The sequence below is a fragment of the Anastrepha obliqua genome, chromosome 5, assembly GCF_027943255.1.
Source record: "Anastrepha obliqua isolate idAnaObli1 chromosome 5, idAnaObli1_1.0, whole genome shotgun sequence".
NCBI classification, from domain to species: Eukaryota; Metazoa; Arthropoda; class Insecta; order Diptera; family Tephritidae; genus Anastrepha; species Anastrepha obliqua.
The window spans coordinates 41,400,383-41,688,740 of NC_072896.1; the positions used below are offsets into that span (position 1 = coordinate 41,400,383).

At 37.0% G+C, this 288,358-nt stretch overlaps 7 protein-coding genes across 20 annotated transcripts; 6 read left to right on the forward strand and 1 right to left on the reverse strand.

Moving 5' to 3' along the window:
- Positions 1 to 211: 211 nt before the first annotated feature.
- LOC129248398 (CD63 antigen) lies at positions 212 to 23,943 on the forward strand. Of its 4 annotated transcripts, none has more exons than XM_054887934.1 (5): positions 212 to 379; positions 16,623 to 16,727; positions 16,816 to 17,175; positions 21,197 to 21,415; positions 21,476 to 23,943. In XM_054887934.1, the coding sequence occupies exons 2-5, from the start codon at positions 16,665 to 16,667 to the stop codon at positions 21,539 to 21,541; spliced, it is 708 nt and encodes a 235-aa protein (XP_054743909.1). In that variant the 5' UTR covers positions 212 to 379; positions 16,623 to 16,664; the 3' UTR covers positions 21,542 to 23,943. The 4 variants fall into 4 exon arrangements, with proteins under 4 accessions (XP_054743909.1, XP_054743906.1, XP_054743910.1 ...); XM_054887931.1 differs by lacking the exon at positions 212 to 379 and adding an exon at positions 424 to 1,028; XM_054887935.1 differs by lacking the exon at positions 212 to 379 and adding an exon at positions 1,210 to 1,229.
- A 5,755-nt stretch (positions 23,944 to 29,698) lies between these two features.
- On the forward strand, positions 29,699 to 144,349 carry LOC129246876 (leupaxin). Of its 5 annotated transcripts, none has more exons than XM_054885581.1 (10): positions 39,980 to 40,029; positions 60,771 to 60,995; positions 93,671 to 93,798; positions 93,884 to 94,151; positions 97,512 to 97,641; positions 97,707 to 97,795; positions 97,870 to 98,000; positions 123,594 to 124,007; positions 124,087 to 124,317; positions 144,037 to 144,349. In XM_054885581.1, exons 2-10 carry the CDS (start codon positions 60,911 to 60,913, stop codon positions 144,301 to 144,303), a joined length of 1,743 nt encoding a protein of 580 aa, XP_054741556.1. In that variant the 5' UTR covers positions 39,980 to 40,029; positions 60,771 to 60,910; the 3' UTR covers positions 144,304 to 144,349. The 5 variants fall into 5 exon arrangements, with proteins under 5 accessions (XP_054741559.1, XP_054741556.1, XP_054741558.1 ...); XM_054885582.1 differs by lacking the exons at positions 39,980 to 40,029; positions 60,771 to 60,995 and adding exons at positions 75,666 to 75,764; positions 84,942 to 85,041; XM_054885584.1 differs by lacking the exons at positions 39,980 to 40,029; positions 60,771 to 60,995 and adding an exon at positions 29,699 to 30,065.
- Positions 144,350 to 159,418: 15,069 nt separating this feature from the next.
- On the forward strand, positions 159,419 to 198,230 carry LOC129248025 (peroxisomal acyl-coenzyme A oxidase 3). Of its 2 annotated transcripts, none has more exons than XM_054887432.1 (6): positions 159,419 to 160,022; positions 192,089 to 192,240; positions 192,308 to 193,231; positions 195,425 to 195,550; positions 196,782 to 197,124; positions 197,193 to 198,230. In XM_054887432.1, exons 2-6 carry the CDS (start codon positions 192,106 to 192,108, stop codon positions 197,741 to 197,743), a joined length of 2,079 nt encoding a protein of 692 aa, XP_054743407.1. In that variant the 5' UTR covers positions 159,419 to 160,022; positions 192,089 to 192,105; the 3' UTR covers positions 197,744 to 198,230. The 2 variants fall into 2 exon arrangements, with proteins under 2 accessions (XP_054743407.1, XP_054743406.1); XM_054887431.1 differs by having other exon boundaries at positions 159,419 to 159,996.
- Positions 198,231 to 202,703: 4,473 nt separating this feature from the next.
- On the forward strand, positions 202,704 to 204,147 carry LOC129247590 (peroxisomal acyl-coenzyme A oxidase 3-like). The gene is made up of 2 exons (XM_054886769.1): positions 202,704 to 203,041; positions 203,110 to 204,147. The coding sequence occupies exons 1-2, from the start codon at positions 202,750 to 202,752 to the stop codon at positions 203,658 to 203,660; spliced, it is 843 nt and encodes a 280-aa protein (XP_054742744.1). The 5' UTR covers positions 202,704 to 202,749; the 3' UTR covers positions 203,661 to 204,147.
- A 15,975-nt stretch (positions 204,148 to 220,122) lies between these two features.
- On the forward strand, positions 220,123 to 243,331 carry LOC129248049 (uncharacterized). 5 transcript variants are annotated; one of them, XM_054887469.1, is made up of 7 exons: positions 227,817 to 228,059; positions 229,027 to 229,076; positions 241,948 to 242,018; positions 242,082 to 242,307; positions 242,449 to 242,520; positions 242,689 to 242,872; positions 242,943 to 243,331. In XM_054887469.1, the coding sequence occupies exons 3-7, from the start codon at positions 241,964 to 241,966 to the stop codon at positions 243,120 to 243,122; spliced, it is 717 nt and encodes a 238-aa protein (XP_054743444.1). In that variant the 5' UTR covers positions 227,817 to 228,059; positions 229,027 to 229,076; positions 241,948 to 241,963; the 3' UTR covers positions 243,123 to 243,331. The 5 variants fall into 5 exon arrangements, with proteins under 5 accessions (XP_054743443.1, XP_054743444.1, XP_054743442.1 ...); XM_054887465.1 differs by lacking the exon at positions 227,817 to 228,059 and adding an exon at positions 228,161 to 228,215; XM_054887468.1 differs by lacking the exons at positions 227,817 to 228,059; positions 229,027 to 229,076 and adding an exon at positions 220,123 to 220,283.
- A 9,682-nt stretch (positions 243,332 to 253,013) lies between these two features.
- LOC129247200 (hornerin) lies at positions 253,014 to 262,990 on the forward strand. 2 transcript variants are annotated; one of them, XM_054886211.1, is made up of 7 exons: positions 253,015 to 253,184; positions 256,529 to 256,544; positions 256,646 to 256,663; positions 256,852 to 256,926; positions 260,909 to 262,041; positions 262,103 to 262,641; positions 262,700 to 262,990. In XM_054886211.1, the coding sequence occupies exons 1-7, from the start codon at positions 253,130 to 253,132 to the stop codon at positions 262,850 to 262,852; spliced, it is 1,989 nt and encodes a 662-aa protein (XP_054742186.1). In that variant the 5' UTR covers positions 253,015 to 253,129; the 3' UTR covers positions 262,853 to 262,990. The 2 variants fall into 2 exon arrangements, with proteins under 2 accessions (XP_054742187.1, XP_054742186.1); XM_054886212.1 differs by lacking the exon at positions 256,646 to 256,663 and having other exon boundaries at positions 253,014 to 253,184.
- Positions 262,987 to 270,940, reverse strand: LOC129247201 (uncharacterized). The gene is made up of 4 exons (XM_054886213.1): positions 270,734 to 270,940; positions 263,795 to 264,058; positions 263,600 to 263,740; positions 262,987 to 263,523 (listed from the first exon to the last, which is right to left on the reverse strand). Exons 1-4 carry the CDS (start codon positions 270,819 to 270,821, stop codon positions 263,015 to 263,017), a joined length of 1,002 nt encoding a protein of 333 aa, XP_054742188.1. The 5' UTR covers positions 270,822 to 270,940; the 3' UTR covers positions 262,987 to 263,014.
- Positions 270,941 to 288,358: the final 17,418 nt, after the last annotated feature.

Genomic DNA, 288,358 nt, shown 5'->3' on the forward strand with positions numbered 1-288,358 from the left:
GTGTTCGCATTTCTTTGTGTTTCGGCATTTCTCACTTTATGTTATGTTCATTCTCAACAACGAAAGCTTTATTTTGTTGTGCAGCAATTTTATTGTTATTATCAGTGCACTGTTGATTGGTTGATAAGTGAGTACATATTACATACATATACATACATACATACTTGTGTTGGAAGAAATTTAAAAAATAGGGGATTGTCCCTTTAATCAAGTTTATATTTTTCACGTTGTGTTAAATCGAAGTGTAGTTAGATGTTCACTGCTTAAGTTGTTAAGGGATGTCACGCACCGGTAATCGGTTTATAATCGCTAACCTGAAGAATACTGGGCTGTTTATTTTTATAAGGCCCGTCTACATAAAAATTTGCCGAATTCAGCGGTAAAGTCCAAGGATGATAAGCTTGTATTTGATTTCTAGGGATGCAACATTGCTCATAAAACATCGATGTTTTAGTCTTGCAAAATATCGATATAGAAAGCATCGTCATTGTCCTAACACGTTTCAGCTTTTAAAAGCTAGTTTTTCGTATTCCAGCAGTACTGCTATCCCTTAACGCATTGGTATTTTTTGTATTGCATTGAAGACGCAAATGGCTTGCAGATGGCGCTTTTATAATCTGACTATGGCCACCCACTCATGATTTGGTGAAATGTAAAGGCTGATGGAACCATACAAGCTTCATTAACATACATATGTGTGTTTCAATTTACCAAAAACATCGGTACAAAACATCGTTCATTCATCGAGTCTCAACATCGATTTTTATGAGCGACACATTGATGTTTGTAAACATTGAATTTGTATCCCTTTTTCTGCTCCTTCAGTCGCTTGAGAAAAGGCAAAAGTGGTGGAGGTTTTTTTTACTTTCGGAATTTATCAGCGGAAAGTGTTGGAATTGTATAGTGATTTTTTAAGGCGTTGAAAAGTGAAATAAACATATACTTATTTCTTTATTCCTATAATTCATTGAACTTAAAGGTAGTAAAACAGCAGTCCTTGCTATTTAAAGTGACAAAAGGAACAATATGTAAGTGTTTGGAAGATTTATTTTGCTGTGCACACACATATCCATACGATTGTACATATGTATGTGCATACATACCAAGGTGTAGAGAACACATCCTATCATTGTTGGTGTTGTTGTTGTAATAGCATAAACATTCCCATAAATGTTTGGGGAATACTGGTGAAGTGACAGTCGTTGGCCGTACAAATCCAGGTGGTTCTGGTAAGGTGAAATCGCCAAATAACACGAAATCAGGTATGAACGAGCAAATGAAAATAGTTGATTTTTTGAGCGGCTTCTACGCCATCTTGTTTTGCCTGACGAACGAGCGGAAAGTAAACAAAACAAAGTAAACAGCGAACCAATTTGATTTTAAGACGCCTGATTTTCAAAATTTCTATAAGAGGCTTGCATTCTAAGAAATATTGGAAAATTTATTGAGTTAGATTAAGTCTTCTTGCGATAATTGAAAGTGAAAAATAATCGTAAAATTATCTTAATTTGGTGTAGGTGAAACTCCAGCGAGTACTTCCGCTTGCATACTATTCTGTAGCATAAAAGGGAAAACTCAGTTTCACAAAACACATTTCCGCATCCTGGCTTATTTTAATTAAGTACATATATTTTTGTGCTGTCTTATTCATGCGTGATCTTGTATTATTGGTTCATAGTTTACTTGGGTACTTTTGTGATGAAGTGTTTAGAAATAGAAGAAACAAAAACAGAGGTGATAAGCACGAACCAAGGCGAATTCATACAAGGTGACATCGGTATGGCAAAGTTGGCATGCAAGAATGATAGAGAAGAAGATTATGCCTTCCGAATTCGCCGTGTCGTAAGACTCCATCAATAAATAAACAAAAGGAAGAGGAATTACTTGTTTGTGAAGAAGAAGAGTAGGCGAAAGTAATAGAAACAACCAAACTCAAGGAATTATACGCACACACACATACTTTCTTTCCACGGTGTCTTCCGCATAAAAACGCAAAAAACTGCATTCGGAGATTTTATATTAATTGGTGCTTTCACAATTAAACACACGGCACTTCGTTTGTATTAGTTTGTTTAGTTTTGATCTCACAAATCATTGTTTGTTTTGTATTGTGAAAGGAGGACTTGTCAAAATCGCGAAAAATAAAGTAACTATTTTTTAATGGCACCACCTTAGGTACTCCATTTGCCTTGGTTGACTTGGGTACATCAACAACAACATTTACAAGTATTTTTTTTGCAATTTGGTGGTGTGAATAGAAAAATGTCAAAGAGAATATAAAACAAACAAACAAGGCAATAATAAAGAAGAAAGGTACTGTGGCATTCAAACCACCAACTCCCAAGAAACAAAATCAGCTGAAGTATTGAAGTCACCTTGTATAGATTCGCATTGTTTTTTGCTATTTGCATATGGACCAAGAATGAAAATACAAGCTATTCACTGAATATTAACAAATAAGTAAATGTTTTCTTTTGTATTATTATGGTGCATGACGTCAGTCGTTGTAAAAAGCGAGAAAAATAAAGTAGCGCTTTTCAGAAGGCGACCCCTTCTGTATTCTACTCGTCTTGCGTATAGACTGTCAAAGCCAGCTGTTGCCATGCAAAAAGTGGAAGAAGACTTCGAATAATAGCAATGTTTGACAGTCGGCTGGGAACTTGATGAAACCAAGTTTTTCTGGAAGTTGTATATGGAAAGTTTTCTTAGGCTGGCTATTTTAATAACTTTTTTTTAACTTAAAGTTGCTGGTCCCCAATGAATATTTTGGAATATTTTTACCATCAAAAATCCTGCTGGAGTTTTCCAATACAGAGAAATCGTATCTGCAATTTATATATACCAAAAGCGGTTGCTAGAGTGCGCTTTGTTGCAAAAACATGACAATTTTACATTTTAAGGGGTTTTTCATCTAAGAAGTTCATAAAATCAGATGTAATAAGCGCAATGATTACTTTTTCTAATTTCTTTCATTAAGCTAAAATCACTAGCCACTTTGCAGCATGCCACCATGATCAAAAAGTGTCCTGATTATAGTACCTATAGGGTTTTACAAACAGACGTGATATTTAAAGAAAAATCCTATTTTTTTTTAAATATAAATGATGACATGTTTATCTTATTATAAAGAGGAAGGTATGCCATTAATAGTGGACATCAGGCAAATGGCCACCACGACCACGCCTACAGGGCAATATCCTTTTCATGAAATTTTCCATAGCTGAACTACAAAGTGGTTGCCCCATGTACTTGATAGCCTCACGAATTCCATCTTTGAGGTCCTGAATCGCCCCTGGGCTGTTGGCGTATGCCTTCTCTTTCACGTGGCCCCATAGAAAAAAGTCACAAGGTGTTAAATCTCAAGATCTCGGTGGCCAATTGTGATCACCTCTTCGAGAGAAAACAAGGTCCAGAAACTTTTCCCGTAAAATATCAATGGTTTCGTTGCTTGTGTGGCACGTAGCGCCGTCTTGGTGAAAATAAACGCTGTCCAATACCATCCAATTCCGGCTATAAAAAATCGTTAATTATCTCTCGACAGCGCAATCCATTCACCAATAACTGCCCCTATTGGGAAAACCCTTTATATTCAGAAAATTCAAAGTACAAATTTATTCCGTAAAGGTGATATTATTGCTTTCAAAGTACTCCCTATTAACTCCAGCGTGCGATCCAGCTCTCCAAACATGTCTGGAACTCGGTATAGCTATCAGAGCCGTCTTCGACTTTTCCATTGCTTCCTTTCGGCTGTTAAAACGCGTTCCCCGTAGTGGTTTTTTACTGGATCAAACAGAAAAAATTCACGGATATGGATGACACTTGGTGACGGTGTGTTATCATGCTGCAAAAATCACGGGTTGTTTTCCCACAAATCCTTTCTTTTTTGGCGAATTAATTCACGTAAACGTCTCATACGCCCAAAAATTCGTGGTGCACAATACCGTTGGAATTCATAACAACCGTGTGCATCCCTTTCTTTTTTTACTGAAAACTACGTGGTTTTTTTGGTCTTGGCTCATTCGGAGCTCTCCACTCAGTCGCCTGATGTCTGGATTGCGTGTCGTACTCATAAACCTACATCTCGTCTCCAGTAATGATGCATCTGATGAATGTTAGGTCAGCTTTGGAAATCATGTCTTTGGCGATATCAACCGGATCCCTATTTTCATGGAATTCAGGTCCTTTGGGACGCACTTTGCAGCGATTCGGCGCAAACCCAAATCATTACCTACAATATCCTGAATGGATCCATAAGCAATGTTCAAGTCCTCTGCCAGCTCTCTGGTGGATAATTTGCGGTTATTAATATAAGTTTTCTTTCACTTTATTGATGTGTTCATCAGTTTTCGATGTTGACGGCCAGCCACTATGTTCTTCATCCTCTATGAACTGACGATCTCTTTTGAAGCGTCCATGCCACTCGTAAAAGACTGTTTTCTTTAGAGTATCATTACCGAAACATTTTCCCAGCATTTCTTAGGTTTTCGCACCATTAAATCTCATTTTAACGCAAAATTTAACTCAGACTAGTTGCAAATTAAAATCCATTTTTAAAACTAAAAAATCGAAAAGACGTGCAACGGTAGATTTACTCAAGACGGCGTAACTTTTATGTCAAGCAAATGTGGTAGTTTCTTACAGGAATCGGCATAGGGCGATTCTTTGCCCACCCATTGAATAATCGGCATCGGCCAAAAATTTAGAATCGGTCGGACTCCAATCGGTAATTTAGCAACTTTTTTTTGCATAAATATGTGGATATACAAATACATATGTAAGTACAACACATCTACATATGTCCATTGTACTATGTATAACATTGGAATTAACTCAGTTGACCTATCATAATTCCGTTCAATTGGAATCTCTTATGCCTGTCCCAATGTGCTGTCCAAATTCGATACAACTCGTTAATTAAGAAAGGTCAGTGTACAGAATGGCCTACGAATGGCGTGCTTCATATAATTGGCACTAAACCACAAATAGCCAAAAGCATGTATGTATGTATATGTACATATGTGTGAACATTTCTATACATAAATATACAAAAAATACCTGTCGCTTAGGAAAGGCAGCTCACCTAAAGCTTTTAACTGATTGTTTGGACTTAGGAAAGGTCTGTGCACGTTTCATGCCGCACAAGTTAACTGAGGACCAAAAATTGCTTACCATTCGAAACACCTAATTAAAGAGGCGAGAAAAGACGAGAACTTCCTTTAGAACATTGTAACTGGTGAAGTCAAAGTGTCGAATGGAAGCCCCCAGATGAGCCATCACCCAAAAAATCGCGTTTTGAGAAGTCAAAAATCAAGACGATGCTCATTTGTTTTTACGATTCCAAGGGAATTGTCCACAAGGAGCTCGTACCAACGGGTCAAACCGTAAATGCAATTTTCTATCTTGGCGTTTCGAAGCGATTGTTGCATCGCAATCGTCGAATTCGCCCTTATTGCATGATAATGCATCATCTCATCGATCCACTCCTGTAACTGATTTTTTTACTACAAATCGCATTTTAACCATTAATCACTCACCGCATTCGCCCGATATGGCTCGCTTTGACTTCTACCTATTCCGAAAATTGCATTTGGTCATGAAAGGAAAAAGTTTTGCGCCCGTGGGGGCCATCTAAAAGGCTTGTACCGACATCCGGAAAGACATTCCGGTCAATGGCCTGAAACACTCTATCGAAAACTTGTAGATCACGCAAAACAGTGTATCGAGACTAGAGGGGACTATTTTGAATAAATAAACTAGAAGTTATCAGAACAAAGCCCCTGTCGTTTCTATATTACTTTAGCTCAGTCTTGTTTATTTTGGACTCCACCTTGTATGTTGACTTGACTTTGAAGTGGACATTTATTACGACCGAAAATTTGAACAATATGAAGTACAGGCGTCCCTCGTATAACACGGTACTTGTAAAACACGGTTTCGATATTACACGGTACAAGAATTAATATTAATATAACACGATTTTGAAAAATATGCATTTTAAGTTCGAACTTTTTTCCCGTTCAATAAGGGGAATTTGCCCTATGTAATTATTATTATTAGTAAAGGGTGTTTTTTTTAGAGGTTAGGTTTTCAAGATGAAATAAAACGTATATAATTTAATGTTATGGCCAAGAATTTAGCTTTATTATAAAGATAAGGGTTTGGCATTATGTTTTAAAAATGGTTTCGGGCAAGTGGCCGCCGCGGCTGGCTCGAATAAATTCCAGCCGAGAGGCCAAATTTTCGACCACTTTTTGCAGCAATTGAATATTCTCTTCCAAGACGTCAATCGTCTCGGGCTTATCTGCGTAGACAAGCGACTTCACATAGCCCCACAAGAAATAGTCAAGCGGTGTTATATCGTACGATCTTGGAGGCCACGCCACAGGTCCACGGCGCGAGATAATGCGCTCACCAAAAGTTTCCTTCAATAAATCGATTGTTGCGTTGGCTGTATGGCATGTAGCGCCGTCTTGTTGGAACCAAAGGTCGTCCACATCAACATCGTCCAATTCAGGCAACGAAAAGTCATTAATCATGGCTCTATAGCGCTCTCCATTGACTGTAAGATTATGGCCGGCTTCATTTTTAAAGAAATATGGACCAATGATTCCCTCTGCCCATAGAGCACACCAAACAGTGACTTTTTGAGGATGTAACGGCGTTTCAGCAATGGCTTGTGGATTATGTTCACTCCAAATGCGACAATCGTGCTTATTGACATACCCATTCAACCAAACGTGAGCTTTATCGCTGAACAAAATTTTCTTGTGAAAATCGGGATCGGTGGCCATCTCGTTTTGGGCCCATTCACCGAACGTGCGACGCGCTTGATGGTCGTTCGGCTTCAATTCTTGCACGAGTTGGATTTTGTAAGCCCGCAAACCAAGATCCTTCCGCAAAATCTTCCATAAAGTGGATGGGCACATCTCCAATTGCTGCGCGCGATGGCGGATGGACTCATTCGGGTCTTCTTCGATACTCTGCTCCACAGCAGCAATAGCGTCTTCGGTGCGCACTGTACGACGTGTCTGAGGATGCGTATTATCCACTAGAACAAACGTGGTGCGAAACCGATCCATGGTTAATCGAATTAGTGACTCTGATGGACGATTATGTCGACCGAATATTGGACGCAGCGCGCGATGCGTCGCGCGAACCGAACCATTATTTTCGTAATAAATTTGCACGATTTGCAAACGTTGTTCAGGTGTAAGTCTATTCATTATGAAGTGGCAAACCAAACTGAGCATAAATCAAGTGACAGCTGTCAAAAAGACCATCTACGAAAAAAGTAGTGCCAACTTGAAAACCTAACCTCTAAAAAAAACACGCTGTATTTGAATATATTTTTTGTTGTATTTTTTAATTTTTGTATTGCGTCATAAAAATGAATTTAATTTATTTTTCTTAATAAAAACTTGAAGGTAACTGCCTTTTTCATTTATGTATAATAGTATTTGGAACGAAATTTCAGCTATCATAAAATTTTACACCTTAAGATTTGGTTTCGATATAACACGGTACACATTGCCTTTATTTATATTATTTCAAGGTTTCGTATAACACGGTACGAATTAACCGTGTTATACGAGGTACGCCTGTAATAAAATTAGCTGGTAATATGTATGAAGATTATATGTAGCCTTTAGTGATGCAGAGAGGTAGTTTGGACTTCGAGAAGTTAATCTCTTTGTAGTCACTAGTATAACCATTAACTGTTAAATGAATGCAGTAAAAGACTTGTGTTGTACTATTTTTTTATTTTAATTTAAATTTTAAAATAAAGTAGGTTTAAAACCTTTAAATTAGATCGATAAAATTTGGTTTTTCGCCATTGATACATTTTTCCTGCGGGGTATCTATTCTCTAATTCAACCGACTATTTAGTAGGTCAAGAAACAACTTGTGAACTGCTAACCTGCTAAGTTTCTAGAATTATTCGATAATCTTTCGGTTTACTTCATTTTTTTGGTAATCTATTGCACTTTAGTTTGTAGTAGTAGACAGATGGTTATTTATACAGCAAAAGTATCATATGAAATTTATTAAACTCTGTCATACAAACATACACGCATACATACATCCATACATCCATACATCCATACATGTACACATAGATTTTAAAAGCTTATTCACACACACATGTACGATTATATAAGACAATTTTGGTGTCTATTTCTTCAAGCGGTTATTTATTGTATTATACTAGAATTGGGTCAAGCAATTTGCCAATAATTGCCTGCAATAAGTAATAAGTGAAATCCAAAAGTGCCTGCTCGGCTAACACATTTCTCGTTTCTAGAAATCTAAAATAGCTGTAAAATTGAATAATTAAACTCACGGAGCGAAAAGCAACAAAAACTAGAGCAGGGCAGTTTGAATAGAAAAACGATTCACCTGCTAATTCTCAGCTAGAAACCAGATTTACTTGAAACCACAGTTTATCATCCCCTATTTGTCCTTCAACAACGCAGCCGTAAATTGAAGGAAAATGTGGAAAGTATGAATTGCAATAATAGTAGTTATTATGCTTCGAATACTTTGATTTTCCCACCAATCGATAATCAAATTTTAATTTAGAAATATTTCAAATCACTAATGTTTTCAAAATCAAAGCTTTATTTATCGTTTTATTAAATTTTGGAAGAGTAGTTCGTGTGTTGTATTACGGGCGATGTTGTAGGTATCTTTTCACAATCTGGTCATTCTTAACCTTTTACTGCATGAATTAAAAAAAAATGGAATATAGCTTTATTTAATTATCGAAAAGACATATTAAATAAAATATAATGAACAAGTTTTATATTTTAGGTTTTTTTACGTAACCAAATAAAGGGTGGTTAAATTTCAAGGGCCGATGTTGAATGTGAACCACACCTAAACGTCAAGTTTTTTTCTGCATTTCATTTAACATTTTTCAATTTCAGCCTAATTCAATTTGAACCATGGAAAGATACACAATCGAGCAACGCGTTAAAGTTATTCCGGCTTATTATGATAACGGGCGTTCAAATCAAAATGCAAATCGCGCACTTCATCTTCAGTGATGAGGCACATTTTCACCTCAGCGGATTCGTCAATAAGCAGAATTGCCGCATTTGGGCGAATGATAATCCAAGAGTGATTGCCGGAAAACCAATGCACCCACAAAGAGTGCCGAAACAATGGCTCTTTTGCGCGAAAATGTTGATGGCCGAATAATCTCACGTCGCGGCGATGTCAATTGGCCACCAAGATCATGTGATTTGACACCGTTGGACTTCTTTCTTTGGGGTTATGTGAAAGAAAAGGTGTACGTCGATAAGCCAGCAACAATTCGAGAGCTAAACGATGAGATAATTCGGCACATTAACGGCATAGAACCTCAATTATGCCTCAGCGTCATCGAAAATTTGGACCATCGGATGAAGGTGTGCTGCCGAGGCCGCGGCGGCCATTTGGCCGATATTTTGTTCCATACGTAATTGAGCCATACCAATATTATAATAAAGAGAAATGACAATAATTTCCTAAAAAAATTGTATTTTATTCAAAATCAACACCGGTCCTTGAAATTTAACCACCCTCTATAAAAAGTAGATGTAAAGTATAGAAAACCGTTTAAAAGCGGAAAAATTATTATCCGTCGAGAAAGATGAGTATATTGACTCCATGAAAATATTTTAGTTTTTGTCAAAAAGTACGTACATTTTACTCTGTTATCGTTTTTTGAAAATGAATATCTCGCACTTCAATTCTGCTTTTTCACCCACTTGCACAGAAGTGAGGTTATTTCGAAATACCATAGAATCATAGAAATTTTTTTTAGATTTATTATTGCTAAATATAACAAATATTTGATGGATTAAAAATAAAATTGAATCAAACTGCAATACCGGGTTCATATGCAGTAAAGGGTGAGGGTATGCGATGGTTCCCGATATATCCTCTGAACATAGGTAGGTAGGTAGGTAGGGTGGTTGTCGCAAGACACACTTAGACCTTCGGCAGGTCCATTGTGATACCACTGGAGCTTATCCTTACTCTACGTGTTCCTTTTCAAACCATCCGGTTGCTTTAATAAACGAGCAGAGCTTCGTTAGTTTTAGATGGGCTATGTCCGCTACATCGGTTAGAAATGCTGTATCGAGAGTGCGCAGCCTTCTCATAGCTAGGCTTTCACACTCACATAAAAGGTGTCTGACTGTTTCCTCTTCTTCTGTATTAAGACAGCTTCTACAGAAATCGAAGTAAGGGAGTCCTAACCTTCTAGCGTGGCTGCCTATTAAGCAATGACCAGTTAAAACACCTATCATTTTTCTTATAGATTCTCTGTTGAATCGTAGCAATATCTTCGATCGACCGCTGTTCCAGTTTAGCCATGTCTGTCTGCTTAGTTCGCATGTTGTGAGGTTTTGCCAGATTGTATTTACCTTTTTGATGGTTTCCCTGTCTATAAGTAATTTACAAGTAGCTATGGGCATGGGTATCAGCGCCTTATCCGGTTCGAGACCGAGCGTTGTACCGGTTCTTGCAAGTTCATCCGCCTTACAATTTCCTGCAATGTTTCTGTGGCCTGGCACCCAGATAAGGTGCACCTTGTAGCACTTAGATACGTCATCTAGTAGTTTAAAACATTCTAGAACTGTTTTTGACGAGTGTGTTTTTGATTCCAGCGCTTTTATTGCTGCTTGACTGTCCGAGTAAGTGAAGACTTCATTTGCGGATAATACTCTCGTTTTTATCTCTTTCAGTCCCTCTTTTATGGCAGTGACTTCCGCCTGAAATACACTGCAATGATCAGGCAAGCGAAATGATTGGCATACTCCGAGTTTGTCGGAGTAGACCCCTCCGCCTACTTGGTTGTCTAGTTTTGAGCCATCTGTGTAGATGTTTAAGTCATTTATCTTGACAATGAGCCCGTTATCCCATTCCTCTTTGGAAGGAAATACTGTGACAAAGGATTTATCGAAATTGATGTCCTTGGTCCTACAGAAATCCGTTGTGCTGGGAATGCAGGGGAATTGTTCTAAAATTGAGGAGTGCCCTCTTTGGTACGTTCTGAGTAGGCCGATTTCTCTTAGTCTGAGAGTTGCTTTGGCAGCTGTTTGCTTACCGTACTGCTCTATTGGTAGAATGTTAAGAATAATATTTAGTGCATCTGTGGGTGTAGTTCTGAGGGCCCCGCAGATGCAAAGACTGGCCATTCTTTGTACGTGTGCCATGGTTCTTTTGACGTACAATTTATCTAAAGCTGGCCACCATACTAATATGCCGTATGTTAGGATTGGTCTGACAATTGCCGTGTAAAGCCAGTATACAATAGATGGGGAGAGACCTCAACTTAGTCCTATTAGCTGTTTACAAGAGTATAGTGCTATTGTCGCCCTTTTTACTCTATCTTCGACATTTGCCTTCCATGTTAGCTTTCGGTCTAGTATTAGACCTAGGTAGCGGGCCTCATCACTGAATGACAGTGCCGTTCCACCTAGAGTCGGAGGAGTTATATTTGGAATTTTGTGTTTCCTGGTAAATAGGATGAGTTCAGTTTTATTGGGGTTGACGCTTAGCCCATTTGCTTTTGACCAGTTTTCAACCATGTTTAGTAAATCCTGCATGACTTCTATGAGTGTATTGGGGAATTTCCCCCTTACTACCAATGCAACATCGTCCTCTGAACATAAAATAAAGGATATTTTTCTTGACAAGGAGCATGCACCAGTGATGCCTTATAGAGATGGTTTCTCGCTGGCTCAGACATTTTATTGGTATATGCATTCTGGCATTTTTATTAATAATATCGGGTCAAAATGCCACTAATGTGATCTATTTTTGAGTTTAGATGTTATTATATGAAAGGGCAGTGCAGATAAGACTGCTTTCACGAGTCTTAAGGTTTCAGAAATCTGTGTGCACAATGGGTGTTGTATTCGCTAGCATTGGAACAAAAACATATTCGAATGCGACTTTCTCAGCGACATCTAGAGCGTTTTCGACAGGATAAAGTGGGGTTTTCAACCATTCGAGAGTGCGTAGGTTCGAATCTCCGTGCATGAAACACCAAAAATGATAGAACAAGTTTTTTTTCTAAAAGCGGCTGCTTCTCGGCAGGCAATGGTAAACCACCAGGTGTATTTCTGCCATGAAAAAGCTCCTCATAAAATATATCTGCCGCTCGGAGTCGACGTAAAACTGTAGGTTCCTCCATATGTGGAACAACATCAAGACGCACGCCCCATATTGATACGATTAACTATGTCCGCTTCGTCATAGAGCTCACACAGTTCGCGGTTCAATAGGCGGTAGTAGTTGCCGCCAACACGAAGACGACGGAAGATTTTCAGAAGTGCCTTTGTTTCAACCCATACCTCAGCGCTCAGAGTAGACCACATTTGAGACCATAGTAACAGTATGTATATGCATATGTACTTCGTCTTACCAGACCCACTCTAGCTGACTCTATTTCGATAGCAGAAAATATTGCGGTAACATCTCGCTTGCAGTGCCCTATGATGTCAATGTCATCAGGATATGCAAGGACCTGTACACTTTTGGTGAAAATAATGCCATTTCTATGAGGAAGTTGAAAAGGTCGTAAGGTAGTGGATCGCCTTGTCTGAAACCTTGGTCGGTATTGAAAGGTTCGGAGACGTATTTCCCTACCTTGACGGAGTGGGACGTGTTGCTCAAGGTCATTTTGCACAGCTGAATCAGTTTTCCAGGAATACCGAACTCAGACATTCGGGCGTATAAGCGATTTCTTATCGAGCTATCAAAAGCTGGGATATGTCGTTATCTTTTTTATGGGTTTTTAGTCTATTTCACAAGTGTCAAATATGATTGACGTATGATGTTATATGCAATCTTCCGATGGGGTGATTAGTTTTGGGCCACCTTTTTTAATTTAGGGCCAGTGGCCGAATGAAAATAGTGGGACTAAAATATTTATAATTTAAGTTACATTGATTTTGTAAACATAACATATAAATATCTTTCTGCAAATGATTTAGATCGATTGTTTTCGCGTTTACAGCGATGGTACTCCGCCGATCAAATATGACTTTTTTGAGTTTTATCATACAATTTTAAAAAATTCAATCATATTATATTATATTCCAATTAATAAGAAATTATATGAGTCAAAGAAAAGGCTTTATGAACAAGAATAATTAATGCATTAATAGTAATTTACAATAAATTTAATGCGCTCATATTTATAAAGAATGAGCTCATGCATAAAAAAGGCGACTATAGAAAATTATTATTATATGTCTTCAATATCTTGAGCCGGTTGTTAATTTTTTTATTTCACTTTAATAAAATAAAGTTTGCGCATTGTTGATTTCTCGTTTTGCGAGAATATTTCAACTGCAAGCATAAAATATTTATCAGCTTTCAAACTTCTGCGCTTATGACGGAGGGGAGTCTTGTGGCACTTTCACTTTGCACTCTTTGCGCTGAAGCGTCAGTGAAACCAATTTGTTAAAAGTGTGGGATTCAGGGTAGATAATGTCTACTACCGTCGCCACCGCTGATGCGTGCGTATCCATTATTGGTGTGGTAGTATTGATTTATTATTTGTCTTGGTTCAATGTGTTGCCATTGTATCGGTCGCCGCTACTACCTTTGACCACCATACGTGATATTTTTTGTTGTACTCGTGGTTCTCATATATTATTGCGTGCAAAATATTAGCAGTTCGCTGTAGCGTATTTGATCTATCATTGAAGTTTTATTAGTTTGACGTTTTTTCAATTTTCATTTTGTTATTTGAATTTTTTTTGTTAGCATTTATTAACGCTAGTATTTGTAAGAATGCTCGAATAACGGTAGGTTGAAATTGAAATTCGGAAAAAAGCTCATTGTATTCAAAGCTCTGGAAAGGGAAATGGTGGATGGTCAAGGAGGAGAGAAGTGAAAGAGAGAAAGAAATATGATAGAATAGAGACAGAGTTAGATAGTCCTTTGAGAATTTTCCAGATTCTTTGGCAAATCTGAAAATATCCCTCAGACAGAACGAATATTACTCATTCTTATGACATTGGAATCCAAAATATCTAGCCTTGCTCAAGCAAAGGCAGGACATTCAGAGAGAAAATACCCACTGATATCCACGTCTTCTAAACAAGACAGGCAAATCGGGTAGGTTAGCTACCGTCATTTTGCGACATTTTAATTTTTGTAACGAAAGCAATGTTTTAGTTTTCTTTGACCATCATCGAAAATTTGATACATACGGGTTTTAAAAGTAAGTACTGTAGACGCCTACAACATAAAAAATAATTAAATCGTTATAGTTACTCTCTTTGAAGTGGGTCGAATCATGCCAATTTGGTAAAAAGTCGGATAAGTGAAGCCAAAACTTATAAAGAAGTACGAAAATTACTAAGTGTCTGCAAAAATTATATCTAATGCATTTAACAACAATGCTAAAATAAACTATTAAACAAGGAGTCGAAAAAAATTTGATCGCAGTCTTTTGGAAACGGAGAGCAAAATTATCTGCGGCAGCTGCCCAAAATAATGATGAACTGTACGAGGTCATTTGAAAAGTCCGCGTAAAGTCAAAGAGACGGAACTACTCACGCTTATCGAGGTTATGTTTACTTAGCAGTTCTTCTTTGTGTTTGGCATTCGTTTGAATCAAGGAAGTCGAGTGATTTTCCCAATTCCATCACGACAACGCACCAGCTCACGCCTCAGCAATTGTGTTCGCAAAATTTATGAAATTAGGGTTCCAACTCATTTCATATCCCTCATATTCTCTAGGATTGGCGCCCTCGGATCCCTCGGACTACTACATGTTACCCAATTTGAAGGCAGGAAAAAGGATTTTATTCAAACGAGGAGGTGATTGCAGAAACGACTGGCTATTTTTCAAACTTGAACAAATCCCTGTTATTCGGAATGATCAATAAACTAGAATAGTGTTGAACGAAGTGTATAAGCCTAAAATAAGGCTATGTCGAAAAATAGAAAAGTTCGCCCCAAACAATTAAGTAGTTTTTATTTTTGAATTTTCAGACGATCCTCGTACTGGCTACATGGAGTACGTACGGTCAGAAGATGTTTATTATTTATTTATTTAATAAATAATTTTGTTTAAAATCCAACCTTTGGCTGTATTTCAGAATTGGATATAAGGAGGATAACTAATTATATATTTAAATTTTAAATGTAGAACTTATTTCTGAGACGTGTACATTTAAAATAAGAGGAAAAAAGTTAAATAATAAGGATTAAAAACTTAAGCTAATGGAGTGAAGCTCGAGAGGCAGACAAAATCCACATTGATAAAATAAAGTTTGCAAATGAACACTCGTTGTGACTACTTTAAAGATGGGGAAGGACGATGAGATGCACGGGTGCGAGCAAAATTGTCTCTATGGTGGAAAATATGAGACTTTCAGTTGTTCGACGCCTTCCGAAACCCACTACTTTATTTTCAGCTATTTTGACAATTTTAATGATAGTGCTGCGGATAAACAAACAGAAGAAGAGAAATTACTTGCTTGTGAGTTATTGTGATTTTAGGATTTGCGATTTTTATATTAAAGAAACTAATAAAAATGAAAGATGATGGCACAGTGTCTGATGTGGCAACACGTCCTGCGTTCCATAATTTAAACCACAGTGGCGCTCTCGTATCCTGTCACTAAGAACAAAACTTAGAATTTCTAATACCAACGTAAAACTAGTCCTCTTATATGGATCTGAAACCTGGCTCATCGCTGAGCACATAAGCAGACGCCTTCAAAGGCTTATCAACATATGCCGCATTTTTTGGCCTAAAACAGTCTCTAATGCTGACCTTCTTTTGTTCACGGAAATGACGAAAATGGAACTGGATTAGATATATTCTCCGTAGAGAAGACGACCAGGTTACTAAAATGCCTTTTCAAGGAAACTTACGTAGAAAAACTTCGATGCACACAATCCTAAATGAGAGCTCTTCCACCACCACCTGTAATGAAATTAGACATAAAGCGACTAGGAGCGCTAATATGTGCATAGCGATGTTTTTGTTTGTATGTTAGGTCTTTAGTGTTTTCTTAAAAATGTCATGTAAAAGTATACTCGTATATTTCCAAGAAAAAAATTTGTCTATAAATTGAAATAATAAATACTACTACTTTTTGGCTTCATTTTTTTTTTGCACCTTCTTTGAAAAAATAATTAAAATATTAGTTAAACGAAATTATTTTGCATACGGGAATTATTAATATAAAAATATTGACTTTCCAGAAAAAAAGTGTTTATCAACACTTGAGGAAAAACATTTGAGAAACATTTTCACAGAAAAACATATAAACATTTTTTAACAAAAACACTGCTATTAAAATGCTCGCAACTGTACCTAAGTATGTAGTAGACACTTGTCTCACTAAAGTTGCCACTAACAGACGTGCTATTTGTTGCATGCATGGACAGCCAAAGAGTTAGATGTTCGATCAACTGCTTTAGAGGACAGATGTACAAAAAACATTAGCAGGGGCGGTCATTCGCGGAATATATAGCGGAATTTTTCGGTATTAAATATACATTTACGCGCTTGTTGTGCAAATGGGAATCTAATAACTCATTGAATATACTTATATTCGTATGTATGTATGCATGTAAATATATTTCTTATTTGTTTTCAGTTGAAATCGAAAGCTTGTAAAGGAAGGTAGAAATATAGCAAAATGGCTTCTGGGGGCCTAACGTGTGTGAAGTTTATTACATTTTTTTGTAATTTACTTTTCGCTGTGAGTATCTCTTTCAATTTGTTCTTATGATTGTAATCTAGTTTCGAATAATACTAACTACTCTTTACGCATTCGAACACTTTTTCAGTTGACCGGCCTGCTCATCCTTATTGTGGGTGCTATGGTGCAGTTGAACTATGCGCATTATTCGAATTTCGTCAGCGATCACATCTGGACTGTACCCATAATTTTAATTATTGTGGGCGCTACAATAGCATTCATTTGCTTCCTCGGCTGCTGTGGCGCTTTGAAAGAGAACAGTTGCATGATTTTGTCGTTTGCCATTTTGGCAGTTATTATATTCCTCTTCGAAATCGGATTGGGCATAGCTGGGTATGTTAAACATGCGGCACTGAGCGACATAATGGAGGGACAATTCAATGCAACCATGAAGGAATACAACGAACGCCAAGAAAATCGGGATGCTTGGTCGCTTTTGCAAAGTGAGGTATGTTGTTGATTATTATATAATATATTGTTTTATTATATTATATGCAATACATTCGGCCAACGTAGCCGAATGGGTTAGTGCGTGACTATCATTCGGAATCAAGAGAGAACGTAGGTTCGAATCTCGGTGAATCACCAAAATTAAGAATAGCGGTCGCCCCTCGGCAGGCAATAGCAAACCTCCGAATGTATTTCTGCCATGAAAAAGCTCCTCATAAAAAAATATCTGCCGTTCAGAGTCGGCTTAAAACTTTAGTCCCTCCATTTGCGGAACAATATCAAGACACACACCACCAATAGGAGGAAGAGCTCGGCCAAACACCTAAAAAGGGTGTACGCGCCTACTATATACTACTGTGGGCAAAAAGTAAGGTGAATTTGGTTGTAAAATGAAAAATCTTTATTTATTCTTGTAAATCTATTTCATCCCCTTCAAAATAGTCCCCTCTCTATGAAATACACTTATGACAACGATTTTTCCAATCCCCGAAACATGCCAACTAGTCCATTTCCGGTATAGCCATCAGCACCTTCTTCGATTCAGCTTTTATCTCGTCAATCGACTCGAAACGCGTTCCCCGGAGTGGTCTCTTGAGTTTTGGGAATAGCCAGAAGTCACACGGAGCCAAATCAGGCGAATACGGTGGTTGCGGAACGATATGCGTGGAATTTTTGGCGAAATGGTCACGAAGAACGAGTGCAGTGTGAGACGGTGTATTATCGTGATGCAAAAACCAAGAGTTGTTGGCCCATAATTCTGGTATTTTTAGACGAATTGCTTCACGTAAACGATGCATAACGCTCAAATAATATTCCTTATTAAAAGTTTGGCCAGGTGGAAGGAATTCATAGTGCACCACACCACGAAAATCGAAAAAAACTGTCATCATGACCTTTATTTTTTCACTTTATTGACGTGTTGGTCACCTGTTGACGTTGATGGTCGTCCGGAGCGCTCCAAGTCATCAACACGTTCTCGACCCTCTTTGAAGTCTTATAAACATTTTTCTGCGACATGGTCGAATCACCAAATGCCTTCTGCAACATGCTAAACGTGTCCGCAGCCGAAATTTCATTCCGCAAACAAAATTTGATGGCACTTCTCTGCTCAATCAAATCAGACATTGTAAAAATCGAAAAATGCAGTTGGCCCAGATGTTATTAACAGTGCTACCAACTCAAGAAAAAAATTACTAGAGCGAAATTTTAATCCCCCGAAGTTTGACGAATAAATTCACCTTACTTTTTGCTCACATTAGTATATATATATTAAGTATATATTTACAATATATATGCACTTAATCAAATACACTCTAAAATGTTAACTTTACGTAATAGTTGCCCCAAATAAATATTTTCTGAAATCAGTGTTCGAAATAGACGAAGCTAAAATATTTCAAAAGCGGTTCCGTTTATGGAAATTAGAAATTCTCAATGAAAAAAATATATGGTAAGGCATCCGCTTCATTCCTTGATCAAAAAGTCCCCGGAATATATTCAGAAAATTTAAAATACAAGTTTGTTCCTCAAAAATGATATTATCGCCTTCAAAGTACTCACCATCAACTGCAACGCACTTATGCTAGCGTTTGATCCAGCTCTCGAAACATTTCTGGAACTCTATTTTCGGTATAGTCATCAGAGCCGATTTTTCCATTACTTCCTTTCGAATGTTAAAACGCGTTCTCCGCAGTGGTTTTTGGATTCGATGAAATACAAAAAAATCGCAGGGAGACATATCAGGAGAACTCAATAGTTGTTGGATGGCATTCGTTTCATTCTTGGTTAGAAATTCGTTATCATTGTGCAAAATCCACGAGCAGTTTTCCCACAAATCCTTTCTTTTTGGCGAATTGCTTTATGTGAACGTCGCATATCGCTCAAATAATATTTCTTATTAGTTGTCTGACCTTCTGGCAAAGATTCGTGGTGCACAATACCGTTGTGATTCATAACAACCATGAGGATCGTTTTCCTTTTTTATTGAAAACGAAGTGATTTTTTTGGTCTTGGTTAATTCTGAGCTCTCCACTCAGTCGCCTGTTGTCTGGATTGCTTGTCCTAGTCGTAAACCCACATCTTGTCTCCAGTAATGATGCGTCTGATGAATGTTAGGTCATGTCTTTGGCGATATCAACCGAATCCCTATTTTCATGAAATTCAGGTCCTTTGCAGCGATTCAGCGAAAACCCAAATCATCACCTACAATATCCTGAATGGGACTATAAGCAATGCTCAAGTCCTCTTCCTGCTCTCTAGTAGTTAATTTGCGATTATTATTGATGTGTTCATCAGTTTTCGATGTCGACGGCCAGCCACTACGTTCTTCATCCTCGATGGACTCACGATCTCTTTATCTTCCTTAGAGTATCATTACCGAAACAGTTTCCCAACATTTCTAAGGTTTTCACTCCACTGAACCCATTTTTAAGGCAAAATTTAGTACAAACTCATAGCAAATTCAAACCCATTTTTAAACTGAAAAAAGTTGGAAACACGTGCAGAGGTAGATTTACTCAGGACGGCGTAACTTTTTCAAATGTCAAGCAATGGCGATAAAATTTTGGTAGAAATACTAGTCACAGATGTGGCGACCTAAGAAAAAAGCATAACGGAAATCGGTCGACTTAGAGCGTCATCTGGCGGTTGTTCCGGGAACAAATGGTGGTATGCACTTATTTGTTTTCAAAATCTTGTAGCAATCCATGAAAATTGATTTAAAATTTTGAGATTTCCGTTGATTCCTTTATCTTGTACTCACGATATGAGATTTACCTTCCACTTTTCATCGTAAGGCAGTTATTAGCAATTTGTGTAACGGTTTCAAATTTCACTATCTAAGCTTTTGCGGTTCCGAGAGAAAAGTGATTTGGAAATATCAGTTTGTATGGGAGGTGCCACGCCGGTTTTTCAACACCTACCTCAGGTGACTGGCTTGCCAATCCACAACTTCAACATTATTTTGTAGAAACTATTAACGGGTAATTTTGGGTCATCATCTTGCATTAAAAGCCACCGAAGTAGCATATTCTCATCAGCAAATGGTAGCATCACTTCTTGATGTATGTCCTTATAAATAAATCTCCATTTTATTGGTTATGAGGTGAATAGGTCCTACTCCATACCAAGAGAAACCTCCCCAAATCATTATGTTGCCGCCACCGTGCATCAGGTTAGGTATATGTGACTGATCTGAATAAAATTCACATAGGCCATAAGGGTCGGTAGTGTTTCCAGTGTTGTGGAAGTCGTATTAAATATAGTTCATGATACAGGTCTTGACGCGTTTTAATAAACAGCTTAACCAATCATTTTAGCTGCGTGGTATGGAGTGAGACAGTCAGTACTACAACCAATATTTCACATTCGTTGTTCGTTGTTTTCGTGTTGCAAGACGTCCCATATAGACTGTGATTCCAGAGTTAGTTCCTCACCTAGTTAGGTCTTCATAACTGGGAGTGTGGGATATAAGTATGTTCGACGTTCTCATCCTAGGCAAGCAGGTGCATGCCTCTTTGCCGTGGTACCCAGTAAATTGTGACCTGGCACGCATTCCGAGCTAGTCATTACAACCATTATTGCTTTAATAGCAGCTTGACTATCATTCATATCGCTCAACATTATTTCCAGCTAGGTTTATTTTTGCTTCATCGCTCTAAAGCATTTTAACACCAAGGAACTTTACTACCTATTCTGTCTGGTTTATATTGTACAATCGACCCGTACAGTTCTCGCTGATACTACGATGTTGATTTCAGTTACAATGGCCTTTGATGATGGCCAGTAGTGCAAGTCGTTTTCTCTTTGCCACCACGCCCTTCTGTGGATTTTTTGGGCTTAAGGGAGTTTACAACCAAATTTTGGACCGTCCAAGTGACTCAGCGATAAATTTGTGCGATTTGTGTTTTGTTTTCGAATATTGACCACCGATGGATATAGGCAGCGTACCTATTTTCATGACCATATGTGTATAGCAAGGTATTTATTTATTAATTTTTTGTTTTATTTTACACATTTAGATGGATTGTTGCGGCACTTTTGGGCCAAAGGATTGGGAACAAGTATTTACTAATACCTCCTTACCACCCGCCTGCTGCACTGTTATCAATCTAAATGAAGCCCAGGATTGTACTGTGGTTCACGCCCACTCGGAAGGCTGTTTAAATAAGCTACTTAAACTGCTCGACTCCAAAACGTTGACCTTAGCCGGTGTGGTACTAGGTGTAGCGGGTATTCAGGTAAATCTTCATCAGCTTCATAAATTATTTCCTCTTACTACATTTGTGAAATGCTTGCAGCTGCTGACAATTCTTTTCGCTTGCTGTCTGTTTAGCTCATTCAGACGCAGCTACCAAACGGTTTAAAAACTAAGAAATTACTAGCGACGCGTATAACTACATAACTATTAAATGGAGGCATAAACTCACAATATACATTTTTTGCATTTCCCCATGAGCAGATTAAGGTGTGTGAGCTAAAGGATTAGCTTGGAATTAACTACGAATCGTGAAAATATGGAATATTATTTAAGGCGACTGTACCACATCATACACTTCTTTTATGCCTAAGAAGACAGCACTGCTATGCAGATTTGTCCCAGCCCTTTGTAGCACCCATATCACACCAATGCAGATGAGTTGTTGTGTGAATTTTATGCTCAACTCTGCTGAAGAGCGCAGAGCTAATAAGAATAATATGATATGAATTTACACCAATAAGCACATTTTTATACTAATTGTATATTCAAATACTAGCAATAATCATATAGTGGCATTGATCACCTGGTAGTTTAGCACCAATAAAACCATTTTGTACCGACATTGATACGCATTTTATACGCCATCGGGCATTTATACTGCATATCGCACATTTGCTGCTGCAAGGGTGTCAGAAAAAAAAAGGATGTGGAGAAAAGCGGCTACAAACATTTTAATTTTTATACGATCAGCGTAAAAGAAGGGTTTGTGGTCGTTTTTACATGCTTAGAATTTAACATTTTTAAATTTTTTTTGAATGATTCTTAAAGCAAATGTGCGAAATATACAGAGAGCGTCAAAAGAAATTGCGCGCTACTTATTGACAAGTTTTGACTATTTTTTTATTAATTTTTTAATTTCAATTCTTTTTTTTTTTCTTTATAAAAAATATTGTTCACACTACAACAAAAATCATATGCAAAGTTTTAAATTTTGTACAAAAAAAAAAAAATTTCGAATATTCGTTATATGGAGAAAAACACCCAACACCGTCAGCAAAAAAAATTGTGAAAAATCAATGCGAATTTTAAGCCACTTAAAACTTGCATTTTATTATATCAAAGTTCAATGGAGTACAAAATCGCATACTCAAAATTTTGAAAGAAATTCCGTTTAAAAAGTTTGTAATTTTGATGAAAATTTGTCGAATTTTTATAAATTTTATATAAAGTGTGGAACTTTGCATTATATAGTTTTTGTTGTGGTAAGAACTATATTTTTATAAAAAAATAATTGAAATTAAAAAATAATAAATGAATTTTCAAAACTTCTGAATATGTTGTGCACAGTTTCTTTCGACGCTGACCGCATGTACGAGTATATATACATATATATGTATGTAAATAAATACATTATATACATGCATTAAAGCTTTAATTATAGATTTTCTTTCACATACTTCACGATTTGTGTACTTTTACATATTTTTAAATGTGACTTTTATTATGTGAAGACTTTATATCTACGCTGCTTGCCTAGCCCTTTTTGGAGGCATAAAGTGTAGAGCAGTTGCCAAACTCAATTACATAGATAACCGAGCGGGCAAAAGGTATACAACATTTTTTAAAGTAAAATAAAAAAATAATACTAATAACTAAACGCGAAATTGATATGTCTAAATAAATAAGTTGGCGTAAAGCAATAACAACCAAAGTCGGATAACAACCACAGCAACAGAGGCACTGTCGCCTTTGTCGCCTCAATAATATTGACAAATTTAAGATTGCATGTGAAGTATAGTGCGGATACTTTTGCCGTAACTCAATCTCAACTCTGCTTTGATTGTTATGCTGGGCCACTTTGAAAATAATTTATATACTATATATACATATATGTACGTTTGTATACAAATCACTTTACAACCAACCTTTTTACAATCATTTATATGTATTATATTTTAGCATACATTTATTATATACCACGTTATAAAAGTGTTTTGGAAAATTTACTTACTTACTTAATCATACGAAATACAATACATGAGCACACTTCATTTTCAAAGCTGCCTCTTGCCAATTTTTCTCAAGAAACTCACTTTTATTCTATTGTTGCGCATACAAGGTGACTTAACAAGCCCAGAAACAAAAAAAATGTATTGCTGATGTAAATCTAAAGAATTTTACAATTCTCAAGTATCAATTCAAAATGTGAAATGTTGCATATCTACAACAAAGAATTTAATCGCTATGAGTTAAAGGGTTAGGGGTAGTCAGAGGCCCGAAAATTTATGATTTTCAATAATTTTTTTTTTTTTGCTAGTCAATTGCTTTATTTTACAAAAATCAAAACATAGCATTAATACATCATGTTTCGACTTGACTTTAGCAAAATTTCAAACCGAAATTTTGAAAAAAAATCCTTCGATCAGGCACGAGTTTCAAGCAATATAAATTTTATTGAAATCTTCCAAGCTGTTTTTAAGTTACAGTGATCACCAGTTCAAAAAACATAGTTTTGAGAAAAACGCATTTAAATTTTTGCCACTTGCTCCGGAGCGCCCGAGCGCCCTTTGTTAATTGTCGAATAACTCGACAAGTATTTGTCGGATTCACTTCAAATTTTTACACAATATTTTTAAGATATTATACTTTATGAAAATGCAAAAAAAATCAATTTTTTGAAAATTCTGACTACCCCTAACCTCTTAAACAAAAAAAAAAAAAAAAAACTTACAAGAATAATTATAATTTTTGTTAGCAATTTTATTGATATTTTATTGTTAGCAATTTTATTAATCTGCAACTTTTATTGATTTTTGTTAAAAAACAATTATTATTCACACATTTTTAGCAAGTTTTTCCTCATTCAATCAGATTTTCATTCATTATTTTCCTCATTCATTATTTAGCTTAGACATTTTTTCTCGCTCAATCAGTTTATAATATTATAAATATTTTATTTTTATACTCAAATAATAATAATATTATTATGTTTTTATACTCAAAAAACTACTATAATAATTACCTTTCGACTATTATTTGTTTGCTCAAGAATTATGATATTATTATTTATGTTCTACTCTTTTGCTTTAAAATAATGATTGACTTTCATGATTCTTGGGTGTTTTTGTTACGAATAATGAAATTAATTTAACTTAATTTGTTTCTCACTCAAAATATTGGTAATTTCCAGAGCTTTGCTTTATGTTTCATATCATTGGTTTTACTTCTGTCTCTTTCCGCTCAAAAACCCTTATTGCAAATCCCAACGTAAGTCGTTTGCCAATTAACTTTGACAATTTTCCATCCCTGTTTCTTAGTTATTAGTAAAATTCCTAAGACAAATGTACACATACACGCATTTATTTTTTATTTATTTTTAGATTCATTTGTAGAAGATTATCCTCAACTACTATATACAGGGTGCGCACGGTATTTGAGGACAATTCGAGAGTAATAGAGTAATTAGCTTTCATTTTGAAAAAAATTTAATGAAACTTCACGAATTTTTTAGACAACATTAGCTTACTAGATATCTATAAAATCATTCAATACAATTTCTATTAACTGCGATAACCTCCTCGGGCGCACTTAAGAAAGTTAGAGATATCTAAATTGATGTAATTTGCACATAGAGCGACGCTAGCTGCATGTGTTTTTATTTGTTGAGTTAAGCTGTACTCCCCCATGTCTTATCCGAAAAATAGCAAAAAGAAGAAGAAGAAAAGAATGCTTCGGGAAGTTATAGCCACATATCTGCATATCCTTAACTATCGTATGCACCCTGTATACATGCATACTAGTATGTTATTAATAGTTTTGAAACAAGCTCCTCTAATATGTACACCTGAACGACTAGCCGCTGAAGATTGGTTGCCATGTATTTAGAATTAGAATTTAATTGTTTTATCGATGTCATATGAATTAATCTATAAGTAAAATGTATATGTATTTGTGTAACTGTTTATGTTATAGTTTAGTTTATTTATTTGCAATGATAAAAGTGTTAATAACTGAACAGCACTGAATAAAAATAAAAAATAATAAAGAAAAAAAAATACCGCTGTTTTTGCATTGACGCATGCAATCCGACTTATCAGAAAAAACATTTGGGACAATATTAGTCAGATTTATGTTACAGGAACGATATAGAGTTACATATATCTGGCCTAGATCTCTCCTAAACAGCTTTTCTCAACATTGAATTAACTAAATATAGCGCAACAACACAAATAAAACCTCAGATTTCCTGAGATGGTTAGCATATGCGAATGTCAACTATTTTCCCGATATAGTAAAGTATTAGGTGCGCAACTAAGTTCCCGCTGTTTGTCAATAGATGCCGCCAGCAGTGTGTGTTAGTCGATTTTAACATAACGTAAACGTCATAAACCAAGCTTAGACATATGGTAAACAAACTGCTTCGACACATTAGTGATTTTGTTTTGGTATCATATACTTTTTGTTTTGTGAAAATACCTGATTTTGTGCCGAATAATCGTCATTTGCGGGAAGTGTTGATTTTCCTCTTTCATTCGAAAAAAAACGGCGGCTGAAGCGCATCGAGAGCTACAAGAAGTTTATGGAGGTGCTGCTTTAAGTGAAACAACGTGCCGAGATTGGTTCCGTAGCTTCAAAGACGGTGATTTTAATGTTGACGACCGTCCGCGTGAAGGAAGGCCAAAATCCTTCGAAGACGCTGAATTGGAGGCATTGCTCAATGAGGATCCGCATCAAACGCAAGAAGAGCTTGCTTCAGTATTAGGAGTTACCCGCCAATCCATTTCCAATTGTGAACAACTGCTCCAGCGGTAAAAAAGGAAGGGTTTTCTTCATCGCATTGTGACAGGTGATGAAAAATGGATTCATTACAGCAATCCAAAGAAAAGAAAGTCATGGCGCTCGGCCTCACGTTGCCAAATCCGTTAAAACCTACCTGAAAACACTGAAATGGGAAATCCTACCCCACCCGCCATATTCTCCAGATATTGCGCCGTCCGATTATCACCTGTTCCGATCGATGGCACTGGTCTAGCTGACCAGCAGTTCCATTCATATGAAGACATCAAAAAATGACTTGATACGTGGGTAGCTTCAAAAGATGAACAGTTTTAACGCGACGGTATACGAGATCTACCAGAAAGATAGGAAAAAGTAGTAGCCAGCGATGGGTAATACTTTCAAAGATTCAATTGTAACCATTTTTTCAGAATAAAGTTGTATTTTCATCAAAAAAAAAAAAAAACAGCGAGAACTTAGTTGCGCACCTAATAGATAAACTTTTTGCTTTTACAAATCAATTTATAACTTCTGTGTTTACAAGATTTTTCATTTGTTTGATGTTGGTGACCTAAATGGGAAGCGGTGTTAGATGCAATGATTTAAGATGGTAGGTCTTGCCAACTGCCTGCTTAGATCTATCAGTTATCGTCCTTGATGTCATCTAACAGTAAGCCTATGAAGCATTTGTGGTATGTTACTCGCTGTCTCCTTTAGTCATCGCAGCTGATCTCAAATTCATCGCAAGCGTATTTTTTAGGAGGACTTTTCATCGACTAAAACGCTTCTTTGCTCTCTTCTGTTACAAGTGATATTAAATAAATAATTAAATATGTAAATATTGATTTTGTACTAAGGTAAGTTTTCTTTATCAAAAGAGTAGTATTCATCCAAAGTTTTGGATCCAAAGATCTAAGAGGACTGCACGATTTGGAGGTAAATGTAACGAAGGATAAATAGGGAAAGGGTGAAGACTGCAGAAACTTTGGTAGGCGGTTCATTGACCATTGGAGGTTCAATCACTGTATTTATGTATGTTTAACTATTTTATTACTATTACCTGAACTTGAAACAATTTACGAATATCAATTATGAAGTCGATAAAAAAAGCCATACGGCATAAGAGGTGCTATTTTTTTTTGTTTTTGTAAAGTTCCCATTGCCGTAAGCTGACGTTACTTAGTGACTGGGGACTCGTTTCAATTGTTGGAGCAAAGCTCTGCTACTTCTATCTCAGAATCATTCGATGATCCAACTGTTTCGCCTGCTCAAATTTTCGTTGTTCTGTCACAAAACGTAACAATTTTTTAGTTTTCTTTGAATTCCTTCAGGTCTTTTATGGATCTCACGAGAATTTGAAGCCATATAATTATTTTTAAATCAGTTATTTTGTAGCTTATACTATTACAGTTCCAAAGGCTTTCGAAGTAGGTATGTATGTACAAGGTGGCGCAAAATTAATCACTCTTTTGGAAGATTTATAATTTGTGAACTAGACAGCTGCAGTATACTTATACGAACAGACAAATGGAGTGCGTGTTGATGTTGTTCCACAAATGGAGGGAATGTAAAATATTCGAAAGAAGGTTCGAATCTCCTTGCATGAAACACCAAAATGATAGAAAGTTTTTTTTAATAACCCCCGAGTGTATTTCTGCCATGAAAAAGCTCCTCATAAAAACACAACAACAACAACAATTAATATATTAATTTTATTTTTTTGAAATTTTGCTAAAGTGAAGTCGAAACATGATACTAATGCTATGTTTTTATTTTTGTAAAATAAAGCAATTGACTGGCAAAAAAAAATTTTGAACATAATCATTTTTTCGGGCCTCTGACTACCCCGAACCCCTTAAAAAGTCAACAAGCAAAAATACAATTCAAGACTCCAGTTTTTTTAAAGTAATTAATTAATAAAAATAAAATAAAATGTATACTATTTTTCATGTATTTTAATTAATATTTTTTCAGTCAGCAACAGCTTAAAATTATATTTTGGTATTTTAATAGTTTTTACATTCTTAGCCCAGTATTTACTTCATTTTTTGTTCTAAAAATTACTGGATTTTATTTGCGGATATTTTCCGATTATTGCGACGGTCTTTTTAGTGTTTTTCAAGCTTTGACTGTAAAACAATTAATATTAATAAAATTAATATTTCTAGCTTAGTAATATTTTCGTTTAAAATTCATTTTTTAAATAAACAAAAATATGCTCTCTGCTTTTTTATAATGAAATTTCTAACATCTTAAGTTGTCTTTTATTATTATTTATATTGATTCTTGACCTGCACAATTTCTGTTTTAAAAAAGGTTTTGATATCCCTAAAACACTTTGGCCTCAGTACGATAGAAGCTGGTAGTGTAATCATGGTACTCTTGCCATCTGACCTATCTACCTGCCAAAGTTGTTATTTATTAGTGAAAAATATCTTTTATCATTATGTCTATTTTGAATGGGAAATATTGTACTTTAGGGGTTATATACAGTTAGAAGGTCGAAAAAAGCGAATTTTCCACAATTTTTTCTGAGAAAACTTTTAACATTCATTGATCTAAAAATGTGTACACATATTATTTTATTTTTTAACTGTATTTGAAGACTTAGTATCAATAAAAATACTTATTTGGAAAGGAGCTACTAAAGGAGCTCTTCTCAAAAAAAATGTTTTGCGGTGACCACTATATCTCTGAACTGGATCCTCTGAAATCAAAAAACGAAAGAGATTTCATTCAAGTAACGTTAAATCTAGTAATTACTCGAAGAAATAAGCAAAATGGCGGTTTCTTAAAAAAAATCGATTTTTGATCAAAATTTCGGCCAATTATTAAAAAAAAAAATATAGTTATCGGTGAGAAAAAATCTCGTTTTAAAAATCGGTTTAGCCGTTCTTGAGTAATGTTGGTCACCGACTTTGGAAACATCATTTTGAGAAAAACGCGTTTAAAGTACTTTCTTGTACTTTCAAGCATTCTGAAACGACTTTTCAAATTTGCGTGTAACTTCGAAAATATTCACCGGAACGATATTAATTTTTCTGTGTGTAGTTCTAACTCTATATAACCCCTTAATGCAGAAAGAAAAAGTATACTAGCGAAGTGTGTTACGTCTGACCGCACTCTAAGTGTTTATAAATAATTTTTTTCTCTGCTATGGTCAGTCAGCTGTTTCAATTGAACGGAATAAACCGCTCCGTGAGTAACTAATGCATTTGCTAACAACCCATAGATGGCGCATCGCCATTCCCAATTTGGTTTGTTTACATTGCGCTTTGTGCAATCGAAACACATGACTAAAAATAGCAACATTTTTTTATCTTCTAACTTTGTGTACATCAAACAGTATTTACAGCAAAATTTCTTTAGAATCAGCAGAGGCACGAAAAATTGTTAGAGATATAACTAAAGCTTTCTAATTATATATTACAGTTAAGAAATTAGTTTTTACTACAATGTTAACATATCGAAAAAATGAAAATCTATCGCTACAAGTTATCGATTGAGTAGTCCATCGCTTTGCGCAAAACTCGTCTCATTCCGTTGCAAATCCATTTGGCCATCAATTGAGGGCAATTGGAGTTTACAGAGTCTTGTTTCAAAGTTAGTAAACTTGGTTTTCTATGCGGCTGCTGCCTTGTCGTCGTGAAGTTGCGAATTATCGTAAAAGTTATAAGCTGTGATTAAAAATAAATATTTTAAAAAGCAAATTATACTACCAATTAGTGTTGTGCTGCGAATCTTTCGAATAAATTCGCGATTTTGTGAATGTAAAGTAGTGAAATTCCTTAAAGTGGAAGTGAAACGAGCACGCAATTATTTAAGCCTTGCCAATTGATATCGTGTCACGAACCTTTTGCATTCCTATAGGAGCAAATTAATAGCAAATTAAGCAGACACAATGGAGGATTTGGGTAAGTCAGAATTCTATAAAATCTTATGTGGGTGGGGTGGGGCCTTCTTTCATAGATGCCGGTGTAGATATAGTGGACTCTTCACTTGGTTTGCATGTTTCAGATGGCATGCAGATTCGATCATCTTTCTTAGTGCTCCCACTTTGCTTTTTAGTAAGAGAAGTTGGACTCAATGAAAGCTATAAACACACACGCACACACATATTTGTATGTGTGTGTGCGTACCTGTGCTGTTTATTTTGTTGTATTGTGTATGAGTGTGGACACGTAAACATCGACATCCGCTACTTTGCATCATCAGCGAAAACGAAATAAGAACTCCCAACAAATTTTAGAGAATGTGTCATTAACAGTACAGGGGCCGCTGCGTAGGCCTCTCAAACGTGCTGATGTTAGGCTAGCACTTTTCTCTGTGGGAAACAAAGCATAATATTATATTTCCGTTTATACCGTAAATGAAGGGATAAGTTGAAAGTATATTTGTGTATGCGTGTGGAGCGTTTGAGTTGCTTTTGAAAATTAATTAATATGAAAATATATTTTCACCGAGTTCGGTAAGATGCCATTTAATAGGCTTTAGCTCGGTTAAAGTCTGAACGCATTTGTTTTTATCCTTTTTCCGGAAACTTGACAAACGAGCTGATTAAATTTCTTCAGAACAAAAAAGCAAATAGGAGTACCAAAATTCAAAGGTTTTAGAAAACAAATAACTAGACATTTTAGAAAAATTAAATGCATACCGAGCTTAGTTTGAATAGCCCTATTATTGTTGTGCATCGAATAATGCTGCAGCCAACAACAGAAATAGATTATTCATCGTGAAATATTCATCATTATGTAAGAAAAAATTCAAAAAAAATTAATTACTAATTATATAACAAAATGTAATTTTTCCCAAGATGTAAAGTATGAATTTATAAAATAGAAACGAATAAATTTAGATTTTTACCCTCCTTGAGTGAAAAATGCTTAAAATTATATAATGGGACCACCCTAATATGCATGCTTAATCTGCAATCACACTGTTCAGTTTTTATTAGCGATTTTTCGTTCATCAATGTCCACAAAAGTGAATTTGGCCATCTTTACGGCTTTTTATTATTATATGTATATTTTTTTTTTGTATTAAAGCACGCAACTCATTTCGCATTCCAGGAGTCAACATTTGCAGTCATCGTCGGTGTAGGTTTGCTCCTAAAATTCCATTGAAGTGACTAATAAGAGTCTTATCACAATGAAACTGAAAAATAATTTGTAACGTGTTTAAAGATACACAGCCACATATGCACATACAAACAAACTGTGCATACAGTATTGGCCAAAAATAAAACACCCAATTTATAGAATTTCAAACACTGCTAATTTATTCAATAAAACAACGTAAAATATTGCATATCTTTACGTCTTCTGTTTTCTTATTTATTCTTATAAATTAATAAAATATAAGAAAAATTATACAGTATTTTTAATATAAAAAAATAAAATTAGAAATATTCATAATAAAAAAATAAAATAAAATTATTAATAAAAGTTATTAATAACTCCCGACAATATGTTGTACCAGGCTGCTTTAATAGCTGCCTTCTTTGTTGTGCAATTTTCGCAAGTAATTCTCAAATTCATAATCTTCTAAATATTTTTGAATATTTTTAATGAAAGTAATAAATTTTTTCAAAGGAAAACTGGTAGAAACCCATCATTTACGTCATATCCAATGATTTAAAGTAAAAGTTTTGCGTTTTTACTAAGAGATTTTTCCGAATATATCCAAGATAAAATATTGATAGGCATTGATTTGATAATTACAAATTATTTTACGTGATTTAGCACCAAAGTAGTGCTTAATGGCATTTCTTTCTCAGCATACAGCAACATTACATCTTTAGACTGTCCATATACATAAATCACAGCTGTACTCTCTTTGTTTGGTATCGATTCCTTGGCTATTTCTTCTCATAGTTGGTAGTTGCGTGAGGATATCGAGCAATTAATCGTTGTCTGAATCTCTTAATTTTTATTTGGATCCATCTAGGAAAACAATTTTTCATCTCTGAAGCATCCCGTTAAGTGAGGATTTGGCAAATCCAAGCTTTTTTTCTTTTTTTTTGGGCGAAATAATTGGCTATTGCGCGAGATGTCGACTGAACACTCCGGCCGAAACTGTTCATGCCTAATCAACTTAGCTTTAATTGGCAAATTTAATTCACTTTCCATTTGATTAAAAGAATCTAAAGGATCGAAATTTTTCTTTTTATTAGTGAGTCGTCTTGCTTGAAGTTTTTAGTAGCTTTTATCCAATGCACTGGAAAAGCAATCTGTTAGTTGCAATTTATACTTACAATTATATTTTTAAATTTAAGCAAAAATGTATTTATTTCTCGCCGTATACCATACAAGGTGGTGTCGTACGTCAATCATAATTGACATTTGGGAACAAAACAGCTGCAGTATACAAACTGACAAGCAATAGCGGGCGTAAAGGTCAATGTAAGAAGTTTCTTAATCAAAAATAATTATTTTTAGTTAATAAAAAAATTTTATTTTAATTTAAATTTTTTGTTTTTTTGAATTTTTTGTATTTTTTGAATTTTTTTTTATATATTTTTTTATAATATATATTTTACGAAACAAAATTGGATGTTTAATTTGTATAATAAGTTGCCTGTATGCACAATTCTACAGTAAAAACTATTTAAATTCTTGCGAAACTTATTTACAGTTACTCACAGACAGTTTTAAGTACCGTTAGTAATAGAAGTTTGTAACAAGCCACAAACCAGAGCTATCGTTTCAAACAAAATTTAATTTAGTTTTTACCATTAATTTTTGAATACTATATTTATACCCACGCATATAACGGTTGTATGGCACACCATATACACATATGTATACTCCGCTTGGAGTCGATTTCACCATGTCTGTCCATCCGTGTACGTAATACATAATATTTTACTTAGTTGTATTGAATTATTCGGCGTATTTGAAATCCTATAAGGGGGGTGCTTTACTTTTGGCGAATACTGTATGCACTCCGCTCAATTATATGTTCGTACATGTGAATAAGTTTTGCATAAGTACGCATAGCAATGTTTAAGAGAAAGACATCGAAACTGCTGATCGGTATTATAGTTCATAGAAGCATGTAGCCACATGTGTATATGTATGTATGCATATATAAGTAAATGTCTTAAACATGGAATCTCTTAGGTTTCAGTATAAAAGTAAAAATGAGATAATAAACATAAGATAATATGTAATACGACAGATAATGCACAGTGACTCACAAAAATGACGAAATTATGTTTCGTTACGTTTATTCTGAATTTTCTGTTCCGAATAGGCCAAGAGCAAGCTTGATTATGCCATATGTTGGCATTTATGACAGTAAGCACTGTTCGGTTTCACAAGAGTTGGCGGAACATTGAATTTTGTTCAACCTATCAGAATGGTGTAGGACGCACCTCTTTTCGTTTCTTGTTTTACTTTCGAAACGTGGGCAAAACTATAAGCACGTCGGTTAAGCAACAACTAAAGAAGTTACTTCATTGCAGTAAAACCCATCGTGAGATATCAACAAAGCTTGGAATTCTGCCAGAGTCCATCAAAAAAATTCAGACTTAGAAATAATAAATAAGGTAAAATATCCTTATTCTATAAAAGGGAAGTCGTCACGTTCATAGGAGGGCGTAAATATCAAATTTCCGCCCAAATATCCTATAATCTGGCAGTAAACAATATCGGCGAAGCTTCTGCAGAGACAATACGGTGACCGCTGAGAGACAATAACCGCAAAAAGAGGCTCGAAAGGCGAGAAGTCCTTATTCACTGATAAACGGACAAAGAGAAAAGACCGTAGCTTAAGAGATTGAGGAAAAATGTTACAGAAAGATGATACCGAAATAAATTGCCGGGAGTTTGATAATCGCGAACGAGCTTGGAGAGGCACAGATGTGAAGCTGCAGGCGCATCATGCTATGCCTGCTCTCAAGTTTCCAGGAGGTACTATTATGTTCTCTATGACTACTAAAAGTGATGGAAGATTGGAAGCAATTGAAGGGGGAGTAATATCAGTGACACCACGAGACAACGAAAACGTCAAACACCAAGTTCGTAAGCATTATACAAAAACCGTAAACCAAGTGTGCCCAAATAAATTAATACTTGTCGATTCAAAAAAATCAGGCATGATCAATTTTGCGCGCCCCTTTGAATATTTGGTAACATGCCTGCAGTAGATCGGACAGTCTGAAAACGAGTGAGACAGCTTTTGACAGAATGCAGAGATGTGGCCAACATCTGACCATTAATTGGATTTCATGGAATTTGAAGGAATCAGCTGGAATCAGCTGGACGTAACTGAGGCTATGACAGCGGTTTGTTTACGAAAAAATGTGAGATATAAGAAAAAATTCGTTTCTGTCTGAACAATGCCTGGTTGGACGAGTGTGTGAATACGTGTGACGATTCGTGCCGAGTCCTCGATGACGTGGCAGCCGAAGTTCCTCTCATAGTTTCGATTAGGATGGCCAAATCTTGTAATCCAGCATCCATGTATTGATGAAATCACCAATGAAATTATTGATGATTGTCTTAGCGAAGCCGTTTGGTTTCTGGTTCAATGCCCACTGTGGGCATGAAACAGAAATATCGTTCTTGGCAGGCAATGGCGAACCTCAGAAAGTATTTCTGTCATCCAAAAATTTCTTGTACTCTTAAACTAACCATTGTTTGGAGGCGGCATAAAACTATAAAGTCCTCCATTAGGATATCGAGCCACATATCACAAATTGGATGAAAATTAAAAAAAAAAAACACTCAACAATCTAACGGGGAATCTTTCTTGTCAGCAAGTATTACTTTGGACTAAGTAGATAGTTGATTAGTAAAGTCCTCTCTCGATGCACAAAAACCCCATTTTATAAATCTCTTTACCTTTCCTATTGTATGGTGCAATACAACATTCGCTATGGCGGCCTATGGAATGCTAGAGATTAAGATTGTACAGATATTTCAATAAAGTCTTTAACAGTCCTGTCAATAACAACTTGGAGGCTCTTTGGAACCAACTCTATCAACAACCAGAAGAAATTTTTTGCCATTCTTTTGACTTCTTTGTGGGCTCAGATTAGCTTCGAATTTCATGTTTTCGAATTTTTTCTTCTGGAACCGGCCACAGGTTCTCAGTAACTTTCAAATCTGGCGATTGCGGTGGTGAGCAAATGAGCAAATTCTGTACAATCGCCTTTTTATGCTTCGGCTTGTTACCTGATACAAGCGAAATTGTCCCGAATGTTTAATTTTTAGTCACTTTTTAGGAAATTTTCTTTTAAGATATTCAAATACTTAAGCCTGCCTAATTGGTTGCTTGGTTAAGATTAAGGGTGATTCACCAGGAATCCAATTAGCGCTTCCGCACCATTTTGTTGTCACATCTTCGCTATTAACAAGTTATACGGTTATTCCTTCATGACTATACGACTTTGCAGGTTATCAGATCCTTCCACCTATAATCCGCGATTCATAGATATTTTGATGAGATTGCATTCTTGATTGTACCCAGTAGTGTGAATACCGATTCTGCAAAAATGTGGCAGAATACCCCTCTTGCCAGTTCGTCCGATTTTTCGTCTCCTTCAATCTTCCGATGTGCCGGGAGCCAGATTAAGGTAACGTTATGGTTTACGCTTAGGCTATTTCTGCTTTGTTCCACCAGCCTGGATTGGTTATCTGAAAGAATAGCGATGTTGCCCTTAAAAGAGAAGTCTGCTATTAGTGACCTGCCCAATGCGCCCAACCAATGCGTCGTTTCCACGACAGGCGGTTCTAACTTACCGAAACGACCCGGATTTATATCCGGCCAAGGATTGTCACTCCAGCAGCATTCCCCGTATTTAAATATGGGTAATGTTTATGCTGCTACAACAACAACAATCACATGCGCCCAACCAACCATGCAATGCCTGCCCAATACTTTTAATAAAAAATAAATTTCCGGTTGCTTCAAATTACATGCGTTTCCATACCATAACGTGTCCCCCACCGCTTTTGACTATGCATTTGCTTTTCTCCGAACAAAACGTTTGTCTTTTGATCTGAAAAGGTTTAACTTGCTTTCGTCAGCAAAAATTATGTCGTTTCAGATGTTCTTATCTTCGGTTATATGGCCAGCCCATCTAGAATCATTGTCACTGAAAATCTTTTTATGTGTAGTTTTTGCCTTATTTCGCACACGTAACGCTCAATAAGCGTCTTAGAAGTGCTAGGGCTTAATTTAACCATTATAGCGATTTTTCGTTGGTTTTTGCCATCTTTTCTATTTCACGCACTTCAACAGATGCTCGACGATCGATTTTAATTTCCCACACGCGACCACAATCTGTTAGCGTCAGATTTGATTGCTCTATTCCCAGGCTCTAATATCACTACTTCGCATTTAAAATTTGGCACTTTTTTGTCACAACCAACACTAAATGCGTGTGCATCATTTTGGCTGTGACTTCATATTTGCGTATAGGTAAATAAATATTTTACGTGCTTGCTTTTGTCACGTATGGACAATACAATTTTTTTTCTCTCAAAAACTCACAAATATATGAGATGAAATAATGATAACAACAAAAAATGGTTGGGGTAATACATTTGCAAGATTTTAGCGTGGTATTGCTAGGAGTGATTGCTGCATCATTTTGACTGTGAGCCACTACATATCAGAGACAACTACAGTTTGCCTAATAAAATGGTTTTTTTTCTCCTAGTTCACTCCGCTCGGGAACATAGGGCCTCCATCGAACGGGGTTCTGGACTGTTGTTTTTGCGCCGTCAGCATCTGCTGGGAATATCGACCTTCTCCAAGTATTTTTTGTCCCACCGCGACCTCTGCTCCCTTGCGGGTTCCAGTCCAGTGCCATTATCGTGATGGGCTTAGAAGGCTAAAAGTTGTACTTGGGGATACGGTTCGACATTAAACAACAATATCTCATAGTGTTGCACATTTAAGTCGAAATATTTCGAAAACGTACTTAGAAAAAGTGTTGTCGGATTATTAGTTCAACATTTGTAGTAGCTTTTGTTGTTTATGCATTTTCTTTTCATTTCTTCTCCAAACAGTTCATCCGATTAGCAAAATTTTATATATTTCGTCATTAACGCAAATAAAAACAGGAACGGCATCTTTGGTCGTTATGTAAACATTGAATAACTTCATTTATCAATCGATTGATTAGAGTGGACATGGCTTTGAAATTCAGTAAAATTTTAACCATGAATCGCTTCATACCGAATCAGCGCACCGAAATAGTGATGGAGTACATTGAAAATAGTCGTTTGTTAACTCGACGTGCAAATCGCCCAAAATATCCCGGCCAACAAGAACCGACTGGCAACACGTCGTTTGTTCTTGAATTTCGTTGAATACGGGGCAGTGGGAGACCATCCACATGACGTCCATCGACGGCCAAGACATTACAATGACCATCATTTCCATCTTCATTCTTCTGCAGAGAAGGGAAAACGGTCGATGGGAATCGATATCGGTGGATGTTGGCTTGTTATGTATGTCTTCCCACAAATGTCTGAAATAGGTCAGTGCGCTATGTTATACCGTAAATCATGCAAGGCAGTTTCTGCCACGAAAATTCCCTGGACACGCGATGCCAAAAAACACCGACATTTTCTGGACCTCCAGACCTCTGCCTCCTCCGGAGTTCTTTTTGTGGAGTTATTTGAAAAGCCAGTACGCCTCAGGTTTTTTCAGTCTTCACAGTTTTTATTCAAAATACGACTCTCAACAATTATATGTGAAAAATTACACCATTTAGATAAAATCAATCGATTCATGAATGCCGAATCGTTGAGAACGTCGAGATATCGATGTTTAAAATCGCTCAGCACCAGTTTGCGCTACAGCAGCAATATTCTCAACAGAAAACCAAAATTTTAGATCTGTCTACTTGTCAAATGTCAAGGATGACATACCTAAGAAAAGGTATATATTTATATACATATATAATTGGCGCGTACACCCATTTTGGGAGCTTGGCCGAGCTCCTCCTCATATTTGTGGCGTGCGTATTGATGTTGTTGCACAAATGGAGGGACCTACAGTTTCAAGCCGACTTCGAACGGCAGATATTTTTATGAGGATCTTTCATGGCAGAAATACATTCGGATGCTTGCTATTGCCTGCCGAGGGGCGACCGCTATTAGAAAAATGTTTTCTTAATTTTGGTGTTTCACCGAGATTCGAACCTACGTTCTCTCTGTGAATTCCGAATGGTAGTCACGCACCAACACATTCGGCTACGGCGGCACCTAAGAAAACGTACCGTCTGGCAATTATTCACTACTGACATTTGGGCGTCACTTTTTAAAGACCTTTTATTTATCCTTGAAATGGTACTGTTTTGGAGAAACGTAAAGGGTTTTCCAATAAGAGGTGTTATTTTGATATTCAAAGAAAAATGCTATTTTTAATATAAATGATCGGATGTTTATTTCATTATAAAAAAGAAGGTATGCCGTTAATAGTGGAAAATAACATCAGGCAAATGATCACCACGACCACGCTTACAGGACAATATCCTTTTCGTGAAATTTTCCATAAGCGAATTGCAAAGTGGCTGCCCTATGTCCTCGATAGCCTCACGAATTCCATCTTTGAGGTCTTGAATCGAGCATAGGTTGTTGGCATAGACCTTCTCTTTAACATGACACCAAAGAAAAAAGTCACAAGGTGTTAATTCACAAGATCTCGGTGGCCAGTTGTGACCTCTTCGAGAGATAACACGGTCCGGAAACTTTTCCCGTAAAAGATCAATGGTTTCGTTGCTTGTGTGGGACGTAGCGCCGTCTTGTTGAAAATAAACGTTGCCCAGATCAATACCATCCAATTCCGCCTATAAAAAATCGTTTATCATCTCTCCATAGCGCAATATATTCATTCATAACACCTGTTATTGGAAAACCCTTTATAAAAGTTGTGATTTAACACCAGAAAGCTAGGGTTCTTTGATCTTAGCTACTAGAAACAGGCACTGAAAAATACGATTACAATAGGTTTATCAAAATATTTCATTAACAAAAAATAGATCATTGATGTAAAAAAATAATTAATTTGTGAAGCAGAATTTTCCTGCTGGCTCTTGTATGATCCATGATTGTTAGTGTCAAACGAAGAAAGGGACTTGAACTGTTGAAGTGCGTGGTCGTGGTCGCAGCTGCATTGAATTGCTTTGCAAAGCCACATTTAATGATGGGGTTATTGCCGTTTAATGTTCCTGCTGTTGTTGCATTCTCATTTTGATATTTTGGTCGTAGGCAAAATTGTTTGTTCATATTATTGCCGGCCGTCTAGTTTTTGTTGTTGTTGTTGAAGAAAGTCTGTGGGTTGATTCAATTGATAGCAGGAAAGTGTTTCGGTTTTGGTTTTGTTTGTGGTTTTTGAGCACACAATGACTGCCACTGTATGCTCTCTGTGTGCGACGTTTGAGTCTTACGGCCTCCACTTACCAATGCTCTTGACGCGCGCATTTACCTACTCATTTACTCGCAGAAAGTGTTATAACACATACATATGCACTTTTCTATGTAAATACCAGAAAGCGTTGATGACGCCGCGAAAGTCGTAAATGCAAAAGCGAACGCGGTCGCAAACGCCTTCCGCTGAACCCAACTAACCCTTCTCCCCAACGCAGCGAACACAAAAACAACGCGCTATCTATCCATACAGAGCACGCGGGCGTGGGGGTTATCAGTTCTGTCGACGATCTATTGTTGGTACGCATATTAGCTGGTTGTGCACTGCTGGCGCTTCTGCCTATGATCAGCGACTGGTGGTTTGGGTAGCAGCCGTCGACCGACGGCTGACAGTTGCTGGCAGTATTGGCGTTCCTAGATAAGCGCGCACATCGCATCTAGCGCGTACTCGTATCGCGCATCGCCTATTTCACACAATTCAGTGCTTTCTGTTAGTAAATATTTAAAATGCAATTTTTAATAACTCAATGAAATATACGGAAATGTTGTTAAGTCGAGCAAAAAATAAACAATAAGAATCGGCTTAAAAAGCCGTCGCTGTAAGAGCCTAAAATACAGTGATTACCCTTTGATGTTCGATTAAAACAAAACAAAAACAAAAAAAAAACCTTTTGCTCTTTTATGAATAGCTTGAAGCTGATATTTTTCTTTACAAGCGGGATGCTCACAACAATTCTTAACGCTAATCTACAGATGCTAATTCAAATATTTAATTACGTAATGTACCTGGAAATGAAATCATTTCAGAAATTTACTAACGTATAAAGATTACGAATATACTGCGATTATAATAAACAGCCACAGATGAACCAGTAGCGACAGTGGATACCAAAATATGCACATACATACACACATAAATGCTGGATTGTTAAATGGCCAAGTGTTTGAGCGCAAAAATGAACCTTCTTTTTAATTAAATTAATAAATCAAAATAAAATTTAACTACGATATGCTTGGCGAATGTTCTGTTTATGACAATTAAAAAAGTAATCCCAATACGTGCGTGGACGTTTATATTCTTTACCACTTTGTCGCTGAATTTTTTTTTATTTTTCTCCGATAAGACAAATAATATTGTAATAAAGTGCGATGAAATAGGTGGAGTTACTATGGCGTATGATATAAGCAACTTTTCGCCTACAGTTAAATATTAGAATCTAATAGCCTAGATAGACGACGGCGTTAATCGGGATTACCGGTGGAGTTATTTCTGATTGAAATTGTAGTGTTCCAGACGATTGTTACGTAGATTTGTGAAGCGCTGATTTATTTATTGGAGAGTTTTGTCAGTAAAAGATGGATCGCAGGGGACAAATACTGGTATTAGCTGCGCTGATTCATTATTATTTATTAAAAAAAATCTTAAATTACAATTTCTCAAACTGCTCTGAAATATCAAAACAAGTATTGTAATTTCGAACGTGTTAGCGTAAACTAGTATTGCATCCAGTCTTTCTTGTTCTTCTCTGTAAAAGTTTCATTCTTTTTCATTCACAAGAGATTATTAACTGCCTTTTTTTTGGAAATGCTTCTATTGAAAATTTCTCTAATCCGCTTAAATTATCAGAATTAAGTCTAGTTGTCAATCCGCATTAGTTGCACTTAATTCCTGAGATAATTTCGAAGTAAGTCGTTAATCCCGGTTAACGCCACCGTTTGTCTAGGCTATAACTTTGCTTCATTCAAAGTACACACTGCAAAAAATATATGAGACCTCAACATTTTGACCAGTTTTGACTTGTTTCATTTTTTAATGCTCATATTTTTATTTTATTATAAAAGTATAGCTCATTGTCTAACAAAAAACCATATAAATCCAAATCTCAAACTTTATACAAAAATTAGAAAAAATTGTGCAAATTTCTATCAAAATTTAAAACTTTTTTATCAGCACAAAGGGGAAAAATTGGTATGCAATTTTATAGCCCATTGAATTTTAGTACAATAAAGTGCAAAATTGAAGTTGATAGATAATACCGTTAATTTTTTATAATTTTATTCATTGATGGCGCAACAAAGTCCATATAATAAATCCACTACTTCTTTTTATGTATATATTTTTTATATTAAAAAAAATTGTTTCCCTAAAAAAAAAATGTTTCGTCACTCACTTCAAAAAAATTGTTCCTTAAAAAAAACAATAATTCGGAAATTTACTTCACTTCAAAACATTTTTTCCCTAAAAACAAAATTATCCAAAATTTACATCACTTCGAATTTGCCTTTCTTATCAGAAAATTTAATGTTTCTTCTAATAAAATTTAAAGAGCTAAATAACTATGTACTCGTTTTTGTTTGCTTATTCTGACTAAAAATTTTGGAATTTTGATGAAAATTTGTCGAATTTTTATAAATCTTGTACAAAATTTGAAGCTTGGATTATTATGGTCTTTATTATACAGTGAGCTATATTTTTATAAAAAATATACATATATATAATATATGTATATGTATATAGAGAAAAAAATATTTTATAGAAAATTTAAACTAAATAAAGAAATAAATGGCTGAAACTTGAAAATGTTGATGTGCTACATTTTTTTGGGAGCTGATTTTCGCGCACAATTTTCAGGTGGTATTGAGAACTTCCTGTTAAGCAAAAATTTAAACAATAAATAAAAGAGTTTAGTAAGTAAATTAAAAACAAATATAATGAAACAAAAAACTATGCAATATGTATAGCAATATATGTACAGGGTGGCGCAAAATTAATCATGCAATCGCGTTTTTGAATAACTTTTTCATTAAATGTATACAAAAATATATTGAATGAGGGAATTCCTTATTTTGACCTTTACGCCCTCCATTGCTTGTCTGTTTGTATATTGCAGCTGCCACGAAATATGACTGATGTACGACATCATTTTCAAAAATTATAAATGTTCCGATAGGATGATTAATTTTACGCCATATTGTCAATACTATTGTGTTCACAAGGCATCGTAAGAGTCGAATTATTTTAGCTCGTAAAGTTTTTAACGGTTAAATAAATTTTTATAAGGCTCAAAACCATAACAAGCTAGTTTTTGACTGTGTGAAAATTCATCATACGACTTGTACGGTGCCTTGCGAGCTCCCTAAATAATATCTTTAGCCGTTTAATTTTATGACTCTTACGATACCTTTGTGAATACCCCAAATATATGTAACTAAAGTTACATGTACTAGAATTGGGTGAGCTTCTCTTAATGCTGTTCCACTAGTGGAAGGGTCTGCATAGCTCCACGCCGCCTTTGAACGACAAATCGTTTTTATGACAAAATTGTTGATGGCAGGAATGTACAAATGGGTTTACCATTATCTACCGAGAGCCAACTACACACTCCCTGAATTTATTATTTATTTGCTGAATTTATTATCTCAGAGAAACACCAAAAAGTACGAGAAGATTTTTCGGGTTAAATCTGGTACTTCTTTCAAATTGAACATAAAGATAAGACTGTTCACTGCCATATGGTTATTTGTAACTTTCAACATTTCTTATTCAATAATGCGAACTTTTGCCTCATTACGAAAAATCGCAATTTACCTGCCATTCATTTAGCAATGGCTGCGGTCCAGTATCCAAGTATGATATATTACTTCTTCAGGACATAATTCTAACATAGGGCCCGTTCAGCTATCGAAAATTGGTACTCTGAAAAGTTTATTACGCTGATATGGGGATTCAGAGAGATGAAAGACGATGACAGAGATATTAGAGGTCAAAGGCCCGATTTCTATTGCCTTTCGTTCCATGTAAATATTTCATACCTCTTGTTTTAATCTGTCCGAACAAAAAGAATTTTTATATGAAAAAAATAAAAAATAGGTTTAATTTTTTTAGAAAAGTAGAAAATTGTTTCTTAGGCAGCACAGAACAACTGGCGGCATGACTCTTTATTAGATTTTGGCAGTGAAAATTCATCGGTAATCTTGACATTTTGACAAAGAGAGAATTTCATTAACACTCAAATTTGTTTGTGATGATAAACTGTTCATTAGATAGGGCTAGTTTACTGGGGCGGCAGCCCTTGGTCGGGAAAAACCCGAGTCATTCCAGTAACGTAGAACCGGCTGCCATAAATAAACAACAAGTGACAGATACCAAATGCCAGTGACAGAATTCCCTTAAAAACTTAACGCAAAATGTGGTGAATAGCAAATCGCTCAACTCTTATACTGTTAGCGTCCAAAGAAAGTGCACGCCACATATTAACAAGTTTTGACTATTTATTTATATTAATTATTTTTTAATTTCAATTATATGTTCACAAATAAATAATTCATACTATAACAAGAAACATATAACAAAAGTTTAAAACTTTGTACGAAATGTATACAAATTCGGCGGATTTTCATCGATAGTTCAAACTTTTTACTCTTTAGATAAAACTCAGGTATACAGTTTTATAACTCATTGAATTTTGGGATAATAAAGTGGAAGTTTGAAGTGGCTCAAAGATCGCATTGATTTTTCACAATTTTTATTTGCTGACGATGTTGGATGTTTTTTTTTTATAAAAAAAAAAATGTCAAGCATGCATTAAATGGTGAAAATATAGAGTGATAAATAAGAAAATATTAGATTTGCAAAAACGACGACACAGTGTGTGAAAATCCACTTGTACTGACCTGCGAGCGTCTAGTGAATTTATCATTTTTACTAGCTTGTATGCCTTTTTCTCGATATAAGCAGCAGACCACTTCTTCGACTATCTCTCGGGAAGTGGTCATTTTCCCCCATTGCATGCCCCCTTTTCGCTGGTTTGACAAATTCTCCGAATTTAACAGGCCTATTTTTCAATACTTTTCAACCAGCTCTCGCTAATGAATTACAGCTGTTCCCATGCCAGTAGGTTCTTCGTAAACGGAACGACCCGGATTAATATCTGGCGAAGGACTGTCACTTCAGCAGCATTCCCCGCACATATGTGGGGAATTTTTATGCTGCTACAACAACAAATGAAGTAGAGCATTGACGTAACATTTAGGAGGTTCGCTTGATTATTCAGAAAGGTAAAATATTTCTGTTTACGAAGTTTGAAAAAAAAAATCTCACCTCTGTCCCATACCGGCTTGTCAACAATTTTTTGCAGCAGATGCCGAAGTCAACTCACAAGGTAAAAACGATTGAGGAGGGCGATTTATTGTCTGTATTTTTCGGATTTCACAATTTCAGACGCTTTTACTCACTGCTGAGCGGTTTGCTTTTGGACTAGTGCAATATGTACTAGTCCCATACTAGTCCTGAAACAGGTGTTTGTTTTACTAGTTTAGGTTTTTTTTCATTGTGGCTGTAAAATAGAAACGCATTTCTCCAAAGTGGGTTTTACAAATAGTATTTATATATGAGTACCTACATATGCACATATATAGGTTTGTATGAGTTTTGTATGGCGTTTGAGATCATACACTTCAACGAGGTTTGGAGGCGTTATGCAATTATTTTTACAGCCGCATCGAGTCTGTTCTCTTTTATTAATTGAAACTGTAATTTATTTCTTTCACGGTCAAACTAATTTACTTGCGTAGATAAACGACTTTCTGTAGGCATTTCACGACTTAAATATTTTATTGAAAACTAAAAATAAAAGCGGATCTAGTAATTTGATATTAGCTCTCCGACGTGCCTTTGCATTGAATGTCAAATGCGCAAAATATTACCCAGATCAGAATAACACTTTAGATTAGTTCCGGTCTATGCTCTTCTTCGGAGATATTTTGTTTAGAGTTTTTAAGAGTTTAAGAGTAATCGTGCAAACATTTTATTTAGAAATTGCTAAAGTGTCACTCTTTCGATGTAAATGCAACGTAAATGACTTATTCGCATTACAAATAGATTTAACGCTATGCTAATATTGGTCGTCAAAAGCATAAGTCAATTCAGGGAAACCAATTTTAGCATGCCCGTTTCCGTTATTACTCATATTACTACGAGGGTTGCCTTTTATATTTCGCACCAAATAATAAAAACACTGTCAAATAATAACGAAAATAGCTTTATTGTTTTTCAAAATATTCTCCTTGAAAGTCAATGCACTTTTGCAAACGCTTGAACCAACTTTCAAAGCACTTTTGCCACTCACAAGTGGATACTTCCAAAAGAAGCTGTTTAAAGGCTTTAACAGCTTCTTCAGGCGTTGAAAAGCAGTAACTTTGCATTTTATTTTTGATATTTGGGACAAAAATAAATCATAAGATGTCAAATTAGAGCTGTAAGGCGTATAACCCATTAATTCGATCTTTTGAGTGTTCAAAAACTCTCTTGTGTGAGCCGATACGTGAGAGCTCGCATTGCCGTGGTGAAGGATGATTCGTCGTCGGCGGTTGGTTTTGCTTAATTCTCCGAAAACTTCTCACAATCAAAATGATTGTGCACCACTTAGAATTGACTGTTTTAAGTATCTCTAGTAGAATAATAGCGATATGGCCAGATTTTCGGAAAAAACAGACGACAGTTTGACCATTCGCTTTGAGGTGTTTCTTCCGCGAACAACTTTTGTTGAATTAAGCTCATCTTGGAACATTCATATTGAAGTTTGCTGATTTGTGACTTCCTTATTTACTTAGATCCAAGATTCCTCACCTGTTACGATGTCATAGAAGTGTTTCGAATCACGTCGACTGAATTTCTTCAACATTTCTTTACACCAATCGACACTAGTCCTCAAATTACGCGGTATCTAACGAGAACCAATCTTCATGCAATATTGAATGTATCCTGGTGCCACTAATGCCCAAGGATGCCTCTATCTTGTAATATGTCACATGACGGTCCTACGTTATGAATTGACGCACAGCATCGATTGCTTCTGGCATAACAATCGTTTTTAGACGGCCCGAACAAAAGCGTTTCACAGTGGCTAAATATGGTGCTTTAGCGTCTGTCGTGTCGAAGTAGGTTGATTAGTGCACTTCTATCTCGATAATCCACCTCGTAAATCGTAGTAAATCATCGCTCGAAAATTTTCACGATTTGGGCGAGATGCACTTTCAACTTACTGAAAAAAGAACAAAAAAGCTCGTAAGTGAAAACGTTATATGAAAGAATTTCGTTAAGAATGTCGAATCACAGCTCATTACACGTAGTAATAGTAGAGAGTAATAGTCTTGCGTATTGTAATGAAACTAAAGGGATCAAACTAAGAGATGTATTTATTTGTATACAAATAATTTGTATTAATTAAATTCAGGGTGTTAAATTTTTTTTTTTTAATATTTAAGGAGGTAAAATAGTTCATACCAAAAGAATAAAAACGTCGTAAAAAACATGGACTCGCAAACTCAGCGTTTTCGAGATGTGGCATGTTATTTTGTTTTGTAGCTCATTTGTCACTTCCATGTTTTTATTACTTCTCCAACTCACCATAATTGGCTGATGCCTAGTGAAATTATTTGTAATGAATTCGAAGAAAATTATCTGTTGTCAACTTTGAACAGAGATATTCTGACGAACTATGGAGATTAATAGACGTACCAACCATGAATATGAGTTTTAAGTTTTCTTAAATATTTTATTCAACATTCGAAGCATAATTCCATATCCAACAAGTTGACGCCATTTCGTTTGCTATGCATGGCTCTTTATTCTAAAGGGTGATACTCGGTTCACAGCCGTGAAATTTTGCTGAAAACATCATTTTATTTAATGTGAACATTTGACAGCAGCTATTGCCAAAAATAAAGCAATAAAAATAATCAAAACAAGAAAATTTAAAATTAAAAAAATGCCGTCATTGGAAGAAGTGGCTTGCGTAGTGGGTGCAGAAATGGTGGCATTTTTGATTGAGGCGATGAAAACCAGCTTCTTACTCTCATTTGAGTTTTGGGTATTGCTATTATTTACGCATCCCTCTATTAACGCAAATAATTATGGTATGAAAAGAAAAAGTCAACCATATTTTAGGCAAACCTATTTTTGATCAACCCTATTTTGATTTTCAATTTCAAACAGTGATGAAAAAATGTTGCTGGCATTATGTTGCGAACTTTTTCACAGCGTAAACAGAGTACAATTATGTCGTGAAATGTCATGCATATTTCACACCCAAGCATTTTATATGGATTTTGATAGCTATTTCACGTGATTTGACAGCAAAATATTACGCCTAATGCAAAATTAATCCACAAGCTATTCGTGTATGATCGTCACATCGTATATTTGGAAGAATTCACGAAAGATATTGCGTGATGAAAAAAGGTCAAGGGCGGTATGCTGAAATTTCAGCACAAATAGAGCATAATCTGGTAATGAATACGCGCGAAATATCACAGTTGTATCCTCGGATATACAACGGGCAGTAAACATAAAAGTGGCAGAAAAAATGTTTTCTTAATTGCAGAGTCGCTGACTATTTTGGCATTTTTTTATTGAAGACAGGCCCTTTGTCTCTGCCTTTTCTTAATTATTGATAAGCGCAAGCCATGCCCATACTCGTATTTCGTAAGTCTGTTGAGAATTATGGACTTTGTGATAGGCGAATGCAATTTCAGTATTGATCATCAGCCCACTTCATTTTTTTTATTGTGGAATATTGGCCCAGTAATCTATTATTTGACTGAAAAGTGCTTATTAATGCTGACGACAAGGCATATGTAGCTTTCTACGGAATTCTATAGCTGACCTTATCTACAATGCCGCATGCCCTCTTTCTTGTGCAGCTATTCGTTTCTTTAAATTCTAAAAATGCAATTCAAAATCGCTATTAAGTTATTCTGATTTATGCTCTCGCAGTGAGTCTATAAGTAATAGCATAAAATAATAAATGTGGAGGCATATACAGGGTGGCGCGAAATTAATCACCCTAACGGAATATTTATAATTTTTTTCAAATGGCGTTGTACGTCAATCATATTTGACACTTGTGAACTATACAGCTGCAGTATACGAATATACAGACAAGCAATGGAGTATGTAAAGGGCTAAATAAAGATTTCACTCAAAATCATTGCTTGCTATTTAGTAAAGAAGATATTAAAAACAAAAATAATTAATTTTGCGCCACCTTGTATACTTTTAGTTTGGAAGTTTAGGATTTAGGAACCCCTCGTGGACGTGCAAAACATAAAGCAAATCGTTCCAAGCAATTTGTTTTTACTTCAGTGAAACATAATCCCCAACAACACTTGACTCAGTGGACCGTTACTCCCCTCTTATGCGAGTTGAACAACTGCGTGCACTTTCCACTTACACTTTCATGCACACACATTATGCACGGCCTGAGAAGTGGCCAATGCCAAGAAACTTAAACAACCATCAGTCACAAGAAGTTTCAAAATTAGAAAAAAATCAGCTCTACCTCCCTCATAAATATGTAAGAAAAGTCTGTCATTCTTAGAAAACTTTGTACTTCATATTCAATTGAGTTAATTTTGTGCGTCTAAATGTGCTTTCATTAATTGTATGTGAATACTGATGTACATATATATGTACAAACAAACGTACATGTATGTATATATGAGTAACTACATCGGGTGTTTTTTTTAGAGTGCCATACATATTTGTTTCGTATCCTCAGACAGTGCACGGCCACCGTATCCAACGGCGCAACCTTTTAGTTGGTCACTACTTCATTGCTCACTGCGGTCATGAAACATCAAGTGAAAGAAACAAGCTTTTTTTATCATAAAACCAATTCCCATTCGAATGCTGCTTCAAATACCTAAAGGGCTTTCAAAAGACGCACCGTTAAAATAAAGCATGTAAAAATTAAGATTCTTTCAGGTTTCACTATTTTCATTCAAAATACGACTCTTAGCAATTATATGTAAAAACTGACATCACTTAAGTGTCCACCATGAACTGCCATACGAGAAGTAAAATTTTCAAGGACTCGCTCACACATTACCTCATTGAGTTCAGCAATCTCTATCCGAATATTTCATTTCAGTTTTGGAATCGTTGTTGGCTTGTTTACAAAGTCTTTACCTTTCAAGAAACGCCAGTTTGGGCGACCAGTCCTTTCTCTATACTCAACAGAACCAGTTTCTTGAAATTTTTACAGTAATCTTTGAATTGTTGAGTTATTCGGACGATTATTTCCACCAAAAAATTCGCAAATTTTGGGATATGTTGATCTTGAAGAACCTATTAATTAACAAGATCTTCGTGGTAAACATTTTATTTTGATTTCATTGATATTTATTTATTATCACCGTCAATATATGTACATTCGGACAACACGACCTAGCCAATGGAGTCACTGGATCTTTATTCGCAGCACATTGTCTATGTCACCGTGAAGTTCATACAGTTAATTATTCCATCGCTTCCGATACTCGCCGTCGCCAACGCGGAAAGCCCCAAAACTTTTGGACGCGTCAATAATATTTGACGATATTTAGTTTCTGTACCATTTTTGGTACCACTTTTTCCAGCATAATCGGTCTTTTATTGACTTAAATTCCTCAATTTCAGCTAGTTTTTTATTATTTACACCTGATTTTACACATCTCCACGAAAATTGTCCATAGATCATCAAATCACAAGATGACCTAGGTTATCTAGGCGATTAAGCTGATGGTTTCACGCTCAGTAAAGTTGCACCATCTTGTTGGATCATGCCCGATTTTGCTGGAACCATTTGCCTTCATCTACGTACAACAATTTATAGGTAATTGATGATTCGTCAGTGGACTACTGTCAGCCCAGACACCCACGCCAGTATGCGCCCACGCCAACAACCACCAACTGCTTAACTTAAAGTCTTCTCTTTCGAATCCATTGTTTCCCTTATGTTAACAAATCATTTAGTATATCCAAAGCTCGCGTTCATATTAGTGGTTTTTTCGCCAGAAAATTTTAACTGTAAAAACGAAACAACGAATTGTCGTAAAATTGCACATGAAACTTAAAAAAAATTCCTACTAAAATTGAGCTTAAAAGCGGTAGAACACGATTTGAGGAAGAACCGAAATAATTCTTCTGCGCTTCATTTCGCATTGCCTGCCAAAAGGTTTACGAGTGTTCGTTGGGTCTAGTGCCGTGCGACTTCTATCTAAGAAACAGGTGCAAGCTGCATTAAAAGGGGCAAGGCTTGTGTCGGTTGAAGCTGTAGGTATGTGCAAGTGTGGAAGTGGGAAAAAGGAAGTTGCACACGCTAAATGGAAGATTCCGAAGGATAGAAGAGAGGTGCACATATATGTATATACGCTCCGGCTCTGAAAGTATTTGATGGGAGGCCAAAAACGCTTAAGCGTCAATTAAGAAGAAGAATTGGCGCGTTTATTCTTTTGTAGCCTAATAGGTTGGTGCGTTACTACCATTATGAAGTGCGAAGTTTCGAAATCCCGGGCACGAAACTCCAATTGATAGAAAACGTTTTTTCTAAAAGCGGTCGCCCCTCGGCAGGCAATGGTAAACCACCGAGTGCATTTCTACCATAAAAAAGCTACTCATAAAAATCATTTGCCTTTCGGAGTATGGTTAAAATTGTAGGCCCCTCCATTTGTAAAACAACATCAAGACGCACACCACAAATACCAACAATTTTACACCGCCTCCAAAAGGCAGCACGGATATTTTTCGTGACAGGAATGTTTTAGCAGGTTTGGTTTTGTCCGTAGAGGGGCGACCGCTATTAGAAAAAACTTTTTCCGAACTCGTTAAAACCTGCCCAGTCTCGCAGGGCGTAATATTAGGTATTTCTTCGATTTCTTTGTGTTTTATTGTATTTAAAATACCATTTTGTCATTTAAAAAAAATCACCCCTTATTCGCGTTGCAACATATCTACGTTTAGCCGCAGAATGCTAAAAATATGCTTTTACATGTAAACGATCCATCGCTTTCGCCGAGCTATCAAACCACTTGCATTTCCGTCTAACATTGCCAGAAAATGCGAAGTCGACGAGAGATTGACGGCTTTCATCGAAAGTGAAAGAGTGAAGGGACAGAAAACTTTTGAATTGCTTTCAAACAATGCAAAGAAGTATAAAAATAGTGAATTAACATTTTATGAGTTCATATACGAGGGCAGTGTGATAAGTACTGTAACCAATACATAGTGGTCGCAGTGGGCAGTGCCCTAATAAGAATGATAACAATAATGCACAGGTAGCAGTGCCAGCTTCTAAGCCTTTCGTTCGAACTGGTTGCATTTAGGGCCACAAGTGATGAAAGCGTCCCAAGTGATGTATGCAGGTACTGTAAAAAATCATTCCAGGAAACTGGAACTAGAACACCTTGTACGAAATCTCGGGTAGAAAAATGCTATATGTAAAACAATTAGCAAACAGGCCACCACACTTTTTATGGGGTTTACAGACATAGAATGGGAAAGTAATTTGGTGAAATTCAAAAATTTCCCATTTCTGCCTATGTCAGTGATTATTTTTTCCACCAGTGTGCGCTTTTTTCACACTTAGTTTATACCAGCAATATATACATACATACACACATTTGTGAACTGATCCACGCAGTTGGCGCTGATGAGGTCAAAAAATATTTTCATTTGCCAATATCGTAAACAAATCGGTGAACATTTAAGAGTAGTCAATTTTCTATAAGCTCCATGTTTACTTTCCAAGTATGAATGACGTCGAGCAATTCATAAAATAAATACGCGCTTTTATAAATAATTATCTATGTATGTGCATATGTTGGCCCTAGGCGTGCTATTCCGCATATTTACGCACAAATGCAAACAACAGAGGAAATTCCTGAACGAAGTTTATAGAGCAGAGTAGGCGGCTGCTATCGGATGTGGTAAATGGCTGAAAGCATATAATTCACTGTTCTTACACATTGTTTAAGTTGATTAGAAAGAAAAATGGCCATGCTTTGGAACGCTTTTTGGCGATAAGTTACAAATTTTACGCGTTTTTTTAGCTGCATGAGAACTATCGATATCGATGACTATGGTTTGACAGCTGAGAATGGCGAACTGTGTTGACATTTCTGTTCAGTGAGGTTTGGCAAGTCATCACAAATCGTTTAGCGTTAGAACAAAGTTTCGAAATTGTGGAAGTTTTCTTTGAAAAAAAGAAGAAATCTGTTCGCGAAGTTCACAGAGCACCGGCGGTATTATCGGCCTCTGTTTCTTTCGAAATGAGCCATGCTGAATGAATGTTTGTTTCCAAAAATGAATTAGCTAAACATCGACAAGACACTTGGCTCCTACAAGACGGCGCAACTTGCCAAAAGTCGCGCTTAATAATCGATTTATTGCAATATTCAAGCCATCATTGACGAGCTCCTCCTTGTATTTCTTTTCTGCGACTTAATGTTGTTCAACAAATGGAGAGGCCTACAATTTTAAGCCGACTCCGAACGACAAATGGTAAGCAATAAGAGCAGCTTTTTCATGGCAGAAATATACTCAGAGGTTTGCCATTGCCTGCGGAAGAACAACCGCAATAAGAAATAACTTTTTCTATCATTGGTTATTCCATGCCCGGAGATTCGAACATGTGTACTTCATATTGGTAGTCATTGCACTGCCTGTGAATGGGAAGCTGTTGGTTATTTCCCATTTACTTGAAATAGAACAATAAAGAGGGCGCAAAAAGTTGTGCAAATACAGAATGTACATTTGAAAGTTTCCCACGACTTTTTGGCATAGTTCGTGCTGTACATCGTTTATAAGGCGCTCTTCAGCTCTTGAATCATCTCGGGCTTATTGGCATATGCCATACTTTTCACGTATTCCTAGAGAATGAAGTTCAATGGTCGAATTGAAAAGTACTTTTGCTAAAAGAGTTAGCAGACAATACTTTTTTTGTTGTCCCACAAAACGGGGGCAAAACAGGGCTTTATAATGCCCTAAAAGACACTTTTCCGCAACGGATTTGGAGATCGGGCCAGATCGAAAGAGAGCGAAGTTGTCTAGTGATGCTCTTTCGATGTCTATCGAAATTTTGTATTGCTGGAATGAATCCGAGACGGCCCATTCTTTGATTGACGCTACTACACAAACCGAACAAATAGTGCAGTTTTATTTAAGCGTTTTGTAATTTAGGTCATATACTGATTGTCGTGTGTTTCACCTGGGAAAAGAAACGAAAGAAACCATCTTAAGAAACGACTTGTAAAACTAGATATGTAAATTGAAACTCCACGTCAATCAAACACTTTCTGAGGATCAGATTAAAAATTTGGAGGACTCAATAAAAACAATTTATTCGACTTGGGGCGATATGGCACAGTTAATACCCAAAAGTCTTCTGAGAATAGGAAAAATATCTTTTTTGTGGGAAACTTATAGTTTTTAAGATATGGGTAGATTGATGGGATTCATGTCTGCGCACTGTGCCAGGCTGTCAAAGAAAGGAGCACCCAAATGACCTTAATCGTCTAGCTGCCACATCCGGACTGAAAGGCACCCACAGCTTCTACAATGGGGATTAAATGGTAAACCTATCTTTTCCGCGTATGTGCCAATCATTCAATGACTAGTAGATACAGCGAAGTGTTTGGTAATTGAATGGCGTGGAGTGCCCAGAACTCTCTGATTCCGGCGTGTATTGTACTGGGGCCAAAAGGTTTTCGAAATAGCACATGAAGAAATGGGTATCCATCTTTTCTGTGCTTTCCTGAGTAGTAAGTTGTGCAATTTCCCTATAACAACAGTCAGTGGAATGCTGATGACCGGGTAGGAGGTCTCTGAGCCCAATTAAGGGAGAACACCACTGTGACCCCCTGTTTTTTATGCCGTTTTTCAAGAATTTTTTTTGTGGGAAAAAAAGAGATATTTCAAATTTTTTTGTTTTGTTTTGTTTGTTGTTTATTAAAGATACATAACAAACTTTTTCAAAATTTTCAACCCCGATGGTGGCGCTGGGGAAGCTCCCGCGTCAGGTGCTGTGGCTTCTGCAGTGATCCGCGGCACGCAGCAGAACTGTCTTCAAAGTCGATCTGAAAAAAAATACCGAGTGTTTTCGTTAATAATATGATATTTTGAAGAGAAGTACATAGGGATTTGAAAAAATATGGATTTTTAAAAAATTGGAACGCTTTTCAAATTTAAGGTCGATTTTCGAGCAAAATTTCTCTTCGAAAAAAGGCTATAATTTTTTTTTTTTTTTAGATATCGAAAAACCCCTATGTACTTCTTTAGATAATCTAGTTTTATCGATGCAGTCCAAATTTGAAGTCGATCGGATAAGAATTGCTCGAGTTCTACTGCGTGCCGCACTCAAAAAAGTGGTTTTGAGAAAAACGTGTTCAAAGTTTGAAGTTATGCGATAAATTGCGCTGCACCGCTCCACAAAATATTTAATATCTCCGAAAATAATTATTTTTTCGACCTGGGACAAACGGCATTCTATTCTTAAATGTATTCTAGATTTTTCTAGATGGTTTTCAAAAAATCGATTTTTTGAAGTTGTCACAGTGGTGTTCTCCCTTAAGTCTCCTTCCTGGCAAGCTCATCAGCATTTCCCTATGCCCTGGAACCCAGATCGGTGAAATGTTACCTACACACCTTGAGATTTAAAGAATATAAATAGTTAAGTACCATTCATAAAAAAAAACATAAAATTATACTAAGGTAAAATGACTTTTTTAAGGGGAGATAGGGGATAAACTTATGCCCGTCTTTCGCTTACTTCCAAACTGCATCAATGGATTCGAAAACAGCTGCCAAACTTGACACAATCTTTTATTATTGAATCGTGGTATATTCAAATAAAATATAAAGTAATAAAATAGCTTATAAATGTTGATTTCTCTACTGTTTAAAATGTGTGCTTTTGAATTTCTTTCTCAATAATTTAATTTTATAGGTTTTTTAAAAATGAGTATATATGTACATATATCTCACTTGTTGATTTTTTTGCTTTGAAGCCGGTTAATTCCTTTTCTGCAGAGCGCGATTGCATCATCATACTTGTTTCCCGAATTCTTAAAGATGCATCCCATTAATCTCATTTCTCTCTCTCTCTCTCTTACGTTCCACACACTGCACCTAATTACACCACTGTTCGGTGCAAATCTCACTTAATGATCGTTTAATCAACAACAAAAAAAATGTTTTTTTGCTTGCTTATCTACAAAGATTTAAATGTACTTACTTAAATATGCTTTTTGTGCAAACCAAAAAAAAAAAAAGCGTTGAGTCACAGAATCATTTACTTGCGCTCGTGAAGTTGCCCAACTACCGTGCGGCTAACACAATTCACCCAAGAGAGTGTCGCAATATGAAATTCACACTGTGCCACTGATGTCGATAAAAACAAAAGACTCCATTTGCGTGGGCCAACAAGTGCCGCGGGGCGAACTAGCGAGACCAGCGTAGTAGTAAATTAGAAATTCAATCACAAAATTTTGTTTTCATTTCGTTCAGAACAAATATGCAATATGTACGAATAAATAATAGAAGAAAAAACGAAAATATATGCTTTAAAAAACACATATCTTTGTATGTATGTATATGCATACCCAATAGACATGACGATTGGATTCAATTGGGGGAAAAATTGGAGAGTAATGTGACGTATTTTTCAAACTACTAACGTTGATTTTCAGCCACCGTAGCCAATGGGTTGGTGCGTGACTACCATTCGGAATTCAGAGAGAACGAAGGTTCGAATCTTGGTGAAAGACCAAAATGAAGAAAAAGTTTTTTCTAATAGCGGCCGTCCCTCGGCAGGCAGAGGCAAACCTCCGAGTGTATTTCTGCCATGAAAAAGCTCCTCATAAAAATATGTGCTGTTTGGAGACGGCTTGAAACTGTAGGTCCCTCCATTTGCGGATCAAAATTAAGACGCACGCCTCAATAAGAGGAGGAGCTCGGTCAAACACCCAAAAAGGGTGTTATATATACATATATATATATATATATATATATATATATGACGTTGATTTTCAACAGTACTTTCGATATAGAATAAAAATTTTCTAATTAAAAAAAAAAATGTTTCGAGAAAAACTTTTTTCCAGTTTGATGTTTTGAAACACAAAGTCTTATGCTAGATATCAAAATCAGTAAATTTTTCCATTCACAGCTTTTAATGTATTTGTTTTCTGTGGTTTAGGTCGATTAAAGACTCATACGAGAACGTCTTTACAAACAGAGAGAATCTTTAAAAACATCCACTTTTGAACTTTATATTTTTTATTTTACATTTTTATGCTATTATTCATTATTATGGAATTGAAAAAACTTCGATGTTCAGCAAATATTTTGTTGATAGTTGGTTGGTTGGTTCAAGTGGTGATTCTTCCAGAATCCAACTAGCGCTCCCGCTCCATTTTGTTGCCACATCTTCGTTACTAACTTGTTTAACGGTTATTTACAGCAAGCCTATATCCAGTCTGTGCGGTTTAGCAACCTTATTAGGTAGTTGATGTCTAAGCCAGACAGTTCGAGATTCTCGAACAGCGGTTGGCCCAGGGTTAACATTCTGTCCTTCCATAGGGCAGGGCATTCACAGAGGAAATGGAAGAATGTTTACTTTTTCTCCGATTGTTTACAACTATGACAGTATGTGTTGTGAGGGATGCCCATTTTGGCGGCTTGTTCTCCGGTATACCAGAAGCCAGTTGTGACTACCGTTAGTCTCCAGGCGTCCCGTCGTTTCATGCTTATTAATGCCGACGATTGCTTGAGGTTGTAGGTGGGCCATAACGTCCTGCTAATTTTGCATTTCCTTTGGTCTTTCCACCTACAATCCGCGATTCGGAGGTATTTTTGGGAAATTGTACTCTTGACTGCACCTAATGGTGTGAATACCGATTCTGCAAGAGCGTTATTCATGGCAGATCCCCTTCCTGCCAGTTCACCTCCTTTTTCGTTACCTTCTATGTCCCGATGTCCCGGGACTCAGATTAAGGTAACTTTATGGTTTTCACTCAAGATGGTGAGGCTATTCCTACTTTGTTCCACCACATTAGAGGTTGTAGTAGCCGAACTCAGTGCCTGGATTGCAGCTTGTCTATCCGAAAGAATAGCGATATCTATTGCCCCTAAAAGAGAAATCTGTGATTAGTAGCCTACAGGCTTCCCTAATTGCTAGTATTTCCGCCTGGAAGACACTGCTGGTATTAGGGAGACGCACACATTTCTCAATTTAAGTCTGTGAGAATATATACTATCTCCAACACCGCAGCCCATTTTACTGCCATCCGTATAGACTGTAGTGTCGAAGTTGTTTAGAGAGAATCCCTTATTCAATTCTTCCTTAGATGGAAAGAGAGTGGCAAAATCCCTATTGAATGTTACCGTCGGGACGATGTAGTCCGTTCTGACCGAGATTAACTAAGTTTGTCGCAATAATAGACTAGCATGACCATACGTTTTTTCTCTAAAGCGACCCGCTTCATTTAACCTAAATGCAGTCATGGTTGCCGCCTTCTTAACATGTAGGTCTATGGGAATAACGTGTGTCATTGCATTGAGAGCCTCTCTAGGACATGATCTGATTGCACCGACCATTATTGCACAGCACAGGCTGATCTTTGCATTCGGCCGAGTAATTTGGTATTGTCCATCTCCCTAGAGCTTTCCATCAAACTACGGAACCATTGTTGATAGTAATTTATTATAAAATTATGAAAAATTTAGTAACTTTAAAAAATTCGAAAAAATGCTCTTAGTTTCTAATATACAAAAACAAGTTTACATCTAACAAATTATTTCTTCCTCCAATAGTAACGTAAAATTAGCCAAATTTTTACATTTATAATCTAGACCGAAAAATTGTGTCGACCGGTGTAGTAATTGTGTTTCTACCATTGAATTGAGAATCCATGCATCGAAACTCAACATAACCTCGATTCCCCACTACACTAATTGCATGGAGGACGATAAGATGGAATTATCTCCTTATCGGTATCTACCAAGAATGATAGATTACCAGGTTTGGCCATCTGAAGCAAAAATTGGGAGAGTAAATTTGCCTCCCACGTCACCGGGGACTTGGCAGCAGAGTTCTGTCCAATCAGTCGTTGTGCAGACGGCAACAAAGTGTTGGGGTTCCTAATTAGCGTTCCCACGACAGTCGGCTCTACGTAACCGGAACGACCCGGATTTATATCCGGCCAAGGACTGTCACTTCAGCAGCATTCCTCGTATATGCACGGGGAATGTTTATGCTGCTACAACAACAACAATAAGTATTGGGGGTGCTGGAAAAGAATGCCGTTTTTTACAGTAAATTCGAGTAAAGAAATTTCTTACAAGTTTTTCTTTTTAAACAATGATGTAATCACCCTCATTGGCCACAACCACTTTTTCAATGCCGGATTGGTAAAAATCAATTGGTTTTTCCGTAAAATATCTGGAGATGGCATTTTTCACTTCAACCAAATTGCGAAATTTCTTATTTGTTAAAAAGTGTTGCAGAGAACGGAATAAATGGAAATCTGCTGGCGTAATATCGAGCGAGTATGGTGGGTGAGGCAGTACCTCCCATGCCAATCCATTAATTTTTTCCCGCATTTTTCTTGCGAAGTGCGGCTTTGCTTTGTTGTGTTGCAAAATAACGCTTTTTCTATAGATAATCGCTGAATACTTTCCAATATATAATTGCATGAGTGATGGCTGAGTTAATTTGTTTCGTATATGACCTACACAAAGTAACAAATCGCTATTACAACCCCTGTTACGTCAGAAAAGCAGCCGATTCCTTCAAAATCGCTGAGAACCGGTTAACGGTATAATGTTGGTCACACCTTTGCATTCTGCAAATCGTGGGTATCTACTCCTCAGGTGGTCTATTTTTTAGCGGCTAAATTCAGATTACAGGTTCATTTTCTACACTTGTCTAATTTTTCTATCAGCCTGCAAGTAAGACCCGATGGAGAAAATAATAAGGTGATGCCGATCGTGGTACCGCTACTTTGCTCTCAGCGGGGTAATTTCTTCTTCTAGCATTCATATTCGCATATTCGTGACAGATTCACATGTAACTGCACCAATGTGACGTCACGCACTCTGATGGGTGCAATTTGGTTTCTATCATTCTTGCAAGTAAGATACCTTATCCATACAGTTTTTGACATGGGATAATGGATCGCAGTTGGTTACAGGGTGACATGATGAGCATGAATGAGAATTAAAAATATAGGAAACATGTCATTTAACGATAATTATTATGCATTTCCATTTCAAAATGGTGAAAATTAGCACTCCAATTTCATATTTCTAGCTTTTAGTACCCCTTTTGATATTTCTGCTTTTCCAAAAGCGACACTTCTTTTTTTACAAGCGGGCACTCTGTGTTCGAAATCAAGTTAGTTGGGCACTTATCTCACTTGTAGCTCTTATAAGTCTAAATATTTGCCGCCTGAGGCGCTATATTATCATGCAGCGGTTTGTCATCCATAATTCTTGGTAGTACCAGACATATCCTTTGTCTCTATCACTTTTTCCTCCCGTATCAATATTTTTAACTCAACTGCCTATGAGCGCTCCTTAGTGGCAAACTGGACCCAAACAGCCAAATATATTTACTTGAGATTATAAATTTATCCAAGGTTACATAAATACATACATACATATTTTTGGTGTTTGTTGGGTATTAATATCTACGTAAATTAATAAACGAAGGCAAGAAGTGTTGTGTGCTGCTGCGTTTTGTTGCTGTGTTGCCCGCTAACACCGTTGGCAGCGACGCTGGCTACTTGGCCAACTGCCCGCTTCCAATGTTGTCGCATCAGATTCATGAGACTGCGATTGCTATTCTAACTGCATATTGTTCCAAGTTGTTTGGCAGCTTGCCTGGCCAACAGTCTGACAGTATACGAACATGCTCACTCTCTAGCGCTCCGCTCCCACTTGTTATACATATGTAAGTATTTATGCAGGTATGTTTGTGCCTATATGTCGCCGACGACTGGTTCGCTTAGTTGATTAAAATGTTTTCATTTATTAACCGAAAATAAAAATTGTATAATTTTCTCAGTTTTTTCTCACTTCAAAAATATATGAGTAGTACATACGTATTTATATATGCCAATAAATATCCAAAATTTCGTGAGATCGCAGTGAAGCGTTGATGGTGTGAACACCGTGAACACCAGATGTCAGAGATCTTTGATCTACCGGCCGCAAACGACTAACGGATAAAACAATCGATCGAGTTCACGCTTTGTCGCCTCATACATACATACGTACATACGTTTATTTATCGCGCCAAGTCGGTGGTTTGTGACCGTGGTTATCAAGTGATTTATCCTTGTCGTGTAGTCATTTGTCATTTACGGAAAATTCGTTCAAATTTCTTATTTTTTAATGAATATCTTTAAAAGTGTATATTGGCTGCTTTAAGTGCTTAGTGGCATAAAAGAGTGATTCGGAAAGGGATTTCGGATAGAATAACGAACGATTTGAAAAATAAGCTCACGAGTAAAATATAACCAAATTTATATGACAACAAGATAAAACCAAAATGGATAGAACAATGTATGGAAAATTTGATCCAGGTGCAAGGCAGCCATATCGCACAATTCGAGCGAAAGGAATACAACCCGGATGTAAGTAGAATGTGCGTGTACTTAACGCCATACTTAAACAAATATTTAATAGTTATTGGGCACAATTTTTGCCTTTAAAAGTTAAAATAATTTGTTAAAATAATTTGCAATTGCAAAAATCGTTCACCTGTATTAAGTGGTGGGTTTCATGATTTCCACCTACAGTGGCTCAATAAAGAACTCGGACATACTTGGCATGCAGTTTCATTTTCAAAATTTTTGTAAGAAATGCAAGTTAAATATTTTTATTTTTATATTTTTCTATTGGGTATTCAAATAGGATTTTAAAAATAGTAATAATAATTTACAAATCCATTACGTCCTTGTTATTAAAAATTTATCATGCAGCATTCACAAAATTAGTGTCAAAAAAGAAGTCGAACATCTGGCATTATTGCGATTGTTTGGCACTTTAAACAAGGGAATCCCACAATTAATTTGCTCTCGGTAGAACAGCGCATAGAAAGAACCAAACGTAATAAAGTAAAAAAAAATTCAGTCGTGTTTTGTTGAATGAAAGCCCAAATTATAAACGCGGGTGTGGGTAGACAGCGTGGAAAAAGCTTATTTGAAGTCAGAAATTTAATTATTAGTCATCAAGAAAAGTGTAAAACCGTTCGGGAAATCGCAGAAATAGTGGATAGACTCCGTTCCACTGTAGACGACGTGCTAAAACGTTTTAAAGAAACAAAATCCGTGGAAAATAAAAAGAAATCGGGACGAGAAAAATTATTTTCGGACCCAGATGAACGGTGGTTAGTGCAACAAATTGAGAAAAATCCAAATGTGAGCGCTTCTAAGCTCGCAACAGAAGTCGTCCAACGCCTTAATATTAACTGAAACTCCGGAAGTATGCTTAAAGTGTTGTGAAAGAATAACTATAATGGAAGAGTTGCACGAAAAAAAACATCCATCAACGAGATTAACCGACGCAAGAGAATAAATTTCGCAAAGCGTCATGGGAATAAGGATTTCGAGTGCCGATGAAATCAAGTTTAATATTTAGGTCAGATGCACAATCATATGTGTGGAGAAGACCTATTGAAGAGTTGCTGAAAAAAACTTACGTCCGACAGTAGTAAACATATGTTTTTTGTAGTTTTGAAAGATACCCTTGAAGAACGAAAATAAATGTAACACATAAACGCATTAGATTTGCATTTCAATATATACTTTTTGATTTAAAATCAAATCACTTGGGTGTCCGAGCTCTTTATTGAGCCACTGTACATAAGGTGGCGCAAAATTGATCATCCTATCGGAAGATGTTCAAATTTTGGCAAATGAGCGCTGGAGCTCTTAGTATTTGCAAAAGAAAGTTCATGGACCGAGTTGATTTAAAATAGCGCACCAAGACGCACACAAAATTGTAGAAGTTTAGCCAAACGCCTAATAAAAGATTTCCGCATGCACAGTATTGTGAAAAATATATGCAACCGCATATAAAAGCGTTGTTGTTGTTGTAGCAGCAATACTAAAAATAAAACCGTTGTTGTTGTTGTTGTAGCAATATAAACATTCCCCATACTTACATGCTGCTGGAGTGAGAGTCCTTGGCCGGATATAAATCCGGGTCGTTTCGGTAACGTAGAACCGACTGTCGTGGAAACAAAACAAAAAAAGGCATTCCATACGCTTTTCCGGTAGCTAACTATCTTTTGTCATTAATTTTGGGTACATGTGAATCTAAAAATAACAAAAAATATGGCTGTTACAATAAGTATTTTTCGAAAGCGTGTTGACTTTAATATTTTGTCCAATAACCATTGCTTTACATTACTTCCTCACGTCTTTTGGCATAGAGCTTGATAGATTTTCAGTTATTGCAAATGAAATGCATCCATATGTAAACTAAAGTAGTAGAAAAAAATATTTTTCTGGGGATTCCTCGCAGTGAAAAAGTGAGAGAGGTTGGCGAGACAAGCATTCACTTTGGAACACAAGTCACATTCTATGTCATCGCTGGACGTCGTTCTCGAGCAATCGTTAGCATAGCGGACCCATGAAACTCTCTCTGGTGGTTAGGGAAGCTTCGAAATATAGAAGTTGAAAAGCAAGCGGGAAAGAACGCCATCCTCCTTGGTTTATCCTTCTGTGTTTTGAGTTCTGGTCTGACAAACTTGTCGACCGCACAAGTAGTTCGCGGACTGCATTCAGTCTCCAAATGATTTTCAACAGCTGTTGAAAATCATCTCGTAGCGTGGAATGGCTGACTGTATCGAAAGGCTTCGTTAGGTCCAACGCTTTTAACACAGTCTTCTCGCAGGCAGTTTTAGTTAGATTCACGATTAACCTGTGTGTTTATGGCGGTGAGTGTATTGGTGGTGCTACCGTGCACTCGATGGAAGCCATGCTGAAATCTTCTTAAATACCTTATTTATTTTCCAGTCAAGTGACTGTTCCTGCCAAGCAAGTACGACCATATTTTTTATCATTCAACCACTTCCTTATAAACTTAAACCTATGACAAAGGTATTTTTCTACAGCATAAGAATTATATACCTTGTGATCCCGAAAAAATGGACAATTGTCATAATTTTTTTTAAATATGTTTTAGAACTTTTATTCAACTCTCGAAGAATACATTTTGGTGTTTTTATTTTAAAAAATGTTATTATTTATTGTTGATATCGCCCTTCCCCGAAACGCCGTTTTTTAGAAGAGGCTTGCGGTGATCACGGTAGTGCATGAGCAGCTCAACTGAAATCAAAAAAATTAAATGATTATTTTAGAAAAATGTTTTAGTGAATCTGAACGGTTAATTTACCCCAAAAAAAATTTTCTCGATATGAAAACCGCGTTGCACCAAAAAAAAAACGATTTTTGAAAAATTAAAAAAAAAGTTAATTCCAGCGAACTATGCAAATATTTATAAAAAGTCATCCGTTCAGAGGTTGTAACTTCGAATAGTTAAAAAAAAAGTTTATGGAAATCGGTCAAATAGTTTTTGATGAATAATGATCACCGCGACGATAATTTTCAAAAACACACGACTTCGAGATAATCGCGTCTAAAGTTTTGCGTGCACTTCATTTATGGCTAATTTGCACGCTTCCACGGTCTGTAACTTTCGTTCCAGTTCTTATAATTTTTTGAATTTATATTTTTAAGATGATGCACTTTTAGAATATGCCATAAAAAAATTTTCGAGTTTTTATCCCAACACAAGGTATATAACCCCTTAAGTTTAAGACTAAGTATTATAGTCTGAAAAATGTTTTTGAATTTGAGTCGGTCCACGGTTCTATTAATTTTGTATAGTGCAACGCAACCTTTTCCAGAAAAACAACCCCAAACTGTATTGGAACACCCTCCATGTATTGTTCTCTATTTTACAACAGACCCTCCATCTCCAGATTTCCAAAGCTCAACCCTAAAATCCGAAAGAGAAAGTTTATAATTTTACAATATCGTTACCAAGACGTGTAATATTATAAAATCGGAGCACAAAAAAATTAAAAAAGGAATAGCGTTCCAATTCTCTGCAACTTAGCCACTCAAAATTGGGCCCCCAATTTTAGTCATACCTCTTCCTATTACAAACAACAAACTCAGCAACGTCATATCATTAAACAAAAAATTGATTTTCTCGCCTACGCAGACGTTCTGTCTCTCATAAAAAAATTAATGAGCAAAAAAGTACAAACATAAATCTCAACGACATTCACAATGATATTTTAAACTGGTGCAATAACTCCGGCACAAGGCTCTGCACAGAAAAATGTAAACACATACGCATATGCAAGAAAAAACACTGCCACTCAAATATTACATGTAATAATTTTAACAATAAACAACACCGAAAACTTAAAAATATTAGGTATCGAATTTAATAATAGATAAGACTGTACAGAAAACAAAAGTAGCGCCCATCTCGTGCCGCTATTCCTCCACTTTAAGGCCGGCGGGCCAATTAGATGTCCTAAATTCAGTAGTTTTCGCGAAGCGTTGTAGGATGAGAAAAAAAAAACAATTAGCCAAATGAAGTTTTGGGGATAGTTTAATATATATTTGAACTAAAACAAAAAATTTGTACAATCTCCAACAATATATTGTAAGCCGAGTTATCAATAGATTCCCAGAGCGCCTTGCCACTGAAGTATCCAACTTGTGTACAAGATACAACTTGCAATTTTCATCTTAAAACAAAAAAAAAAAAGATTATTAATTTTGATGTAATTATCTTCGATGTGAACTAAGAAAATTGGGAGAAACACGTAAAATTCGAATTTTTGGGGAAGGTAGAAAAAATAAAGTGGTTTTTCAAGGAAAAAAAAATTCTTCAACTGGGTAAAAGAGTCGCTTAAAAAAAGTTTTTGGATGTTTTTTTTAGTTCACATAGAAGAGAAAACAATACTGAAGATAACGCATTTTGAATGAAATGGATAGCTCGTTTAGTTTTTTTGCAATCGTGTTAAACAAATGTTTGAACATAATAAAGTGACTTTGAAGCCTTAAATGCTATTTCAGTCATTGCTGCTATAAAATCTTTAATCGAACAAATTTTGAATTTTTGGTTACTCACCTAAATCTGGTACAGTCGACTCTAGACTCTCTCAAACCTGCGATATTTCGAACCTTTCATAAATTCAAAGTAATCACGAGTCCTCTAACAAAATTTGAAAGGTGAATTTCCTTTCTGGAAGAAAGCCTGGTCATTTCGCTTAGACAGTGTAAAGGACAAAAAGTATCTAGGCACATACCAAACTATGCAAAAATCTTATCTTTAATGATCAATCTGCATTTTCGAAACTATAACGAAAAGTGATGGCTTCTAAACGAAAACACAAAACTCAATCCGCACCAGAGAACTGCACCGGCTCAGTGTAAAACATTCATACGCTTCGCTTGAACAAAAAAACAGGCCTTTGCGTTCAAACGATCGAACTTGTTCAAATAAGTTATTGTCATTGTTCATTTCAGCTCAATCAAATCATGTGCTGCGTTTTAGCTCTCCGATGTTATCACCAATCGTCTTCATAGCAGCCGTTTCGGGTATTTGCTCGTTCGGCTGTACATTCATTTTTTTGAGCAAGAATAAAAGGGCTATAGAGCCAAATGAGCCGGTTTGAGCACGTATGATCCCGCATGAGTTTTTGCTTGTAACTAACGATAGCAAAGTAAAAGCAAAATTTTAAAGCAAAAACACTATATTTTCATATTTGTTTTTTTTTTTCTTAAAACTTATAATAAAACACGAAAGAAAAGAATGTAAATAAGGAAACATTGCTGAAACCAACTAATCCCTTTCAAATACGAAACGTAATTTACAACGTACATTGTACGCCAACACTCGTTTGCTCGAACATGTGCTATTTACAATAATGACAATTACTTCTTTGAACAAGTTTGATCGTTTGAACGCAAAGGCCGATGCTAATTTCATTCAATGCTTTTTGTTCAATGATTAGATTTGAGCCGAAGACATTAGATCATACGTGTTGACTGAGCTGAACTACGCGTTCGCCTGCATGAGCTGACTGCACTTGACCAAATATTTTGGTTCAATTGACTGAATGTGAGCAAGAAATTTAGCGTATGAACAACTCAAGAAAACAGTGAGCCATGCAGGTCTCTGATCCGCACCGAATCGGGTAATGAAAGTATACCAATAATTAGATATCCCATCAATAATAAATCCAAGATCATCATCCGATTTTCTGAATGGCCACTACCTCTCAAGTTCATAGATACATCACTCCGCTAATGGCAAAAATACGTTGATACGAAAGCGAAGGTATATCATCAACACAATCTCAATTATTTCGTAAACGAATCGCTTTCATAAGGTAACATCAACAAATCAGCTGATTCCTTCAAAATCACAATTTCTCTTATTTTTGCTTCCATTATTATAATTAAATTCTTTTTGTATGGGTATGTTTATACTGCTAAAATAACAACAACAATCGATTGATAGCGTAAATGATGACAGTTTGATTGTATTTCTTGCTTAAGCTCTCGCCGACGTTCAAAAGGTTGAATAAAATTTTTTCAAAGTTTGAGGTTATTTGGCCCATTTCAGATGCTGCTATATTTTTCATAAATTCTGCTCTAAAAGTTTAGCAGTGTCGAAAGGGTATCACTGTATTCTGCTCCAAATTAACACTAAACCTACCATGGCGGGTCAAATGACCCATTTTAAACTTTTTTTCAGAAGATTTTGGAAATAACATTATAAAATCGCCGTTTTCTTTCACGACTTTTATTAAAAAATACATCGAATGTATTTTTCAAAATTTACACCTCTCTTGCTAATTGTTTTACCGAGAAATATATGTGATCTGCTCTAACTACCGTAACGGGTCATTTGACCCATGCACAGATTGTGTCTCTTGATTGAGCCGTTTTTCCTATTACGTGATATATTTCGCTCCATTGAATTATATTTATGCAGACTGACGGATGAATAGCCAATTTCGTTCTACTACAAGCGAGCATTACAGTAAAAATTTCAAGTTATAGGGCTATTTTGTGAATCAAAAATTCTTATTTGATAATTTTACATATAATTCTTATCCCAAAAATGCCAAAACATTCAAGATATTTGAAATCATTGGAAGTTATAAATAACATAGATGAAGAGTGTTCGGAATTCAGTGAGGAGCAACTGTCTGAAAGTAAAGTAATATAGATAATAATTCATTTGACAGCACAGATGGATGTGAGTCCTCAGGTAAAGAAAGCGAAGGTAAAGAAAGCGAAGACGAGAAAAAGACCGTTATCGAGTTCAGAAAGTGAAAAATATGTGGAAGGTCGATGTACTTAAATTGCGCCTGATGGTACAATTTGGCAAGAAATAGAACAAAGCTCAACACCTGGACGTTCTCCAATTTATAATATTTTTAGGGAGGTTGTAGGCCCGACAGCGTATGCCAAACGAAATATAATGAAGGGCAAAGTAAGAACTGCATTTTCTTTGATTATTGTCAATCGTGTAATGGAGCACATAAGAAAATGCACAGAAGAAGAAGCCTCTCGAGTATTGGGAGCTCAATGGAATTTTACTCCTGCAAAAGTAAATGTATTTATTGGTCTTCTATGTATATGCACGTGGCTTATATCAGGCAAAAAATTTGAACATTTCATATCTATCACTAAATGGGGTCTAGCCAGCAACGAAGCCAGCGTTTACAAAATGATAAATTCGCTCTAATCTCAGAATAGCCAAAATTGTTAGAAGCCTGTGTAACATGTAACTATCGATGAACAGCTCTTCGAAAACAAAGTAGATTTACACAATATATGCCGAACAAACCGAATAAGTTTGGTATCAAATTTGGTATCAATTTTGGCTAGCATCTGATGTCAGCACTAAATACATCATCAATGGATTTTCATATTTGGAAAAGGAAGAAAAAAGAGGTGCTTCAACTCCGCTTGCGAAATTCGTTGTTCTCAAACTAATGGAACCGTTCACAGGATGCGAAAGAAGCCTCACTACAGATAATTTCTTTACAAGCGCTTCACTCGCTACGAAACTATTAGAAAAGAGAACCACTCTTTTGGAAACGATTCGCGGAAGCATAAGAGAACTGCCCAAATTAGCCAAGTAGAAGAAAGATGGTGCGCCACGCTTCTCAACAAAACTATATAAATCGAGTCATTATTCACTTACCATTTATAAAAGTAAGACAAACAAAAAAGTGCTTTTACTAAGCGCAAAACATAAATCTGTAAGCATTGAAACATATGGCAAGCGTATACCAGAAACGATAAGATCTTACAATAATACTAAGTACGGTGTAGAGATGACGAATCAGATGGCCAGAAAATACTCAATGAAATCAAAATCGCAAACATGGCCTGCGCAGATTTTATTCAATATTCTTGATCTGGCTGGAATCAACTCAAGAGTTTTATATAGAGAAACAATCGGCAAAAACACCTCTAGATAACAACTTTTATTTTAATTAGCGGAAGAACTTGCCGAAAGAAGATTTTCAACAGGAGCAAAAACAAAGCAAAGAATAAACTATTTTTATGTTTTTTAAATTTAATATATAAACTATTTCGAATCATTAATTGAAAACAATTGTTTCATTCATGTACTAAATTGGCCTAATTGATATATTTTTCGCTAGACTTAGTAATATATATAACATTTTAAAGGCGGGTCATTTGACCCACTTTGGTAGGAATAGGAATACATAAAGTATCGGTAGGTTTAGTGTTAAACACGCGAAGTGGCTTTTCTAAAGGTTTTTTCAATTGGCGCGGGTCGATTTTGGCGCCCTGTGGTAGCCATTTTGTTTTGGTGACATCTGTCAAATCTTTTGTTTATTATTCAGTTGTTTATGCCAAATCATCATGGCAAGTTACACGATTGAAGAGCACGTTCAAGTGATAAAACTTTATTATCAAAATGAGTGTTCATTAACGCAAACGTTGCGCGCATTCCGCCCATTTTTCGGTAGACGTGGTGGCCCTTCCAATTTCTAATGGCCCATATTGAACCATATGGACCTAGACGACATGTGGTGCCAGCAGGACGGCGCTACGTGCCACACATCAAACGCCATTTTATTCCATTTCAACATCTACCCGCCCTTATTGAAAAACCCTTTACTTGCCTTAAAGCAAATACCTACTTTAAATGGCTAGCGAGCAGTTCATATTCTTTCTAAAAAAGTGTAAAAAAGGTTTTATTAAATCCAAGTTTACCGCTTTCTAAAATACAATCGGCATCTTTCACAAGATCAATATTTTCGTCGTGTTTCGAATTATGTAAAAATAACATGAAATTGCATAAAATTCATGTGCCTATAAAATTGTATTCCTTTTTGTTAATAAATAGCAACAACCTCACCGTTTGTCTGCGGCTGCCACTGTTACCGCTGGCATACAAATTCATAAACGAAGCAAACTTTTAGGCGCGAAGTTGTTTACGCATCTCATTTGTATTTTGAATTGTTTGTTGAGAATTGGCGCGGGCAGCCGTGCAAAGACTAATATTATTCAAATCATTTAGAACAATTTCCTCGCAGCATTCCATTACATAAATTTTACTTAAAGCTCCATAGCAAGCTTAACTAGTCAAACGTGCATACATACATACATACATCTACATATGAGTTGGGTATACTAAAAATTAGTATGTGTTCAAAAAAAGAATTTGCCACATAAAAATGTAGTGTTGAAATGACGCAATTTACTGCCTTAATAGCATCGTAAAATATTTATTCAGCACTAACGGCTTGCTAATTCTCCTAAAATTCGTCTTGTATGGGTTTTAAGGGATATTGACAAAGCTTTGGTTTACGGATCATTTAATAAACTTTAGAGTTTGTAAAATAAAAAGTATTAATATACGATATACAAAATATGTGCTCGTAGATCAGGAAAACGGAAAGCTCTTCCTCTTGTTAGTTTGTTCGCCCACATGATAACTCGCAAAAATCGAAATACCCAGAATATCTTAGCCAAACGTTTTCAACCAAAGGATGTACAAGTCTTAAAAAGTTTAAAAAGAAAAATATTTCAGCGCACAACCTAAACGTAGTTGGGTATTTTTCAGCAGTGTTGCCATACATTTCGTGGTACAAAATTGTTGTACGTGATTTGTGCGTAGCTATCCTTCGATTGGTCCCAGATTTAAAATCCGAAGTGGTTACGATAAGTCAAATAATCTAAAAATGAAATTAGAATTTTGTAATAGAGTCCCCTCCGCGCCAGGCAATCTCGAGGTGCATTTCTGCCGTGTAAAAATCTCATAGAAACCAACTGCTTTTCAGAAGCGGCATAAAAGAGAAGGTTATTCTCAATACTAGAAATAAGCCAATACACTTTCGCATTCGCTTGAACCAATTTTCGAAGCACTTTTGCCAATTAGAACTGTATACCTGTAAAACGAGTAGTTCAACGGCTTCATCAGTTTCTTTAGGTGTTGACTTCGTATATTATTTTTGATGCTCGGAAACAAAAAGAAATCTAAAATCATTAGATGCCAAACAAGGGTTGTAAGGCGGATGACCTATTAATTCGATCTTTTTAGTGCTCAAAAACTCTCTTGTGTGAGCCGATACGTGAGAGCTCGCATTGTCGTGGTGGTGGCATTCTCTGACACTTCTGACAAACAAATGATTGTGTACCACTTAGAATTGACTGTTTTAAATATCTCTAGTGGAATAATAGCGATATGACCAGATTTTCCGAAAAAACAGCCGACTATTTGAGCGTTCGCTTTGAGGTGCTTCTTTTGCGTACAACTTTTGTTGTATTAAACTCGTCTTAGAACACGCATGTTGTCGATTGCTGTTTCGTTTTCGAATCATATGCACAGATCCAAGATTGACGTCATTGACGTGCTTTGAACCATCGCGGCGGAAATTCTACAACAATCTATCGGGAACAAAACTTCTTCACGATCAAATGTTCATACTATATTGGGCCAGACTAATGCCCAAGATTTCGAGATACATATGTCACACGAGGATCTTGCGTTATAAGTTTACGCACAGCCTCGATTGTTTCTGGCATAACAACCGTTTCTGAATGGCCTTCATGAAATTTATCCCGTAAATATTGACAGTCACGTTGGAACTCATTCTACAAGTACTAGTGGCTAAGTGTGGTGCTTTAGAGTCAGACGAGTCGAAGTAAAATTTTCACGAATTAAGAGGGTATTCAAAAAAACGGGGGTGCCCTGGCGTGCATGATTCCAACCCTCCTGCTGAAACCAACCTGCTAAAAACCAAACGGATTTTTAATTACTATAGATGCCGCTATCGAATGAACCTTGAACAAGTTAAACATTTTTCTTTTCACAATATAGCGGCTGTTTGAAAGAAATTTTTTTTTGCAAACTAGTTTTGAGAAAAATGCGTTCCAAGTTTTCAGACAAGACAGATCGGAACCGATGCCATGTAACCAAAAAGGCTATAACTCATGAAATAAAAAGAATTTTAAAAAATCCTCCTAATGACATATTCTTAAATGTCTAAGCTTTGAAAATATACAAAACAAAATCATTTTTTTTTTAATTGCTCTGGAATACCCCCTTAATTCCATAACTTGGGTGAGATGAATTTTTCAACTTACTGAAAAAATAACAAAAAAAGCTCGTATGTGGAAACTTTATAAGAAAGGTTTTCCAAAAAAATACCAAACTTTTCGATAAAAATATTGCAATATCGATAAATGTCAAAAGTAAAGTTGCAGAGGCTCGAAATATAATTGGTGTTAAACCATAACGGCTGTGTTAAAAGGTGCCTTAAAGCTTTGCTTTAGCAACCTTATTAAGATCTTGATAAAATTGCGCTTGTCCTTGACCTTTGGAAAGAAGAAATCTGTATATTTAACTAGAAGTTTTTGTACAAAAATTGTCATTGTGAAACATTTTCAATGAAATATATTTCGTTATTATTTGATATTTAATGTAAAGGGAAATCTGAAAGTGAGGCCGAATTTGTGAATTGGAATGAGTTTAAGAATATACATATCTTTGTTCCTTTGATAAAACAACTTAAGTCGACTTATCACGTTTTTTCTGGCAGACACTAAATTGGTTGCTTTTCTCGAAATATTAAATCAATTTATAAATTATAGCTGCAGGTTAAATGGCCAACTTAATAAAAGTTCATTAAAATATCAAATTTTGCTCTTAAAAATCACAATTTATTGACCCCAAAGCAAAACCTGTGACTCTATATTTTGTTGTTTTGTCAAAAGTCCAGCTACAAGTAACTATAATTCCTTTTACCGTTTTCGTAACTTTGTTCCTAATTTTTAGTAAAGTGTATTTGAAAAAAGATTTCCACTAGCGAGTCGTTGTCATTTGTATGTACATACATTGCGACCGACCCATTTAATTGATTTAATAAAGGTATGTGCCGCACATAAACCTACTCCTATACACGATTTTTATGTTTTTCTTTCATATAATTTGTTGTCATCGTCGTAGATTCGTTTTTCGTTTATTTGATTTTTAATTTTCATTTGCTTTTTTGTTGCTAAATTTAGTCAAAGTCAAATGATTCATCCATGCGCCGAAGCATCGCACAGTTAGATCAAAATCGGATATTTATGTGTGTCGCAAAATCTCTAAGTAGCAGCTTGACAGTGTGTTGATTCCATCAAGTGAGCGCTAAATTACTTTGCAATTCAATACTAAGGTTGCGAGAGCGAGAACTATTCCAGTGAAGAACGAAAGCAATTAGAATTTTGATTGAAATAGTGTTGGATAAAGAATACTATTGTAACATAAATACAAGGTGGCGCAAAATTAATCAGCCTATCAGGAGATTTATGCTCTTTGCAATTGTCGTATGGGAGTGGGGCGCGTAAAGGTCAGAGTAAAGATTTCCATGACTCAAAATAATTTTTTTATTTACAAAAAAAGTTATTTAAATATTAGATGATTTATTTTGCGCCACCTTGTACATTGTGCATCTGTGTAGTCTGTAAGAAAATGTAAGTTTTCTGGATAATTTTTAAGCAAATAATAAATAAAACTGGTGTATTGGAGGGCTGTTTGAAAATTCCGTGCAAAAATAACAACTACTTAATTGTTTGGGGTAAATCTTTTTTATATTTTGACATAGACTCCTTTTAGGCGCATATACTTCGTCCAACACTGTTCTAGTTTGTTGATTCCTTTCGAATAATAGGATTTGCCCAAGTCTCAAAAACAGTCCTCATTCGTGCGATCTCCTCCTCGAGGAATCTGTGGGAACCAAGTCTGGAAATTAGGGGAAATTTGAAACGAATTATTAATTTGTCAACCACAACTGCTGAGGCGTGAACTGCTGTGTTGTCGTGATGGAAAAGGAAAATTTGGCGGAAACTCGGTGTGTGTTCTTCCAAGAGATGTTACTAGCTAAACATAACCTCGACACGCGTCAGTAATACTATCTCCCTGAGTTTGCACGGGCTTTTCAAACGACTCTTTAGGAGGTTCTAAAGGTTCCGTATAAGATTTTCATACAGTTATATTAAAATACAATAGTTGGTTGTGGTTTCAAGTCCGTTAAAAACTTTACAACGTATGAGATATATGACTCCTCGTGAAATATATGAGGCGAATTATGAGGACCTCACTCAAGCAGAAAAATTGGTCAGCAAAATACGGAAAACATAGAAAAATTAGAGTATTCAAACAGCCATAGGAATGAATTTAGCCGCAGTAGTAGTATGAGAATAATTATTACATATTTTTCAAAAAGCCTTAGCTTGGTTGCAGTTTTAAGGTAGCTTATTTTGGCATTGAATTTTAACCAATATCAATGCTACGTTACACTATTTTTCTTTCGTGACCCTATAATCGTCGTTAAGCGTTTGCCGAATACTTTGGAGCGGCATGGGTATTTGAATAACAGCTTGGATGATAATTAACCGGACCCTGAAGCTGTGAGCTACTCGATCATTTGTGTCCACTCCCACGTCAATGAGCGCCCAAGGCGAACATCTGAGATAGAAGACAATACCATAAATGATAATAACAAATTTTCCAATAAAAAGTTAATAAAGGGCTATTTTGAGGAGTTGGACAGATGTTATTATTAACAAAAAAAAATTTTTTTTTAATGATTGAAAAATGAGTCTGTACACAATTTCTGCTTCTCGGTATGCCCAAGTGGCAGATCCAATCAGTTGACAGTTTAATTTGCTTAAAAAATATTATATGGTAATTACATTCCGTCCCATATGACTTTTGAGAAAACAACTTTAGTTTGTTTTACGAAATCGATTTATGTAAGTAAATTTACAAAATTCTGCAGATCTCCACATACATTTTTATAGCACTTTTTTTGATTTTGAAGTATGGAGGCATTGACTTTATACACTTTTTTCGAATTTTAGCAAATTGACGACGCTTTACTCCACTATATCCCTTAAGAAGAGGAATAGTGCAGAATTAAGGTAGTTAAGTCGCGATTTAGATCAAAATAAATGCCTCAGAGTTCCTCTAATATTTTCTTTATTGATTGCTTTGCATTTTTCACTTTGCTTCACTGGTTAGCCGTGGCTTTTACTTGTGAAACATATGTATCTACAAAAGACTATAAACCTGGTAAATATCTTTTTGCCATTCCAATTCTTGAACATTGTAAATCTTGTGTTTTTATATCTCCTCGACCCCACTGTAAGTCACCCCCGAGTTAAGTAGAAAATCTGGTAGACTGATATGTTTTCGTTTTTCTATTTTTTCGTTGAGAATTTATTTTTGTTATTCTCATTTATGCTTCACTCGAAGCGATCAAGGTGAGATCGGCGTCAGCGAGTGCCACATGTGGAAATTTGTGTTGCTCTTTTGACAGTTTTCAGCATCACAAGCAAGGGAAGTCATTTTAGGAAGCTGCACGTAGAGAAAATGTCAATGAGTGGCGTTGTAAATCGTGGAGATGAGTTTCTGCATCTTTTCAAAAGCAAGCAAAATCCAAACAAACAGAATTCAAAAACAAAACATTCAAGTTGCTGGAACATTGCATACAATTTCGCTCAACTTGAATAGAATGCATAAAAAAAAAAACGAATACGAAAATTTCGTAGCTGATACTTAGCTGAGCTCGCATGCCCACAGTGCTAACGCAGTTGAGTGGTGTAGCGTTTCTCGAAACGAGTGAATTATGTATTGAGTGAGTGAATTGGTTTTTCACTATACCAACTGCTTAGCGTGCGTCTGTGGTACTCGTTTAAAAGTAAGCGCGTTTAGTTGTCTTCGAGATTTTGCAAGCGAATTTTGTCAGCGAAAAATATTTGTGAATTTATTAATTCTAACGAATCTTAATAACCAATAACAATTTTGAAAATTAATTTTTGTTGACTGAGGTAACTATTGCGTTACGTGAATTTTCGTTCAAATCGGACGCGTGTGCGAAGAAAAACTAATTTCGGAAAAGCATAATAAACAGAATTTTACAAGAAATTTAGTGAAAATCCAAATGTGGCTACAATCGATTAAAATCAATAAAAATGAGTTTCCTTTGCCGCTGTCGAATTTTTGAGCATACATACATGCATACGTAAAAACATATATACATACATATGTATGTATTATTGCCGTTTTATTAATTTCGCTTTGATGATCTGCGGGAAAAATAATTAGTAGCGAACTGGTTCGCTTTTAGTGAATTTGTAACCATGTCTAATTGGCGTTCCTTCTCTATTCCATATTAGCAAATGGTGCATATCGTACGGTATTATTTTAGGAAGAGTCAATAGTTCATAGTCACATCTCTTTTTCGTTATCTCCGAACCAGTAGCGAATTTCACGTATTTAATATATAAGAAACGGAACCATATTCGAGCTAGCGCTTCTACCGCTGTCGGAACAGTCGATAGGGTAGAACATGTTTCCACGACTGTCGGACTTATATCCGGTCAAGGAGGGCCACTCTAGCAGGGAATCTCCCAAATATGTATTTAAGGGGAATGTTTATGCTGTTACAACAACATAGGCTAGGTAAGGGCATTGGCGTACCATTCAGGAGGTCCTAGGTTAGCAAATTCTGCAAAAGCCGTAAAATGTATTGTTGTTATTGATGTTTTTGTTGTGTTGGCGGTTGTTGTTGTTAGGGTTTGTTGTTGTTGTTAGGGTCTGCTGCTGCTGTTGTGGTTGTTGTTATGAGATGTTGTTGGATTATGCTGTTGTTGTTGTTGTTGGAGTTATGAGATGTTGTTGGAGTATGCTGTTGTTTTTGTCGGAGTATGTTGTTGTTGCTGCGTTGTTGTTGTCTTTTATTGTTGTTATTGTTGTTGTCTTTTGTTGTTGTTGTTGTTGTTGTTATCGGGGGTTGTTTCTTTTAATATTATTAGTATCGTTTTTGTTGTTGTTTTTGATATTGTTGTTGTTGTAGTAGTAGTCAAGCTAGCCCTGCTAGCATGTCACCGATTGCCATCGTGTATCTCATCTAACAGTAGGCTCAGGAAACATGCTGTTTCGTCAGGTTGGGTCCAGGAGGAGAGGGTGTTAGGTTAGTGAGTTTAAGAGGGCATGTAAATAGGTGGTTAGTATCATGCCGGGTACCTTCACATGTCGGATATTTTGAGTATGTACACTAGCCCCATCTAGTGCGCTGAACCGCACTCTTCGCAAAATTAGTAGTTAAAGGTGGCTCGCAATTGTGCCAATAATTCAGGTTTTCCCTGCTGGGCGGCTTAGCTATTGAGTGAAGCATCAGCTGTGCCCAGCACATCTGTTCGTCAAATTGCTAGTGTGTGTGAATGTGTGCATATACGATTATTTAGTGAATGTGGGATTGTGCAATAGCAACAATTAACAATAATAGCAACAACAATTGAGGCAGTGATCAGAGCGAAGCAGTAAAATCTGCTATGCCGCTACATGTCAATAACACTTGAATCGCCTTTATGTTATAAATATAACAATTACTTTAATAAATGCAATAAAGAGTTATCAGAAAAAATAACAATCTTGTGTTGGAGCATGAACAACTGTCTCCGACATAGAATGGGCAGCTTCTTCCTAACATCGTCGTGGGTAACAACAGTGCAGTTTAATTGAGTTGATTGATTAAGGAGCTTTTGTATGTTCTTTTTCATGGCATTTGTTTGTGCATACAGGGTGACTCGCATCGCAAATATTCATGGGGAGTTGTATGTTTGCGAATTTAGTTTTTTTCGCGAAGAAAATCCTTAAATTCTAAACTCTTGCGAAGCAGATTTTCTAGGTACAAAGATGACACATTTTTGTTCGTTTAATCTTTTGATTATCTCTTCCTTGCCGATTTATAAAATTTTATGGCGATTTCAGAAATTCTTGCTTTATGATTGACTCTAGTTGACTCTTGTTGATAGTTTCTGACCCAAAAACTAATTTTTAGGATTATTTTCGATTGAAAAGTTTAAATTCTTACAAGTTTTTGTACTGCTCATTCTTTGTTAAAAGTATGTAAACTTTTTTTCCTAAAACTCAATTTCCCTTTTTCGAAGTTCGTTAGTTATAAGAGAAAAGGAGAGAAGGTAAAAATGTCCTCGGAATTTTTATTTATGATAGGAGAGAAGGGAATGCAGGAAAATCTGCTGTGGTATTTCTACTCAAAATCGGGCCGATTAACTCATTGGAGCTTTGCACGAAATGTTGAATGGCGTTTAGCTCAATTTTAGCAAAGCAACATCAATCTTCTCATACTTCACTTCAATAATTGATATTGGACTATTGACTTACCTTTCCCCCTTCAAAAGCTATTAACAATTCATCCGGGTAACACTCCAAAACTCCGAAACCCTGTAAATAACATAACTTGTACTCCTTTTTGCTTAAAAGTTAAATGGTTTGATGCGAAGATTCGTATACTATAATTAGTTGAAAAAGTACGTTGCTTGTTTATTTTATTAAGATTGTTACCGTTATCAGGACAGCCATGAGATGCGTCGTGATGTCTACCCTGCAGCAGCTTCATAGCGAGGCTACTATGCTTCCGATTAAGGAGCATAGAAAGATACTTCCGTAGGAACCGCCCCTGCAGCCACGTGCCAGAGGCAATACCAAATCTCAGGCGAGTCAGAAGGCATCTCTTTAACTAACACGAGATCCAGGATCGAACACTGAATCAGACAGTTTATAGATATGCATTAAAGGATATTCATCGGGAGTCTCTTATCACCTTCTTAAACTCCCTACCCCCGTTGTCGAAGTCCAACCATCGCCCATCGCAGATGGAGAGCTTAGGCTGCCTTGTGAGACCCTAGTTTCTATGGCACAATTACGTTCATGATATTGCAGCATGTTAAACTCCTACCTACCCAGAATCGCCCCAACATTAGCTTGCCTTGTAATATGGAGTAAATAAAAAAAAAAAACTTGCACTATAGTTTGGTGAGGATGTAATCTCAGCTTCTTTCAACTTTTTAGCTATTACTACAGTGCAAGTTTTGGGGTTCTCCTTAATAAAACCAGCAATTTTTCTCTCTGCTTGGGGTATGAACTTTTTTTTTGGCCTTCCGCTATCAACTGGTCTTCCTATTTTACCATTTTTCTTGTACTTGGAAAGAACTTACTGCACTGTTGTGTGTGTGTTTTTTTTTTATCAATTTTGTTAACTTTGCGAGTGCTCTTGTTTTTGCCAATACTCAATTCTTGCATATCTTTTCAGGTTTGTACACTTCCCATTCAGAGATAATACGTGTCAAGGGCACAACTCTTTGGCCTTTTCACGACAGTCGGTTGTATGTAACCGGCACGACCCGGATTTGTATCCGGCCAAGAACTGTCACTTCCGCATCATTCTCCGTTTATGTACGGGGAATGTTTATGTTGCCAAAAAACAACAACAAAACTCTTTGGTGTACAATTTTCATCCGGCTCATGAAACGAATATTGGACTTGGTCTGTGCTTGCAAGATTGACCCATCGCTCAGTTCTGCCTGGTAATCCACGTGACTTAGATTTAGAGTTATTTCACTTATTTGCACTTCGACCTCATGGTATTTTGTGCCCTCCAGACCCAGTTCCCTTGGTAAACTTAAGATAGAGCTGGGTTGGACTGAGCGTGTGTGCTTTTCTTCTTTCTGCAATTGACCAAGATGTCTCAACCTTCTTCGCGCTATAGCACTGCATTCAAGGTGAAGGTGTGTTGCAGTGTCCTGGGATTGGTCGCAGGAGCGATCACATGACTTACAACCATGCGTAGGCTGTAAACTGACTGATTACCAATTTCTTTAATCAGTTTGATTTGAATTAAAAAATAAAGACGTTTTTAAAAATATTATGAAATCGGAATATTTTAAATAATAACGTTTAGTTCTTACCAGGAAATATTTTCTATGCTCCGGCTATTTTTTTAAGGCTACTTCGAAAGCAATTTTATTGTTCGAGAGTTCAACAGGTGTTACATACCTGCATAAATAGAAATTAACTAGCATGTACATATAGTTCCTTGTACAGGGTGGGCCAAATAAGACCTACTAATGACTAGCAGTAGGCGCAGTTGCTCCATCTTGTTGAAACCACAAATTAGGATACTGCTCCACCATTGGCAGCAAAAAGTTTTCAATCAATGTTCTGTAAGAAGCTCCTGAAAGCGATTCAGGCGTTTCATCCTCATTTTCGAAGAAATATGGAACGATAACTCTAGTGGCCATAACACCGCACCAAAGAGTACATTTAGATGGGTGCAACTGATGTTGGTGTGTTGCCCTTGGATTTTCAGAGCCCCACAATCTACAGTTTTGTTTGTTGACATAATCATTTAAATGGAAATGCGCTTCATCCGACATCAAAACATTATTTAAAAAGTCAATTTGTGTGGCTATAGAAAACTCGATAATTTTAACGCGTTGTGTTGTAATGTAGGGTTCCATAATAAATTTCCAACAATTCAATTATAACTTCCAAAAAGAGAAAAATAAATATGTCAAAAAATAAAAAAGTTATTTGTGCTTAACATTAGTAGGTCTTATTTGGCCCACCCTGTATATATGGCATGAATTGAATTCAAGCTGGCATAACTCGGTTTCATATACGGAAAATTTAATTTATTCACATTTTAGGCAGAGTGTTATATTGGCATCACTCGTAGACGTTTTCAGATTAGTGTTGCTACACTTTTTGTTTTATTTATTTTATTTTATTATTTTTAAATTCACTGATTCCTCGTATAACTTCGAAATATCGACAAGTCTGAAAATCTCTTTGACACTTCAGTGTTTTTTTTTTTCGCCATGTTCGTTTTTATTTTCCAATTGGCGCATTACTTTTAAAAATTCTCAATCGATTTTGAAATCGCTATCCAAAAATAGTCTCATAAGCATACTTGCTATTTATGTATGTATGTGAGTATGTAGTACATATGTACATTCATGAATGTGTCAGTTATTTCTATGTGAATTTTCTTCATGGAAAAAAGCAAGAAACATTAACATTTTCTACTTTTATTAGGTGGGTGTGCTGCCATACATATTCTCGCTTCCGTCTATATTTCCCAATTCTCCCAACTTTTTTCATTTTTCGTATTACAGCATTAGAACTCTGTCTCTAACGTTTTTCGCCAACGCCATGTGGCCGCCCAATGTATTCCGATAACTGAACGCCAATGCGTATACTTCGATTGTAAATCAGCCGGTTAGACGGCCTCTATATTCTAGGCCATTTGATTTTTTTTCGAACTGCCACTCATGCCTAGACAGGTGTTTCGAATTTTGTTTTGTTTTTGCTATGTTTCTATATTTCATATACATAGAAATGTTTTTATTTAGGTTTGCGAATAGGCGAATAGTGCAGCGTATGCCCGTATGTATGCGTGTATGTATGTGGCACCCACTACCTGAAAATACCATCATAGTTTTGTTATTATTTTTATGATATTTGCTTAGTGTGTTGTTGTGGTTGCGGCTAATCTTCCATCTATTGTTTATGTTATTCTAATTGTTGTGATTGGTGTGGTTACAGATTAATGTTTCTATTTTTTGTTGTGATTGCGTGATAATTGATCGTCAATATTTGAAACCTTTTAGCTTAATTGAATAGGTCCTCACTAGAGCGGCATTAAATTGAAAATAGGTAAGGACGTTGCAGTCTTAGGTTATGACGTAAGGTGTTTATATTTGAAATTTATGTCAGATTTCGCAAAATTATTAAACTACAGCGTGAATCAATGGCAACACTTCTATCTATCGGCTTGAGTAGGAAAACATTTTTCTGTGTATTGTGACTTTATTAGAAAGAGAAAATATTCCTATTATTGTGAGAAACAACACAACTATCTCGGCTTCTCAGTAGCGCATCTTGGGAATCCTAGTTTCGAAAATCTTTTCGAGAGTTTCACCTTAAAGAAATGAATTGTTATTCGGTTGTCCGCTTAACGTTCAATTTTTTCAGGTCATCCACGAAGAAAGTCAAACGCACACAAATCATAGCACCAATGCGGTCAATTATTATCGCTAAGGCATACAAAATGATAGATATTGTTGTTGTAATAGCTTAAAAAATCCCTATACATGTTTGGGAATAGAATAGACATGACAGGGACTGGACGTCTTACTGACAGGCAATTAACGACCTTCATCAGAAGTCCCTTGTCACCTTAATGAATTCTTTTAATCCAGAATCGACTCAGACATGCTCAACATATGTCTGACATGTGAAGATCCCCGTATGGAACTAACCTCTTATTCACATGCATCTTTAACAGATATCTCCCACCCTTTGTTGTTGTTGTTGTAACAACCCTGTCAGTAAGGGTTGGGCTCAAAAAGAGAGGAGTGCTAGGTGAGTGAAGCTCTTCGTCTGCGATGGGTTGTGATTGGACTCCTATGACGGCATTCGGGGGTGGGGAGTTTAATAAGTTGGTAAGAGACTCCCAGCCAGAGAGGCGGCCGCCGTAGCTGAATGGGTTGGTGCGTGATTACCATTCGGAATTCACTGAGAGGTCGTTGGTTCGAATCTCGGTGAAAGCAAAATTAATAAAAACATTTTTCTAATAGCGGTCGCCCCTCGGCAGGCAATGGCAAACCTCCGAGTGTATTTCTGCCATGAAAAAGCTCCTCATAAAAATATCTGCCGTTCGGAGTCGGCTTGAAACTGTAGATCCCTCCATTTGTGGAACAACATCAAGACGCACACCACAAATAGGCGGAGGAGCTCGGCCAAACACCTAACAGAAGTGTACGCGCCAATTATTATTATTTTTTTTAAGAGACTCCCGATGAATATCGTTTAATACCTATCTGTAAACTGTCTGATGCAGTAGCTGTTGTTGTGTTCGATCCTTGGTCTCGTCGGTATAGTCGGGGAGATGTTTCCTTACTCACCAGCGTGGTGGATCAGCCTCCAGCAAATGTCTGCAGAGGTGATTCCTGCGGTAGCAATCCAGCTGGAACTGTTTGCTGAGCATTTTACGTTGCCCCTTAACCTGGCCAGATATTCGCTCACTTTAGAAAACAAAGACATAAATGTATGTCACTGCCCGGATCCCATTATCGAGCAATCGGCAGCAAAGGAGACAAATGAAACTCCCTCTCGTCTTTGGGGAAGCTTCGAAATATAGAAGTTGAAAAGCAATGGTGAAAGGACACCACTCTGTGGCACTTCATCATTTATCCTTCTCTGTTTTGAGCATTGGTCTTAAAAAATGAGAGGCGATTGTTGAATAACATCTAGTTGTTGTTGTTTTAACAGTAATAGAAGCCCCGTCAGTGTAGGGTTTATCACCGGCCGTCTTCGTCAGGCTTATCTAAAGGTAGGCTCAGGAAACAACGTGTTAGATGAGTATGTTTTAAAGGGCACGTGAAAAGGTGGTTAGTGTCGTGCGGGGTGCCTTCACATGCCGGACATATGTTTAGTATGTCGGGGTCGATTCTGGATAAGTAGGAGTTTAACCTGCTACAATATCCAGAATGTAGTTGTGCCAGTGTTACGCGTGTCTCACGGGGAAGCTGGAGCTCTTCATCTGCAATAGGTGGTGGTTGGCCTCCGGTTACGGAATTCGTAGGGCGGGAGCTTAAGAAGGTGGTGACGGTCTCCCGGTGAATGTCGTTTATTGACTGTCTAAATACTGTCTGGTCCAGTAGATTTCTGTCAGTTTTGTCCTGGAGAATAGGCTAGTTTACTGGGGCGGCAACTCTTGGTCGGGGAAAACCGGAGTCATTCCGGTAACGTAGAACTGGCTCCTATGGGAATGGAATAGCATCTAGTGGTGTGTTATGGCTGTCTGTATCCAAAGCATTGGGTATGTCCAGCACTACTAGGGCAGTCCTTTTTCTCTCTGAGGCGGTTTTAGTTAATCCCACGATTACCTTGTGTGTTTATGGCGGTGAGTGCTGTGGTAGTATTGTGCACTCTGCGGGAGCCATGCTAATGTGTGGATGGGGTCACATGCTTTCTGAAGAGTGGTAGTAGAATGACCTCAAGTGTCTTCACTATTAGGGAAAGGTGAGTTTCCCAGGTTTCGATAGAGGGACCACTCTCTCTCTTTTCCACTTGTCAGGAATTATAAGAGCGGCCAAGGACTGATTGAAGACCCTTATGAGGTATTCTAATAGCGGCGGCCTCAATTGAGGGAACCCACCTTGTGGAAACACAGTGTTTCCTGGGCCTACCGTTAAATGAGATAGACGACGACGACCGATGACTTCACTGCGCTTGACAGGGCTTTGTGAACTTTTACAATAACAACGGTGACCATGGCTCCGCACACTTGCTGGAGTGAAAATCAGCATTTAAAAAGATGCCTTAAAAATCTTACTAAACGATTGAACGCCTTGTGCATACATTGGCTTCCTTCCTCTTGCGGTATTGTTTCTTAGCATAGTTTCTGAAGTCCAAAAGTGCTCAGTAAATACCAAATTACTACGATTTTCACCACTTGTTTACTTTCAGAAAAGTTAAAATATTAGGCTGGAAAGAACTGGCAGTATTCAAATAACCTATAAACTACGTTTCGGTTATGTTCAAACTTAAATATTTACATTTTTTTAAATATATAATATAAATGTTTTTAGACATTTTTCCTTTGGCAGTTTTTTTATGTGGTAAAAGTAGTTAAACAGCAATACTAAAATTATATTCGCCCGTCATACTCCACTCCACTTTGGCATTCTGACTCTCCATGCACCTGTTTATGTGGGAGTTGTAATATGCAGGGTACGAGCACAAACTAGATTTGCTGAAATCAAACGCAGAATATGTATGTATTTCGCTTTAGTTTCCTTTTGTGCTGATGGTAATAATCGCTTAATTTGGTTGATTTTACGATATTTGTTCTGCGTAATTTGTTGATTTTAAGTTTTTTTTTTTAATCCAGAATTTTTCGTTGCTGGCCATTTGAGGAAATTGTTTCAAGTCAAAAACATTGAGACCTTATTTGGTTCGCGTCGAGACATATTCTGACCAACATTGCTTGCCTTTAAATTCGCATAATTTTCATTTACATTCGTATGTATGTATGCACATACTCGTAGTTTCTGTTTATTATGCTATCGGTTGCTAAATCGACACATAACCGTTAATACGTAGTGATGTTCGCCAACGCGTGAATATTTTTACAGTGGCTTCCTTTTTTAAAAATGTCTTCTAAGCTGTTTTCATCATCAATTCTAAGTCCGCCAAATGATGCTTTTAAAGTAGGCGAATTTGAAAGGCGTCTAGGTAAGTTCGCTTGATTAAGCTAGCAATTTAATAAACAAGTGAGTATTTCAAATATGACGTAATAAATAAATATAACGAATTCCAAAACTATCGTTGAGAATTTAATTCATTTCAGCTGTAAATAAAAGGCGGATTAATACTTTTCAATGATTTTTTATTACTGGAAAGCGTGAAACTTGCCATTCAGCAAGAAATACTATTTCATTCAAATGAGTTCCGTGCCGAATTGGAAGCATTGATTTCATGTAAAATTTGTCTCTAACGGCGGCCAATCGATATCAACGTTTCGTTTGATTACACAGGTTTTTTGTTTATATGAGATTGGATTCCGATGTACGAGGGTCGTTTGAAAAGTCGGTACAAAAAATAAAACCTACTTAATTGTTTGGGGCAAACCTTTGTTATTTTTCGCCATAGTCTCCTTTTAGGCTTATACACTTCGTCCAACGTTGTTCTTGTTTGTTGATCGATTCTGAATAATAGGATTGTCCAAGTCTGAAAAATAGTCATTCGTTTTTGGAATCATCTCCATCATAAAATCTTTTTCCGGCAAAATCTGGAGAATGGGGGGAAATGACTAGACAAGTTGATCCTATTTCTATTAATTTTGTAACCAAATGCTGTGGCGTAAGCTGGTGCGTTGTCGTGATTGAAAAAGAAAATCATTCGACTTCCTCGATTCAAACGAATGCCAAACACAAAGAAATATGCCGATCTGGCTGAAACTTGGTGTGTGTTCTTCCAAGAGATGCTACTAATAAAAAATAACCTCGATACGCGCCAGTAGTGCCATTTACTCAAAATTATTATTATTTTTTTTTTTTTTGGTTCAAGTCATTACAGGTTCAAGTCATTACAGGTTCAAGTCTCCAGTGCATCAGTTTTTTGAGAAAAGTAGGGTTAAAAATGTTACTCCCGGTTTTTTTAAAACCCTGACGTAATAGACACTATTGGCCCCATTGAAACATGTTCAGCGCACAAAAATACAATGGAAATTTCGAAAAAATACAACTTTTATAAAAAACAAAAACGATTTAAATTTTGTTTTTAATATTTCATAATTATGTCCAAGCGACGCTATTTCGGCTGTCGAAAGTCATAAACATCGATACTTTAGACTACGAAAGCTAACAGCTCTTGGGTTCCTTTGCATCCAAACCGTCGAAAAAGCACGTTTCCTGAAGTAATTTGCCGAAGTCAGTACTAGTTTAGACGGGTCGGTTTGTTTTCACGGATTTTTGTTTTTTAATTTTAGCATTCAGGTTGAAAATGCATTTCATTTATCGAAAATATCATGCACAAACCGATTTCAATAAATTTGTGTCTTTAAACTTCTAAAGATACAATCAAATAGGCGTATCCTAAAATTAATACACTCAGCTCATAAACTCGATTTGCCTTAGCAACTGGGTTCCCTGTAATTATTGATCCCACTACTGAATCATCATTCAAAAACTGAGCGAATGGCTTTTTCATATGGATTTTAATGGAAAAATTAACATTCATTCATTCTAAAAATATGCCACAATAAAGATAATTTTGGATGGCAGATCATCTCTCTGAGAAGTGTTTAGCGTAGTAACGTAGCGCATACTTGGAGGGCAATCATTACCTGCTAATGAGCAAATGATATTTAGTTATTTTGCATTATTTAAGTAGCAGTAGCATCTTGCGACCTATTGTCTGTCTGACAAAAGCACAGAAGCTATGGCGTAGACTAAAATTTCTATTTTGAAGGCAAATATTTCAGGTGTTTATTTTTTTAATTTGTTATCTTATCCTATATAAAAATGTGATTTGTTTATGTATTTGTAGCGTATAGGCTTTTACAGCATTCATTGATCGCAAATCAATTTTGGCAAGTTTTTGTGGGCATGACTGGGAGGGCTTATGAGTTTGTTGGTAGTCACGCACCAACCCATTCGGCTACAGCGGCGTTGGAGTTGTATATGTCGAAAATTCATGTTTAGGGTCTTATTTGGTACTACAAAAATTTTGCACAATATAGAATGGCTTTATGGTAGAGATATCAGGAAACAGCTTATTAATGATTGACTTGACTTGGTTCATCCCTCGGATCTTAACCAACTACTTAAAAAGAAATATTTCTGTACCCAATGTACCCTAATGAAATTTGCTCTCTTATTCGTAATTCACTTTCCAATTATAAAGAGTTTTCCAATAACAGGTGTTATTTTGAATAGTCCGCTATTTCGGTAGATGTCACTTTTGAAGCTGTTATTTTTTGATATTTGACAAGTAAGAAGCTACGCCATTAATAATTCACGCTTAACAACGTAAAATTCACTATAAGAATGGTGAAGCTTTGGCGAACGGTTCGTAAAACTCGTACATTTTTGGGTCATCGTGAAGCACCTTGTCGGACCGCAATACAGAAATTGGTGAAAAAATTCAAGCTGTTGGGACAAGTTAGTGATATGAAGAATAAAACCCGTGCAAGTCGCTCAAGAACAGCCGAAAATATTGCTTTTGTAGCCGAAAGTATTGAAGTAAACCCAGGTTTGTCCATTGCTCGTCGTTCTCCCGAATTAGGCATTCCACAAACGTCATTACACCGTAGTTTGCATAAAGATTTGGGACCTAAGGTTTATAAAGTCCAGTTAACATAAGAACTCAAGCTGGCCGATCATCAACAACGTCGTGTCTTTGCTGGTTGGGTCGTTGAAATGCACAAAAATGATCCGGAATTCCATCGAAAAATCACCTTGAGTGAAGCCCATTTCCACCTCGGTGGCCTTCGTCAACAAGCAAAATTGTCGGATCTGGGGCTCAGAAAATCCAAGAGTTATTGTTGAAAAGCTTCTCTATCCTCAACGTGTGACTGTTTGGTGCGGTTTATGATCCGGCGGAGTCATTGGACCTTACTTTCTTGAAAATGAAGCTGGAGCAACAGTTACGGTAAATGGATTGCGCTATCGAGAGATGATTAACAATTTTTTATGGCCGGAATCGGATGGTATTGTTTTGGACAACGTTTATTTTCAACAAGACGGCGCTACGTGCCACACAAGCAACGAAAGCATTGATTTTTTATGGTAATTACACCTCTTATTGGAAAAGCCTTTACTTTGAAATACGCAATTCGACATACAAATTGGCCAAATCCAAACGATATAGTAAACCAAAACAAAGAAAAAAAAAACATTGAATAATATCAAAAAAAAATTTAATTTCAATAATGAAAGCAAAAAAATAAATAATTTAAAAAATTATTATGTCGATGAAGTTGCTGAACACCATTGAGAAGACGGAATTGTCCGTTCTACGTTTTCGGACAGACCCGGATTTACTATATATTCGGCCAAGGACTGTCACTCCAGCAGCACTCCTCGTACATAAATGGGGACTGTTTTTGCTGATACAACAACAACAGCAAATTGCCTTCTGAGGCATCTTCTGCATCATTTCTAATGGTATATAACTATTTGTAGGATTTGTTTTACCTCAACTCATTCTTATTACTAGAAATTGGAAAGAATAAATTAATATTGTACAATATTCGCTATAGAATAAAGTAAAAAAAAGGGATTTTAACTCCCACAGCAAATAATAATACCAATAAGTAAAGAACAAGAACGAGAATTAAGCGGCCTGAAGTTTTTTACGAATGCGCCGAGGAAATAGGGTAATTGGCGAATTGAGTCATATTAGAAATATATACGAGTCCCTAGAAATTAGCTAAATAGAAATGCGTCTGAAAAGAATTTATGCGAGTTTTTTTGGGCCCATTAGATCTCGCTTGAGTGGAGAAATTTATAGAAATTATAATATATTTACAGAGCAGGGTTAGGGATGTATAATAGGTTGGCTGCATTGGAGGCTCTATGCCCTTTATGCTTGTAACGCCCAAAAGTACAAAGTTACGAATACCATTTCGATTTTATTGGAAGTGCCGGGTTGAACTCCAGTGTAAATAATTACAAGGACGTATAAAAAGGAGTGGGGGCTTTGTTATTGTAAATTTGAAAATTTTGGTTCAAAGTAAAGGTACTTCAGTCTAGTAGATACTATATTAAATAGCTTTTATAAGGAAACATTTAGAACTGATTTTTAAATAAATGGGACAAGCGCATAACAGCCCCGCTGTAGTTTCAAAGCTAATAAACCTTGAAGGAATATAATACACAATTTTTCCACAAATATTATTTTCAGAATTGTTGTTGGAAGGGTTAAGTATAATATACCACTTTGGAAACCAGTAAAATTATTAAAATCCAATGCCTACGACTAAAGTTGCTTATTAAAAATAAAAATGTCAATTAAATTAATTGCTAACTATGCAACGGAATTTCAATTTATGTAGGCAGACTACAAAAACTTTAATTAAAATTAAACGAAAAACGGTTACGAGCCCACACTGCACGAACAGGTATCTACTGATAACGCGCTATCGGAAGTGGAATGACATAAACAAAAGCGAATGGTCGGCAATACAGACAGCGCACGCACGCTATGGAAGAAATATTGAAATACAAAATATTTTGAGCAGCTTTTCGATTAATTTATGTAGGCAAGTAAATACTAAATAGCGTGTAAATCATATCGTACGTTTGCTGGAAAGGTGTCATAATTTTTTTTTACTCATAAGAAATTTTTTTTCAGATATACATGTATATGTATATAAAGAAATTACTGTCAGCTCTGCTTTCAACTGTGGAGCCTGTGGAATCTATTATAAACATTAGGCGCCTTCCATTCGCCTAGCGTTAGTGGGTGGTGAATAGATGAAGCAACTGACACAAATTAAAAAATGTTGGCAGCACTGAAAGGGAGCTGCTAAAAATTACATTTGTTTGGAAGCACTTGATGAATATTAGTAAGATCGCGTTCATACAAAGCAAAATTTTTTGTACTTCCCAGAATTCTTATTAATACTCTTCTTAAATCTAAGTTCAATACAAATTATGCTCGTAAAGTTACTATTGAACGTGCTTTTCGTGATTTTTTAAGAGATCTCGAATTCTAATTTTATAGATATCTTAGTTTCAAGGAAAGAATTTTCTGTACTATTTAACTCTGTCTTTTAGTTAGTTAGAGGTAAGTTTGTAATTTTGATTTTAATTAAATTCTTGAAATAAAAAATAAAAAATACAATAAAAATAACACACTCGCTAGCGGCGAATCTTGCTCCATAACTTTGCTGTTATTATAATATCTATTGTTGTTATTAGGCTACTGCGCACTGCGATCAAAAGAGATCTACATATGTATTGCGCAAAGCCTTCTTGAGGTATTCTATATTTTAAGGCATATTCAACAATAAACCCCCTTCCATAATTTTTACTACCAAGGTGGTTTAGCGTTTTTCTGCCTAGTGCAGAACATTCACAAAGAATTTGCTCCGAAATTTCAGTATCCATTTCACAAAATCAATAGATGATGGTCTTAGAGAGACCAATTTGGTTTAAGTGATATCTTCGGCTACAGTGGCTTGTAAAAAGTAAAAAGTAAGCAGTTAAAGGTCTTAAGTCTACTCTATCATAATCTCCTCTGCCCGGCATTAGGAATTGTTTCGCTTGTCTCTGACCTATATAATTTCTTTGTTGTTGTTTTAACATGCAAATTTTTCGTCAAGCAAAAAAACTGCGAGCAGAGAAGTGGCGAATCGAAGGCGCCTATTATCTCATTACAAGAAAGTCATGTACCTAAACCTAAAACTAGATTGGTATTTGCAGAAAAGTACATATTTGGGGAAGACGAAGTAATTTTTCCCGATGAAAAAAAAAAAAATCCATCTGGACGGATCAGATGATTGCCAAATGAATTGGCATGATAAACGGAAGCAAAAGGAGAAGATAATGGCTCGTAATATCGGAGAGGATTCTGTCATGGTTTGGCCAGCCATTAGTGTCAAAAGCAAATATGTTTTAAATCCACAAAAGTGAATAGTGTCAAATATATAGAACTTCTAGGCGAAGAACTTATTACGTTTTTTGATTATGATTTCGATGAGGAGTGCATTTTCTAGCAGTCGTTCATACTTCCTAAGCCACAAAAGAGTTTTTGGCAGTAAAAAAAAATACATTTTTGGAATGGCTCAACTGCAGCCTTGACCTTAAACCCAATCGAAAATGTTTGGGCAATACTTAATCAATCGGTTTTCCAAAATGGAAGACGGTTTAATAGCGTTGAAACTCTCAGAAGTGCGATTATTGTTAGATGGTCAAAAATTGTTCAAAATATAGGGTGTTTTTTTTAGAGGTTAGGTTTTCAAGTTGGCACTACTTTTTTCGTAGATGGTCTTTTTGACAGCTGTCACTTGATTTATGCTCAGTTCGGTTTGCCATTTCATAATGAATAGACTTACACCTGAACAACGTTTGCAAATCGTGCAAATTTATTACGAAAATAATGGTTCGGTTCGCGCGACGCATCGAAGAAAATTTTGTTCAGCGATGAAGCTCACTTTTGGTTGAATGGGTATGTCAATAAGCAAAATTCTCGCATTTGGAGTGAACATAATTCACAAGCCATTGCTGAAACGCCGTTACATCCTCAAAAAGTCACTGTTTGGTGTGCTCTATGGGCAGAGGGAATCATTTGTCCATATTTCTTTAAAAATGAAGCCGGCCATAATGTTACAGTCAATGGAGAGCGCTATAGAGCCATGATTAATGACTTTTTCGTGCCTGAATTGGACGATGTTGATGTGGACGACCTTTGGTTCCAACAAGACGACGCTACATGCCATACAGCCAACGCAAGAATCGATTTATTGAAGGAAACTTTTGGTGAGCGCCTTATCTCGCGCCGTGGACCTATGGCGTGGCCTCCAAGATCGTGCGATATAAAACCGCTGGACTATTTCTTGTGGGGCTATGTGAAGTCGCTTGTCTACGCAGATAAGCCCGAGACGATTGACGTCTTGGAAGAGAATATTCGGCACGTTATTGCTGACATACGGCCCCAATTGCTGCAAAAAGTGGTCGAAAATTGGGCCTCTCGGCTGGAATTTATTCGAGCCAGCCGCGGCGGCCACTTGCCCGAAATCATTTTTAAAACATAATGGCAAACCCTTATCTTTATAATAAAGCTAAATTCTTGGCCATAACATTAAATTATATACGTTTTATTTCATCTTGAAAACCTAACCTCTAAAAAAAACACCCTTTATTATAAAATAATCAAATCGTTGCCTTGACGACTTCAACAAGTTGTAATCAAAGGATCCAACACAAATAGTCTGGGAGCCAGGGGTCGATTTTGGACTGCGTTTTTATACCGTTAAATTCTTGACTATACTTGTGATTTAGCTTTCATGAATAACGAAAGAGAACGTCAGCTGGCGGTCTTTCCACCGCTATAAACGTAGCTGACCATCATTATTATATTTTCATATGTGTCCAAAATTATGTAAAAAAATATCAATCGGCATAAAGTAGTTTCACTTTTTAATTTATTTTACAAGTCACCTGTTCAGCTGACGTGTTTTCCCCCTCTACCGCGCAGCTGACTATTTTTTTTTATTTTACTAAATGTCATCAATACATGAAAAAAATTTCAGCCGGTATTAAATGAGTTGTTAAAAATTTTTTTTCGACACGTTTCGCAGCACGTACCCACCGCTACTGGACCAGCTGACGGTTGGTTTCGTCATCCATTGGATGGCGTCTGCCTTCAGTATTAAAATCAGTCGGCATGAAATAATGAGGTCAAAATGATCCCTGGCTTCCGGACTAAAATTACTAAGCTTCAAATTATAATCCAACTCTAAGAATTATACTTTTTTCGTTTTCTGTAGATCTTACTTTTCTTAATAATTAATTTAAGTTTCGTGAAATGTGCGCTTATTTCGGAATATTTTTAAAAAATGTATGATTAAAAGCTTAATACTAGTTTAATATTAAAAACATAGATTGTTAGCCCCAAACTGATAATAAAAATATAAGAAATTTAGTTGGTCTTACAATCCTTTTCGTGTAGTGTAGTAACACCAAAATTACAAATTCTTCATATTCCAACATGCACCCTAATTGCGTAATTAAGAAATTTATTTTAGTTCAGCTTCAGTGAGACTGTATGCCTAAACATATCATACTATAAGATTGTTGTAAAAATTAAAATGCCTTATTAAAATAATTTTGAAAATGAGTAATACAAAATCGTCCGGTTCTGGAGATTTGCCTTTATATATTTATTTGATAACAAAAAAACAAGTACATGAACCTAAGGAAGTGATCCTTTTAATATGCGCATGAAATTCTATTATATGGTAAACTCAGGTTAGAGCCTCTTTTATTCTTTTCCGCTTTTGTATTGCCAACGCACCATTTGACGGGCTGTAGCGCTTCACCTGAAAGACAAACACATTGCAAAAGTCTTTGTTAGTAAGTGTGCGTTCATATGTTTGTAACTTGAGGTATTTCGTGGCTGCTACCAATATTATCAGTGAATAAGTTGACTTTCTGTCTCAGTATTTTTGTTATTCATGAAGTGTTAGATGCCTTTTTTTCTTGCAAGCTATGAATTACGGCGATTACGACAATTTAAGTGGGAGAATTAATCAATATTTTTAACTAACTCAAGCTAATTTTTAAATCTACTTACTTACATTCATATATATATATAAACATACTCTTAACGTTTTTCCTTAATTATATATTTTTAGATGCACTTCTTGCCGATCTACAAAGCAGCGTGCCAGGCAGCCGCCAGCCACAGTATAATACCTCAAATGCCAGCTATGGCGATAGCTCAGGTTATGGAAGTTTGCGGGGAAAGGCAATGCCACCACCCGTAAGTGTTGCACATATTTTGTCAATTTTATTAACTTACAATACTAAATATAAATCAAATATTTAACATATAATTTACGCCACAGGTAGTACATCAAGAACACTACAGCGTTACGGAGAGAACTGCGGTGTCGCCAACGCGAAATGTTGGTGGTTACAATGGCTTAGTAGCGGGAAGCGGAGCGTCTCCGGTTGGTCAGTCGTACAATTATCAAAATCAGGGTTCCCTTGGACGAACAGGTGGTGCTTACAACGGCACTTCGGCGCAGCAAAATTCTAAAAACCTATCAGAATTAGATTCACTGTTGGAGGACTTGAGTAATGCGAGATACAATAGTAATTATGAGAAAAAAGGTAATAACTTCAACATTTAAGTAATGTAATAATGAGAGTGCTTTCGGGTATAATGCAAAGTCTAGACCGAGTTGTATTTTGCAATAGTGCAGTGAATTTAGATTTTTTCTTTCACATGGAAGCTCCCATAGTTTTAAATATCCGAGCAGTAGATGGTTTTTATGAGAAGATTTTTCGTAGCAAAAATTGCCCTGAGAGGCTTGAACTCTCGAACTTTGAATTAGTTATGGACAGCCATACTCGGTAACAACGTAAATACAATAAAATACATTTTTTTAATTCGACAAACAATAATTTTCTTGACACCGTCTTATAATTATAAGTTTTGAACTTTTAAGTGACCCCTGTATACTTACTTACTGCTGTCCTGATCTCCTCGTGGTGCATAGGCGATGCCTCAAACGCCTAGGGGGCGCGACGCAGTTGGCGGATAGCGCATCCTTCACAGATATGAGTGGTAGGAGAGAAATGAAATATCTCCCGCGGACCAAACAAGCCCGAAGAAGGAAAACTTCATTAAAAAAACATTCTAAACGTCAGCGTCTGTTCACCATATTACATACGGCTGGAGATGATCTTGGCCTTGAATCAAGCGGCTCGCTAAATAAATCAGTTCAACGGTCCTTGAATTCATCAAACATTGACTGTTTGCCCACAAAGAGGTTTAGCCATTGATCCAAATCCTAATGGAAATATGTCTCCATGGGGCAATTGGTTAATTCCCACAAATTCCCTGAACAAAATGCAACCGGCACAACGGATATAGAGGTGCCAAATTCATGCGGCAAAGTCAAAATGATGAACGAAACCAACAGAGATACTAATCTTCAGGCTAATCACACTAGCCACGGCGACGGCAGTATATATCGCATTCAATTGTTTTTTAACCTATTTTAGAATTTACTGTTCTGGAAGAGATAAAGTGTTATATTAGTGCTGCTCAAATATGCATATATTTTTTTGTAGAAGCATTAATTTACCTACTACTCTGTCTTTTTTTTTATTACGACGACATATTTTGGCAAAATTACAAAAAAAAATATTATTTTCAGGGACCTGTCTGATGTACAGGGTGAACGAACACCACAACTTTTTTGTGTGAAATTAGTTTTTATTGATTTCAAAGACAAAATTGTTCAAAAATGATTACAATTTTAATATAAATTCACTTCAGCTCGATATGACCACCTTTTGCCTTGACTATAGCCTTCAAACGGTCAAAAAATGAGTTGCATGCTGTACGAATGTGATCTTGAGGTATTTTGGCCCATTCTCGTATAATCTCTTTTTTCAGCGCATCCATACAGGCATATTTTTTAGTCCTCACCTTGTTCTCCAAAATGAACCAAATGGAATAATCCATCGGACTTGCGTCTGGCGAATTCGAAAGCCATTGTGTGGACGAAGTGAAGTGTGGAACATGATTTTTTAACCATTCTTGGTTCACACGAGCTTTATGAGACGGTGCCGAGTTCTGTTGGAACGTCCATGGTCTACGACCGAAATGTTTGCGGCTCTAAAGCAGCTTCTAAAACATTTTCCCGATAATAAGTCGCATTCACTTTGACACCAGGCTCGTTGAAAACGATTGGAGAGCGTCCATCAGCGGTCACTGCGGCCCAAACCATTACTTGCGCTGGGAAATTGCTTCGAGTGGCCATACGTAGGCTCTAATTCTCGTATGAGCGTTCGTTCAAATAAACACGATCGTTTTGAGTGTATATGAACTGCTCAATCGCGAAATTTTGTTCATCAGAAAACACAATGTTAGGAAATTCGCCACGTTCGTGCAAGCGCAACAACTCCTTTGCTCTTTCGCACCGAACTTTTTTTGCTGGGGGGAAAGATCGTGTGCTTTTTGGAACTTGCAAGCCTTGACCTTGAGCTCATTTTTCAATATGCGTCGAATGCTGTCTTGCGATATTTTCAGTTCTTTGCCCATTTTTCTTCCACTTCGTCGCGGATTTCGTTCAAGTAGAGTCTTCACTTTCCGAACCATTTCTGGAGTTGTTGCGGTTTTTTTTGGTCCATTTCCATAGAGTTTTGCAATACTACCAGTATCATTGTAACGTTTTATAGTGCGATACACAAACATTTTATTCACTTTGAGGTGACTCAGCTCACGAACAATGGCTGGTTGTGATTTTCCATCACAAAAAAAAATTCAACAAAACTGAGACGCAAATGCTTTTGATGGCTTATAAACAATATATTGAACTGTCATTGGAACAATTTTGACGTTGATGTCATGAGTTGTTTAGCAGATACAAGCAGTGTGAAGTTGGTAACTCTTCATATCGTTCACCCTGTATATCAGGCCAAGGACTGTCACTCCAGCAGCATACCCCAAATATGTTTAGGGAATGTTCGTGCTGTTGCATGAACAACAACAAAATTTAGCATGATTTTTCCCAAACCTGTAGAAAAGGCGTAAGAGAAAAATCATAGCATTTAGCCACTAAAACTTGAATGAATTTCGGACTGGGACTTGCTTAACCCAGTTGTCTTTCAACAATTGATGTTATACTCTGGGACATATTCAACTGTTTATATAACTCCAATATGCTCCAAATGTACAGTATAAAAAAGGTCAACGAGGGACTATTTGATTGATTTTGTACATAAATGAAGACTGTTTTAAGAATCACATAATGACAATGCATACCTGTGATGCTTTAGTAGGTGGCCAATAATGGTAATTTTATACTTTCATTTAAATGAAAATACGCTCCAACTTTGCCTCCCAGAAATTTTTGCGTAAATTGTAATCGTTAGGATTAAGCGCTTGCACATAGTTTTTGAAGGACTCTTTCTACTACCGGACGCGGTGGATGCCTCGGCGTACAAACTTGGATTTTTGGGAATGCAAATGAGGATCTCTGGTGGAATTAGTGTGGCTTACTAATCACGACTTTTTATACTTTCTGTATCCGTTGGTGTAGTATTAGATTTTACCACTTTTAAAGCGAGAACTTTTTTAAGAGTGAGAGCATGCGCACTAATTTGTATTTAATGGTGCTGACTACTTCATTTAACCGAGCACGTAATGTAATAGCGGAGTTATATTCCGGTAAATCTTATTACCGAACTCTAACTTAGTGGTAAAATACACCACCTATATTTTTTCCGAGGTTCCTATGTGGATGATGGTGAAATGATCTATGGAGGAAGTGTAGAATTTTATATAATATTAAAAAATTGCTATTGACGTTCGAACCTATTACTTTTGCGTGCAAGGTAAAAACTATTATTTTTTGAAAAGATGTTTTTTGTTCCCAACAAACTTAAGTTACTTGTGCGTTGTACCCTCGTTTTTACAACATATATTCAATATAAATATTTTGAATTTTTTATTTGTAGAAAACATAGTGCCAACGAGTTACAACTCTATCTCCAAATATAATACCTACAATTCCAGCGATGAACGGCCAACAATTGATAGTTTGCTTAGCGAAATGGACAATGCCTCGAATTATGCGGTACCAAATGGGTAAATACTTAAAATCAAATATTTTTATTTTAACTTTAGTATTAATTATTGAATAAACCATTTAGTAGCCTTACCAAGTCACCGACACCTGGGCGCCACGTTAGTATTACCGTGCGTGAGACAAAAACTGAAGCTTTCGCACCGGAAGGACCAGGTAGCCTGAGATGCCTTATTTTAAATATCTGACATCGGTTTTAATAACTCTTTTATTCTATTTTTTTTTTTAAGTTGGTCTTGTTGAGAAGGAAATCGTGCAACATAAGGACATATATTTGGGAAACCAAGCGACACCATCTGGATATGCCTCTTCTGCCACTAAAGAGTTGGATGACTTAATGGCATCTCTATCTGATTTTAAGGTAAGATAAACCACTCTGGTGATTCTACTATTATTTTGCTATTCTCGCCAGGCGAAAATATATTTATGTGCATCTGTAAGCATTTAACCTAAAACCTAAATATTTCTGCCGTTGCATGCAACAGCCTATACGTTCTGTCGTCCGTGCTCATTATACTTTGAACAAAACTTGGCATGGGCAATGGGTCCATTTGTTACCCAAGGCCTAGGAAATGTAGATAGCCGCTGAATAGTAGCAAATGAGAAAAGTAATCACACCATTTTCTACATATCGATAATTTCCAAAAGTATGATATATAAATAATGAAAATGACACATGTCATAATGTCGAAAGAAACAAAAAGATTATTTGAAAAAGGTTTGAAAATAGGCGTGACACAGACCACTCTTACATAAGTGCGTGTGTCTCTAAAACCACTCTCAAACTACCACAATTGGCGCATTTATTGCATTTGATTTTATTCAATTTGAGATCCAATTATTATGTAACAAACATTTTGGCTACCTGTGCAAGGAGTAATAAAAATATAGGTAGCTTAACAAAACATAATGCACATATTACCTTGGCCAAGGATATATTGCTCTTTAACATGGGCGAACTCCTTTTACACAGAATTACATTTTTCTTTAAAAGTTGGTGATATTTGTTCTGAACATTTTCTGTTTTTAATATACAAGTCGATGCACTATCGTACAAAAATACGCAGTCCATTCCACCAAACTTTATAGGGGAGCCAAATACATTCCGACTTAGTTTATTTTGAATACTTATTTGGTTAATGTCCACACTTGAGATCAAACCCAGTACCAATGACCCGAGTGCCATGTGCAAAGACAATAGATCAAACTTCAGAAATACACGGCACACAAGCTCGTTGTTTGATCGGATATTGTTGTTGTCGTTGTTGGCAGTGCGGTGTAGTTATCATCTAACGGGTTGGGCCCAGATGATGAGAGGTATTAGATGATTGAGTTTAAGGCGGCATGTGAATAGGTGGTTAGTATCGTGCGGGGTACCTTCATATGCCGGACATGTATTGAGTATGTCGGGGTCGATTTAATCTACTACAATATCCAGAACTAAATTGAGCCAAAATTACAGTTGACGCTCTTCGTCTGCAATGGATGGTGGTTGGATTCCGGTAACGCCATTCGGGGTTCGAAAGCCTAGGAAGGTGATAAGAGATTCCCAATGAATGTCGTTAAATGTCTATCTATATACTATCCTATCCAGGTCCTAAAACTCGTCGGTGTAGTCGAAGAGATGCCTTTTGACTAGCTTTGGAGCTGGCTCAGGTTCTAGGAAGTGTTGTTGTTGTTGTTGTAGCAGCATAAACATTCCCCATATTTACATACGGGGAATGCTGCTGGAGTGACAGTCCTTGGCCGGATATAAATCCGGGTCGTTTCGGTAACGTAGAACCGACTGTCGTGGAAACGCTTCAAGGAAGTGTCTACAGGGGTGCTTCCAACAGTAACAGCAACCTAGAAGGAATTGCTTGCTGCTCATTTTACTGTGTTCCTTAACCGGGAGCATATACTTATAGAGCCTCGTTGGGAACGTGTAGATATGCAGGCGAGCTATTAGGAGGCATCCTGTGTCTGTCCTGATAGCAGTATTTTGACAGGTGCACTGCGAACATCAGCTGTTGCCATTATCCATGCATCTGCACCATGTGATAGCATCGGTATAATGAGATATTTGCTATATATCTAAAATGTGGATTTTGTTCGTCGATAGAAAATTTTATTGTTCAAATGCGTACAGTGCTATTGCGCTACTTCAGTTACAAGTGAAGTGGTTCTGCCCACTTTTCTTTTTTTACATATGTGCATGTTATATATCCTATTAAATCAGGAATTATCACTGTTAAAAAGAGTTATACGTGATACGTGATATAAAGAAAGCTAATTTTAAAACAGATTGCATGGTCTTCCTCCTTGTGAATCGAGCAGATCATATTTAATTTTTGTTCGGACGGAGTCTTTAATAGCCGGCAATTCAGGATTTTCATATTTTTTATAGATTTCACTCTGGGTAGCATAGAACCGAATGGTGGAATGAAAATTTCCATACTTCAAGAGTCAGGTCAGTTGCCAAGGTACCATTTTTAACGTAGGAGAATGTTTTTTCGGTCGCGAATTCAAGTGTAAACTAGCGAATCGGCGCTTTTCCGCTTTTCTTATAGGACAGCATCGTAAGGTCCTTATGCTTTTGTACTCTGTGTGCAGTTGCATTATTTAATATATATTATTTGCTGTTTCGGTTCACTGAAGAACTCATATTAAAAATTGGCACCACGCTCAGAATGTGATTTGAAGGTATTTCGGCACACTCACGGACAATGGCTTTCTTCAGCGCCTCGAGACTGGTGAATCTTTTAGTTCGGACTTTGCTCACCAAAATGGCTCAAAGAGAATAATCCATCGGATTCGCGTCTGGTTGATTTGAGAGCCGTTATGAAGTTCGGAACGTTGTTTTTTAGCCATTCTTGGTTCACTCGAGCTTTGTGATACGGTGCCGTGTCCTTGTGAAACATCCATGGTCTGCCACCGAAATGTTTGTCTGCCCAAGACTTCAAAGCAACCTCCAGAATACTTTCTCGGTAACATTTCGTACCTTGACGCCAGGCTCGATGAAAACGATTTAGGAGCTCCCATCTGCGGTTAGAGCGGCCCAAACCATTACCTGTGGCGGGTACTGTCTCCTGGTGGCCAATCGAAGACTCAAATTCTCGTATGAACGTTCGGTCAAATAAACCCTATCGTTTTGGGAGTTAACGAATTGCTCAATGCTTGAAAAATTATCCCGTCAGGAAACACAATGTTCGGAAATTGACCGCTTTCGGTCAAGCGAAGCAAGTCCTTTGCTCTCTCAAGTCTGACTTTGGATTTTGTAAGGCTGATGCCCGTGTACCAGCTGCACGAGCGGTCTGAAGTTAGTTACACTTCGAGTGCCGGACCCTGTAAAATAGTATGAAATGTAAAAAACTTATGGTTAGACCGTCAAGTTTCAGTGATTTTGAAGGATCAGCTGATTTGCTGACGTAATCGGAATTAATCCACTTAATCCACGGCGACGCTTTTTACCACCTGGACGAAGGAGGTCAAACTGCATATAAAGGTGAAAGAAGACTGTAAACAACTCCAAAATCCTGGGCTTCGATTGTTTGCTCTCCTTCTTAGTACATACAACCGCAATTGCCACTAAGGCATAAAACCGCAACAAAACGCTAACCCGCTATCGACGCCTTGTACAAGTGATTCAAAGTTTCATAACTGTCTGAATACTGCCATGAGGACAGCCACTTGGTGCCTCCTGATATCTCCCCCGCACCACCTTAACAACTCCTCCATGCTTCCGGTTAAATAGCAAAGTAAGATGGGCAGCAAGCAATTTTTGCTGGGGTGCTACCGCTACCAGCCTGCCTTGGCTCAAGATTAGCGTTGGTACCCAGTCTCGTTAGTACAACTCATGTCACGGATGAATAGAGGAACGGACTGGTATGGCTAAATCGTGTTTTTGTGAATTTTCTTTTGTACTTTTACACAACGTTCCGTAATGTTCTAAAGATGTGAAAAAATTGTGTTTATGTTAATTATTGTATTTCCCCCCTATTGCAACATTTTGAAAATTTGTTTTATTTTTTGTTTACCGATCGCAAAACAAGAATGCTTTGAAAGCGTGAGTCACTATTTATATAGTGACCATTGTCCACCTCCACATTTAAGTGCAATTTATGTATGTTGTTTACAGTTACTAAGAATTGAATTGGCTCGTGACAATTTTCGTGGGATGATTTTTACGATTTTTTAAGTGGATTATTAAGAAAAGGTATGGCGTACCACAAGTACTTCCATTTCTGGGGGTGATGTTCCATTGTTCGCCAGTGTGAAACGCTGATAAAACGAATTTAATTGCGTACGACCTTAGCTCAAGGATGGATTTCAAGGATGTCGCCCGTTTTCTGTTATGCTGTACACCCTTTTTTGGGTGTTTGGCGGAGCTCCTCCTCCTCTTTGTGGCGTGCGTCTTGATGTCGTTCCACAAATGGAGGGACCTACAGTTTCAAGCCAACTCCGAACGGCAGATATTTTTATGAGTAGCTTTTTCATGGCAATACACTCGGAGGTTTACCACTGTCTGCCGAGGGGCAACCGCTATTAAAAAAAATGTTTCTTAATTTTTGGTGTTTCACCGAGATTCGAAACTACGTTCCTCTCTGAATTGCGAATGGTAGTCACGCACCAACTCTTTCGGCTACGGCGGGATCACAATTATATTAGTTTATCAAAATTTTAAAAAGATAGTGTCGAATTGCCAATAAAAGTTTTAAAATATTGCAATTTAGTCAATATTAAATCAAAAGCACTTTATGAGATCGTGTCAAATGAGGACTCAAAGCTCTCTACATATATAAAACATTGGGACAAATTTCAATATGTTTAGCACACAGAATAAAATCGATATGTGTGCGATCAGATTAATGAAAAATGTAAGAAAACAAGGAAAAATGAAAGATTCAAAAATTTTTAAAGCTATTCATAACGTACCAAAAGCTGAAACACCAGGAACTCTTATGGAAAGAGCAATAAAAAAACTCATACGTCTCAGCGAAATTAAGCCTTTCTTCTCATCAAACGAACATAAGACTGAACTAAATTTGCAAGTTATAAGGTGGGCAGTTCGATACTTGCCGTTTAATAGCAATAACAAAGCAAAGAACAGAACAAAACAAAAACGCTGCAATTTGCAAGAAGAAACCTCTTGCGTCGAAACTAAAAAATGTGTTATAGACGGGATGCTCTTCAGAGCGAGGAGTAGGTCTAATATTTTGGACAAAAGATAAAATGTGTACATTAATTGTTTGAACTTGTAAGGCACAAAATAACTGGAGATTTCAAAAAAAAAAAATTATAATAATAATAAAAACATAAAAATATTTGTTCTTATTATATTTTCCAAGAGTGTACTTTTATATATAGACACGTGAATGCCTTATAAGTTTATAGAATAAAGGAAATTCAAAAAGTTATTTATTTTTTAATTATACTCCTTTGAAGACTAGTAAAGTAATTCCAACACAAAAAAAAAAACCAAGGTGAAAAATACCAAAATTGATCATTATTTACTTATAATATGTTTTTATGTTATGTGTTTAAATAACTTTTTTCATAAATACAAAAACATTTTGAGAGATGAAAATCTTTTTTTTTTAACCTTTGTGCGTTCCATTACTTGTCTGTTTGTATACTGCATCTGTCTATTTCACAAGTGTCAAATTTGTTTTGAGGCCATTTGCAAAAATTACAAATCTTCAGATAGGGTGATTAATTTTGCGCCGCTTGGTATATGCTCATGTGTATAGTGCTTTTATATTGACGCGAAATAGGATGCAATTAACCTTTTTTAGAAAGTCTTATAGAATATCAAAGAAGAGAAGCTGACCCGTGCGAATGATTAATGTGGAATACAAGGGGAAGTCCAAAATAAACAGGACAGCTAAAATAGAAACGACAGAAGCTTTGTTCTGATAACCTCGAGTTTATTTATTCAAAACAGTCCCCTCTGTCCTCGATACACTGTTTTGTACGATCTAAAAGCTTTTTGAAAGAGCGTTTCAGGTCATTGACCGGAATGTCCTTCGGTAAAAGCCTTCTGGATGGCCTCTACGGACGCAAAACGTTTTCCTTTCATGGCCAAATGCAATTTTCCAAATAGGTTGAAGTCACAGAGGACCATATCAGGCGAAAACGGTGAGTGATTGACGGTTAAAATGCGATTTCCAGTCAAAAAATCAGTCACAAGAGTGGATCGATGAGATTGTGCATTATCATGCAATAAGCGCCAGCCTTCCTCTTTCGCTGTATTCAGGGCGAATTCGACGAATGCTCGTTGGCAGGAACTGCTAGTGGACAATTCCCTTGGAATCGTAAATGAGCATCGATTTGATTTTTGACTTCTCCAAACGCGATTTTTTGCGTAGTGGCCCGTCTGGGGCCTTCCATTCGGCACTTTGACGCTTAGTTTCAGGTTCATGTTGGAAATACCACGTTTGTTACAATGTTGTAAAATAAGTTCTCGTCTTCTCTCGCCTCTTTAATGAGGTCTTCGAATGTTCAATTCTGAGCAATTTTTGGTCCTCAGTTAACTTGTGCGGAATGAAATGTGCACAGATATTTCGTAAGCCCAAATCATCAGTTAAAATGCGATAAATCGATGTTTCGGATATATTCAACTTCGATTCCATGAATTTCAACCATGATTGCGGTTCGTTTTTGATAAATTTACGAACAATTTCGATGGAGTTTTCGGTGATTAATGATTTTGGGCTTTTAAAACAAAACTTGATTTTAGCTCTTTGTTCGAAACTCATTTTTGTACCGATGACACTTTAGACCCAATAACTTCACTTTCACTGAACCGAATGTTACCAAGCTTTCACTGGAAGTCAGCTAAGGATTTAACTTCCAAAGCACTAACTCATTAAAAAGATGGGGCCTTCAAAAACATTTTTATGTGGTTTTACTTTTCATGTCTCTAGAAAATTTTTTGGAATATTAAAGAAGAGTAGCGGGTCGAGTGATTAATGTTTCAATAAGTAATTGCAGTTATTTATCAATGAAAGTACTTTTTTTAAGAACATCAGAAAAGGCTGCCCTATATATTGTTTTAAATTTTACAAAACTTCTTCAAAAACAATATTTGGTGGAATTAAGTGGTTATAACTGCCTTGAATATGAACATAAATATCGTGGAATCTGCTTAAATTATATACATCTTCTTAAATATGTACTTAAGGCAGTAGTCTGCTTTAGAAGCCGAAAAAAAGCGTTTTTTTAGCAATTTTTTTTGAAAGGGAAGGAAATGATTGCCGTAAACGGAATTTTAAGACGATAGTGTACTATATTTAAGGTTTAAAAAACAATATTTATTTTTAAAAAATATTGAAATTTTTTAAAGTTGTAAGTATTTTTCTGGAGCGCCTGGAGTCTGCACTTGTAAATCGGTGCCGGTGATGGAGGTCGTGCGATGCATCTGAAACAGTCGAACCAAATTTTTTTTTAATTTTTATAAGTTTCTTTTCTTTATGAACTAAAAAAATACCGAAGAAGTTATAAAATTCCAAATTTTTTCGAAGTTTGAAAAAAAATTCACTTTTTTAAGAAAAAAAAATTGACTTTAAGTTGCAAAACAAGTAGTTTAAATAATACTTTTGTCCAACTTTTTTAGTTCAAATAGAAGATAATTTAATACTGAAGCTAGATCACTTTGGTTTTTTTCGATCGGACATATATTCTTTTTGCTATCGCCGGCACCGTTTTCTAACACTTGTGAAAATGAAAACTCGAGAAAACGCGCTTTAAAGTTCTGCCTGAGCATTCGCATCTGCTCGACGCCCGGCCACCAAAACTGCTCTAGCTTCGAAAATATGTCGAATTGGCCTCTGGAATTTTAAAGACATATTCTTGGATAGTTTTGGAAGAGATTTAAAACAAAACAAAAAAATCGATTTTTTGAAGCCTGTAAAGCAGACTACTGCCTTAATTCTGTCATAAGCTCTGTTACAAGTTAAGTTCGTTGTAGATATGAAATTATAATACGTTTTTAATGTAGTTAGTTTTATTTAATCATGTAAATATTAAAAAAAAAAATTTTAAATTTTCATCCGAAATAGTCACCATTTTTTTTTACACAAGCCTATAAACGATTGGAGGCCCTTCGGTTATTTCAGAACGCACACTTTCCATGTATATTGACGTCACTGCTTAAGCCAATGAGTGTTTGAGACTCTTCAAATTTCTGTGAGGTCTTCGGTAGGCCATGTTCTAAAATTCTGACCACAATCTGTAGTCCAATGGATTTATATCTGGACTTCCAGCCGACGAATCTTCTGCGGCTATGAACCCAGGAATATTGTGTTTTAGTCACTGTTCGGTGGTTTTCGCTCTATGGATTGTAGTGGAATCTTCCTGGAGGATCCAACGCTCACCATTGAAGATAGTACTGCTGAACTGCTTCACCACGGCTTCTGAGACATCCTCCTGGTACACTTTTGCCTCGGTCTTAACCCCTTTTGCGTAGAAACGAAGAGATGTGACGTCTTTACAGGACTCTCCCCATCAAACTATTACGGAGGCTGAATGGTGGCCACGTTGAACCCTTGGAACGAAATTTTTTACGTCTTTGAGAGTTTCAGCATAGATTTTGTTGCTTTGATTATTAAAAACTTCATCAACAGTGAAAATTTTCTCATCTGTGAAAATAATATTTATTTTCATGGCCGTTGGCCGCATGCCACCGGAGAAGCTGCTTGCATCTGTCGAGTCTAATTTTCTTCAAGCGCGTTGTGAAAAGATGACCCATTGAGCGACGGAAGGCTGTCATGTAGAGATCATCTCTAATTGGCCTTGACATAGATCTGCTCGATATATTCATTTCCCTGGACATGGTTTTCTGCTTTTTAAGGGGATTACTGCGAATTCTTTCTCCTCGACTTTTAAGGCTGCCACGCAAGGACGACCACTACTTTTTCTGTCTGTCACTACAGACGTTTGGGAAAAATAATTGATCGTGTGGTAAACAAACATTCTCGAATTATTAAGTTTTCTCAGTAAGTCGTAAATCTCATTTGCACTTTTACCGCACTTTTGTAATGCAATCATTGCAATGCGAGTTTCCTTAGCTCCCCATTCCATTGTTAACATGCGAAATTTGCCACGAAATTGAATATAATTTGAACAATGCATACGAACAAAAGCAAAAATAACGGAATTTATGGCAGGACTAAGTACATATATGGTATATTTAATTCAAATTCATTCATTTTTTACGCACGGGGCAACCCTTTTTAAAATTTTGGTTTTGGATCGAACTGCACTAAATGCCTTTCACTCGCTAATATTTCACTTTACTTATAACTTGTATATTTAGCTCACTACATTTTAAACAAGTTTTCCTATTGAAAAAATTAACCTTAACCGGTGACGCTGGCCTTCAAAATGGCATTTCAATTATTGAATTTTTGCTCGTGTCACCACCAACTACCGCAGACAGTCGATTTTACGTTACCGGAAGGATCCGGATTTATATCCGGTAGAGGACTGTCACTCTCGCAGCATTCCTAGTATATGCCTCTACTGTTACAACAATAACAACCATTATCAGTATTTTTATTAGCATATGATCTTTTGTTAAGCAAATAATGTTTTGCCATACAAAAATATGGTTTGTCCTCGCAATCTTTTTTGAGTTCACATAAACAAGGTATCCATATATAAGCATATAAAAATAATATATATTAATATAATATGCAAAATATAAATGATAAATCGCTGTGTTGTCACGCGCACAAGAATATAAAAAAGAATAAAATTGACGAGGTTATTAAGAATCGCTTAAAATGTTCAATGCAATGTATTATATACGTACATATGTATGTATGTATGTATGTATCTATGTATGTATATTAGGGTGGCAGTTATTTTGCAAGATTATTTTTTTATTGGTGCTACCCCCCAGATTGGTTCCTTTATATATAAAAATGGTGGAAAAAAAGTTTGAAGTATATCTGGTAAGTGGAAAGTGTGCCCCCGGGCCTTCAAAGTTTCAAAAAACCCGAAAATTCGTAGTATAAGTACTAGTAGTAAGTAAAGTAGCCGAGCACTTAGTTTATCACATTACAATGATAATTCAAATTATTACGCTTAAAAAAAAATATATTCAATGCAGAATCTACCAAGTCGTTCAACCCTTGCTTTTTGACAACTCTGTCAAAAATTTTCCATTTTTCTTCAATTTCTGAATTACAAAAACAAAACGGAAGTTAAAATATGTGAGATAACTTATCAACTGATCACATTTTGAAATTCGAAATGAAAATAGATTTCTTCAAACAGATTTCCGCGCATAAAAAATTGGGTTCGCGTTTTGACTAACGTACGTAATTCAAATTTTTATGGCTAAAAAAGTTTTGTATTAAAGTTTTTTAAAAAAATCATTAGTTGCGTACAATATTTGAAGTGAAAACATTCGGTAGTACAATGTCGCGACCTCTATTACGAGAAAAAGTTTATCTGCTCGGGTATTATTCAAATGAAATTTTTGGAAACAAACTTCTATCTGTAAAACAAACGTTACAAATTTTTTTTTTTTTCAATTTACGGATGTGTAAGTTAACAATACGAGGCAATGCTTCACTAGCTGTGCGGGAAGTGATGATATATTGGGAGAAAGCCCGAATTCCGACGCAAGAACTAAAGAACTGTATACCAAAGTTAGATGGTCTCTATCAGCAATGGCGGCAACTTCAAAAGCATGCTGCAAGAACGTCGATGGATCATAAGAAAAAAGAAAAAGATTTCGTTGAAAAACTCGAGGATCTCTTCGATATTGCACACGCCAATGCATTGAATATCATATCCATTGAAGAAGATAAGCAGTTCTTAAACAATCAGCGGATGAAAGGACGCCCGGGGTTTATGTATGGAATTGATTACCAGCTAAGTGCGAAAGAGACTCCAGTTTCTGAGCGAAAATTACGAGAGGAGAAGAAAAAAGAACGAAACAATAATGAAGTTCTTCATTTTCTCTAGCTACCTATTTAACATGAATATTTATGTATATCGAAATAAATCGTACTTATATTGTTAATACTATTTCTAGCTCAATCTGATATACTGATGACGTCGAGTTCAAGCAGCGGAGAAAATTTAGAAGCGCGTGCTTCAGAGGAAATTCCGCAACGCTCAAAACATTTGTCTGTACCAGCAAGACAAAAAAGAAGACGACAAATAATAATAACTCCTAAGCTTGCTGCTGCTTTGGATAAGTGCAAGATCAGTGACAGGAATGCAGTTCATATTCTTATAGCTACACTTGAAGCCCTTGGTCAAGATGTGGAGACTTTTGCGATCAACAGGTGGTCTATAAACAATTCTCGTGAGAAACTCCGCAAAAAGAAAGCTACTGAAATCAAAAATATCTTTAAGGATAAGGAATTGCCTGCCGCTACGATACATTGGGATAGTAAATTACTGCCATCACTAACAGGTAAAGAGACAGTAGACCGACTTCCTGTTATTCTTTCAAATTGCGGTGCTGATCAACTTCTTGGAGTACTTGAACTGCAATCAGGGAGCGAAAAAGAACAGGCAACAGCTGTTTGCGAAACCCTTGCGGAATGTTGCCTTCAGGACTACGTAAAAGCATTGGTTTTTGACACTATTGCCTCTAATACGGGCGCTTTTAATGGTGCGTGTGTTTTGATTGAAAGCTTTCTAGAAAAAGATCTCTTATATTTGCCTTGCCGCCATCACATATACGAAATCATTTTAAAAGCCGCTTTCGAGGAGAAGATGGGTAAAACTACCGGCCCAACCGTACCAATCTTAAAAAAGTTCCAAACTGCTTGGCCTAAAATAAATGTAAATAATTTTAAAACCGGAATCGTGAATAAGAAGATCAGAAACCATTTGGATTCGGTCGATGTTTCCCGAGTTCTTGATTTTATACGAAGCACGTTGCAAGAACAAAAACCGAGAGAGGATTATCGAGAATTTTTACAATTGGCTGCTATTTTTCTTGGCGAAATAACATCTCGGGGAGTATCCTTCCGTGCTCCAGGAGCTATCCATCACGCAAGGTGGATGGCTAAGGCTATTTATTGCTTTAAGATATTCATGTTTCGCGATGAATTTAAATTATCACCGCGTGAGAAAAATGCAATTTGTGATATTTGCATTTTCCTTATCAGTATATATATCGGTATGTGGTTTTGTGCACCTTCTGCAGCCAAAGCACCATTTTTGGATTTCAGTGCTCAAAATTTATAAATACCGGACAGTTGACGTGGCTTTACAAAAAATCAAAAATCATTTGTGGTATTTATCACCTGAATCCATCGCCTTGGCCTTCTTTGACCCAAATGTGACGGCAGAATCAAAAATTAAAATGGTAAGGGCGTTGAATTGTGAAACTGATGCTGAATGTGAAAAAAGTATTAAAAGGATAACCGTGGAAACAAGCCAAGTTCCTGAATTATTAAACCAAGGACTTGAACAATTTGTCTCCAACAAAACAAAACGATTCTTTGCAAGATTTAACATAAATGACGAATTCCTATGCACAGATCCTGCCCGGTGGCACAAACATGAAGATTTCGTCCAAGCTTTAAAAGTAGTTAATAAACTTAAAGTAACAAATGATACGGCGGAGAGAGGTGTTAAACTAGTAGAGGATTTTAATAAGTTATATACAAAAAACGAGCGACAAATGCAGTACGTGCTCCAAGTTGTAAGTGACTATCGACAGAAGTTCCCAGACAGCAATAAACAAACTAATATATATCTAAAAATAAAGATTTTTAAATCATTTTTATTTTATTTTCTTCAATGAGTTATTTCTTTTTTTTATTTTTTTTATATGTTGTTATTAAACTAAATTGCAATGAATTAAACGTCATATGGAACTATATATGCTAAATACTGTATGGATAATAATTTCCTTCTTCAATTTATACTGTATAATTTAATATACTTTACCAATTAAATTCTTTTACTACTTATTTACGCTGTATATATACTCATGTAAAATAAAAAACACACTTTTAATGAAATTAAAATTTTTTGTCATTTTGGGGTAAATTTTGCATATTGAAAGGCTCGGGGGCACACCTTTCCCCTATCCGATTGGCACCAAATTTCACAGAGGTCATTTTTATATAGAATGGAACCAAACTGGAGGGTAGCCAGCGAAAAAATATTGTATATAAAAAAACAGGTCAAATATATTAACTGCCACGCTAATGTACATATATAAGCGATATTGTATAGATACCCGTCCATATATATGTATACGCCCAATGTGTTTGTACAAATAAGCGAGATGTTTTCGAAAAGTAAGGCGACTTTTTATTTCTCTCGAAAGATATTTATTTATTCATCAATATCTATTTTATCTCCTTCAATGTAATACCCCTCAGATATATTATGCTTGTGCCCATGCCTTTTCCAATCCTCGAACTACCTCTGACCAAAAGCCCTTTTGGTATAGCCTGAGCTCTTCCAACGATGCGGATTTTATGTCCTTAGTTGAATCAAATCACTGTCTATACTATAGGTATTTTCTGTTTTGGGAATAAGAAAAGTCCGATAAAAATAGGTCTTATTTTGTTACAAAAAATTCAGATATTTTAATCTGTTTATAAAAATATAACAAATACGACATGTATTCCAAGACAACAAAACAAAAAAAAATTAAAAAAAGAAAATCGAATGTGTTATACGTTTCCCGCGAAATTTGAAAAGACACATTACTTATTAAACTCACTTTGTGTACGAGTATGTACATATGTGCTAACAAGCATCACCACTTTGCCGTTGCCGAATGAGTTAATGCGTGACTAACATTCAGAAGTGCACAGGTTCGAATCCCATTGCATGAAATATCAAAATGATAGAAACAGTTGAAAAAGCTTATCATAAAAACCAGCTTTGTGAGCTTAGCGAATGCGGCACCTATTGTGCACACAGCTTTATGAAACCCAATACTTCAGTCAAAAGATTGCTTACACTGCCCAATGAGTTCCCTAGGGTTTCATTCCCATGGCAGCCGGTTCTACGTTATCGGAATAACTTGGGGTTTTCCCGACCAAAGGCTGCCGCCCCAGTAAACTAGCCCTGTCTAGTGAACCGTTTATCATGTTTATCTCTAGGGTTTCTACTAAATCTCTTTCAATCGGATTTGGACGTGGATCGCCTTTAAGGAGCTTGTACGATAACGTTTAAATTCAGTAACCCATCTTTCTATTGTATTAATTGATAACGAAAAGTCCTTCACACTTTCAAGATTCGTTCATAAATTTCCTTTTACTTTTAAAAATAAAATAAATATAATAATAAAAATTCTAATACTCCATTTGATTTTTTCCATTGTAGAAAATACTGTGACACGTCGATACTAAATGGTTTGTAAACCATTGAATGTATTGACAGATTCAAATGAAACTTCACATACGTTCATATGAAGAGTGTACCAACATAACAAAAAAAAAAAAAAAAATTTAGCTAGTACCAACGCCCTCTTTTAGCGAATGAGCACATGACTCTTCATATGCCTTTGATAGAAGTGATAATACATTATTAATGATTATCCCTTCTCGGTCTATTTCCACGGTTTCAAATAGATTTTCTTTGGTTCTGTGCATTTCTCTGTTAATTTTTATATTAGCGATCTGCCAAAATTACTTAATACAGCTGGGATCGTGCGATTGGTTAGGATAAGTAAGAACTTCTATTGTTCTGAAACATACTTCAGAGATATATTTCGGATCATTATCGTGGTAAAAATTTTATTTAAGGGACATGTCTTTGTCGGTATATAATAATATCACATTTCTTGTGCTGAAGTACTAATCCTTACAGTAATTCAGGGCCCATTATATTCGCGCTGCCTTCTACATGCTTTACAGTTGTTCGTAATATTTAGGTTCAATCTTTCCCTTATTAGTCTTATTCAATTCGAATCTTTCAAGTTGTAAAGGTGGCGTAGAATTAATCGTCCTGTCGGAGATTATAATATTTGACACTTGTGACTTGAGACAGCTGCAGTACACAAAAAGACAAGCAATGCAAGGTCAAAATAAGGATTTCCATCACTCAAAATATTTGTTTTTTAGTTAGTAACCAAGTTATTCAAAAACAAAATGATTATTAATGTCGCGTCACAATGTACTTTGATCCGTTAGAGAGCAAGCGTTTGCCATTTTCAGTCTCCAGTTGAGGAGGATTTCGCCGAAGTCACGTCTGGCCTTCCTGTTCATTGACAGGCTTGGCTTTTTTGCTGTTCGTTGAATGACTAATCTGGTTTATACCGTTATTTTTCTGATAGTTCTTTGACTATATTCGAGTTATACTATTGATTTTATTTTTACTAATATATATTAGTAATTTTGATTACTATAATTACCTTTTTTAGTAGCTTGTAGAGGTAGGGTAATTTTGAACTGTCGTGTTCTGAAGGAGTCTTTAAGCCGCGTAATTTTACATCCTTTTTTCAGGATGTACAGAAAATGCAATTTAAAAATCAATCACAAAATATTGATCAGTTCTGTGACGAGCCGTTCAAATTCATTAATAATTTATTTTTTAATTCATTTTGGTTCCAGTTCTATTTACTGGTATCGCAAGGTCTAGTCTATCGAAGCAGTCTAGTCCACTAAAATTTTTAACGGTATTTAAGAGTTTGCTTTATTTTTCAACGTTGCAGTCTTGCGATTTCAAATTGTATTTTTTATTTTATTTTTACATTTTTTGGTTTATCCTAAAACTCTTTGTTTCTGCATTAATTTAACCGTCGATTTCATTAAAAAATTTGCCATATAAGAAAATGTCTAAGATGGTGCTTAAGTTTTGACCAAGAGTGTATATGTATGTATGTCTCTTGTAATACTGACTTTCATTTGTTTAAACTATTATAATATTTTTGAAATATTTTACTTGGTTGTTTTTTGTTGCTTTTGCTGCTTAGTTTTGTTTTTTGTTTTCCAAAAATTTTGCTATTCGTTTGGCCGACGGCGGCCTTGTTGCTGAACCTGATGTTATTGTTGTTGGCACTGCTAACGTTCTGTCTTCGCAATTTTAATCTTTCTCCCTCACATTGTCTCCCTTCCTCCTTCCCTTGTTATTACAATCCCTTTTCTTCCTGTTCGACTGATTTTTGCAGCCGCCACCGTCGCTTATTAGCATTTGATGAAAATTCTGACAATAATAAATAACGCCAAAAATATAAACAATATTGCACACGGCCACTTCAACGACTAGCCAACCAAACAACTGGGCAGTCAAGCGCTTCCAATCCACACAGCCCGCACGCGAATTGCCTCAAACGTTTCTACGACACAGCATTTAAATTTAGTTTCCTTTCGCTACGCTTTCCATTGGTCTATTTTCGTTTTCATGCTCGTTTTATATTATATTAGTATCGTACTTATCTAATTTCAGTTCTCCTTTGAAAACAAAAACAAAAAATAACACGATGCTAGATTTCATTGCCATTGCTTGGAAGCGTGTGGAAGCGTTTGGGCGGACAAAAAGACAGGCAATCATACATACATATACATGCATACATATATATATGTGTGTGTGAGTGGCCGTTCACTGTTTTCCTTGCTAGTTGGCAGGCATTTGATTGCCAAATCCCGCCAACCTTCCAATCCTCAATCTTCAAAAAAAAAAATAAAATCAAATAAAAACCAAATCGCGCGCTTCTCTCCTCCTTCTCCAAAGTGGTCTTTCCTAAAATATACACACACATGTACATCGCATATAATCGCATGATCGTACTTGCAATTTGTTGGACTTCATTTCAATTTACTTTTATATGGCATTGTTTAGAAATCTGATTTTCATTTTATTATGAGTATTTTGGGTTGCGAATCGTACATCTCCGCCCTGTCCTTTGATCGGTGTTGCATCCAATTTACTTATGAATGTATCTGCTTCCGTTCAGCACAACAAAATATCGTTCCAAAAACACAATTCGTTTTACTTTGGCCTTTTATTTACACACGGCCATACATTCATAGGTATACATTCATACATACATACATACACATAAATATATTTTTGGCGTAACGTGTGCCACTCAGCTAAATAATTCTTTTTTTATGTTTTGTAGTCGAAGGAAATAAAACAACAGCACGCAATATTCATACATAAATAATATTTGGGTGTATTTCCGTAGCTGAGTTAATCTCATGATTTGCCTGTGTGCTTTAGGTACACAATATAATGCATAAATATGTATAGATGTATGTTTGCATGAGGATGCGCCTTTCCATTTTTGCTCAGGTGGTTCTTTAATGTTTGCTTAAAACTGCAAAGTCTCGTGATTTCGAATCAAACTCTGAAGCTTTTAAAAAAATATTTATTGAAAATTCAGTAAACTAATTTAAAAAGACCTTTGTTGTCATGCATGCAGCTTAAACTATTTATGAAAAAACACCAGCCAAGAATTTCACTGCATATCTGAAGTCCTATCTGACTGTGTTTCGATATCTCCATGCCATGACTTAGCAAAATATTCACCCCCCTTTCTTCACTCAGGCCTGAGGACCTGAATGAACTTTTGCCATCAGAAATTTCCACCTTATCATACGCTTTTTCAAGACAACAGTCATTTTTTTGTTTATACCAAAATAGAGAAAACCGAGAATATAGACATCATCGGCTTAAAAACCGCGCTGTTAGTTCTGCTTTTTCAAAGCTGGATTAAAAGCAAAGCGAATAGATCTGGCCGTGAACGAGAACAAGACGAAGTGCCTCCTGCCATCAAACAAACCGTCGTCGTCACCCAAGTCACTGTTGACAGTTATGATTTCGAGGTTGTAAGAGATTTCGTTTATCGATGAACCAGCATTAACCCCGATAATAAAAAGCCAGCTTTGAAATCGAACGGATAATCTCTCCTGCCAACAAATTCTACTTTGGACTAAGTAGGCAATTGAGTAGTAAAGTTCTCTCTGAATGAACAAAACTAACACTAAAAGGTTCTCATCATGCCCGTCTTATCGAATGGGGCAGAAGCGTAAACGATGACAATGCCCGATGATGCTTTTCTTGGAGTATTTTAGAGAAAGATTCAGCTGAGAGTTTTGGACTTTTGGACGTTGATGGAGGCAAGTATCGTAGGCGATGGAGCACTGAGCTGTATGAGCTTTACGACGATATAAAGATCTAGTGGCTCCATTGGCTAGGTCATGTCGTCCGAATGGATACAAATGCTCCAGCTTCCAAAGTATTCGATTCAGTACCAGCTGGGGGTAGCAAAGAAAAGATCAGATGCAGAAGAACTTAGCTTCATTTGGTGTGTCTAACTGGCGCCGGTTAGCACGAGAAAGAAACGATTGTTAATCTCGGCCAAAATCGTACGTGCGGTTATTGCGCCAATCAAGAAGAAGAGAAAACCCGGATGACGCAAGATAACCTGCGTGATGGAAAATCCATCACTCGACATGTTGAGTGCCCAATATAGCAATTGCTTGAGCCAATATGCCATTATGTTTGGTCCACCTTGGATGCTTGACATTTCGTTTTCGTCGCAGGACTTTTAAAATAAAATAAATAATTGGCGCGTATACTTTTGTTAGGTGTTTGACCGAGATCCTCTTCCTATTTGTGGCGTGCGTCTTGATGTTGTTTATAAATTGAGAGTTTTAAGCCGACCCCGGACGGCAGATATTTTGTATGAGGAGATATGCCAGAAATACACTTGGAGGTTTGCCATTGCCTTCCGAGTGGCGACCGCTTTTAGAAAAAAAAAATTTTTATTCGTCTTAAATTGTACGAGATTAAAAAGTATATGAACTTTTTTCAACTTTTTACTTTTGAAGTTTTTTGCGCCGAGCTTATGGTACTTTATCAGATATATACACACTAAAGTATTATTAAATTCATATTAATTGAGCCTTAATTGGCTTTTGGCGAATAAACTTGGTAGGCTTTGGTATCAGATTGCGTCTGAATTGGATCGCATCGACAAGAAATTGCCCTCTTGTTTTTACGAAAACTTGCGAGCAACATTAATTCATTAATCAAATGGCACAATAAACGATCCGTAATCAAACTGCTGTGATTATTGAAACTCAAATACTTAAATATATTGTATATTTTATTATATAAATATTTTATTATAATTTATCGAATCGATAAACAACGGACATATATTTTCGTTTTCCCTCGTTTCTGGTATTTCGTTTGAATAAATTAAAATATGTATAATTGAATTAAATTTGTATGCAAAAAATAATAATTAAATTGAATTTTTTCGAAACCTCTCAACTTTGAATGGCCGCTTCCACGTTTGACGTGTCGATAGCCATATTTATTCCACTGCGAAAAAAATAGCTTCTCAGTATTTTTCCATTGAACTTATGATATCGTCCATTCATATGTATACGTTCACATTTTTTCTTTTCCTTCAGATCTCTCTTCCTTTACTATCCCTAAATAGATTTAGTGTTACTTTAGCCTACTTTAACTTTGTTTTCATACCGTCTACTCCAGAGCCATAATTTATAGTTTTCAATTGGGTTTAACAAGAGACAGTTGACAGATTTTTGTAATGACTTTGGTGCCAATGCTGATTTATTAAGAGCATATGTCGCCTACAGATTATTTATCTAAAATTAATTATTCGTGTCGCCAATGATTGCTGCCAATGAAAGATTTATAAATCTATTGCTGCTTCAGAGTTTATTTTTAGTAAAATATAATGCAACTTGTTGCATTTCGTTAATTTGTCTGTTTGAATTCATATCATTACTATGATTCTATGCAGAATTGAGGTCATCAGTGTTCATCACTCTGTGTTGCTCCGTTCCTGAATATAGTGGTCGCTTTCTTAATTTGCTTCTTCTTTATGGTCTAAATTTTTGAAATTTTCTTCGCCCTGCAAAAGTTTTAAAGATTTTGCTGTTTCATTATATTTATTGCTCGCTGGCCATGAGCCAAATCATTTCATTTGAAAAATACAAATCTCGAAAGAACATGTCGATACTTGTAGCAAATTGAGTTAAGGTTGAAAGGACTAATAAATGCCTTCGTACCATATAGAAACCGTCGTTACACGTGAATTCTCTTGAATTTTTCCCTCCACCCCGGGACTTCTTCCGCATTGCTTCGAGGTATAGGGCCAAGACGGCGTCCTAAGAAGGACACTTACTTACTCATCTCGTGTCCAGGGTCGCCTGTTTTGAGAAACCTATGCTCAATGCTCCTCAGCATAACTTTCCATTTCACGCTTCTTTTTTCGGATAATGTCCTCCACGAAATTTGTGACGGCATTCCATTTTTCTTCGACTATCATCATTTTTTCGATAATTTCTTCAGATGTAAATACACCAATAGCTCGTTGCAGACCTGTTCGCTCTATCTTCCACCTCTCGCATTTAAAGAAGGTGTGCTCCGCATCCTCATACTCAGTATCTCCATATATGCAGTTTGGAAAGCTCACTTTTCCCATTCGCCACAAATATGATACCTGCGAAAGGACCAATGTCCTCAGCGTGCTTTTTTTCTACACACTTTTCTCGATCGGGTATTAGTCTCGGTGTCCATCTACCGTACCGTTCAGAGTTCCATCTTGCCTGCCAAAGTGTGAGCGTTTGAATTCTAATATCGGAGAAGCGTGGAACTGGGATTCCTGTGATTTTTGCCTCCCATCTCCGTTTGCGCTCTTGTGCTAGAATATCTATAGGAATGGTTCCGCTGATAACTAAAACCGTTGCTTCAGGTACGAACAGTACCTGTATGACGAAGCCACTCTGAGAGCGCAGGTGCGTTGCACAGATTACAGAGTTTTCCGCCGGCATTTCACCCTTAGCGAATCTGCCCATATTTCGCATTCGTATAAAAGAATCGAGTTCGTTGTGTCCATTAAAAGTTGTCGCTTGTTCTCCGTTGGACCTCCAAGGTTTGCCATGAGCTTACTTAACATGCAGCTTACTTTGGCAGCCAGTAAGTTAGCCTAGTGTCTAATTGCACTCCTAGGTATTTGACCACTCTTTTTGTCGATAAAGTGGCAACGAGAACTTGTATATCTACTTCTAATGGGTTACGTCTGTTCATTAGAAGGATTAGCTCTGTTTTCTCTGTGGCCAGCTTTAATCCATGGTCTTCTAGCCATCTCTGAACTCGGATCATCACCTGATTTAACTTTCTTTTGGCTTCGTCAGTGTTTCGAGCGATTATTAAAGCTGCAATGCCATCTGCGTATCCCACTAAATGCACATCCTCGGGCATCTCTATTCGAAGGATTTCATCGTAGCTCATATTCCAAAATTCAGGTCCGAGTATTGATCCTTGGCCCGCACCTGCTTTTATTTGTTTAGTCTTATATCCTTCTCTTGAATTTTACCTTTAAGGCAGTATCGCAGTATCGATTACCTGCCTGGGCATGTTCTACGCTAGCTATTACATCTTGGATGGCTCCTAAGGTAGATCTGCCACTTCTAAAACCATGCGGACTAACAACTTGTGTCTTCTGCTCCCGTGGTCAAGTTCTCTATTAGAAATTACATTTAAGATGATCGATTTAAAGACCGGTGCTTTGGACTATTCTGTGGAGTGGACCTGTGCATCGAATACTAAAAAATCAATTCTAGCACTAAAAGCATTCTTAAAATCCAAATAAATAATGTAAAATAATTTACTTCCCAACATTTAAAATTTTCACTAATCAGCCCAAGCACTTTTTCCACCTTTAAGGAACGTAAGAAATAGAAATTTGAGGAATAATATTATATATTTTGTAAATTAAATTTTTACATGTTTTATTTTAAAACATATAGGCGCGTCTTTTGAAATACCCTTTAAAATATTATATTCTCACTCATTGAGAAGAAAGCCATAGCCCCTGTGACACTTAGTACACATTAAAAAAAATAAAGCCGTGCCAAAATTTGTTAAACCGAGGTTTAATAAGACTGGAGTTTATTGTAATCGCAGTCGAATTAGCATCTGGTTTTTAGCTCAGATCCGAGTTTAAATTTAAACTCACCACAACCTGGTACTAAAGTTGGTTTTAAGCAAATTAAGATGAGAAGAAATTTACGAATGTCTGTGCACCTAAATTTTGAAAACTAATAAGAATTACTCATTTTCAAGATATTGACAGAGATTTTGATATAATAAACGATGGAAAATTTTTAAGAGCTCCAAATTTTTTCGAGTCAGATGAAAATGAATTGTAAAAATCAACGCTTATTTTGGGCGTCTTTAAACTGCCACTTTATTATACAAAAACTTGATGAGCTATAAAACTGCACAAATAGGAGGAGGAGCTCGGCCAAACACCCAACAGAAGTTTACTTTTACAAAACTGCATACTTGGAGTTTTTCTAAAAATTGTGATTAAAGGATGTGCAAATTGTATGGATTTCTTTTGAGATTTCATACAAAATATGAAACTTTAAGTTACATGGATTTTGTTGTAAGTTAGTATGAACTAGTACGGCGGCCGTCGTACCCGAATGGTTTGACGCTTGATTACCATTCGGAATTCAGAGAGAACGTAGGTTTGAATCTTGGTGAAAGACGAAAATGAAGAAACATTTTTTTTCGGAGTCGGCTTAAAATTGTAGGTCCCTCCATTTGTGGACCCACATCAAGATGCACACCACAAATAAGAGGAGGAGTTCGGCCAAACACCCAGGGTGTATATATAACTATATTTTTTACAAAAAAATTAAATGAAGATTAAATAAGTAGTCAAAAAGTTTGCCATTGTAAACGGGTGTATATCAATACATTCTATTATAAAATATTATATATAAATTTATTTTTCCACTTCTGCCATTTTTATTTTTCAAAGTTAAGTAAATAACAAAAGTATTGGAATGGAATTTCATAAACATAAATTTGTGAAATGAGAATAGAATTTAATAGATTTGTGTCAAAGCGGGTTCTTACTAAATCATAGTACTAAATTTACTATGATTATAAAGCAAATATATCCAGTCTTAAATATTTAGTTCTAGCTTAACAAATAGTGGATTTAACGCGGGACTATGATTATACGCCATTGAATAAATTGCTCAGAAGCCCAGAAAAATTGAAAATGAAGTAAAAACAAATTTGCAAGTGGTCTCCTATTTGGCAGGGAACTCACGAAAATTGTGTGCTAGGTTACATCCGGCTCATAGGCCATTGTGATAACACGTGGGTAACTTTTCGTATATCTCTCCTACAACCAGTGTGAACTTTTCACAAAATCTTAGATTGCTGATTTCCACAGGCTGTCTTCCTTATTAAGACAGCTTCTGCAGAAGTCATGTGAGTTAACTGTGCGTCGTCTTCATATTCAAATATTTCTGCATACTTTAATTAGGTTTCTTTAAATTTTTTTAACATTTCCAATTTCATGTGCAATGACATAAAGTGTACCAGGTAGTAATGACATTCGTTTTCATTACGCAGACTTGGCAGTTGTAGTCGCTTTTTTCATTCTGCCTCATTCTTCGCAAAATATTTCCAAAGATGGAATTAAAGAAGCCTTAAATGTGCATACATCAAACTGTCTGAAACACTTGATGTTATTACACCTTGCATCTAACTTTCTCGAAAAAAATTCTTTTCATTCTATGGCTCTTATTGCTTTGGGACACAAGAAATCGATAAAATGCATCAAATATATTTTTTGAAAAAAAAAAAAACAGCTCGGCAACGCTCTCATTTATGTTTGGCTGAGGGTAAAATTACTACTCTTATCGCGACAGAAGACAACCATTTAATAAAACAAGAAAAAAGCTTAAATTCGGCCCCTACCAAACCTCTCAGTTGGCTCATAGACAAAATACATATAAAAAGTGGGCGGGGTTTTATCTGATCTCAAAAAAATGCATCTCTTCCAGACTATCCATAGTAAACAATAGAGTTCCTCGATTAAAAAATGGTAATTTACTAAATAAAAAAGAAATGATTTTGAGTAATGGGAACCTTTATTTTGACCTTTAGGCGCCCCATTGCTTGTCCGTTTGTATACTGCAGCTGTCGTTAAATATGATTGACGTACACCGCCACTTGCAAAAATTTTAAATATTTCGATAGGGTGATTGTGTACATTATCTACTACATCCATGCATGGCTGAAATTTGTACTCTGTCAGGCAATTACACAGGATTACAAGCATCTGCTTTAATAACCACCTTTCCCAAATGTTATAAAATCCCCTAAGTATAACCTCTTGGTGGTGAGTTCTTAGAAGAGGGTTTTGTTTTATGGAAGAATAGAAATCAATAGAAATGAGTAAAAATAGGACACTTTCATTCCTTCCTCTTCACAAATTGAGCTACAGAGAACGTATGATCAAAAGTATAATATAATACTTTGACCGAATATAAACTAAGATACGTCTAAAGCAGCCAATTGCTGCATGCGAAGGTTGAAAATTTCTTAATGATAATTTCCGAAATTATGCGAAACAGAGATGATACGATTATTATTTTTTATTATTATTACGCTACTGCGTACTGCGACCAAAAAAGATCTATTTTGCAAAGCCTCCTGAGGTATCCTATGTTTTAAGGCTTCTTAAAATTTTTAGCACATTCTGGGGTTTACGAATGCACGACAATACCACCAAGGTGGTGTAGCCTTTTTCTGCCTAGTGCAGGACATTCACAAAGAAAGGGTTCTGAATTTTCAGTGACCATTTCACAGAATCCGCAGATGATGGTCTCAGAGACATAATTTTGTTTAAGTTGTATCTCAGGCTATAGCGGCCTGTGAAAGGTCAAAAGTAAGCAGTTAAAAGCCTTAAGTCTACTCTGCTTAGCGAAAGTAGCTTATCAGAAATTATCTGTGCGGCCTTAAGAATTGTTTCGTTTATCGCTGACAGATAGAATTTCGTCAGTATTCAACAAATTTCAGCTCTTCCCACTTTCTAAGGAATTCGTTAATGTGGCATTGTTAGTTCGTAGGAAAGCTCAGGACCAATTAGAGGCATGTTTGCCCTTTTTTAGCTAGATGATCAGCAATTTCATTAAATTTCATTTTCCAGGAATCGAACCAAATAATACTGTGTTGAAGTTCCTTAACGTGTTAAGAGGATTCAGGTAGTTATTTGCCATTTTTGAGGTGATTACAGTTGAGCTTTCAAAGCCGCCTGACTATCTGAGAAGATATCATAACAATATTCAGTTAAGAATTTAAGTACAAATATAGGAAGTTTAAGAGTTCTGTACTAGGAGAGCGAGATTTAAATTTAATTTATTTCTACAACAGTGACTCAACACATTAGTCTAAGAACCGAAAATACCAAAGCTTCCGTCAATTCCATGCCGCTTATAGTCCCTTTTTTGGCGAATTTTTAAACCAGAAATTAAAAAGTACACAAACACACATTTATTTGTAAACAACACGCAAAACTTGTACGTGCAATTTTGACTTGGCTGTTTACTGCCTAGACTCCACCGTCGGTCCCACCATAGGCTTTTAAGGATTAGTTGCATACAAAAAATGTATTATATCAATGCTGAGTTAAGTCGTGGGGGCGCCGGACGGGTTCGGTGGTATGCTGCAAGTGGGAATACCCTTTATGGATATGTGGGCACGTCAGAAGAAAAGCAAAATTCAAAGTTTTTGAAGGGAAGCACACATACATATATATATATTTGTATATAATTTGCTAAATGGATTGCGCTGCCCGCGTATGACCGGCTTTCTTCATACACACACACACGCACACATATATATTTTTTGGCAATGCCCAGAGGCTGCTGCCTGAGACGACGCAGTAGCCAGTCTGTAACACGTTCAAAATGTGTTTGTTTTTGCTTTTGTTTTTTTTTTATTCGCTGTTTCTTCTATTTTTCAATATTTTCTTAGTTGGTGTTGCTTCGGCAGACGAAGTCTGAGTTTTTGAGATCGTTGCGCATAAAAGTATTTTCAGTTTGAAAATTTTCACCAGACGCTTTAGATCGCACACGAGAACGTAAGGCACGGCGCCAAACTTATTCTTGATTTTATTTATAATTTTTGCAATCCTTCGTGTTGGTCAAGGATTTAATAAAGGATATTCACATTTCTTTTTCAGGTAAACAACGGTTCAAATCACCACCACCAAACAGTTACCGACTACGCTAAACCGAACAAGGGTGTGTCACATTTAACACAAACAATCACCGAGACCACTACTTCTACCGTTGTAGAAGATAACGAACCAGATCAATTGGATTCTATGCTTGGTAGTTTACAAGCCAATATGAGTCGCCAAGGAGTCAATACCGTGCAAAAGGGTTGCTGCAACGCTTGCGAAAAACCAATTGTTGGACAGGTGATCACCGCGCTGGGCAAGACCTGGCATCCGGAGCACTTCACATGCAATCACTGCAACCAGGAATTGGGCACACGCAACTTCTTCGAACGCGATGGCTTTCCCTACTGCGAGCCGGACTACCACAATCTGTTCAGTCCACGTTGTGCATATTGTAACGGTGCTATTTTAGATGTACGGTCAACAGAGAATTCTGTTTATTTTGCAATTTTTATAAAGCAATAACATTTTAAATTATATCCTACCCTTGTAGAAATGCGTGACAGCCTTGGACAAGACATGGCACACAGAGCATTTCTTCTGCGCACAGTGTGGACAACAATTTGGCGAAGACGGCTTCCATGAGCGCGATGGCAAACCCTATTGCCGCAACGATTACTTTGAGATGTTCGCGCCCAAGTGCAATGGCTGCAATCGTGCCATCATGGAGAACTACATCTCGGCACTGAATTCTCAATGGCATCCGGATTGCTTCGTCTGTCGGGTAAGTTGAATAAACAACTTTTTGAATTAGAATTTTGCATCAGCTAAGCTGTCCAACAGCCTGGGGTTAGGCAGGGGAAATCAACTGCTGCACTGGGGATTTGAAATTCTTTCGCTTGCGAACGCGCTTATAGTTTTTTTGAATCATTGTAAACATTGTGCATTTCTTAAATTATTTGTAATTTTCACCTTTTTAGGATTGCAAGAAAGCGGTGAGAGGCAAATCATTCTACGCCATGGAAGGCAAACCTGTCTGCCCAACATGCGTGGGCGTCGATGAGGAAGAATAAACCGAAATACAATTTGCACTGAGTGGAAAACTAAATTTCGAATTATTGCAATACGCGGTTTCTTTTGTCTTTGCTAATTTTTGTTTTCGAAAAGTTCGTTTTTATTAATTTTGAGTTAATTTGATACTTTGCAAAAACCAAATTGAGTCAGCTACATACACATAAAGTGCTTCGGAAAGATATAAACGGAAATGTACGTATGTATATGTACATAGCCATTACATTTAATCAGTGCGTGGCGGGTGCAAAAATTAAAAACAAAAATAAGCGCAGTAGCCAGCGTGCGTTTCGGCCGATCATTTTAAGAAACGCCGGAGCGCAACGTTTCTATTTTTGCCGATATTTCACGCAAGTAACTAGAAAAGCGGATGGACGCGCGTATGCATACACATACACACACAAACACACCACACACATACACAAATACACAAAACCCATATACAAACACCTGCAATTCAAAACAAAAAGATACAAACACCCACTCCAAAATCCACTGTAACCTACACAACAAACACACGCACTCAAACACGAACATCCACAAAGGAAGTCAATTGGATTCTGTTGCCATTAAGCGTTCCATTGAGAAATTGAATTTGATTTCGTTTGATTCTTCCTCATCATCACCAAATGAAAATTATGTGTCGTCGTCGCTGCTGCTGCTGTAATAAGTTTATAAATTTTGTAAATTGCTTGTCAACACCCTCTCAACGTAAGCGTGGCAGTGCGTGCGCATGAACTCATTGACCATTGGTGCTTTCGCCAATGTCACAGTGATTGCGTCCCTGTCCATGCTGCATGGCCTTATGTTGTCCCTGAACTTTGAATTTTTGCATAGAATATCGCTGTGCCACAGTGCCTCAAGAACATGTTTAAGAATAATATATATATCTATGTATATATATATATATACCTTATTTCTAATTGTCACACTAACTAAAATAGTATCGAATGGATGGAATTAGAGGAAGAGGAAAGCAAAAGTGAAAGTATAAACTAACAAGTCGAATCAATTATGAACTAGGCTAAGTTAGTTAAGCTATTTTTAAATACAAGGCAATATTGTAATTTGTTTATTTGTAAATAAAAATAAAATAATAATATAATAAAAAATAAAACAAATTAAAAACACACAAATACACACATTCAACTTGCAAACTCACTTAGCACGTCAGCGTGCACTTGAGGCTGTTGTGCTCGTCCGAGACCTTGCGCACGTAGTGGCCACCTTGAGACCTAAGTTGACGAAGGCAAGGTGGGCCGGTGCTCGTTTTCGGCCCTGTTGAATATTCACTGGGTGTCCTGTGACCTCTGTGTCATTTTCGTAATATTTTTGCGGCTAGATTTTCCAATTTGACCTTCACGGACATGGTCACGCACATATGCATGCATATACAAGTATATATAGAAATGCTTATGTGCATATACATATTATATATACTATATATATATATATTATATATACTATTGTATATCTATATTTATTATACTTTATATATATTAGTATATATAATATATGTATGTATATGCTTCAAAGCATTTGTTTATTTATAATATTTGTTCAATAACACCTACATTAATTTATTTCCATTCGACTGTATTTAAACAAATTACATATATTGCCATGTATTATTGTACTTGTAGGTATACATATTTGCCCCCATAACGATACTATAAGTCGATACATCACAGACGAGAAGTAGGGTGATCCTTTTTTTTTTTTGAAACAGTTTTCATTGGTATTTTAAAAATGAAACGTAAAGTCCGCGCACATTCCTAAAAAGTTTTCCAAAACGCCAATTTCTCCAAATAGTCTGCAAAATTTTCTTTTCTTTTTTTTCACCACATAAAGGCGATCAACAGATTTGCTTTCATTTTTCTGGTAACATTCCTAAAAGGTTTTCCAAAACGTCAAACCCTCCAAATATTCTAAAAAATTTGTTTTCCGGAAACATTCCTAAAAAGTTTTCAAAACACCAAACACTCCAAATAGTCTAGAAACTTTTATTTTCTTTTTTTCTCACCACATAAAGGCTTTTAACAGTTTTGCTTTCGTTTTTCCGGAAACATTCCTAAAAAGTTTTCAAAACACCAAACTCTCCAAATAGTCTAGAAACTTTTATTTTCTTTTTTTCTCACCACATAAAGGCTATCAACAGTTTTGCTTTCATTTTTCCGGTAACATTCCTAAAAAGTTTTCCAAAACACCAAACTCTCCAAATAGTCTAGAAACTTTTATTTTCTTATTTTCTCACTAAATACAGGCTATCAATAGTTTTGCCTTCTGTTTTACTGGAAACATTCCTAAAAGGTTTTCGAAACACCAAACTCTCCAAATAGTCTAGAAACTTTTATTTTCTTTTTTTCTCACCACATAAAGGCTTTTAACAGTTTTGCTTTCATTTTTCCGGTAACTTTCCTAAAAAGTTTTCCAAAACATCAAACTCTCCAAATAGTCTAGAAACTTTTATTTTCTCTCTTTCTCACTAAAAAAAGGCTATCAACAGTTTTGCTTTAATTTTTCCGGGCACATTCTTAAAAAGTTTTCCAAAATTTCCAAATTTCTATCCAAATAGTCTAGAAACTTTTACTTTCTGTTTTTCTCACTAAATAAAGGCTATCAACAGTTTTGCTTTCATTTTTCCGGGCACGTTCTTAAAAATTTGTTCAAAACGTCAAACTCTCCAAATAATCTTAAAAACTTGTATTTCCGTTTTTTCACTAAATAAAAGCAATTAGGTTTGCTCCTCTCTACAGTGGATATGCCATTAGACAAATCTTATAATAATTTGACGGAGACAGTAAAGTCATATTTTACTTTATTTCTTAAGGAACGCAGGTAATGCATATCGTGCTTTCAAAATGAATATTTTTTACTAAATTATCCATTTAAGTAAAAAATTGCTCACCCTACTGTTAATATCATACTTGTGTACATATAAATCATGTTGGTTGTACTTGAGTGTGTTTCTTGTAGACTTTTGCGACTTTACAATTACCGCCAAAGACTGCAGCTGTCCCACGCATTTTTCACTCGATCATTTTTATTTCTTATCGTTTCATGTTTGTCTTTGATCCTAGTCAATTTGATAGGCTGCCAGCACCCACAAATTGAAATTTTGTTCAACAGCTCCAAGTTGAAGCGTAAAATATTTAGCTATTTGCTCTACTTTGCCCCTTTGTGCTCAAAGCAGATTGGAAGAGGATTATGGCACTGGACTATAAAAATATGGCAATAGACTAGAAAATAACATATTTAGCGCTTTCTTACTATAGTTACTTACTAGGTTTTACGTACAATCGATTCCGTTTAATAGTAACTTTAAAGTTGCTAACTGTAATGGTAGCTAAGACCCCTTTCTTTCTAACTTGGTGCCTTTGGATCACCAGAAATTGGTGGGAAAAAATTGCATGTATGTGACTAAAAATTAAATTACACCATTTTAATTGCAAACCTACGTCAAACTATCAAGTATCTTCTGAAACTTTCAAGACTGAAATCCATCTAACGTCAATCGGCTACCCTAGCGGAGTGGGTGGGCTTCTGCTCATCTACAATTCGGTTAGTTCCACGCTCGATGCTCCCTGTGGATATGAATAATCAAATTATATTAAAAAAGGTTTTAGAGCTCTCACTCCTCGGCAGGCAATGAAAACCCTCTGAGTGCATTAGTGTCATGAAATTGTTTTACGTAAGAAATCCTGCACTAAGAACAAAGAAGCTCGGCCGACTAACAATGTCTATACTCGCTAATTATTTTAATATTTATTCGATGTACTATTTATTGCTAGACATTTCAGTTAAGAGCCGTGAATTTGGTGGAAAACTCCCATCAGTGCAACTAAGGGAACCGTACTAGTGCTTCGCATTGGACAAAGCTTCAGAGCTGTTAGAATATTTGCCATCGGGACAGCCAAAGGATGTCTCCTGACATCTTCCATGCAACATCTGTGCAACGAGGTTTTCATATTCCCGCTTAAGAACCATAGCAAGATGCTCGCCATGCATTTTCTGCTGGGTTGCTACCGCAGTAATTACCCCTGCAAATATTTGCTTGAGACTTAGCCACATCTCAGGCGAGTCAGGAGAGATCTCTTGGGCGAGATCCAGGATTAAATACGACTAAAACTACTAAAACGGACAGGCATTAAGCGGCATTCATGAGGAGTCTCTTATCACCATCCGAATGCCGTCATCGGAGCCCAACCGCCATTCATCGCAGTCGAAGGGTTTTAGCTGCCTCGTGAGATCCGCGTAATTTTGGCTCAATTACGTTCTGGATACTGTAGCAGGTTAAACTCCTACTTATGCAGAATCGACCTCGACATACTCAATATATGTCCCCACACGATACTAACCACTTATTTACATGACCACTGAAACCCACTCATCTAACATCCCATTGGACGCAACCCGTGGAAACAGCATATTTCCTGGGCCTACAGTGAGATGAGAGAGACGATGACGATTGGTGGATTACATCTTACTGGCAGGACTTGAAGAACTGCTACAACAACAACAACAGGGAAAGTGACAGTAGTCTTATTAAAAATACGTTCTTCGTGTCGCACAAGCGTGCATGCATACAAATGTTACATACATACATACATACGTGTAGAGTATTGGCAAAACAACATGCGTTTGGAATTTTTTGCAATGGTTTGAAACCTCATATTTACATTTCTGTTCCGAATATTTATTTAAATTTTTTTAATTTTTCCCGTTTTTTTGTCTTTCAATCTTTTGACGTCTTGATGCTAATTCATAATGCCACTTTGCTTGTCGGCGACAAATTGTTGCAGCTCGCAATAGTTGCTTGCTATGTCCGATGGTGACATTGTCAAGATGCCAAAGCGCATAACAGTTGCAAGCGATCTAATGGCTTTGCATGAATGCAATTCTTCAATTCATAATTCATTGTTGTTGTATTTGTATATGTGGTCTGTCTTTTCGCTTAAGTGCAAAATGAAATTTTTCTCGCTTAATGAATACTAATTTATTACATTGATGAGAATATGTATGTATGCATACATATTAGGGCGGAGCAATTTTTTTTTCCAAGAAAGTGTATGCCATATTTGAATTCAAGCTTCTAAGCAAAAATGTTGAAAAACATTGTCTCAAAAATTACGCTTGACCCTCCCAATTTCGAAGAGAAACAGCAGTATATTAAACATTTTTGATCGTAGCCAATTTCTCATTTACGAAATTTCATATACTTCTATGTAGGTAGGTGAAATGGTTGAAGTACCACTCTGGCACAGCTGAAGTAGCCTTCAAGCTCCAGTTTGATATTATTATGCGACCTCCAACAGGCAGATATCTACAGCCAACCAGAGCTGTTGATGCAATAGAGAAGATTGATGGGGTTTAGGTTGGCGCATTGTCCCAAGCTATCGAAGAACCTTAATCGTCTAGCTGCCAAACCTGGACATTTACAGAGAAAGTGCTGAACAGTCGCCTTCCCTGAAAGGCCCCACAGCTTCTGCAATGGGGGTTAAATAGTAAAGCTTGCTTTTCCGCGTGTGTGACGAACGTCCGATGACCGATAAACATAACTACGAGTTTGAAAATTGAATGTCGTGGAGTCCCCAGGACTCTCTGAGTCCTGCGTCTATTGTACTAAAGTCAAAGAGTTTTTGAGCTAAACCTTTTCTGTGTTTTCCTGAGAAATAAGTTGTGCACGCTTTATTAACAGTCCGAGGGGATGCTGATGTCCGGTTAGAAGGTCTCTGAGACCAATTCAGTCGACCCCTTCCTGGCAAGCTCATTAGCAATTTCATTACTCACTATGTTCCTATGTTCTGGAACCCAGATCAGAGAAATGTATACTTCTTAAAACTTAAGAAAAAACTTTGTAGAAATTTGGAAAGTTGAAAATCATTTATTAAACTTTAAAAAACAACTCCGTGTAAGTTTGGCGTTATGCACTGTACCCAATGGATGATAATGATTGTACGGGGTAGGCTAAGACCTTTATGCAATACGACCAGATTGATCTATTGTGCTCCCCTAAGTGCTTAATTTTAATTATTTAGTATTGCGAAGAATCGAAGCAGCTCTTTATGAGAGATCATATGTAGGTCTTCATCCTCTAGGAGTATGAACTAATGATTCACTGTTGGCGATTAAGTGTTCCATGGACTCCTCTTTATCACACCAGAACCGGCATAAACTAGTGCTAGATGGTCCTATTGTAGGCAAAGTGGCCTGTAAGTGTTCCACAGAGTAATCTGTCTAGGGTTAGAGCAGATTTTGCTCTGTTGGTATTAAAGTTCAGGAACTTTTTGGAATATATTAATTAAGGACGTTTGTGCCGTTCCAGTACTCCTTGGTTCTTATTTGGGCCCTTATTTTGCGTTTCCTGTTTTAGGTTATTTTTGTTAAAGCCGAAAAATGGGGTTGGTTCAATAAATGTCCCTTCTGTCCCTTTTTTTTATAAAAAAGTCTGCTTTCTCATTTTCTTCGAGCCCCCTATATCCTGGTACCCAAATCAGGGAAAACTGATTGAGAGTCGCCAGTTTGCTGAGTGCATTATTACACTCTAAGAGCACTTTTGAATTGAACGTAAAGCTATTTAAGGCTTTCAGGACTGATTAACTGTCCGAAAGTATTTTATTTTTACTTTTTCCATTAGGGCGGAAACCTCTGCATGGAAAATCGTGGCATCTGTACTCAGTCTTAAAGATTTGTGTGCTCTATGCCCCATTATACCTGCTCCTACCCTCTGAAGTGTTTTGGATCCATCTGTATACCATTTTTGCGAGTCATAATGTAGCCATGTTGGGTTGTGTTCCACTCTTCCCTTGAATTTCTTAGTAAAGTTCAGTACGGGTTCCGTGTGGTCATTCGTCTGGGTCATGCATGCTGCATGTTCAACCCTGTTTAGGATAGTGAGGTGTCCAGTAAGATGTCCTTGTTTAAATTTTTCTTTTATATGAAAGGAGAGCGCTTGCATAGCAGCTTCTTTTTCCAGCAGTGCCTAATGGATAATGTATAATATTGAAATACTCGTGCATCGGGATCTAAAATTATATTGAAAACCTGCTAAGATTTTTGGGATTGGGAGTGTCAAACTGCATTTTTAGGATATAGTTTGTTCAGCAATTTCGCCTAGAATTTAGCGTAGAATTCGAAAATGTCATAAACTTTCTTTGAAAATTTTGCTCCGAACAAATTACTCCGCCCTTATGTATGCTTGTATGTACATACATTGCATACCATAGGTATACATATGCACTTGTGTGTATAAGTATATACGAGTATATGCACATCTTTATGTATTTATGTATGCAACAGAAATTTATTATTGTCATATGTATATAAATACATATAAGTAGTTTCCCAGTAGAACCTTGAGTCATCCATTCTTTGAGTAGTCCAACAGTACTTCCCTTTGGGATTCGATTACTGCATTTGCTTACTACATTTCTGTGTATAACATTTTTATTTTGTTTGCTTTAAATTTCAACAAAATGACCTTTAAATTTTAACAAAAAATCTGATTTTATATCCTGGTGAGCAATAAATTAAATAAATTAAATCATCATCGTTTCCTTTATCTGCTATGTTAGCATGAATCTTCATAGGGCATAGGCCTAATAAATCAATACCTGCAGCAAATTTACGGCGCGTACCCCGGAAACAAGTAATTACAGAGTAGTCCTTTACCCTTAGGAATCCATTCATCAGACAAACAATTGGAACAATTGCAATAGTTTAAAGTTAGAGACTTGTTGATAGTTCATTTACAAGGCGAGTGCGTTAAACGACAACACTAGGTGGCACTAGGACAACAACATAATTTTGTATATTAGAGTGACACTTCAACGTAGAAAACAAAGAAGTGATTTACTTATTTTAAACAAATTGCACACTTTCTCATTTTTTTATTTATTTATAAAAAACCTTGTGAATTGAAATTCATTATAAAATTTTAATTTTCAAATTTCAAATTTAATGTAAATAATCAGATCTTCAACCGGTCAATTCGTTGATGAGAAATAATGATTTTTTTATGAAACTATTGCACGGTGCATATTTCACACCAGTTGTTTATGATAAAATATTATTAAAATAAACAAATTTTGAAAAAATCTCTTCGGATATTCTTAGTTAGAGCTTAGAAGATACTTTATGGATTTTTTCTTATTTTCTGTTGGTGTTATATAGTAGAAATAAGCGCCACACACGAATGATCCATAGGCATGGAATTAAGGTGCCAAATGGAACGACAGGGGCTTAGGGTTAATTAAATTATGTGCTGATATTCGAATGTAAATAGGGGAAAACAGCTGGACTATTGTCATACTTTTTTTTAATATGTTTTAGAACTTTTATTCAAATGAGGCCTATATCATACTGAAGGGTAACTCTCGAAGAATACATTTTGGTGTTTTTATTTAAAAAAATGTTATTATTTATTGTTGATATCGCCCCTCCGTAACGCCGTTTTTAGAAGAGGCTTGTGATCACAGTAGCACATGAGCAGCTCAACTGAAATCAAAAAAATTAAATGATTATTGTAGAAAAATATTTTTTAGTGAATCTGAACGGTTAATTTACCCAAAAAAGATTTTTCTCGACATGAAAATCGCGTTGCACCAAAAAAAAAGATTTTTGAGGGGTTGAAAAATTAAAAAAAAAAAATTAATTCCAGCGAGCTATGCAAATATTTATAAAATTATAATTCACGAGGTTGTAACTTCGAATAATTAAAAAAAAAGTTTATGCAAATCGGTCAAATATATTAGTTTTTGATAAATAAGGATCACCGCGATGGTAATTTTCAGAAACACGACTTCGAGATAATCGCGTCTAAAGTTTTGCATGCACTTCTTTTCCAAGAAAGGTCGCGCGCTTCCACGGTCTGTAACTTTCGTTCTAGTGCTCCGATTTATGATTTTTTTAATTTATATTTTTAAGATGATGCACTTTTAGAATATGCCTTAAAACAATTTTCGATTTTTTAGTCCAACACAAGGTATACCTATAACCCCTTAATAGATTCGCCTTCGTTTTTTGGTTCATTTTTATTCAGTCTATTTTTTTATTCTATCATATTTATTTACAATATTTTATTTCAATTTTTTTATATTTACTTTATTTCTATTTTTTTATTTTTTTATTAATATTTTTTATAAATAATTTTTTTTTTATTTATATTATTTATTTTTTTTATTTAAAAGTAGCAACACAAACATAAACTAGGAATATAATAGCCACAAAATTGGAGAATTCTACCGCTCCATTTCTATTCTAAGATGAGTGATAATGGAGTAATAATGGTCTAGTGCTTCGAAGTCATGTCAAAAGGAATGAATTTTTATTCCTCCCTTTTGGAGATATTCCATGTTCCTCTGGGATACTCATACCAGACAAGCATAATATAGAATAAGAATACAAAAATTCATTTAAATTTTTCCATGTCGTTGAGTGGGAAAATTGTTATTTGATTGTATTTTTGGTAGCGAATGGTAAAAAAACAAAAACAAAAAAAAAGTAAAAAAGTTATGATGAAATGATTTCGGCAATGAAAATGTTTAACGACAGCAAAATAAACTGTTTTGTATGAAATTAAAAATTAAGCGATCATATCAAAACTGAGCGCATTCACAATTATTTTTTCCGCCCATATGCTTATGCAGGCATACCTATGTACATATTTATGTATGTATGTACATACAGCATACATATCGCGCGCTAACCACCAGTGCACCAGGGGCCATGCGAAAGAAAATTGTGTTGCAAAAACAATTTGTTTTCTGCATTCGAACAAAACTTTGCTGATGTGGTTAAATTTCTTTTAAACTATTGTATATTACTAAGTATATATTAAAAAATATATATTTAATGCGATATTGCTATACAATATACTACATTTTCTTACACATATTGAGATAACTTTTCACGGAGCACAAAGAGGATTTTGCGACAAATTTTGTTTAAAAATCCTAGAGAAGACAATTTTTACCGATTTCAATAATTATTTTCCGGCAATGTTCGTAAATGATTTTGGAGAAGATTGTCTAGGCCCGAATTAACTTTTTTTGTTGTATCAAAACACACCCTTGAATTAGGTTAGGTTAGCCTGGTTGGCAATAAGCCGCGCATAGACCTTTTGGTCCCTAGCGATACCAGATGGAGACCGACCTCTATGAATACCTGAAGTAGACATCATGTAGGATGTCAGCGCTTTTAGCGAATCTAAGTAGGGCTGGGAGCTCCGCTTTAGAGACGTCTTCCAGACCCTCAAACAGTGGTGCTCCCAGGCATTTTAGTCGCGTTTTTAGTAATGCCGGACAAGCGCACAGAAGGTGTTCTAAAGTCTCCTCAACATCCTCTCTGCATTTCCTGCATTTGTCCGTGTTAGCAATCCCTATCTTGTACGCATATGCAGCCAGTAGATTGTGGCCTGTTAGCATACCTATGATAGTTCTGCATTCCTTTCGCGAGAGCGTAAGTACGAATGGAGTCAGTTTTTTGTCGTTAGTCCTACACATGACTTTTGCTGTTTTGCATGTGGTCAAGTTAGTCCACCTAGCTTCCACTTGCCTTTTCATGTGGTCGTCCATTTCGTTGTATATTGTGTTTAGCGGTTTTGGTATGTCGTTCTCTTGATCAAATGGTAGCCTCACAGCACTTTTTGCTATCTCATCTACTATTTCGTTCCCCATAATGCCTTTGTGACCAGGTACCCAGTAGATATGCAGCCTATTGTTTCCGGCTAGCCTTTCTATGGCCTCCCTGCTCCGTCGAACATTTTTGGACTTAATACAATATGAGCTTATTGCTCTTATTGCTGCTTGACTATCCACGTATATATTAATTGTTGAGTTCTTTCTTGTTCTAGAGTAGGCTAGCTCCGCGGCCTTCCCCACAGCAAAAACTTCCGCTTGGAAAATACTGCTGTGGTCTGGTAGCTTGATAGGCTGCCTTATTCCTAGTTTTGAGCAGTAAATACCTGCTCCCACTCCGTCTGGAGTTTTCGAGCCGTCTGTATAGATGTGAAAAGTTCTATGGCCAGGCTTCATGCCTTTGTGCCATCCCTCCTCTTCAATTGTAGTGCGAAACCTTCTCTCCCAATTAAAGTACGGAGTCATGTAGTCCGTGCCACCTGAGCTCCACTTTCCTATTGAGCTGTGACCGAAGGTTCTGCAGGTGAATACCCCCGCAGCCATTAGCCTCCTCGCGGATTTCGCTGCCAGGTTTTCCGCCATGAGGTCAATAGGTGGCATGCTGAGTATCTTCTCCAGTGCCGCCGTTGGAGTGGTTTTCATCGCTCCTGTTATGCACAGAGCAGCGAGGCGTTGAATCCTTTCTAGCGGCATTAAGTATGTCAGTTTTTTTGTCGCAGTCCACCATACTAAGGTTCCATACAGCAATATCGGTCTGACTACTGCTGTGTAGCACCAATGCATCAGAGAGGGTGATAGACCCCAAGTAACACCCAGCATTCTTTTACATGCGTACAAAGCATTACTGGCCTTCTTCACCCTCTCCTCGACGTTGTGCTTCCACAGCAATTTGCTGTCCAGTATTACTCCGAGGTACCTCGCATAGTCTTTGAGAAGTAGTTCGTTATTGCCCAGCTTCGGTAGGTTCCACGCCGGAACTTTGTACTTCCTGGTAAAAAGTACCATGTCCGTTTTTCCGGCGTTTATCCCTAGCCCTGCGCGGGATGTCCATTGGTGTATCGTTTTGAGAGTGTTGTTCATCACATTACTGATGGTGTCCAGGTACTTTCCCGTAACTATTATAGCTATGTCATCGGCATAAGCCACTAGTTTAGGTGCCCCTCCGTCAAGTTTCTTAAGAATTTCATTTGCTACAAGTAACCATAATAGCGGTGATAGTACCCCACCTTGCGGAGTACCTCTACATGCATATTTGGTGACGCTCGCATCGTTCCACTCCGCTTTTATCTTTCTGCTAGCTAATAGCTGCCTTATCCATAGATAAACCGCGGGTTGCACGTTAAGTGACTCAATGCTGTTTAGAATAGCATCTTTTGTCACGTTGTTAAAGGCTCCTGATATATCTAGAAATACTCCTAGAGCATACTCCTTATATTCTAACGCCTTTTCTATGTTTAGTATAAGTGAGTGAAGTGCAGTTTCAGTGGATCTGCCTTTAGTGTAGGCATGCTGCGCCTTGGATAATTCGTCCGGCGCAATTGTGTCTCTAATGTATGTGTCTAAAATCTTCTCTAACGTTTTCAGGAGAAATGAGGTCAGACTAATGGGCCTGTACTCCTTTGAGTAAAGAGGGTTGCTTTTTCCCGCTTTTGGAATAAACACAACCCTCGCCTCTCTCCACAATACAGGAACGTAGCTGAACCTCAGGCATCCCCTGAATATCGTTTTTAACCATGGTACCACAAGATGGCTTACCTTTTGGAGCATGGCCGGGAAGATTCCATCCAGTCCTGGCGATTTGTATGGGTCGAAACTTTGTATAGCCCATTCTATTTTGTTGTTTGTAATTATGTTCGTCGGGATTTCGTGCACAATATCTCCTCTAGGTTCGAGATCTGCAGTGTCCGCACACCCTGGAAAGTGTGTACTGATTAGGTCTTCTAGAGAGTCCTCACAGCTGTCAGCCCACTCCCCGTTAGTTTTTCGTATTGTTCTTGGCATAGACGGATTCTTGGATAACAGTTTCCTAAGTCTAGCCACATCGTTAGTGCCTTCCATACTGCTACAGAAGTCTTTCCAAGATTCTCTCTTGGCTTTACGTATCTCTTTCTTGTATACTTTTAGCAGATCCTTATACTCTTTCCAACAGAACTCATCGTCAGCCACTTTTGCCAACCTATAGAATTCATGTACCCTACGCCTTTGTGCTCCTAATTCCCTGTTCCACCAAGGAGGCTTCACCTTGCGTCTATTACGTGTTGGAGGGCAGGATCTTTTAAAGGCTTTAACAAGCGTAGTTGTAAACAATTCAACCCCTTTCTCAAGCGCGATGTTTGTCTTGTATTTCCGGGGTATTATTGGTGTTTTTGATAGTATATCCCTATACAAGTCCCAGTTCGTATTCTTAGGATTTCTAAAGGATGTAAGCTTGTTTTTTGAGCGAAATATCACCTGAAAGCTTATGTATCTGTGATCAGAGAATGAGGGCCTACTCAATACTTCCCATTCCTGAACCATAACATGCCTGCTTGTGTAGAGTGTTAAATCGAGTACATTCTTCGAGGTTGGTCCCACATATGTTGGTTCCTCACCTCTATTAGCTATTTCTAGACTACTTTGAAGAATATAGGTAAATAGTGACTCACCTCGGTCGTTTATGTCTGCACTTCCCCAGACTGTGTGATGTGCGTTTGCGTCCGTCCCTACCACCAGAGCATGCTTCTTTCTGGCAGCTGTTTCTACCAGCTTCCGAAGTTCCGCTTGTGGTGCTTCCTCATCATGTGGCATATAGCAGGACCCAAAGAGTAGCGTCTCATCCTTGCAGCCCTCCAGCGCCACCACTGTCAGATCGTCTGAAGAGAGATTGTGATCAATATAAGAACATATACTTTTTTTGACTAATATCTCTGTTCTTACCTTATTTTTTACAATCGGGATGTATGTGTTGTAGTTTTGTGACTTTAGACCGGAGACTATGTTGCCCGACGCTATCCATGGTTCCTGGACTAGAGCCACATCGTAGCCGACTCCCTCTATGTTGAGCAGGAGCTCGGCTGAGGCGTTTTTACTTTTGTGGAGGTTTATCTGAAGGACTTTCAGCATCTAGCCTCAGTACCTCCTCGGGGTTGGATACTACCTCCAAGTCGCCCTTCTCCACTTCCTGTATATTGAGGGAGGCTTCCAGGATCTCTTCTATGCCGAGATCCTTTTCCACCTCCCCCGCAGCGAGCGTGTTGTGATTGTCGTCTGCCGGGTTGCGCTTTTTGAGGCGAAGGTGCACGCTACCAACTCCCCAAGCCATCCTCCCGAATCGCGCGTAAAGCAGGTCCTCTGCCGGCTTGTTGATTTGGATAATGTAATCCTGGCCACCATCAGCAGTTGTTGGTTTTGCCACGCTCAACACTTTCCAATCGTCTGTCGGCACGTCCGTGTTTTGACGTTGTAGTAGTCGCAGCGCATATTCCGGTTTTACCACTCGCGGAATGAAAACCTTTGCCTTCGGTATTGAGGGAATGCAGCTGCGATCAACGATTTCCAGTGATGCCCCCTCCCACAGGCCGCGAAGCGTTCTCACCGCTTCCTTTAGCCATGTGAGCGTGGGGTCATCCTTGCACTTTATTATTTTGACGCCGCTGAACCACCCTGCTCCGTCGAATGCTGGCATGGGTGCGTTCGGCTCCGCGTCCATTTTAGTAAACAAGGTTTCCAGTAGCTTCATCTCCACTACCTTCCACCGTTCCTGCGACATTCGCCCCAGCTGGTCGCTGCGGTCAGTGAGTGCCACTATGAGATGCCTCTTGGCAATTTCACTGGCCGCTACCGCTGCTTTCGACGTCGTAGGTCCTTCGTCTCCGTTTTTAGGTTTAGCCGTCTCGTGCCTGTGCTTCTGCTTTTTTGATGGCCCTGAGGCCTCACTATCCGCAGAACGCTGCCTCTTGATGGCTAGCTCTTCTTCGATTTTGTTCGCATATTTCGGGTTCGAGGCTGCGAACATTGGCTTTGCTGCGTAGAAGGCCCGGCCATTTTTGATCTCCTCTCTGGCCCAAGCCAACCGTTCCTCCTCTTGCTTCGTCAGGTTGGACTTGCTGCCAAATCGGTCACAAACTTTGACCGCAGCCTTGTATCGGGCTTTGGCCTTCAGCTTCTCTTTATCAGGCTTGATCCTTGGTCTGTTCTTGCTATCCGAAGCAGCACCATTGGACTTAGCCGGAGAACGCAGAAGAGCCTCTTCCTCAGCTGTATTGATGCTCCCGGCGCTTTCGTGGTCCGAGTCTTCGTTGACAACGGCACCTCCGCGCTGAAGAGCGTTCTGTGTGTGTTTGGCAGTGGCACCCTTGAATTAGGGTACTTTTATTAAATTTCAGAAAAACTTTAAAAAACAAAAAATATAAATGTATAAGAGTATTCAAATTCGGTTTGGAATTTTTTATTCTAGTTCTGATCAACCACGGCAAGTACGCAAATTTCAAACCCCCTTGCGGGGTGAAATCATCCACTAAATACCTAAAAACTTAAAAACTAATTTTTGCACTGACAAACCTAGAATATTAAAAAGAAACTTTCGAATTCGTCCGAATTCGTTGTCGATTTGTCCTAGAGGTCCTTTCAATACTGGATGCCATCGTCACTTTGGCAGCATATTTTTTTTTCTTAGTAGTAAAAAATTCAATACAGTACTAGAAAATTATTCGTGTTTTATTTAGACTTAGCAAATTAAAAGACATACATTTTAAAACATGCTACAGTCCAAAAGAAACAATAATAAAGGGTCTTTCAAAAGACGCACCTAAATGTTGTTTCAAAATAAAACATGTGAAAATGTATATTCTCTCAGGCTTCACTGCTTTTATTTATTTATTTATTTTTTTTTATACTTTTTTACGTCCATGAAGCAATAATTAAAGGTGATGTAAGTAGCACAATTTCACCCTGTGTTAGCCATCTTGAAGCTACTTAATAAATCCGTGTTGTCCTCTTGGAAAAGCTACTTTTTATTTCAGAGCAAATTCTAAAGCAAAAGTACTCAAAAGCGTAGAAATTAAAACTTTTGCTGAAAAAGTTAGCAGGCAATACTGTTTTGCCTATTCCATTTTGCTTAGACTTTCGCATCAATTTCAATTTCAATTTATTTGCTAAATAAAAATTTGTTAACTACTTCTTTGCAATTGTTCTACATGAAGTCGCTCGTGTAAGTAATTACGATCATTTTGAACCCAGAATTTTTAAAATCGGTTCATTTTTGACTAAGTTATGGGCATTTAAAAAAATTTTTTTCTTATATAATTAAAAAAAATCGAGTTTGAGCCGAAAAACAAAATTGCCGATAAATCTTGAAAAAAAATTTTTTCGGGCGAACAAAAAAATACGTGTCTCATTATTTTGAGCAGAGAGCAACATATTTCAGTTACATCAAAATCGAAGAACATGACCCGAATAGCCCGGTTGAATTGAAATGGAAAGCATCAGCTCAGCATCAGTTTGGGGTCGAGATCTAACAAACACTTGCCCACGAACAGAGAAAACTGACGTTAGACGCTTTTGCTTTTTATACTGCATAGCCAAACGCATTAGTTCGCGATTTTTTCTTGTAAGATATTCGTGGATAAATAGCTTCCCTTCAATACTGACGCCGACATCACTAAGAGAAAGTGCTCGCCTCTTATCTTTGCAGAATTTAGCTACAGCTTTCAGCAGTTGAAAGCGATCTGCAGCAGAGCTCAATTTGATTATAAATGGAGCTACGCTTTTATTGTTTGGGCGTCTACTTGTGTTTCTGCGTATATATAAATTTATCTTTTTTAACACAGATTTTATACTTGTAACTTTGCAGGTAATCTCGTTAAAAAATCAAATGTATGATTAGCGGACGTGACGAAATAAAAGTGGTTTCTCCTTAAGTTAAGAGTTAAGAGTTTCCACTATTTGTTTTATTTATTACTTCAGTGTAGGTTTACAAGTGGCACATATAGATTCCAATCCGATGCATGGTCAAAATACATATATATATGACACAAATCCATGGGAATAGTTAAGTTAAAAATATAAATAATTAAGTACCAGTTATAAAATAACATAAAATTATTCTATGGCTTACAACGACCTTTTTCAATTTTTTACTACATTTTCAGAAAGGGGATAAACTTATTCCCTTTTTTCCCTTGCTTCCAAATTGCATCAATGGATTAAGTAGCATCCGAAATCAGTTGTCAAACTTTACTTAACCTTGTATAATTGAATCATGTTTACGTCTTGATATTTTTTTATTGTTTTTTTATTTCTTTATGTTTTATTCAAGTGGGCTCCCAGCAACGTCAGCCATTTATCCTTACCTAAACTTTTTTTTTTATATTTTTATATATTTTGAATTTATTTTTATTTTTTCAATAATACAATTATGCAATACTTAAATTAAGGCATTGAAATAAGAATATTAGTAAAAACTATTTTAGGCAATGAAAAATCCAGTTCGACAGATGCTAAGATGTGGTTGAATTCGAAAATAGCCTAAGTCACAAAATCATTACATCTGAGGTATTAAATAAGTATTAAATATTTAACATTTTTGTATAAAATACTGCGGGAAGAACTTTTTTGGAACGTATTAACTTCCTTCATGCTTCCTTCTCTTGTCGCTTTCAGAAAAGTAGAAAATAAGTGCATAAATCAATCGATTTTTTCCATATGTTACATATTTGCGCCTTTGCACTATATGTGATGAGCGGTAGCTCGATATTTGTATTGAAAATTTTGGTATATTTTAGCAGAAAAATTTTCATGCAATGATTTATTACAAATTTCGACACGGAAGTATCTTGGATCTATACCTATGAGGCGGAAACAAAGCTGCAATGGACAGTATGAGTTTTCCGAGACGAGCTATATCCAGCAAAAGTTGTACGCAGAAGAAGCAGCTCAAACCAAGTGTTCAAGTGAGCGCCTGTTTTTTCGGAAAATCTGGCCATGTTGCAACTGCACCACTAAAAAATAAATAAATAATTGGCGCGTATACTTTTGTTAGATGTTTGGCCGAGCGTTAGGTGTTTGGTGTGCGTTTTGACGTTGTTCCACTCCGAACAGCAAATGGTTTTTATGAGGAGCTTTTTTATGGCAGAGGTACACTCGGAGGTAATAGGAGGACACTAAGGAAAATTGAAACAGTCAAGTCTGAGTGTAAGCTTTGTTTACCAGAAGTTTTCGGAGAATTAAGGAAAATCAACCGCCGAAAACGAATCATCCTTCACCAAGACAATGCGAGCTCTGACATATCGGCTCACACACAAGAGTTTTTGACCACCTAAAAAAATCGAATTAATAAGTCATCGGCCTTATAACCCTAATTTGGTACTTGATAACTTCTTTTTGTTCCGAACATAAAAATATAATGGAAGATCAACGCCTGAAGAAGCTGTTAAAGCCTTTAAACAGCTTGGAGGTATCTATTGGGTTGGCAATTAAGTAATTGCGGATTTTTTTTAGAAAATTTTTTCATGAAACTAAATAACTTTATTCTGTAATGTATTGCCCATTTTGATCAATGACCTTTTGCCTTTTTTCAGGCAGTACCATAATTCAACGTTCATAAAATTTCTGGTTTTTATTAGCAAAAAACTGAATCATCATTATTGAAATCTTTACCATTCAAGGAGTTTTGTAAAATCGAAACAAAACGTAATCAGATGGTGCAAGGTCAGGACTATATGGTGGATATGGCAAAACATACCAACCAAGCTCCAATAATTTTTGCCGATTGGCCAAAGATGTGTGTCACATTGTCATGATGGAATACAATGATTTCTCGATTTGTCAATTCGGACCGCTTTTCTTCAACTGCATTGATTAATTTCGTTAGTTGTTCAATATAGAAATCAGAATTGATCGTTCGGTTGGGGGGTAAAAGTTCAAAGTAGTTAATTCCTTTGTAATCCCACCAAACTGATAACAAAACCTTCTTTTGATGAGTATTAGCTTTTGATGTTGTTTGAGTTGGTTCACCTGGCCTGCTCCACGATCTTTTCCGCTTGGTATTGTTGTAAAAAACCCATTCTTCATCGCCAGTTATCAGTCGTTTTAAAAATGGATAATTTTCATTAAATTTCTTTAGCAAATCGAAGCAGTTAATGCGTTGAGTTAAATGCGTTTCTTTCATTTCGTGAGGAACCCATGTATCGAGTTTTTGAACATAGCCAAGTGGTTTTCAATGGATGTATGTGATACATGAAGCTTCTCTCCAATCTCACGTGTTGTACTGTGACGATCCGAATCGATTATTGCTTTGATTAGGGTGTCATCAACTTCAACTTTGCGGAAATTAAAAAGCTAAATATAACGAAAATGTTCATTTTGATTTTCCATTTTTCAACGAAAGCCAAACGAAAACTACGCAATGATTTTTACTGATTGACAGCTGAATTGCCAACTATCAAATAACAAAATGTGTTTTACATTTGTACTACGTCTGTAAACCTAAAAATTCAACTGAAGCTATCTATGAGTGAAATCCGCAATTACTTAGTTGCCAACCCAATACTTCACGGGCAAAAGTGTTTTAAAAATTGGTTAAAGCGAATGCAAAAGTGTAGTATTGACTTCCAAGAATATTATTTTGAAAAACAATAAAGTCATTTTTATTATTATTTTACTGTGGTTTTATTTTTGGGTATTAAATGTAAAAAGCAACCCTCGTATAAGTGCAATCCGTCTTAAGTTTTCATATACGAGTACAATATCGATTTATTTATATATGTATTTGTAAATTATTTTAACAAATAATTTAAATATTACTTAATTATTTACAGGATTGTCGGCGGCCATTCCAAGGCGGGTCCTTCTTCGATCACGAAGGCTTACCCTACTGTGAGACACATTATCATGCTAAGCGCGGCTCGCTCTGCGCCGGCTGTTCTAAGCCCATCACCGGTCGCTGCATTACTGCCATGTTCAAGAAATTTCACCCGGAACACTTTGTGTGCGCCTTCTGCCTGAAGCAGCTCAACAAAGGCACTTTCAAGGAGCAAAACGACAAGCCATATTGCCACGAATGCTTTGAGAAGGTCTTCGGATAAACACATTGACACCTTGAGATCGAATGGCACGGCGCGCCCAACAGTCAATACTGAATGAATATATATGAATATATGCTTTGAAGATTGTGATGTTAACTGTTTTGAAAGGAATATGAGGAAGGAAAAAACAACTTTTTATATTTTCTCATTTGCAACTTCTACATTGCGTTTTTTTTGTTTGCCATACAAATAGAAACTACGGGCAAACTTCTTATACAGCCAATTCAGTAGCTTAAAATTTTCTAGAACGTTTAAAAATTTGTATATTTCTTATTAACTCGTAATTGTTTTATATAACCCAAGCTTAAATGTTGTGCCGACCAAACTATTTTACATATCTTTAGGCTTTTTCTACATTAAAAAACTTTGTGTTAAATTTCTAAGCTATAACTTTTATAATTTACTGTTACTAAATATAACAACTACGTTCACACCACACGTACACGTTGTAAAGTGTATTTATTGAATTATACACACACATATTTGTATCCATGTAGGTGTGCACAGTACTCACATAACTTTGTTGACTAAATAATCGTTTAATATTCGACGTAACAGTTGTTTATATATTGAGGATATCATGAGCAATTATTTACGATTAAGATTTATTGAAAATGCGATGAGATTTACTCTTAAATGAATAAATTTGAAACGAAAGAATCACAGATATTTTTCTTACTTCCAAAAAGGGGTTTGCTTCTTCGTTAATCTTAATAGCAACGCGACCGTTTCAAAACATCAATCTACTGTGTGGGATAAAACAAGTCTGTTCACCTGTTTTTCTTGATGTATCGCAAGCTTTCGATAAAGTATGGCCCGAAGAGCTCCGCCAAAAGCTCAAGTCCATGCTGCCAACACAATACTTCGAGGAGCTCTCGTCATATCTGAATGATAGCCACTTTTGCGGAAATCACGAAAATGCATAATCGTCTCTAAAAAATATAATTGCAAGCGTTCCACAGGGAAGCATTTTGGGCCGTCTGCTGTATCTCCTGTATACCCACGACCTATCATTGGCAAACCAGCAAGTAACTGCAACATTTCTGTATGACACTGCCATTTTTGCAGTCGATAACACAATCGAAAACGCAACGAATAGCTACAATAAGCTGTTAGAAGAATAAGGAAAATCTGTATTTATTGTGTTTTCCCTATAAAACGTAACATCGACGAGGACAAATATCTGGACATAACACGTGATGCCAAACTGCGCTGGAAAGCTCATGCAAAGAAAAAAACGAGAAGCGATTGACTTGAAATTAAATAAGCTATATTAAAGTCTCCCATTGGGATGCGCACGGGCTTATCAATACGCAACAAATTACTTATTTACAAGCAAACATTAATACCGGTTTAGACCCGTTTCCACGGCAGTCGGTTCTATGTTACCGAAACGACACGGATTTATATCCGGTCAAGTACTGTCACTTCAGCAGCATTCCTCGTATATGCACGGGAAATGTTTCTGCTGCTACAACAACAACAACCGGTTTAGACCAGTCACCCAACATAAGCGGACTAAATGGAAAGAACACTTGAAGACCTGCAACTTCACCAGTGGAGTGAGTATGCTCTAGTCCACCGTAAGGTTCCTGTGGAGCCCGGGGAAACACAACGACAAGGTGGAGATCACCTTCAACACTTGCGCTTCATCGGACTGGAAGAGATGCGCACCAGAAGGCTGCACAAACTGACGAACGACAGTGCGACACCTACTTTCTCTTGTGATGAGGTTCAGGGGGCCATCAATAAAATGAAAGTATTAAAAGCTATTGGCCCTGACGGAGTTAACATGCTGATGCTGAAAAAGCTGAGTGGTCGACACTCGTCGTTAATATTTTCAGACCAAATCTCTAAACAGAGGAAGATAAAGCAAGGTGTTCCGCAATGTAGTGTCCTTTCACCCTTGTTTTTAAACTTCTACGAAGCTCTCCCAGCCACCAGAGGGGGTTTCCCTGATCGGCATTGATGGCTTGTGCGCCAAAGTAAACTACTATCTCACCTACCTTATTCGCATTTTTTTCAAGGCCAAAGGCGTCGACACACCAAGGTCGACTGTTAACAACCCCCAAATTATTGGAGTTACCTTCGACACTTTACTCTCCTTCGCACACAACCGCAATTGCTACTAAAGGCAAAACCGCAACAAGGTCCTCAAATCGCTAGCCGCCAGTACTTGCGGCAAATACAAAGAAATGTTGTTGGGACATTTAAAGCTATTACCCGGCCGGTTCTAAATTATGCAGCGCCTGTCTGATCGCCTGGTTAGTGGTAGTGATGGACAATGCCCTTTATGCCACTGTGACCGGGAACCCACATGAACTTAATATCGAAGTATTCGGATCCAATAGAGAGAGAAGTCAGGCATTCCCCGACTAATTGCGAATGTAGAATCAACGATCCGAAGGTCCTAACTGCCACTTGACAGTGGGGTATATTAGATATTTACGTCCTTTACAGTAATTGCAGAAGTAAGCAACCAATTCAATGTTCCTTAATTGCGGCTACCTCCGAAACACTACATTGGTCCGGAAGCCTGAATTTGAGATTGATGGGAAGCTACTCGCAGAATACTCCACAGAAAACTCTTCCGTTCAACTTCGAGCCATCGGTAAACATATTTGCCATGCCCTGTCTCCTAATGTTGCACTCCGTCCACTCTTTTCTTTAGGGAATATGAATGGAAAAATTACCGCTCGAACCCAGCGAGGATGTACAATGATCTAGCACCGTGGAGATGAACTCAAAGTTTTTAAAAATATTACAGTATCCGTATTAAAGTATCCCAAACACCTCAATCTGATTGCGGCGCGTCGGAATAAAATTCTTTTCATCAGGAAAGGATAACCTTAACATAAAAAATTGTTGAAATTTGGAAAGTTTATACATTTTTTAAAAGCTGTTTTATTTATTTTAAACTATGAGATTTCAAAATGATCCACTTATGTACTCATTTTGAGGTGACCAGTAAGTTTTGGAGGTGACTTCATTTTAGAGAACTTAATATTCCGCGAACGCTTTAAAACCCGACTTAACGTAGCCCGAGAAATATTGAAAGAAATATTCAACTATGATATCACGTAAGCTTTTTCTATTGTTTCGCGCCACGCGAATAACATTTCGCACTTCACGGGTATTATTTAAATATTTTCTCTAGAAAACAAATAAAAAATATACAATAAGTAAAATTATTGTGCCTTTTTAAGGCAGAGGCGATATACTTACCACCAACAAAAACTTTGTTTATCTTTTTATGTAAGTTATCAAAGGAGTCCTAATTTGTTGCACTGGCAACTAAGGAGGTCTGGTTTATTATTATAAAAAAAAATGACGTTTGTGTGACATATTTTTTCTTGGCGCCACTAGCTGTCAAAAATTGCGGTAATTTTGAAGGAAAATTTGCTACTCCGTGAATCTTCATATTTTTTATTTGAAAAGAGGTAAGAAACTGTTTTTTTATTATGTATTTATGTTTATTCTACAAGTGGTTTACTATACCTTACAAGTTACTATCGTATTTAGATGTGAGAAGACTTTTTACTCGGTGGGAAAAATATTCCCGCTGCCCGTGGCGTGTTATGTACATTTGTTGAACTAGTTCCTTCTTTTCTCAGATTTTCATGAAAAATGCTGCGCTATTTGAATTAAAATGATATTGAGCAGATGTTGGACATGCCCGATGATGGCTCAGAAGACGGATTTGAGTCTGATGATGCAGAAGAGTTCAACGTGAATACAATACAACGGTTACTTCAAGCACCTGATGATTCAAGTGACCTTTTACAAAATTCTCCCACTCATTTGAATTCTACACCTAACAGTTGTTCCGAGTCAGGTACACTATGTTCACAATTAGATAACTCGCAGCCAGAAGAGCCTTTGATAGTACAGTCATCATCACCCTTAGAACAAGAATTGACTGATGAATCTGAATGTGAAGATGAGTCATGGGGGAAGGTTTTCTGGACATCCAGGCCAGATCCCGATGAATTTGATAAGGTGACAATAAAACCTCGGTATTTATTGAATAGGAGAGCACGTCCAGTAGCGCATTTCAAACAATTTTTTAGTGATGAAGTCTTCGATTTGATTGTTACTCAGACAAGCTTGTATGCGGGCAGCAAAATATAAAAAATTGGCAGCCTGTTGACACACAGGAAATTAGTGCTTTTTTAGGCATTCTCATTATAATGGGTTATCATATTCTTCCACATATCGATTTATATTGGCCATCGGACCCTGGATTTCATGTGAATGAAATAGCTGAAGTTATGCCAGTAAAACGCTTCAAGAAAATTTTAGAGGCTTTGCATTTGAACGATAATAGTCAACAACCAAGTAGAGAAGATGTAAATTTTGATAAATTGTATAAACTTCGTCCTCTTATATCTTTACTTAGTCAATCATTTCAAAACAATGCCTTCAATTCCTCTTCCCAAAGTATCGATGAGAGCATGTTACTATTCAAAGGAAGGTCCAGTTTGAAGCAGTACACGCCGCTAAAGCCCATAAAAAGGGGCTATAAAGTGTGGTGATGTTGTGATAGTAGCACAGGCTACTTGCATAACTATGAAATTTATACAGGTAAAACAGGACAAGGAACAGAAGAGGATCTAGGGGCTAATGTCGTAAAGAAATTGTCAAGTAAATTAGTACAAGAAGATTTCAAGTCTCATGTTACATTCGATAACTTTTTTTGCGATTTTTCTCTCATGCAGTACTTGTATAAAAAAATATTTATGCCACTGGAACAGTAAGAAGAAATAGAGCAATTTTACGTAACATAATAAAAAATAACACAAAAAGAAACGGCAGAAACAAAGGCCTAAAGTTGAAAAAAGGTGAATTCAAGTGGAGGACTAAACAAGATGTAGCATTTACTGTGTGGCAAGATACTAAAGAGGTTTTATTGTTGCCAACTGCATTTCATCCTAAAGTGAAAGTAACAACTGTAAAAAGAACGCAAAAAAATGGCACCAGGGAAGCTGTAAGTTGTCCTATGGTTGTGAAAGAATACACCAAAAGAATGGGTGTCGACCGTTTTGACCAAGTGAAGGGGACGTATGCTGTCGGAAGGAGAAGTAAACGCTGGTGGTTGCGGATATTCTACTTCTTGGTGGACGCAAGTTTCACAAACTCTTTCATTTTATATTCCCTAACGTCAAGAGTAGAACAGCTACCAACTTAGAATTTCGGGTGGCTGTTGCCAGAGGATTGATTAGTGGCTATAGCAGCAGAAAAAGAAGATCAAGCTTGCTTACATAGGTATATCTGCAAGAAATCACGCATAGCATGCCCAGAGGTACATATATCAAAAAATTGTAAATGCTGTACCTGAAGAACTGCGGTGTGTAAACGTAGGTGACCATATGCCAGCAGAGTTGGAGACTTACCGACGCTGTAAATTGTGCAGCACAAAGGTCAAAGATAAGCGTAGCAAAATAAAATGCAGCAAGTGTAACGTCCCTCTTTGCATCACGCCTTGTTTTGCACAATTTCATAGAAAATAATGTCTCAAATTCAGCTTGCATGTGGCTCTGTTGACGGGTAGTGGGAATATTTTTACCACCTATTTTTCCAAAACTTCTGAAATAATTAGTGTTTTTCTTTTAAGTTTATTTTTGTTATATAAATAAAAACATGCCAAAAATATAAGCGCAAGTTATTTTATTACTCTGAATCCTTCTGCCTTATAAAGGGTTAAGCAGCGGGGTGTATATAAGGAATTGCGACCTTCATCGTGAGCTTGGCATAGTAACTAAGTAAAAATCATATTAACGATACACAACGGTAGCAGACCTTAAGGAGAGCGAGTAACGATTACCTTCAATAATCCTTGGGATCCTTGTATATATATTTGGTGCAATTGTAAGGGGCTTCTAAAAATTTCTAAGAATTGTTAGGAAAAACCCCAAACAAAAAACGCATGTGGGTATTAATCAGGAGCACACCTTTCGAATGTAAACAGAAAATTTTTAAGAATCTTTATCTTGATTAGGCCATCTGTTTTAAATGTGTCAGTTGTTACTTTTTCGTGCTAAACGGTACAAATTAAAGGCTCCAATTTTCAATTTGGTATTTTCAACGTACCTCATAGAATACTTTCAGAACTGGAGCGTTTGTATAATATAAATTAATAGTCAGCGGAGTCTCTGGATCTTCATGCGAGGCACAATGGTTATGTCGCTTTAAGTTTTATACACGTCATCGTTCTACATCATCGGCGACATTCGCTATGACCAACACACAAGGCCCACAAATCTTCCAACAGAATATTTCACTTGAACACCCCAAGCGGATGATGCCATCATCCAATATTCTGTGTCACTCAATACCACAAACATAAGCTTTAGCATGACAGTAGGCTCTACGTTCCCGGAATGTCCGGGATTTATATCCGACCAAGGAATGCCCCTCCAATAGTCTTCTCCGTTGATGTATGGGGAATGATTATGCTACTACAACAACAACGGAAATGATGAGACATTTATTAACACTAGATTTTCCAGCTATTTAAATATACCTATTTTTACCAAAACCAGTCAAAATGACTGGTCTTAAAGAAAAGTACTTAATAAGGTTTTCAGTCCTTATTTACTTTTAAAAAATAACAAAATAAGTTTAATAATATTCATTGTAATACATAAATAGGCTTATAGACATTATAAATTATTCAAACTTTTTGTTGTTCTTTGTCCGTCATTCACAATTCTTACACGCATAGATTTTTCTCTGTGTACACTTTCCGCATACATTTTTTTTGCATATATTGCAAATAGTTGTGGCCTTATTATTATTGCAATATCCTAGTTGACACCATTTACGTACACGAGGGTAACCAATTAAACTTGGAATATTAGCTTCTTATGGTTTTTCCCCTGAATTCGAATATTCAGAAGCAAGTTCTTCAGCTAAGCGAAACAAAAATTATTTCGTTGATATAGTTTCACCTGTCGTGTTTTTATACAATATTCAGGAATTTATCCCAGCTAAATCCAAGATATAATATTAAAAAAAAAACTTAAAGTGGTCACCTTCTGGAACCTGACTAGACACTACATTCACTTTCGTGCCATTTGATCAGTGATGTCGACTCCAAATTTAGTTTTGTTATAAAAGGATACACTTTCGGGTGTCTCTTGTTAGTTTTATCTATTTTTATGTGCTTGTGGCAGCCATTTTGTTTTGGTGACATCTGTCAAATCTTTTATTTATTATTCAGTTGCTTATGCCAAATCATCATGGCAAGTTACACGATTGAACAGCACGTTCAAATGATAAAACTTTATTATCAAAATGAGTGTTCATTAACGCAAACGTTGCGCGCATTGCGCCCATTTTTCGGTAGACGTGGTGGCCCTTCAAAGTCGACTCTTCAACGTTTAGTGGCCAAATTTGAGACGACCGGGTCAGTAAACAATCAGTCAACACCCGTACGTTCAAGGAACGCAAGATCAGCCGAGAACATTGCCGCGGTCCGTGAAAGTGTACAGCAGAACCCGAGGCAGTCTATTCCTCGCCGTGCACAAGAACTGGGCCTTTCGCAGACTTCAGCTTGGCGAATTTTGCGTCGGGACTTGGGCCTACACCCGTACAAGATCCAACTGACCCAGGAGCTCAAAGTTGAAGACCATAGACAAGGCCGTTTGTTCGCTGACTGGGCTTCGAATCGTTTGGAAGAGAACCCCAGTTTTGGGCGAAAAATCATCTTTAGTGACGAGGCGCATTTTTGGATGAATGGCTGTGTTAACAAACAAAATTTTCGTATATGGGACGACACCAATCCATACGAGGTTCACCAGGTGATAATGCATCCTCAAAAAGTCACCGTTTGGTGTGGATTTTGGGCCGGCGGCGTCATTGGTCCGTACTTTTTTGAAAACGACGTTGGTGAGGCGGTCACCGTCAACAGCGAGGGCTACACAACGATGATAACCAATTTCTTATGGCCCATATTGAACCATATGGACCTAGACGACATGTGGTTCCAGCAGGACTGCGCTACGTGCCACACAGCAAACACCACGATTGACATTCTGCACATCTACCCGGCCTTATTGAAAAACCCTTTATTTGGTTTCAACATCAGAGGCCAGACAAAATTTTATGCCAAATTTCTGAGGTTTGTTTGGCATACTATATATTGGGTGAACCTGCATCTGGCCTTTGTTGGAAAGCGTTGCTCATCCATCGTAATATAAGTTCCTGGTTTGAAGCAATTTCGGCTATTTTTCTATAAATTTATTCCAAACAGTTGAAACTAAAGCGAATTTGTCCCTTTGCAAACGTTGGCTCCTCTAATTTTTTTGTCGAAGCGAATGAATACTCAAAGTTGAAGAAAAAAATGTTGGTCCCCACTTGTTATTCCATAAGTATTCAAATCTCAAAGTTTTTCCTTCATACGCCCCACGTGCATACAATATTGCAATAAATGCCTTCAATTTTGTTTGCGTTAGTATCCATTTTTCCCCCAAAACGCCAGAGGCTTCTAATTGTACAAGTTTTTATATGATTTAAGATGTGATGGTCAATTAGTAATAAAAATACGCTACTTAGTTCCCCCTTCATAATATTTCTTTTATACGTTCCCGTAGAACCCGCGACATTGTATTTCTCAGAATCGTGGTTTCCCCGGAGTCATATATTTTGTCGCGAAAATAGATTGCAATACTTACCAGTTGTTGTTGCTACCCCAATATCATTTCATCACATAGAAACTTGCATCAGTCATTTTGACTGGTACTGGTATAAGTGTCAATAACAGGAAATATTATTATTAGTTACGAAAATATAGTATTATTTGTTACGAATATATTATATATAAAATAATATAAAGTTTCTAGAACTGATTCTTTAGCTATAGCTGCAAAGTCATGATATTATTACAGAAAGAGCAGCAGGGGTTTTAAATTCAAATTGCAAAACCAGTCAAAATGACCGGTCTGGTAAATCTAGTGTTAAGTGTGGTTTTTATCTGTCGGAAATGAAACTTTGTTTTTAACTCTCTTCTTAGTTTAAAGAGCATTTGGGGGCAAGTTATTTTCCCAGTTTAATTTAGAGGCTCATATTACTATTGGTATGCCCAAGTAAACAAAGCATTCTACCACTTCAAAATTATAACTGTTAATAGTCAAGCAAGCGAGTGTCGAGACGTAAATCGTTCCCCCGACAGTCGGTTCTACGTTACCGAAACGATCCGGATTTACTACATACATATCCGGCAAAGGGCTGTCATTCCAGCAGCACTCCCCGTACATGCATGGGGAATGTTTTTGCCGCTACAACAACAACAACGTAAATACATCGGAATGTTTGCCTGATGACCTCGTGGGATACCTCGTTTTGAACCCGCTTTTCTCCACAAGGCGGTTTTCATTCATCGGTAAATGATTTTCTTCGAGAAGGTAAGGGGGCGTCCATAAATTACGTGAGGTGTTTTTTTAATTTTCTGTACGTCCCTCCCCCCCTGGTGAGGTGTCGTGAGATTTTATTCAACCCCTTCCCCCATCCCCCAATCTCACGTGAGATTTTTCAAAATGTGGGTTTCAAGATATAACAAGAGCACTGTAAAAAAATAACAAAACCACAGAAGCTGACGAGTGGACCGCGCTATTTAAATTCAGCGACAAAAAGCAGGCAATCAAAATTTTACGCATGGCAATTTTTTTTCGGAAGGAGGGCCACATAAATTAAATTTTATATATTTGAGTTTTTTGGATAAGCCAATTCATGCTTTGACAAAATTGATGGAGATTTACTTATCAGTGCTCCACACTACATGAGAAATTTGTTACTCAACACAAATGCAGCTGTAGATGAAAAAGTTTTAAAACATTTCTGTTTTGGTAAGAACGTTTTTTCGATACCTTAATAATAATTTAAAGGAAAGCAAAATTGTTTATGAAAAAAAAAAAATTATAATTATAAAAAATATAAATTATATGTATTTATAAAAAAATAAAACAAAAAATGTTTCTTGGAATTTTTTTGATTATAATAATTTATATTTAAAAACTACCCTTAATTTGAATTTGATGCACGTTACTTTAGGTTACAAAATAAATAAAGGGTCTTTCAAAAGTCGCGCCAAAATTTTATTTTAAAACTAGCGGACCCTGTCAAATAAATTTTGAATGTGGCAGTTTCTATTTTGACCTTAAGACGTTTTTACTCTGCTGACCTTCACACACCACCCTATCATCATTATGACGGTTCTGTTCAGGAGAATTAAAGAAAAGGGTCAGTTCGGGTGACCTAAGTATCTTCGCTTCCACGAACTTTGGCCACCCTTTTGGGACCCACTAAAAACCCCGACTGGGATGTTTGCCAGAGGCCTTCAACCTAAGAGGGGAACTTAAGGTTGAAACCTGATTGAAAAATAATCTAAAGGGATAGTGGGAACCTAAAAGTGACAAATATTTATAAAGTGGGTGCTTCAATGACAAAACATAGAGATAATTAATTATTTATTATTATTAACATAGGGTTAATAACCGATATAATAAAGAATAATGAAATAAAACGTATATATGTGAGTATTTTCAGTAATCGCTTTATTGTAAATCAAGTGAATCATAATTATTAACAAAAATCTGTTTTATTTTTATTGTATTGCTTTATGATATACAATGTTTTTTGTTTGATTACCTGGTGAATATGCAAACAAATCTGATGGTTTTCCAACACGGGAACAGGCAACATACAATTGACCATGTGAGAATCATGAGTTTTCTAGATTAATTAATAATGTTTATCTTCTGTTCTTCTTAAAATATGTTTGGATTTGTTCAGCCCTGCATGATTATTCTTAGAATTTACTTAACTATTTTTATTTATTATTTGTGAATGAAATCAGTCCGTAACTCGTTCTGAAACTAAAACAAAAGAAAGAATATTGCGAGGCCAACCAAATCTATAGCTCTTACATTTTTTGACTTTGGTCGGGTTCACGATATTATAACTTTTGTGTGAACGCATTAGATCCTCCAACGCGAGCACGCACACACACGAACGCGCAATATTTGTATGGGAAAAGAAAAGGGATGTTTTAGGGTTTTCCCGGAAATTATTCGAATTTTTTTTATATTATAGATAAAATATGTAGAAGTTTAAGACCTTTTACCTTTTTGTTGAAAAAACGACTCTTCACATTTCGGAGTGAAAAATGATATTATTTAAATGTCCAAACAGTTGATTCATGAATGCCTAATTGTTGAGAACTTCTTTGTTGAAGGTTGTTCAGCAAGACTTTGCGCTACAGCAATAATTTTCTCAACAGAACGTCCAGTTTTTGGACCACCAGTCCTTTTTCTATCCTCGACAGAACCAGAAATTTTTCACCAACCTTTGAATTGTCGACTCATTCGGACGAGTTTTTCCACAAAAAAAAAACACAAATTTTGCGTTATGTTGTTTTTAAAGATCGCCCATTTTCTTATGAAAATAGTTCAATAATTTTAATGCGTTGCTCTTTCGTGTAAAATTGTACCTTTAGCAACTTGTAAGATGCTTATAAATAAACATACTATCAGTGCTGCCAACAGGTTATGGTTCCAGTTCCTGACCTGCGCAACTACAGGTGGCGCAAAAGTAACCTTGCGATGTTTTTTGGCTGTAAATAAAAAAAGAAATGAAACTTTGATTCTTCTTGTGGATTATTTTTATTTGGTCTTTTAGTTTTTTTTACATCAAGTCGAGAATATGATGTCATGTAAATGGCCGCCGCCACAGTTGATTGCCATTTGAGCCCTTTTTATGGCATTTTCCATCACTTTGGCCAAAACTTCCGGCGATAGGTCCTCACATTCTTGACGGATATTGTCTTTAAGAGCTGCAAATTCTGAGGCTTGTTGACATAAGCCCGCGACTTCAAAAAGCCCCACAAAAAGAAGTCTGGAGCGGTCAAATCAGGCGATCTTGCTGGCCAGTACAAATCGCCAAAACGGGAGACTAGGCGCCCGGGAAATGCATCCTTCAGCATATCGGTTGGGGCACGTGCAGTGTGTGCCGTTGCACCGTCCTGTTGGAACCACATGTTTTCCAATCTCAATTCATCAAGTTGCGGCAAATAGAACTCGTTAATCATTGCTCTGTAGCGCTCACCATTCACAGTAACCGTTTGGCCCGCGATGTTTTTGAAGAAAAAAGGTCCGATGACTCCTCCAGCGAAAACAGCACACCATACAGTGACTTTGAGCGGGTGTAATGGCTCTTCGTGGGTTACACGCGGATTTTCAGTGCCCCAGAAGCGTAAATTTTGCTTATTTACGTACCCGCTAAGATGGAAATGGGTCTCATCACTTATGATAATTTTTGATGAAAAATCATCTTCCTCTTAATGGTGATTAAGGATGGCTTGAGCGTATGTTAGACGCGATTGGCGGTCAGCAGCTAACAGCTGATGCACCGTCTGGACTTTGTACGAAAACATCTTCAAATATTGTACCAAAATTCGCTGTAAAGACCGTCGACTGATACCCATTTGCGTAGCACGTCGTCTGGTCGATGTCGACGGCGCTTCCATGACATCCTCGGCTACAGCAGCAATATTCTCTGCAGAACGGCTACTCCGGGGTCTGCCACGTCTGGCAGCATCTCGTGTTGTGCCGGGCTCTTCGAGGCGAGCGGCTAGCCGTCGCAGTGTTTCACCAGTAGGCATTGGACGGCGAGGAAATCTGCGACGAAATTCACGTTGTGCCAAAGTCAAATAAATAGTCAGCAATATTCCGCGTTCTGGAGCAGTGTAGCGTAACATTGTTTATTAACGTGTATTTCGCATGTGTTTACTACACAAATGTCAAAACAGAACTGACTTTAGGGGCCAATCGCAAAATTTATAGCATTTTCTGATAGGAGGATTACTTTAGCGCCACCTGTTAGTAGAATGACGTGGCCGAAATGGAACATGGGCCGCCTAAGCCGACTGTTGAAACTAAACAGGAAAAACATGAGAAATTTTCTCGGGGTCCTAACAGGGCATTGTCTGTTACTGGACTCCTTGAAATATCCTGCCCGTCCATATTTGTTTTCGGCTTTGACGCGGATGCTTCGAGTCTCTTCGGAAACTCACCAGTATTTACAGTATGCAGAGAACTAGCTAAGGTGCAGATTTGTAATAGGATTCAACTGATATATATTATAAACATCAATCGACAGTAGAGGTGTTCCAAGACGAGCTCAATCCAACAAAAGTTCCCCGCAGAAGAAGCACCTCAAAGATGGTGAAATGGTCGCCTGTGTTTTTTTTTCAAAATCTAGTCATGTCGCAACTCTCCCACAAGAAAAACTTAAAATAGTCAATTCTGAGTAGTACCCAACCATTTGTTTGCCGGAAATTTTCGGAGAATTAAGGAAAACCAGCCGCCGATGATGAATCATCCTTCAACAAGATAATGCGAGCTCTCAGGTATTGGCTTACGCAAGATAGTTTTTGAGTACTGAGTCCTACAATTTTGATTTGGCATCTAAGAATTTATTTTTATACTCGAACATCAAAAATAAACTGCAAGGTTAACGTTTTTCAACGCCTGAAGGAGCTTTTGAAGCCTTTAAACAGCTCATTTCGGAGGTACCCACTTCTGAGTGGCAAAAGTGCTTTGGAAATTGGTTCAAACGACTGCTGCAGTGTAGTATTGACTTCTAAGAAGAATATTTTGAAAACCAATACAGCCATTTTTATTATTATTTTACTGCGTTTCCATTATTGGGCGCAAAATATAAAAGGCAGCTCTCGTAGCAAAAAATTCGCATTTTTAAGACTGTTTAGGATGAAAGCTCACAGCGAGTGACAAAAAATTGATTATGCCATGCTGTACGTTTTGTGGCAAGGAGTTCTTATTTTGGAACTGGTCCAAGTTTCCACTGCACAAGAGCGTGAATCACGTGCTCTTGAATACTGCTCTACAAAGCAGGAGCCGTCAAACGTAAAATTTGTATTTAAATGCCAATGATTTCATCAATGATTTTTGGTTTTTCAAAGTATTGTCAAAATGTTTCGACAAAGCGATGTATTCCTGTAGAGGAAAACTGGCCTCTATAATATGATGAGTTAATTTTAAACCTTTTATGGACATGAACGTCGTACTCGAATTATAACTTTGGTTTGAAGTTCGTTAATACAAGAAGAAGAAGAAGCGATTGTGAGTTGTATTCCCTTCTTGAAGATAATGTCAAAATGTTGTTTTTCAGGTGCAGTGTACGTTTTCGAATAAAACATTTGGACAAGAATTTGAAAAACAAACAGTTGCTTTAAAAAATACATAACGAGAAAAAAAAATTGTATACGTTTGCTTAAAACTCTAACATACAAGGTGGCGCAAAAGTAATCATCGGAAGATTTATAATTTTTGCAAATAGCGTCATACTTCAAACATATTTGACACTAGACAGCTGCAGTATACAGACAAAAATCGAGCGCGTAAAGATCAAAATAAAGATTTCCATCACTCAAATTCACATTTTTTATTTAGTAAAACAGTTAAAAAAAAATGGATGATCAATTTTGCGCCACCTTGTACTCAAAAAGTTATTTTGTCACTCGCTATGATTTAAAGGTAATTGTTTTTGAGAAATCTGGCAGCGCAATTGGCTAACATGTGAGTTTTCTCTTAAACGTGATTGTATCTCTCCCTTTTAGCGTTGTGAGTGATTTGGCTACTCGTTCCATTTTCACATTGTTCCTCCTGTGTTACAATTTTATACTGGCTACAGATACCAAACATTCATATGAATGTACTTTTACTTACTTATTTTTTATGTATTTTGAGAATTTTCAATATATGTAAGTAATAGCATTTGCTAATCGGTCACTGATGATGATGTTGTCACAACTATGAGAAAGTCGAGTACATTCTTTCTCATGCTTATATGCATGCACACATATATACGCCTATATATAAGCAGATATGACGGTAGGCTATTGTTGATTAACTATTTATGTACTTGTTTGCCTGCCGGCTCGTTTAGCTACACGCTCGCATGACTTCCACTGCTGCTGCCGCCGTCGCCGCCGGCATTGCCATTGAAATTTAAATTGAAAGCGACGTTGGTTTTTAACTTTATGGGCAAACTCGTGTCCATTCATTTCATATCTAAAGAGTTCAGTAGTTGCAGATACTCCGTCGCCTTCAGTAGTATCCAAATTCACGCATTTCGACAGTTTATTTTGTGGAGAGAGAGTCTCTCAGTTGTGGCGCAATCAACAGAAAACGATACCACCAAAATAATAGCTATAAACACCATAAACCACCCCGTCGCGGTAAATACTAGTCACTCGTAACGCATCAACAACCACCCACCCACTCGCAAAGCGTTTCCTATCTTTTGCATTTTGCAGTGTTCTTTGAAAAACAAATACCTGCAGTATCAAAAATATTTTCTCAATAATTTTTATTGTGCATGCAGAACCGGTATCTGCTTTAAAAATAAAAGTGCAAATAGCCAAAAGGCCCAGAAGACGTCCCAATAGAGTTGATGGAAAACGCGCTAAAACCGCAAATAAATCAGTAATCTTCCGCGCCGATCTCAAGAACAGCAGCACGGCCTACCAGCGTTATTAGTTACCTCAATTTTGTTACTTTAAACTTTTATTTTTTTTTATGTGAATATCCGGCTTGGTATCCCGATCAAGGCATTGCTGCGAATCAGAGCAAGCGAAAGAGTACGTGCATAATTCTTCCTTTTGTTCCAAGACTGGTTAGTATCTAGTTTCGCATAGGCAGGTCAGAAATATTCCTAATTTTAAATCTCCAAATGCATATGTATCCAATATGTGGTCATGCTGTGTGTGTACGTGACGCATCTGTTGAGTATATGCATGTATACAGCTACATACATACATACATATATACGGCGCATGTAAGTGGGTTAGAACATCCCCGTAGGGAAAGTCTGTGTTTGGTAAACAAATTTCTGGTTCGGAAATAGTACGATTTCGCCAAATTTAAAGGGCTGCGGTAGCTGTGCCGCGAACAGCGACATCTGCCTTCAGAGTGTGACAGTATCAAAGTCAGGATGTAAACGCCCTTATCGTACATTTCGACCTTGAAGTCATTGATGGTTACGGTTTCAGATGCTGGTTTGACTGTTTTGCGTCACATTTAATAAAATTGTGCGTTATTATTAATTTTATTAACTGTAGTATAATCATTTAAGAAAAAACATTACAAAAACATAAAAACAGAAGATGGTTTGGCCTGTACCAAGGATCGAGTCTATCACTTTTTAAATGGTACAAGCGCGTAAGTCACAGCTGTTTTTCATAAAAATGTTTGCAGTTGTTTAAAATATCAATCGAATTTTTTTTGGGGGGGGGGGGGGACGGACATGCATATTTGTATATGGAATCAAAAAGAAAAGTGAAGTTTAAATTGGATTTTTATTCTCGAATGCAATAACTACTGAAAGAAATTAATTTTTCACAGCTTCCAATTAATTGTTAAATAAATGTCAATCGAGTTTTTGTGGGGGGACAGACATATTTGTATGTAGAATCAGAAAGAAAAGTCAAATCTAAATTGAACTTAAATTTAATTTTGTTCTCGATTTAACTATTGACACTTTTTAGAAACAAAAGAGAATTAATTTTTAAAAAGCTTCCAATTCTTGTAAAATAAATTAGAATAAGTAATTCTATAATTTTCTTTAATCTGAACGTTAAAACTTCTTTACGTTTTTACAGGAGTTTTTCTTCTGAATGCCATACTGTTCATTAAGTTTTGGCAAGTGTTTGACGTAATTTGGTTCCATTTTGTTCTGTTACCTTAGTTCATAGACGGTGTGACAGACATTTTCGTTATAGCCCAGCCAGATGACATCGTTAATTGGGACTAGCGGCGCAGTTAATTGTGATTAAAAATGTAGTGTGAGAGATGGTTGTTACATATATTAGAGAACAGCTGATTTGTTTATTGGATAGTTTTGTCTTTTAAAGATGAATCGTAGGCGACAAATACGGGTATTACCTGTCCTGATATTAAAAAAATAAGTATTTGTTAAAAAAAATCTTAAATTGCTATTTCTCAAACTGCTATGCAATATCAAAACAATTTATGAAATTTTGAACCTGTTAGTGCAGACGAGAGAACGAGAAATCTGGATTCGCATATGAGCGCCTGCTCGTCCCTCTCCGTCCAGGTTGAACGTTTCTTTCTGCTTGCCAACTGAAATTGGAAAAAACGCTTTTTTAAACTTGAAAATAAAGCGAAAATGCTATAAAATACTTATTCCTGTTGTGTTTTTCAGGGCGCTCGGGCGACCTTCTGAAATTGACAAAATATCAGCTCTCAAATGCGGAAGGAATGCTTGCTGTGAGGCTTGGAATTACCTCAAGTCCCTTTTGCGATGCATGTATAGAGGATGAGGTGGAATCATCTCAGCACCTACTCCTTAGCTGCCCTGCTCTGGCGGGGTTAAGATCCAGGCATCTTGGCTTTTACTTCTTTGCTATGCTTGCTGATATAGCAGGCGTTGATATTAGAAATCTGATGAATTTCATCAGTTGCACATCGTGGTTGGCGCAAACGCAGCACAGTCATCGTTCGCAGTCCATACACTCTAACCCACTCTCCAAACCACCCTAGCATCACCTCTCCCCGCATCCCATCGGTCTTCCTCTCTCACCTCACCTCCTTCATAATGGTATCACAAAGGACGAATCCGTTTTTCCTCGTCCAAGTGCGCTCATTCCTTGGGCAACAATACCAACCTAACCTAACCTAACGTAACCTAACCTGTGTTTTTCATATAGTTGCAGAATTTTAATGCTGCAATGATTATTTTCTGCCTATCTTGTTCTGCTCTTTAAAAGTTTCATTATTTTTCATTCTCAATAGATATTAACTGTCTTTTTTCTCGGCAACATTGAGGTCAAAAATTTCCCTAATCCGCTCAAACTGTGAGAATTAAGTCTAGTTGTCCAATCGCGTTAGTTGCACTTCATTCCTGATATAATTCCGAATTAGGTCGTTAATAATAGATATTGTTTTGGGTTCACGTTCAGAGACTGCAGGAGCCATGCGACTACTTTGTTAGGATTTTTGCTTGCAGGATTTGTACTTGGAGTTATTACGCTGTGGAAAAGTGGTATTTTTAATAGAAATACCCAAACTAATCAACCTCTCAAACAGATTGCTCCGCAAGTCTATAGTATTTTCCGACTCTTTTCCAACTCATACAAACGCATTGCATTGGTGATCCACTGCTAAATTTTAAAGTGTAATCCACATGTACTACCGTCAAAGTCTCCCATTTCTGCGGCACATTTCCTAATCTATTCATAATATTACTTTCTAGTCTGCAATTGTCTGACTATTTCCTATTTCGTCGAATTAGATAACGGTTTTTTAGTATGATAAATTTTCAAATTTTTGATAGAACAATGCTAACTTGCGGCGTTAGAATCATCGAACTGCTGAGAATTCGCGAGGGGGATTTGGCCATTACGTACTAACTTCTCTATTAAATTTGCAGCTTTTTGGGAAATATGCTTCATCTTTATCTAAAACAGATTGCCGATCGCGGTTCGCTCTTAATCAGGTAAAATGTTATCAAGTAAGAAAAAAAATATTATCCAGTTGGCAAACGGTCCAGTCACTCTCAGTCTCAAAGAAATGTTTGTGCCAATGAGACTGAACTTGGTACGGCATGGTGAGTGGTGTGAATGCTATTACTCTTATATGAGTACATCACTGAATCGTGAACTGAACCGTATAGTGTGAACATCACAACATTCTACCTGACTAAGAACGAACCGTGATCGGCACTGTGTGCAACGTGTTCGAAAATATTGCATACATTCAATCCATATATATATATATAATTGGCGCGTACACCCTTTTTTGGGTGTTTGACCGAGCTTCTCCTCCTATTTGTGGTGTGCGTCTTGATGTTGTTCCACAAATGGAGGGACCTAAAGTTTCAAGCCCACTCCGAACGGAAAATATTTTTATGAGGAGCTTTTTCATGGCAGAAATACACTCGGAGGTTTGCCATTGCCTGCCGAGGGGCGACCGCTATTAGAAAACACTTTTTCTTAATTTTGATCTTTCACCGAGATTCGAACCGACGTTTTCTCTCTGATTTCCGAATAGTAGTCACGCACCAACCCATTCGGCTACGGCGGCTAATCCATACTTTAAGTAATTGTGAGTTTTTGAATTTGGCAGTGGCCAAGAACAATCGAAGTATATTTCATCTATATTTATGTTTATACAAGTACAGTACCAGGGATGATAGATTACCAGGTTTGGCCTTCAGCTGTTGTGAAAAAATGAGATCGAGCGAGTAACTTCGGCTGAGACGTTACCAGTGACTCGGCAGCAGAATTGTGCCCGCTCATTTCACACGCATTTACACACTCGTTCAATGACGACAGCAATGAGCGAAGACTTTTTTTTATTTTTTTCGTATATCACCAACACAATCTCAGTTTTTTCGTGCATAAACTGCTGTCATAACTTCGGTTACCTCAGCCAATCAGCTGATTCTTTCAAATTCGCTATTAGCCGGTTAACGGTTATTGACCACATCTTCCGAATTGTTTTCACCATATCTCTTGATTTTAAATTCACTAGAAGCGTATCAATTTGGTGCTTCCCTACAGGGCATTTGAACGTGTATGTATGTATGTACTTGCGCATATTCTGGTGAACATTTTGATACTTAGTGAATAGCTAGTTTGTATTATCGTGAAAAAAATGTTAATTTTTGAGGGCTTGCTTATTTTAAACTAGAATCAGATACTTATTGCAGTCACATGGCAAGTTCGAGAAGTAATACATAAGCACGTATCTAACATATGTAGAGCTGTGTGTACGTATACATGCCCCTAACAACAAAGAACACAAGTACATACATACATTTGTAGTTACTCATTAGGTGAATTTTCTTCTAGTAACTGAAAGTCGTGAGCACAAACCCACATAACACCAGTAAACTCTGCTTATGAATGACCAGATGTAGCTAAGCCTGTATGCGCATACATGCACGAAAAAGTATGTGTGTCAAATAGCATTACCCTGTTTTACCATTTCATGGCCATATTTGTGAAAAACCGGCATCGCTTTATGGAGAGAGGGGCTACGCCCGCACGCACAATTGGCTATCGTTGTCGCCGCCATCGTCTACAATCAGCAGCAGCAGCGTGAGTGACGGTGATGTAATGCAATGCATATATGCCAAGATAACTGTTCTTCACCGTGCAAAGCCGCGCTAAAAAACGAATATCTACTTTGCATATGGTCAATGAAACTAAGTGATAACCTGAATCGCTGTAGTATTAATTCTTGGCGATTTAATTAATTTAAGTTGTGTGAATTAAAATTATGCAATTGATGGGCAGAAAAATAAATAGTGAATTAAATACAAGTTTCTTAAAAAAAAAAATTAAAATGTATCAGCATCAACAGATCTGTAAATTTATGTAAACAAAAAATTTTTTCGTTGTATTCAAATGGGATCCGCAGCTAAAGTCGCAAAAAAAATTCAAGTGATGCCTTATAAACTAATTTCGCCATGATCGTTTTTTGCATGGGATTTTATTTTTATTTAATTATCTTCATGTTAAGATTTTCCTAATTAATTAAGGAAAATATATATCTTTATTTTGATGATAAATTTTCACTTCTGGCAACATTGCAAACTCAACAGAACAATCACTTACCCGAACAGCTGATTATTTTTGTGTTTTTTTTTTCATTTTGGTGGCTTGCTTGTCAAAGTGATCTGCTTTGTTTACTTTCTGATTGAAATTCGTGAAATCAGCTGATGTTGACGTTCAAACTAATATACGTTTTGTTTCTGTGCTACTGTAGACACCTTGGATGAATTCGCCTTGCTTATAAGAAAAACGTTTTAAACCGAAAAAATATTACAATTAAAGTAAAAAACACGGACCAATTTCGATTTCGGAAAATTTAATCGAAATTATAATTCAGAACAGGTCTATGTACATACATAGGTAACATTTGTTTTTGTTAGCTGGAGCTGAAAATTTCCTAACTACAGTTGCGAGAACTTCGTCATGATTTGGCACTACACCTCTATGTGAGCTTTGGCTTGCTGCACAAAATGTCTCAATTTGTCCCGATTCTTTGTTGTTTCTCTCCAATTGATGACCTTGAGTTTCCTCATGTCGTTTTTAGTTCGTCAATCCATCTTGATCTTGGTCTGCCTCTTGCTTTTGTTGCAAATGTTTTAGCGTCAATTACTTTTCGATGAGCTCTCGTGGGGTTCATTCTCATGGTATGGCCTAGCCATCTTAGTCTCTGAGCTTTGATGAACCGTAGAAAATTTTCTCATCTTATAAGTTCGTCCAGTTCATGGTTCCATCTTATACGCCACTCACCGTTATCTTTGACTGCACCGAAGATTTGCCTCAAAATTTTTCTCTCGAATACTTGGAGTTTGTTTTTGTCTTTTTCACTTATTGTCCACTCCGATCCATAGTAGGAATATAGATTTTTGTAGTGAAATTTTGTAAGATCTGTTCAGCAGCTTCAATTTAAAGAGTTTAATAAGTGAGTAGTATGCTTTATTTGCTGCTTGAATTCTCTCGTCGATTGTAATGCTCCTTGCGTTGGTGTGGCTTAGTTTAAACCCCAGATACGTGAAAGGGTTCACCGTTTCAAACTCATATGCCCCGATTTTGATTGTACCAGGTACCAGATCGTTTTTTCCGGACATCAACTTTTTTTTTTGTTTTTTCCTCGCTAATTCTCAATCCAATTTTACCGGTTGACTTTTCTATCGCAATATCATCCGCGTACGCATATGTTTGTGTAGTTCTGTTAACTATGCGAGAACTTACGCCCCCAAAAATGGTTCAGCCAAACACATGCAAATCGCTACGACCAAATGTAAGTAATTGCATGCGGGCACAAATTTAAGTAATATACATATACTTACATTAGGGTGGTTCCTAATATTCAGCTTTCGAGAAATAGCCGCATTAACTCGCCATTCACCGAAAATACCGCACGCCTAATTTTTTTCAATTTGAGTTTTTTATGTTAATTTGAGTATCTGCCATGTGCCAAAATTTAAGCAAATTAAAATAGGACTTCCTACGAATTTTTGTATGCGAAAAATTTGAATTAGTTATATAAAGTTGGTAAATAACACCATTGAACATCTCATAACGTGGCGATAAGTTCTTATACCCTTCCTCGCAGAGATTAGCGCGTTCCTATCGGCCTGTTCTGTCACACATTGGCAAAGTGTTACTGTAAGTGCTGTGATAAGAAGTGCACGTGAAACTTGCTTTGCGGGTAGAAATTACAGACCGAAGTACCCTAATATATTTATTTACTTATTTATTTATTCTGAAATAAATAAACAATTGTTCTTTCTGATTACCTACTATAAAAATAACTTAAAAAAAATGTTCAATTGAATTACAATACACAGTTTAATTGAGCAGAAAAGCATAGTTTAGATAATAAGAAATCTTCTTCTTCTTCTTGATTGGCGCAATAATCGCTAACGCGATTTTGGCCAGTTGGGTACACGAAGTGGATTCAAATCATTCTAGAGTCCAAATCCATCGAATACTTTCAGAGCCGAAGCGTTTGTATAGCGAACGAAGCCGCTGGATCTTTTTTCGCTGCACTATCTCCATGTTGTCGTAAAGCTCATACAGCTCATTTTATTTCATCGTCTACGATACTCGCCGTTGTCAACGTGCAAAGGTTCAAAAATCTTCCGCCGAATCTATCTCTCAAAAAATCCAACAGATGCCTCATCGGATGTGGTCATCGTCCAAGTTTCTGCGCTATACGTTAGGATGCGCATGATGAGAGCCTTGTAGAGTGTTAGCTTTGTTTGGCGAAAGAGGACTTCAGTACTCAGTTGCTTACTTAGTCCAAAGTAGCACTTGTTGGCAAGAGAGATTCTCCGTTGGATTTCAAGGCTGAGATTTGGATTTCTTGGAGAATGTGGACTTACTGTAACAAAACTATTCTGATACTCGTATAGTCATTTATTACTTTTGGATGCAAAATAAATCTTTGCTTTCACAATATTTTCAAATAATTCAGATACAAATGAGATTGAGATACGGACGCCGTTTTTTTATCACTTTTATAAATGGAAGTAGCATCTACATAAATAAATCTACATTATTAGCATTTTTTGTAATAGTTCTTTGGTTTGCGTTACATTATCCTTTTTTTAATTAATCATAATAATAATAATTTTCTTGAAACTCTTAAAAATATAAATTTTTCGAATTTTCTGTTCGCTCGTATGCCTTAGAGTAGAATAGAGGACTATGACACGTAACAAAAATTTAAAAAAATTTCGGTCAATATTAAGCAACCTAAATTATGTATATGAGTATGTGTCCATTTGCATACACATATATATATATATATATTTATATGCCTACATATTATATTTTATAGACATGCATTAGTGTATATTTATATATGAACGAAACCAAAATAATGAATACATTCACAGTTTCGGATAAATATTCTAATAATTTGTTTCTAAACAGCTTCGTTGCCCCATACATACATATGTATCTGTGGACTTTTGACAAAGTAACCTGATTGACTTTAGTATTTCTTGTTTTTAGAACAGAAAATTTTGAAATTCTACAGACAAATTTAATATTCGATTTCTTTGGTACTTAATTGCATTAAAATTCAAAAATTTAGTACGGGCATATAGAAAGTTAATTGCTGCGTTCCACAATCTGATAATATTTATGTATATACGAGGGTCGTTTGAAAAGTCCGTACAAAGTCGGAGATAGGGTACTACTGTCGCATATCGAGGTATTGTTTAGTTAGTAGCATCTCTTGGAAGAACACACGCCAAGTTCCAGCCAGATCGGTTGCTAGCAACATTTTCTTCAGAAAGTTTAATTCATCCTCAAAAACTTCTTAGTTAATGCAGATTTTGCGAAAGTTTTTGTGATTTCTCTAAATTAAGTTTGAATTGAGAGAAGCATCGAAGCGTCATATTTCGGTTGCCAGCTCATTGGGTTGCATTGCACAGGCTTTCGTCACTGATATGGAATCGTTACTGATCGTTACTGACTGCAATGTATCAGAAAGCAGCGGCTGAAAGGTTAGGCATTTGCTTCACTGATGAGAGTATAATGAAGTGTATTGTAGTCATTTTTAAGATGAAAGACCAATCCAAGCTTGCTTTGCTTGCTCTTTTATTATTAAAAATAAATTCACTAAAGGATTTCCGCTGCAAATGACAAAGCGAAAGCACCAAAAGCAATTGAAAACATCCGAAACGTTACATGAATTTGTTATGTTCAAAACCGGCACAGCAACGCCAAATAGAACTTGGTGCTGTTCGATATTTTGAAGGGCGTGCCACAAAGCAACTTTCACATACAAACATAAATATTTCTATTTCTATTAGTAGACAGTTGTTGAAGCAAGGCAAGCGTGCATTGCACTTTTAAACGCAGTGCCCAGCACAGTTCAGCGCTTCCCGAATTGAAGCCAAATACTTTCATACAGCTCTCTAGTAAGAGATTTTTTCGTGATTTCCAGTAAAAAAATATACTTTCCCAAAAATATGTTTAGCACCGAGACTTCGTCGGTAGGTGTTGTTGTTGTAAGAGCAAAACTATTTCCAAAAAAATTGAAGTGACAGTCTTTGAACGGATATAAATCCGGTCTATTCCGGTAATGTAGAACGGACTGTCGTGGGAGCAGTCGGTTGTGGTGACGGCTGTTTATATGAGTGCATACATACATATGCATGTGTATGTATGTAGTAATTATTACTTGACAAAAGTTAATCTAATATTCATTGAAGCACAGGCTACACATTTTTGTGTTTTTCATTGCTTCCAATTCTTTTTTGCCGGTACATAAAAATAATAAAAGAGAAACAATTAGTGACTCTACAACATACCCAGCGGGAAATCATGAACTTAGGAAACAAACTTTTATTTCAGAACTAGCATGATTTCGCCAATTACGGAAACTCTGCATGTGTATGTTTGCTGAACTATCAGCATTTCGGGCTAAGATTTCAAATCCGTAATTGAAAAAGCAGGTTACTTTATTTTATCGAAAAATTAAGTAAAAAAAAACATTCTTGATTTACGAGAAGCGAACCCGGTGATTTTGAATGTTGTTATTAATCTGGCTGCGTAAAATCCCTTATATGTGAACAATATTTTTATTGGGTGAAGTAAAAAGTTGTCAAAGTTTTTTCGTTTTGTTTCGCGGATGGTATTAACATAAAATTTGTTTTAAGATTTTTAAATTTCCGTTGATTCCTCTATTTTGTACACACGATATGAGGTTTAAGTTTGTATGGGAGGCGCCACGCCCCCTTTTCCACTACTTGCCACTTTTATCATAACAGAGGTATTGTTAATTTGTGTAACTGTATCAAAAATCATTATCTTAACTTTTGTAGTTCGCGAGAAAAGAGATTTAGAAATCCCAGTTTGTATGGGAAGAGCCACGTCCCCTTTTATAATACATAATGCTTTTCGCCTTAAGTACGGTATACAGGGGGATAAAAAATAACTGTATTCAAACTTCTCTTTGGAATTAGATGAATGTAACATTTTTTTTAGCGAATGCTCTTATTTTGTGATTGTTGTGTGTGTTCTGAAGTATAAAAAAAAGTATTCGTTTCTGTTCCAACTCTTTTTAAATACTTTGTGTAACGATGTCAAGTAGTCCCCGGCTGGGAAAGAATCGTCTTTACGGATGAGAAGCCGTTGATCAAGCTCACAATTATCAAAGCGACAGAAATTGGTCTACAGAAGCACCTGGACCTTCAACAGGACTTGGCACCAGCCCACAGAGTAAAAACAACCCAAGAGTGGTGCAAAGCGAATTTCCCCTCTTTCATTACTTCCCAAGAATTTCCACCCTACTCACCGGATCTGAATCCGCTAGATTACAGCGTATGGTCGATTTTGGAAGCAAGGGCCTGTGCAAAACGCTACCAAACTTTGGAGTCCCTGAAGCAAACGTCTACGAACGAACTACGGCCTATAGCCCAAAATTTTTTGAAACGTTTGAGCTTGTGTATTCGTGCTAAAGGTGGCCACTTTGAAACTGGCTGAATATAATATTAATTAAACATGGTCTTTGAAATTTCACAATTTGTTTTGAGCTACTATGAATAATACATTTCTTTCATTAAAAAATGTTGTATACACTTATTTTTTGTCACCCTGTATATAATTTATGCATTCATGCCAAGTTTCAGGGCCCTGTCTTAATTGGTTTTAGAGTTTTATTGGTTTTTACATTTTTTTCTATGCGTCAGATGCCAGGCTCCTTTTCATAGGGATTAACATTTCTGCACACCAGGAAGTTATTATCGGGCGAACGGTGCACTAAAAAGAGATATTTGCAAATTATTTAAAAAAAAAACTCTAAAAGTGTTAAAACGAACAGAAAATATTTCACATATTTAATAAGTCTCAAAAGTTTGAAATATTTTCAGAGCGCTCTTAAGTATACTCAAACATAAATAAATAAATCCACCAAAAAATAATAATTAACCAATTTTTAGATGAATTGAAGACCATGTCTGAAATACTTGGACCACTCCCTACTTTTGATTAGGTTGCTACTTAATGGAAGTGTGATTTGTGGAACTATAAAATAAAATGAAGTGCTATTATTTAATAACTTCCAAATATTTATATTGTTTGTGGGAAAAGAAATCTATTCTTTTTGCGTAAAACTCAAAACTTTATTTAAGATGTTTCAGATTGTTCCATTTGGGTCAAATATACACCGTTTTGTTGTTTAATTTGTTTACATTTTAAAGGTAGCTTCTCCCATCGAAGTCTTGGCCTTATTGGCGGAAAACTCTAGTAATCGATTTTCACAATCTTCACTTGACACCAATTTTTTATCACTCAGGAAACTTCGCAATCAGAGAAAAAGGTGTCGATCGCTTGGTGCCAGGCCCGGACAATATGGCGGATGCCTTAAAACTTTCAAACCAAGCTTGCATAGTTTGTGTTGAGTTACTACAGATGCGTGTGGCCTTGCGTTGTCCTGATGGAACACAACAACTCTTCTGTTAGCTGATTCTGACAGTTTCTGGCCAATAGCCAGCTTCAAACCGTCCAGTTGTTGACAGTAGAGATCTGAATTTAGTGTTTGACCATACGGCATAAATGATTCCTTTTATGTCCCATCAAATACGCAGTAGAACCTTCTTGGCCATTAGTCCTAGTTTGGCCATCGTTTGAGCTGCTTCATCACGGTCGATTTCATCCCTTTTGGCCAAGGCTTTGGATATAGAAATTTGATCCACCATGTTTTTTGCTTTTAATTGATGTGGCACCCAAACATCGAGTCTATTTTTGAATCCAGTGATGCGCAAATGATTTTAAACTGTTTTATGGTCAATCTTTAGATCCTGGGCGATGTTACGACTATTAAGATGCCGGTCAACTTCGATTATTTCTCTGATTTTATAGACATCTTTCATAATTTTCGGTGCAACATCAAAAATGCGTAAACGGAATTGAAACAAAAACTGCATGTTATTAGCTGTTACAGTATCGGCACCATAAACCCCACTCACAATTTCATAGACCTGGCTTGTATTTCCGCCTTTAAAAACCGTAAAATGTACCGAATATTCTCTTTGCTTACCCCCATTTTTAACACCCTGTAACTGAATGGAATAAACAAAAACAGGAACATAATTTTTTAGTGTGAAATGTTACCTTGACAACGAGCAAAAGCTTTAAATTGTTTGATCGATAATTTACGAGATAGCGATCACTACAGCCATCTACCCAGAAAAAAATTGATTTATTTTTCCCCAAACTAATATTTTTAGTACTTTTAAAATTACACTTAAAGTGGTGTTTTTTATAACAATAACTGCTGCGTAAACTTTTTAATATTTCCAAACAAAATGACATCAGTTCGGAGCTTGTGCTTTTTCCTAATGGGGCCTATAAACGAAGATATGTACACTCATGTGAAATTAATTTATACATACATACATATGCACGCAGATATTGTTCCCGTGAATGTTAAGTAAATATACTTGAATTTATCTGCAAGTGGGAGATTGAATATGGAAATGTGCTTCGTAGAACTTTTCAAACAAAAATTATTTTAGATAGAATCAAGTGCGAGTATCAGATAAATTTACTTATATAAATCTATAAACATATGTATGCGTATAAATACATATACTATATTTGAATTTACCTACAACTAATTAACCCAAGTCACAAGAAAAACAGCCATACAATAAATTCCGTGCATCTCCCTTCTATTGTACGTAGGCGCAAACAAAATAATTAAGAGAATAGAGAACCCCCATGGAAGTCGAGGATGTATAATTTTATCCAAATAGTATTGAGCTCTGTCTTTTATTTTTAAAAGTATACAATTCTGAATACTTAAGTCGCGCTATGTGTGGTATAAACTGTGCAAAAGAGGGGGAGAAATATTAAGTGGTTGGCGTGGTATAGAGGTACAAGATTTTGTTCTTTTTGCAAGTATTTTTATTTTACAATAATACAATTTTTTTCACTTTAATTCCAACGATTTTTTTTACTTTAGTAAATTCGCTTTAAGAGTGGTTGAAATTAAGCAAATCACTTTTTCTGTGGGATACATTTTTGCTTTAGATGTACTTTCATATAGAGCTTCAAATAGTATCTTGGCTTCATTGTAAGCAATGATTGTACGAGGTGTGTTCAAAAAGTATCGTGAATTTTGGGTTTTTTTTTTAATTATTTATTTATTCATTAATATTTATTTTGTCCCCTTCAAAGTAACCCCCATGAGATATTAAGCACTTGTCCCAAAGTTTTTTCCAATCTTCGAAGCACTTCAAAAAATTATTTTTTTATCTTGTTCATCTCCTCCTTCGATGCCGTCTTTATCTCGTCAATCGTAGCTTAGCGTCATGGTTATCTTCAGTTTCGGGAACAAGAAAAGGTCACAGGGGGCCAGATATGGGGAATACGGTGGCTGTGGCATCATTAGTGTGTTGTTTTTGGCCAAAAAGTTGCGCACAAGCAACGATGTGTGAGCAGGGGCGTTATCGTGACGCAAGAGCCAATTCCGGGCGTTTCTGGCAGATTGCTTCGCGTAAATTGTGCATAACTTGCAGGTAATATTCCTTATTGACCATTTTACCCTGCGGCAAGAACTCATGATGCACAACGCTCCTCGGTCTTGGTTCGTGCGGCAGCTTCCATTGAGATGATTGAGCTTTGGTTTCCACATCATAACCGTAAACCCACGATTCGTCACCTGTTATGACCCTCTGGAGCAAATTTGGGTCATGGCGGACAGAGTCCAACATCTCATTAGCAATGTTCATACGATGCTGCTTTTGGTCGAAATTGAGCAGTTTTGGTACGAATTTTGCGGCGACCCGTCTCATGCCCAAATCATTGAAAAAAAAATTGAATGGCACGAGCCAATCGATACGTCTAGGTCCTTAGCAACTTCTTTAACGGTGATTCGACGATTGGCCAATACCATTTTCTTCACTTCATCAATTTTTTCGTCTGTTGTTGAAGTGGTAGGGCCATATCAGCATGCAACAAAGAAATTGGTAACTCAGCCGCTTTCATCAATGGAACCTGGCACAAAACTTACAACCTATTGTTTAACCTGCAATACTTACGAGGAGGGTCGACCCCTCCTAAGGAACCATGGCAAGGAAGAAGAAGATGCGCCCTAGCTGGAAATTGAACTTGTTTCAGAACCTAGAACATTCCTCGATTGTGTATAAAAATATAAATAAAAATTTAAGTCTGCAATTTGTCTGTCTGTAATTTTACAATAAGAGTTTTTAAGCTCATACACAGGATTTTACATCTATACTTCACGGATGAGAACTTCGAATAATTTTAACAGTTTTTGCTAGATTCATACTTCACACTTCTATAGAACTTCTGTGGAATACAATTTTAATCACGGAGCGGTACACAGCCGTATCATAAATTGGGAAGTTTTTTTAGAGAATAACCATTCATTATCGGAAGTCAGCGCATGAGGAGGGATGATTTTTTGCCATTTGGAGGAAGATATTTCCAAAATGATTTTTAGGATCTGAAAAGTGCTTGGGCTAAAGTTTTTAATAAATTTTTACATAACAAATATATCTTTTACAGAACTCAATATCAATGCGATCAACTACATATGTAATTCAAGGGCAAATTTTGATGATTCTCCGACCGAGGTTTTGAAACCTTTGAAATTATCAATCCCATACCAAATGCTGTCGACTAAAGTTGGTGCGTTAATATTTATTGAGAATTCTTGATGAGGCCACCAAATATTAGAGGCATATTCAAGGTGAGAACGTACAAAAGGGGTGTAAAGCAATTTTAATGAGTTATTCCACCGAATGAAACCAAGCATCGCATAAGATTTGGTAGGTAGATAGGTAAGATGGCGAGAGTACCCCAGGTACACTTCAAGTAGCACTTTCGTGCCGTTTTGAACCACTACATGTGAAAAGATTTAACGAAGCGAAAAACCGTCTGCAGCCATCCAATGCTGTTGATGTAGTGAAGGAGAGAAAAGGGATCTAGGCTGGAAAGTTTCTTCAAGTCATCCCCAAAGGGCACGCTAAGGAATCTCAAGCGCCTAGCCGCCAGAGCCGGACATTTGAAGAGAAAGTGGTCCACAGTCTCTTTCTCTGCAGGATCCCCACAACTTCTGCAATAGGGGTTGTACGGAATTTCAAGCTTCTCTGCATGAGTACCGATCACCCAGTGACCAGTGAACACCGCAATGAGTTTGGAAATTGAATGGCGGGGGATTGCCATCACCTTAAGCGTTACCGACCGCATACGATTTAAAAATGATAAAATTAGTGTGATTACTGAATGTAAATTTTGTATCATGTCTGCCGGACATGGCTAGCAATACTAAAGCAGCTTTCACAAATAAAACGGAATGTTTCAGATGACACGCCGACAATAGATACAACATATATATCACCTATTGCTTTGGTACGACTGAAACTATTGCAAAAAAAAATGAGTGAAAGCCTATGCAAGCCAGTTTATGAATAAGTATCTTATGAGAGACTTAATCGAATATATATATATATATGTCTATATAAAACGGCGCGTACACTCTTTTTGGGTGTTTGGCCGAGCTCCTCCTCCTATTTGTGGTGTGCCTCTTGATGTTGTTCTACAAATGGAGGGACCTACTGTTTCAAGCCGACTCTGAACGGCAGATATTTTTTTCAGGGCAAAAATAGAAAACACTTTTTCTACATTTTGATCTTTCATCGAGATACGAACCTACGTTCTCTCTGAATTCCGAATGGTAGTCACGAACCAAACTATTCAGCTACGGCGGTCGACTTTATTGAATGCTTTGGAAAAATCCGTGTAGATGTAGTCGACTTGGCATCCAGAAAAAATGCTGAGATACTGTAATCACTAAAAACCGGGATAGTTAAAGCGGAATAAATTTTTAAAGGGGAAATAAATCTTATCCTTAACCATGCATTCGAATAGAAATATGAAAGAATTTCGATATATGTAGGCCTGTAATTGCATACATACATCACTCTTATTTCCATATTTGTAAATGGGAGTTGCTGAAGCAACCTTCCAGGCATAAATAAGCTCACTACAGCGAAGTGGCCAAGGATGATAGGTTTACCAAGTTTGACCATTAGTTATGGTGAAAAACCAAATTGCGTGAGCAACTTCGGCTGCCATGTCATAGGAGTACTCGGCAACCGAATTCTGCCGCTCATTTCACATGTATTCACACACTCCCCCAATCAGTCGCTGTTCAGATGGCAACGAAGTGTCATTGGCTGATTTTTTTCGTATATCACCAACACAATGGCAGTTTCTTTGTAAACACACCTCAAGTGACGTCAGCCCATCAGCTAATTCTTTCAAATTCGCTTAGAGTCGAATGACGGTATGCTAAAGAGCTCACCTTTAAAATCTGTTCACCATGCGAAGTGACACTTTGAAAAGTATTTCTCGGGACACAACTAGCGCATGGCAGCCTTTTAACAAAAGGGTGGATATACCTTCAACGTCTGTCTTAGAGGAATATTATAGTTTAAATATAGCAAAAAAGATATCGTCACCTTAAATGGATATTGAGGCAAAATCAAACACAGAATTAATATCAAGTGAAAATTCAAAATGAGGAACATCGTCATGACACACAAAATAGGATTTGAAAAAGTCGGCAACCAGATTGACCCGATTTACACGAGGAGACATCTGGAAAGGAGACACTGGAAATTCTCTTTTGATGTTTCATTCGCGTACACACGAGCAAAAATGTTTCCGCGACATTTTGACATTTAATACTTTAGCATCGTCTGGTTCGGATGTATTCTAGCACGCGCTTACATGTAAAGCAGAGAGCGTTCGACAACAGTTTCTTAAATATATGAATGAAAAATGCAAACTGGTTAAATAATAATAAATAATTTGTTGTTTTTTTATTGAAATATATTTATAAATTCTTATACTTGAATAAAAAAAATTAAATTAAAAATACTTCATATGTAAATAATTAACTTAAATTAACTTGAGTATCTAGAAATGCAGGGAAAAATTAGAAATCAACATAAACATGTCCCATAACTATTTTAAATTATACCTAATTTACTAGCAAAAATAATCGTGCATTTCCCAAGCAGCGTTCGGATGTTTGTCATCGTTGTTATCTTCCGTTTGTATGAAAACCAACACATAACTTAGAACTTTCTTCCACAAAAAAAGAAAACGAATGAAGCAACTGTCAAAAATTGCTTTAATATTGGAAATACGAATAAGAAGAGCAAAGCGTGTCGCCGAGTACGGGAGACAAAATCCCTTCTCTCTTCCCCGACCGTCCTTCGCCCTTGAACAAAATGTTTCCCTTCCAGATGTCTCTTCGTGTAAATCGGGTCATTAGCATTAGCACTGGAAGTGCTTGCAAATTTTTTATTTAAAAAGACAGTGGAAAGAATCGATGAGCACGAATTTTTCGACTTTATAAAATTCCAAAATGTTTTAGAGTTCAACTTCAAACTTATCTACCGACAAATAATCATTAAAACTTATAAATCGTAGCAGACTACCATATTTAATTCGTTTCAAAGTAATGTCTACGCGGAATGGTTTATTTATAGATAATTTTTGTTTGTAACTGAACTGATTAGTTATGAATCACACTTGCTTGCTTCTTTTGCCAAGTTAATGAGTAATGTTATTACGTCGATAATTTTATTAATTATTTTAGTAGCCAACTTGATAAGCTTTTTGGTTAAGTCCGTTAAGCAAAATAGGTGGCACTTGCATAAATGCAAAGGGTATACCATAAATCCTTTGGTATTTGGATAGGTCAAGAAAGCAAATATTTTTTTTTATAAATATACCATTTGTTACTGTTTTTACCCATGAACGTATATCTATATTTATTAGCGTATTATAAGTTTTGCATCCTAAAAATACATTACTGCATGACGAATTACACCAGTTTACCAATTTTGGTTAAATCGAGTTCACCTGCAGGCAAAGTGAGCCATGAGGTAATTTGTGTCTCTTAACATGAAAATGCATTATTTTGCTTTTTTTTTCAAATATTAAAATTGGGAATATTTTAAAAAGAAATTCCCATACACGCATTATGAATACACGAAAATTATACACGTTTATATAAGCTGGCACAAAATTAATCACCTTAGCGGAAGATTTATGAACTAATTTGTAAGATGTTGTACGGTTCATCAAAGCTCAAAGACTAAGACGGCCTTACCATCCATCGATGAAAACGAACCCCACAAGATCTCAACGAAAAATAATTGACGCTAAAACATTTGCAGCGGTAGCAAGAGGCAGACCAAGATCAAGACGGATTGACGAACAAGAAGATAACATGAGGAAACTCAAGGTTAACAACTGGAAGGAGTTAGCCATAGATCAGATCAAATGGAAATAGAATATTTTGTGCAGCAGGCTAAATGTCATACAGAGCTGTAGCGCCAGCTGATGATGATCGGAAAATTTGTAATACGAGTATTTGTGCCGTACGTCAGTCGAATTTCACACCTGTGAACAAGACATCTGCAGTATACAAACAGACAAGCAATGGTGCGCGTAAAAGTAAAAAAAAAAAAAAATTATTTCGTAAAAAAGTTATAAAAAAAAAATTGCGCCCCTTGTATTAATTGTATGCAACTTATCTTAAATTTTTAATTTTTTGTTAGCAGAGGCTGATAGACATGCCAATGCTTTTGAAAACAGATGTCGGGAGTAGCGTATTGGGAATAAGAGAGAGACCATTTAAATAAAATCTTTAAAAAAAGCTTTTCACTTTATTATTAAAAATGCTTGTAGCGACTTCAGTTTTTCTGCAAAAATTAGCTATAATTACTAAACAGTCTTTGATATAAGTATATACCAAATGCAGTCAGGTCAAATGCTCTATTACAAAAAAAAGTTCTTCTAAATTTTTCAAAACCATAAAAAAAAGTATTATAATATATCAGGGGGGCCGGCCTGCGGCTCGCGAGCCACATACGGCTCTTTTAAGGGTTATTTTGTGGCTCTCGATAAATGTACCTGAGCTCGCTTTTCATTTTCTCTGGAATTTTTACTGAATCCATTTGAAACTAGCATAATTCAATTCCATTTCCAATATAATTATGACCCAAAAAGCTTCTGGAGAATAAGAATTAATAGAGATCAAGCTCTTCAAGTAAAATATAAGTCGACGTAGATAACTGAAATTTCGAATTTTTACCAGAATCGAATTATCCTGAATTAAAAAAGGCTGCTTGTCATATACATATGTGAATCATTTTATTCCACTTTAAACTTTGTCAAATCCAAACATCGTTCAATATTAGCTAACCAGCATCCTCAAAAATTCCTTAAGGAAGTCTATGCCATCTTGAATGCGGCGTACTGGCTAATTGAGAAAAAGTGGCGGGGCAACAGTATTGGAATTTGTAGTGACAGTCAAGCTGCACTGAAAGCCCTTGCTAAGTGTTGCAAAACACAACAAAGTTAGTCATATTTGGGTGCCTGGACATTGTGGTATTGCAGGGAACGAGCTAGCTAAATTTGCTAATGAAGGCTTTGCAAGTATGCCACTAGGCCCTGAACCCTTTCTAGGTGTCAATTCCGCATCGATTCAACTATGGATTGAGGACTTCATGAGGTCTACCCGACCTTTCTCCTAAAACTCAGCAGGATGGACCTGAGAGTATTGGTGGGTGTAATCACAGGGCACAACGTCTGTGGTCAGCATATGGCTACCATGGGGGTCGTAGACAGACCGATATGCCTATCCTGTCTTGAGAATGACGACACTGCAGAGCATTTTCTCTGTAGCTGTCCTGCATTTTCCAGAATCAGACTTAGGATATTGGGTTGCGATATACTGGGTATGGACAAAGTTCATACTCTTCCTCTTCCGGATCTGTTAAAATTTATCAATGAATCCAAGAGATTTGCGGAAGAGTGACCGCAAACTAATTTATCTGTTTTTACCATCCACCTTTTATCTTTCCTATCTCTATTCTTTCTACTGATATCTATCCGGGTGTAGTCTACTGACTGAGTGCTTGGACTTGTCCAGCCCCCCACAAATCTAACCTAGTCTAATCTAATTCTCAAGAGGAATTACTGAGAAGCGTTGCCACCAATTATTCATTAAATCTTAAAGAACTATCAAGAGAAGTAAAATAAATGTGTTTAGTTTTTAAGAAATAAATTCGACTCGATATGTGCACTTTTATTTATATGTTTTCAATGAATATAATTTCTGTAAAAAATTGTAATACCTTCGTATGCCAAATACCTTTTAAACACGTATTTAAATGCGGCTCACGAAAAATTTCAAAATGTTGTAAAATGGCTCGGATATCAAGGAGTTTGGCCACCCCTGTATTATTTATTATTTTCACTGCTATCAGGTGACAGTTTTTGTTTTGATTAGTAGGTAACCAGCAGCTTTTGATTGAAATTGACCGGAAGTTAACGACAGAAGCTCGCTAACTATACACTGAAAAAACGGCCTTTAATGGTTCCCATACGTGATTATTAGTATGTATGTACATATGTATGTCGTGGCCAAATCATTCAGTCAATCAAATTTGCCTGTTGTTTAAAGCGCATTTTTGTCCCTGAAAGTTAGAAATTGACTATTTCTACTAATTGTTGTAGCCACCTTTTCTTTCTATTTTTCATCCGATCTTAGGCTTGGCGATCCAAAATTGGCTTAGAAATAATTTCTTATTCAGGTTAATTTGTCGTTTAAACTAGTGTTAAACCATGGGAAAATTATACCTGTGCAGACACAAACATATAAAATATTATCTTGAAATCATAATTCATAAGCCCACAAGCCCACATAATATTTGAATGTCAATAAATTAATAATTATGTAATTAGTTCATAATATCTATGGCTGTATGTAGATTCTGATAACGATTAAAAAGTCAGAAAAGGTATGTGTCATAGGTGGTTGGTGAACAGATTAGAAAGCACATACGTAGACGTATATGTACGTATGCATATTTATCGGGGGTTTTTCAAGGAATTTGATTTGTCACAATACGGTGCAAATAATATAAGTAATAAACACACTAAAGGTAACAAAGAATTGCGTGTTTATGCATAACAGAAGTCAGGCGTATATGATCACGCCATCAGTGGAGGTTCTTCTAGAACTCACTCACCTTTTCACATTCATATCCAATCCCAAGCGAAGAGGGCTTTCCTAAGAACAACTAAAGCTACCATTGACTCAGGCGTTCATAAAAATCACAGAAGTTTGACAGTCTTGCTGAACTAACGCCTGAGCTCTCTATGCCACGAGACATGATGCTGCGGATGTTAAGTTTTTTCAAACGCTTCAAAACTGAACTGGACAAAAAAAATACTGGAGTAGGGATATCTAAAACCTAAAATATAAACCAGAGCATGGTAATATGGTACATGGACGGATAACTTATTGAGGAAGGTGCATAGGCAAGTGTCTGCGCGTTGGATAAAACAAACTCTGAAGCTCTATATAAGAATGCAAATATATTTCAAGTGAAAGTTTACGCAATAGAAAGAGGCGCGCTCTTTAATCTAGAAAGCAACTAGAGCAACAGAAGCATAGCTATCTGTACTGATAACCAGGTAGCAATCAAGGTTTTCAAATCTTTCCAGTTGAGCTGAATATCTTAAGCCAAAACAAACAGGTACTTATCCTATGGGCTCCAGGGCACATAGGAATTATTGAGAATGAGACGCGAGTTAAATTAGCGAGGAAAGGGGCTAAATCCAGCACCATCTTGTGGCCTAGCAAAGGGTAACTTCCGCTCTTTTTCAGGAAGTAGAGGAAAGACAAAGAAGATCGCACTGGGGCAATTGACCGGATTTATCGCATTAAAAATCAAAAATAGGTAGATTTAACCTAAACCGATTATATGAAACTAAAGAAAATAATTTTAGAATCATATCAAGAGTTCTAACATTCTAATTATCATCTTAATAACTTGGAAATGGCCGCCGTAGTAGAATTTGTTGGTACGTGAATACCATTCGGAATTCAGAGAGAACGTAGGTTCGAATCTTGGTGAAGCGCCAAAATGAAGAAATAGGTTCTTCTAATAGCGGTCGTCCCTCGGTCGGTTTAAAACTGTAGGTCCCTCCATTTGTCGAAAAACATAGAGACGTATGCCACAAAAAGAAGACGGAGTTCGGGCAAACACCCAAAAAGGGTGTACACGCCAATTATATATATATATTATATTATATATATATATATTATATTATATTATATATATATATATATTATATATCTAATCTAATGGTACTTGCAGCTTCTGTAGGGAGGAAAATGAAGCCGCCAAACATGTGCGGGCAATGCGCTCAGAACCACAAACACCGAACATATTTTACCAGAAAGACAGATGAAGAGAGAAGGGGACACAACTGATCTTTCAGGTCGCTGTGCGAAATCTCCTAAGAATAGTTAGTAATAATATTAAATAAGGTGTTGATTTGGATAATATTAAGACTAAGCAGACTAAGACTAGAAAGAAAAATTTCTTGAGATCTACTAGGTTGTTCAATAAATTTTGCGTTCGATAAGAAAAACACAACTTTATGGTTTGAAATGCATTTTATTATTCAGTATAGCCTTCCTGAACATCAATGCACTTATTCCAATGAGATTCGATTTCCGAAGTGAGAATCTAGAAGGGCTGCAAAATACGCTTCCACAGCTGTTATGACCTCATCATTTGATGAGAAACGCATTCCATGCATGCATTTTTTTAGGTCTGGAAACAGTTGAAAGTCGCTAGGGGCCAAATCTGGTGAATACGGCGGATGCTCCAACAATACGAGCTGTAATTAATGGATTTTAGCCATTGTCAAAATGCTCTTGTGGTACGGTGCGTTGTCTTGATGAAAATTAATTTTTTCTTTGTTTGCAAATTGGGTATTTTTTCATAATTTTTTTTATTCAGCTGGTCTAATATTCAGAATTTATTGCTTCACCAACTTGCAAGTAATCCTCGAACAAAATTCCTTTCGCATCGCAAAAAACTGATGCTAACACCTTCTTGACCGATTTTTGGGCTCGAACTCGTTTCGTAGCCTAACAACCAAGTTCGCACCATCCTTTAGCTTCTTGATTTTATTTAAAAGCATGGTATTAGACCCAAGCCTCACCTATAGGTATGAATCGATGCACAAAATCCATTTTATCCTTTCAAAAATGCTCTAAATGTTGATGAGAAAGTCGCATTCGAATGTGTTGTTGTCCCATTGTTAGCGAAAGCGGCACCCTTTTTACTCACAGCTTTACTTCAGTAAAAATATTGCTTACTCTACCCAATGATATACCTAGGGTTTATACTAAGTCTCTTGCAGTCACTCGACGAGTTTTCATGTTTTTTTCCACGATTTCTGATTTCTTTCTTGACGTGGATCGTCTTCAAGGCTTGTACGACCACGTTTAAATTCAGCAACCCATCTTTCTATTGTACTAATAGATAGCAAAAAGTCCTTATATACTTTCAAAATTCGTTCATAAATTTCAATTGCTTAGGTAGGTAGGTAGGTAAGGTGGTTGTCGTAAGACACACTTAGACCTTCGGCAGGTCCATTGTGATACCACTGGAGCTTATCCTTACTCTACGTGTTCCTTTTCAAACCATCCGGTTGCTTTAATAAACGAGCAGAGCTTCGTTAGTTTTAGATGGGCTACGTCCGCTACATCGGTTAGAAATGCTGTATCGAGAGTGCGCAGCCTTCTCATAGCTAGGCTTTCACACTCAGATAAAAGGTGTCTGACTGTTTCCTCTTCTTCTGTATTAAGACAGCCTCTACAGAAATCGAAGTAAGAGAGTCCTAACCTTCTAGCGTGGCTGCCTATTAAACAATGACCAGTTAAAACACCTATCATTTTTCTTATAGATCCTCTGTTGAATCTTAGCAAGATCTTCGATCGACCGCTGTTCCAGTTTGGCCATGTCTGTCTGCTTAGTTCGCATGTTGTGAGGTTTTGCCAGCTTGTATTTACCTTTTTGATGGTTTCCCTGTCTATAAGTAATTTAAAAGTGGCTATGGGCATGGGTATCAGCGCCTTATCCGGTTCGAGATCGAGCGTTGTACCGGTTCTTGCAAGTTCATCCGCCTTACAGTTTTCTGCGATGTTCCTGTGGCCTGGTATCCAGATAAGGTGCACCTTGTAGCACTTAGATACGTCATCTAGTAGTTTAAAACATTCTAGAACTGTTTTTGACGAGTGCGTTTTTGATTCCAGCGCTTTTATTGCTGCTTGACTGTCCGAGTAAATGAAGACTTCATTTGCGGATAATACTCTCGTTTTTATTTCTTTAAGTCCCTCTTTTATGGCAGTGACTTCCGCCTGAAATACACTGCAATGATCAGGTAAGCGAAATGATTGGCATAAGTCATTTATCTTAACAATGAGCCCGTGCTTAAAAATTGATAAAAATTCAATCAGTACACGAAAATACAGTGACAGGTCGGTACTAAATGAAACTTTACATACGTTCATATGAAGAATGTACCAACACAACAAAAAAAAAAAAAAATAGACTAGTAGCAATGCGCTCTCTTATTGAACCGCAAAACTTATTGAATAACCTAGTATCAACTTAGGTTGGCGTTGAGATGGCAGATAATCACTGTGGCGCAAACTGCTGGGTAAATACTGAAATACGTTGTCATGCAGCAATTATAGGCACGAGTATATCCATAAATATTTACAATTTGGAATTTGTGCTTTACAAACATAATAAAGATTAAAAATTATTTTACTTTCAATTTGGATGTTTATATACATATGTATCTGGATAGGCTCGTGCACATACATACATGCTTGTGTACATAACTTTGATAGTTTCAGGCTTTCGCTTTTTCGAACAATAAAAATCAAATCTTATCTAGGCAGAGTAAACATTTTTACGAGCTAATATGTAATTGTGCTTTTTTTATATATAAATAATTAGTTTTTAATATCTTTGACGTGCGCATACGCGTTCTCGTACAAGCACTTAAGGTTTCAATCCAAATAATTTGCTTATAATCAGAATTGCTAATATTCAACATATTTCATTGGCTGCAGGCGTCTAAAATTTAGATATACAGGGTATTCGGTGGCAGAATTAGGAATTAAAAGTTAAATTAAAAAAGAATAGCCAATGAGTACAAAGAAGACAAGTGTGGATTTTTTTTTTAACATGATTCTCTCTAAATCTTGACGTTACTGCGGATACAATTTTGGAACCTGGCCTTCGTACGCCGTGCCACTCGTTGGAGAAGTGATGCCATTTGCCTCACAAACCCTGCGTAACTGCTAGGCTACTATGGCCGCAAATAAATAAGAAAAGGACAAAGAAGCTGCTAAGAGAGGTCTCGAAGATTGTGGCTTGCATAACCCGTCTTTAGTTATTTGGTAGGCATTCCTTCAGACTAGGAGTTTTCTCTGATGAATGTTGTAGAAACTGTAAAGCAGACGAAGAGGAAGAAAAAGTTGAGCACTTCCTTTGAAATTGTCCAGCTGTAGGTGAAATTAGAGCAGGATTTCTAGGCAGATACTTTTTAATTCTTTTACGGAACTGTCTGACATGCGATTGGCATAAATCCTGCGATTCATGAAAGCCAAAAAATGGTTTCATGAAGAAAAATAAATAAGGTCCCCGTGTCGCACAGTGGTATCACAATCGTACGGAACGACTACCACTATAATCTAACCTAACTCACCTCAAGAACGCTATTTTCTTTTAGTGCTGAGATGGTCGCTGGGCTTGTTTCATAGACTTTTCTTGTAAGATACCTTCACCCAAAAAAAGCACATAGGGGTTAGATCGCGCGATAGGGTGGCTGGTATATGTAGATCGCTAAAAATGCGCAGTTCAAAATGTGAATATCTTCCGATTTTTTTACTCCTTATAATTGTAGATATTGAATTTCTGTGTAATTTGCGTTATTTCTTTGATAATACGGAAATAGAAGAATATATTTTTGCAAAAATAACAGTTTTATTAGGTCGTCCAGTAAAAGTAATCATAATTATATGATATTGTGTGAAAGTCCGTTATTTCTATGTAAAGGGGGATCAATTTGGAGGTGTCGGTTTTTAAAATGAAATAAAACAACGAAAACTCAAATTGATTGGGCAATCTTTATTATTTTTGTGTAGAACTATTCATAACATTTAGTTTTTAAAGATAATCCCTTTCAAATGTTGGTCTCAACTGCGCTGTAATTCGGACATCCGTAAACACTGATTTTTAATGACTAGCTGGAGGACTTCGGTCGGGATCTCGGGAATAACTTTAGTAATGTTGGCTTCCAATGACTCTAACTTTACATACCCCCACAAATAAAAGTCCAAAAGTCTGATATTACATGATCTTGGTGGACAATCTACTGGTCCGGGACGAGAGATAATTTGCTCACCGAAACGACGACGCAGTAAATCCATTGTTTCACGGGCTGTAATGGCAAGTAGCACCGTCTTGTTGGCGCTGAATGTTGTGGATATCAAGGGCTTCAAAAAGTCGTTTATCATGGCGCGATAGTATTAGTGTTCGGCATTTACTATTACATTGGCGCCAGCCTCGTCTATGAAGAAGTATGGGTAGCTGATTCCTCCAGCCCGTAGGCCGCACCTAACGGTGTATGTAATGGCCATTAAGCCAAAAACGTACGACGGTTATGTACACCATAAGTTGGCCTGAGCGCGCAATGAACACTTTTCACAGAGCGTCGTCTTTGAGGCGTAAGTCTTTCTATCATGAAATATCAATTAATACTGAAAAAAAAAAAAATGTGTTTAGTTCGGCAGTAGTCACGCGTGATCTGTCCAAAAAACCCTATTGGAAAAAATGCCTCCAATCTGATCACCCTTTACAAAGCTGGTGTATATTTGCTATGTGATATTTTGCTCCCGGGCCTTCACTGCACCAAAACTAATATTTTTCTGTCTATATAAATAAGTAGATAGATAAGCTCGTACAATACATTCGTGAGCAAATACGGAAACAAAAGTCATTCATTAACGACTGAATGAAATAGTCGTTAAATAAGTCTTTTCCATGCATATCTATAACTTTTATACTGCATTTTTATAAAGCAAAACTATTCACAGGAATTCTTGAATGACTTCTTTTACTAATATCGTTTTTCAGAGTCAATATTTGTGTAACGACATACCGTATTTGGATAATAAATATACATACATATGTATGTGTGTATATTAACATAAATATTTGTTTATTCCGAGTTGTGCTATGACAACAAATACGCAGATTGAACAAACTCGGATTACAAAAATCCATAAGAATGAAAATGCATACATATATGCAGGTGCAAATATATACATACATGTGTAAGTAGAGATGTGGCTCGTTAAGTATCCTATTGTTGACATTTGATTGCTTGGAAATGCCTAAGTCAACAATGACTGTTGTATTGTATTTATTTTCGTCTGCCAGCCCCATTGCAATAAAAAATTAATGGGGCTCACACTCATCAAAGTAAATGTACGCCCGTATCAGCTGACATGTTGAAACTAATGATATTCCCATGTAAATCAATTCTCACCACCGTTCCGTTCCGTAGTATCGTAGATCGTCGTGTCATCGTGTCAGCTGATGTGGGCGTACGTTTACGTTGGTGAGTGTGAGCACCATGATTCTTTTAAGGCAACCGTCGGAAGCGGTAGGGAAAGTAATCAGAAGAGATTGTAAAGCATCGGGTATTTTTTTAGCTCCACAATAATTTAATTTGTTTCTTTATAGAAACATAATTCATTAACGAAGAACATAATAATCCAAGTTTTATACCTTTTTCAAAATTTATGAAAAAAACAAAAAAGAAATGTCCTACGTTCGTTAATGCAAATGCGCACCATCTTCAGGGGAAACAATTTTGAAAAGTCAATGAAAGTTTTGAGCGCCTTCAAACTTGCATTTTGTTGTACTAAAATTTAATGGGTCATACAACTTTTTTTTTTTTAATTCTGATTAAAAATGTTGAAACTTTGATGAAAATTTGTCCAATTTTTGTAAACTTTTTCCAAACTTTGATTATTATGGTCTTTGTTCTAGAATGAACTATATCTTTATAAAAAAATACTACAAATTTAAAAATAAGTAGTAAGTAGTTAAAACTTGTCAATACCTGGTACCTTTACAAATATAATAATGTCGGGGTGCATAGTATTTTGATTGTTGCTTCTTAAACAAAGAATATTTACTGAGAAGCTAAATGAGTGGTAATTTAATTATCACCAAGATTTATTTTTTTAAATATACCAATAACCCACAAAAAAAAATTTTGGACTGAAAAACAAGATACCAGAATTAAGCAGAAACTGTGTAAATATGTTATCCGATTTTGGTTCCAAACAAAGGTTGCAAAGCAAGCGGCCATCTATCGAATGTTGTGTTCCATACCTTCACTCTCCTTTATCTTATATCGGGTGTATTTTTGGCTGCATGCGAACTATCGGCGTAAGCGCCAATCAAGAAGGAGACGATTAGAAATATCGATATCGATAGCTATGGTTTGACAGCTGAAATGGCAAACTGTGTTGACATTTATGTTTAGCAAAGTTTGGTAAGTCATCATGAATTGTTTACCGCCAGAACATTGCCTCCAAAATGTGGAAATTTACTTAAAAAAAAAATCTGCTTGCAAAGTTCATAGAGCACTGCTGACATCATCTGTTCTTATTTCTTTCGAAATGAGGGAGGAGGTGCCGTTACCGCGAATAGCAAGCACTATCGAACCGTGCTGACCGAATTTTCGATTCCAAAAATTAATCAGTTAAAGATCAACGGCATTTGATTCCAACAAGACTGCGCACCTTGCCATACAAAACGCTTAACAATCTATTTATTGCAAAATCAATTTGGTGACAATTTTCTTTCCAGAAGTGGTTCTGTTCACTGAATTTAACGCCTCTGAATTACTTTTTATGGAGCTATGTTGAGTCATTGGTTTATGCCGACAAACCAGCTACTTTTGAAGCATTAGAAGCCAATATTCAAGTCACCATTGACGCCATACGGTCAGATTTATGGGAAAAAGTAGCCAACAATTGGACTGATCTGATGGGCCATCTAATTCGTAGACGCGATGCGCATATGCCGGATATCATATTCAAAAAATAAATGTCATGAAATTATCTTCAAAATGTTCCTGTTTTGTATTATCATTGTAAATTCTCGAGTTCTTAAAAAAACACCCATTATTTTTCGAAAAAAAAAAATTATTTCTACTTATAGTAAACTTTCAGAAACTACTTTTTGTTTGTTCATAATGCAATAAAAAATCTGATTATTATGCAATGTCTTGCAGTGGCGGCAAGCAAAAATAGAAAAAAAAATATTATAGAAAAATTGGGAAAACAGTTAATTAGTCCTTGGGAATTTTTATAGAAAGTCCATATTGTGCATTGCTGATGAAAAATTTGTGAGTCGAACGATGTATTGTTTTGAAATTTTCGGAAATTTTTCTTTGGAGTAACTTGATTTTTTTATTCATGCCTAAGAATACAGGTACGAGTATAGTGGGTCATCACAAATTGTAGGAAATGCTCGGCCAAATGTCCAACACTGTATAAAATCTATACATACTTTAGTATATGAGCCTTTTTCTTTGAAACTGCTGTAAGTGTATTTTATTTTATAAGGCGATATTTAAGGCCTTACATTTGAACCCTTTAAAAAATATGGATACATGTTTTTACATTAGATTCAATAATGTTTCAGTTCAACAATAAAATAAAAAAAATAAATTATAATAAAATAAAAAGGCTCTATTGCATCATTTACTCTTCAATCAAAATTATTTAAACTCTTCTTCTTCTTGATGGACGCGATAACCGCTTAAGCGATTTCGGCGCGCTAGCCGTTTCTTTCTCGTGCTAACCGGCGCCAGTTGGAAACACCAAAGTCCTTATCCACCTGATCTTTCCAACGTAGATGAGACCTTCCTCTTCCTCTGCTACCGCCAGTTGGTACCGCATTGAATACTTTCAGAGAGGCTGATTGGCTACTCATCTGAGTATTAACTGTCAAGAAAGTAAATATTTAATCCGATACCATTGCGGTAATTAGGTCCCTCGACGCAATGATGGTGCATTCGAAACTAGTCAGGGAATACCTGGCTTAACTTTCGATTGCATCCGAATTTTTTGACACAAGGCAGATGAGCTGGCAGACAAGGTACCTGTGAGGTAATTTCCCAGCGAAAAGAGAGCGTTCGAGGGATCTTCTGATGTTGACAATATCTCAGTTCTCGAATTTCGTGAATGCGTGAGCGAGGCGAGGTATGCATGTTGTGAGATGTGGAATTATTTTGAATCATTTTTTCGTCAGTTGTATGGAGGATGAGATGGAATCATCTTATCTTAGCGTCTTCTTTATAGCTGCCCTGCCCTCGCTGGACTAAGATTTAGACATCTTGGCTCTGACTCTTTGCTCCGCCTTCTGATAAAGAAGGCCTTGATATCAAAAATCTGATGAACTTCATCAGCAGTATAAAGCGTTTAGCACAATCGTTCGTAATCCACACATGTATACTCAACCTCACCTCCTTCCCCCGTACCGCCTCCTCTCTCTCCTATCGCCTATCGGTATTCCGCTATCTTACTTCCTTCGCAATCGAATCACAAAGGATGACTTTGATTTCTTCGTGCAAGTGTGCCCACTCTTTGGGCAACCAATTTAACCTAACCTAACCCTAGCCCACCGTAGCCGAATGGGTTGGTGCGTGACTACCATTCGGAATTCTCAGAGAGAACGTAGGTTCGAATCTCGGTGAAACACTAAAATTAAGAAAAACATTTTTTTCTCGGCAGGCAATGGCAAACCTCCGAGTATATTTCTGCCATGAAAAAGCTCCTCATAAAAAATATCTGCCGTTCGGAGTCGGCTTGAAACTGTAGGACCCTCCATTTGTGAAACAACATCAAGACGCACACCACAAATAGGAGGAGGAGCTCGGCCAAACACTCAGAAATGGCGTACGCGCCAATTATATATATATAACCCTAGCCCACATGTCTTCAACTAATTCACTTCTTCACCGCTATTTTTTTTCGTTTTTTAGAATCGCATCTTCTTAGGGCTTTGCACAAAGCGAATTTATTAGAGGTGGTATCGGTAAATCAGCTGATTTATTTTTTTCTTTCGTCATGTCCATGTAGCTGTCAGCTCAGAGTGAAACAAGGCGAATTCATTCTTTGTTTTCTACTTTGCCTACACATTTCTTTGACAATCAAAGGTACAAAATATTGTTGTTGGTCTAGTGCCAGCACCATTAATGAATGTGCCTTGGTTTTGTAGAAACAAAATCAGCTTATTTCATTTCATGCAAAATAAACTTTTTATATTTTCGACATTGTTTAATGACAAAGCAATATATATTTTTTTCTTATAGTTCTCTTGATACTTCCAAAATTTATGGTCGATAATTTTTACGCCTTTCTTGGGGAACTGAAGAACTTTAAGCCAATTTCAAATTTCTATTTTGGCCAGTGCATATATCGCTGTAGGTTATATCGCGTTGTTACATTTTCGAAACTCCGGGAAACTGTAAAAATGTTTATGTCATTTACAATGTTGCCACACATATAAAAATGCACTATTGAAATTACACACCTTTCAAAGTAATTATTTTTATAGCTTCAATAACTACGATCATTTGTAATGATGGAAACAATGAAAATTTTAACATTTTTTGTTTTTGGAAAAGTTTATATATAGAAAGTTCATAGTAAATTATATTCATTTTTATCATTAACTTATTTTTTGTAAAAATGGACTTACTCCACTTTCATATGCACAAACCAAAAAAGTTTTTATGTAAGAATTGCTGTTGATGCCTCACCAAAATGTGGCGTGATAAAGTACCTGAGAATCAAGGTGGACTTTAACTCTGCCGTATAAACTGTATATACCAGATACCTTGTATGATAGCATTTTAGTTGGTTTTTAATTTCACACGCAAACTTCAAAATTGCTATTTTCCATTGCTTGTATTTAAATAGAGTTTGTTTACCTCAGCCTTAAATTCCATCGATTTATAGCACTTCTAAGTCTGCCAATGGTTTCGCATTTCATACACACTGCACTCCCACGCACATGGGTTCGTATGTATGTGCATATGCAAGCATGTAAGTGCATGTATGCACACGCACAAAAGTCACACGATTACTACTTTACTTACATTTTCTCCCGCCACGACTTGTCTCCTCTTCAGTATACTAGTTGGTTGCCTTTTAACTTTGATAAAATGCGCATTACATAGAGTTGTTCATTTCAGTTCCAAAAGCCGGCGATATGAGCCAGATCCCGGATACTTCATTCATACCGGATCTTCCAAAAGGACCGCTGTGTAGATATCGCAATCGCGCCAAATTCGATTGGAAGCAGCTTAAATTGATATTTGAAAGAGAACAGGATTTGCGGATAAAGGTTGGTAATATTTTTTATTTAATTGCTGGCAATATTAAAAACGAAATTATGAATTTTCATTCTGCAGTATAAAGTATGGAAAATCCTAGAGAGCGATCCACTTTTTTCGAAGCCCAAGACTACACTGCCTGCCGATGAGCAGAAGCACCTCTGTGCTATGCAAGTAAATCGCATGCCACATCTAGATCTCATCCCGAAAGAGATCGAACAGAAGAGTTTCGGTGAGAAGACCAAATATTTGATGAGCATAAATGAGGCTTTACACACATACTGTCCGAGTTTGTCGGTAAAAATCGCCTTGGGTGTAGGACTCTTCAACAATGCAATGCGCGCTATGGGTACCGAACGCCATAAGAAGTATTACGATGCGGCTTGGAATCGTGAGCTGATAACATGTTTGGCTATTACCGAGTTGGCGCATGGTAGTAATACGAAAAACATACGCACAACTGCTACATACGATCCCAGCACACAGGAATTCATTATCAATACACCAGACTTTGAGGCGGCGAAATGCTGGGTTGGTAATTTGGGCAAAACAGCAACCATCGCCATGACGTTTGCCAATTTATATACGGCGGATGGTGAAAACCATGGACTGCACGGCTTTTTGATTCCAATACGCGACCCGAATACTCTGCAAGCATATCCAGGCGTGTTGGTTGGAGATATTGGCGAAAAGATTGGTCTAAATGGCATAGATAATGGTTTTGTAATGTTTTCGAATTACCGCATACCACGCGAAAATCTGCTCAACCGCACTGGTGATGTGACACCTGAGGGAGTGTACGAAAGCGTTTTTTCTGAGCCCGGTAAAGTGCTGGGTGCTGCCTTGGAATCCTTTTCTGCGGGTCGTATTGGAATCATGCAGGAATCAGCGAATACGCTTGCAAGCGCAGCCGTGATTGCAGTGCGATATGCCGCACTGAGAAAACAGTTTGGGCCTGAAAAAGACGGACCAGAAGTGGCGATCATAGAATATCAGCTTCAAGTGAGTACAGACATGCAAAGGTATATAACGGGTGGGTTTTCAAGATACATAAGTGCATTTTTACAAATAAAACTCAAAAGAATGGAAGATATTTTCAATATCTGGGATCGGTACGACAATTCAATTTAAATGACCTAAGAAGTCACACATACATACATTCCTTGAAATGATTCGGTTATAAAAACTTTGTCCCAATAACGCGTTGAAAATGTTGCTTCCATCTTCAGTTTTAAAGAAGTTTTCACCAATAATGCCCCTGGCATGAAACCACAGTAAAAAATGACCTAATGACCTTTCTTAGATGCCATTGGATCTTTGATCTACATTTGCAAGCCTCGGGAGAATAGTTTTCATTCCAAATATACAGAAATTGCGTTATTCACCTACGCGATAAGCCCAAAATAAGCCCCTTCCCTAAATATGATTCCACGGTAAATTTCCATGATTTATAAACTTTAAAAGGGAGCGAGTCTGTGGGAATTATATTTAATGAAGTCGGAGTTGAAGAGTTGAAAAACCAGAGATGCAGACAGATGACTATGTACGCTTTGCTTGGGAAATGAATATATGCTGTAATTATCGAGAGAGTCTATCTACACCGCTTATAAAGTCTTATTACGAAAGCTGAGGAACTGAAACCCGCAATTAACTATCATAATTAATTAGCCATTTCGTTTAGGCCAGGCAAATCCACCATAGACTAACATTCACCGTACTTGAAATCCTGGAAGATACCCTGGACAAAAAAATTAAATTCGAAGCATGATAGAGTATCAGGTTTCGCCATCCGAAGCAAAATTGTGAGAATAATTGCGGTTGCTACTTCACCGGGGACTCGGCAGCAAATTGGGTCCGCTCATTTCACACGTATTCACTCGTCCAATCAGCAGTTGTTCAGACGGTAACGAAGTAACATTTGCGGAGGTTGTGTTGATTTTTTCTTCATTTCACCAACACGATTTCAGTTTTTTTTTTGTAAACAAACAGCTGCCATAAGCAAAGAGCCGATTCCTACAAAATTGCTGAGAGTCGGTTAACAGTCTGATGTTGGTCACACGTCTGCATTCTGTGCATCGTAAGTCAAGTCACTAAATATACGATGCCCAGTCTAAGCTTGGTATTTCTGAGGAATGTTTGCGGCTATACAAAATGATGAACTCTCATCAGCGATCATAAGTCCCAACAATATTGATAAGAACCACCATGTAAATCTAACTTCCTTGTATAAGAACCTCTCTGAGTGGTACGAAACCAAGCGAAGCTTCAGATAGTTTAACTTACTTTCGTATGAATTTTTCAATTCGATATCAGAAAACGTTCGTACTATGCACCAGAACGGCTTTCTTCAGTAGAGAGTAGGAATCAAGAGGAGTTGTACTAGTCTCAAGCGAGGATAAAAAATGATCTCCTAATAATAAGCCTATGTCACGTCGCTACAAGTAGCTATAACTTTGATGTTGCGAGGGACTTTTTCTAATTAGGAACCGGCATAAATACCACCAAAAATATAAGCCTTCATTTCAAGCCTAGAATAGATCTTGATAACAGTTGGCACCCTTGTTGGACGAAAAAAATCTACACATTAAAGGTCTGCTTTTTTGCCGGAACGCACACAATGTCAAAAAAAAGAAGCATTTTCAGGGAGCATTCAAGAGAACTCTTCTTCGATGGATTTATGGCTCTGAGCACAGCCAATAATAGGAATCAGTTCTACAAGAAACAAGAATTGGATCAGCGATATGTATGCAATTTACATAAAGAGCGATGGTCCTGTCTAGAAAGCTGCAGAGCTGCAAAGTATTTTGTGACAAATCCGAACAGAAAATGGTGGAACTTTCCTCTAAGTCTAGGTAGAAAAGACGTTCGGTTTATGATCGGTATTATTAGAGAACACAATAGACACCACCATTGGAATCATTGAGGACCCGATTTATATGTCTTGCTTAGAGGATCCGGATAGCACAGAGAATTTTCTCTGCAAGTGCACTGCCTTTGCTAGAATTTTGTGTTCCAATGTTATGAGAATGAGAAGCTGGAAAATTCTCACAGAACTAGCTATCTCTGTCTCTGTCTCTGTCTCTATTCTATCCTCTATTTTCTATACGTTTAATAAGAATACTCGCTATGTACCTGTATGTATCTCTAAAATATATTTCCTTATTAAAATTTCAAAATTAATTTATGACAATTTAGCAATGGCGAATATTCCCCTATCTTGCGGCTGCTGGTGTACTGAAAGTTGCTGTGGCGGAGTTGACCGATATTTACCTCGAAATTATTGAAAGGTCGCAGAAGGATTCAAACGGATTTGAGTTGTTGGTAAGTTGAACATTTCATTAACTAGGCCTTTAATAACCCTTTAATTTTCATCATTCACTGTATCATTTAAGTTGAGGGTAAACAAATTTTTGCTTAGAACGGGCAAGTCTAGCTTTGGCTTGCAATGCAATGTTTCATTAACGTTTTCTTTAGTGCTTTACATCTAAGTCCATTTTGTTCTTTACTTGCACTATTCAATAAATATAATTAATTTAATTGTGAACTAATTTTGCTGTTTAGAATACTTTTTCGGTTACATTTCCAATATAAATTGAATTCGCCGTAGCCGAATGGGTTGGCGCGTTACTACCGTTTGAAAGTGCACAGCTTCGAAGCTCCTTGCATGAAACACCAAATGATAGAAAAAGTTTTTTCAAATAGCAGTCGTCACTCGGAAGGCAAAGGCTAACCACCGACTGTATTTCTGCCATGACAGAGTTTCTCGTAATAAACCATCTGCTGTTTGGATTCGGCTTAAAATTATAGGTCCCTCCATTTGTACAACAATATCAAGACGCATCCCACAAATTGGACGTGGAGCTCGGCCAAACACGCAATAGAGGGTGTATATAAGGATTAATTACAAGTATGAAGTCATTTTCGTAAAACGTTTTGTTTTATTAACAAAAATCATTTTACAAAACTCTGAATTACTCATTTTTTTTAGGAAATCGAGTATAACTTTATGGCTACGCGATATTGAATAAGCCTTGATTTTGATGTAGAGTTTTCCTTAGATTAGTTAGATGAGGAAGGGGTGATCTCGCACTATCTGTGACATTTTCTGCTATATCCAGGCATATTTTTACTATTTTAGATGGACAATTTTCTATTGAATAGGAAGATGTCAGTTCTTGCGGAAATCAGGGATCTTAATTTTTGAAAATTACACACTGGTTTTAGGAGAGATAAGCACATATTTCACCCGCGGCATCACAATGGATTATGAGCCTAAGTGTGTCACAGAGTACAACCGCTTCAATCTAAGCTAAATTAGTTAGGCTGATTTGGACTTGCTTAGTCTTCATGCGCAACTAAGTAGCTTGTGGAAGTGGGTCATACAACTTTAGGTAACGAAATGGGTCCGTGCTGCACCTTTTCTGGCTTAGACGTTTTTTGTTTGGCTTTATTTCATGAATTTAATTACATTTGGTTTTATTTCTTTCATACGATTATATATAGTACCTACGACTTAAGCATTTGGTTTAATGAACTATTCTCCAAATTACAGACCCAAATTGTTTCGGAAATTCACGCTGTTATTTCCTCTTCGAAACCACTGATGACATGGACAGCGAGAGATGCAATTCAGGAAGCGCGAGAAGCTTGTGGAGGTCATGGCTATTTGAAAGCCTCCAAGCTGGGCGATCTGCGCAACGATCACGATCCGAGTGTCACCTACGAAGGCGATAACAACGTGCTCGGCCAACAAGCTTCCAACTGGCTTCTGCGTCAATGGAACGGCACCATTGAAAGCCCAGTGGGCACTGCAAATTTCTTAAAAAATCGAGGCGACATTCTCCAACACACCTACGAGAATATCTTGCGTGAAAGTCCAATCGAATCTATGGATTGTGAGTGAAATGTGGATAACTGTATTATATATTGTACTGAATTTCATTCTACTTTCCACTTTTTTTAGTTGTCCTTCATTGCTACGAATGGATGCTATGCTACCTAGTGGATAAGACGTCAAAACGCGTGGCCCAGGATATAAAAGCGGGCGCACACCGCTTCGATGCGCGCAACAATTCGCAGGTTTATGGTGCGCGGGACTTGTCGTTGGCCTATGCCGAATACTTTGCCTTGAGTCGTTTCAGGCAACGTTTTCGTCGATTGAACGTTAACACCGAACTATCACAGGTGCTAGAACTCCTTTTCGCTGTCTACTCCATGTGGTGTATTGATCGTCACATGACCACGTTCTACGTGGGGGGATTTGCAAAATCGGCATCTTTTGCGGAAGCGGTACGTGCACGTTTGCTTTCTAAATGTAGCGAACTCAAGGAATCGTCAGTATCGGTGGCGGACGCTTTGGCACCACCCGATTTCGCATTGAATTCGGTCATTGCCAAATCCGATGGACTTTTGTACGAGAATCTACAAAGTGAATTTATGACCAATAAGGGCGCATTTGAGCGGCCTTCTTGGTGGAAAGATATTATTATTCCTCAAGTGAAGTCGAAGCTTTAAAAGAACTCCCGAATGGGGATAAGCAAATACATACTAAATATGCGAGTATATTGCATTTTCCTAGTGTAGATCCTTTTTACGAAACAAGTAACTGTACTGTATTGCAATGTAATGTGTGCGTGAATCTAGGAGGTGATTGTGTCTGTGTAGAAACTATTGTAAAACTGATAATAATAATTATAGTGATGTCTATGATAACGGTACGTGCTAATATTTTTGTGGCTTCACATTTTTACATATGGAATCGATTTGATATGAGAATTTACCAAGTAAATAAATATGTATGTCATTCATAGTGCATAAACATACAAATATGTACATATATTTATCTAATTAAATTTACATTACCGCTGATGTATTTCGTAAAACAATTTTTGTAACATACCTGTGTTGGAATTGTTATTACCGTTAGTGAATGCGGCTGAAAAATACGTATTCTGTATCTGTTAAACCTTTAAATCCATTAAAGATTTTAACCGAAATGAAATTGTGTTCTTTATTTAATTTTGAGAAAGTCATCATTTTGAATATTTTTGACCCCACAAGTGGCTCACACAACATACATAAAAGACATGCCATACATTGAGCATTGGGGTGTAAAGTGGTTTTAGAAATCTGTGGAAGCAGCTATCTGCAATCTTTTAAACCTTCCCAAATGTCTTGTTTTTCGTCTGTCATTTATCAACAATATTCAGTTCATTGTTTGTTACGTTTTATACAACAATGCATTTTCGTCGCTCTTAAAAATGTCGAATTTCGTGTCTTCAAACTACAATTTACGGACATCGTTGATTTTCTGTTATCAATTGATGAAAAACGCTTCTCAAGCTCATCAAACGCTTATAGAAGCTTATGGTGGATATGCTCTAAGTAGAGCACAGTGCTGGAGAACGAGGACCGTGGCCGGCCACCGAAAAAGTTTGAGGACGCCGAATTGCAAGCATTGTTGGATGAAGATGTTGGTCAAACGCAAGAAATGATGGCAGAACAATTGGGAGTGATCCAAAAAACCATTTCCAAACGTTTGAAAGACATGGGCTTGATTTTAAAGGCCGGAAGATGAGTGCCGCATGAACTAACTGAAAGGCAGCAAGAGAACCGAAAAGCCACTTGTGAAATGCTGCTCTCCCGGTTCAAAAGGAAGTTACGGGTGCATCGAATCGTTACGGGTGATGAAAACTGGGTGTATTTCTCCAGTCCCAAGCGTAAAGGATCGTATGGTCCGCCCGGCCACAAGTCAAAAACAACGGCCAAACCAAATCGCTTCGACCGCAATGCAATGCTGTGTGTTTTCTGGGATCAGCGTGGTATGATTTGGTACGAGCTATTAAAACAAGGTGAAACAGTTGCCGGTGCACGCTACTAACGACAATTGGCCGATTTGAATAGCGCTATATACCGAAAACGCCCAGAATATGCCGATGGCGTCAGAAAGAAATTTTTCTTGATGACAATGCACCACATCGAATAAGAGCGACCCGGGAATTGGTGGAGACGTACGATTGGGAACCGCTGGTGTATGCGGCTTACTCACCAGACTTGGCGCCTTCCGATTATCATGGATGGGCCACGCACTTTCCGAGCAGCGCTTCAATTCTCACGAAAAAGCCAAAAAATGGCTCGATGATTGGTTTGCGGCCAAAGGCGGCCAATTTTTTTGCCGCGGCATCCACAAATTGCCTGAGAGATGGGAAAAATGTGTTGCTAGCGATGGCTATTATTTTGAAGATTCAATTTGTAACCATTTTTTGTTAATTAACGTTTGAAATTGAATAAAAGTCTCATTTCATAGGTATATACCTGGTATAAACCTATTCAATTTCTATTCTCACCTCCATATCGTACACCTTGATAACCTGGGTTTGGAGTTTAGAATTTGCGTTCATATGGAAATATTTAGTTCTATTACTGAAAACTCAATAAAACGTTCAAATCGATACTAGGCCGTATGTTCCATTCGGGACAGAAGGAATGCGGGATGATAGAGTATTTATGGGATAAATAAAAAGACCGCATACCACCTTTATTTTTTTATTTAAAAAGTTCAGAGAACAACCGTCAGGTGACGCTCTAAATCAACTGATAACAACACTTCAGATGAAATTGTGGGCCCATCGAGGATGATGAACGTATTGGTAGGTCGTCGACATTGATAACTGATGAAAACATCAATAAAGTGAAAGAAAAGTTGATCAATTACCGCTAATTTACATTCATATAGCTGGCAGAGGACTTCAACATTGTTTATGGATCTGTTCAGAACATTAAAGTAAATGATTTGGGCTTGCGTCGTGATGGGTTTGCAAAGTTGGTCTCAATAGACTTGAATTTCATGCAAAACAGGGACTGCGTTGATATCGAGCATGTGAAGGCACCCTGCACGACACTAACCACCTTTTCATATGCCCCATCAAACCCACTCATCTATCACTTTAGCACGCACCCATCCAACCCACTCTCCCTCTGGACCCAACCTGTCGAAACAGCAAGTTTCCTGGGCCTACTGTTAGATGAGCTAGACGGAGACGACCGGTGATTTACACTACACTGACAGGGCTATGTATACTGCTACAACAACATATCGTCAAAGACATGATTTCCGAGGATGAATCCGGCTCAACATGCATCAAACCCGGTACTACTGGAGACGACTATGTACGGTACTATGCTTACGACACGCAATCCAGACACCAGGCGAGAGAGTGGACAGGTCCGAATGAAATAAGACTAAGAACCATCTTATTTTCAGTTCAAAGCGATGTTCAAAGGCATTCTACACCATGAATTTATGGCAGAAGGTCAGACAGTTTGGGCATTTTTGAGACGTTTACGTGAAGCAATTCGCCAAAAAAGAAAGGATTTTTGGGAAAAGAAATCGTGGATTTTTCTCCATGACAACACACCGTCGCACATCCCAACATTATCCATTAATTTGTGACAAAGAACGAAACTAATACCATTAAAATACCGCAGCTATCGAATACACCTGTGATATTTTATTCTGTTTGACCGAGTCGAAAGTCCACACGTTTTAACAGTTAAAAGCAAATAGTGGAAAAATCGAAGAAAACTCTGATGACTATACTGAAAATAGATTTCTAGAAATGTTTCGAGTGCTGGATAAAACGCTGTGCGTTGCAGTTGATGAGGAGTACTTTGAAGGCGATCATTTTCTGAATATATTCTGTAACTTTTTGTTCAAGGTGGTATGTAAAAAAACATATAACTACAAACAGGAACCGAAGAATGATGGATAATTTAGAGCGTGAGTGGAATCAATCACTGGTGCTGCTCGCGTTCGGTTTTGTCGGAAAATGGGCGTCGAGAAGCCATCTAAGAGACTCGCTGCTCGTCGTCCAACACCCTGATCCGACCTCAGGCAGCCAATGGGTGTGGAGTTCCTCGAGACCGATCGCTGATTGATGAGCATGAAACAAAAGGGGAAAAATTTAAACATATTTTAGCATATTTCCTAAATTACTGTAGTTGCCGTAGCCGAATGATTGACTACTATTCGGAAGTGTACATGTTCGAATCTCCGTGCATGAAACACCAAATGATAGAAATTGTTTTTTTTTATAGCGCTCGCCCCACAATAGACAATAGCAAACCTGCGAGGGAATTCTGCCATGAAAAAGGTCCTCATTAACAAAAAACCATTTACCGTTCGGAGTCGGCTTAATACTGTAAGTCCCTCCATTTGTGAAACCACATCAAGACGCACATGCAGATAGGAGGAGAAGCTGGGCTAAAGAGCCAGTAAAGGGTGTAAGAGCCAATTATGTATATATGTATTTAACTAGAGTTGAGGTTTTTGTTATCAGTATTAAGCGTTTTTTGATACTTTTGCTTCAAAGCAAATTAAAATTGCCAAATCAAAAACTTGCTTGCAAAGAAATATTGCTGGAAAATCCGAAAGAAAAGTGATTAGACAGATGCCAACAAAATTAATCACGCGCTTATTATTATTGCTGTAATAATTTTTTCAAAAATTAGCAAAGACAATTGAACATCGTTTTACCATTTTAATATTCCCTTAAATATGTAGATGTCATAAATATCCAAAATTATCCCGGAAGAAAAAAAAAGAAGTGGCTAGCAAATACGAACAACATTTTATATTTAATGGCTCGGGCGTTGTTGAAAGTGAGTCACTTTCCGAAGAGCCAATTCATAATGAAAATCAATAAAATGTGAATTTATCATTTGAGTCTTCGTTTATAGGACGAGAAATTAGTGAAAGCGCAAATATGAAACTGGAATTGTCTGTATCTATAAGTAGGTCGTCTCGAGATGTAAATATGAAAGGTATGTAGGTAGGTGAAATGGTTGAAGTACCACTATGGCATTCCTTAAGTAGACCAAAAAAGCCGTTTTGATACTTTTATAAGATCTTGAACAGGCAGATATTTACAGCCAGCCAGAGCTGTTGATATAATGGAGAAGATTGATGGGATTTAGGTTGGCGCACTGCCCCAGGCCGTCGAAAAAAAAGCACCCAGTGTCCTTAATTGTCCAACTGCCGAACACAGACATTTACAGAGAAAATGCTCAACAGTCTCCTTCTCTGAAAGGTCTCCACAGCTTTTGCAATGGGGATTAAAAGTTAAACTTAAGTTTTCTGCGTGCGGGCCGATCGTTTAATGACCGGTAAACACAGCTACGAGTTTGGAAATTGAATGGTATGGGGAACTTTCTGAGTTCTCAGTCTATTGTACTGAGGCCACAGGGGTTTCCATCTTTTCTGCGCTTTGCTGAGAAATATTATGTTGAGCAATACGCCTTTAACAACAGTCAGGGGGATGCCCATGTGCTGCACCTTTTCTGGCTTAGACGTTTTTTGTTTGGCTTTATTTCATGAATTTAATTACATTTGGTTTTATTTCTTTCATACGATTATATATAGTACCTACGACTTAAGCATTTGGTTTAATGAACTATTCTCCAAATTACAGACCCAAATTGTTTCGGAAATTCACGCTGTTATTTCCTCTTCGAAACCACTGATGACATGGACAGCGAGAGATGCAATTCAGGAAGCGCGAGAAGCTTGTGGAGGTCATGGCTATTTGAAAGCCTCCAAGCTGGGCGATCTGCGCAACGATCACGATCCGAGTGTCACCTACGAAGGCGATAACAACGTGCTCGGCCAACAAGCTTCCAACTGGCTTCTGCGTCAATGGAACGGCACCATTGAAAGCCCAGTGGGCACTGCAAATTTCTTAAAAAATCGAGGCGACATTCTCCAACACACCTACGAGAATATCTTGCGTGAAAGTCCAATCGAATCTATGGATTGTGAGTGAAATGTGGATAACTGTATTATATATTGTACTGAATTTCATTCTACTTTCCACTTTTTTTAGTTGTCCTTCATTGCTACGAATGGATGCTATGCTACCTAGTGGATAAGACGTCAAAACGCGTGGCCCAGGATATAAAAGCGGGCGCACACCGCTTCGATGCGCGCAACAATTCGCAGGTTTATGGTGCGCGGGACTTGTCGTTGGCCTATGCCGAATACTTTGCCTTGAGTCGTTTCAGGCAACGTTTTCGTCGATTGAACGTTAACACCGAACTATCACAGGTGCTAGAACTCCTTTTCGCTGTCTACTCCATGTGGTGTATTGATCGTCACATGACCACGTTCTACGTGGGGGGATTTGCAAAATCGGCATCTTTTGCGGAAGCGGTACGTGCACGTTTGCTTTCTAAATGTAGCGAACTCAAGGAATCGTCAGTATCGGTGGCGGACGCTTTGGCACCACCCGATTTCGCATTGAATTCGGTCATTGCCAAATCCGATGGACTTTTGTACGAGAATCTACAAAGTGAATTTATGACCAATAAGGGCGCATTTGAGCGGCCTTCTTGGTGGAAAGATATTATTATTCCTCAAGTGAAGTCGAAGCTTTAAAAGAACTCCCGAATGGGGATAAGCAAATACATACTAAATATGCGAGTATATTGCATTTTCCTAGTGTAGATCCTTTTTACGAAACAAGTAACTGTACTGTATTGCAATGTAATGTGTGCGTGAATCTAGGAGGTGATTGTGTCTGTGTAGAAACTATTGTAAAACTGATAATAATAATTATAGTGATGTCTATGATAACGGTACGTGCTAATATTTTTGTGGCTTCACATTTTTACATATGGAATCGATTTGATATGAGAATTTACCAAGTAAATAAATATGTATGTCATTCATAGTGCATAAACATACAAATATGTACATATATTTATCTAATTAAATTTACATTACCGCTGATGTATTTCGTAAAACAATTTTTGTAACATACCTGTGTTGGAATTGTTATTACCGTTAGTGAATGCGGCTGAAAAATACGTATTCTGTATCTGTTAAACCTTTAAATCCATTAAAGATTTTAACCGAAATGAAATTGTGTTCTTTATTTAATTTTGAGAAAGTCATCATTTTGAATATTTTTGACCCCACAAGTGGCTCACACAACATACATAAAAGACATGCCATACATTGAGCATTGGGGTGTAAAGTGGTTTTAGAAATCTGTGGAAGCAGCTATCTGCAATCTTTTAAACCTTCCCAAATGTCTTGTTTTTCGTCTGTCATTTATCAACAATATTCAGTTCATTGTTTGTTACGTTTTATACAACAATGCATTTTCGTCGCTCTTAAAAATGTCGAATTTCGTGTCTTCAAACTACAATTTACGGACATCGTTGATTTTCTGTTATCAATTGATGAAAAACGCTTCTCAAGCTCATCAAACGCTTATAGAAGCTTATGGTGGATATGCTCTAAGTAGAGCACAGTGCTGGAGAACGAGGACCGTGGCCGGCCACCGAAAAAGTTTGAGGACGCCGAATTGCAAGCATTGTTGGATGAAGATGTTGGTCAAACGCAAGAAATGATGGCAGAACAATTGGGAGTGATCCAAAAAACCATTTCCAAACGTTTGAAAGACATGGGCTTGATTTTAAAGGTCGGAAGATGAGTGCCGCATGAACTAACTGAAAGGCAGCAAGAGAACCGAAAAGCCACTTGTGAAATGCTGCTCTCCCGGTTCAAAAGGAAGTTACGGGTGCATCGAATCGTTACGGGTGATGAAAACTGGGTGTATTTCTCCAGTCCCAAGCGTAAAGGATCGTATGGTCCGCCCGGCCACAAGTCAAAAACAACGGCCAAACCAAATCGCTTCGACCGCAATGCAATGCTGTGTGTTTTCTGGGATCAGCGTGGTATGATTTGGTACGAGCTATTAAAACAAGGTGAAACAGTTGCCGGTGCACGCTACTAACGACAATTGGCCGATTTGAATAGCGCTATATACCGAAAACGCCCAGAATATGCCGATGGCGTCAGAAAGAAATTTTTCTTGATGACAATGCACCACATCGAATAAGAGCGACCCGGGAATTGGTGGAGACGTACGATTGGGAACCGCTGGTGTATGCGGCTTACTCACCAGACTTGGCGCCTTCCGATTATCATGGATGGGCCACGCACTTTCCGAGCAGCGCTTCAATTCTCACGAAAAAGCCAAAAAATGGCTCGATGATTGGTTTGCGGCCAAAGGCGGCCAATTTTTTTGCCGCGGCATCCACAAATTGCCTGAGAGATGGGAAAAATGTGTTGCTAGCGATGGCTATTATTTTGAAGATTCAATTTGTAACCATTTTTTGTTAATTAACGTTTGAAATTGAATAAAAGTCTCATTTCATAGGTATATACCTGGTATAAACCTATTCAATTTCTATTCTCACCTCCATATCGTACACCTTGATAACCTGGGTTTGGAGTTTAGAATTTGCGTTCATATGGAAATATTTAGTTCTATTACTGAAAACTCAATAAAACGTTCAAATCGATACTAGGCCGTATGTTCCATTCGGGACAGAAGGAATGCGGGATGATAGAGTATTTATGGGATAAATAAAAAGACCGCATACCACCTTTATTTTTTTATTTAAAAAGTTCAGAGAACAACCGTCAGGTGACGCTCTAAATCAACTGATAACAACACTTCAGATGAAATTGTGGGCCCATCGAGGATGATGAACGTATTGGTAGGTCGTCGACATTGATAACTGATGAAAACATCAATAAAGTGAAAGAAAAGTTGATCAATTACCGCTAATTTACATTCATATAGCTGGCAGAGGACTTCAACATTGTTTATGGATCTGTTCAGAACATTAAAGTAAATGATTTGGGCTTGCGTCGTGATGGGTTTGCAAAGTTGGTCTCAATAGACTTGAATTTCATGCAAAACAGGGACTGCGTTGATATCGAGCATGTGAAGGCACCCTGCACGACACTAACCACCTTTTCATATGCCCCATCAAACCCACTCATCTATCACTTTAGCACGCACCCATCCAACCCACTCTCCCTCTGGACCCAACCTGTCGAAACAGCAAGTTTCCTGGGCCTACTGTTAGATGAGCTAGACGGAGACGACCGGTGATTTACACTACACTGACAGGGCTATGTATACTGCTACAACAACATATCGTCAAAGACATGATTTCCGAGGATGAATCCGGCTCAACATGCATCAAACCCGGTACTACTGGAGACGACTATGTACGGTACTATGCTTACGACACGCAATCCAGACACCAGGCGAGAGAGTGGACAGGTCCGAATGAAATAAGACTAAGAACCATCTTATTTTCAGTTCAAAGCGATGTTCAAAGGCATTCTACACCATGAATTTATGGCAGAAGGTCAGACAGTTTGGGCATTTTTGAGACGTTTACGTGAAGCAATTCGCCAAAAAAGAAAGGATTTTTGGGAAAAGAAATCGTGGATTTTTCTCCATGACAACACACCGTCGCACATCCCAACATTATCCATTAATTTGTGACAAAGAACGAAACTAATACCATTAAAATACCGCAGCTATCGAATACACCTGTGATATTTTATTCTGTTTGACCGAGTCGAAAGTCCACACGTTTTAACAGTTAAAAGCAAATAGTGGAAAAATCGAAGAAAACTCTGATGACTATACTGAAAATAGATTTCTAGAAATGTTTCGAGTGCTGGATAAAACGCTGTGCGTTGCAGTTGATGAGGAGTACTTTGAAGGCGATCATTTTCTGAATATATTCTGTAACTTTTTGTTCAAGGTGGTATGTAAAAAAACATATAACTACAAACAGGAACCGAAGAATGATGGATAATTTAGAGCGTGAGTGGAATCAATCACTGGTGCTGCTCGCGTTCGGTTTTGTCGGAAAATGGGCGTCGAGAAGCCATCTAAGAGACTCGCTGCTCGTCGTCCAACACCCTGATCCGACCTCAGGCAGCCAATGGGTGTGGAGTTCCTCGAGACCGATCGCTGATTGATGAGCATGAAACAAAAGGGGAAAAATTTAAACATATTTTAGCATATTTCCTAAATTACTGTAGTTGCCGTAGCCGAATGATTGACTACTATTCGGAAGTGTACATGTTCGAATCTCCGTGCATGAAACACCAAATGATAGAAATTGTTTTTTTTTATAGCGCTCGCCCCACAATAGACAATAGCAAACCTGCGAGGGAATTCTGCCATGAAAAAGGTCCTCATTAACAAAAAACCATTTACCGTTCGGAGTCGGCTTAATACTGTAAGTCCCTCCATTTGTGAAACCACATCAAGACGCACATGCAGATAGGAGGAGAAGCTGGGCTAAAGAGCCAGTAAAGGGTGTAAGAGCCAATTATGTATATATGTATTTAACTAGAGTTGAGGTTTTTGTTATCAGTATTAAGCGTTTTTTGATACTTTTGCTTCAAAGCAAATTAAAATTGCCAAATCAAAAACTTGCTTGCAAAGAAATATTGCTGGAAAATCCGAAAGAAAAGTGATTAGACAGATGCCAACAAAATTAATCACGCGCTTATTATTATTGCTGTAATAATTTTTTCAAAAATTAGCAAAGACAATTGAACATCGTTTTACCATTTTAATATTCCCTTAAATATGTAGATGTCATAAATATCCAAAATTATCCCGGAAGAAAAAAAAAGAAGTGGCTAGCAAATACGAACAACATTTTATATTTAATGGCTCGGGCGTTGTTGAAAGTGAGTCACTTTCCGAAGAGCCAATTCATAATGAAAATCAATAAAATGTGAATTTATCATTTGAGTCTTCGTTTATAGGACGAGAAATTAGTGAAAGCGCAAATATGAAACTGGAATTGTCTGTATCTATAAGTAGGTCGTCTCGAGATGTAAATATGAAAGGTATGTAGGTAGGTGAAATGGTTGAAGTACCACTATGGCATTCCTTAAGTAGACCAAAAAAGCCGTTTTGATACTTTTATAAGATCTTGAACAGGCAGATATTTACAGCCAGCCAGAGCTGTTGATATAATGGAGAAGATTGATGGGATTTAGGTTGGCGCACTGCCCCAGGCCGTCGAAAAAAAAGCACCCAGTGTCCTTAATTGTCCAACTGCCGAACACAGACATTTACAGAGAAAATGCTCAACAGTCTCCTTCTCTGAAAGGTCTCCACAGCTTTTGCAATGGGGATTAAAAGTTAAACTTAAGTTTTCTGCGTGCGGGCCGATCGTTTAATGACCGGTAAACACAGCTACGAGTTTGGAAATTGAATGGTATGGGGAACTTTCTGAGTTCTCAGTCTATTGTACTGAGGCCACAGGGGTTTCCATCTTTTCTGCGCTTTGCTGAGAAATATTATGTTGAGCAATACGCCTTTAACAACAGTCAGGGGGATGCCCATGACCGTATAGAAGATCTCTGAGATCAATTAAGTCCTCTTTCTGGCAAGCTTATCAGAAATCCCTCTATATTTCTGTGTCCTGAAACCCAGAGCAGGGAAATGTTACCTACACCCTGGCGTCATTAGAGCCTTGATCAGCTTGATTATCGGAAAAAATGTTTAAATTACCCGCTCCTCTGCGTTTCCTAAGCGTTCTTAATGCCTGCAGAGTCGCAAAGATTTCTGCCTGAAAAACTAAAGGATTAGATAAACTTGAAGCAAATAGATAAATTAGCTGATTTAGAGAAAATCCCTGCTCCGACTCCCGATGCCATCTTGGAGCCGTCTTTGAAGACAGAGGTACCCGTGTCGGTGCAAATTTTCCCCTCGTTCTAATCCTGCTTACTTGAAAAGAATGCCCTGGCACGTCCTTCAAACTCCAGTTTGCGGGCAGAGAGATTTGTCCGAAGTTCAGAGAAGTGCGGTGTTAACTGCCCAAAAATGCTAAACTGGCTCTTGGGATTTCCAACCTCCTTTAGCCTGATTGCACTCTGGGCAGCGATGGAAATAACGTAAAAGTCGATGGGAAATAAGTGCAACACGACATTGAGGGCAGCACTGGGGCAAGGTCTACATGCTCGGGTGATGTAAATATGAAAAGTGTGCACAAATTCCTTTAATCCGCTTTGGTCATCAATGTGTTAAGCAGCTACAACTTTTTTTCTTTTGCAATTAATTAATGATCAACTCTGTTTGTGCTGGGTGATTCCCAATATAAAAATTCGTTTGCAATTCTATTCGCTTTGAACTTGACTGCGTCGGCTGTCATCATCGAAGCTGATGTCGTTATTTTGTTGTATTTGTCTTTCACTGTTTTGCCTTACAAAATTTTATTTTTGTTTTTTTTTATTTAGAATCAGTAGCTAGCCGCTTGTTTTCGATGAGTATTCTTATTTGCATAAATAAGTAGTTAACGACATATGTAGATTTCTCTTTTTTGCTGGTTATCAAAAATATTACAAATAAAAAGTTGTAAGTCACGCCAAAATTTGTATTTGTAGTAATCTAATAAAAAATTCTTCTACAAATGGGATGTGTGTCCGATGCCAGATGGTTTTGATGAAGAGCTTTTTTCATTGCTTGTTGAGGCGAACGCTAATAAAAAAAAATATTTGTTTTGATATTTCTTGCTCACAGTGGGAGTCGATTCCAATCCTAAAAAGCACCGGCGGCTGTAAACTAATAGTACAGGGCCCGGCACTCGAAGTGCATCCAATTGAAAAGGTCATAAATTTAGTTTGGAAAATTACTTTAATTCAATTAAAAGTAAAAAAATGTGTGAAAATAATACAAAATAAAGAATCAATTTACTTTTGCTCGATATGACCACCTTTTGTCTGTACTAAGGCTTTGAGTCGGTCCAGAAACGAATCGCAAGCTGCCCGAATGTGATTTGCAGGTATTTTCGCCCACTAGCGGACAATGACTTTTTTCAACGCCTCGAGACTGGTAAATCTTTCAGTTCGGACCTTGCTCTCCAAAAGGGACCAAAGAGAATTATCCATCGGATTCCCATCTGGCGAATTTGAGAGCCATTGTGTGGACCTTATGAAGTTCGAAACGTTGTTTTTTACTCATTCTTGGTTCACTCGAGCTTTATGAGACGGTGCCAAGTCCTGTTGAAACGTCCATGATATGCCACCGAGATTTTTGTTTGCCCACGGCTTCAAAGCAACCTCCAGAATACTTTTCCGATAATATTTCGAACTTACCTTGACGCCAGGCTCGATGAAAACGATTGGAGAGCGCCCACCTGCGGTTAGAGCGGCCCAAACTACCAAACCATTATCTGTGGCGGGTGCTGTTTCCTGGTGGCCAATCGATGACTCAAATTCTCATATGAACAGTCGATCAAATAAATCCCATCGTTTTGCGAGTTTACGAATTGCTCAATTTGAAAAATTTTCTGGTCAGAAACACAATGTTCGAAAATTGACCGCTTTCGGCCAAGCGAAGTAACTCCTTCGCTCTCTCAATGTGAGATCATGCGCCTTTTGGATCTTGTAAAGCTTGACTTTGAGATCATTTTTCAGTATGCGGCGGATGCTACGGTCAGATATTTTCAGCTCTTTCGTGATTTGATTGGCACTTCGTCGGGGATTTCGCTCAAGTCGCTTCTTCACTTTTTAAACCATTTCACGTGACGTTGGAGTCTTTTGATGACCATCTCCATGACGTTTCGCGATGCTACCAGTATCAGTGTGTGCGATAAAAAAAAACTTGATTTACTTTAGGGTGCTTGAGCTCACGAACAATCGCCGGTTGTGATTTTCCTTTGATTTTCTTTTCTCGCGTTTACTCTCGGCAAAATGCTTCCGCGCGCTTGTAAACAATGCTCTGGACTGCTATTTAGCCAACTAATAGACATACAGATATTTGTGCATCAGTTGCGTGAGTAGTCTGAAGTTACGCTTCGAGTACAGGACCCTGTAATGAAATTAAAAATGGCACATTGAAACAAAAAACTGAGTACCATTGTAAAATTTTAAAATACATTGTTAAATTTTGCCCTTCATAGTTCGGTAAAGACACATACATATGTATATGCGAAAATTCGACCAAAAATAATTCTAACTATAAGTAGTAGGTTTTATTCAATTTCAATTGAACTATACAATGTGATAAAATATGTCGGTAGCGATCCATAAGAGTTGTTTTAAGATTTTAAAATTTACATTGATGCACTTATTTAGCACATGCGATATGAGATGAGAAATCCGATTTAGAAATTTCAGTTTATAGTTTAGTTTAGGGAGTTGCCACACGCCCTATTCCAATACCTTTCTCTTATTATTGTAAGTACGGTGTATATAATTTATGTATTCGTGCCAAGTTGCAGTCTTAGCTTAATTGGTTTTGGTTTTCCCATTTTGGTATATAATCCAACTATTCCCCTTTTAGAGGCTGATACGTGGATTATTTTTAATGGAACCAAATAATTACAGTAGTGTTTTGTCCGACTCCGCATGACTCTTCAACAAATTTATAGTTAGTTGCTTAGTTGCCTAGAAGTTAGCTAAAAGTTATCTAATTTATGGTTGGGTATAAAATAGATGCATTCCGGAGAGATATTTGCATTTGCAATAAAAACCGTACACAACAATTAAATGCGCTTCATGCAGAGATAAAAAATATGTGAAAAACCACAAATTCAATACACAGGAAGTTCTTCATTACACTGTAGTTAACTTATAGTTAGGTCATAAAAGTTGAAGAGCAGTGCGTTACTGTTGTAATCAACTACTGAATTTCTTTTAGTGGGAAGAAAGTTCTAAACATCGTTATGTCCCCAAGGAAGCCAAATATTTGGAAATTGCGAACTAAGAGAGCTAACCCCAAGCAGAAGATTGTGATTTAGTGCCGCAATAGTCGCGCTCATAAATGTGTATGTCATTTTAAATTTAAAAAAAGTAGTGACTTAGAAGAATTTATGTATTGATGGTTTTCAGTTTCTTTTACCTTAAGAAAAATTAACAAAAAATAAAATTACACTTAACATACTCGAGTGGCTTACATCTCTAGACAAGGCGATTATTGGCGGGTTAAAATATGCCATAATCGTCTATTTTATTAGCTTAGGGTCTGATAGTAATCTAATAGACAAAAATGTATGCTTCGTAAAAATTGGTCCGCAAATCAAAAAATTCTGATTCTGATGGTAGTCATAGGAACCAGAAGTACAACCCTTAATATATTTTTCAAACGTATACATCTTAGGTCGAGCTTATGAACACAGAATGCTACTCTAATATTGCTTTGAAAAGGTTTATAAAACATTTGTAAGTGCATACAATTCAAAAAAAAAAGTTTGATCAGAGGATATTACAAAATAGTTTTCACTTTTCAAATCACATTGCGCATTTTAGCACTCTGTGTTTCGAATATTCAAACAATTCGAATATGGAATTCCGCCGCCGTCGCCGAATGGTTGGTGTGTGACTACCATTCGGAAGACTGAGCCTAGGTCTCCGTGAAACACCAAAACAAAAAAAAAATTTCTAATAGCGGTTGCCCCGCGGCAGGTAATGGCAAACCGCCGAGCGTACTTTTTCCATCAACATGCCATTTGCCATTTGGAGTCGGCTTAATGGATTATACCTATACATACATACCTTGTGTTGGACTAAAAAATTGAAAATTTTTTTATGGCATATTCTAAAAGTACATCATCTTAAAAATAAAAATTCAAAAAATCATAAAGATCGGAGAATTGGAACGAAAGTTACAGACCGTGGAAGCGGAAAAATTATCCATAAATGAAATGCACGCAAAACTTTAGACGCGATTATCTCGAAGTCGTATTTTTTTGAAAATTACCATCGTGGTAATCATTATTTATCAAAAACTATTTGACTGATTTGCATAAACTTTTTTTTTAATTATTCGGAGTTATAACCTCTGAACGGATGACTTTTTATAAATATTTGCATAGTTCGCTGGAATAAATTTTTTTTTTTAATTTTTCAACCCCTCAAAAATCGTTTTTTTTGTTTTTGGTGCAAAGCGGTTCTCATATCGAGAAAATCTTTTTTGGGTAAATTAACCGTTCAGATTCACTAAAAAATATTTTTCTACAATAATCATTTAATTTTTTGATTTCAGTTGAGCTGCTCATGCGCTACTGTGATCACCGCAAGCCTCTTCTAAAAAACGGCGTTTCGGAGGAGGGGCGATATCAACAATAAATAATAACATTTTTTTAAATAAAAACACCAAAATGTATTCTTCGAGAGTTACCCTTCAGTATGATATAGGCCTCATTTGAATAAAAGTTCTAAAACATATTAAAAAAAAAATCGTCCATTTTTTCGGGCTCATAAGGTATATAACCCCGTAAAACTGCAGGTCCCTCCATTTATGGGACAAAATCAAGACGCGCGCCACAAATAATAGGAGGAGCTCAGCCAAACACCCAGAAAGGTGTTCGTGTTCGAATATTCGTTGAATTTGCATTTTTCGCTGTGGTCTGGATGACTCATTTACGTACAAACGTAATATAGAATTTAAGGATTCTCAATAAAATTATTCTTGATGCAAAACTTAGCAAATTCTGTTGCATTTTGTGCGGATACTAGCGTAACTCAGGGACATTTAATTAAAACACTTTCTTTGGCTGATTTGGTTTTATTGCAAATTACTTACGAGACTACCTGGTGCGTCGCTGCCGCAGAAAAACTAATTTTATTTAAATAGTTCTTTTTTTTAGTTATAATATGTAATGAGTACACCTGTTGAAATTTAATGAGATATTAATGACTTTTTATTTAAGTTCTTTAAGATATACAACTTTTTTTGTTTTTACGTCTTTAGCAAAAACGAATAAATTTTGGCTGTCCGATACGTGAACTACATACTAAACAGCTGGCCATATGAAAAATATGGATTGTCCAAATTCAATCTGCACACTTGAAGTGACTGGCCTTGTTCCTTATTGATGGCCATTGAAAACGCAAGTGAAATCAAACGGCATATCTGTAGGAAGGGTGAGATTGCATAGATTGAGTCCAGCTTCTCTTTTAGATTTTCCATTAAGAATAGTTTCTTCACAAGTCAAGACATTATTTACTCGAGGTGGTCAATAAAATAATTGGTACGACGACTTTAAGTGACGGTACACCAGGGAGATCTAATAATTTAAGAATATTACATGTTGGGAAATTTGGAAAACCCGTGAACAAAACCGTGCAGATCAAAATTAAGTATGGTAAGATTATTCTTTCAGTACCTACATACTTTTGGTTTGTTGTGATCCCACTACCTATATCCGATCAAATTTGGCGATATCATGAAATTTATATTGTAGGGTTGCGAATTCATGCAATATTTCGAATTTGGTTTGTAGGGGCGATGCTACGCCTTCTTTATCAATACCGCCCAATAAAATCGAAAACCTTCTTTACCTTATTAGCAGACACTCTATTCTGTCAACTTACAACGAACTACTGCTTTATAACCAAATTCTTAACCGGTGTGGACATATGGCATTCAGTTATGGGGATGCTCAAGCGAATCTTGCATTAATATTATTCAACGATTCCAAATTAAAGTACTGCGCAACATCGTCAATACTCCATACTATGTGAAAAATCTCAACTCCATCGTAATCTTGGTATGCTACTCCCCACTGACGTGGCGAAAAAGTGTGTCATAGCTTACAGGCAACGTCTAAGTACACTTTTCAACGCTGAAGATTTGGCTTTGCAAAAATCATCATTAGCGGCTCAAGCGTAAAACAGTTTTAAACCAGATGGGCACATATATATATTTATACATATATTATAAATTTATACATTCATTTTCAACTTATAAATATTAAGGTATCTTTGCCTTCCTTTCTTCTTGCTTTCCTTTCTTCTGTTTCTTCGCTGAAAATTGCTCCTTGTTTATTTTATGTTGTACTCGTGCTACAGTAATATCTAACCGTTATTCTGTTTATGCTTTAAGGCACTTTTTATACTTATTAAGGCGTTGATATATTGTATTATGCTTCCATTACAAATCCTATTACTCTCCCATAAATATTTTCGAAACTATGAAATATTAAAAACTGGTCTGCATGGGAAATGCCACGCCCCATGTACAAATATCGTCTAATTTTTGACGTTATTAAGGTATTGATATTTCATAGAGTACATACAAATAAACAAATATTCATTTTTATTTATAAGATATTTTAAGGTATGTAAGATTCAATTAACAAGGAGTCGCAAGCATGTGACTGATGTCTTAGACATGGAAAAACTAAACTGAGAGCTCTACGTCTTCTTCTTTTTCAACTCATTTTATATTTTAGCACATGGCTGTATTTGAAATTTAATACATGAAAAGTATAACAATATTAAAACTACTAAACACATATGTATGTACTCGTATATCAGAGATTCTGCTAGTCACACTGGGAAGAAAGAAGCTTTTCTTGACAAGTTTGTTGCTTAAGTCTTTCATTTGTCGCAACTGATGTAAAACCAAAAAAGCGTCTCAGAACCGTTGAAAATTGGAACGGTCGCTATTTTTTATTATATTATATAAATTGGGAAATTTATATAAATAATAATAAAAATAATTCAAAATAATATTGAAGTCAAAATATTGTTAATTATCGATAGGTATACGAGTATCGCGAATTTTGCGCTTTTTCAAAAATTATTTATTTATTCATTAATATCTATTTTGTTCCCTTCAGAGTAATCCCCATGAGATATTATGCATTTATGCCAACGTTTTTTCTAATCTTCGAAGCACTTCAAAAAATCATTTTTTTTTTATTTTGTTCAGCTCCTTCTTCGATATCGTCTTTATCTCGTCAATCGTAGCGTCGTCCTTTCATGGGCCTCTTCAGTTTCGGGAACAAGAAAAAGTCACAGGGGGTCAGTTCTGGGGAATACGATGGTTGTGGCATCATTAGTATGTTGTTTTTGGCCAAAAAGTCGCGCACAAGCAACGATGTGTGAGCAGTGGCGCTATCGTGACGCAAGAGCCCATTTTTGTTCTTCCATAAATCCGGGCGTTTCTGGCGGACTGCTTCGCGCAAATTGCGCATAACTTGCTGGTAATATTCCTTATTGACCGATTTACCCTGTGGCAAGAACTTATGATGCACAACTCCCCTGCAATCGAAAAAACGGTAAGCAAAACTTATAAATTCGACCGAACTTGGCACGTTTTTTCGGGCTTGATTCGTGCGGCAGCTTCCATTGAGATGATTGAGCTTTGGTTTCCACATCATAACCATAACCCCAAGATTCGTCACCAGTTATGACCAGTTTTGGTACGAATTTTGCGGCGACCCGTCTCATGCCAAAATCATTGAAAAAATCGAATGGCACGAGCTAATCGATATGTCACTTCATCAATTTTTTCGCCTGTTGTTGAAGTGGTAGGGCGTCCGACACGTTTTTCGTCATTTACATCTTCTCGACCTTCTGAGAACATTTTGTACCACCGATAAACGTTGCTTTGTTCCAAAGTAGCTTCTCTGTATGACACAGACAACATTCGGAATGCATCCGCGCACTTAATCTCCATAATGATCCATCTTTTTGAATAGGTAAAAATCGAAGACAAGCCGAAACACGTGCAAGTAAAGCAGCTGTGAATAATTAACTGAACATTCAAAGTGGCCGAACTCATCGGCATGAGTGAGAAACATGAGTACCAACATATCGCCACAAAAAAATTGAAATTCGAATATACATTGTTATTTGAGATCTTGTATAATATCCACGTATATTTTTATAAGGGGTTTGGGCTATGGACCATTGCTAATTTGTGACGTGCTTTTACATGTAGTTCCACAAGTAGAGACACTTACAGGTTGAAGACGTGCTAGAACGGCAGATAGTTTTTTATGAGATGTCGGCATCGGCAAGTTCGCGCAGCATCGACCTTCTCCAAGTGTTTTTTGGTCGACCGCGACCTCTGCTCCCTTGCGGGTTCCAGTCTAGTGCCATTCGCATCATGGTGGTTTTTTCAATGTGTGACCTATCCATCGCCCCTTTCTGCGTTTAATTTGCCTGAGGATGGGTTCCTCGTTCGTTGATCTCCACAGTGCGTCGTTACTGCCAAAATATGGTGTTTGGCCAAAATATTCTGCAGATGATGCGGAGGCATTTGTTGATGAAAGATTGTAGCTTCTGTGCGATGGCGATAGATACCAGTCATGTTTCGCTTCCGTACAACAATACTGCCTTTACGCATGAGCCGAATATTGGTAGTTTAGTGCGCCTGGAGATTTGCGAACTCCCCATACTGTATGCATTCACTCGAATGCCGCCCTAGCTTTGTTTAGTCTGTAGTTGACATGTTCATTAGGTAGCAGAAGCTTTCAACGAATTCCACCAGGCGTCCGTCAACCAATATCTGCTTTGCGTTATTGTGGTTAACTCTTATGGCCTTGGGCGTGTTGTTGATGTTGATTGTTGATGTTGACCTTCAGTCTGACAGTGCGTGCCAGCACGACTAGTTTGCCCGCCTTCGCTTGCATGTCAGAGAGTTTGTGAGAGAGGAGGTAGATGTCATCGGCGAAGTCCAGGTCCTCTAGATGTCTGGTGAAACTCCATACGATGCCTTTTTTGTGCTGGGTCAGTTGGCTCATGACGTCATCAAGGACGATGGCGAAGAGAAGAGGCGACAGGGGACAACCTTGCCTTACGGGTATGCCTGCGTTGGTAGTGAATGGATCGCTGATATCGCCTTTGTGAAGTACTGCCAGTTCGGAGTTCTCGTAGAGGGCTTTGATGAGGCGGATTATCTTGGCGGCAACTCCCTACTCAGTGTCAGCCATATTGCGTCTAGTTTGATAGTGTCGAACGCCTTCTTAAAGTCTACGAACAGCGTGTAGAGTGGGGAGCGCCACTCAACTAATTGTTCTACTATAATCCGAAGTGTGTTGGCTTGAGCCCATCGCAGAAATACAATCGGGGATTTGCCATTGCCTACCGAGAGGTGACTGCTACTAGCAAAAACCTTTTCTATAATTTCATACTCTCAGGATGTTACGAACCAGCCTCAATGAGCACGTAGGCGGATGATTTCACTCTGAAGAGGGAATGTCAGAATTTTCTTTCGGCTACCGGATCATTGTAGAGTATTTCAAGTTGAAATTATGAATGGAATGACTGTTGGTCTTAAAGAAACGATTACTGCAGTAGCTGTAATAATATTGGAGAAGAAGAGACTATAGAACGCTTCCTATGGGGGTGCTTGGCTCTGGGTATAAGAAGGTTCAATATTCTAGGAAAGAGTTTTTTGAATAACTTGGCAGAAGTAGCCAATTTACTAATAAAAGTTTACTAATAAAAGTTGTTGGATATATTAAAGCCACAGGTTTTGCGCGATGGGCCTACAGTAGGCCTAGGTATGTCAATTGACAACCACTATACCTACCTACCTACGAACCTTGGTCATCTGAATGGTAGTCACAGTTACGGCGGCCGCTTACAATTCGAGAACTAATAATGGGGTAGAATAAATGCCTTATTACATTTTCATTTGCCAGCTGTAGGACGAAAACCTTGGTACATTACAAGCAGGGGGAGTAGAGAAGGAATTTGAGAATACTTCCTTATACAAAAATAAGAGAGGATATTGGTAGAGAAGTTGATGAAGGAGAAGGTAGAAGAGTTACTCGATATGGCATTGGTCTAGGAGCCCGGTAGAGGTGGTACACAACCGTACTAACCAAAGAGAATTCGTAAATGGGTTTGTAGAAGCACTGCGGTTATACATAACTGGATTATGAGAGATAATTTTTGAAAATACATTCCGTACACTTCCTGATTTTGTCAATATTTTGTAGAGGAAGTGTGCATGGCTCTATACCAACTGAACTTTTCTTACTTACAAAAAAGATAGACACTATGGAAATTGCATTTACAAGGGAAGAAATTGAAGTATTTTAATTCAATTAATTGACGTACCCGAAATATGTGGTGCATGTCTATCATTCAGCATTGGATAGATTCGGAAACCCGGGCACAAAACAACTATTGCTAGAAAAATTTGTTTTCCAATAGCCGTCGCTCAGGCAGGCAACGCCAAGAGTATTTCTGCAATGGAAAAGATGCTATATGAAATATTAAATTCCAAAAGAGCATCTTTTTAAAGAAGAAACACTAGCGTAAGCACGAACACAAAGTGGGGAAGGATTGGGCAAAATCATCATCTGATTTAAAAAAAATTCGATCGTCTACGATCTTCTCGTGATTTGACATGGCTTTCCCTCAATCAATATTTTGCGTGAGATAAATATACACACATACAAATGTATGTATGTAAGGCGAAACGTGTTTTGTATAGTTTTTTTCTTCTTATTTAATACACATCTTTACATGCATACGTATTGAAACACGAAGATGGCTATCAAATACTGGGACTGACGCTGCTATAGAAGAACTACGCTTCACAAAATGACAGCCACCTCCAGCTGCGTAAGGGGAAACCTTCCTTTGCGAATGCCGTATTTCGCTTCTACAAAAAAGTGAGTTTAGTTATTGCTTTTTTAAGTGTAATAAACGTCAACGAATTATTGTGAAATTTTGCATGAGTCTTGGAAAAACCGCCACTGAAACTGAATGTGAAGGTCGCATTATCAGTCAACTAAGGCACTCTGTAAAATAATAAAGAAAGGAGGAAATGAGTTGTGAGTCGCATTGCCCATTAAAACGTTTCTAGGCAATTTTGATATCCTAGCATTTGCCTTATTCTTAAAGGAAGAATAATTAAGTCCGTGTTGTAGCCGCGAAAGAGAAAGCGGCATTCATTGCCATTTCCATCCAACTCTGTTTCAAAAAATTGCAGACTTATATGCAGCTTATAGACATGGCCGGGACTGTATATTGAAGTCGCTAGTAAGTATATGCATAGGTATATATGAAATATTTAAAAATATGCTACAGCGTCAGTCTCGTTATTTAATAGCCACACCTCGTACAAATGCATTTACGTCAACTGAAAAGTTGTACTCCGAGTAGAACTACTTGAAATCAATTGCTTAAAAAATTACCTTCATCCACTCATTCAATTGCGGGCACCGAAGATCGCCAATGGGCTAAGACCTACGCCGGTGGCAATGACAATGATGTTTTCATGAGTTTATAAGCGGCTGCCTAAATACCTGTTTGGCATACGTGAAAAAGGTGTTGCGCAGATAAGACGTTTCCCATTGCTTTATCCGCTTACAAAGAAGACCTACGCAGCAATCGTTGGAAGATCGAAAGCGGCAAAGAAAGCAAAACAAAAGTAGTAACTGAGCAAGAAAGAAGGAGAGTGAGAAAGTGAGTGCAAACAGTAAATAATTAAACAAGAAAGTTTTCTAAGCTGTTAATTAGTAACCGGTAAAATAAGTTACATTTTTTGGTACTGTAACATTTTTTCAAATGCGGGAAGCCAAATAAAATTACGTTCCGTCGTAAATTTTTGGTCAAAAATACATATTTATATAAATATGCATATGTGCATGTGTATTTGTTTCTATAAACATCAACAATTAATCTACATACAAATTGTGGCTAATGAAAGTGCGACGCAATTCGTAATTTTTTGTTTGATGCACGAGTCCTGTTTTGTAAATATTTTTTCTGTTATCAATTAGAACAATAAATTACTGCAATGACCGGTTTTACAACAAAAAAAAATAAATAAGTGAAAAAACAGAAAATGAAATATTTCTAATTTGTTTTAATTGCCACTGGTTTTTCCAAGAATAAAGTAATTATTTAAATACATTTGGTATAGATTCAGCATAAGTAAGCCGATACTTCTCAGAATATGAACCTGTGCATTTATACAAAAACAAAAACATAAACTCTGTGTATATGCAAAAAACTAGCAGCACTTGAACGCATATGCATGCATATATCGACACATTTATAAAGGGTCTTTCAAAAGTGACGCCTAGATGTCTGCAGTGAATACCTCCTAGACAGTACTCCATTCTTACCTCATTTTTGGCATTTGCCAGGTAGACAGATGTGCAATTTTACACAATAGAACAACGCCATAAAATTATTGGAACTTATTATGAAAATTTCCGATCCTTAAGATCTACATAAATGTGGCTAATGAGAGTGCGGCGCAATTCAAATTTTTTTGTTTAATGCGCGAGTTCTGTTTTATAAATATTTTTTCTGTTATCGATTAGTACAATAAATTACTTTAATGGCCGGTTTCTGATTTGTGATTTTTTTGGTGAAAATAATAGTTCGAATTAGTCGGCAATTCAAAGGTTGGTGGGAAAAATTGCAAGAAACTGGTTTTGTCCAGGATAGAAAAGGTACTGGCAGACCAAAAACTGTACGTTCTGTTGAGAACATTGCTGCTGTAGCCTCAAGAGTTGCTGAACAACCTTCAACATGTTCGTGACCTTCTCGACGTTCTCACCGAATAGGCATTCATGAATTGACTGTTTGGCGGATTTTACCTGTAGACGACCATTTATTATGGTGGATATTTAAAAATGATGCCATATCATTGTTAAGAGTCGTGTTTTGAATAAATATAGTTAAACCTGAAGGAATTTTTACTTTTTTTATTTTAAACGCCTTTTGAAATACCCTTTATTTACATATTCATTTAAATATAAATTCGTAAGAACTTAGTTGTGATGAAATAATTATTTTTGCGAACGTTTGAACTTACAATATATACATACATACATACATATGCACATATTTACTACACATAATCAAATCACTGTGCTGAGAACCTTAAAATGCTCTAAGCCAATGCTGTTGCATTCAGGCCAGCCTGCGTTTGCGGATTGTTTATTTCGAAACAGTGTGCTATTTCCACAAATGTAGTGCAGAAATTTGTCGGTCTCTTCATAGAATACCCAATCGGGCTTGGCAAAATCTCAGACGCATACTTTGCAAACAATAAATAATTTGACATACGCAGATACTATGAGCCTACAAAAAAGGATATACCACAAATTTTGACTATTAATTACCTTTTTTATTTTATTTTATAAAAATATACATATGCACGTAGTTTATACTATAACAATAAACATTTAACGCAAAGTTTCATACTTTGTAAAGTATACAATTCATAAGATTTCAGCAAATTTTCAACAAAATTTCGAAATTTTTGATCAGCATTTTTAGCAAACTCTGGATATGCAGTTTTATAGCTCGTTTAAGCTTAGTGCAACAAATTGTACATTTCACGTGGCTCAAAGTTCACTTTGATTTTTGACAATTTTTTTTTGTTGAAATGTAAAGAGTTCACGCTATTTAAGAGGTCTCATTCACCATGCAATATAAGCGGCACTTGGTGGATGAAATAAACACACTTCAAAGAATGACAAATAATCTACAGACTTATTGTGAAAAATTGAACATGGAGGCAAATCGGCAATAACGGTTTTTCGTTGAGGGGGCAAATTATCGAAAAAATTGCAAAATAAACAAGGGAATATTACGTACTGCTACCTGGGGGTGGTTCTTCTATGCACCTAAAATGCTTTTCCAGAAACATGTACATAGAAAAAAGGAAAAAACGCCGCAATGTCAAGTTTAAACTTCACTTTGAATAACTTTTTTGAAAAGAAAAAAATACAGTTAGGTGTGAAATGAGTAATGTTTCAATCAGTCTGTCGAGCTGTCCAATGTTATGCGGCGCAGGTATGGCGGTACTGCATGTTTGAGAATGTTGACAAATTATGCATTGCAATAAAGACAATTTTGAAGCATCTAGGCTGTTAGCTTATTTAGTTTTCAAGGTTAGTGTGAATTGTTGTTTACCTGCACATTGTTAACGGTAGTTCAATATTCACATTGGACCAAACGGATTGGTCAGAAGTTTGTGTTAAAAAGATAAAAATCGATATCGAGAGCTTATTTGTTTTCCGCCAACCTTTCCAAAGTATAGTAAAAATGGACAAATCAATGTACTTTTGTATATTTTGCAATGTTCATGTTTTTACAAAGGCCACATAGCTCATTATTCAATTACCATATCGTTCATATCACTGGACTACGAAGCGCTTCTGTACTAACTTTTTTTTTGGCAAATGGTCACCTACCCGATGAAATGTGTGAGCCAGTGCAGTGTCTGTGAAAAAACCCAGGAGCTGTTTTCCCGCAAGTTTCTCTACATTCTTTTTCAAACGCATCATTCACTGTTTTGACTTATGGAAGACGAAATGGGCCATATTACGGAAATTAAAGAAAACTGTCAATCACACCTTGATTTTAAAACGAGTTTTATTATTGATTTCAACACGCCTCAGCGCCAGACCAAAATGTTGCTTGTTCCGATGTCATTCTGTTTAGATTCATTCGTCATTTAGATAACAGTTTGGCTCGAAGAAAGTATTTCTTTAGCGACTCAAACAACGCAATTGGCTTGCTTTGATACTTGTGAGTCCCCATACGCTAGAGTTAACATTCTTAATGTTTCCGTGCGTGATATTTTGTTGAAAACCACAAAAAAATCATACAAATAAACAACTAAATTGGACATAGAGAATTCTCACGCACTGACTTTCTTACAACGCTATCTTACGCATGCACTCGCAGATAATTTGCGCTCAAAATTGAATGACTCTTATAAACAGCTGACAGGTTTACTAAACTAGACACACCCTGGGTTTACAGGTTGGATGCGAGAGAATTGCCAAATATTTTACTGCGTATTGAATGGAAATTATGTTTAAACTGCAATTCCTTTGTTTATGTGTTTCATTCTTGTGTATGTATATCTAAATTTTAGACGCCGGCAGCCATTCAATTTGTCGCGATAATGACAGGCTGCAAAACATTGTTGCGATTTTTCGATAAAAGATAAAAATCACATTTAGGCAGAAGTCTCTGCAATCCGCAGGCATGCAGAATGCTTAGGGAACGCGGTAGCGAGAGAGATATCTACATTTTTCCGATAGTCAAGCTGCGATCAAGACTTTGACGACGCCATAGTGCAGATCTATATTAGGAGGTGATCAAATTTCTCAGGTGGGTTCCAGACCTCTCGTTGGAGGTCTTATAATGGGATCAAAACGGCACTTTAGTGCTACTTGGGAGTGCCAGTCTAGTACTTCAACCATTTCACCTACCTACCAACCTTGGAGGCGGCATCAAGGAAAAGCATCAAAACATACACCGAAAACAGAAGGAGGAGCTCGGCCGAACACCCAAAAAGTTTAAGCCCCAAGTATATTAAAAGGTGATTTTTTAAGAGCTATAGGAAAGTTTTTCAAAAAAACACACGTAAAATTTAGAAAAATGCCTGACATTTTTATTTAAATCGATAGTAGAGTCCATATAATTTAATGTTTGAAGATTATTTCATGCAAATGTTGACCGCGACTGCGCTTCAAATGGTCCATCCGCTTAGTTCAATTTTGGCATACACTTTCCAATGTTTCGGCCGGTATCTCACATATAAATGCTTTAATGTTGTCTTCCAATGCGTTAATTGAAGCAGGCTTGTCTGAATAGACATGAGCTTTAACATAGCCCCACAAAAAATAATCTAAAGGCGTTATATCGCACGATCTGGGTGGCCAATTGGCAGATCCCGAACGTGAAATAAAATGTTCACCGAACTCGCCTCTCAACAAGTCCATTGTGTCATGCAAGTCAAGCTCTTGCATTTTGGGCAAAAAAATCGACAATTCTGCTTAGTTACATACCCATTGATCCAAAAATAAGCTTCGTCGCTGAACACAATTTTTCGATAAAAAAGTGGATCTTCGGCCAACTTTCTTAGAGCCCATTCACCAAAAATTCTGCGTTGCGGTAGGTCGTTAGGCTTCAATTCTTGCACCAGCTGTATTTTGAAAGGCTTCACACCTAAATCCTTTCACAAAATTTTGCACGTTGTTGAGTAACAGAGGCCCAATTGCTTCGAACGGCGACGAATCGATAATTGATGGTCATCATTAACACTGGCCGATACAGCTGCGATATTTTCTTCAGTTCGCATTCTACGTAAGCGTGTTGGGGGTTTGATGTCCAATAATGTAAATTTGGTTCTAAATTTAGTCACAATAGCTCGAATAGCCGCTTCAGTGAGTCGATTAAACTGACCATAAAATGGAAGAAGCGCGCGATAAATTTTCTTAACAGAACACGCATTTTTATAATAAAATTCAATGATTTGCAAGCGTTGTTCGTTTGTAAGACGGTTCATGGTTAAATTTTAGACCAAACTGAAGATGTTTGACAGTGAAACAAAACACGAAACGTGCGTCAGCTGTTTAAACCAACTGTTTGAAAAGATAATAGCTAAAAAATCACCCGTTATATTACATATTTATTTGTTTACTTAGTACAACGAATACCACAGAGTAACTTAAAGCTAATTATGTACATGTAGTAAATTCAAAAGCTAAAAAGCGGAATTCAAAGGATTGAAAAAGGAAAGTTGAAACAGAAAAGTTAAAGAAGACAGCATAACTAATAGCATTAAGTTCTCCTATATAAGAAATATACGAATAATACGAAAGTATAGTTAGTTCTCACATAACCGCCATAAAGCGGAAGTAAGCTACGGAGAGGACGTTGAGGAACATTAAATCTGAATCGTTCGAACAAATATGGTCAATCAACTGCACTATTGATGATTTTTTAAGTAAAAGAAAGGATAGACACACGAATTTCCAGAGATTTAAGGCTTATGAGTAAGACACCAGAAGGATGTAACGGTACGTGCTTACTTAAGTTTAAAGAGCGAAGAGGGAGTTAAGGAATATTTTTTTGAACTCGTTCAATCTCCTTAGTGGCAAATTGATTTATCGGTCACCATAATCGTATGGTAACAGTTCATTCAAGATGTGGTCTAATAAATGTTGTAGAGAGAAGCTTACAAGTATACGGATTAGAAAATTTAGAAGCGTTACGCCACACAAAACTTAGTACGGAGTAGGATTTTGATATTATATAGGTGATATGCCTAGCGAAAGAAAAAGAGAACCTGTTATCGTTACTGCAAAATACCTTTACGTCATCTGATATAATTTGTAAAAAGTAGGAAAAGAAACGGGTCAAGGGCACTACTTTGTGTTACTCCAGAGAAAGGAGCAAAAGGGCTGAAGATACTGCACCTATTGTAACAACACAAAGTCTATTACACAAATAGCACAAATGCTGATTCGAATGCTTTTAAGAAGTCTGTATTAATGCAGCCCACTTGAAAGTATCTTTGAAGTGTTCGAAGCAATCGTTAATTGGTCTATAATTTCGAAATCGTTCTGCCATTTTTAAAAATAAGGGAGTATGGATGTAAGCTTCCATTCGTCTAAAAAAGTACGAGAGGTTAGGGATTTATTAAATACTAATTTTAATTGTTTCTTTAAATCCGGACAATCCTTTATTAGTACGTCGGAAAGAGTTTCTCCATCCATGAGAGTGGTAGATTTGAGTTCATTAATACGATATCTGATTCACAAGATGGGACTATGTCCACAAAGTCTTGAACGAAATTAGATTTAAAAATGTCAACAAATAAATTAACTGAGTCACTTATGCTCTACGAGGAGGATTTGTCACCCAGCAAATACCATCGGGTATGCTGGAGCAATCCACCTTCGATTTCATATTGTTTAATAATAATAAAGTCATTTAACAATTTTTTGCGTAATTTTTTGGAGCGCAAAATGATAAGAAAAACAATAAAAAATAGTAAGAAATTAACTCATAAGGCTACTTTAACTTTAAAATTATGAGTGTTTTATTAAACTAGATGAGGTTTGCAATAAAATAAATATTTTTTCTCGAACTTATCTACTTTATATTGTTTCATCATCACTTCCGAAAATTGAGATAAACACTTACTCATTTTTCATTGTTAATATTATCTGACTTTGTGAGAACAACAACAGAAAAGAGGCTACAAGAATGATAGATTTGCTCTTTAACCCCTTAACCTACGATTAAGATAAGAAGATGTTGGGTCGAAATCGTATATAAGCTCGCGCAAATTTTTTAAATCATCTAATTTTAACTCACACCATGTCACTCACTTCTGGGCCGATCACCGTAAGTGGGCTGTACCCATAATATTTACGATTGACCCGATCACCGTACGTGGGCTATGCCCGTAATTGTAGGTTAAGGGGTTAACTATGGTGAAAAAGAAAATAGTGAGGGGAACTTCGGTTACCATGCCATGGTAAAAAGATATTTACATAATTTTATTTGCCACTATAGCTAATGGCCAAACATGGTAAATCTATTATCCTTACTTTCACGGTACTTGGGCGATTCGGCAGCCGGATTCTGCTCGATCGCTTCACACGTATTCGCACACTCGTCGAATCAGAAGTTGTTCCGACGGCAACGAAGTGCCATTGGTTAATTTTTTTCGTATATCACTAACACATACTCAGTTTTTGTGTAAGCACTCCCAAGTGGCGTCAGTCGATCAGCTGATTCTGCAAATTCGGTGAGAACCGAATAACGGTCTGTTAAGTAGCATACCTCTAAAAATCTTTTCACCATGGAAGGAATAAGTGTTGCCAACTTGTAAAATATGTGTTTCTAATGTTTTTCAGCTACTTGCATATAAGCAACAACGAGCGTTGGATGGTTAAATTCCGTGCACGTTTTGAGCATAACTTATGTAGATGTATTCATTCATTTGTAGTCTGCTGCGTTTGTTATTTTCCCACAATCTTTATTTAGAAAAATAGTTAGTTCTTCATGTCTATGACACTGTACGATCGTGATTTAGCCACCCAGCAAAACTTCTGCTCAGCTGCTAGCTCACTTTACTGCCTTCTATCGAAAGGAGAACCGGTGATTAGCTGAGATTTGCTGAGATCTTCTGATTATGTGATGCGTCATTTTAACTGCAGTCTCGTTGATACGAGTATTTCCATTCTGTCGCCTCGCTTAGGTTCAGTCAATTTGCAGCATTCTACGCTAACGAAACTAGAAATTTTGTACACACAGACGCTTCCTGTTTATTTCAGTATTTTAATATTTGGCTTTGTTTTGGTGTTTCCACGAGTGATAGTAATTAATTTTTGCTTTGAACTTGAGCGATTCACACAGTGATCATCCGGCGAAAAGTGCGTTGTACGTCTTTACCCTTGGCTGGGTTCCATTGTAATTAAGTATCTGCATTGACGTATTGTTTTTGTTTTTTTTTATAGATTTTATTGTTTTTGTATTGTTTGTGGTTTTGACATTTTTGTGCGAATCGGAAATCGTTCAGTAGTTCCAAAAATGTCTCATCTAAGATTATCGCGTGCGTACTACAAGGTCTGATTTTCATAGGAATTTCCTTCGGATAGATTAATACTATCAGTAGCGTACGAGGAGTTCATGATAAGGCCGATTATTCAAAAACATCGAAAGCGAAATGAAATGTGTTGTGTAAAGTGTTAAATGTGTTTTTACACACATTTTTAGGCACATTTGTAGGTATATTAGGATAGTAGAACAAATTTTTTTTTCTAGGTGCCACCCCCTCAATTTGTTATATATAAAAAAATGATATCCCAGCTTTATTTAAAAAATAATAATTTAAATAATTGTTATGGTGACCCCGAAAAACACCCAAAATTGGAAAAAAATAAAAATAAAAGTATTTATCCCGGGAAGCATTTTTGGATAATTATGAAGAGCAATTAAAAGATCAGATTAAAGAATCGTCGATTGATCTTTATATTTTTAATACCAAATTTGTGGAAAAGTGAGAATTAAGTGTTTTAAAATCTTGACAGCACGGGTACATATTACAAACACAAACAAACAAAAAATTTAAAAAAATTGTGCTTCATATTTTTGGCCAAAGAACAAATTGAGAGGGTAGCATCAAGAAAAAAAATAAGTTTTTAGACCATCCTAATGTATATAAATAAATAGGTATATAAAATCAAAAGACTAAACGGGCTTGTTTACATTACAATATTACAATTTACTATGAATTACTTTGTTGTGTTAAATCCAGATTGAAACATTTATAAAAGTTTGTGTTGACATTCAAAAGTCGCGACTTCTACAAAAGTTATCAGTACTAACCACGAGAAATTCAATGAAAAATACTAATCTCTACATTTTTCCTATTCAGCATTTTATTCAATTACTACCAGGGCCGGATTTTGTCAAGCGCTGTTTCAGGTACTTCTACATTCTTGAAAATATAAAACACAAAAAATTTTTTAAAAATGTAACACAAAGTTATATGATATATATATATATATATGACCTGGTCTACGAAAAGGTACCTTACGTGCGAAAACAAGTTTTCGAGAAAACAGCAGTTAAAGTTTAAACTTCTAAAAAAATCAGTCTTTTTCGTATTTGTACTTTTCTTCAAACTTTTAAGCAAATTATGACTTTCTGGTTTTCACCATTTTAAGGAGCCTTTCACACACTATTCGAATCAACAAAAAAGTGAAAAATGATTTTTTGATACGTAAGGTACCTTTTCATAGATCAGGTCACATATATATTTATAATTGACGCGTACATCTTTCATTGGAGGACGCTCTTGTGGTGTGCTTCTCGACGTTGTTCCACAAATTGAGGGATTTACAGTTTTAACTTGGCCTCGAACGGCAGATGGTTTGTTATGATGAGATTTTTCATGGAGGAAAAACCTTTTCTATCGTTTTGATGTTTTGTGCCAACAACGGGCTTCGAACTCAAGCGCTACCGAATGGTAATTACGCACAATCCCAACTAGGAGTTCGCGGGTATTTTCTGAGAAGGGAGATTTCATTTGAATCCCGAGAATAATTGCTGCTTTTTGAAGTTGGGTAACTCACAGGATAAACATGTTTCAGAGCACTATGCTGCCACTAACACCTAGCAATGAGGTGACCATAATCAAATAGGTTTTATCAATAGGGTTTACGAGGTGTAATGGATCATTTATGCTATAAAAAAACACAGGCCCTATGCAGAGCTTGCTGGCGTTCTTACTAGAGATTACCCAATGAGGTAACGCCTAAGTTTAATGATTACTGCAATATTACATAAGAATTAAATTGAATAAAAGGCAATTGCGTTTCTTCGCTTCATGTCAGATTTAATATGGTAAAATAAGAAAACAGTTATTTATTAAATTCTATATTTTAAAATTCATACGGTGAAATGTTGCTAGGCCATGATTTAAGTATGGAGGTGGGTAATAATATTTTTTTTATTTTTGCATTTATTGTCCAAAAACATCTTGAATATTTTTTGGTACAGTACACGGAAAACTAGATACTCCGATTACTAAAGGCATCACATCATCCATGACAATTTGCCATACAAAGAAAAAAAAATTGTTACTTTTTTTTCCTTGGGCATTATAAAATCTATGAAATTTTAAGACTTTCGCCAAAATATTTTAGTGAAAAAAATTTTAAGATTCACATGAGCCTTCATTATGATCAAAAAATTATTTTTGTCCACATTTGTTAAGCTGGGGAAAAATATTTTTAATAATATAAAACTCGAATTATGGAGGTGCTTTCAAATACACCCAGCTCACGTAAGCCCCAATGTGTCGAGATTGAAATATAACATTTTCGAGGAAATTTTCAAATATCATAAATTTTAGAGCAAACGATTTCAGCCTATAGATAGATAGACTTTCTTCTTTATTATGAAAATCTACATAAATATCTTCAAAATTACTTATTAAAGAATATACGACAATGACCTAAATGGTCGTCTGCCGGAAAAACATAATTAAATTGACATTGAAGGCTAAACTTGTTCCAAATAAAATAGGCGACGCTTTTTTTTTGTTTTTGTCCGGACAACTAGCAACTACAGCCCTCAGACATAATTAAGTCCATTGTACTGCACTCGGCTTCCCTTTTAGTTTTCTTTAAATCTACCCGACCTCCGAAGAAATCTGAGTAGATCTTTTAGTGCCAAGGAGCCAAGGTGGTCGCTTCTTAACACAGACGCACAGGAAATAGACCACTGTCTCATCATTTTCTTCACAAGCAGGGTAGAGTACACTGTCTGAGATGCCTACCTTTTCCATGTGCTTTGCCCACAGAAAGTGGCCCGTCATCAGTCCAACCCGCTGTCTTCAGTCCCTTCTGCTTAATGACAAGAGGATTTGCGACAGTCCCACGTGACCCGGGACCCATGTTATCATCAGGCTATTATATCTACAGTTCAGCCTGGATTTACAGGACTCGACTACCCCTGATGTAGTTGAACGGCTGTCAAAGGCCATGATGTCAGTTTGGCTGTCGCTGCAGACACATATAGATCTATCTCTCCATATGTTTTCCACAATAAAGTTCATCGGTTCTTGAACAGCATGCACCTCCGCTTGAAACACAGATGCATGCATTTCAAGAGCGAAGTGCAGTTTTGTCCCGCGCAAAGCTTAATTATACGAGTATTCAAACAATACACAAACTAAACTATTCCATACGTCTGAGCCAATTCCATTCAATCTATTAATAACTTCATCTCAGTCTAAGTAGAATTGCCCAAAGTGCTGGTATCTGAATTGTTTTAAAATAGGGAACTTTCCTAAGAAGTGTCCTATGCTTTCTAGTTCGTCTAAGTTACAAAGAGAGTAGCTTAAAATTGTGTGGCCTCTGGCCTAAAAAATCCAAGAGTTTTTATAATTTTGAATCGTATCGTTGAAATAGCTTTTACCAATATTATGTTCTAGGGCCGTGTATATGCGAGCACTTATCAAAGTTCAGGTTGAGATTTAATTTTCTTTCTAAATCCTGCTTGGCCCAAAAGATTTGTCTTTGTAGGATAATTTTTGAGAATTTATGTGGCAAACCATTAGGATTATAATCAAATAAAGTCTTATGAATATGTTGGTGAAGTTGCAATGTATACAAATGACAACTTGGAAAGCCAGTTTCTAAGAGGGCACAATAAGACAATGTATTTGCAGATAGGTTTAAAATTCTTTTTAAAAATGCAACTGAGGTCAAAACCCAAAACTTGAGTGGCGTAACTTTGCGGCGTAAAGATTTCCATCACTCAAAAAATTTTTTTTTTTTGTAAAAAAGTTATTCAAATACATATTTGGATGACTAATTTTTTGCCACCTTGTATACGGAATGCCCTCCTCTTCCCGTGTATGCATTTGGCCAAGCTGAACTTGTCAGCAGAGTTGTTTTATTCGCAAATAAACAATATTTGCCTACTTAGTCCAATGTTGTTTAGGTATTTAAGAAGCCTGTCTCTAGTAAGATTTTTCAGTTATCCGAAAATTTCACCATTTTTCAGGCTGAGGTTGCAACTATCATGGAAGCTGTAATGCAGCTCTAGAACGGAATTTGATGAAGTTTCGTTTTTATATTTAATGGCACGTGGACGAGCTGAATGGCTCTAATATTCAATTCCAAACTTGGGATTTCACTTTATTTGGTTAATTTTATTTTTGTAGTCTTTATGCTTTCTAAATTATCTTATTCTTATTTTTTGCAATAAATGAAAGAATTTTACCTCATAAATTATTTTATTTAATGAATTATTCGTGATTTGAGTATAGAAATAAAACTGCCTTACTCATACATACACAGTTTGTTCGTGAAATGCATTTTTTTTTGCTACTCAAGCGCCGCCCCTCTTAATTAATCATTGGAAAAAATATTAATATATATATGTAATAAAGCTAGAAAAAATTGATGTGCTGTGAAGCAGGTAATAAATGGCATTCTCGGAAATTAGAAATATTATCCTAAGAGGTGGAATCATATTAAAAGATGTACATACAGACACTCATATGTATGTATGCAAAAAATGTTAGAGATTCAACTGAAATAATTTTCAAAACTTAGCATGTGAAAATAATATTACGTATCTATTCATATACTCATCTGACAAGGCATCAAGGTCTGTAACTATAGCAACACAAATTACGATAGTAGGTTAAAAATCAACCAAACAAAGCAAAAAAATGAAAAAAGCAACCACTCGAAAAGTAATTAAATTAAACTCAGAATCCGCTTAAATGGTAGGTATTGGGGGTAGAAGAGTGCCGCACTGCCTCCTTAACCGGTTCGAAATGACGTATTTTTATGAATGTTTACCCAACACATTCGAGCTGTTTGCTCAAATGAGAAACGCGTGCATATGCAAGTACTAACACATGGGCAGAAAAGTACCGGGCCTAACAAAGAAACCACATTTTTTTCAAAATAAGCGTTATTCATCAACGTAATTTCCAAAAAGAATAACGCAATATTCCCGCGTCGCTCTAACATTTCAATACAACTTTTACGATTTATTTTTGCCTCAAAATAGGGCTCAGCTTCAGCGATAACATCTGCATTCGAGCGAAATTTCCTACCGGCGAGCATTTTTGTTAGGTTTGTGAACTGCCACTAGTTGCTGGGAGCCAAATCTGACGAATACGGTGGATGTGGGAGCAATTCGAAGTTCAGTTCATATAGTTTTGCCATTGTTTTGATTGACTTGTGACACGGTGCGTTGTTTTGAAAGTGAGCAAATGCGGCACCCACTTTGAACAGAGCTTTCTCATAGTCAAATGCTCATCCAATATAAAGTCAACACGTTCCTTTTGATATCTTCATGATGTCAGCTAACTCACGCAACTTCACTTTTGGATCATTTAAAACTATTTTGTGGTTTTTGTTGTGGTTTCTAGTGTTACCGCTTCATTTGGACGTTCACTGCGTTGTGCGTCATTGGTGTCTCTACGACGACGTTTGAAGTTAGCAAACCATTGTGTTATAGTTGTTCCTGATGGAGCGGAGTCCGCATAACACTTTTCAACCCATTGCTTCGGTTAAACGGTGTTTTTTTTCATCAAAAAGCAATGTAAAATTTAAACACGAAACTCGTTTTGATGAATTGTTCACGAATTAATGAATAGAATATCATGGAATATTAACAGATGTATTTTTAAGATTAGTACTAACTAGAAAAGAGGCGATTGCAATAAAACTAGTGCCATGTATGGTACGTGTTAGGCTCGTGACTTTTCAGCCCATGTGCTAGTATATGCAAGTATGCGTGTACTTATGTACATTAAAATAGAACGTTTACGAATGAAAAGCGCCTGTAATCTGTTAATTTGGACACCGAGTTGATTTCTATTCCAAGGCCCGTAATATGGGCCCCCAAAATGTTGTTATTATTAAAACGCATACCTTTTTCCTATATATATTTTATCTGCTCATTTTAAATGCCCCCTTCTTCTTTTTATATGAGGAAGGCGTTAGTCCTGCGAATCGTTTTTAAAAATGAATTATCGCCTTATTTCGATAACTTCGTACCATATATCCGATTTTTTGAATTCTCTAAGAAACTTTTCTTTATAAGACGCAATTTTTTATCATAAAATACTTAAGATCCCCTTGATGAAGAAGTTCTTAAAAAATTTTTAAGCGAAACTCAGATGATACACTTTCGAATGGTAGTAACGCATAATACAATTAAATCTAAATCTGACTCACGACATATCAGATAGGAGGCTGTGGAGTATTAGCATAGATGTGCATTTTTCAACTGTGAAAGAAATAAGATGTAAGTAATGTTGGTTTTTTTATATCACTTCTTTGTGTTTAGAAAGGAAAGAAGATACCCCAATTCTTATCCTGAAATTTCGGCAATGTTGTTGAGAAATGTTTTGCCGAACACCCGTAATTTTGCTCTTGACAACCCCGGATAATTGCAAATGTTGCGAAAAAGAGTTTCTTCTCCCACATCTTTCCACCACAGATACGCCATATGTTGCACTATAGTGTGATATGTTTAAACTCGCTACGTGTTCGCCCACTTTCTATTACTTTGTGAGAATCGCGGTTAGTCTTGAAATGCCGAGTCAACCATACCCAAGTAATTATTTGGTCTTTCATGCGTTATAGTCAGGGCATTTGTGACTGAACATTGCACAGGTTGGTAGGCTCTTCCATCGTCTATTTGCAATGCTTTAATTTTGAGACTTTAGCTCTGCTCTAATCTGGCTGAAGGGTCGAGCGGATCTAGCTCCGCTTCGGGGGAGCTAAGGGAGGATTCTAGTCCACTCGCCCTCTCGTTACTCTTGTTGTGATACCGAGGCATTGACGGAGCGAGCTGAGTTACCTCTATGCAGCGATTTTTCTATAGTACTAACTACTAACTCACGCATATCCGTTTCTGTGGACTTGCCTTTTACTATATCAATGTATTGGGATTTTGAACGAATTTCTCATCCTTTCTCTAAGATATAAGCCCAAAATTCGTTTAAGACTTTGAGGGCAGAAGATGTGAATTTATAGGCCTTCTATGTTATCCTGCTTTGGAAATAAATATGAATTTTAATCCTGTCCAGCTGAGTGGAATATAGCAGCAAGATACGTTTTTTTTTGCAGAGTGTGTCTAGCTTTGGCACAACAGCATCTCTGAGATTCCATAACATGACCGAAATAATCATGTCTGACCGTTTCGCTTTGAGTGGTTTGAAATGTTTTATAGCCCAGAGAATCTTTTCACTAGACACGTTTGAATTAATTCAGTTAAGGGTTGCTTACTTGGTCCGTAATGGTTTGGTGTTTGTCAGTATTTGTATATTTCGTGTGTGTATTCATAAGTATGTCTAAGGATGCAGTAGACAAATGGGTCAACTCATCATTGACATTAATTCGAAGTTTTTACTCGTAATATTATATTTTAATTTTAAATCTTTCAACTGTTAATTTTAAAAGTCTTTAGAAATTGATGATCTTTGCCACATATTAGATTAGAATTTGTTTGCCTATTATGAACTGCTATAGTTCCTTAATGGAAATTTTGCTGCACAGACAAAACATTGCCATGTCAGATACACTGCTTAGAGATAAGATGACGAACTACTTCTAACGCGAAGCAAACTGGTAGTAGGGTCTGACTGCAGGGATATTGCATATGTTTTAAAGTTGGAAAAAAATAGAATGAAATTGCTAAAATTTTTCATAGAAGTCTATTTCTTTTACATGTATATGTAAACGGTCTGTCAAAAGTAATGCCTAGATATCAGTAGTGAATAATTCCTAGATGGTACCTTTTTTATGCCATCTTTGACATTGGTCAGGTCGACAGGTGGATACAAGGCGTTTATTGCAACTTATTATGCAATTTGTCGAACTTTAAGAACATCATATTGCAAAATTCGTAATTTTTTTGGTGACAATAATCGTTCAAATTTGCAGGGGAATACCCATCCAATGTAAATTTAAAATATACTGTTTGGTGTGGTTTTTGGAGTGATAGAATAATTGACCCGTTTTCCATTAAAGATGAAAATAAAGGAGCTGTTATTGTCAATGGACATCGCAATAGGCAATAGATTGAAGATTTTTTGTAGCCCGAGCTTGAAGGAATATACATAGATGATATTTATTTTGAACAAGACAGAACCATAAGTCCCACAACACGAGAAAATATTGCATGTTGCGATCTCAGTTTCCTGACCGATTAATTTCACGTAATGGTGACATAACTAGCCACCTAGACCATGCAATCTAACTCCACTAGACTCCTTTTGTGTTTTTTTTTTTAAGTAAAGTCCATGGGATTTTTTGAAAAATAAAAGTCAGCCAACAATGAGTCCGGAGCAGAAATACAACATTCGGATCGAGATTGCTGAACTGAATGCGATAGTGTGTGAGCGAGTGCTTCAGAAGTTTAATTACACAATGGTGGTATATACCTATGAAATGAGACTCTTTTTTTCAATTTCAAACGTTTATTAATAAAAAAAAGGTTACAAAGTTTATCTTGAAAATAATAGCCATCGCTAGCGACAAATTTTTCCCATCGCTTAGGCAATTTGTGGATGCCGCGCTAAAAAAATTGGCCGTCTTTGGCCGCAAACCAATCATCGAGCCATTTTTTGGCTTTTTCGTGAGAATTGAAGCGCTGCACATACCGGTATTTTGATAATCTAGGCGGCCAAAACTATTTTAACGTTTTTTATAGTCTTAAATACTTTTATTCATCATCATTTAGACAATGGACTTTTTTTTATTGAACTATTATATTATTAACCCTTAAATGACCGTGGTATATTTAAAGATACAACCATTTTGTACTAGAATAAATAGAAAATGAATTTTTTTTTGGGTATTTATAGGTTAAATTATATAAAATAATGTTTTAATTATTTATTATCAAAAGGCAAGTTTCACAGAAGGTGTCAAATAAAATACATTATTTGAACCAAAAAAAAAATTTAATTCAATCAATAATCTTACGTCAATAAGAACTAAAGCAAAATAAAACAAATTAAAGGAAAAAATTACAAATTTTCATTATCTGATAAATCAGATTCGTTAGGTTGGGCCGGAATGAGTAAACTTAACGTTTCCGGTAAATATGATTTTAATTTTCCTCTTTTCACATTTCTAGTGCTGCTAAATAAAGGGTCCGAACTTAAAAAAAGTCGATTAAAAATGTCTCTATTGCAGTTTTCTCGGGAAAATTTTCTTGCGAAGTCTTGGCGGTAAGTTCTAAAATGTTTATTCCTTGCTTCTGCAGCTTCCTCCGAAAGTTGCCCAATAGGCACCAATGCATTTTTTATGATTAATGCACCATGCACAAGTATTTTGTGCATTGTCGGTGTCATCGGGTGCCATGGGTATAATTCAACGTACAACTGAGCTGTGTCAAATGCATATTTATCATACTTCTCCGAGTCCACTTTATGTCCGCATGAAATTGTTTCCAATATGACTTTTAACCGATAAATGAGATCATAGTTGATTCCGGTTATTTCAGCAGCTAACTTTGGATCTTCGAAAAATCTCCTGCTTGTGTTACCATCATTCGTGTTTCCAAAGTTAGCTTTTGGCATATCAACAAGCAAGCCAGTCTCGTTACGGAATCTCCGTTGGATTTCAAGTTTCCTGTCTTTCTCGAGCGTTTTTTCCGCTTCTGTCTTTCTTTCTCTGTATTTTCGAACAGGCAACTTGTAGGCAAGATGGAGAATACTCTCAAAGAGTCTTATCCTGGCGTGCAAAACAGATAAACCAAACTCAAGGCATTCGTGCTTAATATCGTGCTTTAAATGCAGCTGATTAAAATCTTTGGATGTAGCGCCACAAATATAGCACTTATTGGTAGAAGTTGTGCCAGAAGCAGCGTTGCACACTTTGCCATATACCATTGTCATGACGAACACGTGACTGACTTTAAAGGTTAAACTATTTAATTCTAAATCCGTAGCTGACAGCGATTTCAAAGATTCAGTTACGAAGTCGATTTCCTCTTTAGTTAAGTCCACACTTTCTTTCACAAACCGGAACCTCAAAGGACGACAAAAACGAGCTGAAGAGGGTGTTGGATTTTCCCAAACGACTTTATCACTTTTTCCACAGACTAACCTTAATGGAACAAAACAGGTTTGGAAGATATTTGAATCACAATCAGTATCACTTTCTTGTTTTTGTTTAAACTGTGACTGCTGTGAGCCGTCGCATCCCCATTTACAAATAAGTTTCAGGGACAATCTTTCTTGTTCTTCAAGGATTGAAAGAACTTCTTCCAAATAAGTTAATAAGCGTTTCACTGTAACATCGGCCAAGGGCTGTAAGTCACATTCGGCACTAGTGCATGTAATTCTGATAGATTCAGTAGGCGGATACAATTCATTTTTTGCTTTTTGAATAAGTGTGTAGCAGGGAAAATTTTTTTTACATGTATTCCTTATAACTTCGTACTGAGCACTTGTTAGATCAGCATCAATCATCATTTTCAATGCTTGCATTGGTGATAAAGAGTGGATTTCTTTTTTCTTAGTGTTTGAAAATGCCTTTTTGTATTTTGTCGCACGTATCGGAGAGTTTTGAATGTCTTTTAATACTTTAGAAGCATCTCTCTTCCCACTTTTGATTAACTCTACTGAAGCAGCATGCATAATCAAGTTTTTGTCCTTTACTGTAGATCTGAGTTCTGCAGTTTTGCGTCTTTTAGATCTTTCACCTGAGTCACTGAAATCTTTCTGAGGACGGCCACATCGTTTCGGTATTGCTGCAACAGTTAATTCAAAACCTCCTTCCAACCAAGATTTGTACTTTGATAGGAAAACATCTTCCTTTTTATGTACTTGTAGCCACTTTTTCTTGATTTGTGATTTAAAATGTGAAAAATTGTGCTTAAGAGCTGATATCTGTTCGTCAGAGTATTTTTCACTTGACAAAAGCTCCTGTTGTAAAGAGTTTAATTTTTCGTCCAAATTTGGTAAATTCTGAGCTTGCATGCGATCGAATAGGTATTTTCGAGTCACAATTCGAACCCCTGAAGTGCCTTGAGAACCTTAAACAAACCAAAAAATAGCAAGTATAGAAAACGCTTTAAAAAAACTGTTCCATGAAACTTTTGAAATTCCACAATTAATTAATCTGCGGTTTTCCGCGGCTAATTCTACTTTATTCTACATCTCAAAGCATATGTACACAATCTGAAAAAAAAATTCAAGCTTGGACGAACTTGGAAGTATAACTTTCAGCTTAACAAATAAAAAAAATATGTGTAAAAAATGCACTATTTCTCCTTGTACGGAATTCAATAAATTACGTTATTAATGAACAAAATCTATAAAATATTTATTTAATTTGGAAAAAACATACCTGAAGCTTCAATTTCCATCATTAAAACGAGACATATAACTTTAAATAAGTTCACTTTACTTTTTTGAAGATTTGCTGCTTGCCGAACGCCGAGCGAGATATGTGTAGTGTGATAAGCAGTGAACTTTTGACTGCCAATACGGCGGTAGCGCACGCGACGAAAAAGCGCGAGAGGGGGTGAAGTGAATACTCTATTGCGTTATCTTTATATTTTATTCATTATTGAAATCAATTAATGCATTTTACAAAATTGACTTTTGGCCGCCTAGATTATCAAAATACCGGTATGTGCGCTGCTCGGAAATTGCGTGGCCCATCGATGCAAACAAATGATAATCGGAAGGCGCGAAGTCTGGTGAGTAAGCTGCATACACCAGCGGTTCCCAATCCTACGTCTCCACCAATTCCCGGGTCGCTCTAGTTCGATGTGGTGGTGCATTGTCATCAAGAAAAATTACTTCGTGACGCCATTGGCATATTCTGGGCGTTTTCGGTGTATAGCGCTCTTCAAATCGGACAATTGTCATTGGGAGTGTTCACCGTCAACTGTTTCGCCTGGTTTTAATAGCTCGTACCAAATCATACCACGCTAATCCCAGAAAACACACAGCATTGCCTTGCGGCCGAAGCGATTTGGTTTGGCCGTTGTTTTTGGCTTGTGGCCGGGCGGACCATACGATCGTTTACGCTTGGGATTGGAGAAATACACCCATTTTTCATCACCCGCAACGATTCGATGCAAAAAAGACTTCCTTTTGAACCGGGAGAGCAGCATTTCACAAGTGGTTTCACGATGCCCGCAAATCGTAGTTTCAAGGCACGAAATTCGACATTTTTATGATCGACAAAAATGCATTGTTGTATGAAACGTAACAAACAATGAACTGAATATTGTTGATAAATGACAGACGAAAATAACAAGACTTTTGGGAAGGTTTAAAAATACTCCTAGAAACATCTATGGACTAATAGCTAAAAGTCTCATTTCATAGGTATATACCGCTATATTCGTAGCGCTTTTACTGAAGACTTTTATTTAAACAAAAAACAATAGTTATATCAATAAGTTGATCAATTATTTATTCGTAATTGCTCTTTACAACCTCTTCCCACCTCTCGTAAACTGTGGATACCGCTCCGTCGAAAATAGCCTTGTCTGGTGTCAAAGAAGTTGTTGAACCAGTTTTTAAGGACTTCTTTGTTATCGAAGGTAACACCCTTCATATGGTTTGGCAGGGAGAGGAAAATATGCTAATCGGTCGGTATAAGGTCCGGAGAATGCGGCGAATGCTGAAGGGCCTCCCATTCGAGCTCTTGGAGTGCGGTTCTGACGACTTGTACAACATGGGGCCTGGCGTTATCCTGAAGGAGTATGGTTTGACCATGTCGAATAACCTCATTCACGCGGTGTAACTGGGCAATGCAGAGCTCCTTGGTGATCGTGTCATTCTTTTCGAGCATTTCCCAGTGCACCATGCCCTGCCCGTCTCACCAAACACATATCATTATCTTCTTTGGATGAAGAATACGAACTCAGAAGGCCTTCCGCTGCGGGACGTGTCATCGACGTCAAAGTCGTCATTTTGGAACTTTGCAAACCATTTCTGTGCTGTAGACTCGCCCATGACACTTTCTCCATACACGTCGCAAATGTCCCGGGCTGCTTCGGCAGCTTTTTGCCTCGATGAAAAATTAAGAAGAGCAGGTGTCGAAAATGTGGATTTTTGCCTCCTGGGTATTCCATTTCTAAGCCTCGAAACCAATAAAAAAATAAACAACTGAAATATACAATCAAAATTGTTTTGTAGAGCAGAAAGAGTTCTATCGAATGAATACTTATCCTTTGCCAAACAGTGAACAAATCATTGTAAAATAAAAGAAAATATAAAAACGCTACGAAATTATTACCCAACATAATAAATAAAAATAGTGAAACCTGAAAGAATCTAAATTGTTACATATTTTATTTTAAAACAACATTTAGGCGCGTCTTTGATAAGACATTTTTTTTTAACGAATTGGAAGATCTTAGTTCTGCAGAAATAGCAGATATTCTAAAATATTTAAAAAGCACACACCGGTTTTAGGAGAAATAGGGAAAGCCCCCCACGTGAGATCACAATGGGCTATGATCCTGAGTGTGTCCCATAGGGCAACCGCTTCAACCTAACCTAACCTAGGCGCGTCTTCCAAAGGCCCTTTATTTGTATAGTATTTGTTTGTAATTATTTATCTTTGTACAAGGTGACGCAAAATTAATAGTCCAATTTTGTTTTGAATCACTTCTTAACTAAATACCAAAAAATTGTTTTGCGTGAAGAAATTCTTTATTTTGACCTTTACGCTTTCATTGCTTGTCCGTCAGTATACTGTAGCGATGGGGTGATTAATTTTGCGCCACTTTGTACTATACATAACTTCTTATATTCGATATTTCATGACATTTTTTTCCACAGCCAACTCACATTCGATATGTGGAAATTTTTATTCCTCTGCATTGCGGCTGTTTTAGTGATGAACTCTGAAGGTAGTACACAAGTTAGATCACAAATCTTGCCACAAAGTGCATTGAAATATTCTATTCCATTAGCACGCAATCATAAGCGATCTGCATCTGGATATGCTGGTAGTAGTGCTGGTAGCAGTGCTAATAGCTATGCAGGCGGCTATGCAGGCGGCAGCGCCGGCGGCTACGATGGTGGATTCGATGACTACGACTACGGTTATGCGCCCGACTACAACAACTTCATAGATCCATTTCAGTTTCATCAGCAGTTAACAGCTCGAATTTTGGCCAATAATGCTGCACAGCAGCAGTGAGTAAAAAGTTCTTTCGCTACTTAATAAAAAATTAACCTCTAATAAAATAAACAAATAAGACTGCCTGGTATCTAACAGCTATGCCCTGCTAACATCCTTTTTCCACTCAAAGATCTTTGCTCTATGTATTTTCTTAGCGCTATTGCATCGGTTTTTTCCTCTGGCCAAGCTATGGCAACCGCTGATGCCTCTCTCCTGCCAAACGACAAGTAATTAATACAATTTATGTGAACGTGTTGTTGTTTTCTCAAAGAAATTTATTTACATACATATATCTGTACATATCTGTCTTTATGTAATGCATGCATACCGTCTTTTTATGCCCTGTGATATTAACAAAAATTTGATATGTGAATTTTTAACATTATTGTTTACAGTCGAATTCAACAGCAAATCGCTCAGCAACAGGCCTTCTTCCATAACCTTAACCGTCAAAACTATTACAATAGTGCCAACAGATATGGCACACCCAATCGCTATGGGTCTAATTCTGCAGTCGCTGCTGCTTCTCTTGGACCGGGTGGATCATATCACACGGCCTCAATCAGTCCTGAGAACCCGGTGAGTGGAATTCAAAATTAAATCACAAAAAAGGAATGCTAACTTAAAATATTTTTTTGCTTTCTCCCAGGATATACCGAACATAAGTAATCGCTTCGCTGGACCCTCGTCGCCAGGTGGTTTTAAGGGCGTTTCAGTCAGTTCGTTTTCGAGTAGCTCTGATATTGATGGTCAAAAGACTAGTCGTCGCGGCGCTCAGACCACAATCAATGACAATGGCAAAATCACCACATATAGGGTGCAATCTTAAATACTCTAAAATACTCAATTGAAAATGTATTTTTTGTTTAATGTGAAAAATTTTGCAAGTATTTGTCTTATACATATCTACATTTATTATTTGTGTAACGTTGCAACAAAATTCAAATTTATGTAAATTATTGGGGTAGTGTTAAGTTTCCAAATTGCTATTTATGTTGGACAGTCTTGAAATACATTTTATATACAATGTGAGTGATATTTAATGTGGTTTTTTAATGTGTACAGTACGAGCACCTTCAACATCTCGATGTCTTGTAAATGAGAAGTCACAGCGGGCTCCAATGTGATGTTGATGTGATGTGCTGTTATTATCATTACCATTGAAAGTGTTGCCCGCCGACCTAACGCATCTATTTTACACTCTTAATGAATCTAGGTATCGTGTAACACATAGCCTGGGCCTAGGTTCGCTGGGACTATCAGTTATTGGAATACCCTGCAGATGCTTACTTGGTTTGTGGATAAATGGGAGCCAATTTTTCTGTAGAATTCTTGGAGTGCGCTTTTCTTGTCTATGGAATACACAATATTCGATAGGATTCCCGATACTTTAGTTTTAACACCTCGCGGCCAATGTCGTTACTTATCATCATTGATTTACAGATACTGCGTTCTGTTGCAGATTTTATTCGACGTTACAGCTTGCTTGTTTATTGGGTAGAAAAAAAGCCTCGGTGAATGTGAATGAATGAATGATTTTGTAAGATAAAGTATCAAATTCATTTGAATTATGAATGGGTTATGGTCGAGCAATTTAATCACCAAATGAAACGCGTACACAGTAAGGCCGATACTCCATAAATTTGATGGGGATTGATTAACATTTATGAAGAGTTCCAATCCAAGCAAAATGCCACCACCTCGAATAGAATCGACTTGCCCAAGAGCAATTACTCGTAACCCGTGCTTTTCACTCGACATATAAGTGGTGGTTTGATCTCGAGCGGGAAATCCCAAGAAATTATTTATACAAAGGATGGAAAAACAGAGAATATAGTGCTTACTAAGGTGTTCGATTGCTCCCCCTGGTGTTCATTGCTCCCCCTGGATCTTAAGATGCAACAGGAAGTAATAAAAGCAATGTGTAGACTCCATAAAAATGGTTTCTGGCACGAAGACGGAACTTCGGGACACAGAGAAATCTTTAAGTTGCTATCTGAGCAGTATCCACTGTTTTTGGTACCTAAAAACGACCTGATACCCACAGTTTCATTTGGAAGGAAATTTGATCTCAGATCTCACGCAATGGAGCAATCCAAGATGCATGCAGGGAGGTTTGACGGATATTTTCTTTACCGATGGGTCCAAGAATGAAATAGGGTCTGGAGTCGGATTGTACTTAAACGATAGTAATAAGTATCACTATGCTATGGGGGAAATGGCAACTGTTTTGAAATTTTTACCATCCTGAAAGTAGCCGAATGGATAATCGAGAGAAGATGGAGCGGGAAACAGATTGGAGTCTTCAGTGACAGTCAGGCTGCACTGAAGGCCTTGAAGAACGTGAAGCAAACCTCAAAGATTCTTCAAGAATGTAAGAAGAAGCTTAATTCTGTCGCAAGACAAAACAGGCTTGTACTTATATGGATTCCGGGACATTCCGGTGTTCAAGGAAACGAAATTGCCTACAAATTGGCCAACCGTGGATCAGCGGTGCCTCCACAAGGGCCAGAGCCAATCATCGGAATCAGTTCCGCAGAAATCATGAATTGGATCAGTGATTATGTAGGCAATCTACATAAAGAGCGATTGTCCGGTCTAGAACGCTGCAGAACTGCCAAGTGTTTTGTGACAAGTCCGAACAGAAAACTGTTAAACTTTCTACTAAAACTTAGAAGGAAAGACGTTCGGTTGATGGTCGGTATCATTACAGGACACAACCCATGGGGTCAGCATATGACCACCATTGGAATCATTGAGGACCCAATGTGCCTGTCGTGCTTGGAGGAGGCGGATAGCACTGAGCACTTTCTCTGTGAGTGTCCTGCCTTTGCTAGAGCACGGCTACGAGTTTTGGGTTCCGATGACATGAGAATGAGTAATATTCGTTCTCTAAAACTATAGGGTATTTACAGATTTGCCAAAGAATCTGAAAATTTCTCACAGGACTAACTATCTCTATCTCTGTCTCTATTCTTTCCTATTTCTTTCTCTGATACTTGTCTTCTTCCCTCCTTGACTATTTACCCCCTTTCCAGAGCTTTAAATACAATGGGCTTTTTAGCCAGAGTGTTTTAGGAGCCACCAAATCTCCTGGTCTACCTTGGCTCGACCTTTTCAAATTTCAATTTTCAATTTCAAGGTATTAGAATAAAAATCTAAAACTTAACTGAAGGCAGCACATGACGGGTATTTGATATTGGCGAAACTTCGCATTCAGTTTTAAGCTTAAAAATTAATTCACAAAATATGATTCTTGGTTTAACTTAAACTATTTTTTGTTTGAATATCACTCTTGGCAATTTCTGCTAATAACATCTATTGGTACCATTTATTTATTTATACACATATATTATACCTATGCAAAATAGATTTCCGTTGCCCATAAAATATATTAATTACATTAAATACTAAATTTAATTAAACTTTTAAAACGTGCGCAGTTTGTTTCCGTTTAAGTAAAAATACACTTTTTTGCTAACATTTTTACCAAAAGAAATTAAATTTTTCCACTTTCCTCACCATTTACAAAGGGAGTGCCAAAAGTCGAATGCCATAAGTGAGCAAACCTTTATTAATTGAATCATGTGATGGTGTAATACCATATGACTTTACTTATTAAGAGTTTCCTAAACAAAAAATGTATTCTTTCATAAAAGGCAGGGGTTCATCATAATCTTATTTACCCCTAGTGTTTTTCTGGCAGAAGTCTTTGCGATCCTGCAGGCATGCAGAATGCTCAGGTAATGCAGGAACGAGTTATATACCAATTTTTTTTTCGATTGTAAAGCTGCGATCAAGGCTCTGACGACGCCATTGTACGAATCCGAATTGGTCAACTCCTGTAAGGAGGAGATCGAATATCTTGAGTGTGCAGGTAACATTTCTCGGAGGGAACAGAAGCCCCAAGAGGGAAATTGCTGATGAGATCCATTGAATTGGTTTCAGTCGTCTCCCACCCGGTCATCAGCACACCCCTGACTGCTGTTAAAGAGAAATTGCACAACTTACTTTTCAGAAAAGCTCAGATCAGATGGAGCTCCATTTATTCGTGTGGTATTTCGAAAACCGTTTGGCCCCAGTAAAATAGAGGCAGAACTCAGAAAGTGGTGGGGACACCACGCCATTCAATTTCCAAACTCGTAGCTGTGTTTACCGGCCATTGGGCGATCGGCATACACGTGGAAAAGCTAGGCTTACCACTAACTCAAGAAGCTGTGATTGCTGAGCACTTTTTCTGTAAGTGTCCGAGTTTGGTTGCTAAACGTTTAACAAATTACAATTTCTACTTTTCCTCCATATTACTCAAAATTTCTAGAGTTAGTAACCCAGTGTCTTGCTAAGGGAGCCCATTTGTCAAGAGGGACCGAGAAAGCTGCTTATTGAGGAAACCTTTTATTATTGAATCATGACACCGTCCGACAGAATTCAATTTTTTCTTTCAAAATGTTCTTTTGAATCAAAAATGTAATTGATGCTAATAATAATAATTGGCACGTACACTTCTGTTTGGTGTTTGGCCGAGCTCCTCCTCCTCTTTGTGGCGTGCGTCTTGATGTTGTTCCACAAAGGGAGGGACCTTCAAATGGACAAATCAAGCCGACTCCGAACGGCAGATATTTTTATGAGGAGCTTTTTCATGGCAGAAATATACTCGGAGGTTTGCCATTGCCTGCCGAGGAGCGACCGCTATTAGAAAACACTTTTTCTTCATTTTGGTGCTTCACGGAGATTCGACCCTACGGTCGCTCCGAATTCCGAATGGTAGTCACGTACCAACCTATTCGGCTAAGGCCGTCGTAAAATGTAATTACTCTGAAGTAATGTTGCCTTCTGAATTCCAATGCGTTAAAATAAATTAAATAAAAATAGCAGACATGTTTTGTGAGAGTATTCTACATATTATTTATTTCTTCTACTTTATTCTTTATTTTTTCTATTTTATTATTTATTTTTACTATTTATTATTTTACTGGCGACTATTTCCTTTCACAACTAAAATCAAACTGTGAAGACATTCCAAAATGTTACTTTAAACCACATCGACAGCAAAACTTCCATTTATAAAAACAATTTTAAAGTAAAAGAAAAAAAAAATAATGAAATAAAAAGAAAAATGGTACATCGACGACTACGTTCGGACCATACAAATACGTAAATACAAATGATGTGATAGTTATTTTTGTTGTTTTTTTAATCCATTTAATTATTGCAATCAGTTTTCTAACATTCAGCAATATTTGTACTTAAAACTAAGACATTTGATTAAACATGCATGAAAAGCACCCAGTGGTGCAACCATTCCTAAATTTTTTGCTTGTTGCCATAATAAGTCCTTTGTTGACTTCCTCTCTAGTCCGTTAAAAGAGATGGAATAGAGAGTTATTTCTGTGATTAAAGGGTTTGTGTGTGATTGAAGTTTTTTGTTGTGAGATGTGGCAAGCTTTTTTATTGCTTCAGCTATTGTGAGAAATTTGAGGATATATTGGACATTTGTGATTTTATCTGGTGCGTTTGTCATCATTCTTGTGGCTTTTGTTTGGAATATTTGGAGTATTTCGATGTTAAAGTTAGCTGTTGTGCGCCAAAGTTGTATGTCATAGGTCCATATTGGTTTTAAGATAGCTGAGTAGAGTAAGAGCTCGCTTTTGAGAAAAACATGAGAATTTCGATTAAGTAATCCGTATAGGTTTCGAAGTTTAATTCCAAGGGCTTTGCTTGCTGTCGAGGTGCATGCCGATATATTTTGTAATATTATTTTGTGGAAGTATTACATTAATGAGTTTAACGGGTGGGCAAGTGTTTCGTCTGAGTGCAAAGGTAACTTGAACAGATTCTGCCTCGTTAGCTTTTATTTTCCAGTCTTTCAGTCATTGAGCTATTTTATCAAGTTCTTTTGGAGTTTGCGGGAAACCACTTCGGGGTGTGAGTCTATATAATTACATTTCTATTATTTTTAAGTTACCTTTAGACTATCTACTACACATATACATACAATAGTCCTCATCTTTCCTTCTGGGTATGTTTACATGCATAGGCTTGTGTACATACATATATACGCACAAATGTGTGTATGTTTTCAAGTATATTTGAGACGTATCATGAAATAAGTCATGTACTTATTTTAAAAATAGAAGCTGATCGAGAGAGCAAATTATAAATATTGAAAATGCACATACACACACACATACCTATGTACATATATGTATATAATCCATTTCCGCTGATATATTTTATTTATTAAACAAAATTAGAAGTCAAGGTTTTTGTAAATTTTCAATGTTTGAAGCAACAAATTTATACGATGCCAATACTAATCCATATACATACATAAATATGGTACGTCTGTAGGTCAGGTGCGCAATCAGGTTTTTATTTCGGGAGGGTTTTATAAACTCACTCAATGTTTTAAAAAAAATTAATAATGAAATATATAAAATATTAATAAAACAATCATTTTTGAATAAAAACATATTAAATCTAAATCACAATTACATAATAAATACATTTCGTCACATGAAAATAAAAAACTCTTCTTCTATTTTGGCTCAGAACAATTTTTTTCTGAAAGTTTGTAAGTCTCTAACGATATATATGTACGAGTACATTATCGAAAATGTTGCACAGACCGAAAAACTATATTTTTGGGTGGGGCCCAATTTTAGCTCAAGGTTCGACCAAACATAAATGCATTCATAAAGATTGACTCTTTCGAAATTTGGAAGAAGATATCGTTACCGTCAATGGCCTTCAGTAGAGAGCAATGTTAACCAACCTTTTGTAAACATTTCCGAACTATGGTCTCAATGCTACATACCAAACAAAGTACCCTCCGCTCAAAGTTGTGTAGAAGAAATCGGACGACTGGGTCATGCCAAGGCTAGCGCTCATCAATTGACCTCCGTGACCAATCCACTTGACGCCCTCGATTCATTTTTCCGGGGCTACGTGACGTCCACCAACTAGTTTGGTCGAGATCGATGACAAAATTCGAGACGCAACTGCCGGAATAATGATGACCATTTGAATCATGTGATATTCTATGTAACTTCAAACAACAAACCTTTTTCCGGGTTCGCAACCTCAGGAAAGCAACACTAAATGATCGAAATAGCTTTGTTTTCAGTAATATTGCCTATATCTATATATTTGTACATTTGTGTCGTGGGCGTCGTGCATGAAACAGCAAAACGATGGAAAAAGTGTTTTCTAATAGTGGCCGACCCTCGGCAGGCATGTCATGAGAAAGCTCCTCATAAAAAAATCATTCCCCGTTCGGAGTAAGCATGAAACTCTTGGTTCCTCCATTTGTGAAACACAGACGCACATTACAAATAGGAGGAGGAGCTTGGCCAAACACCTAAGAAGTGTACGCGCAAATTATTTATTTATTTTATTTTTTATTTGTACATTTGTAGTTGATATTTCTAAAAGTGATTCAAGATGTTTTTACGTGAAATTATATTCTTCAAAACATGTACTTGACATATACAAGGTGAAGTCCAAAATAAACGAGACTGAGATAAAATCGAAACGATATGCGCTTTGTTCTGATAACTTCGAATTTATTTATTCCTCTGGCCTCGAATACGCTGAGTGATTGATGGATATAATTCGATTTCTAGTAAAAAAATCAGTCACAATAGTGGATCGATGAAATGCTGCATTGCCCTGCAATAAGGGCTAGCGAATTCGACGAATTCGATGCAACAAACGCTTCAAAATGCCAAGATAGAGAATCACATTGACGGTTTGGCCCTTTTGCACGAACTCCTTGTGAACAATTCCCTTGGAATCGTAAAAACAAATGAGTATCGGCTTGATTTTTGACTTCTCCAAATGTGATTTTTTGGGTGGAAGCTCATCTGGGGCCTTCCATTCGGCACTTTGACGCTTAGTTTCAGGTTCATGTTGGAAGCACCACGTTTCATCATCAGCAGTTACAATGTTGTAAAGGATGTTCTCGTCTTTTCTTGCCTCTTTAATCAGGTCTTTTAAATGTTGAATTCTGAGCAATTTTTGGTCCTCAGTTAACTTGTGCGGAATGAAACGTGCACAGATCTTTCGTAAGCCCAAATGATCAGTTAAAATGCGATAAATCGATGTTTTGGAGGTATTCAATTCCGATTCCATGACTTTCAACGATTATTTCGGTTCATTTTTGATAAATTTACAAACAATTTCTATGGATTTTTCGGAGATTACTGATTTTGGGCAGTCCGTATGTTCATTGTCATTTATGTCCTCGAGATATACAATCACCGCCATACACTTTTTTCATCAATTCAAATGTTTCGGTAAACGTTTCATCGATTTTAAAATAAAATTTGATATTAGCTCTTTATTCAAAACTCACTTTAGTACCGATGACACAAACATACTGACACTTTAGACGCAACCACTTTGTTTCCACTGAACCGAATGTCATCAAGCTTTCACTGGAAGTCAGCTAGGTATGTAACTTACAACGCATAACTCATTAAAAAGATACAACCACCAAAAACTTTTTTATGATGCCAGTCTTGTCTATTTTGGACTTCACCATGTATATACTACAATGCGAGTTATCACGTATCGGCTCACACCAAAAAGTTTTTCAACTTCTTTATCATCATCACGCATAGTGCTCGGTGTGAGCCTTAGGTTAGGTTAAGGTTAGGTTGACCTGGCTGTGTAGTAGATATCTTGTAATAAGTCTGCATCTTCTAAGTAAACTGTGAAGCTCTAACCTCGAGATACATTCCAGCTTCTCATATTGTAGAGATCCTAAGCATTTCATTCGTGTTCTAGCTAATACAGGGCACGAACCTAGAAGGTGTTCTAAAGTTTCCCTCTCTTCTAATTCATTTCAAAATCTGCAGTTATCATTGCTTGCAATTCCTATCTTTAAGGCATGTGCCGCTAACAAATTCTGGCCTATCAGTATACTTACGAGTGTTCTGCTTTCTTTTCTGGATAGAGAAAAGATGATTCTGGCATATTTATCGGCACTCTGTTTACACATGATTTTCGCTGTTTTGCAGGAGGCTAAGTTGTTCCACCTTTTGTCTATCCGTCCTTTCATGCCCGCAACGATGTCGTTGTAGATCGGCTTTAAAAGTTTTAATACGTCGTTTTGTTGTTCAAATGACATGTAAACTGCGCTCTTGATAATCTCATCTACAATTTCATTTCCCGCAATGCCCTTAATCCCGGGTACGCAATACATGTACAGCCGTCTGCGGCCAATCTCTTTATGGCTTCCCTGCTTCTAAAAACATTTTTAGATGAAATTTCATATGAGTTTATTGCTTTTATCGCTGCTTCACTGTCAACGTATATATTTATTTGGAGTTGCTCGTTGTGTTTGCGATTGGAAATTCTGCAGCCTTTCCTACAGCAAAGAGCAATCGTTGTACCATCCGTTCTACTGATCAGCAGTCCTAGATATTTAATTTGATCCACGTTTTTCAAATTTATTTAGTTCTGGCGCTTTTCTCAACATGATAAGTCTCGCGAGGTATTTCATTGATCCTTACTGCAAAGAATACTTCTTTTATAACATTCATGCTTCTCGCGAGGATGACCAGGTCATCAGCAAAGCCATATATTTGGGATGGATCGACTTGTTTTATTACAGAGTCTATCAGATCAGATTGAACACAAGTGTGGACAACGCGTCTCCCTGCTCTACTCCGGTACAACTCTGAATAAATCAGACGCAGAATAAAAAAAGTTTTTAAGCACCCAAAAGATCGACTTATTGAATCAAAGTGCCCAAGGAGGAAAATTAATTCTCTAAAGAGCAACAAGTTAAGGTGAGCTCAGAATTTTATCATTTAGGCGTTCTTTTAATGAAAAAAACTCCTTAATAAAAAAGTGTATAGCGCTGAAGTCAGAATGGAGGCTGTATTTAGCAATTGCTAGGTCAATACAGGGATATGGGGCTCATCATATTTTCAAGAAGCTGATAAGTTCCAGTTGTGCTTTATTAAAAGGATACGAAGATTGCCTAGTTTGACTCCAACCTTATATAACTTTTGCCTGCAGATCTATCGGAAGGAAGTTCAATGTCGCATGTAAAGCTTTCGAAAGTGTGGTGGTTGTTGTTGCATATAGGAGTAAGTGAATTCTCTAGTAACAATTGTGGCGGAACGCAAAAAGAAAGCGGAATAAATCATAAATAGTTCATAACAAGTTTGAGTTTTCAAAAAGCAGAAAATAAAAAATCCAATCGAAATAAGAGTGTAAACATTTGTACGTGTGTTTATCAATTTACATATAATTTTAAGGTTTTGTTTTGCCATGTTTTAATTGATTCTGTCACCTTGCACTTAACGCTCGGATTCATTTCAAATGGAAAACTGCATTGCCATATTTCGTTTCGACACCACCTAAGAATGAATTTCCGTTATACATACATATCTGCATATGCACACATATACGAACCCAAGAAAACTGTTAATCAGTAAGATGAATTTTCATTATCTCCGGTAAAGTTTTTTTTTTCTCTAGGTCAAAAGGTATCAATTAATTTCAGTTTCATCGTTCAAAAACATATTTAAATAGAAGCAATGGCGGCCACCAATATGATCCGCTCTATTTCCAATAGCCTACAGTCGAGTTCCTTATCAGAATGTTGTTCCGAGTTCTTCTCAAAGTACTCAAACATTCACATGCGCCTACAAATAAAAATGAGATGATTTTCGAGAAGTGAGTTGTAAACCTTTATAGAGTCTGCTGCTATTTTCATTAATAAAAAGTTGGTGACTTTGACAAGACGTTCAGTGCTTAAGATTCAGTAAAAAGTGAAAAGTTATTAAACGGACTGCGCTGTAAGCAAGAGGGAAGGCAAACATGAAGACATTCGTAGCCATTCTTTTGGCAATCTGTGCCTGCATTGTAGCAGCAGGTAAATTAATTCGATGCAAACTTTCGTTTTTTTGTGTTTAAGCGTTAAACAATCGTGTGCACTATAACTTTATTGCAATATTTTAGAATCTAAAAAACGAAATCTCTACAAAAATAAAATAATTAACCCACAAGGGACACTTTTAGCGCTCTCGCCTAATTTGGCTGAGTATACTTCGACGCAAGGGATGTTTTCGATTTAACTGTATATATTATATTTAAGTTTTGAATTGAAGTCATTGTTTTGGTGAGACGCAGTTATTAAAGTGGTCAAATGGATCTTTATAAATAACTTGAAAAATGAAAATTATCCGGAAAAGTTTTCATCTCAGAAACAGTCACAGTTCAGTACAAAATGCATTCAAATTGTCAAAAAAAAAAAAAATAAATAAAAATACATTTTCCAGTTAACAGCTACCTTAGAGGTAAACTCCTCTCCGTTTTGTACAAAATACAGAGGGGCTAAATTTTAGAAGGCCCAATGTACCACCTAGGAACGACGAGAAAATATATATAATATGTAAATTGTAGAAGAAATTTTAAAAATAACAAATCTAATCTTCGGTTTTTGGATGGTTCTTGCCTTATAACATTATATAATATCTTAATACTGTAGTGTACAGAGTTTATTCTGTGTATTCGGAGTACCTTGGGTTATTGTTTCTTATCCCTAGTCTAGATTTCTACTAGTACTTTGTTAGTACTTTGCTGCTTCTTAAGCCACCACAACAGCTAAGTGTAGTAGGTGAAGGTGTAACTTTGTTGTTTTTTCTTTATCTTTCTTCTGGTAGAGAATATACCAATTTAATACCTTGCGTAATATGATCTGCAGACCCTCTTCACGTTATTTAATACAACTTTGCTTTATGTATCACCATTTCTGTTCTTCCTGTAGGTATGCTGAGAAATTTCGTTAAACAATTTTTTGGGGCTAACAGACCTTTATAGCTCGTAATAGGAATGAACAAGTAAGCAAGTGTTAAAGTGTGCGGATTCGCCTTTTGTGACAGCATTGAAGAGGTCTTACAAATACGGTTGCTGAAATTAACAAAATTTATTAAATTCACAGTTTGGTTCAGAGTTGACTCAGCAGTGTAAAGGATGAGCTCCAACGGTGTATCACAATGGGACTATTCGGGCCACTGCACCTAACCTAACCTATCCTAAGCTTTTATAAAACTTTATTTGTGCTGGTTGCTAACTTTAGAATCAGACAAACTCATAGACAATGAGAGTTATCGCTTGTTAAGTTTGACGAACGGCAGACGGTTTTTTTTCGATCTCTGCAATATTTTCACTGGATCTAAATGAGGTGGGGAGCAACAAGTGCATGAATTCATTAGGCAGTATCTATCTTCATTCCTTTATGCTGTTACATAAAACTGCTATGTGAGCAAAATTATAATACCCTTGTGTAAAAGTGAGCGCAGGTATAAACATATAGAGCCTAAACAGTTATATTAAAAGTATAACATTTTGTGGGCGTGTCCGAGCGAGCGTATCTGTAGCCCCATTCGGCTAATCTCGGATTCAAATCAACTGCATACGAGAAAGATCAAATGATAGAAAATGTTTTTTCTATATAATATCACTCACACTTCGGTAGGCAGTGGTAGGCCTGCGAGAGTATTTTTGCCAAAGCTCGTTATAAAAACCAGCCACCGCTTGGACGCAAGGGAGAAGAGTGTTATTGGCGTACGAATTCGATGGCCTTTAAAAAAAATAAATAAATAATTGGCGCGTACACTTCTGTTAGGTGTTTGGCCGAGCTCCTCCTCCTATTTGTGGTGTGCGTCTTGGTGTTGTTCCACAAATGGAGGGACCTACAGTTTCAAGCCGACTCCGAACGGCAGATATTTTTATGAGGAGCTTTTTCATGGCAGAAATACACTCGGAGGTTTGCCATTGCCTGCCGAGGGGCGACCGCTATTAGAAAAATGTTTTTATTAATTTTGCTTTCACCGAGACTCGAACCAACGACCTCTCAGTGAATTCCGAATGGGGATCACGCACCAACCCATTCGGCTACGATGGCCTTTAGACTTCGCATAATTGCGACTTGGGATGATCTTCTAGTCATTCAATTTTTGTGCGACTTCTTCCATCATAACCGGATGAATGCTTGCTTTCAAGTTGAACGTAAACCAAGGGCTTGATGCACAACTATAAATCCTCGAAAGAAATCAAATCATATGACTGTGCGGCTAATTCAGAGGCCCATTTTAAGACGTGATTCGGCCACTAAAAATTCGTTTCAATAAGTTAATAATTTCACCCATTGCATGGCATGTTGCACTGTATTTTCGGGACCATTCAGACAATTGATATTGAAGTAGGTAACCAAGAAGTCGAGTATCATTTGCATTTAGCGTTTTCAATTAACGATAATGTTGGCTCCGTCTTTAGTTTTGAAACAGAGTGACCAATAAAGCTTCTACCATGAAAAGCACAGCAAAAACATTGTTTATAAAGTCTTTGGGTAACTTCGTTGGCTGAGTAGTCATTTGTTGCTTAGAGCCGTAACAAATGCTTCTTCATACAATTCGAAAATTTGAAATTTTTGTACCGAACAATAATTTGGTAAATATTTATGTGTATATTCCTATCGTTTCGTTGAGGAGCAAAGACCCGTCCGGCTGTTCAATAATCGGTTATGATCTAAGATTAGGTGCTGATTGGATCTCTGCATCCGGTCTTGGTACTGAGGTTATCAGTTAACGTCCAGGTAGGCGATGGCAACAGCGTTTCCTCTCTGCAGATGTTCTCGGCTCAGCCTATTGTCGTTGAGTTACTGCTCATAACGAATAGCCTGAGGTGACGATTTGAGTCGCCTCTTATGACAGGCATCGCGGACAAACTCTCTAAATGTCCACTTTTTATAAAGATGATTCATAAATCTTTTCTGGGCAATTTATCAAAGTATACTGCCCAGAGGTATATTAAAATTATGCCAATAGCTGGTTAAACAAATTCCCTAGAGAAAGCTTTAAATGTCTAAAAAAGCAACTGATAGATGAATTTCGTTTTCTTCTGCTGGCGCTATTCGAATCTTCTAAATGTGGTGAAATTTTTTTTATTCATAATATTTTCATTACTGATAACTTTTGACCTTTCCACGAATTATTTTATAATACCAGGCACTATCGCTGATGCTGGCGCAGCCAGACATACCCTCACATGCGTACATATAAATTTTTCTATTTGAATTTGAGTACACATTTATGCTACATATATATGAAATAATAAGATTATGCAATTATTTTGACGTATTAATCTATTCAAATGTGTATTTTAATATTTTTCATTATTTTCCATTTTTTAATTAAAATCTATTTTGTTTTTCAGAGGAACTGGAGAGCAGGTAAAATAAATACAAATTTCCTTGTGAATTAATTAGTAATACCTATAAATAAATTAATTAATATAATAATCAATATAATAAATTTTGTATTTCTTTTTAAGGCATAATTTCCATAAATTGTAAGTACCTAAACAATGAAGGAATCTTATTAGTAAAGAAATTGCAATTGCATTCCTAATTGGCTTGGTACAAAATTTTCTCAAAAACTTATTAGATCCCAAAATTTTTTTATCAACATATTTTTTAATTTAAGACATAGATTTTGAATTGAGTTTCATATTTAAATGCATTTTTTATCTAAATATAGACACTACAGTCAGCACCAGCAAACGGTAGAAGAGGCTAAGAGGAAAATTGGAGATGTAGTGTCTGAATTTGATGGGTAAGCAAGCATTTTTGTAGATATACACAAAGTAGCGCACAATTAATCACCCCATTGGAAGATTTATAATTTTTGTAAATGGTTTCGTACCTCAATCATATTTGGTGACAGCTGCAGTATACAAACAGACCAGCAATGGAGCGCTTAAAGAGCAAAATAAGATTTTCATCACTCAGAATCATTTTCTTTGTTTAGTAAAAAAGTTTTTTAAAAATAAAATAGGATGATTAATTTGCGCCACCTTGTATAATATACATACATTATTTACATATGTGTTCATCGAACTGAAAAATATAATTTTATATTTCTCAATTTTAAGTATGCGATATTCAGTAACCTTCAGCCTTCTACTTCAAAAATCGTATGTTAAGTGATAAGCGTAGGAGGAGTGTGGTCGAGGTAGAAAAGAGAGACGCGCATAATGTTCGAGTTGTGTTTGAGTTATTAGCACATTAAGTAAAATATACAGAAGTATCGTGGAGCTTGAGGTTGGCGCATACCATTTATGAATTGGGTGACACAATTGGGAGGAGTTTTACTATGGCTGGGCAAAGCATGGCGTGATATACGCTTTTAGTTTAGCTTTAGGTGCTGGCTCTTCCAAGTCATGTTTTGTTGGCCGCGATGTGCCGCGGGGGCTAGTCCTAGGTCCCTTTTGTTCATTCTTTTTGTGAATGGTACGAGGGTTGTTTGAAAAGTCAGTGCAAAAATAAAAACTACGTAATTGTTTGAGGTAAACCTTTTTTTTCAACGTAGTTTCATTTTAGGCTTATTCTCTTTGCGCAACGCTGTTCTACTTTGGTGATCCCTTTCGAATAATAGGATTTGTCCAAGTCCGAAAAATATCCATTCGTTTCAGCAAACACCGAGGAGGAGTTTGAATAAAATCTTTTTCCTGCCAGATATTTCTTCGAATTGAGGAGAGAAAAGTAGTCTGAGGGTTCCGAGGGAGCAAAGTCTAGACAACAAGGAGAATGTGAAGCGAGGTGTAACTCTATTTCCATTAATTTTGTGACCACGACTGCTGAGAAGTGAGCTGGTGCGTTGTCGTGATAGAAAGGAAAATCACTCGACTTCGTCGATTCAAATGAATGCCAAATACGTAGAAATAACGATCTGGCTGAAACTTGGTTTGTGTCTTCCAACAGATACTTCTAACTAAACAGTAGTGATAGGCCAGGATCTTGAACATAAGGATGTCGGCACAAAATGAAATTACGAATAGTCGTTCTATTTTACACCATTTCTTTTGTCGTGACATTCTAATGTGCAAAACTTTGTTTTTGTCCTAATACCACACTTTTTGTTTTTTAAATTTGCCTGTAAAATAGCGTTAATTTATTTTCTAGTAATAAATTGTGATAGTTGAGGAGAGTTTTTATCGAAAAAATAAATAGCCTAAACCTTGAATTTAATAATATGAACTTTAATACATCAATGTACTAAGTCCCTACACGTGCGGACAATGTCTGTGCGCTAACATCGGATAAATCTTTAAGGAGGGTTTGCACGAAAGTGCAGAGGATTCTGGACAAAGCCGATGACTGGTGCATGAGACAAGGTCTTTTCGTTAATCCGAACAAAACAACCATAGTCTTGTTTACGAGAAAACGGAAATTGGATGGACTCAGTCTTCCAACCCTGAGGTGTATGACACTTGGTCTTTGAAGTTAAACATCTAGGAGTAATCTTGGATAAAAAGCTGACTTGGGAGACATACGTTTCACTGAAGGTGAATCGTGCATTGAAGAATTTTCAGCAATGCCGTAGAGCCTTTGGTAAAACCTGGGGCCTGAAACCTGCTGTGGTCCTATGGATATACACAGCACTTATCAGACCAATCATCACATACGCTTCTGTGGTCTGATGGCGACGGAGTATGGTTAAGTCCCCAATCCGGGAACTATACAGGCTGCAAAGAAGTGTATGTTTATGCATCACCGGTGCCATGAGTACAACCTCTGGTGATGTCCTACATGCTATGCTTGATTTGCTCCCACTGAATCTTAAGATACAACGGGAAGCAATAAAAACAATGTGTAGACTGCATAAATATGGTTTCTCGCACGAAGACGGAACTTCGGGGCACAGAGAAATCTTTAAGTTGCTATCTGAGCAGTATCCACTGTTTTTGGCACCTAAAGACGACCAAATACCCACAGTTTCATTTGGAAGGAAATTTGATCTCAGATCTCACGCAATGGAGCAATCCAGAATGCATGCAGGAAGGTTTGACGGATATTTTCTTTACCGATGGGTCCAAGAATGAAATAGGGTCTGGAGCCGGATGGTACGTAAACGATAGTAATAAGTGTCACTCTGCTATGGGGGAAATGGCAACTGTTTTGAAATTTTTACCATCCTTAAAGTAGCCGAATGGATAATCGAGAGGAGATGGAGCGGGAAAAAGATTGGAGTTTTCAGTGACAGTCAAGCTGCACTGAAGACCCTGGAGAACGCGAAGCAAACTTCAAAGATTGTTCAAGAATGTAAGAATAAGCTTAATTCTGTCGCAAGACAAAACTGGATTGTACTTACATGACACTCCGGGGTTCAAGGAAACGAAATTGCCGATGAATTGGCCAACCGTGGATCAGCGGTGCCCCCACAAGGGCCAGAGCCAATAATCGGAATCAGTTCCGCAGGAATCATGAATTGGATCAGTGATTATGTAGGCAATCTACATAAGAGCGATGGTCCGGTCTAGAACGCTGCAGAACTGCAAAGTGTTTTGTGACAAGTCCGAACAGAAAACTGTCAAACTTTCTAATAAAATTTGGAAGGAGAGGCGTTCGGTTGATGATCGGTATCATTACAGGACACAACCCATGGGGTCAGCATATGATCATTGAGTGTTTTAGGAGCCACCAAATCTCCTGATGCTTCTTGGTTCGACCTTTTGAAATTTCAATTTCAAGTCCCTACACATTTGGAAGCTTACATTCCATAGATGAATTTCTAAACCGCTTACTAAATTCAGCCAGATTAAAAAGTAAAGAGTTTAATAGAGTCGATGGCCTTAGCTGCTTGTACATATAGACATTACGTTGTATTTTATACTTTGTTTAAAAAATAATAAATATAATAATATTCTTTAATCATTCCATTTGGGAGCATAGGGCCACAACAAGGCTTCGCCATCTGACACGTTTTCTTGCTGTGGTTTTGTCACTATCCCACATGAAGAGAACTGCGGCTAACACTCGCAGGTTCAATCTTCTCCAGGGGGTTTTGGGTGGGCCTCGCACTCTACTTCCTTGGCGATTCCAATATAGCGCATCCGAATAAGTGGTCTGAAGGTCTTCTGACGGTGTGTCTTATCCATCGCTGCTTTCTGCGTTTTATTTGTCATGGGATGGGCTCTTCATCATATGATGAATAACAGAAGATATCAACGAGAAGCTATCAACTAAATATTTAGTAGAATTAAATTTTTGAGCTTGGATTAGAAGTTTCTTATGAGTAGAAGTAAACCCAGGTGCATTATTTAACGCCAAGCTATGCTAAGCCTCTTTCTAAACCAAAATCTAAAGGAGATCCCATGTTTTACATGACTAACTTAATCAAGTGGGTTTTGCAATTTGCTTATAAGGAAGAACTGAAGAATTTTAATTCAAATGGAAGCCCTGTTGTAATAAATGGGACTTTTGAGAGAAATGTGTTCGTTTCTTAGCTGCGTTTAAAAAATATTGTTGCCTCAATATCTGGGAATTTAAATTTTGACTACCAGTATTGCACCAATATTTGGTACAAATTACACTCTCATTCCGTCTGCGTACGGTGGAAAAACATGATGACGCACACCACCAATAGGAGGAGGAGCTCGGCCAAACACCCAATAAAGGGTGTAAAAGCCAATTATATATATAGCGCAATGTTCATAATTTATTTTATTATACTATCCCAGTTAACTTACAACAAATCTGACTTACCCTCTACTAATAACCAAACATTCATATATTCTTATCACTTTATTTTTTAGCCAGCACCAGGCCTCATTTGAAGAAGTCGGCTCCTATGGTGGAGTTGGTACAGTCGGACTTTCAAGTGGTAGTAGCGGCTACGGTAGCAGTGGCTATTCCAGTGGACTTTCCGGTTCATCTGCTCTATCAGGTCTTTCAGCCGCTGAACTGGCCAGTAGCTCATCTTTCGGCGCTTCTAGCAACAGTGCTGCTTCATTTGGTGCCAGTCACTCTGCAAACTTTGGCAGTTCTTCATCGTTTGGTGCTGGCTCGAATTTTGCTAGCGGTGCTAGCAACGGTGCCGCTGTTGTGATACCTGTCACCTCGGGTGGCGCATCAAGCAGTTTCACAGAACAAACTGAAAATGTACAGCAGCAAGTTATACCTGAAATTATTGTATCAGGAGGTGGATCGGGTGGCCATGAAAGCTATGTACACCATGAGGAACGTCGCACTGAAAGCCAGCCCGTCATTACTTACAGTGCACCTGTTGGTGGTGCCCAGAACTACGTCCACCATGAGGAGCGTCGCACTGAAAGCCAACCCGTCATTACTTACAGTGCGCCTGTTGGTGGTGCCCAGAACTACGTCCACCATGAGGAGCGTCGAACTGAAAGCCAACCCGTCATTACTTACAGTGCACCTGTTGGAGGCGCCGAGAACTATGTTCACCATGAGGAACGTCGCGTACAGTCTCAGCCCGTTATTCAATATACTGCACCATCTGGTGGTTCTGAAAATTACTATCACCACGAAGAACGTCGTGTACAAGCCCAACCCGTCATTCAATATACCGTGCCTAGCGGAGGTTCTGAGAATTATGTGCATCATGAGGAGCGTCGCGTTCAAAGCAAAGCAGTACCTGTCATCCAATATACTGCCCCATCTGGTTCAGAGAATTATGTGCATATTAAAGAGGAACGCATCCAACAAGCTGCGCCCGTCCAAATTGTTGCTCCCTCCGGTCAAGAGTCGTACGTTAAATATCGCAAAGTGACCTCTTCGGCACAACCACAGTTCATCGTACCATCTGTCGGCGGCTCCCACTCATCATACCTTCAACACTCAGCTTCTTCAAACGTAGCTTCGCAGCTAAACAATCTGTTAAGTGGTTCATTGACTGCTGGTCAAGCATCTCACGTTGGTGGATTCGGTAAGAGTTATGGTATAACTAATATGATAAAGTAAGTGAACTAAAAAATTTCATATTTCAGGCGGTCATTCCGCACAAAGCGATTTCGGCTCACAGAGCCGTTTCGGCGTTCAAAACGGATTTAGAGCTCAACATGGTTTTGGAGCCCAAAGCAGTTTTGGAGCACAAAATGGTTACAGTGCTCACAGTGGTTTTGGTGCTGGCAGCAATGCCGCACTTACTCAGGCTTCACAGCTTGGTGCTGGTTTTGGAGCTCAATCGAAGTTTGGCTCCCAATTCGGAGCTGAATCTAGTTTTAACTCCAAATTTGGTTCAGCCTTTGGTGCAGAATCCGCATATGGTGCAAATTCAGGCTTATCTTCCGGTGTCGGAGTTGGCGCCTCGGGCTTACATCATTACATTTCCGAGTCGGAGCGTTTGGCAAAGGCGCAAGCCCAAGATATTGGTGTTGCTGGTGTTCGTACCGGTGGTAGTCAATTGGCTGACTTGTCAGGAGGCTATGGCAGCAATCTTGGTCTTTCAGCAAATGTAGGAGGCTCTGGCGGTGGCTACAAGACCAAGTCATGGGAGAAGGCTTCCAAATGGTCCTCACAGTCTGAGGTAAAATTTGTAATAATAGTTTAAGGGAATAGTTTAACATAAGATTTTCTTAATACAGTTTGGACCCGATGGTCAAGTTAAAAATTACAAGGAGCTTTCAACAGGCGAAAGTGAGAACTACGATATTAATGGCCAGCGTGTCGGTTACAAGGCAGCCACAACGACCCTCGACGACAACGGAAAGGTCAGCAGCTACACCCTTCACACATAAATCCCACCTCGATTTTTTACAGTTAAAATACTTTAATGTGTTCTTTTACGCTAAGCTAATCTCGCTGATTATTTTATTGTAAACATAAAGAATTTAAATTCTTAAATAAAGAAAAAAATGTTACTTAAATTTATATAATTCGCTTATTTTTAACTTATCCAATTATCTACTAGAAAATGGTTTCTCTAATTTCCCATCGACCACTTTAATAACTGGGCTTGTGGGTTGGTGCATCAGCCCTGCGCCAATATGGTGATCCCTTCGTTGTCTATTATCAACTATAGAAGTCATACAATAGCAGGGCTTCCAGCTGGGCGTTCTATGGCCAGCCACAGTATTTGGGCGGTATTGTTCGTTATATGTGCGCTCAGTGGTCCACACATTAGAAGAGGGTACATTAGAAGAAGGCACATAGCTGTTCCAGCCATCTCCTCGTCTATAAACGGTTCCAACATTTCCCCCTCGACCATTGCCTGTCGCTACATAAACGGGTACGTTATTTGGGTAGTACTGTGGGTAGTAATAATTAGGGCCAGCACCTTGCCCTCTACTTTCATAACTGCGTCGTTCAGACGAGAAATTTGGATTCCATTGGTTTTTAGGATCATTTGGCTTGCGTGTTTTTTGTGTGGGTCCACTGCGACCTTTAAATATAGGCACACTGGCATCCTCTAACGAACAAGATAATTTAATTAATATAATAAGAAAAATGTAAAATGTAAGCATTATTTAGTAACCTGAACCCACCTTTATCGCCGTCCTGTGCTGAGCTCGTCGCATTAGCATCGCTATCTCCATCTGTCGATATTTCAAATGTTATGTCCGTGTGTATGCCAACACGCTTCTTATGCTTTCCCACGTCAGTTATTTCCACACTCTCTGTGTTCTCTAAGCAGCGAAAATGCATTTTAAATAATTCCCTTTTATTACTTTTTAATTTACCTTTAGACTTTTGTGTGTCACTCGTGTCGACAGTCACGCGCACGCCATGTATTTTCGGTCCAGATTTACTGCTTCCAGTACTACTGCTGGTGGTGGTTGTTGCATCGCTACCTCTTCCGTTCGTTCCACTTTCGGAGCCACTTCTGTTTTGAGTGCCGTCCCCTCTGCTACCTTGCCCTGTGCCAGGTACTATTGGCACATCGGAGGTGTTTTTATTTTCCGCGTCGTCAAAATCCAATTTCGGTGAAACCTTATTCGCTTGAGCTAAAGGGGGGAAAAACAGAATTTCAAATTTTCCAATTTGCAAATGTTGGTCAAATCACGCATATTTAATTATTTTTTATTTGCTTGGTGAGTTGTGATAATTTACTTAGTCTAACATGACGAATGAGACTCATTTCGATTGCAAAAGAGCAAAATTTCAATGAAAAACTTTAAACTTGCAACAGTAATAATAATTATACAATTATTTGTAGTATATTAGAAGTGATGGCAGAATTACAATTTTTTTTGAGTTCACTTTTTGGCATTTTTTAGTTTAGCTTTGTTTGGCGCTTACGTGTACCAAAAGTTTGTTAGCATTCAATTTAGAGGTATCGGAACTTAAATTAAAATATAACAACGAAAATTCAAATGCATTGGGCAATCTTTATTATTTTTGTATAACATAGAACCATTCATGACATTAAGATAATCACTTTCAAATGTTGGCCACAACTGCGCCGTAATACAGCCATCCGTAAATACCAATTTTGAATGTCCCGCTGTAAGACTTTGCTCGGATTTCGTGAATAACTTTAGCAATGTTGGCTTTCAATACCCCAATCGAAACTGGTTTATCCAAAAAACATTTGGACTTAACATACCTTTAGAAATAAAAGTCCAGAGGCGTGATATCACACGATCTTGGTGGCCAATCCACTGTCACGCGTGATCTGTCAAAAAAAAACCCCTATTCGAAAAAGTACCTCCAATCTGATTACCCTTTACAAATAAAAATATATATAAATTATGAAAAAATACATATAATTATAAACAGCCTTATATCCCCGACCATTCAAGCCCCTTCAGCACACCTCAATAAATAAATGACAAATCAGCCACATTTTGTTAGTGGTAGTGGAAGCGGTATAAAACTGTAGGGATGTTTGTGGAGGACAAACATAATTATATATTTTTATAAATAAATTAGTCACATCATATCTTTCGCCCGACCTTTTCTTTGCCATCCTCATGAGGCTTGCGCGTAGTTACATACTATCATACTAATGAACTCATCACCCGGGCTTTCCTAGTAGTTGATCCCGTCCGCTAAAGCTCCATGTAATGAACTACTAAGTCAAAATGTTTCGGAGGTTCAGTGCTCAATAAATAATTACTAACCAATCCAAAAGCAAAAAAGGCTAATTCCACCGGTTTACAAATAGTTAACGGGGTTTTTACCCTCGGAACAGATCATTTAATTAGTATGTAAAATCGGTCACTGAGTGCGAAAATGTACATCATTTTCTTGCTATCATGTAGTTTTCGAGATATCGCCCAATAATGGTTTTGGATTAAATAAAAAAGTAGATCTTGAAAATGTAAAATATTTGGAGAATCCATTAAAGGTCATACATTTGTTATCTTATCCCTATTTTTGCATTAAAACTAAGCATTTTCAAGATATTATATTAGTTTAGATAAAAAAAATCGCCGATATTAGTCGTTGCCAACGTGCAAAGGTCCAAATATCTTCCGCAGAATTTTTTTCTCAAACACTCCAAGCGAAGCTTCTTCGGATATTATCATCGTCCAAGCTTCTGCGCCATACGTAAGGATGGGCATGATGAGAGCCTTGTGGAGTGTTAGTTTTGTTCGCCGAGAGAGGACTTTACTATGCAATTGCGTACTTGGTCCAAAGTAGCACTTATTGACAAGAGAGATTCTACGTGAGATTTCAAGGCTGCCATTGTTATCGGTGTTACTGCTGGTTCCTAGAAAAACGAATTCTGTTACAACTTCAAAATCATAATTGCCGCCTATTTGTTTGATGACAAGAGGTAAGTCGTTTTGTCCTGGTTCACCACCAGACTCATTCGCTTTGCTTATTTATCTACTTTGGAGATGTCAGAACTAACAGCGCGGCTGTTAAGGCAGATGATATCAATATCATCGAAATACGCCAGCAATTGTACGCTCTTATAAGAAATTATGTGAGTTCGTGGCCTAAATGAAAAATGATAATCACTAGGTGCCAAATGGGTACTAAATAGAACTTCCCATTCAAACTCTCTGAGCTTTCGGCGCGTCGCTAAAGGCGTCAGTGACCTGACGTTGTCTGAGATGGAACATAAAACCGTGCCAATTCTGGCAGCTTCTGCTCTATTGTCTCGTTCAATTTGGTCAGTTGTAGACAATAGACACTCAAATTGAGTATTTGGCTAGATGACTACAGATTTTTGTGGGTTATTATCTTCCAATCCCACCAAACACATAGCAAAGGATACTTGACCAGTAATCCGAGCTCGGCGAACGTGTTGCCCGACGCAACATGATTTTTTGATCGCTAGTTAGTATACGGTTCTGAAATGGGTTAGCTACGTTACGTTTCCGCAAATAATAGCAAAAGTCAATTCGGAAATTTTGTATCTCGGGAAAGAAAAGTCTTATCTATAGAAGAAATTTCATATTTTTAGGACTCTTTCTAATTACAAAAGCGGAAACAATAGTGCTTATTTTTTAATTTTAGCTGCCTTCAATAATATTTCAATCACAATTTTTAATAGCTGTTTGGAAAAATACGCAGAACTGCCAACTTAATTTGTGAATGTGGTATGGAAACAGGGTAAATCGCAAAAGCTATTTTGGGTTCTGGAGCTCAATACTATTGAAAAATATTTAAGAAGTACGATGACTCAAGAGCGGTTGAATGGGAAGCTCCTCTTTGAATCTATGGAGACTCAAATTCCCACAGGGGAGAGAGTTTTAGAAAGAATTATAACGAGTAGAAATCAAATTATATTTAGTTTGTTTTATGTTTGTGCGATTAAATGCCATTAGCTGTTTCATTGTAATTTTAATTTAATTTTATTTCATTAAAAAATGTGTTTCTGTTATTTTATAATTAACTTTATGATGAACAGTGAGAGCATTTTACACAAATATTTCAGAAGGATATACGAGCAGGTCTTAAAAAACGCCTGAAAGTTTTCGGGTTGGTCTTCATATCAGCTTTAAATTTACGAATATGGACAAAAATATATACCAAATTCGAGTTTGTTGGAAAACTTTACTTACAGTGTTAGACAAAAGTCCCCCATTTTCGTTAACTTGAAAATCCAAATCAGTTTTTTGAAAAACGTGTTGATACAGCTTTATTTGAAACCTTTCTCTAATCACAATAAACTGAAAAAATGCAAGTCTTATCATGAAATAACAAAGTTATGAGGGAAAAACAGAAAAACTGCGTACAAAAAAGTCTACATAAAGTACAAAAATGATTTACTTTTGTGTAAAAACTTTGCTTTACATCGTGGATGTTGTTGCTTTTTAGTATTTAGTTGGTTTACCATTAGCACCAATAACCACTTGAAGCTGACATGTCATCGAGACAACTGGATTGTTTGGACTTTCAACTTAAACTTTTGTCCATCACTGTAAGTGTTTAAACTTCTTGGAACAGCGCATGTATCAGGTCAGTCCATAAGTTCGTGCGTATTTTACCCACAATTTCACTTTTGTACGATTTTTGCATACAAAAAATTATTCGCGGAATATAACGGAACTATTTATATTTTCTTTGATATATTGTGCATTCAACAAGTGATTTCAATCGCGGATAGAAGCACGTGTTGTGAAAAAATAAAATGGAGTCTTCGAACGCGTATTTTTTTTATAAAAGTGGTAAAAATGCAACAACTGCTGCTGCAGAAATAAACATTGTTCACGGAGAGGATACCGTGAGTGTAAGGACTGCACAAAAGTGGTTTTCAAATTTCCGAAGTGGTAATTGCGACGTAGTTTTTAAGACCGGGGCATTTTCCTGTAAGAACAAAGACGGCGATCTGGTGACTGACGTACAGAGTAATCTTAAATTATGGAGGGAACACTTCTCGAACCTGTTAAACAGTGACAGCTGCGCATGTCACAGAGAATGTGAAGATCCCGATACCCCAATCGTTGACGACGGAATTGTCGTTCCGTTACCCGACCATGATGAGGTGGGAATAGCAATATCACGGCTAAAGAACAACAAAGCCGCGGGCGCCGACGGACTGCCGGCTGAGCTATTCAAACATGGCGGCGAGGAGCTGGTAAGGTGCATGCATCAGCTCCTATGCAAAATATTGTCGGATGAAAGCATGCCTGCCGATTGGAATTTAAGTGTGCTCTGCCCAATCCATAATTGTGCCAATTACCACGGGATTAGTCTTCTATAAGGTTCTAGCGAGAGTATTGTGTGAAAGGCTGAATCCCACCGTCAACCAACTGATTGGACCTTATCAGTGTGGCATCAGACCTGGGAAGTCTACCATCGACCAAATATTTACAATACGCCAAATCTTGGAAAAGACCCATGAAAGGAGAATCGACACACACCATCTTTTCGTCGACTTCAAAGCTGCATTCGACAGTACGGAAAGGAGTTACCTGTATGCCGCGATGTCTGAATTTGGTATCCCCGCAAAACTAATACGGCTATGTAAGATGACGTTGCTCAACACCAGCAGCGCCGTCAGAATTGGGAAGGACCTCTCCGAGCCGTTTGATACCAAACGAGGTTTCAGACAGGGTGGCTCGCTGTCGTGTGACTTCTTTAACCTGTTGGAGAGCATCGTACGAACCGCAGAACTTAATCGCTCAGGCACAATTTTTTATAAGAGCGTACAATTGTTGGCATATGCCGATGACATCGATATCATCGGCCTTAAAAACCGCGCTGTTAGTTCTGCCTTCTCCAAAGTGGATAAAAAGGCAAAGCGAATGGGTTTGGTGGTGAACGAGGACAAAACGAAGTACCTCCTGTCTTCAAACAAACAGTCGGCGCACTCACCCATGTCACTGTAGGCAGTTATAATTTCGAGGTTGTAAAAGACTTCGTTTATTTAGGAACCAGCATTAACACCGATAACAATGTCAGCCTTGAAATCCAACGTAGAATCTCTCTTGCCAACAAGTGCTACTTTGGATTAAGTAGGCAACTGAGCAGTAAAGTCCTCTCTCGACGAACAAAATTAACACTCTACAAGACTCTCATCATGCCCGTCCTAACGTATGGCGCAGAAGCTTGCACGATGACAACATCCGATGAAGCGACGCTTGGAGTGTTCGAGAGAAAGATTCTGCGTAAGATTTTTGGACTTTTGCACGTTGGCAACGGCGAATATCGCAGACGATGGAACGATGAGCTGTATGAGCTTTACAACGACATAGACATAGCGCAGCGAATAAAGATCCAGCGGCTTCGTTGGCTGGGTCATGTCATCCGAATGGATACAAATGCTCCGGCTTTGAAAGTATTCGATGCGGTACCAGCTGGTGGTAGCAGAGGAAGAGGAAGGCCTCCTCTGCGTTGGAAAGATCAGGTGGAGAAGGGCTTGGCTTCACTTGGTGTGTCCAACTGGCGCCGGTTAGCACGAGAAAGAAACGACTGACGCGCTTTGTTAATCTCGGCCAAGATCGCGTAAGCGGTTATCGCACCAATTAAGAAGAAGAAGAAGAATTGCGACGTAGAGGATGTCCGCGCACTGGTTCAGTTGGGAAAGGTTTCAAAGCTTGCAAAATGGGTTCCGCATAGACTTTCCGTCGCCAACCTTCAGCAGAGAGTGAATGTGTGTTCTCAGCTGCTGCAACGGCTTGAAAATGAAAGTTTTTTGAACTGTATCGTTACTGGTGTTAGATAAATATGAAACACCATAACCGACCCCTAGAGATGTCCTTCCCCCCAAGATTCTCCTGTCTATATGGTGGGATTTGGACGGTATTGTTTGTTATGAACTTCTGGAACCAAACCAGACGATAACTGCTGATTATTATTCCCATCAGCTATCAAACCTAAATGAGGCACTTAACACAAATCGACCGTCTTTAGTGAATAGACGCAAAGTTTTGTTTCACCACGACAACGCAAGACCTCATACCGCAAGGCAAACATTAGGCACGCTGAACGAGCTCGGATGGGAGCTAATGCCGCATCCACCATACTCTCCAGATATTGCACCCTGTGATTATCACCTTTTCCGTGGACTTCAATCCCATATGAGCAACAAAAACTACTCCTCAAAAGAAGCTATAAAAAGTGATATTGAAGCGTATTTTGGCTCCAAGGACAAACAATTTTTTGAGCAGGGAATTAAAAATTTGCACAAATGAAGGAAAATATATTATTGATTAATAAATACTTTAAACATCTTTTTTATTAGTTTTAAAACCACCTTTAAAAAACGCACGAACTTATGGACTGACCTGATATTTCATTAGTTAATTCAAGGTTTAAAAAGTTGTTTCTCAATTTTTAGCTGTTTTTGCGCATACCATGGAATCTTATAGCAGTTCTTGCTTACAACCTTCCGATAGGGTGATTCATTTTGCACCACCTTGTATTTCTAAGTGTTGTACGTCTTAGTTTTCCACGATTGAACCTTAAATGTTCATAAATTACAGCTGTTACCACGACGTTGATATGTATAAAAACAGAAATAAACTCAAAATTGGCGGTCGTAATGGCGCACCCATTTTCATTAGAAACGATTTTTCTTTTTTACATATGTAAAGTCGATTTTAACCACCATTCGTTTCTATTGCTTTAAAAAGTTATACCATCTCACCATGATATTATTCGCAAAATGAAAACACTTTATTTTATTTTTTTTTTTTGTCTACTTGTTGATTTTTTTTAATTTGTTCGGAAAGTGATTGTTAAAAGTTGAGCTTAGATTAATGTTTTCTTGGTCGCACCTTTGACATTTTGCGGCAACAACACGAAGGCAATCAATAATGACAAAAAACAGATCCATGATGTTATTGATAAATATTCCCCTCTCATTGTGCAGGAATTATCCAATTATAAGAACATTTACGTTGAATATATCATAAATCTTGGTTAATCTAATACTTGAAAAAATGGGTTTTTACTACACGATTTTTGCCGTTCACGTTTGAAGTTGGTTTACAACTAACGCATCCGATTGTTCAAATTCTTCACAGAACTGTTTGCTGGATATTTTGAAATACATAGAAAAAACCCATTCATTATGATTGTACTTGTGCGAGTATATACGTGAGTATTTGATAATAATAAAAGGAAACGCAACAGCAAAAAAATTGTTAGTAGCCAAATAAACTTAAGTAAGAAACAATTTAGAATCGTAGAACAAAAAAAAATTATAATAAAAAAAGTTTATAAATATCCACTCTGAGCTGTGAGCTTCAAAGCGTTTCATGTTGGAAATTACCCGCAGTTAATTCTCTTATTAAATCGTAGGAGATTTTTTCACGCGCACAATCGACATCTCCACCGACGCATCCAGCACCAGCGGCCAAGTTCTCGCTGCCTCCAGTTAAGTAATTAGAAACTTACATACCTACAAAGGTATACATACACACACACATATATATTAATACATCCATGTGTGCATGTTCGTAGATGCCTCGATTGACGTTTCAAGCGGTAGTCGATAACATCTTTAAGCTACCGGCAATACCACCTATTGTCAGCGGAGAGATACACACTGTGGCAGTTAGTGCTGCTGCCGAGAATGAGGCACGAGTATATTGGTGATGAATGATATTAGCGCGTGTTGACTAATGGCGATAGTGTTGATGTGATGGCATCTCTGAATAAGCGGTGTGTGTATATGCAAGCAGGCATGGCTAAGTACAAAACTAAAACTTACTCGCAAATGTACGTATGTATGTATGTATGTATAAGTATATGCAAGCCTATGTTTGTGAATGTCTATTTATTGTATTTCAATGGCAAGCTTGACGAATATATACCAACTCGGACAGACTAATTTCTTTAATCGTCTAGGAAATCTCGTGTTATTTAAAGTTTTAAATTTTTTCCAAAGTATTCATATCTATGTGCGTATGTACTTTTTATATGTATGTATTATAAATATGAATGTAAATCTGAAATAATTTTTATGCGCGCAAATACAATACTTAAACACGTATCCATTTGAGTCACCGACAACTTCACTGACGGGTCTACCTGAAATTTGGAGTAGCGAATATGAAAGAGTTTCTTTATAATCCACAACAAAGATCCCTCCTTCAACATTGTGCAAGTTCTTATTAGCAGTTCCTTTTCACGCCTTTTCCAAATATTACACTTTTTCGGATAGGGTGACTAATTTTACACGCCTTATTATTAAATTTATTATAATTAAAAAACTTACTAACAAAAACTTAGACATACCTATATCAAAACCCTTACAAAAATTGCTTACAAAATATTTATAATTGTATTTTTTTTACGCTACAAACTTGATTAATGATTATTTAGGTTAAAAGGTAGTTCATGGCAGATTCCCCTATTGCCAGTTCGTCCTTCAATGTTCCGATATCCCGGTACCCAGATTTAGGTAACTTAATGGCTTACACTCAAGGCGGTTAGGCTCTTTCTGCTTTGTTCTACCAATTTGTTGTTGTAACTGAATCCATTGCCTGGATTGTAGTTTGGCTCTCCGAAAGAAAGCAATATTGTATAATACTTAAAAGAGAAATCTGCAATTAGTAACCTGCAAGCAGAAATACAAATAGGAGGATGCGCTAACGGAATCTGAAATATTGCGAGCTCTTTGGGACTGAGCGGGTCTCTGATCATATGAGTATTCAAATCAACAACGATGGTGAAGTGCATGCTAATAAACCATCTTGTGAATCAGGATGCGACGTCATACCACTCAAACAGAATACCAAAAAGTTGGCTAAAAAATCCATACACGACCACAATTCGCACTACGTAGAGTTGAAAATATTATTAATCATCTACCTGGCGCAAAATCAGTTGGGAGCTGTAAAAAGTCACCTCTTTAGTGTTTATTTTTATATTTTTTTATGGAATTTTTGATGAGATCGTGAATTGCACGAATGAGAAAATTCGTTTCCAGTCAACTAATTTCCCCAAAAACTCGAAAACAACGAAATGCAGACACTGTTTGGCTTTCCCTCCCTTAATGGTTTGCCACGTTGTGGCGGTCCATTGGGAGCCCCTGATGGGACAGGGATAGATATACATAAATATTTTAGATAGAATGTGTGTATTTGCTTTCTTATTGAACAATCTGCTAGCTTTTAAGGTGGAAAAACGCTTCCCTGCGGTGAGTATTAAAATAAATTAATAATAAAAATGAATTCAAATGAAACAGATAAGGAAAAAAATAATATATAATAATAAAAAAGAGAAAAGAAGTTTTGCAAAGAAAGAAATTAAGAAAGAAATATAAAAAATAATCAGTAATACATATTATTGCCAACCAGCTTTCATTTTGCCTTACAGATCCGAGATATAGCAAAACAAACTGTTGAGTGAGAGCATTTGATATACCTCTGTAAGTATTTTTATTTAAAAAATAAAAAGATTGTATAAAGTAAAAAAATTGCTGCACAGTAGCAAAATTAAAAAAAAAAAGTTCGTGTAGCGGAGTACACATAACAGAAGTGAAACTTTCAAGGCAGACAAAGAAAGAGGGAGAGACCCGAGAGAGAATGAGAGAGAGAGAGAAAGAATATTTATCTAAATAAATTCACTGCATTTGCAGAGAATACAAATAAACTAAATTTACAAAAAACGGAGAAGGGTCGACCGGTGTAGGTAAACGCCGGACATAAACCGTGGCAACAACGCGCACTACTCCGGGCAAGGCAATACCAATTAATCCGAACGCCGGAATGGATAGCACTTTGTAGTACCCACAAGCACTAGCTAGGAAACGGAATTAAGCGCCAAAAAGTTGGCACCAAAAAAAACGCCAAAAAAATTGACACCAAAAAACCCAACAAACAGTAGGCACTAAAAATATATAATATACAAACAAGCGCCAAAAAGTAGGCAGTGTTATTTCTCACTAGGATTTAGCAACCCCAGGGAAAAACTCAGGAAAATAGCTTAAAGTGTATCTAAGATCTATCTAGCTTTCTCTCTCCTTTTCTTCTACGTTGTACCTTTTTTTTTTCTCGCGGAACGAAAATGCCCAAAATGTTGCATGGCCTTGAAATTGTGTTCTCCATTCTCTCTCGTCCATCGACGCCTAAGAAGTTTTACTTCAAAAACAAAATTTTGAATCAATCCATTTTTAGTACATAGGAGACTGCACGATTTCGAAGCACATGACATTCAGACAAATAAAACCGCAAAAAAACAAAATTCCGCAAACAAAACTTCGAGCTCATTTTAATGATGTTGCCACAATCAACATTTTGTCGAAATGACAAATGGGCTGACAAACTACCAAAGTGGCAATTTCTGGCAGGCAATAGGTTAGGTTAGGTTAGTATGGTTGCCCAGGGAGTGGGCACACTTGGACGAAGAGAGATTCGTCCTTTGTGATACCATTGTCAAGGAAGTGAGGAGAGGGGAAGGACCGATGAGGTGCAGGGAGAGGGCGGGGAAAGGTGGTGATGGGAAGGTTAGGAGCGTGCGGATTATGAACGATGACTATGTTTGCGTCAACCGCTTAATGCTGCTGATGAAACTCATCAGATTTTTAATGTCAGCGCCAGCTATCTCAGCAGGCGTGGCAAAGAAGTAAGAGCCAGGCAGGCAATACTAATCAATTATTTTATCTTGATTGCTCTTCAAGAGCACTGACAAATTTTTTTCTAAAATAGTATCAAGTTATAAAGTTTTACCTGTGGAGATGGAAGGTTAGACTTTGAAAGACATTCAACAAAGTATAAAGGCCGTTTGAAAATCTCTGCAGAAATATAAACTACTTAATAGGTTGGGGTAAATCTTTTTATTTCTCGACATAGTCTCCTTTTAGGCTTATACAATTCGTCCAACGGTTTTTTAGTTTGTTGAACCCTTCCGAATAGTGGGATTTGTTAAAATCTGAAAATAGCCATTCGTTTCTGAAATTCCCTCCTCGTTTGAATAAAACCTTGGTCCTACCAGTCATTTTTTTTAAATTGGCGAACAAATAGTAGTCCAAGGGATCCGAGAGAGTCAAGTCTGGAAAATGTCTGGGATGTCCATTGATTTTGTGACCACAACTGCAGAGGCTTGAGTTGGTGCGTTGTCGTGTTGGCAAAGGTAAGTTACTCGAATTCCTCGATTCAAGCGAATACCAACCACAAAAAAATACAGCGATTTGACTGAAACTTGGTGTTTGTTCTTCCAAGAGATGCTACTAACTGGTAGCTGTGCCAGTAGTACCATCGGTCTGATTTTGCACGGACTTTTCAAACGACCCTCGTAGATTAGATTAATAAAATCACTTGTAGGTACATATATAGATAGATTTCTGGAGAAATACTTGTTTTTATTTTACTTTATCTTTTTTTATGTTTATGTTAGTTGCTGAAATAACCAGTTCGCAAAATTTAACAACTTGGCTTAAATTATGTATTTTTTTAGACTACAATAATATTTTTTAAATTTAATTATTCCACCTTGGCTGTAATACACGCACGTACACATACAAATATACTCGTACAGAAGTGTGCACGAAATGTAAATTTTTAATAGCCCGACAAATGTACTTAATGCGCAAAATAAAGACATCTAAGCGGTCTTACAATAATTGAATTTTGCATAAACACAATTGAAATTAAAAAATTGCCCAAAAAAAAAAAAAAAAAAAAAAACAAGCGAAAAACTAGTAAGAATAGGAAAAACAAAACTGTGCTGATGTTATCGACCAAAATGAACATAGACTAAAATTGGTACCGCACCGCCGCAAACAGCGCTCAGACACCTAGTGACGGCTAGTGACGGCTTGTGAAGTATTGCGTTTTCCAGCACTAAAGATAGCAGCAGCAGCCCCAAAGGCCCAGGTGACGAATGTGCGCTGTCAGCGCAGCGAGTTGTAGTATTTGTGAGCTTGTGCCACAAAATAACTGGGGATTGGGCCGTCTACATTTTTTTTATCAATAGAGCTCAGTTGTTTGTTTTTTCGTCATCGCTCAGCTAGAGAATTGGGAGTGGGAGTGGCATTGGCATGCATCTTATCCGGCCGCTTAGTAGTTATAGAGGAAGAGGAAGTTCACCCACTTGGCTATTTGAAACAGTTCACTGAGGGCTGCTCAATTACTATAAAATATCTTCCTTGAAAGTGTTGACGACAAAGTGCATCTGGTTAATGGTGTGCGGCGCTGCACACATCTCTACACAGCCATATCAGTGCATGATAAAACAAGAGAAAACAGTAGGAAGCGGCAAGCATACAATTCGAATAAAGGTTTGGTTACAAAGGCAATACTTTTTCCTTGCCAATTTTCTCCCCTTTGTAAAAGTCATAATTCTTATCACCAAGTCAATTAAAGTTTACTTGCATACGAATACTTTTGGGAATAAATTGTATTATTGTTGTTGCATCTGAAGCACACATATATACATACATACAAACATAAGGAGTCAATCTATGTGTGCACTTTTCAGCGCAGGATCCATTACGCAAAAGTTGAGATAAAGGTACTGGTAGCGACGGTGAAGGCTTAGTGGGGCAGATTAACAAAGCTGCCAGCTGTTTATTTGCTACAGTGAAACCTCGACATCTTCTTATATGTATCGCCACAGACTCGATGTAATCAAATCTGAAGGGGATTAATGCAAATTCGTTATAAAAATGATTTATTTTACTTTGTTATCTCTTATTTTGTTTTCCATTATTATTACAATTTCTAATTAAAAACGATCAATTCATTCATAACCAGATCCAAAAACACAGGTCTTAAAATTCGATAAAAACGAGTTTTGGCTGCTCTTAACCCAGTTTTACTCAAAAACCTCTACGTAAATTAAAATTAATCTTATACCATATACGCAAATTAAAAAAAAAAATTATGTTTTTCAATAAAAGTTAAATAAGTCACCTCAAAAGCAAAAAAACGGACATTTAGGAATACAATTTAAATACGTCAGCTACCCCAAAAACCCCACAGTGTTCAATTTGATGTCCTTAAGAATTACTTGACATAAAAGTTACGCCGCCTTTAGCAAATCTACTTCAGCACGTGCTTTTGATTTTTTATAGTTTTAAAAATGAATTTGATTTCCCAAGAACCAATTTGCGTTACATTTTACAGTAGAAATGGATTCAATAGCATGAAAACCTTAAAATGGTTGGGAAACTGTTTCGGTAATGATATTCTTAAGAAAACAGCCAAAAGCCGTTAGCGAGTGGCATGAACACTTCAGAAGAGATTGCGGGTCAATCGATCGGCATCGAAAACTAATGAAAACATCAATAAAGTAAAAAAAGTTTATCAATTACCGCTGATTAACCTTCGAGAGAGCTGGCAGAGGACTTAAACATTGCTTATGGATACCTTGAGGACATTGTAGTTAATGATTTGGGTTTGCACCGTGTTGGTTGTTTGCTGCAAAGTTGGTCCTGAAGGGCCGTTATCATGCAAAAAAGGGACCGGCGCGGCAATATCGCCATAGACATGATATCCAATACTTAAACCGACGCATCTTTCAGTAAACGTATCATTAATGGAGTCGAGACGTGGGTTTAAGGGTACGGCACGCAATGCAGACATCAGGCGAGTGAGTGGAGAGGTTCGAATGAACCAAGACCGAAAAAATTACATCGTTTTCCGTAAAAAAATAAAGCGATGCTCACGGTTTTTATGGATTACAACGGTATTGTACTCCACGAATTCTTTCCAGAAAGACAGACAGTCGATAAGGACTATTATTTGGCCGTTATGAGATGTTTATGTGAAGTAATTCGCCGAAAAAAACTCATGAATTTTGCACCATGATAACGTACCGTCGCACAGTGCCATCATCATCCATGAATTCTTGACCAAGAACGAAACGAATAACATCCAAATACAATCGAATTCATTGTTTTTTTTTCTGTTTGATCGTCTCAAAAAATACCCACGGGAAATCACTTCGGCGTTTTAACAGCCGAAAGAAAGTAATGGAAAAATCGAGGACCTCTCTGATGTCTATTTCGATTGGATAAAACGCTGGCATAAGTGCGTTGTAGGTATAAGTAATTGATAAAAGTACCCTTTAAGGCGATAATTTCACTTTTGAGGAATAAACTTGTATTTTGAATTTTCTGAATATATTCCGGGAAACTTTTGATCAAGTCATTCCGAATCGGATAAAAGTCGGCCAATTTCTTACTTTTGATGTACGGCACAACAACAATGTAGGTAACATACAATACGTAACAGTTATTTGTATGCGGCAGTACTTTCATTGTCATATCTTGTACGACATGTCAATCGAACGCGTTACACTGCGCAACGGCCAATAGCGTGACGAGTATCATATTTTTTAATTATTTTTAATTACAATTTTATTTAAATATTTAATGTTAGAACTACAAAATGATAATACATATATCATTTTTATTCTACAAATTTTATTAAATTCGTTAAAATTTCCCATACCGAATACCTCTAATACCAGTCTGGCACTCTTCAAGTGCCAAAAAGTGATCAAAATAATAATTGAAAAACGAAAAAGAATTTTTGTGTAGAGATCTACGTTATATATTTAATATTCTGCATGCATTGTGTGATGATATTTTAGTAGGATTTCTCTTGTACGCACCTCAGGTTTCTTTAAGCTTAAAATTTGGTATTAAAACTTTCACATAAAACGACTACCATTGCGTAGCAGAAATAATTTTTATTTAAAATTTTCTGTAAATATCACATCCGGCAACCCAAGTCAAGGCTTGCATTACTGCGTAAATATTTTATTAGCTAAATAAATGATTATCCAGTTCGAAAGGGGGTTGCATTTCACCCCAAAAGTGAAAAGACGATCTTATCTGCCCTTTCTTACAGTTTCTTACAATTTTTCCGCCGTATGGCATTTTCATTGAAACCTAATAAAACTTATGAGTAGTTGTTTCACTCCATACTTCCCCCGCGAGGTCATCCTTTGCCATCAGCGGGTAACATGGTTGAATGCTATTAGGGCGGACTCATTGGCATCCATTCGAATGAAGAGATTTTGAAAGCTGCTAACTGAGGTGCAGCTGAATGCAAATCAAATATATATCTCCTTACTACAAAGTATTGATTTCATACTGGGTTGCCCATATTCGACGGACCCATGTGTTTTTTTTTTAATCAAAGAAAAACACAATTCTTTTGATGTTGACGATAATAATCATTTTATTTGGTTCAAGTAGATTTGTTGACATCACTTTTTGAATATGATATCTCTCAAATGGCCGCCTTGAGCCTGTACGGCGTATTGTGTCCGTTTTGCAGCATTTTCCATAGTTTTAGCTAGCATTTCGGCTGGAATAGCGGCTATTTCCTCGCGGATGTTGTTCTTGAGCTCTTCTATGGTCTTGGGCTTATTATATGAACCTTTGATTTTAAATATGCCCACAAGAAGAAGTCAAGTGGCGTCAAATCGGGCGAATGCGGTGGCCAGTAAAAATCGCCATTTTTCGACATCAAACGACGAGGAAACAATTTCTTCAAAAAATCGATTGTGGTGCGAGCTGTGTGTGGTGGAGCGCCGTCTTGTTGAAACCATACGCTTTCGACGAATAATTGGCATCATAAAAGTGGTTATCTATCGCGATAACGCTCCTGATTGACGGTAACAGTTTGACTATCTTCATTTTCGAAGAAAAACGGCCCAATAATCGTTTTCGCACTAGCGCCGCACCAAACAGTGACTTTTTCGTCGTAAAGAGGTACCTCTTGAATTTCGTGAGGATTTTCAGGGGCGTAAATACGGCAATTTTGCTTGTTTACCGTTACATTCAATAAGAAATGAGCCTCATCGGACATGATGAATTTGTTCTGTAAATGTAAATTTCAACAATTTGGGAGCGCTCGCGTGGCGTGGTAAAAATCTGCACTGACGCTTCCAACGCGGTATGTCATTAAGCGATCTGACGTCTCTGTCAAAAGATACAGGGTTGCCAGATGGGTCCGTCGAATATGGGCAATCCTGTATATGTACTATAAATAATTCATTGAATATTTCAATTACAATTGTAAGTGATATATAAAATAACTTCGAAAGGAAGTTTGTGTTGAATATATTTCGGTTTTTTTTTAATTTTGGCAAGTTACTTGTCACCGACTTTGGGCAATTTTGCCAACGACATTTCTTTATTTTCAGATATGGAATCAAAAGTGCACGGCTTATGGAAAAATAAAGTTCAACTTGTATTGGAGTTGGTTTGGAATATTTCTGTAGATGAAAAAGCGAAGACGAAAACTAAAATCACACTCTAGAACATTTTCGGTTATTGTTTTTGGTGAACTGATGAAGGCAAGTTTTTCTGTAAGTCGGGGTTGTACAAGTATATAGAAAAGTATTGTAGTTCCTCTGTTATCCCAGGTTGGCGATTTTAAGTGTTTTCTTTTCTTTTAATTTGAAAATGTTGGTGTATTAGGAGTTGTTAGGAGTATTAAAATAAATAAAATGAATTGAAGTGCAAATATATTCACCATATTCGGGTACAAATTGAAGATTTATATTCTATCTGCAATTTACTTTCACCAAAAATGGCTGCTAGGATGCGCTTTATGGCAAAACACATTCATTTTGATTGCTTTTCTTTTAAACTAAAATACTTCCTACAACATTTTCTGTACGCCACAAAATTTGATTTTTTTCATAAGTGAAGTGAAAAATCGACTTGGTTCATTCTAGAGCTTAAAGGATGAATGTTTTTAGTATCCATTCTAAACAATACAAGTTTACAGCAACTCCAAATGATACCAAGCGATTTAGAGTAATCGGATAATGGGTTGTTTATGTTTGAAGAATATTCCAAAGACAAATAAATCCTTACCATCACCGCCAAATAAAAAAGGTTGAGCGGTGTGCTTCATTTCAAATTTTATGAATATATGTACGAGAGGGTTTTAATAAGTACCCGTGTTAGAAATGAAGACACATTTTTTTTTTTTAATTTTTTTTCAATATAGACCCCTTTTAGAAAGATAACTTCTCCTAACGCTTCGGCCATTTTTTTAACCCCTCAAAAATATAGGATTTGTCGAACTCTCCAAAATACGCCTCTGTCTCGGCGATGACTTCTTCGTTTGAACAAAATTACTTTCCCGCGAGCCATTTCTTTACGTTAGGGAACAAGAAAAAGTCGCAAGGAGCCCGATCGGGGGGTGCGGCAGCAATTCATAATGCAATTCATGCAGTTTGGCGGCGACAACTGGTAAAAGTGCTGGTGCGTTATCGTGGTGAAGTATCACCTAATTTTTTCCCAAATGTGACCGTGCCTCCTCCAATTTTTTGTGAGAGCGGTCCAATAACCCAATGATCCTTCTTCCTGTTTCTAAAAAGCCCATAAGGATGACAAACATCTCAAAACATCGTCCCCATGAGACTGTCTTCGCCTTCTTTGGAGCAGATTCAGCCGGGAGAAATCAATTATTTTGATTGTTGCTTAGTTTCTGGTGTGTAATGATGAATCCAGGTCCCATCAACCATGATAACTCGACGCAACAATTCCTCGCGCAATCGCAATTGCGGCACACATCGGGCCAAAAATTTTTTCATCGTCAACTTATCGCGTTAAATATCAATTGCCATACCGGTAGACACACCTATGGCCTCTGTTACTTCGCGCATTTTCGTTCGTCGATCAGATTTTTCGATCGTCGTGTAATTTTTGAATGATTTCTTCGGTAATCACGTCTGCCGGGCGTCCTGGTAGCCTCTCACAAGAAACGGATGTTAGCCCACGTTTAAATTTGTTGAACCGATATCTAACTGTGGTCAAAGATGTCGAAGCGTCCTCATCCGGCATCCAACTTTGCTTTTATCTCCCCGTATTTTGTCTCATCCAAAAACAAAAAGCGAATTACCGAACTATGCTGCTCTTTTTACATCTTAGTGAAAATCACAAAACACGTCTTACTCGAATAGCTGCCAAATCTAAACTAACCTACCAATCAGTCTGAAATTTGTTTTGCTGACGATGCTAACACCAAACTCTCTCAGGAACGTCTTCTGTCATCAAACACGGGCGGAGGAAAATTTAATCAGAATAGGGAGAGGTTTACGGGGTTTCTATTTATATTTCCAATATTGTCAGGCCTCATCTCGTTTTATTTCGGAGTTTCGTTTCAGAAATGGAATTAAACCGAGAATATTTTCGTCCTATTATTTTTCACAATTTTTGATCTGGATTAACAAGACAAGAATTTATTGATCGCACTTTCGTTTACACATCAAAATCCACTAATCCCTGGGGATTCCAAGGTGATACAGGTTTTTTTTGTTTTTTTTTTCCTTGTTCGCTCCTCTCGGGAGCATAGAGCCTCGACAAGACTCAGTCTTGCGTTGCTTTCGTTAATCTGTTATGATTTCTGACAGGGTAGGTTATTAGTCTGCCGCTACCAGTCCTAAGTAGTGGGAATACCCACCTGTCGTTGCTTAGGAACAACGTCTTCTTACTGCTTGGAGCGCCATCTGTGTCTCCCATTTTTCTGACAGAAGGATCACTAAATTTCGTGTGCCTGCGCTATTAAGCTGCAGGTGTAACTGTGTATTTTTTTCTTTGTTTTCTTGCTTGTTTTAGCAGCCACAATTCAAATAATGCGCAGACTATTGTGCGGGAGTAAGGATGGAAAGGATACGTTTTTGGGGTTGAAGAATGGAATTGAAGGATTTTTTTTTAGAAACAGTGAAAGTAGCTAAATTTGGAAAATAACCATGCTTTACATTGGATTCGAACCCCCAACTTCTGGGATGGCAGGCTAGTGTACTTTCGCTAGACTACCGAGGCCGGCATAGTACAGATACAGGTATTTGACAGCAATTATTTGTATATGTCAATTTGTTTTTATTTTTTACAGGGAATTAGAACAACAGGCTCTGGCAAATTTAGTCATGGGGCGATAATGAAAATGGTCGTTCTGCAAGAAGTGCATTTCTCGTAATGCCTGAAGAACTAAGTCATATGCCTTATAAATAATTTACAGCCGAAACTATGTCAAAATGTTATGGGAAATTTTAATATGCGCATCCTGTGTGGGCAGAGGAGTTGTGGCGGGCATTTAATGGAAATTGTGTTTCATACATAAATCTCACAGACTAAAAAGCATGATAAAATTCCCAAAAAAAAGGTGCGAAAAATTTAGTTGCGGTTTAGTTATAAAAGTTCCATGAAAATAATGTATATTATTTTCGTATTACTAAAAATAAGATGAAACATTTGTTTAAATTGCTATTAATTTTATTCAAGAAATATGTGTGTGCCTTTCTAGTAGTTTCTACTTCTGCCGCTTGCTGAGGAGGTAATACAGTTTCGATAACTACTGCAAAGACCATGCAGATCGTTTCGTTTTTACAACAGCAATACACGATCAGCGATCGTCCAAATTTCGAGGCTTTCTTAGAAAATCCTTTGCGCCACCTTATACTTAATTTATTATTCGTCTAAAGAGTAGAGGAACTGACGCTTGCACAACTTCTTAGTATTGCTTTTATCACATCTACTACTACTTGCATATAAGTACATATGTATAGAAGTATATTTAATGCATTAATTTACATAGTTAATGTTACTCACCTATGATATCTTTGGAAAATTACAACTGCAGGTGATCTTATTTACAATTACGATTTCCAATAATCGTTTGCTAATACTTTAGGCATTTCACAAGTATGCATCTATTCTTTGTGTAAACATTCAAACCCAACCAAATATGCTAAAGCCAAATTAAGCCCGAGACTGACTTCTACCGACCTGAGCCATTTTGTGCAATTATTGTGCAACATGCAACAAAGCATAAATTGTCGCCACATATCCATTTGTGCATGCAAAAAGGATTTACAAATATTTTGTACACATATTAATATACATATGTATGTATGCATGTAGGTGTGCACATCTTTACGTATTTACTACATGCAAGTACATCCTAGGGTAATCAGGCTGGTTTATCGCAACGAATTTCTTAAGAGTGGAGCCTGCTTAAGAGACTTCAAAAAATTGATTTCTTCGTAGATTTTTTTGGGAAGGAAAGAAATATTCGATTGAAACGAAACTTTCTGGTTTTATTGCTACATATAAATATATAAATGTCATATTATGCCTGGTACAAGCATTTTGCAGAGGCGCCTCGAGCTTGCATGTGTCGTGCGGCGGGAAAGATGCAAGTCGCAATTTTCATCTGAAACCAAAAACCCAAAAAGTTTTTATTTTGGTATAATATAGCTTTTAGTTAAACCAAGAAAATGAGATATTCAACAATTTTTCGCTAATTAAAAAAAATTTATTTATTTTGGGAACACAAATTCATTTTAGATTGGGTTTAAGGTTTTTTAGGTTCAACTAGAAGAGAATTTAATTCCGAATACAATCAATGTTATCTCGTTTCGATAGGACGTTTAACTTTTTCCCTATTTTTCCCCGCCAATTAGGAAAAATCGGAAAAATAAAAAACCGAGAAATCGCACTTCGAGCGATCCGGCCGCTCGTATACCTGCTCGATACTTGCTCACAATTTCTTCTGTAACTCCGAAAATATTTTGAATTTGCTCCTGAAATTTTGAGGACACGTTCTTGGATAGTTTGGGAAGACATTTATGCAAAAAAAAAAATATATTGATTTTTTTTAAGCCTCTAAAGCAGGCTCCCCCTTTAAGTTTTGTGGGAATAGATTTTTGATACAAGTAGCTGTTTTTCTTTTGCCAACCTCCGAATGCGGATGCCGAAAATTTAAAAATATATTCTATTATATTTTATTCACATAAACCTCAAGCTGATGTTAACAGATTAGTTAATTTGTGTAGTGCCTCTCGATTATATGTAGCTCGAACTGTGCAAACCCTTATACCCTTAAATTGATATTATGAAAATATGGAGAAGACCTGCATTTGAAAAACAAACTCCAGTAATGTACCCTGCACTGATGGCTCGAAGACCCCAGAAGGCATAGGCGCTGGAATTTGCGGCCCCGGAACCAAGTGTTCTGTGCCGATGGGCACTTTTTCAAGCATCATAGATGTATACCATGTGTAGAGACAAACTTAGACAGAAATTTCCGGAAAGACCGAATTGCCATTCTGTGTTACAGTCAGGCGGCACTCATGGCCGCCTATCGTTCTGTCAGATCAAATCCTCACTGGTTCTTGAGAGTATCGAGAAACGTAATCTATTAGGAACGCACAATCGCATACGGCTAATTTGGGTCCCAGAATATAAGGGTATACTGGAAGGGTAGAACCAAAAGAGGTTTAAAAAACTCATAACCCTTCCCAAGGATATACTGACAATGTTCACGGGCATTCTTACAAGCCATGCAGTCTGCGAAGTCATCTGCACATGATCGAGATTTGGTCTAAGGACTCTTGTCGTTTGTACGACCAATCTCAGGAGACTTGAAGGCACCTTCACCTGGAATACAGGGCTATAGTGCGGAGACGGTTGAGACATCTTGACCAACTGCAGCCAGAAGATATGCACACACGTTCAATCCAACCCAGCTCCATCCTCAGTTTAATAAGGGAACTGGATCTGGATGAGGTACTGCGAGGAATTCATAAAGGATCTAATCTAATCATTAGAATATGCCGTGTTTATTTGGATACCCTAATCATCTATTAACAGAAGTGAACGAGTGCAAAAAGATTTTCTTAAGTATGGTTTCGCTTCCCTTAATTTCTCTCATTCTGTTCCATCATATTAATCCCGATAACTGCTAATTAATCTCAAATAACTAGAAAGTAAAAGATCGATTATTTTGCTGCCTGCTTTGTTCAATATTATCAAGCGTGAAAATGAGTGTTCCTCTATTTTAGAAAGGATTGTTTTTTCGGTCCCTACCAGGCCTTTACGCAATAAATATCCGTGCCATTTGAATAGGTTAAGAACAAATTATGCTTGCAATTGATCACCCTCTTCCTGAACTCAATGAGATCTCAATGAGAATTCCATTGAACTTGATTTCACATTATCTTAACTATGCTTTTCTGCTCAATTAAACTGTGTACTGTAATTTAAGTAAACTCTTTGATGATGATATTTTTGTAGTAAGTAGTCAGTAAGAATAATTGCCTGTTGAGTTCAAAATGAATAAATAAGTAAAAAAAAATGTAATTTCTAATATTCAATGAACCTTTTATTTACAATTATAATAATAATGTTTATTCATAATATGGATTTAAATTAGAATCGTTGGTCGCGTGCAATAGAATTGAAGTGATGTAATTCATTAATAATTCCAAAAAATTTTAATGCAAAATACGACATGAATTCTTTCATTCAAGATTCAAACTATATAACGAGCATTGAAATTTTATATCATCAATTTAATACAAGATTTCTACTGCACTACAACGAATTACTGCCGGATCGATATATAAGTAAGATGGTGGTACAAAATTAATCACCCTATCTGAAGATTTATAACTTTTGCAAATTGACCTACCAACCCAGTGACGCATATTTGAGGCCCCCATAACAACCTTAAACTTCTTCAAGAAGCTGTAGGTATAATTTAGGTTTAGGATTCGAAACAGACAAGCAACGGAGCGCGTAAAGGTCAAAATAAAGATTTCCATTGCTCAAAATTATTTTTCTTATTTAGTAAAGAAATGTTGAGCCATGTATTCAAAAATAAAACTGACGTTTTGAATTTGGAGCTTTTGTGTGACTGACGAGTAGATAAACAATTTTAAACAATCTAAAAATGGTTAATTACTTATTAAGAAAAATGTGTAAATTAACTTATTGGGAGTTCCATATGATTCTTGTATTTTTATTTTGCGAAGATGTTGCCAAATTAAATTGAGTCTAAAAGAACTTATTCTGTATGCCATTTTGAGCATTTCAATGGAGGAACTTTAGGAGATACATAAGAACAACTATTTGAGGTAATAAAAAATTATCATATATAAGGATTCTCTAGGTAGGTAGGTAGGTGAAGTGGTTGAAGTACCAGTCTGGTACTCCCCAAGTAACACTAAAGCGCAGTTTTGGTACCATTATAAGACCTCAAACAGGCAGATATCTATAGCTAGGCACAGCTGTTGATGTGAAGGAGAAGATTGATGGGGCTTAGACTGGCGCACTACCCAGGCTGTCGAAAATGGAGCACCTGGTGACCTCAATCATCTAGTTGCTAAAAGCGGACATTTATAGAGAATATACTCAACAGTGTCCTTCTCTGAAAGGTCCCCACAGATTCTGCGATGGGGGTTAAATCGTAAACGTGACTTTTCCGCGTGTGTACCGATCGTCCAATGACCGGTAAACACAACTAAAAGTTTGGAATTTGAATGGTGTGGAGTACTGGGGCCAAATGGTTTTCTAAATAGAGCATTAAGAAATGAAGCTCCATCTTTTCTGCCCTTTCCTGCGCTTGTGAAATTCTCCATTAGCAATATTCAGGGGGATGTCCATGACCGGGTAGGAGGTTTCTGAGACCAATTTAGTCCTCTTCTGGGCAAGCAATTTAATTACCCCAAGAGTTTTGATGCCCTTTTTACAGGAGTTGAATGGTTTGGATACGCACTATGGCGTCATAAGAACCTTGATCGCCGCTTGACTATGGGGAAAAATGTTAATAACTCCCTATCGCCCACGATCTCTAAGAATTTTGCATGCCTGCAGGATCGCAAAGACTTCTGCCTGAAAATCACTACCAGTATTCGGCAATTTTGAGGAAATAGATAAATTGACTGATTTAGAGAAAGTAGAGAGAGGTCTGGATTTCATAGGCGAATAAACAATTTATTTTTATTTATATTTATTTACTTGTTATATCTATAGTAGATACATAGTGCTCAACTTCGGTGATAGTTCAAGTTATTGATACGATATCATTTCAAACTATTTTCCATAATTTTTGCCATGCGGTCAGTCTTTTTGAGATTATTTTTTCCGAAACAAAATTTTGAAAAAAAAAATTTATAAAGCCCTTCATGCCATCCTATAGACCTCGATAATAGGGATTCTATGCTGGACCAAATTTGTGTACCACTCATTAAATCCCACGCCAAATTATTCATTTGTGCTCCTACATCCCTCCACTTAGTTCACAATTACTGTAAAATGCTCATGTCGATAACGTCTCGTGACACTCTGAAATTGGGAGTCAACAGCTTTGTGTATTTGGTGACTTTCATTTGAGCAACATATATTGGTCTTACATGGACAATACATATTAACATACGCCTTCTAATGTTTTTTTTGCCAATTATAAATATTTACTTGATTGATAAATTGCCAATCAATGGATTGTTCCGATTAAACAGTTTTATTAATGCGCAATCGAATTTAGATTTAACTTTCCTATCACATAATTTAAAAGGTTAAAACCTTTCACAAAGCTGCTCTCCGATTTCTTCGGCTTGTATTCGCCGTGATCCAATAATTCTAGATATACATACTTTAGGGCTTTAAGTCTTTAAATACCTCTCCAATTACTGAAATTGTA

What these genes read in the sequence shown, in the direction of transcription:
- LOC129248398 (XM_054887934.1), top strand. Translation starts at nt 16,665, where the DNA reads ATGGCTTCTGGGGGCCTAACGTGTGTGAAGTTTATTACATTTTTTTGT. An exon ending in GGTCGCTTTTGCAAAGTGAG is followed by an intron (nt 17,176 to 21,196) that starts GTATGTTGTTGA and finishes TTACACATTTAG; the next exon opens with ATGGATTGTTGCGGCACTTT. An exon ending in TAGGTGTAGCGGGTATTCAG is followed by an intron (nt 21,416 to 21,475) that starts GTAAATCTTCAT and finishes AAATGCTTGCAG; the next exon opens with CTGCTGACAATTCTTTTCGC.
- LOC129246876 (XM_054885581.1), top strand. Translation starts at nt 60,911, where the DNA reads ATGGATAGAACAATGTATGGAAAATTTGATCCAGGTGCAAGGCAGCCA. An exon ending in GAAAGGAATACAACCCGGAT is followed by an intron (nt 60,996 to 93,670) that starts GTAAGTAGAATG and finishes ATATATTTTTAG; the next exon opens with ATGCACTTCTTGCCGATCTA. An exon ending in CGGATTGCTTCGTCTGTCGG is followed by an intron (nt 124,318 to 144,036) that starts GTAAGTTGAATA and finishes AATTATTTACAG; the next exon opens with GATTGTCGGCGGCCATTCCA.
- LOC129248025 (XM_054887432.1), top strand. Translation starts at nt 192,106, where the DNA reads ATGAGCCAGATCCCGGATACTTCATTCATACCGGATCTTCCAAAAGGA. An exon ending in TCATAGAATATCAGCTTCAA is followed by an intron (nt 193,232 to 195,424) that starts GTGAGTACAGAC and finishes ATGACAATTTAG; the next exon opens with CAATGGCGAATATTCCCCTA. An exon ending in TCCAATCGAATCTATGGATT is followed by an intron (nt 197,125 to 197,192) that starts GTGAGTGAAATG and finishes CACTTTTTTTAG; the next exon opens with TTGTCCTTCATTGCTACGAA.
- LOC129247590 (XM_054886769.1), top strand. Translation starts at nt 202,750, where the DNA reads ATGACATGGACAGCGAGAGATGCAATTCAGGAAGCGCGAGAAGCTTGT. An exon ending in TCCAATCGAATCTATGGATT is followed by an intron (nt 203,042 to 203,109) that starts GTGAGTGAAATG and finishes CACTTTTTTTAG; the next exon opens with TTGTCCTTCATTGCTACGAA.
- LOC129248049 (XM_054887465.1), top strand. Translation starts at nt 228,180, where the DNA reads ATGTCTCATCTAAGATTATCGCGTGCGTACTACAAG. An exon ending in TTTGTCAAGCGCTGTTTCAG is followed by an intron (nt 229,077 to 241,947) that starts GTACTTCTACAT and finishes TTTTTTCCACAG; the next exon opens with CCAACTCACATTCGATATGT. An exon ending in TCTCTCCTGCCAAACGACAA is followed by an intron (nt 242,521 to 242,688) that starts GTAATTAATACA and finishes TATTGTTTACAG; the next exon opens with TCGAATTCAACAGCAAATCG.
- LOC129247200 (XM_054886211.1), top strand. Translation starts at nt 253,130, where the DNA reads ATGAAGACATTCGTAGCCATTCTTTTGGCAATCTGTGCCTGCATTGTA. An exon ending in ATCTCACGTTGGTGGATTCG is followed by an intron (nt 262,042 to 262,102) that starts GTAAGAGTTATG and finishes TTCATATTTCAG; the next exon opens with GCGGTCATTCCGCACAAAGC. An exon ending in AATGGTCCTCACAGTCTGAG is followed by an intron (nt 262,642 to 262,699) that starts GTAAAATTTGTA and finishes TTCTTAATACAG; the next exon opens with TTTGGACCCGATGGTCAAGT.
- LOC129247201 (XM_054886213.1), bottom strand. Translation starts at nt 270,821, where the DNA reads ATGAGAGGGGAATATTTATCAATAACATCATGGATCTGTTTTTTGTCA. An exon ending in TGACACACAAAAGTCTAAAG is followed by an intron (nt 263,741 to 263,794) that starts GTAAATTAAAAA and finishes TTCGCTGCTTAG; the next exon opens with AGAACACAGAGAGTGTGGAA. An exon ending in AGCACAGGACGGCGATAAAG is followed by an intron (nt 263,524 to 263,599) that starts GTGGGTTCAGGT and finishes CTTGTTCGTTAG; the next exon opens with AGGATGCCAGTGTGCCTATA.